General features: G+C 40.1%; 3 protein-coding genes across 3 annotated transcripts; 2 read left to right on the top strand and 1 right to left on the bottom strand.

Moving 5' to 3' along the window:
• The first annotated feature begins 10,169 nt into the window (after positions 1 to 10,169).
• On the top strand, positions 10,170 to 28,287 carry ZP2 (zona pellucida glycoprotein 2). The gene is given in 19 exon segments (XM_037050532.1): positions 10,170 to 10,231; positions 10,320 to 10,408; positions 11,160 to 11,243; positions 18,585 to 18,679; positions 20,280 to 20,429; positions 21,140 to 21,179; positions 21,331 to 21,384; positions 21,387 to 21,496; positions 22,269 to 22,365; positions 22,472 to 22,653; positions 23,388 to 23,514; positions 24,367 to 24,553; positions 24,628 to 24,720; positions 24,820 to 24,944; positions 25,097 to 25,286; positions 26,460 to 26,595; positions 26,673 to 26,769; positions 27,195 to 27,278; positions 28,142 to 28,287. Coding segments are annotated over 19 exon segments (2,148 nt in total).
• A 31,500-nt stretch (positions 28,288 to 59,787) lies between these two features.
• LDAF1 (lipid droplet assembly factor 1) lies at positions 59,788 to 70,969 on the bottom strand. Its single transcript, XM_037050536.1, has 3 exons — positions 70,936 to 70,969; positions 61,758 to 61,922; positions 59,788 to 59,993 (listed from the first exon to the last, which is right to left on the bottom strand). Exons 1-3 carry the CDS (start codon positions 70,967 to 70,969, stop codon positions 59,788 to 59,790), a joined length of 405 nt encoding a protein of 134 aa, XP_036906431.1.
• A 5,074-nt stretch (positions 70,970 to 76,043) lies between these two features.
• LOC118990125 (dynein heavy chain 3, axonemal-like) lies at positions 76,044 to 249,484 on the top strand (the record flags this gene model as incomplete). Its single annotated transcript, XM_037050535.1, has 40 exons — positions 76,044 to 77,614; positions 81,049 to 81,153; positions 82,460 to 82,682; positions 84,258 to 84,330; positions 84,669 to 84,843; positions 85,572 to 85,761; positions 87,225 to 87,420; positions 104,933 to 105,058; positions 106,157 to 106,352; positions 108,034 to 108,213; positions 115,045 to 115,181; positions 122,769 to 122,874; positions 123,067 to 123,245; positions 126,152 to 126,336; positions 127,476 to 127,599; positions 140,549 to 140,702; positions 141,465 to 141,609; positions 159,299 to 159,510; positions 163,604 to 163,695; positions 195,601 to 195,715; positions 197,656 to 197,772; positions 198,705 to 198,884; positions 202,672 to 202,808; positions 205,837 to 206,038; positions 208,148 to 208,240; positions 209,337 to 209,447; positions 210,557 to 210,671; positions 215,264 to 215,462; positions 229,071 to 229,179; positions 229,423 to 229,536; positions 230,268 to 230,444; positions 232,622 to 232,713; positions 234,498 to 234,717; positions 235,300 to 235,434; positions 236,989 to 237,100; positions 238,576 to 238,817; positions 241,460 to 241,560; positions 244,479 to 244,584; positions 246,843 to 246,972; positions 249,159 to 249,484. Coding segments are annotated over exons 1-40 (5,952 nt in total), but the record flags the coding sequence as incomplete, so codon positions are not given.
• Between the last annotated feature and the right edge of the window lie 4,859 nt (positions 249,485 to 254,343).

Below are 254,343 nucleotides of genomic sequence, written 5' to 3'. Positions count from 1 at the left end.
TTCTGCTTTTAGACTATTTATTTATTTATTTTAATGTTTTATTGACCATGCCATTACAGTTATCCCATTTTCCCTTCATTCCCCTCCACCCTGCACACCCCTCCCCCACCATTGCCCCCATTTTGTCCATGAGTCACAAGTTCTTTAGATTTTGTATTTCCCATAGTATTCTTGTCCTCCTGCCTGTCTATTTTCTACCTATCCTCTATGCTACTTAGTCTCTGTACCTTCTTCCCACTTCTCTTCCCACTTCCCTGTTGCTAACCCTCCATGTGATTTCCATTTCTATGGTTCTACTCCTGATCTAGCTGTCCTCTTGGTTTGCTTTTGTTTTAAGTGTGGTTGTTAATAACTGTGAGTTTGCTGTCCTTTCACTGTTCATATTTTTTATCTTCTTTTTCTTAGATAAGTCTTTTTAACATTTCATATGATAAGGACTTGGTGATGATGAACTCCTTGGACTTGACCTTATCTGAGAAGCACTTTATCTGCCCTTCCATTCTTTTTTTTTTTTTCACATGGGTGGTCAGGTCCTAGGACTAGACCTTCTTTTTTTAAAAAAATATTTTATTGATTATAACATTACAGTTGTTCTATTCCCCCCCTTCATTCCCCTCTACCTGCACCCCCTCCCCTACCATTCCCCCCTTTAGTTTATGACCACGTGTCTCAAGTTCTTTAGATTCTATATCTCCCCTACTATTCTCGCCCTCCCCCCATCTATTTTCTACCTACTGTCTATGCTATTTTCTGTACCTTCTCTCCCCTTCTCCTCCCACTCCCCTGTTGCTAACCCTCCATGTGATCTTCATTTCTATGGTTCCACTCCTGATCTATCTGTCCTCTTGGTTTGCTTTTGTTTTAGGTGTGGTTGTTAATAACTGTGAGTTTGCTGTCCTTTCACTGCTCATATTTTTCAACTTCTTTTTCTTATATAAGTCCCTTTAGCATTTCATATAATAAGGGCTTGGTGATGATGAACTCCTTGAACTTGACCTTATCTGAGAAGCACTTTATCTGTCTTTCCATTCTAAATGAAAGCTTTGCTGGATAAAGCAATCTTGGATGTGAGTCTTTGGATTTAATGACTTGGAATACTTCTTTCCAGCCCCTTCTTGACTGTAAGATCTCTTTTGAGAAATCTGCTGACAGTCTGATGGGAACTCCTATGTAGGTGACTGTCCCCTTCTCTCTTGCTGCTTCTAGGATTCTCTCCTTCATTTTAGTCTTGGCTAATGTAATTATGATGTGCCTTGGTATGTTCTTTCTTGGATCCAACTTTTTGGGGACTCTCTGAGCTTCCTGGATTTCCTGGTAGTCTATTTCCTTTGCCAGACTGGGGAAGCTCTCCTTTATTATTTGTTCAAATAAGTTTTCCACTCGTGGCTGTTTCTTTTTCCCTTCTGGTACCTTTATAATTCAGATGTTGGAATGTTTAAAGATGTCCTGGAGGTTCCTAAGCTTCTCCTGATTTTTTTGAATTCTCCTTTTTTCATTCTTTTCTGGTTGGATGTTTCATTCTTCCTTCTGGTCCATTCCATTGATTTGAGTCCCAGTTTCCTTTCCATTACTACTAGTTTCCTGTGCATTTCCCTTCATCTCAATTAGTTTAGCCTTCATATGTTCCTCTAATTTGTGACTATAGTCAACCAGTTTTGTGAGCATCCTGATGACCAGTGTTTTCAACTGTGCATCTGAGAGGCTGGCTATTTCTTGGTGACTTAGAGTTATCGGCTCTGGGGCTTTGAGTTCTTCATGAGCCATATTTTGGACTGTTCGTGCCTGTTACATATCAGGATCGGAGCCCTAGGTGTTCACCAGAGCAGGGCAACTCAGTCGCTTCGTTGTGATGCTGTGCGTGGGGGCGGGATTAAAGAGGAACAATGGTGGTCCCGTCTATCACCTCCCACCACTGCTGCCACAGCTGCCACCATCACCGGGGCCTGCACATTTCATCCCACTACACGTGAATGTGCCACCGTGGTCAGCCCTCTGCCGCTGGGTTCGCCTGCTGGGGCCTGTGTGGTCCATCTCACTGTGCGTGAATGTGCGACCGCAATAAGCCTGCCCCACTCCCCAACTGGGTCTGTGCTGCCTACATGCCTGGATTGGGGGATCTTTCCTGTCCAACCCTGCTCTGGTGGTGGCTCTGCCCCTCTTACTGGTCCCGGTTGAACAGTTCGTTGTTGGACCTCCGTATAGTTCAATTTTCTGTTCTTTGACTCTGTCTTTGTTTACTAAACATTTGTTGTATTCAAACGTAGTTGTGGGAGAAGACACGGTGTTTCCACCTATGCCTCCATCCTGGCAGAAGTCCATCAGTAGTTCAGTTTTATAGTAACTTCATTAATATGCTGTGAAAGATTGAAAATTTGATTATGTAGTATACAAATAAAATAGTGAATACTTGAGCTTTGTAACTTAAATGGTTTAAATAGTCCAATTGAAACACACAGAAAAGGTGAATGGATAAGAAAGAATGACCCACACATATGCTGCCTACAAGAGACCCACCTTAGGACAAAAGACCTATGGAGACTAAAAGTGAAAGGCTGAAAACAAATTTTCCAAGCAAACAAACAAACAAAAAAAGCCAGGGTAGCAATTCTCATATCAGACAAAATAGACTTCAAAAAAAGGGCCATAAAGAGAGACCCAGAAGATCACTTCATAATAATCAAGGGAAGAATCCACCAAGAAGACATTAACATCGTAAATATATATGTACCCAATATAGGAGCACCCAAATATATGAAGAAAATCTTAAGGACCTCAAGAAAAATATTGACAGCAACACAACTGTGGTAGGGGATTTTAAAATCCCACTGTCAAAAATAGACAGATCTTCCAAACAAAATATCAACAAAGACATTGTGGCATTAAACAGCACCCTAGATAAAATGGACTTAGCTGATATATGTAGAGCCCTTCATTCCAAAGAAGCTAAATACACATTCTTTTCAAATGCATGTGGAACATTTTCAAAGATAGACCATGTGATAGTACACAAAATGAACCTCAACAAATTCAAGAAAATAGAAATCATACCAAGCATTTTCTCTGACCACGAGGGACAGAAATTGGAAACCAGCTCGAAAGGAAAGAAAAAAAAACAAAATGCCCCAAATCATGGAGACTGATTGGTATGCTATTAAACAATGAATGGGTCAAGAATGAAATTAGGGAAGAAATCAATAAGCTTCTGGAAACAAATGAAAATGAACTCACAACAATCATAAACTTATGGGAAACAGTGAAGGCAGTCCTGAGAGGGAAGTTCATAGTGATACAGGCTTACCTAAAAAAGATAGAAACATTTCAAACAAACAACCTAACCCTACGCTTGCAAGAACTCAAGGAACAACAACAAAGACAGCCCAGAGCAAGTAGAAGAAAGGAAATAACTAAGATCAGAGCAGAATTAAGTGACATAATGACTAAAAGCACAATTCTAAGGATCAATGAATCCAGGACATGGTTTTTTTTAAAAGATAAACAAAATAGACAAACCTTTAAGTAGGCTCACCAAGAAAAGAAGAGAGACGACCCAAATAAACACAATCAGAATTGAGGAGAGATTACAACTGATACCACAGAAATAGAAGGGATTGTAAGGAATTACTATGAAGAACTGTATGCCAAGAAATTTAAAAACCTAGGTGAAATGGACACTTTTCTAGAAAAATATAATCTTCCAAAACTCAATGAAAAAGAAGCAGAAAACCTGAACTGGCCAATAACAGCAGATGAAATTGAAGAAGTAATCAAAAAACTCGCATCGCACAAAAGCCCTGGACCAGATGGTTTCACAGGAGAATTCTACAAAGCATTTAAGAAAGAGCTAACGCCTATTCTTTACAGATTATTCCAAAAAATCCAAAATGATGGGAAACTCCCCACCTCTTTTTATGAAGCCAGCATCATCCTAATTCCAAAGCTAGATAGAGACATGACAAAGAAAGAAAACCTCAGGCTAGTATCGTTGATGAACATAGACGCTAAAATCCTCAACAAAATATTGGCAAAGCGCATCCACCAATACATCAAAATGATCATACACGATGACCAAAAGGGATTCATCTCAGGTATGCAAGGATGGTTCAATATTTGTAAATCAATAAATGTAATACATCACATAAACAAAAGCAACGTCAAAAACCACATGATCATATCAATAGACATGGGAAAAGTTTTTTATAAGGTACAACCCATTTATAATAAAGGCACTCAGAAAAACTGGAATAAAGGGAACACTCCTCAATATAATAAAGGCCATATATGAAAGACCTACAGCCAACATCATACTTCATGGGCAAAAACTAAAATCTTTTCCACAAATATCAAGAACAAGACAAGGTTGTCCACTTTCACCCCTTCTATTCAATATAGTATTGGAAGTTTAAGCCCCAGTGATCAGACAAGAAAAGAAAAGAAAAGGCATTCAAATAGAAAAGGAGGAAACAAAACTGGCATTGTTTGCAGATGACATGATAGTGTACATGGAAAATCCTATAGAGTCTACCAAAAAAACTGCTGGAACTAATAAATTTATTTGGCAAAACAGAGGGTTACAAAGTCAATATCCAGAAATCAAAGGCATTTTTGTACACCAACAATGAATCAGAGAGGCAGAAATCAAGAAAAGAAACCCATTTGATGTAGCAAAAACAAAAATAAAATATCTGAGAATAAACCTAACCAAGGAGGTAAAAGACCTGTATGCAGAAAACTACACAACACTGAAGACAGATATCAAGGAAGACACAAACAAATGGAAACATATACTGTGTTCATGGATTGGAAGAATTAACATCATCAAAATGTCCATAGTATCCAAAGCAATTTTCAGATTTAATGCACTACCTATTAAAGTACCAATGGCAAATTTCACAGACATAGAACAAACACTTCAAAAATTTATATGAAACCATAAAAAACTTTGAATAAGGGCCCCAATTTTGAGAAAGAAGAACAAAGTAGGAGGAATCACAATATCTGATACCAAACTGTATTACAAGGCCACTGTAATCAAAACAGCCTGGTAGTGGCATAAAAACAGGCACATAGACCAATGGAGTAGAACAGAAAGCCCAGAAATAAACCCAAATCTCTACAGTCAATTAATATTTGACAAAGGGGGAAGTAACATAAAATGGAGTAAAGATAGCCTCTTCAACAAACGGTGTTGGGAGAACTGGACAGCTACATGCAAAAAAATGAAACTTGAACACCACTTACACCATACACCAAAATAAATTCAATGTGGATAAAAGACTTAAATATAAGCCATGACACCATTAAAATCCTAGAGGAGAACATTGGCAGGAAAATCTCAGATATTTCACGGAGCAATATTTTTACTGATATGTCCCTTAGAGCAAGGGACATAAAGGAAAGAATAAACAAATGCGATCTCATCAAAATTAAAAACTCCTGCATGGCTAAGGAAAATAGTATTACGGTAAACAGAAAAGCAACTGTTGGGGAAATGTATTTGCCGATGACACCTCAGACAAAGGTTTAATCTCAAAAATATACAAAGTCACAGGACTCCACTCAAGGAGGATGATCAACCCAATTAAAAAATAGGCAAAGGACTTGAACAGACATTTCTCCAAGGAGGACATACAGAGGATCCAGAGACACATAAAAAGATGCTCAATATCACTTGCTATCAGAGAGATGCAAATTAAAACCACAATGAGATACCACTTTACCCCAGTGAGAATGGCTATCATAAACAAAGCAATAAACAACAAATGTTGGAGAGGCTGTGGGGAAAAGGGGACTCTAGTCCACTGTTGCTGGGATTGCAGACAGGTACAACCATTATGGAAAACAGTATGGAATTTTTTAAGAAAACATAAAATGAACTAGCCTTTTGACCCAGCAATTTCCTTGTTAGGAGTATATCCTAAGAACCCTGAGACACCAATCCAAAAGAACCTATGCACCCTAATGTTCACAGCAGCACAATTTACGATAGCCAAGAGTTGGAAGCAAGCTACATGCCCATCAGTCAATGACTGGATCAAAAAACTATGGTACATTTACACAATGGAATTCTATGCAGCAGAAAGAAAGATGGAGCTCCTACCCTTTGCAACATCATGGATGGAACTGGAAAGCATTATGCTGAGCGAAACAAGCCAGGTGGTGAAAGACAAATACCAGATGATCTCACCTTTAACAGGAACCTAAACAACAAAACAAACAACCAAGCAAAATATGACCAAAGACACTGAAATACACAACAGGCTCACAGGGACCAGAGTGGAGAGGGGAGAGAATCACAGGAGAAAAGGGGAAGGATTCACAGAAACAAGTATAAAGGACACATGCAGAATAACTTAGGTGGGGGGTGGAAATGGGAGGGAGGTGGGAGCACTGGCTGTGGGGGTGGGAAAGGCAGAGAATATAAGGACAGAAAACTGTACTTGAACAACAATTACATTAAAAAATAAAGATAAAAATTTAATAAATATTAAACTATTAAAAAGAGATTATTCTCATTGACCTAGTCCAATTTTTCTAAGTTAAATTCATATTTGACATTTGAAAGCTATTTTAAGCTATAGTACCATAGTGGTAGAAGTTTCTTTTTAATCTCATACTGCTGAATTCTAGTAAATGCCATCTTGTAATTTTAAAGCTAAGTGAATTACAAGAGAAGCACAAAGTTTTAAAATACTCCCTCATGCACACACACATGTGCACACAAACAAACACACAGAAATTAATAATTAGAAGGAGCTTGGGAACAAGTATCCGAACCTGATTTCTCACAGAAGCTCTACTACTCACTTGCTATATGACCTTGAGCAAGTTAGTAAAACTCTTAGGTTTCACTTCTTCACTTTACAGAACAGACCTGAACTCTGGCATTGTACTTTTATATCATGGGCATTATACTTTCATATCATGAAGTTTGAACTCAGGGACCTTTGATTCTATAGCTTCTATAGATCATTTGTATACAAATCAGATTGACTGTTAGCATTGTAAAGTGCTTTTAATTGGCTTAATTTAGTCAATACAGAAATAAATCATAAAAGCTGGAATCCTCTATCTCCCTGTTCCTATTCCTAGGGATGCTATTCCCCATAGAGCAAGAGCACAAATAAATCATAATAGATGACAGTGGTAAAGCGCCCAGCTAGCTAGCCAGACTAGGGTGGACTGCCTTTAGACCTGCACAGTCTGCCCCCAGGGTCACACTGTTAGCTCTCTGGTGTACCCTTCTACACTTTTAATGCAAATACTCATTTCTATTCTATTTTTTCCTTTTATTTACATTTTTATTTTTTAGGTTTCTTTTTTTTATTATTGTTCAGGTACACTTATCTCCATTTCCCCCCACCTCCCACCCTCAATTCTACCCCCCTTAGGCTGTATAGACACACATACATAGGTTTCTTCTTCCTTTTTAAGGCAAAATACTAATTATACCTACTAATTATACAGCTCTAAAACTCTAATTTTATTGTGGACATCTTTAATATCAGCATTCAGAGATCCAATTGAATCCATAAATTAATTTTTTTAGAACCTAAAGAGTAGTTCACAGATTATCTAACCATCTTCTGATGAAGACATTTAGGTTGTATTCACTTAATATGTTCACAATTGTGAAAAAATAAAATAACAGACTTGAAATTTAAGAATGATAAACTGTTGTTTATAAGAACAGAATTTCAGAAATAAGGAGTGCACCTGTACCAATGAGGGAACAACTCTGTTTTGCTTTATGTATAACAACCTAAATTTCCCTTCAAGAAATGCCTGGTGGTTAGTAACTGAGAAGCAGCCTCATGACACTCAGGGAGAGACTAAGGCATCCCCAGAGAGGAAAGGAAATACCTTGTTGTCATCAAAAGCAAACTTACAAAAGATCATTTAAAAGAATGTGAAAAACCTACATTTGAAAGAGATCCTACTGTTTATTCAGTAAAACGCTAAGGGTTTATATAATTTCTGTAAAAATTTTAGTTTTCCTAACTATGATATGAGACACTGTCTTATTATGGAGCAGCCATATCTTCCTCATTCTCACAGCTGGATGGCCTGCACATTTTTGTATCCTGGTGCACTTGTGCAAGATTGGTTCTTATGAGGCCTGGTGTCACTTGTTCAGTACTGTTCCAATCACAGCATGGTCTGGGTCAGGTGGCAAAAGAAACTATGCTTGGCACACTCACCACCTTCACTAGCCCCCCCAGTGGACCCCCTTCTCTCCATGCCTCTTGCCAGGGCCTTTGTGTTACCCCTTATCCTCCCAGAAGCCTGCTTTTAGGGCTCTGAACGGAGCTGCCCTTTCCAGGGCAAGCCCCACCCTCTGGAGAAAAGTCTTGTAATGAGTCTGAGGGTGAGGACTGGGAAGGAAAAGCCACAGATTACCCTGTTATCTCTCTGACTGCCTTCTTAACAGGTATTTCTGAGTCTTGCTTCCTAATTCCTTTCTCTGTATTGTCATCACAGTTTTAACCATTGTGGTAGCAAATTACCTTCATATTTGTAGAAAAGGTACCTACCACCTTTTGCAAATAGTCTTACGAGCAGTGACTATTCCTTTGGTGCTGCTGCTCAGAATCTAAATCCTCTCATCCCCTCTACCCCCCAAACCTGTTTATCCTGGATTTTGCTCCCTCTTCCCAGTTCTGTTGAAACTAAATCAATTAGTTTCCATAAAGAGGCTAGCCACTGGCAACCACTTATTTTCTTTTCTCCCTCCTCCAAGTATTTTCCCAATTTTCCTAATAATAAGACTCACCTGTAATGTTTGCTGAATATACATTACCCCAAGGCCCTGCCCCTGGAGTGCCTGCTTCAACAACTTTTGAGTGGGACCCAGACATAATATTAATGGGAGCCCCACATAATCCTTTTGATCAAGGAAGTTGGGAAACACTACCCAACCTACTTCAGACACCTGTAACAAGGGGTGGAGGTAACTTCCCAAGATACACCACAAACACAACACAAATCAATAATTGCAAATACCACCCACACTTAACAGAACTTGAGCATATCTCACCTGTTATGGAACATGTGTTACAGAGATCTAGGTGTCTCAAAATGCAATGAAAGATGCTGAAAAGACATGTTGATTTGTTCTCAGATAATCTGAGTTCTCAACCCAGCCCTGACAGTCAGCAGTCAAAGTCTGAGCAAGATGCTTTGCCTCAGTTTCCTCACCTGTACTCTCCCAATTGCTACACACTATGATATTCTTATTTAGATCACTACTTCCTTTGACCCAGATTTTCTACTTCCAGGAATTTTTTTCTGAGGAACCAGGGAGATGTACAAGAATGTCTATTATACAATTATTTATTATGATGAAAAGTTGGAAACCATCCTACTGTCCATCATTAGGGAACAGTTAAACACCGCTTCATCTAGACATTGAATACAATGCAAACTTAAACTGATAGTGGATATCTTTATGTGTATATGGAAAATGTCTATGACATGTAAGGTAGTAAAAGCAGTTTACAAAAAGTTTTAAACTTCAATCTTAGGTTGTGGTTGTTGTTTTAAGTGCGTATGGTGTTGTAGAAAAAGTCCATAAAGTTACATACCTAAATAGTAGCAGTGGCAAGATTATGAGTAACTTTTTCTTTTTCTCTCTGAGTGTAATTGTCTGCATTTTTATTTTTTGCAGTACGTTTAAAATTTATAGTTGGTGGAAATAATGCTTCATCCATTTTGTAAAGCTAATTCTTCCTTGCACATCGATGTCCACAAGAGCCAGGAGACTAGGGGTTAATTAAATAAAAGGTTTGCTACTTAATAAAGGTAATGAGAAAATGAGATGTTCTTTCCTTAACAAAGCCCATCACTCTCTTTTACTTTACATTGCAGTTATAAATACTTTGTCCAAAAGATGCTAATTGTCCCCAGTGTTTCATTCACCTGGAGATCATTTCGGGAAACTGATTTTGTGGCTGGCCTGCAGAGCAGCTGGTGAAACACCCAAAGGCAAATGTCAGGATGGCAGGATTCTCTTTGTTTCAGGCCTTTTAGAAAGCCTCTCCTTCTCCAAATCCCTCTTCACATCTGGGTTCAGGTGTATCCAATGGAGAGTAGGCAGGGTCTTACCCAGATTCTTGTTCTAAAAGCAGAGTAGTCCACCCCTCTACTTGGTTGATTTGGCAGTGCTTTTGGCCATGAAGTGCTGGCAAAGTGGATGTGGTGGGAGTCACTCGAGCTGGTTCAGGGCAGATTGGAGGTGAGTAATTCTTGGAGTAGATGGAGGGGACACAATGGCCTTGTCTGGTTTAATTCATTCCTTAACTCTCTCTTCCATCCTCTTCTATCACCTATAGGTCCCTGTCTCTATTGTTATCCCTTGTGTCTTCGGTGAACTCAGTAGATGTTACTCAGTTGGGGATTTCTGCCTTCTCAGGTATGCCTCCTGAGTTGGAGAAATGCCCTTAGCGTCTCTCAAGCAAATTAGAGCTAGGGTGGCCAGATGGCCAGGAGACACAAAAGTGGGTCAGACAATCTCCGTCACCCCCTTTCTTACCTTGACCAAGTCCCTGGATTTTTCCATTGCTTACTATGGCTTGCTATATAAATGAAAGAGCTTGCAAACACATCTGCACTGCTTATTTCCTCATTGCCTCAAGCTTTGTAGCACCCAAAGAACACAAACCACAACACTAAGAGCCCCTCTGTGAGAGCAGTAGTTTTCAAGCACAAACTCGTGCTTAAGGAAAACATCATCATAAGAAAATCAGAGGTGTTCCATTTTAAATTAGGATTTTTTAGAAAATTTAAGCTAGGCTAGAGAATGCAGAGTGGCAGATCATAGGCAGGATTTAGCCTTAAAAAAGTGTCAAGGACCTACTATCTTCATTTCCATCAGCATCACTTTTAAGGTTCCAGCCTGGTTCCCATACACACTAACACACTCAGGCTTATACCTCAAGTGCTTTAGAAAGTCCTGGGTACTTAATTAACAACCTCCTTACAGTGCTTGGTATCTCAGATTGTAGTTATGTCTTTCCCACTCATTTTTGAACTCCATGAGGGTAGGGGACAAGCTTTGCCTCTTCCCACTGGCATCCTTCCAGTGGAGAGATCCCTCCATATTATCCTGTGGAAATCATGCCTCCTGTAGTTCAGAGGCCTTAAATGCTTTCTTTGCTTTTCAGGTACTGTTAATTGCTATGAAGAGAGAATGATAATAGAGTTTTCAAACAATCTTGGCATCAATAAATGGCATGCATCTGTGATGGGTAGGTAATGTATACAGTCTTAATTTTACTTAGCAAAAAGCTCCTCGCTTGAGGTCAGCCCCATTTTTTTCTGGTAAGCAGGATACACAAACTCTGGAGCAACTGTCATCTAGTTCCCATGGTGCCACAGGGACCCCTGATTTGCATGACATCATCAAGAGAAGAAGACCTTGTCTTCCTCTTATCTCAGAACCTCCTGTGGAATTTCTACCTGCAAATCACAGCATTGGGTTATATCACCTGAATAGGATAATAGAAACTGAAGTAATTAAAGTGCCTTAGAGAAAGGGGTTAAGATGGCGATGGAATAGCACCGAGGGAACCCAGCTCTCATGCATCTGGTGGAAAATTCGGGCAGATCTACCGAAGAACAGCATAATCATCCAACAGTTCCCCAACATTTATGAAAATAGGAGACCAGAGAGTGTGACAGAGGAACCAGACAGCTGCAGGTACGCGAGGACTCCAGAAGGCAAGTGAGAACAAAAGCGGGCGCAGCGGGCTGGGCCCGGGCACGCCCAGGGCAGGCGAACTCCAGCGGACCGTGAGTACTGACTTGGCGCGCAATGGGGGCCTGCACCATCAGTGGGAAACAGGAGTCCCGTCTGAATCCAGGGCCAGGGCGACAGTGACAGAGTGAAAGCTGGAGGCCTGGGACCCAGTTGGCCGGCAACACACTCCTTGGGAGAGAACTGACACCCCCTCCCTGTCTAGGCAGGCAGGTTAATACTGGGCAGAGACCCATGGGCTTAAATTAACATAAAGGGTGGCAACTGCACCCCCCAGCCCAAGGGATTTAAGAAGGACATTGTCATTGCTGCTCTTTTGGGATTGGGCTGGGCTGAGAGACAGGCTTTGTGGAGAAGTCTCTATTGGAAAGTGAACTGAGGGGCTCTAAGACCTCAGCTAGACTCCAACCACCCAGCAGCCATCCAGGGGGGGCAGTGGGAACGCCTGGTTCCTGCACGGAACTGAGAAGGAAGATGCCAGATTCTGAGGGACACAGGCAGCCTCCTGGGGCTGTGCGCGACCACAGACCAATCGGCAGCCTGCTTGCACCCGCCTGCATTCCTGTCCTCAGAGACACAGCAACCAGAGAAACCGGTTTGGAAAGTTTGAAACCAACAAAGGAAGGGTGCTCCTTTTTTTTTTTTCCTTCTCTACTGTGTGTGTGTGTGTGTGTGTGTGTGTGTCTGTCTTTTCCCTTCCCCCCCTCTTCTTCTCTCTCAACCTCTTTTGTAATTAATCTTACATCTTGTAAACTCTATTGTTGCTCTATCTTTCAATACTCTGTCCTTCATTTTTTATCCTTTTTGTCCGGTTTTAGTCCTTCTGTTCTTCCCAAATTTTCCGCTTATTCCCCTTTTCTCCTGACTTTTGAGTGTGTGTGTGTGTGTGTGTGTGTTGGATTGTTTTTTTGTTTGTTTGTGTGTTGCTTAGTTTTCTTTTAGGTGTATTATTATTATTATTTTTGCATTATTCTTACTTCTTTTTTTTTATTTTAAGAACATCTTTGTATCCCACCTCTTTCTGTACAGGTTTTTTAGTCCTGGCTGGGTATATTGTACTACCTGACATGTTCCCGCTGCTCTTTCCTCCACAATGTTTTGCTGATTTTCTATACTTCACGTGCTTTCCTTTGCTATATTACCCAAGCTCTACAACCCCCATTTAGACAGATCACATAGAATCTATCACGTGAGTGTTGCTCTAATATTATTGTAAATATGAGCTGTTCTGTACAACAGCAATAATTCATAACACATCTCTCGGACCTTAGAACACCTTACAGGTGCCTGAATTCTATTACTCTATTTACTGACGCGCTACACCCAGTTACTAACCTGTACTGTCACCTTACCTCAAAACTGACCGCCCGCAACCACACTGCTTTCTAGATACAACTCACAAGCCCCCCTTCTTAACAAGACCCTTAACTTATTCCCATCCTTTCCTAAAAGTGGTGCGCTGGGTCAAAGAACATGGTTAACTCTATACATAGCCTAGAGATTGTCTATTTCTTCTCTGCCAACTGTGTCTGTAAATAACATAAAATAATCTTATGCTATCATAAACCATTTTGCCTCCCCCCCAACTGATCACACACGCACAATAAAGAAAGGAGTAGGTGGAAGCCGAGAACACCAAGATACCTGCAGGAGACTGCAACGCTGACTTTCACAGGTATCCTACCACAGAAGTTCACGACATAAACCCAGCGAACCAGAGCAGATCAATTTAAGAAGTGGAGGACAACAAGAAGAGTATCAGAAACAATGGGAAGACAAAGAAACAATCCCCAAATGAAAGAACACGAGGAAGCCTCAGAAAGAATGTTAGATGAAATAGAGGCAAGTCAACTATCAGATGTGGAAATCAAAGCACTGGTTATCAGGAAATTCAAAGAGCTTACAGCAAGCTACCAGAAACTACAGGGGAGCTACAATGAACTCTCCACAAATTGTACCAACATGAAAAAGGAAATAGAAACCATTAGTAAGAGCCAAGAGGAAATGAAGACTACAATTTCTGAACTGAAGAACACAGTAGAAGGTATGAAGAATAGAATCAATATGGCGGAAGATCACATAAGTGAGATTGAAGACAGGATAGAAAAAATCTCCCAGATGGAACAACTAAGGGAAAAGAGAATCAGAAAAAATGAAGAGAATTTAAGAGAAATGCAAGACAACATGAAACGTAATAATATCTGAATAATAGGAATACCAGAAGGAGAGGAGGAGGAACAAGGGATAGAAAACCTACTTGAAAGAGTAATAACGGAAAATTTTATTAAGTTGAGCAGAGATAAAGTTGCACGGATCCAGGAATCACAGAGAGTCCCCAGCAGGTGGAACCCAAAGAGGCCTACTGCAAGACACATCATCATTAAAATGGCAAACCTCCAAGACAAAGAGAGAATCCTAAAGGCAGCAAGGGAGAAGAAGGAAGTGACATACAAGGGGGTCCCAATAAGGTTGGCTACTGACTTCTCAATGGAAACATTCCAAGCAAGAAGAGAATGGCAAGAAATATTCCAAGTAATGAGAAACAGAGGCCTACAACCAAGGCTACTTTATCCAGCAAGGCTCTCAATCAAGATAGAAGGACAAATAAAGAGCTTCCAAGACAAAAGAAGTCTAAAAGAATACGCTTCCACCAAACCAGCTCTATAAGAATTACTAAAAGGGAGGAAAGGAAGGAAAAGAGAGAGATGGAGAAGAACACAGGTACATAAATGACAATGAATAAGTACCTTTCAATAATAACCTTAAACGTAAATGGATTAAGTGCACCAATTAAAAGACACAGAACAGCTGAATGGATTAGAAAGCATGACCCACACATATGCTGCCTACAAGAGACCCACCTCAGGGCAAAAGACCATCACAGACTAAAAGTGAAGGGATGGAAACAAATTTTCCAAGCAAATGAACAAGAAAAAAAAGCTGGGGTAGCAATTCTCAAATCAGACAAAATAGACTTCAAAAACAGGGCCGGCCATAAAGAGAGACACAGAAGGTCACTTCATATTGCTCAAGAGAAGAATCCACCAAGAAGACATTAACATCATAAATATATATGCACCCAACATAGGAGCACCCAAATATATAAAGAAAATCCTAGAGGACTTCAAAAATGATATTGACAGCAACACAATTATAGTAGGGGATTTTAACACCCCACTGTCAAAAATGGACAGATCTTCCAAACAAAATATCAACAAAGATATAGCAGCATTAAATGACACTCTAGATGAAATGGACCTCATTGATATATAGAGAGCCCTTCATCCTAAAGAAGCTAAATACACATTCTTTTCAAATGCACATGGAACATTTTCCAGGATATATCATATGATAGGACACAAAACGAGACTCATCAAATTTAGGAAAATAGAAATCATACCAAGCATTTTCTCTGATCACAAGGGACTGAAATTGGAAACTAACCCCACAGGAAATTCTGGAAACAAATGAAAATGAACTCACAACAATCATAAACTTATGGGACACAGTGAAGGCAGTCCTGAGAGGGAAGTTCATAGTGATACAGGCTTACCTAAAGAAAATAGAAACATTTCAAACAAACAACCTAACCCGACACCTCCAAGAACTTGAGGAACAACAACAGAGACAGCCCAAGCAAGTAGAAGGAAGGAAATAACCAAGATCACAGCAGAATTAAACGACATAGAGACTGAAAGCACAATTCTAAGGATCAATGAATCCAGGAGTTGGTTTTTTGAAAAGATAAACAAAATAGATAAACCTTTAAGTAGCCTCATCAAGAAAAAAAGAGAGAGGACCCAAATAAACACAATCAGAAATGAAAGAGGAGAGATTACAACTGATACCACAGAAATAGAAGGGATTGTAAGGAATTACTATGAAGAACTGCATGCCAAGAAATTTGAAAACCTAGATAAAATGGACAAATTTCTAGAAAAATATAATCTTCCAAAACTGAATGAAAAAGAAGCGGAAAACCTGAACTGGCCAATAACAGTAGATGAAATTGAAGAAGTAATCAAAAAACTCCCATCGCACAAAAGCCCTGGGTCAGATGGTTTCACAGGAGAATTCAACAAAGCTTTTAAGGAAGATCTAACCCCGATTCTTCAGAGACTATTTCAAAAAATCCAAAAGGAGGGAAAAATCCCCAACTCTTTTTATGAAGCCAGCATCATTCTAATTCCAAAGGCAGATAGAGACACAACAAAGAAAGAAAACTTAAGGGCAATATCGCTGATGAACATAGACGCTAAAATCCTCAATAAAATATTAGCAAATCGCATCCAACAATACATCAAAAAGATCATACACAACGAGCAAGTGAGATTCATCCCAGGGATGCAAGGATGGTTCAATATTTGTAAATCAGTAAATGTAATACATCACATAAACAAAAGCAAAGACAAAAACCACATGATCATATCAATAGATGCGGAAAAGGGTTTTGATAAGGTACACCACCCATTTATGATAAAGGTGTTCAGCAAAGTGGGAACAGAGGGAGCATTCCTCAAAATAATAAAGGCCATATATGAAAGACCTACAGCCAACATCATACTCAATGGGCAAAAACTAAACGCTTTTCCACTAAGATTGGGAACAAGACAAGGTTGTCCACTTTCACCACTTCTATTCAATATAGCATTGGAGGTTCTAGCCACCGCAATCAGACAAGAAAAGGAAATAAAAGGCATCCAAATCGGAAAGGAGGAAAGAAAACTGTCATTGTTTGCGGATGACTTGATAGTGTACATGGAAAATCCTATAGCCTCTACCAAAAAACTGCCCTAACTAATAAATGAATTTGGCAAAACTGCAGGTTACAAAGTCAATATCCAGAAATCAAAGGCATTTTTGTATACTAACAATGAAACAGCAGAGGCAGAAATCGAGAAAAAAAATCCCATTCGATATAGCAAAAAGAAAAATAAAATATCTGGGAATAAACCTAACCAAGGAGGTTAAAGACCTGTATGCAGAAAACTACACAACACTGAAGAAAGAAATTAAGGAAGACACAAACAAATGGAAACATATACTGTGTTCATGGATTGGAAGAATTAACATCATCAAAATGTCCATACTACCCAAAGCAATTTACAGATTCAATGCAATACCTATTAAAGTTCCAATGGCATATTTCACAGACATAGAACAAACACTTCAAAAATTTGTATGGAACCACAAAAGACCCAGAATAGCAGCTGCAATTTTGAGAAAGAAGAACATAGTAGGAGGGATTACAATACCTGATATCAAACTGTATTACAAGGCCACTGTAATCAAAACAGCCTGGTAGTGGCATAAAAACAGGCACATAGACCAATGGAATAGAACAGAGAGTCCAGAAATAAACCCAACTCTCTACAGTCAATTAATATTCGACAAAGGGGGCAGTAATGTAAAATGGAGTAAAGATAGCCTCTTCAACAAACGGTGTTGGGAGAACTGGACAGCCACATGCAAAAAAATGAAACTCGAGCACCAACTTACACCATACACCAAAATAAATTCAAGGTGGATAAAAGACTTAAATATAAGCCGGGAAACCAGTAAAGTCCTAGAGGAGAGCATTGGCAGGAAAATATCAGATATTCCATGCAGCAATATTTTTACTGATATGTCCCCTAGAACAAGGGACATAATGGAAAGAATAAACAAATGGGATCTCATCAAACTTAAAATCTTCTTCATGGCCAAGGAAAACAGTATGAAGATAAAAAGAGAAGCAACAGTTTGGGAAAACATATTTGCCAATGACACCTCAGACAAGATTTAATCTCCAAAATATACAAAGAACTCACACGACTCTACTCAAAGAAGACAAGCAACCCAATTAAAAAATGGGCAAAGGACTTGATCAGACAGTTCTCCAAGGAGGACATACAGAGGATCCAGAGACACATGAAAAATGCTCGATATCACTAGCTATCAGAGAGATGCAAATCAAAACTACAATGAGATACCACTTAACACCAGTCAGAATGGCTACCATGAACAAAGAAACAAACAACAAGTGTTGGATAGGTTGTGGGGAAAAGGGGATCCTTGTTCAGTGTTGGTGGTACAACCACTATGGAAAGCAGTATGGAATTTTTTAAGAAAATGTAAAATGAACTAGCCTTTTGACTCAGCAATTCCACTGCTAGGAGTATATCCTAAGAACCCTGAAACACCAATCCAAAAGAACCTATGCACCCCGATGTTCATAGCAGCACAATTTACAATAGCCAAGAGTTGGAAGCAAGCTAAATGCCCATCGGTCAATGACTGGATCAAAAAACTATGGTATATTTACACAACGGAATTCTATGCTGCAGAAAGAATGATGGAGCTCCTACACTTTGTAACATCATGGATGGAACTGGAAAGCATTATGCTGAGCGAAACAAGCCAGGCAGTGAAAGACAAATACCATATGATATCACCTTTAACAGGAATCTAAACAACAAAACAAACAACCAAGCAAAATGTAACCAAAGACACTGACATACAGAATGTGCTGACAGGGTCTAGAGGGGAGAGAATCACCGGGGAAAAGGGGAAGTACTCACATGAACAAGTATAAAGGACACATGGACAATAACTAAGGTGGGGGCAGAGATGGGAGGGAGGTGGGGAGCACTGGGGGGGGGGCAGGGCTGGAAATACAAGAAAGAAAACTGTACTTGAACAAGAGTTAAATAAAAATAATAATAATTAAAAGTAAAAAAATAATAAAGTGCCTTAGAAATGGATTGGCAGTATCGGATATTTAGTTTTTGTTGACTGTCACTGAAATGTACTTCTTAACCATCCTCTATCTAAATTGCTCTGGCTTCTGTAGATCCATTTGGTCTTGAAATGCTGAATTGCACTTATGTCCTTGACTCAGAAAAGCTCAGTCTATGGGCCCCATATGAAAACTGTACCAGGACAGTGGTAAGTAATTGCTTCAGGAATGATTTAGGAAGTAGTAATGTAGTAGTTATTAATACTAACCTAGTAGTTAAGGATATAGGCTTTGGGATAGGACAGTGGATCTTAATCAGGGGCGACTTTTTTTGTCTCCCCAGAGAACATTTGGCAATGTTTAGGGGCATTTTTTGAGACATTCTTGCTTATAAAAACTGGAGAGGGGGAAAGTTGGTACTGGCATCTAGTGGGTACAAGCAAAAATGCTGCTAACTAGCTTACATTGAATGTGGTGAATGTTCCCTGTTTCCTCCCCTAACACAGAATCATTAGGCCTGAAAGGCCAATAATGCTGAGGTGTTGAGGCCTGAATCCCAGGCTTCCCCCCATAACACAAAATTATTAGGCCTGAAATGCCAATAATGCTGAGGTTGAGAAATATCAGCATTGATGCCTTTGGCTTGTATCCTGGCTCTTCCAGTATCTATGTGTGGCCTTGGGCAAGCTAGTTTACCTCTCTAAGCCTCTGCTTGCCCATTAGAAAATGGGGGTTAGGGTACACTTTCTACATGATATCTAAAAATTAATGATATAATGCAGATAAAGGACTTGGAGCAGCACCTAGTACAACAAATTCTCAAACATGAGCTAGTTTGATGTGTAACTCCCAGTAGAAATGGGAGGCTATTTTTGTGCTAACAAAGAACCTCTATGCCATAAAAGCAGGTGTTGAAAAGCAAGCTGCAGCTGAGCAGTAAGGTTTTCTCTATAGCTAAGCAATAGGATTGCCCAATCAAGGTTGATAGGAGTAGCAAAAGGAATTCTTAAGCTTTAGTATGAAAAGAACCACCCAGGGAACTTGGAAAGTACAGACTTACCTCATTTAATTGATGACTTAGTTCTAGGAAACACCATATAAACCTGCATGTCTAATAGGCCACTTCATCTGATTCCACAGTAAAGAGCTCCAGCACTGACATTTTTTGCTTCCCAACTTCAGAAAGTTTAGAGCTGCAGTCCTTTAGACCAGGGTTCTGCAAACTACAATGTGTGGATCATTACCTCTAGTCCAAGGCATGTGTGTGTGTTGATCCTTGAGCTAAGAGTGACTTTTATGTTTTTATAGACTTTTTGAAAATACACTTTTGAAATTATGTATGGCCTACAACGTGTAAAATGTATACTAAACATCAACAGAAAAAGGTTGTCTGACCCTACTTTGGACTGAGTTCCCTAAGGCAGAGAAATGTTCACATATGGCTCTCCTAGCACTGTGGCTGCTGCACTGATGCTAAGTGTATCAGAATGACTTGGTAGGGCACCAAACCAGCCAGGAGAGTCATACTTTGACATAGGGTAAGTCTAAAAAGGAAATAAAAACTGAACTTCAATCCCGGAAGTTCAAGCAACTGTTCTCTGCCAATGTATCTGATAAACAAGATTCCTCTTCCCGGGATATCTAAAGGGCTAGCAATCTAGTCTCTTGGTATAGGAATGAAGAACCTTCCAAAACCTGTAGCTTGGGTAACTTTAAGAGTGTACTCAGCAGGGTCAGATCGTATTCTGGAATCACCTTTCTCACTGAGATCCCAGCACTTCCTGTTCTCACTATGCCATTTGCATTCAGTTTGGTCAGCATCAGATGATCACAGTCATGGACAACAGTGCTGCTATAAGACTCAAGGCTTTCGTGTATCAGATTAGCTGTCCAGCTCTACAAGCAGGAGGAGTTCATGAACACCCAGGATCCACCCTGTGCATGAAGGATTTCATGTCTGTGAGTGACGCAGGCTGACTACTACTTCTCCTATGGCTAGTGCAGAGGAAATGGGATAGTCCAGACAGAATTGGGCTAAGAACTGTGGCTTCGGATTGATATTATCAGCACACTAGGTTTTTGTTTCTAAGCCCAAAGTGGGAGAAAATAACAATTTTCTTATAGGGTGTCTCTAAAACTTGACTGAGAGAGTATATATACTGCTTAGCACACCCTAACTGGCAATAGAAAGAATTTAATTGGTAGCTACAATCACATTAATAATCTTTTGACAATGAATATCCATCATATGCCAGGCCCTATGCCAGATGATAGGATTCAGTAAATGAGCAAAATAGCCCAATCACACACTCATAGACTTTATAGTCTAACATAGCTAATAGAGACAATGGAAAGATTCAAGAAATATTCATACTTTATTACAGCAATAATGGTAAAAACCTAGTTTTTGAACATACAACTGGAGGGGAGCATAGATCTTCTAGCTACCTTCTGGTACCAGAGGCTCTCAGAGGCAAGATGATGTCTAAGGGCACAGCTGGGATTTGTGTCTGGTCCTGTGCTTCACTAACTACATCCCATAACAAGGCTTCTTAGTGTAAGAACTACATGGAGCTGTCCTGGTTGTCTTCCACATACTGTCAGGTAACACAATTCAGAAGCTGTCTTCCAAATCAAAGCCTTATATCATAAATTTTCTTCCCTTCCAGTTTACCTTTCAGGCTGTATCTGGCATGGCTGATGAAAATATATTATGAAAGTAATTTTTTAATTTACAGACCTAAGTAAGCTCTTTTTCTATGTTAAAGGTAACATAACTTCAGTACTGATTAAAATATTAGATGATGATAGTCTTAAGGTTAAGGGAAGCGCCTACCCTCTAAATGAAACTATTGACTTTAGGATCTCCAACATCAGATGGGATGGAGCATTGAGGCTGGTGATGGTGCAAGAGCCTAACTCTGACCCTTCTGGAGGCCATGGCACAAGGATATAATGTCCTGATTGACAGCTATAAAATAACCATACAAGTGTCATTCAATGCCACTGGAGTGACTCACTACATGGTAGATGTGAGTCTCTTTTTACCACCACCCAGGCACAGACCAATATTTTTAAATCCAAGCATGATCTCAACTATGTCTTCAAAGTAATTGAGTCTACAACTTATTCAACAGGTATCTGCAAGTTTACCATGTGCCAACATTTCACTGAGTACTAAAGACACAATGTGAACAAAAGAGATGGTCCTTACTTCAGTCTGTCTTCCCTCTTCCCCATAGATCTAAATCTACCATATAATGCAGAGTGAGAGTACTGCTCAAATCTATAAATTGAGGTGTTCTATTTTTGTTATCATTGTTCTACATTGTGTCTTGCAATAGGTATTGGTGCTTTTGGAGCCAACAAGACTGCGTGTTAAACAAGTTAATGTATCAAAGTACTTAAAACAAATCTTGGTACCTAAGGGCTCACATGTTAGCCATTTAAAAAAGAACAGTCCTGACTCTTATAAAGATTTTCTCTGAATTACAATACCATAAAAATAGTCATAAAATAAGAGCAGTTTTGTTCATATTTCTCTATAAATGATTTGCTGCAGGCCACATCAGTAGACAACTCTAGCTTGCCTGATATTTGAAGTACAAAATTTTAAAACTAGAGCACCTGGCAGTACAACCAGTGGACAAAATGCCTAAATTCTACTTGGGTCAAAATAGTGCCCAAGTATATGGGTATACTTACCTGAGTATATGCTTTGCTAAACTATTCTTCTAGCATTGTTTAGAAATTCAGTTAAACCAATGTCTTTGAAAATGTTGTCTCCCTATCCCCCAGCAAGGTAATAGTCATCTCTACAGAGTACCTCTGAAACTTATCTATGTAAATTTTGGACAGAAGACCATTTTATCATCACAAGTGACTTGTATATCAGGTAAGGCCCTAGGAAGGGGCAACTCCAGTTGTGGAAGACATTTTGGTCGGGAGTGGGGTGCTTAATCAAAGCTAATCATGGACATCCTATCCATCATTCCCTCCAGGTCCTGTGACCTGTAATGCTACACACATGACTCTCACCATACCAGAATTTCCTGGGAAGTTAAAATCTGTGAGCTTTGGAAATAGAAACTTTGCCATAAACCAGTTGCATAAGCATGGGATTGATACAGAAGCAACAAATGGTCTGAGACTGCACTTCAGCAAAACTCTTCTTGAAATGAAAGTAGGTTCCATCATTGACCATTGAGCCCAGAAAGTGTGACTCGAAGCACAGTCTTATAGGTAACCCTGACAGAGCTGATGACTTGGCCACAAATTACAGCTTCCAGTGTAACAGGTTCAGATTCTGGAAGGCCTCATTGGATTACTGTGCATAAGTGAATTCTCTAATAACTGAAATGCACTTGTGAACACCAGACCTCTTTAACCTTCACAATGGAAGACTTCAGTTTTTCTCAGCTCATTAAATAATACAAACCACTTCCAAGTTTCTAATGATGAATGTCTTATGCCCTATTAAAAAACAGGACAGCTTGACCCAAACAAAAGGGTCCCAAACTGTCCTCAGAGAGTTCAGTCTTGACTGATGCCACTGCCAGGGACCCAGAGTAATCATGTCAGTGTGTGGGTATCTGTGTTGCAATAACGTAACATTGTAGAGTTTTTTTCACTCAGATGTGGCTTGGCAGAATACTCAGTTCTTTAAAATTTGATCTGTTAATTCAGGCTTGTGGTGCTTGAATTAAACTCACACCTAAGAGCATGAGTTTAAAGGAATAACTTTCCTGGAAGGGAAGCATCCTGCTCTGCAGAAGTGATAGGATCTTTCTCTTGTTCGACTTAAAAGGAACTGTCTGCAGTATGCCATGCAGGTAGTCAATGTACCTGCCTTCTTAACTTCTCAGGGCCCAACTAGAAGGGCTGTGGCTGCTAATTGACATTCTTCTCTCATTTCAGTTGTCAGAAAAATGTCTGCCCTATCAATTCTACTTAGCTTCACTCAAGCTGACTTTTTACTTCCAACGGGAGATAGTATCCACAGTGGTTTTTCCTGAGTGTCTCTGTGAGTCACCGATTTCTATAGGTAAAGACATTTTTAAAGAAAATGACTTTCACATTCTCTAATTCTTCTATTAGAGCCCTTCTGGCACTCATGATAAAGAAAATACATGGAATTTCAGACTCCGTATTGTTCATACTTCATGGAAATGAAAGACTGATTAGGTCAGAGATATCAGTCTAGCTGCTATGAATGGGCTCTAAGGAAGATAGTATTTCCAAATATATATATCCCACTATAACTGTCTCATGTTTAAGTAACCAGAATACATTTTTGTGTTAGGAGCCTGAGCCTATTATCTAAATAAAATTGCTTTCAACCTATACTAGAGGTATTATAAAAATTAAAAGATTTTCCCTGAACTTCTGCCAATTCCTCAAAAAGAATATGGAGTATTTTTTGTAATTCAGTATTGCCTCAGTCCCTGTGCTTCTGTTACTCAATGATCTTACTAGATCAAACCAAATAGGGAAACCAAACCAAAATTAGTTCCTGTCTCAAGTTCTCCCAAATCACTAATCATTTATAAGTTTTGGAAGAAGAGACATAAGGACATAAGGCACTACACTTTAAGCCACAAATAATCTGACTCTTAAATTAGGGTTTTCTCATGGGTCTCTTAGTCTATCTACATGGTGCTTCTTTCCACATCTCCTGATCCTTCTTCCTGTGGATGAAGCATCCCTCTGTTCCTACAGAGCAGCTTCACTGCTGTCCAGGCACCCTGGGGTCTCCCCTTGTAACTCAAGCTACTTATCAAGATATTTTTCCCAAAGATTTAAGACATATTCTGGTGCCTACTGGTGAAAACCCAAATGTTTCCTTCATCATACTTCAAGGTTGACAGATGACAATATTCACATGGCATCTAACTAATTACAGGTGAGCTGTGTACTCGGGATGGGTTCATGGATGTCAAAGTCCATAGCCACCAGACAAGACCAGCTCTCAATCTGGACACCCTCAGAGTGGGGGACTCATCCTGCCAGCCTACCTTCACAACTCCATCTCAGGGGCTGGTATGATTTCACATACCCCTGCATGGATGTGGAACAAGACATCAGGTTAGTATGAGAAGATAGCAAGAGGTTAAGACTGGTCTTTGAGTCAACTGGTAAACACTCTCTCTAACTTTTCATTCAAGGATGACAAAGTCATCTATGAAAATGAAATACATGCTCTCTGGGCAGATCTTCCTCCAAGCACAATTGCCAGAGATGGTGAATTTAGGTGTGATACAATCGCTACTTGACTTTTTAAGCTCCGGACTAAATTAAAAGTTTTTTAACCTAAAGTTCTTTGTACCCCCACCCCAAACAACTCTTACAGAATGACAGTGAAGTGCTATTACAACATGGATGATGTGTTAACAAATATCAGCATCAAAAGTCATTCACCTCCAGTGGAATTAGTGAAGCTGAGTCCACTTGCCTTGATTCTACAGTCCTTCCCAGGTGAGACATTACAACTTGAGAAATATGCTTAAATATTTTGAGAACTCTTCACTAATCTGATGCCACCAGACAAATGTAGTAGTTGTGATACTTAAGCTCCCATTGCAACCATCAACTACTTGAGTATTAAAGAGGCTTCTATTCCATTTCAGATAACTCCTACCTGCAACCTTATAGGAACAAGGACTACTCTGTGGTGAGATACCTCCGCCAACCAATTTATCTGAAAGTGAGTGTTTTAAACAGGACTGACCCCAACATCAAGCTGATCACAGAAGACTGCTGGGCAACGCCCATGGCAGACCCAACCTCTCTCCCCCGGTGGAATATTGTTGCGAATGGGTAGGTATTCTCCACACATAAGAAATCCCAGAGGTTCATTAAACTGTCAGAGAAAAGAGAATAAGTCTTCTTGGGCTTCAGAGGAACACTACATCACAAAGATCCTGATTTTTGTCCTGGTTTTTCAGTAATCAGTCCTTGGTCTAATGAACTAACCATACTTTGTATTACCCCTGAATCTAAAAGAATGAAATCTTTCCCCAAAATGTTTGTCCCTAATATTCCTTTATCTGGACTGCAAATAGATCTCCACTTTCTATCTATTTACTGAACACCTACCATGTACCAGGTGCTGTGCATTCTACATGCATTGTTTGAATCTCATTGCCCCATAACGTGCTAGCCCACTAACTTTATGAAGAAGAAATCCAAGGTTTCTGCTTAAATAACTATCTCAAAGTATTATTTAATAAAAGTGCAATTGGGATGTCCATTTGGCTCTAGACCTGGACACCACAATGCTCTGAAGTTATAACTACACAAACACTTGTGCTCTGCATGCTTGGGTCTGAACCTTCCTTTTCTTGAAGCTGTTGCCATCCATTGCTAAGCTCTTAGACTCTAGGTACCAATCCTGACCAAGGACCATGTGTAGCAAGTGTATCCATGCAGCTCATTCCTTCACTCCATTCAAGATCTATTTAAGTGTCCCCTCCTCCATGAAGTCTACTCTAATCCTTCTGCTCATGTGCCCTGGTCTAATTCTTCTTTGCTTGGCACTTACCACCTAACATACTACTTTTTATAGCTTTCACTCCCTGCTAGCATCTAAGTTACAAAATGATAGGACTTTCCTACTTTTTTTTTTTTTTTTTTTGGTCACTGGCATATACTACTATTACTGCCTGGGACATAACAAGTACTTAAAATGGTAAGAAGAATTAAGCCTATGTCATATGAAGACACATATAAAACTTGTAGCTTTTGTTGAGTTTAGCTGGCAAGCAAATAGGCATTTTAATTGTATCAATATAACTTTAATAGTGTTGCATGTATAATTTATGATTCCATGGATATTATGTGATAGGACAAGTGAGAAATATATTAAGTAAAATGTACAGGTGGAAGGTACAGCAATGGTCCTGAAGGTGCTACCTGTGACTGAATTTGGGCAAACACTGAGTTAGACTCAGTTACATGTGGCTGATGTTCTCCCTGGTATGTGCCTCTTAGCTGTGAATACAACCTGGACAACCACAGAACAACCTTCCATCCAGATGGCTCTTCTGTGACCTATCCTAATCACTACCAGAGGTTTGATGTGAAGACCTCTGCCTTTATATCACTGGCTCAAGTGCTCTCCAGCCTGGTGAGTAATTAACAAGTCACCTGGGACAGGATGCCTGTCAGGTCACCAACCCCACCTGACTCTCTCTCCACTTCCAGGTCCACTTTCACTGCCACGCTTTCATTTGCAATCAGCTTTTGCCTGACTCCCCTCTGTGTTCTGTGATGTGCCCTGTGTCATCCAGAAGCAGGTGAGGTAAAAATGTCAAGTCCTCATTACTGTCAATTTACTCAAAATAAGCCTCATCCTTTCTGAATTTAAAGAAGAAAGAGTGCCTTATTATTATTGTAGTCCCAAGAGCCCAAGAAACCTTAGTCCAGTCTACCTTATCTGTATGAGTCTGAAATGGGCAGATTGTTGTGCATGCCTATAGACAAGTTTGATCTTTTTCATGTGTGACTCTAAAAGGTTACTCTTCCTGTGTCTAGGTAGACTCTGAGTTTAAAGTTCTTTGAGAATCCATCCTGTCTTTACAGTAGATGTTTGGCCTGTTCTGCAAAGATAAGCAAACTGCACAGAAGATCAGGGATGCCATGGAGATCTGCTCTAGAAACTCCATGGACACACCTCTTACCAGTCATCATTCACTATTTCAGAGCTCAAACTCTGTATGTCTCCAGCCACAGGGGCCACTGAAGAAGAGAAAAAAATATCAAGTCTGCCAGGACCTATCCTCCTGTTGTCAGATGGCTCTTCAGGCAGAGGTATGGATTCAAAGCCTAGGGTCCTTCCTGGTTTCAAGTGTGTGGCTTTATGTCAAATTTAATTATGCATAAATAACATGTGCTCATTATAAACCTGAACAAGAAAAGACAGTCTCTCTTCCCAGAGATAGCTTCTGCTAAGTCTCCTGTGTACCCTTCCCCAAATCCCCCATTAACATATGGTATTGTATATTCTACCTAAGGTTCTATAACTGCTTTTTAAAATTGTCTTATATCTGTATAGAGACCTACCTCAGTGTTAATAGCTAAATATAATTCCAACTAGGTTACTTCCAGTTTTGTCATTAATGCCAAATTGGAAGCCTCTTAAATGTTTGCCTTCTATACAAGAACTTTAAGATATGTTTCTAGATGTAGGACTAATAGGTCAGAAGGAATGTGCCTCGCTCCTGCCAAACTTAATTTGTTCCTGTTAATATCCCATATCTTCATCCCAGGTGGTCTTAATTTTAGGCCTAAAATGTGTAATTAAGCTTTCCTAAATCCCTAAGTAATAACCTGCAAGAGGTCACATACTTGAGAGAACTGGCCATTTCTGTTGGTGCCAGAATGTTGTGTAAGACAGCAGGATGGGAATATAAGCTTCTTTCCAGATATCAGCCAATTGATTTTAGGTCAGTAAAAGCTAGTGGAAAATGGGACAACAGTGAGTATGGAACAGGGAGAGGAGAAGTTTGGCTCAAGGGATTAAGGCTATATCCTGTTGCAAGCTTCCCAAGTGAGTCCATTGAAACCTAGTTTCACTCCTTCTCTGGGGAGCCCTCACATGTAAAGCTTCAGCTTTAACTTATGCCTATGATTTAAATATGACCTTAAGACCTGAATGTCTGCTTCTTTTCCAGGTGTTGTATATTCTAAAGGGCATGGGACTGCTGGATATGTTGCTTTAAAAACTATGGCTGTTGTGGTTGTCTTAGCATGTGTTGTGGCAGCTTCAGGCCTTGTCTATTACCTGTACAAAAAAAGGACCATAATGTTAAATCACTAATTGAATTTTTAAATAAAGTGGTGGAAGTAAGCCTCTTGCTTCTATTTTCTCACTAAGATTAGATGAAGTTCAGGGATTGTTTCTTGCAGTCCCTTTTCTTTCAAGTGAACATAGTAGCTTTCCATAACCCTCTGGGCAGTTTTAGTCTGTGTGAACATGAATAAGGAACTTGATGTCTTCAATGCTTCTTGTCATTCAGTTTTTTTATGACTCCCACCTTCAAAACTGTCAGTGCCAGAGAATTCAATCAACAATGAGGATTAGGTACAGCCCACCTCTGGGGGTGCATTTAGGTGACTCCAATGCCTTTTACTCTTCTATTCATATTTACAAGATGGGGATTGGGAACAGGAAGTCACCCTTAACCTTTGGCATAATTTATCTTCTCTGTAAGGGACTGGAAAACAGGTGTTTCCAAGGCAGAAACAAGCTAGCATCCTATTTAGGAAATATTTCCTAACTCAGCATTACTCTTTCAAATAAGTAGACAACTTTCCCTGAGAACTTAAAGGGATTTAGCTACTTATCCCCTGAGCTCCAAATCCAATTAAAGGCCAGAAATCTCTTTTGGAAGAATGTAAGGAATACTATAAGGTTCTAGTTTTCTCAGGTGCAATTACAACATCCCTAGTCTAATAAAGACTCTCCAGCTGAGCACCAGCCTTTCAGCAGAGCCTGGAGAGCCACTTTTCCACTCCTATACCTTCATTACTGCCTCCTGTGGCTCTTTCCTGTGGGTGCCCATCTTATGCCAAGCTGTAGCTATATATCATCCATGTGATCATTGTCTGCTTCACACTCTACGTAGCTCTTAACTTACCACATTCAAGATATCAAACAAATAAATTTATTGTACCCTTCATCTAAAAAAACCTCTGGATCTAAATTAGAATTTTTGCTAAGAAAAAAATTATAAAGTTTTTAAATCTTTGTTCATGGTGGCGAGGTAGAAATACCAATATGGAATTCTTTAATGTTTTGTAGACTCTTTTCACCCTCAACTGTGAGTTGTTAGTCTTGTTTTCTTTTTTAATTTAAATTATTTTATTGTTATTCAATTACAGTTGTCTGTATTTTCTCCCCACCCTCTCCAAACCCACCTCCCTCCCTTGCTTCCACTGTGGCCCTTGGTTTTTCCCATGTGCCCTTCGTACTAGTGCCTGAAAACCCTTCTCCCCACTGTTCCCTGCCCCCCACTGTCCCCTCCCCTCTCCCCTCTGTCCCCTGCCCCCCACTGTCCCCTCCCCTCTCCCCTCTGGCTATTGTTACATTGTTCTTAAATTTAATGACTCTGGTTATATTTTGTTTCTTTCATTTCTTTTGTTGATTATGTTCCAGTTAAAGGTGAGATCATGTGGTATTTGTCCTTTTTTTTCTTCTTTTCTTTAATTTTTCTTTTTTAATTTTTATTTTCATTGTTGTTCAAGTAGTTTTCTGCCTCTTACCTCCAGTCATCCCCACCTCCCTCCCATTTCCACCCCCCCACACACACACATTATTGTCCATGTGTCCTTCATACTTGTTCCTGCAAACCATTCACTCTTTTTCCCTAAAATTCACTCCTCTCCCTTCTGGTCACTGTTAGTCTGTTCTCAATTTCAGTGTCTTTGCTTATATTTTGCTTGTTTGGTTCCTTTGTTGTATAGGTTCCTGTTAAAGGGGAGATCATATGGTATTTGTCTTTCACTACCTGCCTTATTTCACTAAGCATAATGCTTTCGAGTTCCATCCATGCTGTTGCAAAGGATAGGAGCTACTTCTTTCTGCTGCATTGAATTCCATTGTATAAATGCACCATAGTGTCTTGATCCATTCATTTACGAATGGGCACCTAGGTTGCTTCTAACTCTTGGCTATTGTAAATTGTGCTGCTATGAACATTGGGGTGCATAGGTTCTTTTGGATTGGTGTTTCAGGGTTCTTAGGATATAATCCTAGCAGAGAAATTGCTGGGTCAAAAGGCAGATCCATTTTTAGTTTTCTGAGAAAATTCCATACTGTTTTCCATAGAGGTTGTACCAGTCTGAAATCTCACCAACAGTGCACTAAGGTTCCCATTTCTCCACAACCTCTCCAACCCTTGCTGCTTGTTGCTTTGTTTATGATGGCCATTCTGACCAATGTAAAGTGGTATCTCATTGTGGTTTTAATTTGCAACTCTCTGATAGCTACCGATGCTGATCATCTTTTCATATGTCTCTGGGCCCTCTGTGTGCCCTCCTTGGAGAAGTCTGTTCAAGTCCTTTGCCCATTATTTAATTGGGTTGCCTGTCTTCTTATAGTGGAGTCATGTGAGTTCTTTATATATTTTGGAGATCAAAACCTTGTCTGAGGTATCATTGGCAACTATGTTTTCCCTTGTGGTTGGTTGTCTTTTTATTTTAATACTGTTTTCTTTAGCCATGCAGAAGCTTTTTATTTTGATGAGATCCCATTTGTTCTTTCCTTTACCTCCCTTGCCCTAGGGGACATATCAGTAAAAATATTGCTGAATGAAATATCTGAGATTTTCCCACCTATGTTCTCCTCTAGGACTTTTATGATGTCACAGCTTATATTTAAGTCTTTTATCCACTTTAAATTTATTTTTGTGTATGGTGTAAGTTGGTGCTCGAGTTTCATGTTTTTGTATGTAGCTGTCCAGCTCTCCCAGCACCATTTGTTGAAGAGGCTATTTTTACTTCATTTTATGTTGCTGCTCACTTTGTCAAATATTAATTGACTGTAGAGACTTGGGTTTATATCTGGGCTTTCTGTTCTTTTCCATTGGTCCATTTGTCTGTTTTTATGCCAGTACCAGGCTGTTCTGATTACATTCATCTTGTGAAGGAATATTATATATACTTAATTATCATGTGACACTATAGGTCTTTACTGTTGAATCTTTGGTCTTGTCTTCCAATATATCCTTTCATTCTAAATCCTCTTGTTGGATTCATGTGGTAAATTTCAACTACATAAATGGAGGAAGGGGACAGCTGTGAGAGGTCTGGTCTTTCCAGAGTAAGGGTGAAAATTTCAAGTCATCTCAAAACCATTCTCTGGGCATTTCTTTATAAGGGAATAAATCATTCTGCTAGTGATACAACATGAAAGAGCCTTCAACTTAAAATTTCCTGTGTGACTACATAATGTTAATGTTAACCACTAGAATCAGAAATATTGCATGTGTTGTACTTTTTTTAAGTGGGAATTTTAAAAAGTGTTAGTCCTTACCTGGCTTTCTGTCCCAGTGTGGTAGGCTGATTAATGACCACTCCCAAAATGTCCACACCCTAATTCCCATAAAGTAAATATTCTTCGCTTTTCCTGGCCCCAAGTGGATTTTGAAGATGTGGCTTGAGGTCTTAACATGGGGAGATTATCTAAGTGGGCCCAGTCACAAGGATCCTTACAAAACAGGAACAAGGATCAGAAAGCAGAAGTCACAGTGATGTGACAAACCAATGAATATGGGCAACTCTAACTGTTGGGGGAGGCCAGGAAGTAGATTATCCCCTAAAGCCTTCAGAAGGGATGTGCCTTGCTGCTCCATTTTGACTCCAACTTCTAGAATTGTAAAAGAATGTTTTAACCCTTTAACTTTGTGTTATTTGTTACGGTAGAAATAGAAGGCTAATATACCCTCTAATGGGTCACTACCCACAACTTGAAAAACACTTGCTAGAAATGCTAATTTTCCTAATAAGAATCTTGAGCCCTATCTCATTCACAAGTTGGTCTCTTTGTATAGTCACCGGATCAAGGTGACCTGGACCTCAAGGCTGCCCTAAAGCAGGACTCAGTCCTGATGTGTTTACCACAAATGCTGAGGCACGTCTATAAGAGGAAAGCCAAGCTGGCTGTGAAGGACTGGCTGGGATGAATACTTGTTGGCATGGCTGCCTAGACAAAGTATAATGGGCTGTTGATTAAAACCCCACTCTCAACTTCTGAAGGTACATGGGGGAGGCAGTCTTATCTGAGGGACCATGTGGGAACACAGTGAGCTCAAATCCTAAAAGGCTGCCTTCTTATCCAAACTAAAGTTTGCAATCTCCCTTATCAGTAGCAATGGGCTGTAATCGTCATCCAGGTGCCAGGAGGTAGATGAAGGGCATTTGGAATTCTATTCTACTAGGAAGTTCAATGGAGGTGGCAGGGTTAAGAATAAACTTGTGTGCCTTGGCAAGCCCCCTCTAATGAACTTTTCCTCCCTGCCCCATCCTGCTGCTTCAGGCAGTTTTATGGAATGTGTAGGGGCTCTAAAACAATAGCTGAGCTGGGATTCTGAATCTATGTCTTTCTCATTATTTGACCTTGAGCAGATGGAACATCCTCTGAGCCTATTCCATATATGTAAAATGAGATAAAAACCTATTTTGCAAGCATGTGAGTGTTCAACGGGATAGCCAGGGCATTGGTGTATGAGCTGCTCAGTCAGCAGGGGGCCATCTAAATATCAATATAACCATTATGGATAATAAAGGGGAGACATGCTAAGCCTGACAAGCTCAGGGAAGGCCTGCATGGTGGGCCTCACACACTAAGTGGCCAAACTAACTACATAGAAGGGTCTAAATGTAAACTTCTTAACTAAAAGTGAATCATGGTAGGTAGTCCATGTCTTAGGCTGCTATTGTCCTTGACATAGGTCAATCTTTACTTAAACTGAGCCAGTCTATTGTCTTTTTGCATCTTTGATAACCTACCTCTCGAGAGTTAGAGTAATTCTGATGAAGTAGGCAGTTACAGTGGCAGGAACACAGTAGCAACAATAAGCTAAATATAGAATGTCACCAGGGTGGAAACTCCCAGGTGCCTAGCAATGGACAAAACTAGAGAAAACTATTATAAGCTAGGACCTTACTTCTACAGTGACCTTTCCTCCCCCAGAATGTCACTAGTTATGCAGTTTAGACCCCCTTAGAGGAGGGACAAGTGGGGCCAGAGAATAGCCTCATGTGACTCCCATACAAGTCTTTGCATGACCACTCCCTTAAACATTAAGCCCTCAGGACTATAAGGTTCTGATCCACATCAAATAATTGTAGGAATAAAGCCTCAGTTCTGTTGAACACAGAGACAGAGTATTAGTCAAACTAGAGATGACATTTAGGCCTCAGTTGTATTTCAGCTCCAGGCCCAGAAAAGCAGCAAAACCAGACAGAACAACACCATGGCTGGCATTAGGACCAACTGTGGTGACTAATGTGGTAGAGACTATTACTCTGAAAGGACACACTTGGAATGCTGATGAATAGTCTATTGGGATCTTCCCCTGAGTTCTCCCCTAAAATCCCTGCTTTTGGCTCCGTTGTTTGGAGTGTCATCCTGTACATCAAAAAGTTGCAGGTTCAAATCCAGGTCAAGGCACATAAAGGAGGCAATTGATTAATGCTTTGTTCTCATAACAATGTCTCTATCTCTCTCTCCCCCTTCCTCTTCTAAAGTCAATAAATATCCTCAAGTGAGAGTTAAAAAAATAAAATAAAGCCCTGACCAGTGTGGCTCAGTTTGTTGGAATGTCATCCCATAAATCAAAAGTTTGTGAGTTCAACTCCAGTCAGGGCACATGCCTGGGTTGTGGGTTTGGTCCTGTATGGGGCACATGAGAGTGGCAACCAATGGAAGTTTTCTCTTCCACTCTTTGTTTCTTCCTTCCCCTCTCTCTCAAAAATAAATACAATCTTTAAACAAATAAAGAAAAAATAAAAATACACCTCCCACCTTTAGAAAACAGAAAATAAAATTAAGACAGGGGACCCAGTGTTCATATTCTCTCTCTCTCTCTCATATTCACACCTTCTCTCCCCGGTGCATACCTTTATTTTTGTAATGGGTTTAGGTTAGACCAGAGATCACTGGAAAACAAGGGACCTCAGATCTGGCAAGAGCCAGCACCTTCCCACCCGAAGAAGGGTGCTGAGGCAGCAGATTAAAGACCCCCAAAGGGTGGAGTTGAGGAAGGAGGCTGCTGCCTGAGGCAAACTGTAAACAAAGGCAACATGACTGTGCAAATATGCCAGCGGTCACGTCACTTGTAACAATAGCTGGGGGTGGGGAGCTCAAACAGTACCTGCATGAGCTGTGGTGGCTGGACACCCCACCCTGAACAAACAGTCACTTGTGTGCCTCTACATGGCCAGGAAACTTTTGCCCTTACTAAAAATGGAAGCCAAAAGAGTGTCAAAGACACTGGGGAACTGACAAAAATTGTGGACACTGATGCACTATAGGAAGAGCTGGATGTTAAGTTGCACAGGAATTTCTGAGCTAAGCCCTTAAAATGTAGCATGCTGGGAAACATTTCTTTAGTAAGCTTTTTGCCATTCTCCTGGCTAACCTGGTCAGCTGCAGGGAACCGAAGGCCCTGAGACTTGGCAGATCCCTGGAGACTATGCAGTTTGGAAACAGCCTTAGCACCCCTCCCACACAAGAGGGTGATGGAGCTGGTGGCACTGCAGGTGGCCTGCCTGGCCAAGCACACAAACACACTGGTTAGCTGATGGCCAGAGAAAATGCCACTCCAGAAGAGAGAAATTGGTGCTGCAAGATGGACTCAGGCAGGTGTACACAGATTCATAAGAGATGCCTGGAGCTGAACTCTGACTGGGACTGCTGAGTGGCAGACTTTTGCATTTCTTGGAGGCCAGTACTTTTCCATATCATATTCTGAAACTTATCTGGCTTGGCAGAGGGCAGCAGGGCTATTTATTTTGGGTTTTTTTAAAGGGAGCAGGACTTAATGGCAGAAATTTGCCATTATTCTAAAACTGTATAGCCTTTAAAAAAACAACCACTTTCCTTTCTCACCTAACTGTTGTTTCTGGAGTCATGCCCCTTAGTGGCAAGCAATCAAACCCCACTACTGTTCTGGAATACCACTGGCTGGTTCTGTAACACTTTCTTTCTCTTAAATCCCAAGGACTTTTTCTTTGCCTCTACAATTTTTTTCTTGAGTCCATGCAGCCAAGCTGACTTACTTCTTCTGCCTCTGGGACTTTCTTTCTCTAAATAAACTGTCTTTTGCATTAGAGTTCTTGATTCTGAGTTTCTTCTTAGTCAAACTCAAGAACCAACATCTAAATTCATTGTTAACAATCCCCTTTTGCAAGGGGAGATCCAAAATGGTGGAGGAGTAAGTAGAAGCTACACTAACCTCCTCCCAGGACCAATCTGGAATTACAATTAAATTGTAGAAAATAGTCCTGAATAACCAACTGAACACTAGCTGGATAGAAGACTTGATACCACAGACAGACAGAAGAAACCACTTCACCACAACAAGACAGGTAGAGAGTGCAGAGGAGGTGCAAGAAGCCTGGCTGGGCTCTCAAGGTTGGCAGCTGGAGTTCCAGAGGAATATTTCAAAGGTTGGGGAGTTTCCCCTGAGAAGTGTAGAGCCTAAACCCTAAGCTGGGATCTCCAAGGGAAAGGAATCCAGATAATATCCAGTTGTGAAAAGCAGCAGCAGGGTTTCCCACTGCCAGGGAGAAATGGCTGGAGACACAGACAGCCTCTTAAAAGGCCAACACACAAAATATCATTTGCAGCCACTTACCCTGGGATCCAGGAGAGAGAGGGAAGAGTGGACTAGAGATGCTTAAGAAAAGTCTGAGGTTGGTGGCTCTAGAGAGACTGAAGCAAGAGCTGTCAGAATCCCTTTGCTGAGTCATTCCTCATACTGCAGGAGCCATCTTTCTCAAGCAGGGCACCCCTCTCAGGAATGCTATGTTCACAGGAAATTACTATGTTCCATCCTGTGGTGCTAAAGTTGGGCTGCTCATTACAGCTTAAGGGTATAAAACTGAGTGGTTTAACAAACTAAGGTGGGAAGTCAAAGAAACAGATCCCAAATGAAAGAACCAGAGAACTCTCCAAGAGAAGAAAAGATGAAATGAAAGCAAGCAATTTACCAGATAGAGAGTTTAGAGTAATGATTATAAGAATACTCAACAGCAAAAAAAAAAAGACATAGAAACCATAAAAAAAAGATCAGTCAGAAATAAAAAACAAACAGAATCGGTTGATTATGCTTGCAAAATAGAGGAAAAAGTGAAGGCTATGAAAAGTGAAATAAAGAAAAATGTACAAGGAATCAACAGTGATGGGAAGGAAACTGAGACTAAAATCAATGGTTTGAATCAGAAGGAAAAAACAGTCAACCAGAACAGAATGAAGAAACAAGAATTCAAAAAAATCAGGAGATGGTTAGGGACCTCCAGAAAAACTTTAAACATTCCCACATCCAAATTATAGGGCTGCCAGAAGGAGAAGAGGAAGAGCAAGAAATTGAAAACTTACCTGAAAAAAAATAAGGAGAACTTCCCCAATCTGGGAAAGAAAATAAACTTCCAAGAAGTCCAGGAAGCTCAGAGTCCCAAAGAAGTTGGATCCAAGAAGAAAAACATCTAAACACATAATTAAGTTACTCAAGTTTAAGTGTAAAGAGAGAATCTTAAAAGCAGCAAGAGGAGAGGAGAGAGTTACCTACAAAGGAGTTCCCATAAGACTATTAGCTGATTTCTCAAAAGAAACCTTGTAGGCAAGAAGGGTCTGCCACATTATGCTACAAGATACAGCTGTCTGCAACTCGAAAAAGGGCTTTTGTCACTACTGGACCATGCTGGTGCCCTGATCTTGCATTTCTAGCCTCCAAAACTGTGAGCAATAAATTCCTGTTGTTGTATAAGCCCTCCCCCCAAAAAAAAGAAGGGGCTGAAACAAAGTACTCAGAATCATGAAAGGCAAGGACCTACACCCAAGATTACTCTATTCACCAAATGGAAGGGCAGATAAAATGCTTCCCAGATAAGGTCAAGTTAAAGGAGTTCATCATCATCAAGCCCTTATTATGTAAAATGTTAAAGGGACGTATTTTAGAAAAAGAAGATCAAAACTGTGAACACTAAAATGACAACAAACTCATAACTATTAACAAATGAACCTAAAAACATAAACAAACTAAGTAAACAACTAGAATAGGAACAGAATCATAGAAATGGAGATCACATGGAGGGTTATCAGTGGGGAAGTGGGAGGGGAAGAGAGGAGGAAAAGGTATGGGGAATAAGTAACATAAATGGTAGGTAGAAAATAGACAGGGGGAGGTTAAGAATAGTGTGGGAAATGGAGAAGCCAAAGAATTTACATGTATGACCCATGGACATGACAGGAAAGGTGGTGCAGGTGGGACGGGGTGTGCAGAGTGGAGAGGAATAAACATGGTGAGTGGGTGAGACAACTATAATAGCATAATCAATAAAATATATTTTAAAAAGAAACAAAGAATGCAGCCCTGGCTGGTGTGGCTCAATGGATTCAGTGCAGGCCTGCAAACTAAAAGGTTGCTGGTTTGATTCCCAATCAGAGCACATGCCTGGGTTGCAGCCCAGGTCTCCAGTAGCAGGTACACAAGAGGCAACCACACATTGATGCTTCTCTCCCTCTCTTTCTTTCTCCCTTCCCCCTGTCTAAAAGTTAAAGAATTTAACATATATGTAAAATGCTTCTGAGCATCCGAGGCTCCAGTAGTCCAGCTTAGTCTCTGTTCTTATCCAGTTCATGAGCAGCACTGCAGTTAGGCCAACATGGCTGCTGGAGAAAGAGAGAGAGAGAGAGAGATAAAGAGAGAGAGTGCCTTAGGCCTTGTTAAGCTTTGATTATATTTCCTTGGGCTTGGGAGGGAGCAGGCATTCTTTCAAGCTATCCAATCTCTTTTTCCTGATTCTTTCTGGGGCTGTGCTGGTGCCTCCCCCTATCCAATCCCTTTCCTGGATCTACAGGGATTTTGTGCCCTTATCCTATTCAGTATATTTCCCAGATTTTCCCAGGCTAGACTCCTCTCCTTTATGGTTGCCATTGTTGCTTCTGCTGCACAGGCCTCATAGTTGTGCTTTGTTATCTGGCTTATACTGTGCATGTCTCAGCAGAATTTCCCCCTCAGTATTTACCTCCCTTCATTAATCTGAGGGAACTGGCTGGTTGTCCCCTGTGGAGACTGGAAAGCAGATCTTCCCTGCCCACTTGGATGCCTAGAGCTCCTTCCTATTTAATTAGGGTTTAGTCTGATTTCCTTTGCTCCCTTTCTTTGTTAGTAACTAACTACTATAACACTGTGTTTCATTAACCAACCCTGGGACCACTTGCCTCTGTATTTCATGTTTAATGAGCTGTTCAGAGTTCTTATAAAGGAATGCATTCTGTTTGTAGGTAAAAGCATCCAAATTGATTTAAGCTTAAAGAAATTTTATTTTTAGGAAAAAGGCTATGACTATAATTTGTATCTATAAGAACACACAAAGTTATATGTAAGCTCTTCTTTGGATTAATAAATAGCCAGATTTGTATAATACCTTTTGTTAACAAATTGACTTTGCCTTGGCTCCCTCAAGGCCCAAGAGGACCAGATTTTGGTTCTGTTCATCTTTGAATTTCCACTGGTTCTTCTACAAGAAAAGTGATTTGACCAAAAAATGTAGATCAAAGAAGCTTCATTCAAGGCAGATGGTAGCATCTTATTTCTCACTCATACCCCAGTACTCTCCTCCTTAACTCTGCTGAGGATCAGAGGGGCAGGAGAGGATGTCAGAAAGCAAGTACAGAGTGCAGGAGATGTGGGTTCCAGCCCTGGCACTGCAGACTTAGAGCACAGAGAAGCCATTTTCCCTCTCTGGGCCTCAGCTGTGCCATCTACAAGGGGAGAATTGGCTAGGGTGCCCATTGCCTTGTCCTTCAAAGTGTGATCTGTGGAAAGCTTTATCTAGAAGGCTTCCGTAAGCAGTACAGAAACAAAGGTCCTGCTCCAGACCTACAGATTCAAAATCTGCATTTTAACAAAACTACTTGTAGATATGCACACAACGAAGAAAAAAGAAGTGCAAGTCTAACACTTTTTCCAGAGCTGGGTCAGCATTACATTGCCTGGTTGTGAGTGTCCTCTACTGGCTCCAAAATGAAGCACTTTCTTTCAGAAACGTCATTTCCTTCTTCTGGTTGTTAGATATTCCCAAACGGAGCTCAAAGCACAGGGACTATAAGAATGTGCATGGGGCCTTGAGCTTTGGAAAGCAAATTATGTCCCCAGGCTGCAAGGACCTCTGACTCCTGATGGTGGCACAGTCCACTTTCCCAGTGTTTCAGCCTTGTCACTTCTGATTTAACAATGGGCAACAGAGAGCAAAGGTTATGCTGGTGATGAAACTGTCATGGCTTAGTCACTAGCTAGCTCTGAGACCTTCAGTAAATGACTTACCTGTTAGCCCGGTTTCCTCTTCTGCCAGTTGAAAGTGGGCATGAAGATGAGAACAGTAGGACTTCACAGCACTATTATGAAAGGTCACAGGTGGTAACAAATGTAAAAGTGCTTTGAAAACCTGAAGTATTTCACAGATGTGAAAGTCTATGTTATTTAGATGCCACCTGTGTAACTGGTTGCTCTGGTGCACACCTGGTCAATCCCAGCCCCACCCCAAACTAGCTATGCTGCTACTTGACCTAATACTCTTCATTCTCATTTGCCTAAATCGGGATTTCTCAACCTTGGAACTATTGATATTTGGGCCCAGATAATTCTGTGCTGTGAGGGCCATCCTGTGCATTGTAGAATGTTGAACAGCATCCCTGGTCTCTATTTACTAGATGCCAGCAGCACCCCCACCCAAATACACAGAGTCATGACAATCAAAAATACCTTCAGCCCTGGCTGGTGTAGCTCAGTGGATTTTGCATGGGTCTGTGAAGCAGAGAGTCGCCGGTTCGATTCCCAGTCAGGGCACATGCCTGGGTTGCAGGCCGGTTCCCAGCGGGGGATGCATGGGAGGCAGCCACACATTGATGTTTCTCTCCTACTCTTTCTCTTTCCCTTCCCCTCTCTTTAAAAAATAAATAAGTAAAATATTTTTTAAAAATACCTTCAGATACTGCAAAATGTCTCCTGGGTGAGGGATGGGTGCAATATCAACCCCTAATTGAGAACTGCCCTGGATTGCTCAGGAGTGTCTACATATAATGTCCTAAAGTTCTGGCTATCTGAAGAAAAAGATACAGACAATGTTTCCATCCCCAGATCACTGGCAGAGGGGAGGCAAGTAGGGAGGGGGGAGGATGGAATAATAGCAAACACGACACCATCTAGTCAAGAAAAATTTAATCGTTCTAATGTTTTATAGTACTTGTATAATCTAGAGATCATTTGTCTCAATCTCCTGATGACTTAGGTTGGATGGCATTCTTATTACAGATTGAGGAGATCAAAGTACCAAGAGACTGTCACTTGCTCACTATGCCTGGTCCACAAGGATTATAGAGATAGCACACACTAGTGAGAAAACTGGGTTGTAGAGGTGGGAGTGTTTGGAAGTGGGAGGAATGGAGAGGGATGTTTCAACATTGTTGATTTTCCACTTTCCCACCACGTGCGATGGATAGTATTCACTATAACAACATACCCAAGAGGCATAAAAATATGTATATAATTTCCACATTACTTTCTCATAGGAAGGCATAGAAAGCATCTTAATAATTTGTAATTGTCACAGCTCCCCCATCACTCAGGGTGTATGTGTGTGTTCTTTACACATTTAATTCCTCAGGGTATGTGTCTACCTGCACACACACATTTTAGGGGTAACGTGGCATAGTTAAGACATTGGAGGTTTTCTCATTTTGTACCCACTCTGTCTCAAGCTCCACCTCCCTCTATTGCTCAGAGAAGTACAAAGGAATGTAAGCAAAAGTCCAGTAACCATCCTGAACCTTTCTCTGACAATCACACTCAGCATGCCACTCCAGGGTGCTACAGCTCCTGGGCTAAAGGTCCTGTTATACGAGAGCAGACCAAAGAAGCCACACAGGGGTATAGGTTGAAATGATACTTCTATGGGCACAAATCTAGGGGAGGCAATACATTCCATTCTAAAAAAGAGGTGATCTGCAGTTACTGAACACAGCAGCAAAGGTTATGATAACTGTAGTAGACAACATTCATGAGGACATTGGCCACATCCCAGAAAGCCCCAAAAGTAGGGAGAGCCATTAATGTTCAGCAGCAAACCAGTTACAAGGGTGGGTTTTGTAGAGGAGCAAATTAGGCCTTAATCTCACTTCTGCTTCAGTGAACTCTCATTCTTTTACCTTCTTTATCTTAAAATGGGTGCTAGTAAAAACTGCTCACACTATGGGTGTGCATAGAGTTTAAATAGTATCTGACATGTGGCAAATGCTCAAACAAAGATAATTTAACATTCTGACTTATAAAGTCACAGTTTTCATGCTCTGGGAATTAATTACCTGTCATGAGCCAAACACTTAACTGTATCTAAAAAGCCAACAATATTTGAATAACCAGCAAGTCCTAATGTCTTCCAAGTGTAGGTAACAATAGGTCTTTTACACATTCCTGTTCTTCTGTTTTATTTTTATTTTTTAAAAATATTTTATTGTTCATGCTATTATAGTTGTCCCAATTTTCTCCCTTTGCTTTACTCCATCCAGCCCATACCTACTCTCACAGCCAATCCCCACACCACTTTCCATCTCCATGGGTTATTTATATATGTTCTTTAACTAATCCCTTCAGCTTCTTTCAGCCAGTCCCTACCTCCTCCCTTTCCTCTTATAGCTATCAGTCTGTTCCATGTTTCCATGCCTCTGGTTCTATTTTGCTCATTAGTTTTTTTGTTCATTACATTACACTGATAAGTGAGATTCTATAGTATCTGTCTTTCACCAATTGGCTTATTTCACTTAGCATAATAATCTCCACTTCCATCCATGCTGTTGCAATAGGTAAGAATGCCTTCCTTTTTTACAGCTGCGTAGTATTCCATTGTGTAAATGTACCACAGCTTTTTTATCTTTTCATCTATTGATTGTCATTTAAGCTGCTTTCAACTCTTCGCTATTGTAAATAGTGCTGTTATGAACATAGTGGTGCATAGTTTCCTTTGAATTAAGGTTTAAGGATTCTTAGGATATACTTCCAGAAGTGGAATTGCTAGGTCAAATAGTAGTTCCCTTTTTAATTTTTTGAGGGAATTCCATACTGTTTTCCACAGTGGCTGTACCAGTCTGCATTCCCTAGTGCATCAACAGTGCACTAGGGTTCCCTTTTCTCGACATACTCAACAGCACTTCTTGTTTGTTGATTTATTGATGATAGCCATTTTGGCTGGTGTGAGGTGATATCTCATTGTGATTTTAATTTGCATCTCTCTGATGGCTAGTGATGTTGAGCATTTTTTCCACATGTCTGTTGGCCATCTGTATGTCCTCTTTGGAGAAGTGTTTGTTCAGGTCCTTTGCCCATTTTTTAATTGGATTACTTGTCTTCCTGGTGTTGAGTCATATAAATTCTTTATATATTTTGGGGATTAAACCCTTGTCCAATGTACTGTTGGCAAGTATGTTCTCACATACAATCGATTTCCTTTTCATTTTGATGGTGGTTTCTTTAGCTGTGCAGAAGCTTTTTAATTTGATGTAGCTCTAAATGACAGTGCCCTGTGCATTTTGACAACTGTCCTTCATGGGTTCTGTGGCACGTGCTGTGCTGAGTTCTATGTATTTCACTTGGTTTCTTTCTTTTAAAAAAATTACTTTATTTTTGTTCGATTACAGTTGTCTGCATTTTCTCCCCACCCCTCCCTGACCCCAGCCAAACCCTCGTCCCTTCCTTGCTTTCACCCTCCACTTAGTAGTCCATTTTGTAGTAGTTCCTGAACACCCTCCTCCACACTGTCCCCTCCCCCACCCCTCTGGCTATTATTTCATTCTCAAAGGCCTTAGGACTCAAGGAGTGTGACAGACAAAGCCTGATATGCAGTTTTGACTCAAATGCCATAGTTCTTGGCTGTATTTGGCCAGTCATTTAAGCTCTGAACCTTAGTTTCACCTCTAAACCCCAGAGCATGATGGCATATGAAACACACAGCTCATAAGGGGCCTTATCCACTAATGGGATTAGCACTTTTAAATACAGTAAGAAAGCACCTTGTACTTTGCAGTTTGAAGCAGGGATGTTTATGTTTTAAGATGATCTCTTTCAGGCAATTTAAACAGCTCCCTAGCCTAATCCAGGGGTGTAAATTTCCCAGGTGAATATTGTTTGACTTGTATATGTTAAGTGTTCTTATCACAAATAATTAAAATAACAAGAAGAAATAGAGGGTTTGGGAAAACTTTTGGAGTTGATAAATACGTTTGCGGCATATTTGTGGTAATGTATACTTGATGAGTTTGCAGACCAATATATATTTATCTGTAAACTCATCAAGTTGCATTCATTAATTATGTATAGCTTTTTGTGTATCAATAAAGTAATTTAAATTTTCTTTAATAAAAGTAAATAAAATGATCTCTTGGCTACTCTGGGAAAGCATTCCATAAGAAAGCAGGGTAAAGCTCTCAGCACTGAAAATACTCTCAAATCTTGCATCCCGACTCAGACTTACTCCATTAAGCCAACTCTCTCCTTGACACATCCTCCATCTGGCTTAATACGAGCAGAGCAGATTTAAACATTTCATATCACCCCAATCTCAGAAAATAGTGTCACTGCCTACTCACTGGCTCAATTTACAAATTTATGTACCACCCTTGTGCCCCCCCTTTTCTTCACCATCCACAGGCAAACGCTGTAGACTCTCCAAACAGGGGGGTCTCTATTAATTCCATCCTACTGTACCACAGCCATCCTCTGCTCTGGGTATCACAGATCTCCTAATTCACCTTCTGCTCCCAATTCTTTTGCCATGGAGTGAGCTATAAAAATCTAAGTGTGATTATGTCTCTCTCCCTTTTTGAAAGATTTTATTTACTTAAATATATTTTATTGATTATGCTATTACAGTTGTCTCATTTTTCCCCCTTCACAGCCCTCCACCCTGCACACCCCCTCTCATACACATTCCCCCACTTTAGTTCATGTCCATGGGTCATACATACAAGTTCTTTGGCTCCTACATTTCCCATACATTTCCCACATTCTTACCCTCCCCCTATTTTCTACCTACCATCTATGCTACTTAGTCACTGTACCTTTTTCCCCTCTCATCCCCTCACACTCTCCTGTTGATAACCTTCCATGTGACCTCCATTTATGTGGTTCTGTTATTCTATTGTTTGCTCAGCTTGTTTTTGTTTTTGTTTTAGGTGTAGTTGTTAATAATTGTGAGTTTGTTGTCATTTTACTGTACGTATTTTAATCTTCTTTTTCTTAGATAAATCCCTTTAACATTTCATATAATAAGGGCTTGGTGATTATGAACTCCTTGAACTTGACCTTATCTGAGAAGCACTTTATCTGCCCTTCCATTCTAAATGAAAGCTTTGCTGGATAGAGCAATCTTGGATGTAGGTCCTTGCCTTTCATGATTTGGAATACCTCTTTCCAGCCCCTTCTTGCCTGTAAGGTCTCTCTGGAGTAATCAGCTGACAGTCTGATGGTAACTCTTTTGTAGGTAACTGCCTCCTTTTCTCTTGCTACTTCTATGCTACTTAGTCTCTGTACCTTTTTCCCCTCTCTTCCCCCCGCACTCCCCTGTTGCTAACCCTCCACGTGTTCTTCATTTCTATGGTTTTGCTCCTGATATAGCTGTCCTCTTGGCTTGCTTTTGTTTTAGGTGTGGTTGTTAATAACTGTGAGTTTGCTGTCCTTTCACTGTTCAGATTTTTTATCTCCTTTTTCTTAGATAAGTCCCTTTAACATTTCATATAATAAGGGCTTGGTGATTATGAACTCCTTGAATTTGATCTTATCTGAGAAGCACTTTATCTGTCCTTCCATTCTAAATGAAAACTGCTAGATAGAGCAATCTTGGATGTAGGTCTTTGGATTTCATGACTTGGAATACTTCTTTCCAGCCCCTTCTTGCCTGTAAGGTCTCTTTTGAGAAATCAGCTGACAGTCTGATGGGCACTCCTTTGTAGGTGACTGTCCCCTTGTCTCTTGCTGCTTCTAGAATTCTGTCCTTCATTTTAATCTTGACTAATGTAATTATGATGTGCCTTGGTGTGTTCCTTCTTGGGTCCAACTTCTTTGGGACTCTCTGAGCTTCCTGGATTTCCTGGAAGTCTATTTCCTTTGCCAGACTGGGGAAGTTCTCCTTTATTATTTGTTCAAATCAGTTTTCCACTCGTTGCTGTTCCTCTTCCCCTTCTGGTACCCCTATAATCCGGATGTTGGAATGTTTAAAGATGTCATGGAGGTTCCTAAGCCTCTCCTCATTTTTTTAAATTCTTGTTTCTTCCTTCTTTTCTGATTGGATGTTTCTTTCTTCCTTCTGGTCAACACCATTGATATGAGTCCCAGTTTCCTTCCTATCACTATTAGTTCCCTGTACATTTTCCTTTATTTCACTTAGCATAGCCTTCATTTTTTCATCTAACTTGTGACCAAATTCAACCAATTCTGTGAGCATCCTGATTACCAATGTTTTTAACTGTGCACCTGATAGATTGCCTACCTCTTCGTTGCTTGGTTGTACTTTTTCTGCAGCTTTCATCTGTTCTTTTGTTTGGGCCATATTTTTGTCTTGATATGCCTGTTATGTAGTAAGGGGTGGAGCCTTAGGTATACACCAGGGCAGGGTAACCCACACCACTGGGTCGTGATGGTGTATGTCGGGGAGGGATCCAAGAGGGAACAATGGTGCTTGCTTCACTCTTTGTAAAATTTCAGCCACTTCCCCTGCTTCCCACAAGGAAATTGGGCCCTTCTGGTGCTGATTTCCATGTAGGCGGGTTTGTGTGTCTTCTAGGACCCTGTGTGTCTCTCCAATGAACTCTCCTGTGAGTCTGGGAGTTTCTCCCACTGCCGCCTCAACCCCCAGGTGTTTTCAGTCAGTGGTTTGTGGCTTTATTTCCCCGTGCTGGGGCCGTGGATTGTGTGGTCTGTCCTGTTCCCCAGTTTCACCTGGTTTATCTGCACATGCATGTGGGACGGCCAGGTCTGCCAGCTGCTGCCTTGCTGGCCAGCTGCAGCCTTGCATGCCACACCCTGTTCCACAATCCACTGCCTTGCTGGGTCCACCAGCTGCCACTTTGCTGCAAGCTGCCCAACTCCACCCCTCTTACCAGTCTGGAAGAATGTTTTCTTTAACTCCTTGGTTGTTGGACTTCAGTTCGATTTTCTATCAGTTCTGTTTTTTTGATTTTTTGTATTTAAATTGTTGTTGCCCTTTTTTGGTTGTGCAAAGAAGCACAGTGTGTCTACCTGTGTCTCTACCTTGGCTGGAAGTCCCAATTTTTTATTATATCTCTCTTAAAGTATAAAACTTACCGTCTTCCCTTTGCTCTTTGGTATAAATTTCTTCCCCTGCATAATGGGCTCCGATGTCTCCTCCTTTTACCATTTGGTCACCAGGCCCAGCCACACTGACATCATTTCTTTTTCTTATATACAGTGAGCTCCTTCCAATTTCAAGGCTTTTGTATTGCTGTGAATGCCCATCCCCAGCTATTGGCATGGTAGCGTCTTCACATTCTTTGGTTCAGCAAGAAGAAATCCCTGGTCTTTGTGGCTAATGTGGCCTCCCCCAGTTATTTATTACCCTTTTACTTTTTTCAGTGAACTTATCACAATCGAATATTTTCTTCCCTTGCTGTAGCAAGTAGACTAAGGTGGAGCCCCTAATCCTCACTGGATCATGGGCTCCACCTTAGTGTACCTGCTCTGTGGGATCACTTGCTCCTGAATTACGTGGGTGGGTCACATAATTTTGACTAATGCACAGAATATGGCAAGAGTGAGGGGGTGGACATGATTCCACATTGCAAGAATGTAGTGTCTGTCTTACTAAGAAACTCTCTCCCTTGGTGGCTATGAAGGAGCAAGCCAACACGTGTAAACTGCCACATGAGAGGGACTGAGGGTCATGGTCCCACAGCCTATAAGGAACTGGATGCTGCCAATGACCATGTGGGCTTGGATGTAAATCCTTCCCCAGTCAAGCCTCAAGTGCAAACCCAACCCTGGCAACACTGTGACTGAAGTCTTACAAAGGATCTAATTAAGCCATGCCAGGACTTCTAACACAGAAAGTGTAAGATAATGTGTTCTTTTAAGTCCACAATTTGTGGTAAATTGTTATGTAACAACATAGAACTGATACACTTGTTAAGTGACTCCTACATTAGAGAGTAAATTTCAGAAAGCCAGGGACCTTGCCATTCTTCACTATTGAAACCTTAGAACCCATAAGAGTAGACACATGCATGAAAGAAACAAACATTCAATAAACACCACCTGGTAATATGAATACTCCATGTACCGGCAGGAATAGGCTGTTCTTCTCTAGATAAAGGTAAAGGTACTTTTAGTGACACATTTGACTGTCATGGGCTGCTGAAACTTTCCAGATTAAGGCCTTTACATCCTACCTTTGCAAGTAGCCCATATTTGTTTTTGTCTCCCTAGCAAACATTTCCTTTTCTTCTGATATTCCTTTGTGAGGCTTCTTCCATTTCTCCACACCTCAGCACCCCCATCCTATGTGGAAGCAGTGGGGCTGACTTACACCCTCTCCTGGTTCGTGAACACACATGTTCTAGCCCTGCCCCATCAGCATATTCCACCCACCCTGGTCACTGTGATTGGTCTAAGGTTGCTCACATGACCCAAGGCTAATCAGACCCAAACCCAGAATAAGTGTACATACTACGTGCATGTAGAGTGGGCCTGTCTGAAAAAGCACACTGAGGAAAGCAGGGCTGGACCACAAGGGGCGAGATGCCAGAGGACACCACTGCAGCTTGGAACCAACAGTGCCTGAGACCTACCCCTGGATTTTCAGTGATGAAAGGAATCCCTCCCCCAAAGCTCCCCCATTTTTAAGCCATTTTGAATTGATTTTCTATCACTAGCAACTAAAATAAAAAAGCCCTATGCCCAGATCTACCATGAAATTGACAAAGAACAAGGGGATCTGATGTCTAAAAGGAAGGTAATAAAGAGTGAAGAAAAAAGGCCCATCAGAATAAATATTTATGGAATAAAATTCCACAACAAATAAACCACATAAGTAGAAATCCCATAGGATTTTAAAATTTCTATAGTCCTTTAGCATTTTATAGAACTTTTTAAAGAAATGGCTTAACAGGACAAGTTCTTTAAAACAATACAAAAGTATCAAGTATAAAGAGTAATAGCACTTAACAGTACTCAACAGTGGGAGCTATTCCTTTTGGCTTTTTAAAACATGCTCTGACTATAAAATTAAGTTTGGACTCTGTTTCCCATCTTTGAGTGTCCATTATTGACTAATGTTGCTATTTTTTCTGACAAAAAGCAAATAAAGCAGAAGAGCTTGTTCTGTCTTAGATAATTTCACCCCTACTCTTGTTTCAAATGAGTGGAGAAAGAAATGTTTTCTCTCATTTCTAAAAAAAAGAAGAAGAGAGAAGGAGAGAGGGTCAGGGTGAGAGAGAAGCAGGGAAAGAGAGAGGAAGAAGGGAGAGAGGACAAATGGACAAACCCATAATTGCCCCAAATTGGGAAATGGAGACCAATGACAAATCCTGAATATCTTTTTCAATCTTTTCATTGATAAACAGGTGGTACTCTAATTTTGCTACTTCCTGTGGTATTAGCAGGGTCCAGAAGCAGGGAAGGATCTGGGCTCAGAAACATCAGCCTCAATAACCCAAACAGACCAATATTTCTCCTTTTATCTCCTGAAAGACTGATAGTAATGAAAACAATCTAATTAACTCTAGGAATATTAGCTAAGCTCAAGAGCTATTCTATAGAAAAACAAAATTCAGGATACTGGTTCTTTTAGAGCAAGGGTTCACATACCATGTTCCACAGGCCAAATGTAGCCCACTGCCAATTTTGTAAATAAAGTATTATTGGCACACAGCAACACTTTTGTTTGCTTATTGTCCATGTTGCTTTCATACCATGGCACCAGAGTTGAATGGTTATAACAGAAACCACATGTCCTGCAAATTCTGAAATAATTATTTGCCAGTCCCTGTTGCAAATTCATTTTGTTTCTTGGTTAAACAGCTTTGGAGTTAACTGATCTGAATTTGAGTCCCTTCCCTGCCACTCTGTGCTCTGGAATTTCACTTCATTTTCCTTGTCGCAGAATAGGGCTAGTACCTGCTGCACAGGATGGTTGTGAGGATTAATAGAGCTAAGGCTTATAAAGTATGTAACTGGGTCCCTGGCACAGAGCATTAATTCACCAAGAGCTTCAATGAAGTACAATGGGGTCACATCCTACTTGGGACTCAAGATTCAAAAATCTACAGTGACAAAACCGAAAAATCCAAGCATAAAAAAATTACCTTTGAAAACCCTTTAGGATAGTGGCCTACTATAGATAAACATGCTGTCTTCCACTAAGTTCACCACAATGCAGGTTTTCTCTCCAGCAGTCAAGCAAATCACTGTTCCTTTTTATTTGAGACCCCAGATGATGTAGCTGGCATTTATCAATCACAAAGGAACAAAATCCATATATTCAAACACAAAACTCATACTCAGTGTGATGAGATACTCACTCTGAAGAACAGAGGGATCAAAACAGACCATACATATTTCCCCCTTCCTCCCAGAAAAATACCTTCATTTAAATTTCTGTAAGTTAATGAACATTTTTTTAAAGGAATGAATAACTACCTCATAGGCTTTCCATGATAACAAAATGAGCTGTCATATGCGGTAGATGATGATAATAATAGTTTTGTTTAAAACTCCATGGTACTGGACTGGGAAGATGATGGCAAGATAGGTGGGAGTGGAGTCCACATCCACAGGTGGAACACCTGTGCACAAGTGGAACACCTAGCCAATCTTCTGAGGAACAAAGTGAACAGCCAATGGTATCCCAGCATATATGAAGGTTGGAGGCCAAAATTGTAGAGAATATTGAAAAATCAGATGGTAAAGAGAGCACTTTGGGACAATAAGTCCCTGGGACCAACTCAGAGACCAGGGTGGCTGTAGTCCCAGGTCCAGCACCTGCTCTGCCTGCCACAGGATTCTTGGAACACAGCCAGGTCATCAGCTCCATCCCCTGCCAAAGAGGGAAGACAGAATGGCACCAGGATGGATGTGGATGCTTGAAGTTGCTGGGGGGAATAATGAATGGGGGCAGTTTTCACGTGTTGAGACTTTTGACACCAGATAGGTCACTACCAGAGAAATTGGCGAGCCAGGTGATACCTGGGGAAAACATGGGCCACAATGGACCCTGACCCATATAGTATCTAGTCTGGTTGGAAAGTTGGGCTGTGTGTGAAGCCAGGCACTTGTCAGGAGCAACAGGTTTGAACAGGAGGACTTTGTTTTTTAAAAAAGACTCTTGATGGCTGTTTAGGGAACTCACCCACAGCAGCCACCCGGCCACCCCAGCTGCACCCCTGCAGCTGTGACCATGCCCAGGCCCCGCCTGCCCCTCTACCTGCCACAGCATGTGACCAACCCCACGATTGGCTGCACCCCCAACCCACACCTGCTATGCAAGCAGTGCATGCCTGCACCGTTGTACCACCACCATTTGGGGGCAGACTGCCTGACTAAGAGGGAGAAGGAAGTACACCTCACCCCGTACCCTGCAGAGAACAGCAGGGCTCAGAGAGTTAGCAATTCCCAGAAAGACTTAACTCACTGTGGGAGCTGAACTCTCCTGAAGAGACTTTGAGAGGGCCCAGCACCTAGCACACCAAAGAGCGAGAAGGTAGTGTATGAGTTGCCACTAATTGGTGTACCTCAAGGACAGTGCAACTGGTGGACTGAAGGCACAGGCCTGGCACAGAAGGCACTGGGGGGCTGGCAGTGAACTGAGGAACTGGGCTGGAGTCTGGGAAACTGAGAACAGTGCAGTCCAGACCTCATCCCCATCCTCACAAAACCATAGGAAGGTAGAAAAGTGAAACCCAACCCCCCTCAGCCTGTTGCACCAGGAAGACAAGCAGAACTACCTTGGTTTAAAGTCAGCAAAAGACTTTTCTTTCTTCATTTTTTTCCTTTTTTTCCCTACAAGTGAGACAATAAGACCTGGAGCTATAAAAGGACCAGAGTCAGACCCAAAGAGAAATCATACCAACAACCGAGAAAGTGAGACAAATTTCACTTCGCTATTCCAGGGAACTTGCAAGTTACTTTTTACTTGTATTATTATTATTTTTTCATTACTTTTACTTCTTTTATTTGTATTTTTATTTCTTTTCTTTTTTTAAATTTTCTTCATTTTGTGTGTTTAATTGCATTGTTTGACTGATTTTCCTTGTTCTCTCTTTCATAGTGTATTTTTACTTTTCCTTCTTTTGCTTCACTAGTGTTCCAATAGCACATTACTCTAGGTTGTGTACTTCCTATTGTTGTTATTCAGATCACATAGATTCTGTCATGTGATTGTTGTTTCAGTATTATTGTAACTAATTATTGTTCCATACAGTTGAAAATACTACATAGCACCCCTCCCAGATCTTAGCCCATTTCACTGTCTTCTGCACTTTATTTCTATTATAGTTAACTTTATTCTCTTGTACACTATGCCTATTTTCTATCCTTTAGTCTCACTATATCTCATAATATGACCTCTCACAAGCTCACTGTTTTCTGTATTCAAGTCACAGAGTCTCACTGTATTCAATCCTTCCCCCCTAACAAGAGTCTTATCTTTTTCCCCCTTTCTAAAAAGTGGCTACTTGGGGAAAATATCATGGTTAACACTATTTTCATTCAAAGGATCTTCTAACTCTTCTTTACGGGTTGGTACTTTAAATCTCATAGAATACACTCCTTCTCTTTTAATCCATTTTGCCTCCCCCCTCCAACTGACCACAGAAATGAGGAGGTGAATCTGTGAATGCCAGTATTCCTGCAGGAAGAAACAACCCACCAACAAAGAAACTACCAACAGATAATAAAGAAAGATGATGAAGGAGTGAGTGAAAGCCACACTAAACTCCACCCATGACCAATCTGGAAATACAACTACATGGTGGAGAAATTACCCAGAAAAAACAGCTGAACATTAGTGAGAGATAAGCCTTAAAACCCTGTACACACAGAAGAAAAAGCTTCAAATAACCTCTCTGCATCTGAACAACAGGATACAAGATGTGGTGGGAGGAGTGACCCTCAGTTAACCAGCTGGAGAATGACCCAACAACAATGACCCACCAAAAAATGACCCAACAACAATCAAAATCTAAATATGTACAGAGAGCCGATGTAAATGACAGCCAAAGAGCAGCAAGTTTAGGAGATCACAGAGACTGCACCACTGAATCTCTCAGGTTTCCTACCATAGAAGTTCACACCATAAATGCAGGGAGTCAGAAGAGATCAATTTAAGAAGTAAAGACTAACAAGAAGAGTCTCACAAACAATGGGAAGACAAAGAAACAATCCCCAAATGAAAAAAAGGAGGAGGCCTCAGAAAGAATGCTAAATGAAATAGAGGCAACTCAACTACTAGATATTGAGTTCAAAGCAATGGTTATCAGGAAGCTCAATGAGGTCACACAGAATTATCAAAAACTACAGGGTAACTACAATGAACTCACAGAAAACTATATCAACATGAAAAAGGGAATAGAAACTATCAACAGGGGCCAAGAGGAAATGAAGAATACAATTTCTGAATTGAAGAACACAGTAGAAAAAAATCAAAAGAAGGCTAGATGAAGTAGAGGATCAAATCAGTGAGCTGGAGGAAAGGTAGAAAGAAAAATCCAGGAAGGGCAAAAAAGGAAAAAAAGATCCAGAAAAAATGAAGAGTAATTAAGGGAATTGCAGGACACCATGAAATGTGGAAATATCCCTAAACTAAGGACACCAGAAGGAGAAGAAGAGCAAGGGATAGAAAACCTGTTTTAGAAAGTAATGATGGAAAGCATCCCTAATTTGATAAGAGTAAATATCACAGAAACCCAGGAAACACAGAGTCTCAACCAAGAAGAACCCAAAGAGAACCACTTCAAGACACATCATAATTAAAATGGCAAAATTCTAAGACAAAGAGAGAATTTTAAAGGCAGCAAGGGAGAAACATGAAGTAACATACAAGGGAGCCCTACTAAGACTACCAGCTGATTTCTCAGTGGAAATGCTCCAAGTCAGAAGGAATTGGCAAGGAATATTCCAAGTAATGGAAAACAAAGGCCTGCAACCAAGGCTACTTCATCCAGCTAGGCTCTTGATTAAAATGAAAGGCCAAAAGGAGTTTCTGAGACAAAGGAAGCCTCAAAGAATACACCTCTTCCAAACCAGTTCTGCAAAAGATGGTGCAAGAGATCTCTTCTGTGCAAGAGATCCTAAGGGTCTGCTTTAAGAAAAGAAAAAAAAGAGTGAGAGAGAGAGAAACATGGGTATGAAAAAAATGACACTGAAAAAGTACCTATCAAAGCCCTGGCTGGTGTAGCTCAGTGGATTGAGTGTGGGCCTGTGAACCACATGATCATGGTTCGATTACCAGTCAGGGCACATGCCTGGGTTGCAGGCCAGTTCCCAGCAGGGGACTCACAAGAAGCAACCATACATTGATATTTCTCTCCTTCTCTCCTTCCCTTCCTGTCTAAAGATAAATAAATAAAATCTTTAATAAAAAAAAGAAAAAGTACCTATCAACAATAACCTTAAACTTAAATGGATTAAATGCTCCAGTCAAAAGATAGAGTAGCTGAATAGATAAGAAATCATGACACACAAATATGCTGTCTACAAGAGACTGACCTTAGAACAAAATCTGCAGAAATGGAAAGTGAAGGGCAGAAACAAATATTCCAAGCAAAGAGAAAAGGAAAAAAAAAGCCAAGGTAGCAATAATATACCAGATAAAATAGACTTCAAATCAAAAGTCACAAAAGACACCCAGAAAGTCACTTCATAATACTCAAGGGAAGAATCCATCGAGATGACATAAACATTATTATTATATATGCACCCAACATACAAGCACTTCAATACATCAGGAAAATGTTGGAGGACTTCAAGAAAGATATTGACAGCAACACAATTATACTAGGGAATTTTAACATCCCACTGTCAAAAATGGTAGATCTTCCAAAAAATATATAAACGAAGATATTATGGCATTGAAAAATGTCATAGATCAAAAATACTTAATTGATATATATAGAGCCTTTTATCCCAAAGAAACAAAATAAACATTGTTTTCAAAAGCACATGGAATATTTTCAAAGATAGACCACATCATAAGACACAATACAAGACTCAAAAAATTCAAGAAAATTGAAATCATATCAAGCATTTTCTCTAACCACAAGAGACTGAAACTAGAAACCAACCCTAAGGAAAAAACACCAAAACACTCAAACTTATGAAGATTGAATAACATGCTATTAAGCAACAAGTGGGTCAAGAGTGAAATTAGGGAAGAAATCAAAAAGTTTCTGGAAACAAATGAAAAGGAACTCACAACAACCCAAAACTTATGGGACACAGTGAAGGCAGTCCTGAGAAGGACGTTTATAGTGATACAGGCCTACCTAAAAAAAGATAGAAACATTTCAAATAAATAACCTACCCTATGCCTAAAAGAAGTGGAAGAACAACAACAAAGATGGCCCAGAGCAAGTAGAAGGAAGGAAATAACCAAGATCGGAACAAAAGTAAATAACATAGACTAAAAGCACAATTTTAAGGAGCAATAAATCCAGAAGCTGGTTCTTTGAAATGATAAACAAAGTTAACATGCCTTTAAGCAGACTCATCAAGGAAAAAAACAGAGAGGACCCAAGTAAGCACAAACAGAAATGAAAGAGGAGAGATTACAACTGATACCACAGAAATATAAAGTATAGTAAGAAATTACTATAAAGAAGTATATGCCAAGAACTTTAAACACCTAGATGAAATGTACAAATTTCTAGAAAATAAAGTCTTCCAAAACTGAATGAAGAACAGAAAGAGGGTATAGACCAATAACAACTGATGAAATAGAAGTAGTAATCAAAAAACTCACAACACACAAAACCCCTTGACTAGATGTTGTCACAGGAGAACTTTACAAACGATTTAAGGAAAAGGTTATCCCTACCCTTCACAGACCACTCCAATAAATCCAAAAGGTGGAAGACTCCTAAACTCTTTTTATGGAGCCAGAATCAAACTAGTCCAAAAACCAGATAAAGACATAACAAAAAAAAGGAAACTTCAGGTCAATATTGCTGATCAACATAGATGATAAAATCCTAAACAAAACATTGGCAAACACATCCAGTAATACATTAAAAAGATCATACACCATGACCAAGTGGGACTCATCCCAGGGATGCAAGGATGGTACAATATTAGCAAATCAGTAAATGTCACATCACATGAACACAAGCAAAGACAAAAAACACATGATCATATCAATAGAGGCAAAAAAAGCATTTAATAAAATAGAGCACCCATTTATGATAAAAACACTCATCAAAGTGAGAATAGAGGGAGCATTCCTCAACATAATAAAAGCCATATATGAGAGACCTACAACCAACATCATACTCAATGGGCAAAAACTAAAAATTTTCCCACTAAGATCAGAAACAAGACAAGATCTACATTTTCACCACTCATATTCAACAAGTATTGGAAGTCCTAGCCACAGCAATCAAACGAGAAAAATAAAAGCTATCGAAAATGGAAAGGAGGAAACAAAACTGTCATTGTTTGCAGATGACATAATAGTGTACATAGAAAGTCCTGTACAATCCACCAAAAAATACTCGACCTAATAAGTGAGTTTGGCAAAAGAGTGAGACACAAAGTCACTATTCAAAAATTAAAAGCATTTTTGTACACCAACAATAAAATATCAGAAACAGAAATCAGGGGAAGAATCCCATTTGATATGGCAACAAGAAAAGTAAAATACCTAGAAACAAATCTAACCAAGGAGGTAAAAACCTGTACACAGAAAACTACATAACACTGCCCTGGCTGGTGTAGCTCAGTGGATTAAGTACGGGCCTGCGAATAAGAGGGTCACGGTTCAATTCCCAGTCAGGGCACATGCCTGGGTTGCAGGCTAGTTCCCAGCTAGGGGATGCAGTTCCTGGCAGGGGGTGCACGAGAGGCAACCATACATTGATATTTCTCTCCCTCTCTCCTTCTCTTCCCCTCTAAAGATAAATAAATAAAATCTTAAAAAAAGAAAACTACATAACACTGAAGAAAGAAATTAAGGAAGACACAAACTAATGGAAGCACGTATCATGTTCATGGATTGGAAGAATTAACATCATCAAAATGTCCATACTACCCAAAGCAATTTACAGATTCAACACAATCCCTACTAAAGTACCAATGACATATTTCACAGATATAAAACAAACATTTCAGAAATTTATATGGAACCATAAACGACCCTGAATAGCAGGTGCAATTTTGAGAAAGAAGAACAAAGTAGGAGGGATCACAATACCTGATATCAAACTGTATTACAAGGCCACTATAATCAAAAGAGCCTGGTACTGGCCTAAGAACAGACACATAGACCAATGGAACAGAATATAGAGCTCAGAAATAAACTCAAGTCTCTATGGTCAATTAATATTTGACAGACTTCCACCAAGATGGAGGCATAGGTGGAAACACTGTGCCTTCTCCCACAACCAAGTTTGAATACAACAAAGGTTTGGAAAACAAAGACACAGACAAAGAACAGAAAATTGAATTATACGGAAGTCCAACAACTAACCCTTCAACCAGGACGGTAAGAGGGGCAGAGCCAGCAGCAGAGCAGGGTCGGGCAGGACAGATCCCCAGACCTAGGTGCACAAGTGGCCCGGACCCAGTCAGGGTGTGGGGGAGACTGACTGCAGTTGCACATTCGCGCACAATGAGACGGACAACACAGGCCCCAGGGGGTGAACCCAGTGGAGGGCTAACAGCGGTGGCACACTCACATGCAGTGGGCCGAAACACGCGGGCCCCGGTGATGGTGGCAGCTGCGGCACCAGCCACCTGTGGGGGCCGAGGTGGGAGGCGGCAGACGGGACGCCATTGTTCCTCTTTGACCCCACCCCCACATGCAGCCTCACAACCCAGCGACTGAGTTGCCCTGCTCTGGTGAACACCAAGGGCTCTTATCCTGCTACGCAACAGGCACGAACAGCCCAAAAGATGGCGCAAGAAGAACTCAAATTCCCAGAGCCTATAACTCTAAGTGACCAAGAGATCGCCAGCCTCTCAGAAGCACATTTCAAGACACTGTTTATCAGGATGCTCACAGCTGGTTGATTATAGTCACAAATTAGAGGAACATATGAAGGCTAAACTAATTGAACTGAAGGGAGATGTCCAGGAAACCAATAGCAATGGAAAGGAAACTGGGACTCAAATGAATGGAATGGACCAGAAGGAAGAACGAAACATCCAACCAGAAAGGAATGAAGAAATGAGAATTCAAAAAGATGAGGAGAGGCTTAGGAACCTCCAGGACATCTTTAACCATTCCAACATCCAGATTATAGGGGTACCAGAAGGAGGAAAGAAACAGCCACGAGTGGAAAACTGATTTGAACAAATAATAAAGGAGAAATTCCCCAGTCTGGCAAAGGAAATAGACTTTCAGGAAATCCAGGAAGCTCAGAGAGTCCCAAAGAAGCTGGACCCAAGAAGGAATACACCAAGGCACATCACAATTACACTAGCCAAGATTAAAATGAAGGAGAAAATCCTAGAAGCAGCAAGAGATACGGGGACAGTCACCTACAAAGGAGTTCCCATCAGACTGTCAGCTGATTTCTCAAAAGAGACCTTACAGGCAAGAAGGGGCTGGGAAGAAGAATTCCAAGTCATGAAATCCAAAGACCTACAGCCAGGATTGCTTTATCCAGCAAAACTTTCATTTAGAATGGAAGGACAGATAAAGTGCTTCTCAGATACGGTCAAGATTTTTCATCTTCTTTTTCTTATATAAGTCCCTTTAGCATTTCATATAATAAGGGCTTGGTGATGATGAACTCCTTGAACTTGACCTTATCTGAGAAGCACTTTATCTGTCCTTCCATTCTAAATGAAAGTTTTGCTGGATAAAGCAATCTTGGCTGTAGGTCTTTGGATTTCATGACTTGGAATACTTCTTTCCAGCCCCTTCTTGCCTGTAAGGTCTCTTTTGAGAAATCCGCTGACAGTCTGATGGGTACTCCTTTGTAGGTGACTGTCCCCTTATCCCTTGCTGCTTCTAGGATTCTCTCCTTCATTTTGGTCTTGGCTAATGTAATTATGATGTGCCTTGGTGTGTTCCTTCTTGGGTCCAACTTCTTTGGGACTCTCTGAGCTTCCTGGATTTCCTGAAAGTCTATTTCCTTTGCCAGACTGGGGAATTTCTCCTTTATTATTTGTTCAAATCAGTTTTCCACTCGTGGCTGTTTCTTTCCTCCTTCTGGTACCCCTATAATCTGGATGTTGGAATGGTTAAAGATGTCCTGGAGGTTCCTAAGCCTCTCCTCATCTTTTTGAATTCTCATTTCTTCATTCCTTTCTGGTTGGATGTTTCGTTCTTCCTTCTGGTCCATTCCATTCATTTGAGTCCCAGTTTCCTTTCCATTGCTATTGGTTTCCTGGACATCTCCCTTCAGTTCAATTAGTTTAGCCTTCATATGTTCCTCTAATTTGTGACTATAATCAACCAGCTGTGAGCATCCTGATAAACAGTGTCTTGAAATGTGCTTCTGAGAGGCTGGCGATCTCTTGGTCACTTAGAGTTATAGGCTCTGGGAATTTGAGTTCTTCTTGCGCCATCTTTTGGGCTGTTCGTGCCTGTTGCGTAGCAGGATAAGAGCCCTTGGTGTTCACCAGAGCAGGGCAACTCAGTCGCTGGGTTGTGAGGCTGCATGTGGGGGTGGGGTCAAAGAGGAACAATGGCGTCCCGTCTGCCGCCTCCCACCTCGGCCCCCACAGGTGGCTGGTGCCGCAGCTGCCACCATCACCGGGGCCCGCGTGTTTCGGCCCACTGCATGAGAGTGTGCCAGGGCCATCAGTCCTCACCCCCTGGGGCCTGTGTGGTCCTTCTCACTGTTTGCGAATGTGCAACTGCAGTCAGTCTCCCCCACACCCTGACTGGGTCCGGGCCACTTGTGCGCCTAGGTCTGGGGATCTGTCCTGCCCGACCCTGCTCTGCTGCTGGCTCCGCCCCTCTTACCGTCCTGGTTGAATGGTTAGTTGTAGTTAGACTTCTGTATAATTCAATTTTCTGTTCTTTGTCTGTGTCTTTGTTCTCCAAACCTTTGTTGTATTCAAACTTGGTTGTGGGAAAAGGCACAGTGTTTCCACCTATGTCTCCATCTTGGCAGAAGTCCAAGAGTGGAAAGGTTTTAAGGATTAACTGTAAAGGACACATGGACAAAACCAAGACAGGGTGGAAGCAGGTGAAAGAGGTGGGGATGGCTGGGGTGGATGGGGAGTGGTGGTTAGTAAATGGAAACAACTGTAACTGGACAATAAAATAATTTTAAAAAACAAAAGAAACTCCATTGTAAATTCCCATTTGATGTCTGATGTGTACGGGGAACTATGAGGAACACCTGCCTCTTACCAGTCTCCTTTTAGACATCAACTGGGGTTACAGTATTATTTGTAAAAATCTCTTCGAATGGAAAGGATGAAATTATTACATTGACATGCATTTTCCTGATGAGACTGGAAACCATCACATAGGGCATGATGATTGTCCCTGACATGGCAAGCGCCACAAAGCCCAAGCCACAGAGGACACAAAGCAGTGAGAAGCCACCCACAGAGAAGACCAGTCCTAGAGGAAAGCATGATTAGAAATTTTCATCAACCTATGAAAACTGCCAGACCCTGTACCACTGTTTTTAAAACAGCAGTAAAGTCAGATTTTTAAAAGCAAGAAAGTACATTTTGTAGAAAGTACAGTCTGTGAGGAAAAAAAAAACAATAAAAGCTAAAATGGAAGGAGCATGGACTTTCACAGCAGACATGCCAGAGTCTGATACTAGTTAAATCATTTGTGGTGGGACTCTGGGCTTTGTGGAGCTTTAGTTTCACTCATTTGTAGAAAGAGTAAAATAATAAATACCTGTGATGTTGACATGGCAGTTAAATGACTTACTACAGGTGTGATGGACTGTGGTAGTTTTTGTCTGCCCAACTTTCCCCTTGCCTCCCTTATAACAAAATACCTCTTTCCAATGCAGAAATAATAACATGGAAAATAATGTATGGCAAACATTCTTACCCTTGCCTTGGGAGTAAACAAATAGTCCAGGACTCTATGCCCATGGCTACCGTGATGAGTTTCAGGGATGGGCCCAGAAAAGGACAATATAGAATATAAACAACGTGCTGCCTTTTGATAAAGGCTTACCAAATCCTAGATCAGTGTTGTTCAAATTGTAGCCAATAACCACTGCATCAGAATCAGATGCATCAGGGAGGCTAGTTAAAAATGCAGATTTCTAGGCCGGACTACAGACTTCATCTTTGGATGGGGCTTGGAAGTCAGCATTTTCAAAAAGCAAGTAAGGTTTATGCACACTCAAGTTCAAGAACCACTGATCTGAAGGCTTTGTATATACTGTTCCTTCTGTCTAGAAAGCGCTTCTTTGCTCAAAGGAAACAAAGTTGTCACTCATCTTAAAGCCCTGTCTTTGCACTCATCTTAAAGTCCTGTCTTTCATAAGGCTTTGCATAATTACCACCAAAATGAAGGAGACCCAATCTTTCTCTCTAAATTTACTTTTGTTGTAGTATTCATTCATTCCTCCACCCATTCATTCATTTGCCCATCTGTCTATCGATATTTACTCAATGACCATCTGCTAGAATATATTTGGCTCATCCACCTTCCCCTTCCAAGTGTAAACTGCCTTGTCCATAGCCCCCTGGGTAGAGAAACAATTCTGGGTACTCTTAGCTCTGGGAAGCCATAGGATGAACCCAAAGTGATTGCCTAACCCAGTGGCAACCATCTCTTTGGCCAATATGCTGTGGTTTGTGATCCAATTTGAAAAGGCAAACTGAGCCAAACACATTTGCTTTCTAAGTAATTTTCACTTAGTGACACAGGAAGAAGCTGAGAGTTGGTAGTGGAACTTCAAGAGGAAAGGCAAAGGAGGAACCTTAGCACCTAGCAAGGCACCTGGCAGGCAATAATACTCAATAACTAGCTGTGGAGTAAATAGACTCTCTGTTTAATGATAATAGTTAGTATTCATAGAGATACTACCCTGTGCCATGGATTATGCTAAAACACTTAATGAAATTGTTTGTTTCAATCCTCACAATGCTTTGAGGCAGTATTATTATATTCTTGGTTTACAAATGAGGAACTTGAAGCTCAGTGAGGGTAAATAACTTGTACAAAATTGCACTGTGGAGGTGAAATTCTAATGCAGACTCCAGAGTCCCTGTTATAACTACTCTGACAAGCCACCTTGGTCAAAGTGATTTTGACAAGAACAGGCACTTTGATAAGAGTTGCAGATGCATAATACATACTGCCCTACCAATTGAGTCATTTCCCAAAGGAGCAAATAACTGAGCAGGATACCTTCCAGTAATACGACTCCCACAAAAGCAGCCAAGGAAGCAAGTAATACAAGGAGCAAGAAGAACCTAATAGGAATGGCTGACACTACAACAAACACCAGCAAAGTGGTGGCCACAAAAGGATGCTTATCCAGGTACTGACCCACTGGAAACTTCATCAAGGCACCTGCAGGCAAAGAAGAAAGAGCCAGATTGAATGCCATGTCTGAATGCCAGGCTGATATATCTTCCCTAGCTGCAGGAAACATAGCCAGCAGTCATAAAGTTGGGAGGCTCCTAAGTAATAAGTCAACATAATAATAATCCTCCCAAGACATGAGTCATCATGTAAAAAACCTAAGGCAGCTGGGGCCCCCACCAACCTCAAGTCTTGTGAAAGGGGTAAAAACCCACCCATAACTCTGCCACTTAACACACACCCTCCCAGAAGACACCCACAACATATGTGCACACTGATATACTGTGCATACAATTTGCCTCTTATTTCCCAGCTGAGGTTTGCACAGTTGAGGTCAGAGGCACAGAGACGTTAGGTATTAGATACTTTAGGCATCATTTGGGAGCTTGTTAGAAATGCAGTATCTTAGGCCCTGGCTCAGACCTGCTGAATCAGATTCTGCTTTTTAATGAGATCACCCCATGATCTGTACACCCAATAAAGTTTGAGAAACAGTGTACTAAATGACTCTTTCAGAGTCACACAGCTTCCAAGTAGCAAAATCAAACCATTCAAAGCTAAATCCTTCCACCTAATATCAAATGCTTTCAATAACTGCCACTTCGTTAGGAAAAAATGCTTTCACATCATCAAGCTGGATACCACACAGATAAGCCATACATAGCCTAATTAGTACTGTAGGCTTGTGCTATATTAATAAGTGGTTCTTTATTCACCAAATAAAAGCATGTGGTCTAGCACAATGGAAGAGGATTGCTTTAATGTAGACCTGGTCCTAGGCAACTCCACAAAGATGGGCTTCCTCTCTCTTCTTAGGCCCCACGTTAGCTCTCCTCTCAGGACTAACATACTAGTTCCTGCTCCCTTGAGAGGTTCCATCATTCCAGGTTTTTTTCCCAGTAAAAACTGGTCCTTCTTGTGTCTCATTCCTTAGAACCCTGTAAACCAGCAGCTAACATGAAGACATAGTTCAAGCTATAGTGATCCAAAACACATGTGACTTCTAGAAATAGTTGTTCACCCAAGTAGTTCAAATGGCAGGAGTCTGGGGACAAGTTGGAAGGCAGGAGAATTTTGTAGTTCAATTTGAAATTGCATTTGGCTCATCCAAAGCTCAGGGCTCACTCTGCTTAACTAGAAAAGGCCACTCTAAGAAGCCACAGCCATCAGGCTTGAAGCTTCAGTATTGCCTCCTCAGAACTCTCAAGGCAAGACAAATAACACATCCTTCCAGGCTACAAAATGGCTTAATGCTGACTGGCTACACTACCTCCAGCTACTCCTTTTCTGACAAAAGCTGTCAAAGGCTTGGCTATTCAGTTTCTCTGGCCAGAGGGAACAGTGCCAGGAATCCCCACTAGGCTGACTACCCATCTCTGGTAACTCTAGTATCAGAATCAAGTAAGATTCTCCTGGTAGTGTACCTGAAGGTAAGAGAGGCAAGAGACCACAAAAGGGTCACAGGAGTGGGGGTGGCCCCTTGAGTTGTCTCAGATATTGATTGCTTTCAGGATCCAGTCCACACATATCCTTAGTAAGTCCCTCAGGCATCATTTGACAGGCTGATCCGTTCTCTGTGGTTCTTATAACAGTCCCAATACCCATAGTGGGGTGGAACAGATGAGGCCAGAATACCAGGATGCCAGCACAGTGGCTATTGAGCACTTGAAATGGGGCTTGTAGGTGTGACGAGATACATTTTTAATTAAGTTTAAATTTAAAAACTGATATTTGATTCAGTCATTGGAAATTTTGTTTTGTTTTGTTCTTTATCCTCACCCGAGGACATTGTTTCATTGCTTTTGGAGTGGGGGTGGAGTGGGGGGAAGAGAAACATCAATTGGTTGCCTTCTCCTATCTGCCCTGATGGTGAAAGATAGGCAGTGAAAGACAAATACCATATGATCTCACCTTTAAAAGGAACTTAATCAACAAAACAAACAAGCAAGCAAAATATAACCAGAGAAATTGAAATTAAGAACAGTAACCAGACAGTAATCAGAGGGGAGGTGGAAGGGGATAATGGAGGGAAGGGTTTTCAGGAACAAGTATGAAAGACACATGGACAATAACAAGGGGTGGTGAAAACGGGAGAGACGTGGGGAGGACTGGGGGATGGGCTGGGATGGGGGTAAAAGGCAGAAAACTGTACTTGAACAACAATAAAAATAGAAAGGAAGGAAGGAAGGAAGGAAGGAAGGAAGGAAGGAAGGAAGGAAGGAAGAAAGAAAGAAAGAAAGAAAGAAAGAAAGAAAGAAAGAAAGAAAGAAAAGTATAGTACATTTATATAATAGAATACTACACAACAGAGAGAAAGAAAGAGCTCCTACCCTTTCGGACTGATTGCATGGAAGGAACTGGAGAGCATTATGCTAAATGAAATAAGGCAGGTGATGAGTGACAAACACCACGTGGTCTCACCTTTAACTGGATCATAATCGACAAAAGAAAAAAGCAAACAAAATATAACCAGACCATTAAAATTAAGAACAATCTAACAATAGCCAGAGGGGAGGGTGTAGGTGACAGTGGAGGGAAGGGTTTTCAGGAACAACTATTAAGGACACATAGACAAAGCCAAGGGGGAGGGAGGTGGGTTTGGGTGGGGTGAGGAGGAGTGGTGGGGGGTAAAATGCAGACAACTATAATTGAACAATAAAATAACTTAAAAGAAATAAAAACAAAAAAAGAGAAAAAATAGAGGAAAAAATAATAATTTTTTAAAATACTGATTACATGTTGAAATTACATTCTTTTGGTTATACTGGGCTCTACATTATATATATATATGTGTGTGTGTGTGTGTGTGTGTGTGTGTGTATACACATATATATTTTTGTATACACATATATATTTTTAGAAAGGGGAAGGGAGAGAGAATGAGAGTGAGAGGAACATCAGTGAGATAGATTGCCTGTGGAGTGCCCTCTATGGAGGAAGTGGCTCACAACCCAGGCATGTGCCCTGACTGAGAATCAAACCAGAGACACTTTGTTTCACAGTCTGGCACTGAATCCAGTGAGCCTCACCTCCCAGGGCTCTGAAAAATATATTCTTAAAATTAATTTCACCTGTTTCTTTTTTATGCTTTTTTTTTTTAATGTGACGACTAAAAGTTTTAGAATTACATGTATGGCTCACATATTTCTATTGGAAAGTGGAAGGAAGGAAGGAAGGAAGGAAGGGGGGAAGGGTGGGAGGAAGGGAGGGAGGGAGGGAAAGGCAAAAGGAAGGAAGGAAGGAAGAATGGGAAGCAAACTATTGGCATTTGGGCAGTATTGTGACAGAGTCAAAAAATAATTTAAGAAAGATGATCCTGGCAGTCATGTGCATGAAGGAATGAGGAAGATTTGCAGGAAATCAGGCAAACCATACTGATAACCAAATCCAGGTTGCTGGCACAGAGGGAACAGGAGGAGATGCGAGAAAATGAAATGACAGAAGAAGCACTAACAGGACTTGGAGACAGTTTGGCATGGGATCCAGGAGGAGGAGAAAAGCAGAACTGTGTTACTTCCAGTCCTTAAAGAATCTATTTTTCTTAGCCTCTTCTGAATATGGGCCCTACAATTAGTATTAATTAAATAAACATTTTAAAAGAAATTATCTCAGGACTATCTGTAGAACATCAGGGTTTAGCTGACTGATAATCTGTTTCATCCTTCTGGAAATCAGCTGGCCAGGAAGTCATGTAGCCCAAATCTATTCCAGTGACCATGGCTGAAGATCTAAGATGAAGAATGGAAGAAATGCCAAGATGCTAGAGTTTATATGCTTTGAACGCCTACCTTAGAAGGTAGATGTGAATATTAAATAAGATATGCCAAATACCTAGAGCAGTGTTTGTCCCATAGTAACTGCTCAGTGAAGGTTAATTATACAGTCATTCCCTACTAATTGTGGATTCTATATTTGTAAAACTGCCTACTCACTACAATTGATACTCGCAGTGCTTTTGTGAACATGTACAAAGCAGTAAAAAATATGAGTCACCTGATGCACACACTTCCAGCTGGGGTCAAACTAGGTGATGCTTGCTTTCTATTTTTGGCTCTCTAAACAACTGTCCTGTTCCTGGTCCATTTAGTACATCTTTTTTAACATTTTTACTTTTTTTTTGTTGGTGATTTCACCATTTAAAATGGCACTCACGTGCAGAAGTACTGTCTCATGTTCCTGAGTATATGAAGGTAGTGATGCACCTTACAGAGAAAAAAAAATGTGTTAGATCAGTTTTCTTTGGGCAAGAGTTATGGTGCAGTTGGCCATGAGTTCAACATAAATGAATCAACCTCACATATGAAATAAAGTGTCTTTAGAAAGAAATATTCATAAAACAGGTTATGTATATTTATCACTGGTGAAAGTGTTGTGACCAGAAATTTGCCAGAACCTAATCTTGTATTTCCCCCAGGAGTAATGATTCAGTGTTTTCTAATTGAGTGTTGGAGGTGACATTATAGGATACACTCAAATATACAATGAGAACCAAGTGTAGAAAGCGGATGAGCACAAGGACTTTTCTTACTGAACTTAAGTTTTAGTAACAAGATCCTCAGCTTACTGACTAGAAAGCTGCTTGCCTAATTTTAAAATAGTTTTCTAAATCCACAAAGAATACCAGAGGCATTGGGACAAGTCTAGAAAAGATCTTTACAGAGTATATGATTCTAGATTGCAGTGGTATCTTCTCAAATGGACTCTAGTGGAGCGGTGCTATCCAATACAAAAAAAGAGATCACAAAACAGTTCATTTTGTTACCCATAGATGTGCATTTCTATGAGCATAATGAATGGAAGATATTCTAGAAGGACATTCAACAAAATGTTAATAATTCTATATCTGAGAACTATTACTTTTCCCTGAAAAAATACTGAAGGGCATATAAAAGAGAGCTATAAAGATAAATATACAGGAAAGTGACTACACTATCTGAAGTCCTGTCACTGCTGAATAGTTACCACATACCTGAAAAGTGGCCAAGTCAAAGTAAAATATGTATAGTAAAATACACACTTGATTTCAAGTACTTAGTACAGAAAAAGAATGTAAAACAGCTCAATAACTTTTTTCATTAGTAATTTTTATAACATTGTTTGAAATAATATTCTTGATATATTAAATAAAATACGTTATTAAAATTAATTTCACTTGTTTCTTTTTACTTCTTAATGTGTCCACTAGAAAACTTTAAATTACATGTGTGGCTCATGTCATTTTTTAATTGGACACAGGTTTCTGGTGGAATACTGAAATCAAATCTTAACATAGACTTTAGCCCCCTCATTTTTAGGGTAACAGATAAGCCAGAATTAACAATACTAAAAAACTGGTACTTCTGGCCAAGATGGAGATGTAGGTAGATATGTTTGCTTCCTTGCACAACCCAAAAAAGGATAACAACAAATTTCCAAACAAAAAACAACCAGAACTGTCAGAAAAATCAAACTGAATGGAAATCTGACAACCAAGGACTTAGAGAAGAACATTTATCCAGACTGGTAGGGGGGCTGGAGATGGGGAGCCAGGGTAGAGGGGGTACACTGCAAGGTAAGGAAACAGGCAAGGGAGGAGGAGCCTGGAGGGCTGGGTGGTACTGCCATATTCACATATGGATAAGCCAGTAGGAACAACTGGGGAGTGAGACAGACTGCACAACCCAGGGTTCCAGTGTAGGAAACTGAAGCCTCAAAACCTCTGGCTGTAAAAATCTGTGGGGGTTGCGGCAGTGGAAGAAACCCCCAGCCTCACAGGAGAGTTTGTTGGAGGGACTCACAGAGTCCTAGAACATATACAAACCCACCCACCTGGGAATCAGCACCAGAGGGGCCCAAGTTTTTTGTGGGTAGCGGAGGAAGTGACAGAAAGCAGGGTGAGAGTCAAGCACTGCTCCCTCTGTGACCGATACCCCACATAGAGTGCCACAACACAGCAATGTGGGTTGCCCTGCCCTGGTGAATACTTAAGGCTCTGCTCCTTACTAAATAACAGGAAAGCTGAGACAATATATATATATGGCCCAAATGAAAAAAAAAAAAACAAACCAGATCACTCTGGCCAAGATGGAGGCATAGGTATATACATTTTGCCTCTCCGCACAACCAAAAGAAGGACAACAGCAAATTTAAAACAAAAAATAACCAGAACTGCCAGAAAAGGATTAAAGAAGAAATATTCATTCAAACATGTAGGAGGAGCGGAGACGAGCAGCCAGGGTGAAAAGGATGTACAGCAAGGTGCCAGATGGAATACCGAAATGAACAAGGTGGTGGCTATTGGACCAGGCAGTCCCACATTTGTTTGTAGATAACCAGGAAGAACAACTGAGCAACAAGACAGATATTGCACCCAGGGTTCCGGTGCGGGGAAATAAAGCCTCAAAACCTCTGGTGGTAAAAACCTGTGGGGGTTGCAGCAGCAGGAGAAACTCCCAGCCACCGGAGAGTTTTTTGGAAAGATCCACAGGGTCCTAGACCAAAAGGCCCCAATTTGCTTGTGAGTAGTGGGGGAAGTGACTGAAATCCTGCCAAGAGCCCAGAAAGTGGCAATCTTTTTTTTCTGACCCATCCCTCACATACAGCACCACAACACAGAGATGTGGGTTGTCCCGCCCTGGTGAATACCTAAGCCTCACCCCCTTATTACATAAAAGCTGAACCAAGACAAAAAATATGGCCCTAATGAAAGAACAGATCAAAGCTCCAAAATTAGAACTAAGCAAGGAGGAGATAGACAACTCATCAGATGTAGAATTCATAACACTGGTAATCAGGATGATCAAAGAAATGGTTGAATATGGTCACAAAATAAAGGAAGAAAGGAAGGCTATGCAAAGTGAAATGAAGAGAAAGGTATAGGGAACTAAAAATAAAGGGAAGGAAACTGGGACTCAAATCACTGATTTGGAACAAAAGGAAGAAATGAGTATACAATTGGAACAGAATGAAGAAACAAGAATTCAAAAAAAATGAGGAGAGGCTGAGGAACCTCTGGGACAACTTTAAATGTTCCAACATCCATCCAAATCACAGGGGTGCCAGAAGGAGAAGAGAAAGGGCAAGAAATTGAAAACTCATTTGAACAATAATGAAGGAAAACTTCCCCTTTCTGAAGGGGAAATAATGAAGAAAAAATTCCTTCCTGGCAAAGGAATGAGACTTCCAGGAAATCCAGGAAGCTTAGAGAGTCCCAAAGAAATTGGATCTAAGAAGAAACACACCAAAACACATCATAATTAAGTTACCCAAGTTTAAGAATAAGGAGAGAATCTTAAGAGCAGCAAGAGGAAAGGAGCAAGTTACCTACAAAGGAGTTCCCATGAGACTATAGCTGATTTCTTAAAAAAAAAAAAAAACCTTGCAGGCAAGAAGGGGCTGGAAAGAAGGATTCAAAGTCATGAAAGGCAAGGACCTACAACCAAGATTATTCTACTCAGCAAAGTTATCATTTAGAATGGAAGAACAGACAATGTTCTTCCCAGATAAGGTCAAGTTAAAGGAGTCCATTATCACCAAGCCCTTATTATATGAAATGTTAAAGGGACCTAGCTAAGAAAAAGAAGATAAAAAGCTATGAACAGTAAAACAGGAACAAATTCACAACTATCAATAACTGATTCTAAAAAACAAAAACAGAAGCTAAGCAAACAACTAGAACAGGAACAGAATCAGAGAAATGGAGATCACATGAAGGGTTTTCAATGGGAAGGGGGAGGGAAGGAATGAGGGAAAAGGTACAGGGAACAAAAATCATAAATGGCAGGTACAAAATACACAGGGGGAGGTTAAGAATAGTATAGTTAATGGGGAAGCCAAACAACTTACATTTACAACCCAGGAACATGAACTAAGTGGTAGGGGTGGGGTGGAAATGCTGGAGGATGGGGCAGTGTGGGGTAGAGGGGCATAAAAGGGAGAACAAATTGGGACAACTCTAATAGCATAATCAATAAAATATACTTAAAAAAAGAAAAAACCTTCCAGTTGAAATACAACTCCAGAAACCCTGAGCTCCAGAGATACTTCCAGGAGAGCTGGTTCAGGACATCTCTAGCTGTCTCAGAGGTAGCCTGAACACTCTTACATCAGAACAGAAGAGTAGTAAAGGAAACTCTCCGTGAGCCTCAGCTTCTTCATTTGTAAACCTCTCCGGGTTTGTCCAGATGGCTGCAATAGGCTGGGTTTGGTAGGGTGGTGGCATTGCTCTCTGCCAGGCTACGGCAGGTTCAGAGGTAGTGTGTACTTTCGGTTTAACAACCAGCGCGCAGGCGCAGGGCCGAAGAGGGGCGGGGCCTAGGGAAGGAGAGGGCAGCAAGCTCCCGCCCTCCCCTGCGGGAATTTCGCACCCTTACTCTAGCTCCTTTAGCTTCCCCAGCTCCCTTAGCTCCTGCTTCTACTCTGTGGAGCGCTGTGGCCAGCCAGCACCAGGTGAGAACTCGTAGATCTTGCGCGGGGATACTGGGTGCCCGGCTGGCCAGGCCCCTTTGCCAGGCAGGACAAGTAGCGGAACGCGGACGCATGTTGAGATGGCAGTCGGGGCACCCCGCCTGCAGCACCGCCCCCTCAACCCCCGACCTCGGTTTAAGAACGAGGTGACTGTAATCCTCGGAGGCCCTGTGACAGGAGCACACACACTCCACAAACACGGTCCTGCACTTACCGCTGGACTTGTTGAAAGCGGGGGCAGCCTGATCCCATCGCCCCGTCACGACCTTGCCCCTTCTTGGAAAACCATGATTAATGAAAACAAGCGCCCTCCTCACTGGGTCTCACTTTTCTCCTGAGAACTCCGTTGCCGTCACTGCAGGTCCCCAAATTCGTGACAGGATTCTGGAGTGTTCCCCTGAGCTCCCCTTTCTCAGTCTTTATGTCCTGTCTGGCCGGAGCCCCCTCTCTCACGGCATCACCCCACTTTGGAGCCCAGTGATCTGGGAGCCCCCGACGACCCCACCGCGTCTTGGGCTCCTGAAGGACTAGAGGAGGCGGCACACAGCTCTCACACCTCTCACCCCCGGATGGGAGCGGTTGGCGCGCATTGTGCCCCAGGCGGTGTGGCGTGGCTGCGGTGCTCCGGGTCAGCTGAGAAGGCAGACTAGGAGAAGGCACTGGAGGGCCCTGGACCTAACCCACCCCCACCCTGACAAGCTGCCCAAGTCGGTCCTGGGGGGCCCGGTAGACAGTAAGGGGAATCAGGCTTGTTTCAGCTTGTTGCAGAAATCAGATTCGAAAAGCTGAGTGTTGGGAACATCCCAAATCCAAGATCTGTGCCAGCTGCAGCTTCAAAGACAAAATTTAGGGGGTGGAGTGATTAGTCCTCAATGTTCAAGAAGTTCCTGTTTCACAGAAGGGATGGTAGTAGAGGGGTCTCTAGCTGAGGTGATTACAATGTGCTTTAATTTGCTACTAGATTCTGTAAGTATTGATGGATATTCCACCTACACACATATTCAGTTATTAAATTGGGATATTAAATAAAAAATAAATAATTATGTGAGATGAGGACAGTCCTGGAAATTTCAGTGTATTGAGTCACAGAGTATAATTGTAGCCAGGTCTGCCCCTTTGACACCTTGTTAAGAGACAGAGACTTAATTACACACAAGTAAATAGAGCATGATTTATGACACAGGGCAGATGGCAGCCAGTCAGTTTTGTGTGGGTAGTAAATAGAGAAATTGCCCACCATTACTGTTGTTTGAGAAGGGCTTTTTTGGGGGGAAAAAAGGCAATGGACTAGAAATAGTGTATTCAGCCTTCTTGCTTTCTTCTATTTTTTTTCAGTATTTTGTTAGACCAAAAAATAAACATAAGCTCTCAGAGATAATACCATTAACATTTTGTTAGATGACCTCTTAGACCTTTTACTATGGACATATGTATAAAATATTTAACCATATTACATATTTTATAATCTTTTTCTCAGTTATGGGTATTAAGTGAAGTTCTTGGGTATTTCTCACTTATGGGTATTAAGTAGAAGCTCTTGTTGGGTCAGTTGGGTAAGACCACTAATGGTTTAAGAAACTTTTGTTCCCGCCAGTGATAATAAGAGACAGGGCAACATGAGTGATTTGCCTGCATGCTGCACTGGAGAGCTTACTGGTAGAATTATTCAATAAGAGACAGAAGTGGGTTGCAGGATGGCCAAAGAGGAGACCCTGAGTACATCAAAGGAGTTGCAAAAGTTGCAGAGGAAGCTGTCATTGCTCATAGAATCTGTCCAGAATAACTCAAAGGTCAGTTCCCAATCAGTACGTATAATGGAAAATCTCAAGTTAACATTACCTGAAACACCATAGAAAGCTATCTGTCAAGTAGAAAAATGTGGAGGTAGGTCAAGAATCTTTAGCTTACTATCCTGCAATGTCTAAGTTGTAACCATCAAACTAATTGTCCAAGATGGTTATCATCAATCATATCCATATTTCAGACAGTAGTATGGAGAAGAGGGAGAAAAAAGACTTGCAAGCCACCTTGAATTTCAGGAGACTTCCTGTAAGACAAACATAAAACACATCCAGTTTTATCTCATAAGCCAAAATTCTGTTGCATGACCACCCCTTATAAGCAAATGCAGTTCTTTAGCTGAATATAGAAAAGCAATGCGAAGTCTGTCACAGATACCATAGTTTTTTTAGTTTTTAAAATTTTCTTATTTATTTTTCTTTTTTAAGTATATTTTATTGATTATGCTGTTACAATTGTCCTATTTTTTTCTCCCCTTTATCTCCCTCTGCCCTGTACCTTTCCTCCCACCAGCATTCTCCCCACCACTTAGTTCATGTCCATGGGTTGTACATATAAGTCCTTTGACTTCTCCATTTCCTATACTATTCTTAACTTTCCCATCTATTTTGTACCTACCAAATATGTTTCTTATTCCTTGTACCTTTCCCCCTATTCTCCCTCTCCCCTTCCCCACTGAGAATCCTCCATGTGATCTCCATTTCTCTGATTCTGTTCCTCTTCTAATTTTTGCTTAGCTTTTGTTTTTGTTTTTTTCAGGTTCAGTTTGTTGTTATTTACTGTTCATAGTTTTTTATCTTCTTTTTCTTAGCTAAGTCTCTTTCACATTTCATATAATAAGGGCTTGGTTGTGGGGGCACTCCACCAGCAGAACTCCCCCTGGCTGCTGTGGATGAGAATAATTCTACCGAGACATGATCTCCTTGGGAAGGCTGACCAGTCTCTCAGAGGAGAAAGGTGTTTTAGCCTCTCTCTCAAAGGGCTTTCATTGAATTTAGCTTGCATAGGGGTGCATGTCAAAAAAAGAAGGTATGGTTTACAGAAAATATTTCTGAGATCATGGGAGTCCTTTTAAGTCAGGGTCTGTTAGACAGGGTGATGCTGATCAGCTGTGAAACTTTGGGAGACAAACTTTTTTTTGTGCTTGGGCCCTTAACATTTAAATTGAGGACATTCTTAGCACAGCAGGTTTCACAGGACTTTATGCATTCTTTCTTAGGCCTAATTGCACCCAACAGGAAACCGCCAATTCTGGAACAGGGCTACATCCCCCTTTGACCTTGTTTTAGGCCTTAATCATGTGGGAGAAGCAAGGCAGCCAAGAGACTAGGAGACTTTTTTACAGATAGAACGAGGACTCCATCTATGATAAAATCGAGGGGTGAGGGTTTTTTGTCCCTTCTTTGTATTCCCCTAAGTCCTTCCCTGGTGGTCCCTTTGTGACTGTGCCTGTCTTGAATTGTCTGTCCCTTGAGTCATTGTCTACCAGTCATCCACCCAGGGCCAAGCAGGGTGTAGATAAGTTTTGTCTACTTAGTGACTTATGGCCCCAAGTTTCCTTAGCTATGAGGCCTTTTCACCTGTCAGCAGGGTTACAACCTCTGAAACCAGGCAGGATGGTTCCCAATGCTTGGTGATGATGAACTCCTTTAACTTGACCTTATCTGGGAAGCACTTTGTCTGCCCTCCCATTCTAAATGATAGCTTTGCTGAGTAGAGTAATCTTGGTTGTAGGTCCTTGCCTTTCATGACTTTGAATCCTTCTTTCCAGCCCCTTCTTGCCTGCAAGGTTTTTTTTAGGTTTTTTTTTTTTTTTTTAAGAAATCAGCTGATAGTCTCATGGGAACTCCTTTGTAGGTAACTTGCTCCTTTCCTCTTGCTGCTCTTAAGATTCTCTCCTTATTCTTAAACTTGGGCAACTTAATTATGATGTGTTTTGGTGTGTTTCTTCTTAGATCCAATTTCTTTGGGACTCTCTGAGCTTCCTGGATTTCCTGGAAGTCTCATTCCTTTGCCAGACTGGGTAAGTTTTCCTTCATTATTGTTCAAATGAGTTTTCAATTTTTTGCTCTTTCTCTTCTCCTTCTGGCACCCCTGTGATTTGGATGGATGTTGGAACATTTAAAGTTGTCCCAGAGGTTCCTCAGCCTCTCCTCATTTTTTTGAATTCTTGTTTCTTCATTCTGTTCCAAATCAATGATTTCTTTCTTTTGTTCCAAATCAATGATTTGAGTCCCAGTTTCCTTCCCTTTATTTTTAGTTCCCTATACCTTTCTCTTCATTTTACTTTGCAAAGCCTTCCTTTCTTCCTTTATTTTGTGACCATACTCAACCATTTCTTTGATCATCCTGATTACCAGTGTTATGAATTCTACATCTGATAGGTTGTATATGTCCTTGTCACTTAATTCTTTTTCTGGAGCTTTGATCTGTTCTTTCATTCGGGCCACATTTCTTTGTCTTGGTGCAGTTGTGACATTGTAAGGGGCAGAGCCTTAGGTAATCACCAGGGAGAGGCAAGCCACTTGGTTGCTTTGTGGCACTGTATGTTGGGGAGTGAGCAGAAAGGGAACAATGCATCTTGCTAGTTTGCTTGGTTCTTGCCCCACTTTCCATGACTTACCTCACTTCCCACTAGCAGATCGTGCCCTTTCAGGTGCTGATTCCACGTAGCTGGGCTTGTGTACATTTTAGGGTTCCATGGGCCTTTCTAACAGACTCTCCTATGAGACTGGGAGTTTCTCCCACTGCTGTAGTCCCCCGACATGTTTTTATAGTCAGAGGTTTTGAGACTTTATTTCCCCACACTGGAACCCTGGGTTTTGTGGTTTGTCTCACTCCCCCATTGTTGCTGTGGGTTTATCCACACTCCAATATTGTAAATCCCATCTGCCAGCCACAGTCTCACCCATGCTGCCTTCCAGAGCCTCCTCTCTGCCCTGCTGCCAGTCTCTGCCCCTTCTGCCAGTCTGGATGAATGTTTTTTCTTTTACTTCTTGGTTGCCAGAGTTCTATGCAGTTTGATTTTCTGGCAGGTCTGGTTATTTTTTGTTTTTAAATTTGTTGTTATCTTTCTTTTGGTTTGCAAGAAAGCGAAGTGTTTCAACCTATGCCTCCATCTTGGCCAGAACTCTCCTGGAAGGTTTTAATTGAGCATTACTTCTGAAATACAAGTGTCATGAGCTAGAGAGAGCCTTAAAGATTGATTAGATGAATATCTCCATTTTTTATAGGTGAATCTAATCTCAAGTCCCTTGGTTCTAGGCAGAGCCAAGAACACATGCTCCCTGACCTGATCAACCCTTTCAGCAGGGTTTCTTAACGGCAGCTCTGTTGACACTCTGCACTGGAAAGTTTTGTGTTGAGAGGCCTGTCCCGCATTGAAGGAAGTTTAGCAGCATTCCTGGCCTCCACCCACTAGATTTCACAAGTATTCTCTTTTCCCCCCAGTTGTGACAACCAAAAATATCCCCAGGCATTGCCGAATGTCCCTATGGTTCAATTGTCCCTGGTTGAGAACCACTGCCATAGAGCATACTGCTAAAGACCATGGGCTGGGGGCGCGGGGGGGGGGGTGTCCAACAGTCCTGAGCTCTAGTTCCAGGACTGACTCTGACTGTGTGTCTTGGGATGAGTGACCTCTCTGAGCCTCAGCTTTATCTGCAAAAGAATAAACCTGAGCACCGTCCTGCTACTGCACCACAGTTAGTTGTCAGGCACTTTCCATCCTGAGACCTTTGTTGACCTACAATTTCCTCTGAGGCCTGTGTCCATGGCATCCTGGAAAATAACTCTTTAGGCAAAGAGAAAAGCAACCACAGCATTGCAGTGAGGACTGGCTTTAAAGAATTTAAAGAGTTCTACCAACTCATGTTTGTAGAAGTAATCAAGCTGGCAGACTGACTAGAAAAATAAGCTTGGAATTATAATGAAAATGAGCTGAGGGATCAGGCTCTATCTCCATAATAGTCAAGAAAAGAGGAGCTAATGGTGAATGGAGGTTGGAGGACATGGACAGATAAAGAATCCCTAAATTGTTATGTTTAGGTTAGTCCCTATGGCTTCCTGCACTTGGTTCAGCTATAGTTTGATGGGTGTCCCAACCAGGAAAAGGGTTTTGTTTGTTTTAGAACAAAACTTTATGACCATTGTTCCCTGGTGGGTATTGTTTTGGAAGCTGAATGGGGCTTCCACTAGGTGCCATCTAGAGGCACCTCTGTGAATCCCTAATTCCTTCCACCTCTGTCATTTTTGTAGGGCCAGTCAGGTTTTGCTTTTCTTGTGTGCTGTCTGCCTCCTCCACCACATTATTTATTTCCTGATGGCATTTCTCCAAGGTATCAGGATGTGGCTCTTGATGGCCATTTGATGGGTAAAAAGAACAAATCCATGTACAGTCTCTTATATGTCTTTACAGTTAACTCTGGCTGAGTAGCCATTTCTGGACTCAGGAAAGACCTGCCAGGAGCGCTGGCACTGAATATGAAATGTATGCAAACTGTTCATATCACAGAGATGGGGACAACCTAGACCCCAGTGGACCTCTTCTCTCTGTATGGTCAGATTTAGCAAATAAAAATACAGGATACCTGGGTTAATTTCAATTTCGGGGAAGCAGCATAAAATTTTAATATTAGTATGTTCAACTGTTGAATGGGACATACTTACACTAAAAAAAAAAATTGTTGTTTACCTCAAATTCCAATTCCAAAGGCCCAGTCTCTTAATGACACCTCTGCATTCCTGGATCACTGCTTAACCACCCTCCCATCTTTCCTTCAGTCACCGCATTTCCTGGTGACTGGCTGAACCTCCAATAAAGAGACACCAGGACACCAAGTGAAGTCAAGCTCAGTCTTGTATATGGGCCTCTCTTTCCCAAGCAACAGATGCTGAAGGCTGGTTACAGGCTCTAGGACTTATGTTACAGCACCTCCAATGTTAAAACAGCCCAAGGGAGAAGAGAGAGAAGAGTTCAGGCTGCCAGGGACATTGTTTTGTACCATGCTTCCTCCCTATTCTCTGTTTTAATATGAGACTCTGCTTCAATTTTTGCATTGAATTCAATGTGTTCCTGGAAAAGGTTGAAGAGGAGTGGCTCAGTAGAAAGGGTGACCACAGCAGGAGGAGTTGGGACCACAACAGAAAGCTCAGCAGAACCCAATGCTGTCTCTTTTTTCTCTAGCTTGCCTTTCTCTCCTCTTCTACCACGGAACTCCTCAGGGGGCTGAAGTCTATGACCTCAGAGAGGCAGGTCTGTGAACAGAACTTTCAGAACATCTGAAAAGTTCCATTTTCTGTGTATCCCATCATGCTCCAAGGAAGTGTGAATTTCAGAGCCACTGGTAAGAAAGGAAGAGACTAAGATCTCTTCATTTTTAATAGGTACAATTAGAAGGTACCACATAAATGATATGGACTGCTCATCTCCAAAGGTATGTGTGAATTTTAAGATGTATTTATTTTTTAGTTAAATATTTTATTGTTGTTCTTGTATTTTTTAACCCATATTTTTAACATATAGGGAATTGGGGAATAGATGGGAAGGGGATATTTCGATCATAGACAAATTGCCATGTTAGATTCCTTGACTGAACAAGTGTGATAGTCATACTTTTAGGTTGTGTCCTTTGAAATATGATTTTTACTGAGGAGGGTTGGGAAGATGGCAGGGGAGTAGGACAAAGGATTTCACTTCCCTCCACACACCGGAGGGAAGCTGGCTAGCTAGCTAGATATCGCTAGCTATCAGAGAGATGCAAATTAAAACCACAATGAGATACCACTTTACACCAGTCAGAATGGCTATCATAAACAAAGAAACAAACAACAAGTGCTGGAGAGGTTGTGGGCAAAAGGGGACCCTAGTTCACTGTTGGTGGGATTGCAGACTGGTACAACCACTATGGAAAGCAGTATGGAATTTTCTAAGAAAACTAAAAATGGATGTGCCTTTTGACCCAGAAATTTCACTGTTAGGGGTATATCCTAAGAACCCTGAAACACCAATCCAAAAGAACCTATGCACCCCGGTGTTCATAACAGCACAATTTACGATAGCCAAGAGTTGGAAGCAACCTAGATGCCCATCGGTAAATGACTGGATCAAAAAACTATAGTACATTTACACAATGGAATTCTATGCAGCAGAAAGGAAGAAGGAGCTCTTACCTTTTGCAACATCATGGATGGAACTTGAAAGCATTATGCTAAGTGAAATAAGCCAGGCAGTGAAAGACAAATACCATATGATATCACCGTTAATAGGAACTCTGTGGATTGAGCGCTGGCCTGTGAACCAAAAGGTCGCTGGTTCAATTCCAATCAGGGCACATGCCTGGGTTGCAGGCCAGATACCCAGTAGGGGCTATATCAGAGGCAACCACACACTGATGTTTCTCTTCCTCTCTTTTTCCTTCCTTTCCCCTCTCTAGAAGTAAATAAATATTTTTCTTTTTAAATGGGGGCGGTGGGGGCGGGGGGAGAACAAATAAAATTCACCCTGGCTCAAACCCAAAGGAAATCTATGGGCTCAAGTAACTGAGAAGTTCAAGTTGGATCCAGGGGTCTAGCTGATAACGTTGGGAGTCTATCTCTTTCTGATGTCTCTGCTTTCTTCTATGTTGGTTTAATTTTAAGGAAGACTTTTTCCCCATAAGGAAAAGTTTGCTAAGAGTGCCTCTTTCTCAATAGCTCTAATGAAATTGTGAGGAAAGATGCTGAGCAGCCCAGCTTGGGTCACAGGCCTATGGCTGAACTAATCACTGTGTCCAGGAGGATGAAGTATTCTGATTGGCCAGACCTGTGTTACATGCTCTGTCATGGATCCAGGGGTTTGTATCAGCCCTCTGTACAACATGGGCTGGAATTAGAGTAGAGGTAATTAGGTCTACTAGGGCTATATTCCACTCCTTCTGGTAGGAAAAGTAACTTCTCAATTGGTATCAGGACTGAAATCAGGTTTACTCAATCCATGAGTGGAAGCACTAATGCCAAGATGCCTCTTAAATAATGTCAACACCCTCCTTGACCACAAGAATTCAGGGTTTTGAGGGGGCTTGTTTTTAGATTTGGTTTAACTACTCACTCCTTCTCTTGTTGTAACTTACTCAAGGTGACTGAAATTTGTGGTGTTTGCATGTTGCTCTTTTAATGAAAAATTTTCTTTGAAATTATTTAAAAGCTAGGCCAAGGGAAAGATTTCCACTGACCACAGATCTTACTTGGCAAAGATGAAGTACAGACAACCCTAAGTTATCAATCAGTATCTGTTGTACATTTGGGATCCTGAAGGAAACCATGAATACCTTCTGTACTACTGCTCAAACCTACCTTGTATAGTATAGTACCTTCTTTCAAGTTGATGTTAAGATGTTTTCATTTTATTCCCTCATGTGATATTAATTTCAGTAATGAAAGAGGGGCTCTTGGAGATGATTATTCAATTCTTAGATCTTTCAAATCAAGGTCAACAGCAGAGAGACAGACATTGATTTAAATCAACAAAGCAAGTTCTCTAAGTGGATAAACAACAGGGTCTGTGGGTCTCAAACTTATCTTGTTTGAGGTGCAGTCTGAGCATCCCCATGTTTCATAAAGTTCTGTTGGTTGGTGCCACCATTTTTGAGAACTACTGAATGAGTCCATTAGATCAGTAGTTTACTGATTGCAGGATCAATATGAATCTCAGTTTACAGGTTTGCACATTTTTAAGACCAGCACATTTTTAAAGTAATTTTTTTTTGTGGAAATGATACTTACTCTTTCCATTGTGTTGGGATATGGAGCAATGTGCATTTAAAAGCACCTTTGTGTGTCTAGTATGTGTCACCTTTCCTCTCAGACCCTAATTTCTTCAGCTGGAATGTGGTTATAAAAATTGTTGTATAAAAAGTGCCCAGCACTTAATAATTTAGAACAATGGCATATGTCATTATTTTGCAAGCTTGAGAGTCATTAGTGAGGGGTTGACTGGGAATTAGGGGTGGCTAACATCTGATTCGTATATTCCTATCCCCACTACCCATTGCCAGTTACCCTGCATGATATAATTTGCTGACCCAAATAAATCAAATCAATCTAATGTCTCATATTACATAGGAGTTCAATCCAAAGTCATTGCCTAGGATGAACAATCACAGAGTCAAATTACCCTGAGAATCCCTTAAACTGTCTTTAATGTGCTGTGTAACAATACCTCTCAGTAAGTCCAGCCCAGCAGTTTTCATCTAGTGTTAGGACAAATTGCAGTGTCTCTATCTCTACCCCAGATGAAGTAGTTGCCCTGCATGCAGGGGCTGTATTATATAAGACAGAAGCACACACAACATTATGCAACATTGCAGTCACTGTCAGCTCTGCTCAGGAGAGGCACTTGGTAACTAAGAGTTTACCCTGAGGCTTACTCTCTGAATGTAATGGTGGGCTCAAACACTCACGTTTAAATGATTTACTTTTTACAGGAAGCACAGCATTGCCACGTTAAACACACATAACATGCTATTGCACAAGCAAACTTCTCTTTGGCATTTTGCATATGTGAAATGCAAGAATCTATTTTTAAAGGCAACCCCTCTAGTCACAAGCCAGGGCAGGGCAACGTAGGCTGCCCTTAGAATTTGGGCTCTTCCAAGGGGAAAAAATATCTGAATTTGCTCAAAGAGGTATAGCCAAGGATAGGATGTGGGAGGAGAGACAGATTGATAATTTAAAAATGAGACCTACACAATGCATGGGGTTGAGAAAAGAGTTTTGTGGCAGAACTCCAAGCCTAAAACTGTTCCTGGGGATCTCTTTACTCCTTATCCACCTGGAGGCTTGGGAATCCTTCCTAATTCATAAAGAGTGACTTTGTTCCTATTTTCCACAGATCCCCCAAAATGAATCCATACATCATATGAGCCACTCCCAGATGCAGCCTGAGCTGCCCCCTCTGCCTGTTTCTGCTAAAGAGGAACCATCTGAAATCTATCAGGTACATTCTCCTGCCTGCTGGTCTTCTACTGGTACTAGTGGGGGGCAGACAGTCAAGACTTTACCAGTGTGATTAGTGGCTTTGGTTATTTCTGTAAATTGAAAAGGCTACAGCAGCAAGGGAGAAAGAACTATGCGGTAGCACAAAGGTGAGTTAGAACTTGGCCTTCTCACTTACCTGTCGTGTTCTTTAAACTCTCTGAATTTCTTCATCTTCAGTTGTAAAGTGAGAATAATTATATCTACTTTATAGCCATGTCTGTAAGAAACAAAGACAATAGAAATAAATTACTTGACTCACAAACTTACTGCTTATTGAAAGTTAGACTTCAAAAATCATGATCACACCAGTCAGAGAAGTACAATTGGCATCCATTCAGAAAGTATTTGTGCACTGGCCAGTGTGGCTTAGTTGGTTGGAGTATATCAGTTGCAAATTCAATTCCTGGTCAGGGAACATACCTAGGTAGTGGATTTGATCCATCCCTGGTCCAAGAGGCAACCCATAGATGCTTTTCTTTCACATTAGTGTTTCTCTCTCTTCCTTCCTCTGTCTCTAAAAGCAATGAGAAAATATCCTTAGGTGAGGATAAAAAAATGTTTTTTTAATGAGATTATTTGCAGTGAATTTGCAGCATGGATTGGGTTGGCCAAAAAGTTTGTTTAGCTTTTTCCATACAATGGTTCTAGAAGTACTTAGTTGTCTTTAACTTCATTCAAAACAATTAAATTATATTGTGGCAGCTGTCATATCAGTGTACATTTAAAAAAATCAAAATTGATGGATTTTTGTGCAGCTGTTTCAATATTGAAGATGTAAGAAGATATGCAGCATTGTCATCATATTATGCTTTATTATTTCAAGAAAGTTATAAACTCAACTGACACACTAAGTAAGATTTGTGCAGTGTATGCAAAAGTTGCTGTGACTAATTGAACATGTGAAAAGTGATTTGTGAAATTTCTTGGCACTATTGACATTTGGCCAAATAATTTTTTGCTGTGAGGCTGTCTTATGCTTTGGAAGATGTTTAGCAGCACCCCTGGCTACCCATCAGAAGTCAATAGCAGGAGATAGCCAACATACTTAGAATATCCAAATCAATAAAGTTATTGGTGAAAATGAAAAATATGTCTTTTATTTTATGGAAAGAAACTAAACAAATTTTTGGCCACCCCAATAGAAACAGCTGAAAGCATGTGGGGCCCTATGAGTCTCAATGAGAGTATAGCCCCGGCCCTTCCGACCCCAGACTCTACAAGACATGATCCTTATTATGTCTCACTCTGCATTTCTTCCTTTGTAGACTGTCATGTTGCACAGCTTTTATCCCCCATTGATGCAACGTACATCATGGACCTTAGCTGTACCCTTCAAAGAACAGGACCACCATCGTGGACCCAGTGATTCCATTGCCAACAATTACTCCTTGACAGCTAGGGACCTGAAGATGAAGGACCTGCTGAAGGTCTACCAGCCAGTCACCATCAGTGTCCCTAGGGAAAAGACCATTCAGCAGCTGCCATCAGGTATTTGTGGCATTGTGCTATAACAGCTCAGAATGGGGTCTTGGAGGGAGATTTATAATCCTGGGTTTTAGTCCTGGCTTCATCTCTTGCTGCAGCTAATTTCAGATAACCTCAGAGAGTCTCAGTCTCCTCATCTATAAAGTGGAAATGATTGATTTAGCTAACCTTGTATTTACCATGCACCATGAACCTTACATTATAATGCACCAAACACTTCTCTGTGTACTTGTGTTAAGTTTGTTATATGCCATATAACAAGTTACCCCCAAAATTAACAGTTTAAAATAACCACCACTTATTATCTGATAGTTTCTATGTATCAGGAATCTGGGCATGGCTTAACTGGGTGATTCTGGCTTAGAGTCTCTCACAAGCATGTAGTCAAGGTGTCAGCCAGGGCCATAGTCATCTAAGGGTCACGATGGAAAGATCCTCCTCCAAGTTCACTCACATTCTCGGTCCTCGCTGCCTGTTGGCCATAGACATCAGTTTTCTACCACATGGCCCTCTTGACAGAGCAGCTATAACTTCTGAGTTCCCTCACAGAGAACAAGGGGTAGAACAAGAGAAAGAGGGCTCTACCACAGTCTTTTTGGAACCTAATTTTGCAAGTGACATTTTATCACTTTTGCCATATTCTGTTTGTTAGAAGTGAGTTGCCAAGCCTACATTCATGGGGATTTCACAAGGGCATGATACCAGGAGGTAGGGGTCATTAGGAGCTATCTTGGAAGCTGCTCATCATAGTACTTTGTATGTATTATTTTAATCTACCTGGTACACCAATATCTGATCCTTTAGCAATTCTTGTTATATGTATGTTGGAACAATATCTTTTTAATTTTTAAAGAGTATTTTGTCTATTATTGTTATTTCTGGAGTACATTGAGGAGCTGAAGTATGAACTCAAAAATACATCTTGAGTCTTCAGTTCTCTTTGATTCTCTCAGAATGTCAATTTAATATTAGTATGTCATTAACACTTCTCTATTACTTTTAGCCTAATTTCCTTAGGCTAAAAACTTAAGCAAGTTTAATAGTAGAGTTTTATGTCATTTATTAAATGTATTTATAGTTACTGTCTGTTGCAAATGATACTGCTTTTTCTATTGCAATGATTATATTTATTGCAAATGATACTTGTGTTTTATTTATGATAGTCATATAATATTCCCTTTAAAATAAATATATTAGTTTTAAAACTCTGAGTCTATTTAAAGAAAAATATGCAAAAATAATATACCTGACATTTGGAAAACAGAGCAACAGTGTTGGTGAGTGAATTGAGTAGGCAGTTATTAATACCTTTCAAACATATGGATGAATGGACAGTATACTCACCCCCACTTCACAGTTGGGGAAGCTGGTACCTGAAGTGATGAAGTCACTTCTTCAGGGTCACACAGGTAATTAGCAGTGCAGGTGGGACCAGAGCCCATAACTCCTGGCTCATCCCACCACACCAGTTCACCCCCTTTGTATGCTTCTGGACAGTCCTGAAAGTCACATCCCTGTGGACAGAGGATGGCCCAAGGCCACTGCCATCACTGATGTCTTTCTTCTCCACTATTCTAGTAATAAAAACCTCACCAGAGCCCAACAAGAAGAAAATTAAGTTCTCCCCTAAAGATAAGAAGATTCCTACCAGGTAAGTGTCCCTGTGGGTACAAGGGATTTCAGAACACCAGACTGAACCAGAAAAAGTTGTGTTCTCATTAAAATCATCTTCCACTTCTTGGCTTCACAGCATTCCCAGACACCCAGTAACCAGTGAGAGTTTTTTTCCCCTACAAATCCCCTTAATCTAAAACAATGTTAGACTAAAGAAAATAAATAAATCAATGAACTGAGCAAACCAATGCTGACATAACTATATGGTGTTCCATAGTTAAAGGTCATCAATGACACTCATATAGGTGGAGAAAAAAAAGGCTGACAGCACAGAACCTCTACAGAACCAGGGGCTGAGCTGTGTCTTCTTTTCAGGACCAAATCAGCCTACCACACCTCAACCTCCTCACCCAGGAAGAAGGAGGTGGTGAGCTCTTTGACCCCCCCAGGAAGCAGACCAATGAGTCCAGAAGAGCAGATTAACATGATGTTACAGAAGGAGATGGAAATAGATAATAAAGAAGCCAAGCCATCTGAATCAGACTTGGAGGTATGTTCTTGTTACTTCCTTTCTCTCAATTTGTTGTGTGTTACTGTTGGCATCTCAGTGATTCTAACCTGGAGAAGAACAGTAATCATCCAGGGCGTGTTTTAAAAATACCAGAGTTCAGAGCCCAGAACAGTTTACTGAGTGTGTGTGTGTGTGAATTATCTGCTCTAGAAATCAGTACCTTTGAATCCTCTGAGAACATAAGTTGCAAAATGGTGACCCTTGTGCATCTGTTGCTTTTCTAAACTCAAAAGTCCATGGTTGGATTTGAAGAAGTGTAAGTCTCACTAGGTCTTTGGGGAATTTTTCCCCAACTGACTGCTATAAGCCACAGGATCAAAGTACTCTGTAGAAGATCATGTTGTTGAGGAGAATGAATTGTTTGAATCCATTCAACGAGCTTGTCAGTCCTCTTCTTAAAGCTCATCAGATATACTCCCTTGTCCCCAGACTTATTCCTATGTTCCCATCTGCATGGCATTTGACAGGTCCTTTCCAGTTCACTGAAATCTCTGCAGCTTTGGTTGAACCTCCAGAGTCATGGCATAAACTTGCCAGTGATCTTGTAGAAATGAATGTGAAATCACAGGGTCAGAAAGCATGATTGTAGTGAGTGAAGGGTGGGCATGGGTGCTATGTGAACACCAATTGGCAGCTGATGGGTACGGGCAGGTGGACACAGTTTACCAATCATGATCATTTTTTTGCTGGTGGCTTGTTTATGGAAGAGATATTCTTACTATTTGACCAATGGAATTCGAAAAGACATGATTGCCCCTGAGGAGGACGAAGTGATGGTTCGGATTTCAAAGCTGGTTCCTAACACACTGCTGACAAGTCCTTTCCTGGAACCCCTGGTGAATTCCCTTGTGGAGGAGAAGGAAAATGACTATTACAATAGCCTCATCAAAAGCATTGGTAAGGCTGGGCAGAAATGGGGCAGGGGGTTCCCATGTAGGGGGCACCTTCTTTCCTCTCACTCTTAGTGTTCTGCCCTGGTTCTTCTGAAAATGCCAAAAGCATCATTTACCTTTTAATTTACCACTACTCATGCTTATATTAACCCTTTTCACACATTAATATGCATCTGCTTAACCTGGGGGTTCTGGTTAAAATGCAGACTCTGATGCAGTAGACCTGGGGCAGGCCCAAGGCTTTGAATTTCTAACAAGCTCCTAGGTGAAGCAGCTACCCGCCTGAGGGCAACATTCAGTACTTGCCTCTTCTCTGAAGTTTTTTTTCCTCTCTCTACAACCCTCTGTGCTCACTCCATCCTCTTCACTTACAGTACTTCTTGTCTCTACTTTCAACTCACTCTGCTTTGGGACTTCTGTGCTGCTCATTCTTTACTGTTATTTAAGACTGGCCTTGCCTCTGCATTTCTTATGGGTACTAGCTACTTTATCAGTCTGTTAGGTCTATGGTGGTGAAAGATGTCTTATTGACCCTCACTCCCCTTTATCTGTGGTCCCAGGTCTTGTACTCATAGTAGGTCATGGGAACTATTTAATGATGGTGCATAATATGAGAAATACATCAAAGAAGGGGGTGATCATATTAGTTTCCTACCTTCCTGTTTTATCTGGCTTAAAGCTGTCTTTAACAACTTACCTAGTTATTTTCAATTTCCTAATAAACTTTCTAATGGTATCAGTGGCATCTAATGGTTCCTTGCCTACTACAGGGTAGAGCCAAACTTGTAAGGGTAAACATGTGTAGTCCTTTGAATTCCAACCCCAACCTTCTTCTCCATTCTTACCATCTAAACTCTAAACACTTGCACCTGATATTTCTGCCACAGAATGAACAATAGCTCTTGGAGTATGTTATATAAAAGCTATGAAACTGTGGTTTATTACATGCTGTTTCTTCTGCCCCTGGTACTCTTCCCTTCTGGTCCTGTCTGAGAAGATCCTACTAATTCTTTATGACCCAACTCAAATGTTACCTTCTCTGTGAAGCTTTTACCAATCTTTCTTTCCTTAGCATGTGAGATTTTTGGTCTCTGAATTTCCACCATAAGTATCTGGTGTCATCCATTGTGTTAATTTTGCTTGGTAACTATTTTGGTATGAGAAGTCAATTATTGATTAATGAGGTATCAGCAAATACTAGCTTATTGTCGTGCATGATGCTAGATATTCTAACAGTATACAATTCCAGGTTCTTTTAGTGCTCCAAACTCTGCAGTCACCCACCTCCTTCCCAGATATGCTTTCAGGAAGAATAAACAGAACCTGAATGTAGCTTCCCCAATTTACTTATCTTCAGGGGATTACCAATGACCTACCTTTCAAGTGTTTACCTCCTAAGTGTTGAAGCTAAGAGCACAGAATACTCACTGTCTCTGCTGAAAACAGTATTTATCTTGTTGGTTATAGTTGATTACATCCTCATGGACCCAGAGGAGAGAAAGAGGCTCTTCATCAAGAGCATCCCCTGCCCATTCCCTAAAAGAGTGATCCGGGCTCCTGTGCCCTGGCACAGTATCTACAGGAATGCCAAGAAGTGGAATGAGGAGCACCTGCACACAGTGAACTCCATGATGCTCAACCTGGAGGAACTATGGTTTTCAGAGTAAGAAAAAAACTCTTTCTCTTCCTGTTCCTCTTTATTGCTTCCGCATAGAAGAGAACATCTTAATGCTGAGCACTATGGACTAGCCTTGCCCTTGAAGTAAAATGGCAAGAATCCTAGAACCACATCCAAGAATCCTAAGTACCACATCCTTCTAAACAAAGAAGTATGTTACACTGTCCACAAGGGGTCAGTGGCCCTTCTTGTGCTCCCTGGCACCCATGTCTCTAAGCACTGGAGCACACTGGTTAAGAGCACAGATGTGGAGCCAGGCTGCTCAGGTCCAAACCTTGACTCTACTGCTTCATGAGTAATATATATGAGTATGTCATGTCACCTCTCTGTGCTTTAACACTGAATTCCAGATTATGAGAGCTCCTACTTCATAGGGTTGTAGGAGGAATAAATAAGTTAATGTATGCATTACGGTGCCTGACATAAGTACCCAGCATGTGTTAATTAGCCATTACCACCATTATGACATGTCTCACTGAATTCTAATATATCTACCTGTTTGTCTTTCTCTAATGTAGGAGATGTATGGATGCTTGGGTATTATTCCTTTATGTAACACAGTTTCAGCACAGTATGGCAAGCAGTGGTCTCAGTTTAATTCATCAATGACTAAATTAGCTACAGGAATTATAGAAGTCAAAGGATACAGAAGTCACTTTTTTTTCTCTTAAAGTTTTCTAAATTGAAATATAATTCACACACAATAAAATCCACCCATTTAAAGTGTACAATGCAGTAGTTTTTAGTGTATTCACAAATTTTTTACAACCCTCACTGCACTAATATAAGAATATTTCAGTCATCCCAAAAAGAAACCTTGCACCCATTAGCAGTCACTCACTCCCACTTCTCCCTCCGTGTCTGCACAACACAACCACTAATCCCCTTTCTCTCTGTGGGTTTACCTATTCTGAGCATTTTGTACAAATGGAATCATGTGGTCCTTTATGTCTGGTTGCTTTCACTCAATGTGATGTTTTCACAGTTCATCCACATACAAATATGTGTTCAGATTTCAATTCTCTTTCTGGCTGAACAATATTTCATTTATGGTTATACCACATTTTTTATTTTTTTATTTAATTGTTGTTCAAGTAAAGTTTTCTATCTTTTACTCTTATCCCAGCCAACCCCCCAGTGCTCCCCACCTCCTTCCCATTTCCACCCCACTTAGTTGTTGTCCATGTGTCCTTTATACTAATTCCTGTAAATCCTTCCCCTTTTCCCCTGAAATAACCTCCCTTCTCCCCTCTGGTCACTGTCTACCTCTTCCCTATTTTAGTGTCTTTGGTTGTATTTTGCTTGCTTGGTTTTTTGTTGTTTAGCTTCCTGTTAAGGTGGGATCATATGGTATTTGTCTATCACCACCAGGCTTATTTCACTCAGCATAATGCTTTCCAGTTCCACTGATGCTGTTGCAAAGGGTAGGAGGAGCTCCTTTTTTTCTGCTGCATACAATTCCATTGTGTATATGTGCCTTAGTTTTTGGATCGATTCATTTACTGATGGGCACCTAGGTTGTTTCCAGCACTTGGCTATTATAAATTGTGCTGCTATGAACATTGGGGTGCATAGGTTCTTTTGGATTTTTTGTTTCAGAGTTCTTAGGATATAATCCTAGCAGTGGAATTGCTGGGTCAAAAGGCACGTCCACTTTTAGTTTTCTGAGAAAATTCCATACTCTTTTCCATTGTGATTATACCAGTCTGAAATCCTACCAACAATGGATTAGTCTCCCCTTTTCCCCACAACCTCCCCAACACTTGTTGTTTGTTGCTTTGTTTATGATGGCCATTCTGACCGGTGTAAAGTGGTATCTCATTGTGGTTTTAATTTGCATCTCTCTGATAGCTAGTGATATTGAGCATCTTTTCATGTGTCTCTGGATCCTCTGTATGTCCTTGGAGAAGTGTCTGTGCAAGTCCTTTGCCCATTTTTTAATTGGGTTGCTTGTCTTCTTAGAGTGGAGTCGAGTGAGTTCTTTGTATATTTTGGAGATTAAAACTTTGTCTGAGGTATCATTGGCAAATATGTTTTCCCAAACTGTTGCTTCTCTTTTTATTTCAATGCTGTTTTCCTTGGCCAGGCAGAAGCCTTTAATTTTGATGAGATACCATTTGTTTATTCTTTCCTTTATATTCCTTGCTTTAGGGGACATATTGGTAAAAATATTGCAGTGTGAGATTTTCCTGCCAATATTCTCCTCTAGGACGTTAATGGTTTAACGGCTTATATTTAAGTCTTTTATCCATCTTGAATTTATTTTTGTGTATGGTGTAAGTTGGTGTTCAAGTTTCATTTTTTGCATGTAGCTGTCCAGTTCTCCCAACACCATTTGTTGAAGAGGCTGTTTCTACTCCATTTTATTTTACTGCCCTCTTTGTCAAATGTGAATTGACTGTAGAGACTTCAGTTGATTTCTGGGCACTTTGTTTCATTCCATTGCTCTATGTGCCTGTTTTTATTCCAGTACCAGACTATTTTGATTACAGTGGCCTTGTAATACAGTTTGGTATCAGGTATTGTGATTCCTCCTACTTTGTTCTTCTCTCTCAAAATTGCAGCTGCTATTCAGGGTCATTGATGGTTCCATATAAATGTTTGAAGTGTTTGTTCTATGTCTGTGAAATATGCCATTGGTACTTTAATAGGCATTGTATTGAATCTATTCATTGCTTTGGGTAGTATAGACATTTTGATGATGTTAATTCTTCCAGTACATGAACACCGTATATGTTTCCGTTTGTTTGTGTCTTTTTTGATCTCTTCATTGTTGTGTACTTTTCTGTGTACAGGTCTTTTACCTCCTTGGTTAGGTTTATTCCTAGGTACTTTATTTTTGTTTTTGCTATATTAAATGGGATTTTTTTCTTGATTTCTCCTTCTGCTGTTTCATTGTTAGCATGCAAAAATGCCTCTGATTTTTGGATATTGACTTTGTGTCCCACTGTCTTGCCAAATTCATTTATTAGTTCCAGCAGTTTTTTGGTAGAGGCTATAGGATTTTCCATGTACACTATCATGTCATCTGCGAACAATGACAGTTTTGTTTCCTCCTTTCTGATTTGAATGCCTTTTATTTCCTTTTCTTGTCTGATTGCTGTGGCTAAAACTTCCAATACTATAATGAAGTGGTGAAAGTGGACAACCTTGTCTTGTTCCTGATCTTAGTGGAAAAGCGTTTAGTTTTTTCCCATTGAGTATGATGTTGGCTCTAGGTCTATCATATATAGCCCTTATTATATTGGAGAATGCTCCCTCTATTCCCACTTTGCTGAGTGTTTTCATCATAAATGGGTGTTGTACCTTATCAAAAGCTATTTTTACATCTATTGATATGATCATGCAACTTCTGTTTTTGCTTGTGTTTCTGTGATGTATTACATTTACTGATTTGTGAATATTGAACCACCCTTGCATCCCTGGGATGAATCCCACTTGGTCATGGTGTACAATCTTTTTAATGTATTGTTGGATATGGTTTGCAAATATTTTGTTAAGGATTTTAACGTCTATGTTCATCAGTGATATTGGCCTGAAATTTTCTTTGTTTGTTGTATCTTTATCTCGTGTTGGGATTAGGATGATGCTGGCTTCACAAAAAGAGTTTGGGAGTTTTCCATCATTTTGGATTTATTTGAATACCCTGTGAAGTAAAGGGGTTAGCTCTTCCTTAAATGCTTTGTACAATTCTCCTGTGAAACCATCTGGTCCTGGGCTTTTGTGTGTCGGAGATTTTTCATTACAGCTTCAATTTCATTTGCTGCTATTGGTCTGTTCAGGCTTTCTGCTTCTTGTTCATTGAGTTTTGGAAGATTATAACTTTCTAGAAATGTGTCCATTTCACCTAGGTTTTTAAATTTCTTTGCATACAGTTCTTCATAGTAATTTCTTACAGTCCTTTGTATTTCTGTGGTGTCAGTTGTAATATCTCCTCTTTCATTTTTGATTGTGTTTATTTGTGTCCTCTGTCTTCTTTTCTTGATGAGCCTACTTAATGGCTTGTTGATTTTGTTTATCTTTTTAAAAAGCCAGGTCCTGGATTCATTGATCCTTAGAATTGTGCTTTTAGTCCCTATGTCATTTAATTCTGTTCTGATCTTGGTTATTTCCTTCCTTCTACTTGCTCTGGGCTGCCTTTGTTGTTGTTCCTCAAGTTCTTGTAGGAATAAGGTTAGGTTGTTTATTTGAAATGTTTCTATGTTTTTTAGGTAGGCCTGAACTGCTATGAACTTCCCTCTCAGGACTCCCTTCACTGTGCCAGTAGGCACTTCACAGTGCCTTCACTGTGTCCCATAAGTTTTGGGTTGTTGTGAGTTCATTTTCATTTGTTTCAGAAACTTTTTGATTTCTTCCCTAATTTCATTCTTGACCCATTGGTTGTTTAATAGCATGCTATTCAATCTTCATGATATTGAGTGTTTTTGGTCTTTTCCCTTGGAACTGGTTTTTAGTTTCAGTGCCTTGTGGTCGGAGAAAATTGATGATATGATTTCAATGTTCTTGAATTTATTGAGGCTTATTTTGTGTCCTATCATGTGTTCTACCTTTGAAAATATTCCATGGGCACTTGAAAAGAATGTGCATTTACCTTTTGGGGGATGAAGAGCTTTATATATATATTAGTTAAGTCCATTTCATCTAGAGTGTTGTTCAATGCCACAATATCTTTGATTTTTGTTTTGAAGATATGTCCATTTTTGACAGTGGGGTGTTAAAATCCCCAACTATAATTGTGTTGCTGTTAATATCTTCATTGAAGTCCTCTAAGATTTTCCTTATATATTTGGGTGCTTCTGTGTTGGGTGCATATATACTTACAATGTTTATGTCTTCTCGGTGGATTCTTCCCTTGAGTATTATGAAGTGATCTTCTGGGTCTCTCTTTGTGGCCCTTTTTTGAAGACTATTTTGTCTGAGATGAGTATTGATACCCCAGGTTTTTTTCTTGACCATTTGCTTGGAAAATTTGTTTCCAGTACTTCAGTTTTAGTCTCTGTAGGTCTTTGGTCCTGAGGTGAGTCTCTTGTAGGCAGCATATCTGTGGGTCATGCTTTCTTATCTATTCAGGTATTCTATTCCTTTGATTGCAGCATTTAATCCATTTATGTTTAAAGTTATTATTGATAGGTAATTATTCATTGCAATCTTGGTACCTATGTTCTTCTTTGTCTCTCTCTTTTCCTTTCTTTCCTTAAAGCAGTCCTTTTAGTATTTCTTGCAGAGCTGATTTGGTGGAGGTATAATTTTTTAGACTTCTTTTGTCTTGGAAGCTCTTTATTTGGCCTTCTATCTTGATTGAGAGCCTTGCTGGGTAAAGTAGCCTTGGTTGTAGGCCTCTGGTTCTCATTACTTAGAATATTTCTTGCCATTCTCTTCTTGCTTGGAGTGTTTCAATTGAGAAGTCAGTAGCTAACCTTATTGGGGCTCCCTTGTATGTTACTTCCTTTTTCTCCCTTGCTGCCTTTAAAATTCTCTCTTTGTCTTGGAATTTTGCCATTTTAATGATGATGTTTCTTGAAGTGAGCCTCTTTGGGTTCCTCTTGGTTGGGACTCTCTGTGATTCCTGGATTTGTGAGACTTTTTCTCTCACCAAATTAGAGAAATTTTCCACCATTACTTTTTCAAATAGATTTTCTATGCCTTGCTCTTCTTCTTCTCCTTCTGATATACTTATTATTTGGATATTATTACGTTTCATATTGTCTTGCATTTCTCTTAATCCCTCTTCATTCTTTCTGAGCCTCTTTTCCTTTTCTTGCTCTTTCTGGGAGTTTCTTTCTACTTTGTCCTCCCACTCGCTGATCCGATCTTCTGCCTTATCAATCCTGCTTTTCATTCCTTCCATGGTGTTCTTCAGTTCAGAAATTGTATTCTTCATTTCCTCTTGGCCCTTGCTCATAGTTTCTATTTTCTTTTTCATGTTGATATAGTTTGCGGTGAGTTCATTGTAGCTCCCCTGTAGTTTCTGGTAGCTCATTGTGAGCTCTTTGAGTTTCTTGATAACCAGTGCTTTGAATTCAATATCTGATAGCTGACTTGCCTCTATTACATCTAGCATTGTTTCTGAGGCTTCCTCTTTTCTTTAATTTGGGGATTCTTTCTTTGTCTTCCCATTTTTTGTGAGACTCTTCTTGTTAACCTCAGCTTCTTAAATTGATTTTTTCTGGCTTCCTGGGTTTATGCTGTGAATATCTGTGGTATAATATTTGTGAGTTTCAATGGTGTAGTCTCCTTGATCTCCCCAGCTCACTGGTCTTGGGCTGTTCTTTACATTGGCTCCGAGTTTGTCTTTGGGTTTTGTTTTTTTTTGTGGTCTTTCTTTTGTGGGTTGTTCCCACCAGCTTTTGAACTGATGGTCCCTCTGTCCACCACCCATTTTAATTTGTTGTGCTGGTGAAGGCAGGTTGTGTTGAAGCTAGTTCTTCTGTGTGTACAAGGTTTTGAGGATTCTCTTTTGCTCTTATTCAGTTGTTTGTACTGGGTAGGTTTCTCTATTATTTAGTTGTATTTCCAGATAGGTCTTACATTGAGGTTTGTGTGGTTTCCACTCCCTCCTTCATCTTCTTCTGTTGTTATCTGTTGGTGGTTTCTTTGTTGTTGGGTTTCCTTTTCCAGTGGGTATCCTGGTGTTCACAGCTTCCACCTACGCTTTTTTTGTGTGTGATCAGTTGGAAGGGAAGGCAAAATGGTTTATGACAGCAGGAGAGTATTCTATGATATTTACAGTAGCAGCCAGTAGAGAAGAGATAGGAGATCCTTTGGGTATGTATAGTGATAACCATAATCTTTAACCCAACTAGCCACTTTTTAGGAAGTTTGGAGAGAAGATAAGGCTCTTGTTGAGGAGGGAAGTTTTGTGAGTTGGATCTAGAAAGCAGTGAGATTGTGGGAGGTCATATTCTGAGGTAAAGTGAGAATAATGGATGGTAAATAGCTGTCGCGTGAGAGAGAATAGAGTTAACCACTACAGTATTGTTGTTCAGGAAACAATGAAGTGGTCTAAGATCTGGGAGGGCGTGTTGTGTGGTATTTACAATACTATGGAGCAACTGTTATTTACAAAAATATTAGAGCAACAATCATATGACAGAATCCATGAAATACCAAGAATAGGGAGTATTGGACCTTCAATAGTGTGTTGATGGAGCACAGGTGAAGTAAAGGACAGTAAATTAGCAATAGACTATGAATGAAGGGACAGGGGAAACCTGTCAAATGATACAATATATTCAGCCAAGGCAAAAAAGACTATACAGAAAGAGGAGGAATACAAAGATACTATTAAAATAAAATATGTAAGAATAATGAAAAAATAATAATACAAATGTTCAGTAACTTGTAGTTTATCTGCTATAGCAAAGTGAAAATTGTCTGTCTGTCTTTACTGTTGGGATGCCCCCTTTTTAGGTCCAACCCTGGTTTTTTTGCAGTTCCAAGTTTTTTGTCTCACTTGTTGGGGGAAGAAAAAAATGAAACAAAAAACAAAACAAAGTAGCAGAAGGGAGGCAAAAGTGATAAGTTTGGAAAGAAAGGAAGATGGAATAAAACAAGAAAGAAGGAAAGAGAGGAGAAAGTATTGAAAGACAAAACAATAATAAAGTTAAAAAATAAAAGATTACTTTTTTAAAAAACACACACTTCTTGCTGGTTTCCAGATGGCCAAACCATTTTCTTCTGGTCTCACTAGCTGCAGCAGGCTGAGGGGTGATTGCTGTGGCCTTACTCCTTTCACGGTGTACTCAGCCTGTCTCAGGAGAACTCTCCCAAGATCCAGGCTGGTGCCTTTCTCCAGTGCCCTACTGAGAGAATCCAGGTCCTGTTTTAGAGCACTTTTTCCCTGGGAGTCACCGCGGGGGGCTGGGGTGCAGGCCCATGCCCAGGCAGGCTTCCCTGGTCTCACAGGCTTGGGCTCGAACCTTTCCCAGTGCTACGGGGGAACGCAAGGACGACTCTCAATTCTCCCAAACTGGCAACCACAGACTCCATGGGTGATCAAGGCCCCCTTTTTTGCTTCCTTGTGCCCATTTTTGTCTCTGACACTTCAAGCAAATAGGTCTCTCCTGGTATTTTTCAAACTGTGCCTGGCCAGGTAGGGGGGGATCTGATGACCCTTCTCTCTCCCAAGGACCTTGCTGCCAGCCCTCAGCTCCCAAAGAGTTCAAGGCAGACTCGGCCTGGGTCCCTGACACCCAGCCTGGTGGAGGTGGCCATGGCCTGCGGCCTCTGTGCTGGTCCCTCGGACCTTATTGACCTGCAGCCCTCTCCTCACCATCTGGTCTTTCAGTGTCCTCTACAATTTCTGGACTCCTATTTTTCAATATGCTGGGGCACTGTTGGATATTTGCTATGTTCCTCTGCAGATCAGCCATGTTTTTCTCCCATGTGTGGGAAGAAGCGGAATCCTTTCTGTCCTACTTTGCTGCCATCTTCCTCATCTATTCCACATTTTATGTGTATGCATTCTTCAATTGCACTAGGAAGAAAGACTGTCATTTTTTTATGAGCCCCTCAAGAAGAGGTGCAAATCCTGGTGGGAGAATGAGGCCCCCAGAGTTCACTGAAAGGTCACTGAAATGACATACTGAGCTGCCACCATCTGAGTCTTTTATTAGAAAAATTAGAGGCAAAAAGTTAAAGGTATGTTTAATTTTGATTGGCTAAACTTATTAGCTTGAATATTTTATTTTGGAGAGGATCTCTAGTGTAGAATGTGTTTTATCTTGAAGAACTTACTTGTTTTTCACATTCTTAGTTTAACCTATGTTTTTGAAAAGAATTGTAGAGGAAGTCAACCTAGGATGGAGCCCACCAATGATTAAAAATAAAAGCATTCCTTCTTTGAACTGAATTCTGTTTTCTAAGGCTTTGGAGGTGCCAATCAAGACACTGAAAAAAATAAGTAATTTTCTAACTAGGTTGAAGTAGATAGAGTAATAATTTATACAATGGGCTTTGAAACTAGACTGCCAGGTTCTAGTTTTTGCTCTGTCACTAATAGGAGAACTTAATATCTCTGGGCCCCTGCTTTTTTATATGCAAAGTGGGAATAACAATGCTTACCTCATGCGGTTGTTGGGTGAAGAGCTTAGAACAGTGCTTGGGACACAGTAGTTGTTTAATAAAGAAAGATACTTCTGTAACTACAAGCATGTTTATGGCCCCAAAACATAAATTAACCTAGAAATTAACAAGGAACACAGTCACAGGCTGGTAAAATTGCTAGAGGCTCAGTGCCTAGAGGATAATGCATGTGAGTTTAATTTGATTACATAATGAAGATGGGAAATTATTGAACCTCTAGCCTGTACTGAGAAGAAAGGATTCTTACTACCTGCATTTCAAGGCTCTGTAAAGAAAATTATATAGGCAACAAAGGCACAAAAATGAACCAGAATCATACATTAAGCTTTTGTCAGCTAAATCCAAAAAAATTTGCATGACAAAAATTTGTTAAGAAGGTGACATACAGATTAATTTTCTTATGTGACCTAAACAATTTAACTTTAAAAATTCTAAGCGGTTACTTAGTCACTTGTGAAGGGTGAGATATTTGGAGACAGAATGAGGGTTGTGGTCTAAAGAAAGAGTAAATTGGAGGAGTAGGACAGAGCGACTCCAGTTCTCATACCCCTGGAAGAAAATCCTGGCAGATCTACTGAGGAACAGTGCAGTCATTTCCCCAACCAACAATTCCCCAGCATTTATGAAAATAAGAGACCAGAGATAGTGACGAACCAGACAGCTACAGGTCGGTGGGATCTCAGGAATGTGAGTAAGGATGGAGGCGGTGGCTTCCCTCGGCCAGCACCTGGCAGCCTCGGAGCCACAACTGCCACCGTGGTCGGGGTCCAGAGGCTTCCGTCTGCAGCCAGAGTTGGAGGCGTCTGCCACAGTGGACTCATCAGGAGCCCAGCACACAGTGGAGCCTTGGGCCGGTTGCAGGGTCATTGGAAGAAAGCTGGCTCTCTCCCTCCCCATCTAGCTGGGGCTGGGTGGCACTGGGCAGAGACCTGACTGCCTGCATTTGCACGGATGGTGGCAAGGACAGGGGGCCATGTTCAGTTATGATCTCTGTGGTCGCCAGCCTGCCAGCACACCAGCCTGCCAGCCCACCAGCCCGGGAAATTTGAGAGGAGCATTGTTGTAACCAGTCAGGTTAAGGATTGGGCTGGGCTGAGAAGCAGGCTTTCTGGAGAAGTTTTTATTGGAAAGTGGACTGAGGTATTCTCTTACAAAGTCAGCTTGCCTTGCTTCTCACCCAGCCACAGGACTGGGAAGGACCATACCAGATCCCGTGGGACCCAGGCAGCCTGTTGGGTGTGCGGGCACCCGCACCCCGGTCTGGTAGCCTGGCTGGTGTGCGTGTGTATGCCTGCACCTACAACCCAGCCCACAGAGAGGTCCTGCTGAAACCAGAAAAACTGGAATGGACAGTTTGAAACCAACAAGGGAGGGTGTTTTTTTTTTCAGTAATTGTATATATTTTTTTAAATTTTATTATTGCTTTACCTTTCAATATTTTGTTCCTCTCCTTTCTTTTTTTCCTGTTTTAGTCCTTCTTCCTTTCATTCCAAACTTATTGCTTTTTCCTAACTTTTCCTGCCCTTTTTTTTGTGTGTTTGTTCATTTGTTTGTTGCTTTCTATACCACTGTAAATACTTCACAACACATCTCTCGGGTCTTACCCACTTTACAGATCCTGAATTCTATTACTGTAGTGAGTAACTCTACTTGCTCATGTGCTATACCTATTTACTATTCTTTACTCTCACCTTACCTCAAAATCTGACCACCCGCAACCTCACTGCTTTCTGGATCCAACTCACAAGCCTTCCCTCCCCAACAAGAGACTTTTCTTGTCTCCATTCTCTCTTAAAAGTGGCAAGTTGGCTTGAAGATTATGGTTAACACTATAGATAGCCTGGAGATCTTCTATCTCTTCTCTACTGGCTGTGACTGTAAATATCATAAAATACTCTCTCGCTGTCATAAACTGTTTTCCCTCGCCCTCCAACTGATCACAAAAAAAAGTAGGTGGAAGTGGAGAACACCAGGATAACTAAAGGAGACTGCACCACTGAATTTCAGGGGTATTCCACCACAGAAGTTCACACGATAAACCCAGGGAGTCAGAACAGATCAATTAAAGAAGCTGAGGCTAACAAGAAGAGTCTCACAAAAAAATGGGAAGACAAAGAAAGAATCCCCAAATTAAAGAAAAGAGGAAGCCTCAGAAACAATGCTAGATGTAATAGGGGCAAGTCAGCTATCAGATATTGAATTCAAAGCACTGGTTATCAAGAAACTCAAAGAGCTCACAATGAGCTACCAGAAACTACAGGGGAGCTACAATGAACTCACCGCAAACTATATCAACATGAAAAAGAAAATAGAAACTATGAGCAAGGGCCAAGAGGAAATGAAGAATACAATTTCTGAACTGAAGAACACCATGGAAGGAATGAAAAGCAGGATTGATAAGGCAGAAGATCGGATCAGCGAGTGGGAGGACAAAGTAGAAAGAAACTCCCAGAAAGAGCAAGAAAAGGAAAAGAGGCTCAGAAAGAATGAAGAGGGATTAAGAGAAATGCAAGACAATATGAAACGTAATAATATCCAAATAATAAGTATATCAGAAGGAGAAGAAGAAGAGCAAGGCATAGAAAATCTATTTGAAAAAGTAATGGTGGAAAATTTCTCTAATTTGGTGAGAGAAAAAGTCTCACAAATCCAGGAATCACAGAGAGTCCCAACCAAGAGGAACCCAAAGAGGCTCACTTCAAGAAACATCATCATTAAAATGGCAAAATTCCAAGACAAAGAGAGAATTTTAAAGGCAGCAAGGGAGAAAAAGGAAGTAACATACAAGGGAGCCCCAATAAGGTTAGCTACTGACTTCTCAATTGAAACACTCCAAGCAAGAAGAGAATGGCAAGAAATATTCTAAGTAATGAGAACCAGAGGCCTACAACCAAGGCTACTTTACCCAGCAAGGCTCTCAATCAAGATAGAAGGCCAAATAAAGAGCTTCCAAGACAAAAGAAGTCTAAAAAATTATACCTCCACCAAATCAGCTCTGCAAGAAATACTAAAAGGACTGCTTTAAGGAAAGAAAGGAAAAGAGAGAGACAAAGAAGAACATAGGTACCAAGATTGCAATGAATAATTACCTATCAATAATAACTTTAAACATAAATGGATTAAATGCTGCAATCAAAGGAATAGAATACCTGAATAGATAAGAAAGCATGACCCACAGATATGCTGCCTACAAGAGACTCACCTCAGGACCAAAGACCTACAGAGACTAAAACTGAAGTACTGGAAACAAATTTTCCAAGCAAATGGTCAAGAAAAAAACCTGGGGTATCAATACTCATCTCAGACAAAATAGTCTTCAAAAAAGGGCCACAAAGAGAGACCCAGAAGATCACTTCATAATACTCAAGGGAAGAATCCACCGAGAAGACATAAACATTGTAAGTATATATGCACCCAACATAGGAGCACCAAATATCTAAGGAAAATCTTAGAGGACTTCAATGAAGATATTGACAGCAACACAATTATAGTAGGGAATTTTAACACCCCACTATAACAAATGGACAGATCGTCCAAATAAAATATAAACAAAGATATAGCAGCAATAAACAACACCCTAGATGAAATGGACTTGATTGATATATTTAGAGCCCCTCATGCCAAAGAACCTAAATACACATTCTTTTCAAATGCACATGGAACATTTTCAAAGGTACACAAAACAAGCCTCAACAAATTCAAGAAAATAGAAATCATATCAAACATTTTCTCTGACCACAAGGGACTGAAATTAGAATCCAACACCCACCAAAAAACAAAATGCCCAAAATCATGGAGACTGAATGGTATGCTATTAAAGAATGAATGGGTCATGAATAAAATTAGGGAAGAAATCAAAAAGCTTCTGGAAAGAAATGAAAAGGAACTCATAACAAGTCAAAACATATGGGACACAGCGAAGGCAGTCCTGAGAGGGAAGTTCATAGAAATACAGGCTTCCCTAAAGAAGATAGCAACATTCAAACAAACAACCTAACCCTCGAGGAAGAACTCGAGGAACAACAACAAAGACAGCTCAGAGCAAGTAGAAAAAAAAGGAATTAACCAAGATCAGAACAGAGTTAAATGACATAGAGACTAAAAGCACAGTTCTAAAAATCAGTGAATCCAGGAGTTGGTTTTTTGAAAAGATAAACAAAAGAAAGAAGCTTTTAAGTAGGCTCCTCAAGAAAAGAAGAGAGAGGACCCAAATAAACACAATCAGAAATGAAAGAGGAGAAATTACAACTGATAATGCAGAAATAGAAGGGATTGTATGAAATTACTATGAAGAACTGTATGCAAAGAAATTTGAAATCCTAGGTGAAATGGACACATTTCTAGAAAAATATAACCTTCCAAACCTCAATGAAGAAGAAGCAGAAAATCTGAACAAACCAATATCAGCCGATCAAATTGAAGCAGTGATAAAAAAAAAAAAAACTTCCATCGCACAAAAGCCCTGGACCAGATGGTTTCACAGGAGAATTCTACAAAGCATTTAAGGAAGAGCTAACCTCTATCCTTCACAGACTATTCCAAAAAATCCAAAATGATGGAAAACTCCCAAACTCTATTATGAAGCCACCATCATCCTTATTCCAAAACCAGATAGAGACACAACAAAGAAAATTTCAGGGTAATATCACTGATGAACATAGATGCTAAAATCCTCAGCAGGATATTGGCAAATTGCATCCAACAACACATTATAAAGATTATATACCATGCCCAAGTGGGATTCATCCCAGGGATGCAAGGATGGTTCAATATCCACAAATCAGAAAATGTAATACATCACATAAACAAAAGCAAAGACAAAAACCACATGATCATATCAATAGATGTGGAAAAAGCTTTTGGTAAGGTACAACAACCATTTATGATAAATAAATCCATCGATTGCTGATTCCCACTCAGCAAAGTGGGAATAGAGCGAGCATTCCTCAATATAATAAAGGCCATATATGAAAGACCTGCAACCAACATCATACTCAATGGGCAAAAACTAAAATCTTTTCAACTAAGATCAGAAACAAGACAAGGTTGTCCACTATCACCACTTCTATTCAATATAGTATTGGAAGTTTTAGCCTCAGCGATTAGGCAAGAAAAGGAAATAAAAGGCATTCAAATTGGAAAGGAGGAAACAAAACTGTCATTGTTTGCAGATGACATGATAGTGTACATGGAGAATCCGAAAGACTCTACCCCAAAACTGCAGGAACTAATAAATGAATTTAGCAAAACAGTGGGATACAAGCCCTGGCTGGCATAGCTCAGTGGATTGAGCGCGGGCCTGCGAACCAGACGATCGCCGTTTGATTCCCAGTCAGGGCACATGCCTGGGTTGCAAACCGGTTCCTTGCAGGCTAACTACCAGCAGGGGATGCACAAAAGGCAACCATACATTGATGTTTCTCTCCCTCTCTCCTTCCCCTCTAAAAATAAATAAATAAAATCTTAAAAAAAAAAAAACAGTGGGATACAAAGTCAATATCCGGAGATCAAAGGCATTTTTGTATACTAAATGAATCAGCAGAAGCAGAAATCAAGAAAAGAATCCCATTCGATATAACAAAAACTAAAATAAAATATCTGGGAATAAATCTAACCAAGGAGGTAAAAGCCCTGTATGCAGAAAACTACACAACACTGAAGAAAGAAATCAAGGAAGACACAAACAAATGGAAACATATACTGTGTTCATGGATTGGAAGAATTAATGTCATCAAAATGTTCATACTACACAGAGCAATTTTCAAATTTAATGCAATACCTATTAAAGCACCAATGGCATATTTCACAGACATAGAACAAACACTTCAAAAATTTATATGGAACCATAAACAACCCCGAATAGCAGATGCAATTTTGAAAAAGAAGAACAAAGTAGGAGGGATCAAAATACCTGATACCAAACTGTATTACAAGGCCACTGTAATCAAAACAGCCTGGTACTGGCATAAAAACAGGCACATAGACCAATGGAACAGAACAGAGAACCCAGAAATAAACCCAAGTCTCTACAGTCCATTAATTTTCAACAAAGGGAGTAGTAACATTAAATGGAGTAAAGATAGCCTCTTCAACAAATGTTGTTGGGAGAACTGGCCAGCTACATGCAAAAAATGAAACTTGAGGCCCAACTTACACCATATACCAAAATTAATTCAAGGTGGATAAAAGACTTAAATATAAGCTGTGACACCATTAAATCCTAGAGGAGAACATTGGCAGGAAAATATCAGATATTTCACGCAGCAACATTTTTACTGATATGTCCCCTAGAGCAAGGAATATAATGGAAAGAATAAACAAATGGGATCTCATCAAAATTAAAAGCTTTTGCACGGTTAAATAAAACAGTATTAAAAAGAGAACCAACTATATGGGAAAGCGTAGTTGCCAATGACACCTCAGACAAAGGTTTAATCTCCAAAATATACAAAGAATTTACATGATGTCACTCTCAGAAGACAACTAACCCAATTAAAAAATGGGAAAAGGACTTGAACAGACACTTCTGCAACGAAGACATGCAGAGCATCCAGAGACACATGAAAAGGGTGCTCAATATCACTAGGTATCAGAGAGATGCAAATTAAAACCACAATGAGATATCGCTTTGCACCAGTCAGAATGGCTATCATAAACAAAGCAATAAACAACAAATGTTGGAGAGGTTGTGAGGAAAATGGGACTCTATTCTGCTGTTGGTGGGATTGCAGACTGGTACAACCATTATGGAAAACAGTATGGAATTTTCCCAGAAAACTAAAATTGGACCTGCCTTTTGACCCAGCAATTCCACTGCTAGGATTGTATCCTAAGAACCCTAAAACATCAATCCAAAAGAACCTATGCACCCCAATGTTCATAGCAGCACAATTTACAATAGCCAAGAGTTGGGGGCAACCTAGGTGCCCATCAGTAAATGAATGAATCAAAAACTGTGGTACATATACACAGTGGAATTCTATGCAGCAGAAGGAAAGAAGGAGCTTCTACCCTTTGCAACAGCATGGGTGGAACTGGTAAGCATTTCCTGAGTGAAATAAGCCAGGTGTTGAAGTACAAATACCATATAATCTCACCTTTAACAGGAAGCTAAACAACAAATCCAACAAGCAAGCAAAATATAACCAAAGACACTGAAATAGGAAATGGGGGGACAGCAACCAGAGGGGAGAGGGGAGGGAATTTCAGGGAAAATAGGGGAGTGATTTAGAGGAACAAATATAAAGGATACATGGACAACAACTAAGAACGGTGGAAATGGGAGGGAGGGGGGAGCACGGCGTGGTGGGTTTGGATGTAAGTAACAGACAGAAAACTGTACTTGAAAAATAATTAAATAAATTTTAAAAAGAGTAAATTTACTGACCATTGTTGGTAGTTTATTAGAAGTCAATTAAAGATGTGTAATATAATTATCAGGTGGTGAATAGGGCCATTCTGGGGTTGAATAACGAATGTGGTGTGTGAGGTCCTCAGTTTCTTTGTTTCCCTGGTAGTGCTCTGTGACTGGCCATACAAGATAAAGACTAAGTTCCCCACCTCCCCCAAAAAGGAATCAAGGCTGCTGGGCTTTAGGAGGAAGAGTGCCTGAAAGTCATTACAGCGGGTAATGAAAAAAAGAAGGAAAATCTGAGACAAGCTAAGAAATAGAGAGAGGTCTCGTTGGGGAAGTGGTAGGCACTGATGATTTAAAAGAGTGATTTATAAATGCATAGAATAGATGTCAGGAAGATAAATGGTGGTCCTAAGAGCTGGAAAAGCACTTGGAGAGTGTGGCAAAAGGCAATTTATTCATTGATATGAAAGAAATAGGAAGAGATAGCATCACAGAGGAGGGCATTCATCCAACAAATATATTCTGAGTGTCTGCATCATGTAAGGCAGTGTGCTAAGGGAAGTGCTATGTATGTGTCTTGGTGGAACTGTCAGGAATAGGTCTATAGGGTTTTGAGAGTTCAGACCAAAGCTCTCCTCCAAGTTTTCTTGAGTAGCTCAACAACCCACTTGATTGCGAAGGTGGTACTTTGCTCACCCTGTCCCCTGTGTCTTCTGTTGTAAATACCTTTGATTGGTCCCTTTGATATCCTAGTTCCCGGCCAGCCAAATAGGAAATTGGTGCCAAAACCTCCTCCCCAGATGGGTTACCCAGCATGAAATATATGAAAACTCGGTGAGCACCGAGTTGCATTAACTCATTTATCTACTCTTTGCAAGAGTTTTTGTGGACTATCCACTCCCTCTCAGACTCCCAAATTTTTCACATATACTTAGTTTTGGTTTGTTTAAATCTCCTCTTACTAAAGAAAGAGAATATATGCCCCGTGAGCTCATCCTACACAATATGTCCTTAAGCACCTTCTCAGCTGACTTGGTTTCTCCCTTTCTTTGGCAGATTCAGAGACCTCAGGTTTGTTCGAACAGCAGAATTACTGGCAGAGAAACTGCCACTTCAGCCCCACGAGTATCGAGATGTAATCCAGAAACACTGCACGGAAACACGTCACATCCTCCTCAACAAGTCAGTGTCTGGTCGTAGAGTGTGGCTGCCTCACAGGGTTGGAAATACAGAACAGTGGCTCCCAGCCAGGGGATGCACAGTCTCCGCTGACATCTTTCTCTGTCCTCTTCCTTTCAGTGTCCCTCCTCCCCCACTTTTGTGTCTCCTCAGATCCACTGCTCTCCAAACCAGTCTCCCTCTGACTTTTTAAACTCATTAGCATTCATTGTGAGGTGCCACTTCCACCCCCCTCCACTGAAATCCCCGAGGCCTTGCTGGGTTACAGTACAGTACAATCAAATGATGTGTTCAGGTGGCCCAAATAAACATCCACAAGGTTCCATGGTTAGGGGGTTTTCAGGCACTTAGAGTATTCTTTTTTCTTAGCAAATGCATGCAGGACTAAGTCCGGAGCCAGAGAAATCCCTTATATAAAATGATGATGATAATACCTACCATTGTGTTTGTATTATTAGAGAATATGTATGTATATGCAATAGCTGGTACACAGTAGCTGCTTAGTAATGTGATTGTTATTACTAGATTGCTAGAGTAGTAGTTTTCTGGCAATCAGAAAAGAGATGTAATGGAATGAAAAGACCAGTGGTTCCCACTGAAAATTGAGAATTAGAATTTGGGGGAAGTATAAAGAAAGGAACAATGGGGCATCTTTTGGTTTTCTAATTTCTCCTCTCAACTTCTGAACAGCCATTGCCATGAAGTTTCTCCTCTTGCATTTTCTTTCTATTTTCCTCTTTTTTCTCTTTCCTCCTAAAAAGTCTGAAGCAGTGACCAAGCGTTTAGCTGGGAGAAACGTTGCACAAAACATTCCAGTTCCTTAGGCTTCTTCACCCCAATCTCTGATTATAATGGAAAAACTATAGACTCTCTCAGCCAAATGTGGCACCAGTGTCCTCTCTCCATCTGGGTATTGCTAATAGAAGAATAATATCTCAATTCAAATCTTAGTACTTTCTCCTCAGGAAAGGGATGTTGGCAAGTGAGATGACCAAGGGTATAAAAGGACCAATTGGCAAAGCTGCTGTCTGCTTTCTTGCAGAGAGTGAATTTCTTGGAGTTTGGAAGCTGTTCTCCTTTGAATGCCCCCTGTCATTGCAGGTGGATCCCCACCTGTGCCCAGCTTTTTCTCTCCTGGAAGGAGCAGTGGGTCCATTTTGCTCCCCAAAGTGACTATGGCTCCTCTCGTAACATTGAGGAATATTTCGCTTCTGTTGCATCATTCATGTCACTCCAGCTCAGAGAGTTAGTCATGAAGTCTCTCGAGGATCTTGTTTCCTTTTTCATGATACACAAGGTATGTAGGGGACCATAAAGAGGCCCTTCTGAGGGGAAACAACCAAGATAGAATCAGGATTCCATTAGCTACAAGCCAGAACAAAAAATAAAATTCTTGATTTGCACACACTTCGGGTCATTATTAGTTTACAAACTAGTAATATAAATACACAGCAAGCTTTCCTGAGATAATTACCTACTCTTAATTGAGTAAAAATATACAGAAATGGAAAAGTTGTTAAGAAAAATTACAGAAAGATTGAATAAAATTGAATACATCCCTTTTATAGTAGGGAGTGTGGTCACTTTTTCACCCTCTCTGTTAAAGGACAGGGTTGAAAAGGTGTTGTTACCAACCATTACCTTGATGTTTAGGGAGTATTAGATGTATCATTGCAGGTACTGACTTTTGTTATTTGGTATTTCAAAGGGGCATGCCTAAAAACAAAAGGCTTGGTTGACCTAATTAATAACTTCATGCAACTACTTCAGTGAATTGGAAATAAAAACTAAAAACACTAAGTCCTGATTTTCAGAGTATCATAGCATCCTCTCAACTTAGAGAGCCTGGAGATCAAGGAAGATTCCTTTGGATTTTATGTCATATGGACATCTTACCTTAAAAAGAATAATAAGAAGTTAAAGTTGCCTGCTCATAGAAAGTTAAGTTTGAGCATTTTTCCAAATGAAATAATGAAAAACAGTTGACGTTTTGCTCAAAAAATATAGAAACAAGTAATGTTGAATTTAGACTGCCATGTTAGCACCTTAATGAGGACTAAACCATAGGTGTCACTGTAGCCTTCTACTCTACCAAGCACAAGACTCATATGTGTGAACAAATCTTACTCTAAAATTCCACACAGAAGGATCTTCATATATCTGAAAGAAGGGGGGAATTTATGGGTTGTAAGTGCCCAACATATGTTTGTCAATCATATTTAAACTGCTCTAGAAATGTCTAAAAGCAATTAGACAAGTACTTCACAGCTGCCCTATGGCAATTTCATTAGGCACTGTTATTTATGAAAGGCATCTTATATTACTAGCCTGTATAGAGAATTAAGAATATCTCAACACCAATATTGTTGTTGTAGGGAATCCTGACATTCTGAGTGTCTAAAATAGACTACAGGTTTATTAGCAACTTCATTTGAGGTGTACAGGTAATTAACTATATGTTTGGATTTAGTCAACAAATTTTTATTGAACATCTACTATGTATTAAATGCCATATTGGATATTTTGGAAGAGGTAGGTGGTTCAGACACAGGTTGTGCCCTCAGGTTTAGAGTAGAATAGAAAAAATAAGATGGACATCTAAATCTCTATAGGAAAGAAAGATGAAGTAGAAATATGAAAGTTCACAAGTGGAAGAGATAATATATTGCTGGAGAACAGGCAGACTTCAAAGGGAAAGGATTTTGAGATGAATCTTGAAGGATGGAAAGGATTTGGAAATACTGATCCAGAAATTTCCAAGCAAAGTAGACCTACTGAGTAAATAACTATGGCATAGAAGAAGAGGATGAGCTCAGGGTGGACTAAGCCATTTGCAGCCCACATTTTAAGTATGAGTAGTGTGTGATACTCTTCACTTCCTCTTCTGATGCCCATAGTACTAGGAATGGTAAAATCCACTCCCTTGGTTTTGGAAGGCCCCATTTTATGACTGTTACCATGGTTTATGTCTCCTAAAGAATGGGAATGACTTTGAGGAGCCCTACCAAGAGATGGAGTTCTTTACACCTCAGCTAATTATGATCAAACTTGAAGTCAACGAGCCCATTATTGTCTTTAATCCATCTTTTGATGAATGCTGGGAGTTAATACACAGCTCTTTCTTGGAAATTATTAATAACTCTAAGAGAATCCCCAAGGTAACATTCACCTAATCATTTGTACTGTTTTTTGCTTATTGCATAAAATGTATTTAAAATAGTCATTTATATAAAATATTCAGTCAAGGAGTTTGACTTTGGGAGATCTATCCTGAGGCTTCTCTCTTGACTCCAGGAGGAGTATTTGTACCATAAAGAAATGTCTATGCATCCCATAAGTGTGCATGTAACAAGAGCATTAAGAGTTACTTTGTGAGAGAAAAAAAAGAATTATTTTGTGGATTAATAGGTGACCCCCTTCATAGTGCCAACCTAGAAAGAATAGAGGTGTCCCAAGCTGTATCCAACTTGGGTTGATAATTCATGATGTAACAGCTACCACAAACTTGCCAAGAATCTTCATAAAACTATATCTAATTTAAATCTTGAAGTACCTACCATGTGTTTTTTGTTTGTTTGTTGAACCACTCTCTGTGTCTACAGAATAGAGTAAAGCCTCCCTTCTGAACCCAAGCCCTTTCCAGGATGGCATTACTAATCAGATTCCAGACATTTGTTAATCAATTCTTAGGACTGGGCCAGATCACCCACAAGAGTGTGATTATTTTGTGCGTCACCTTCTGTTTTCCTCTGGGTGGTTGGTGTGGCAAGGGGGCCAGTGTTCAGGCTCACATAGGGAAGAAACCTGTGGGTATTCCTTTTCCTCCCATCCTACCTCCCATCCTACCTCCCAACCACACACTGTGTATCATACTTGGATGCTCTTAAACTCTTTCCTCTCTGTAGTTCCATACTTATAGGGCTGGTTGTAAGAGCTTAAGGTTCAACTTGGGTTTGTAGAGAAGCATGTGAAACTAGTGCTCCAGTTGCTTTCACTCAAAATTTGGGGCTTTGAACCCAACCAAACCTGGTTAACAAGAAAACTGGGTATCCCGAGGAAGAAAATGAAAGAGCAGAGCCTATGGTTTGGAAGGATCAATGTGGGGCTTGGGGATAGAAGAGATGCACACTGCTTGAGCTCTGTGACACTGCTTGTGAACAACAATATCTGCAAGGCATCTAGGCTGGGAGAACCCAGGGCTCACATGGCTGCCACTGAAAACAGCTCACTCACCAGTGAGTTAGCATTAGATTCGGTGGATTATAATGACAAGAAGACATCATTACAGGTCACAGTTTGTACCAGGTTTGAAAGCTATAACCAAGTGACAACCAACTTTATCAGACTATGAGGAAAAGCAGCACAGACCCAGAGTTCTCCATATAGAGATACACACAACTCTGGTTCCCACCCGAAATGACTTAGACTGTTTTATCTCTGAACTGGGTAGTGAAAATTGTAAAGAATAGTTCTTTAAGTTAGTATCTAAGGAAACTAAGAACAGCAATAGATAGTCTCCCAGTCACTACCAGTCTTGCCTTATTAATGGTTAAACGTGAATTTTAGAAGTTGGAAAAAAGTCAGCATGAGATTTTTGATAATAGCTCTCAAGGGAAAGAAGAAAAACATATTTGTGAGGAAGTTGCTGAAGGAAACCAAAGTATGTTTTAGAAAATACTTGTCTGTTTTTTAGATTTTATTTATTTATCTCTAGAGGGGAAGGGAAGGAGAGAGGGGGAGAAATATCAATGCATGGTTGCATCTCATGCATCCCCCGCTGGGAACTGGCTGGCAACCCAGGCACGCACCCTGACTGGGAATCGAAACGTGATCCTTTGGTTCTCAGGCCTGCACTCAATCCACTGAGCTACACCAGCCAGGGCTGTTGTAGAAAATACTTGTCTTAATAAAAATAAAATTGAAGGAGTTTCAGTCAAGATAGCAGTGTAGGTAAATGTGGTACCCAAATTCTCCCACAACCACATCAAAGCTACAACTAAACTATAGAACAACCATCATTCAGAATCACTTGAAGTTTAGCTAAACACAAGTCTTATAACTAAAGATATAAAGAGGCTGCCACATCAAGACTGATATGAGGGACAGAGACTCAGGACAGGCTGGTATCACACCCACATGTGGTGAATAAAAGTCAAGAGGGATATCTTGGCCACAGAGGTCCCCCCTGAGGAGCAAGGGGTCCCAGCCCCACAGCAGGTGCTCCAGCCCAGAGTGGAAGAAAGAGAAGTCCCCCTAACTTGTGGCTATAAAAACCAGCTCAGATTGTAGCTGAGTGAGACAGAGAGCTTCTGAAGTCCCAGGAATTCCTCTTAAAGAATCCTTGTATGGACTTACTCAGACTCACTCACTCACTCTGAGGTCTAGCACTGGGGCACCAGCAATAAATGGGAAGGAACTGAATAGTCTTGGATCAGGGCATGAGCTGGAGTGGGGCAGCTTTTCCCAGACAAAAGTGCTGGCAGAGGCCATTGTTCCAGTTTTGGGATCTCCCCTGCAACACAGAGCCCCCAGGGGGTACCATATCTGAGTCTCCATCAATTTGGCTAACATTGTTAGCCCCATCCTGATGATTCCTTGGAGATCTCACCCTACCAAACTTGCATACTCCATTCCAAGTTAATTCCAGAGGCTGTTCCATACAAATGTCCTGTCTTGGTTCATTTTTTGGACTTCCAAAACAAGCAGCATTTGGCCTTGCTATGTACTTCTTGCTAAATGGCCCCAAGCCTGGCACTAGTGGCAGCTGGCCTTGGCTTGCACCTTGATCTTTCCTGCACACCTCTAAGCCCCACAAGTAGCAGTCATCTGCAGACTTTTTTATAGCTAATGCCAGGTGGCCCCAGGTAGAACATAGGCAGTGGCTGACCTTGGCCTCTGAGGAGGCCCCAGAGCCATCTCACACAGTGGACAACATTAGATCATGTTGTCCACCCAACCTCCTCCACAAGAATACACTCAATGGGTGGACTCAGCAGGCATCAGAGACCTACTTGAAGTAAGTCGTGCTCTGTGAGGTTGGCCACTGCACAGCTGATCTTTTCTGGTGGTTGCAGCTGGTCCTTGCAACCAACTGGCCTGGGGCAGAGGGGCAGGTCACTCCCTCCCATTGAGGTTTGTTCCAACAACAATCAAGGCTCAACTACTATAGGAGGGTGTACCCGGACCATACAACCGGAGCATATCTGAAGAGAACAGCTTGAGTGATTAAGGAGGCTGGGCCCTTGGACCCTAGAAAATACACCTACACATAAGTGCACTCTACAAGCCCAGGAGCCATAGCAGGTCTACCTAAGACATAGAAACAAACATGGGGAGGCAGCTAAAATGAGGTTATAAAGAAACGTGTCCCAAACGAAAGAGCAGAACAAAATTCCAAGAAAAGAACTAACCAAAATGGAGACACACAATTTACTCAATGCAGAGTTCAAAACACTGTTTAAAAGGATCCTTAATGAACTTAGGGGCAGGGTGGATGAAGTTAGTGAAAACTTCAACAAAAAGATAGCAAACATAAAAACCAGTCAGAAATAAAGAATATACTAACTGAAATGAAGAATACATTGCAGAGAATAAATGGTGGAGTAGATGAAGCAGAGGATCAAAACAAATTTGGAAAACAGGGAAGCAGAAAACACCCAATCAGAACAGCAAGAAGAAAAAAAAAAAGAATCCAAAAGAAATGATGCTAGCATAGGAGTCTCTGGGACAACTTCAAGCTTACCAACATTTGCATCATGGGGGTGCCAGAAGGAGAAGAGAGAGAGAGAGCAAGGAATTGGAAGCCTATGTGAAAAAAAAATAATCATGGAAAAGTTCCCTAAGCTGGTGAATGAAATAAATACTCAAGTCTCGGGAGCATACAGTCCCAAACACGATAAACCCAAAGAGGACCACAGCAAAATACATCATAATTAAAATGCCAAAGGTTAAAGACAGAGTTAGAAAAGCAGTTCATTATCTACAAGGGAGCTCCCATAAGACTTTCAGCTGATTTATAAACAGAAACTGCAGGCCAGAATGGATTGGCAAGAAATAGTCAAAGTGATAAAAAGCAAAGTAGATAGCCATGATTAATCTACCCAGCAAAGCTATCATTTAGAATTCAAGGACAGATAAAGAGCTTCCCAGAAAGAAAATCTAAAGGAGTTTGTCACCACCGAACCAGTATTATAAGAAATGGTAAAGAGTCTTTTTAAAGAAGAAGAAAAAATAAAATAAATAAATAATAAAATGGCAATAAATACATACCATCTATCAATAATTACTCTAAATACAAATAGACTAAATGCTCCAATCAAAAGACATATAGAGGATAAATGAAAAATGAAACAAGACCTGTACATATGCTGTTTATAAGAGACTCATTTCAGATTGAAAGATACATACAGACTGAAAGTAAATGGGTGGAAGAAAGTATTTTATGAAAATGGAAACAAGCAAAAAAGCTGGGGTAATGATACTTATATGAGACAATATAGACTTGAAAACAAAGGCTCTGTAATAAGAGACAAAGAAGGACCCAACAATTTCACTTCTGTGTATTTAGTTGAAGAAACCCAAAACACTAAATTCAAAAGTCATATGCATCCATATGTTTAATGCAGCATTATGTTCAATAGTCAAGATATGAAAGCAATCTAAGTGTCTATCGATAGATTGAATAGATAAAGAACAAGTGGTGCATATGTACAATGAAATATGACTCAACCATTGAATAAAATCTTGCCATCTGCAACAACATGGACAGACATAGAGGGTATTGTACTAAGTGAAATAAGTCAGACAGAGGAAGGCAAATGTTATATGATTTCATTTATATGTGGAATCTAGAAAACAAAATAAGCAAGAACAGAAACAGATTCATAGCTACAAAGCACATTTTAATGGTTGCCAAATGGGAGGGAGCTTGGGGGCAGGTGAAAAGGGGAAGGGATTAAGAAGTACAAATTCAAGATGTAACAATCCTGGGGATGTAAACTACAGCATAGGGATTATTATTGTAGTAGTTGGATGTTGTCAGATGGGTACTAGATTTATGGGATAATCACTTAGTAAGTTATATAATGTCTATTCACTACATTGTACACCTAAAACTAATATAAGATTGTATGTCAACTGTAATAGAAAAATAAAAAATTGTTTAAAGTCAAAAAATAAATTAAAAAATAAAATTAAGGAAGACATGAATACTGTTCTAATACAATACTGATTGGAATACAAAGAGGTGAATGAGAAGCAAAAAGTGGATGAGGTAAAAGAAGGGTTTCTGAAAAATCAAAAATCAAAAAATAAGCAGAATTTTAATCAGCATTAGCAACCATTACTATCATCATCAGAAATAATATATATTTAACTATGGAAAGGTCTGCTCATGCCAGTCTCTCTCCTGCTGGTGCATCTTCTCACTTAAGAGTGCCATCAAAATGCCAAAGTTGAAATGTACTGGCATAAGCACTGAGAGTGATGACAAAACCAGGAAGTCCAGGATCAGAGAGCCAGGTAGAGAAGAGATAGTAAAACAGATGACTGAGAAAGGGCACTGTTTTTCTCAGCTCAGTTTAACAGATGGCCCTACAGGGCATGGGAGTACCAGCCATGTTTAAAGGGCAATGAGAGGTGTTGCTTCGTATTCTCATTGAAGATTTCTCCCCCAGAGACCATCCGCTGCCCAAGTGTCTGTTGCATGGTCTAGATGTACCAGTTATACTGCCTGAAACCATTTCATACCCACCCTTGACCAGTGCCTGATCCTCCATCTCTCTGCTTTCAATCACTGGCCACAGAAAACTTGTCCTCTCGCTGTCTTAAAAACCTGTGAATGTACCAAAGAGTTGGGGAACAGATCACTTGTGCTGGTTTCTCCCCTTTCTAAATTGATGTGTCCTCCCTAATAACACATAACAGCTATAACCCAAGGAAGCACTCTGAAGGTCTTTCTGACACTGATCATAAAAACTTTCTTTGCGGAGAGGGCAGTGGAGGGCAGTGGAAGGTAGTAGAAGACAGTGGGTCCCCAACAGGGACTTGGCAGACTTCATGAGTTATGCAAATGAGAACACTTCTCGGAGACATACACATACCATTGAGAAGTTGGAATGTTTGACTTTTCAGAATGATACTGTTTATGCCTTATGATCATCAAATCATAGAATTTGTTTCCTTGAGCTGAGAGAAGAATGTAGTATAGTTCTCCTTCAGATGAAATAACAGAAGTCCAAAGACAAGTGATCTATCTTATCTAAGGTCACAGAGTCAGTTATTGGCAGTTAGGATTAGAACCCATGTCTCTGTTAGCTTTTCTTTTTTTAAAGATTTTATTTATTTATCTTTAGAGAGGAAGGGAAGGAGAGGAGAGAAGTAGCAATGTATGGCTGCCTATCATGAGTCCCCTGCCAGGAACTGGCCTGCAACCCAGGCATGTGCCCTGGCTGGGAATCGAACTGTGATCGTGTGGTTCTCAGGCCCACGCTCAGTCCACTGAGCTACACCAGCCAGGGCTTCTGTTAGCTTTTCATTAGAGAGAAGTTGATAGGTGGCAGGATACCACTATGACATCCATTCAGTCTCACGTATTTAGAGCACTTACTATGTGCCAAGTTTTTATTGAGCCCTCCCCAATGGTGCAGAATTCAGACATGATCCAGGCTCTCATGGTATTTATATCCCCTGACACACCTAGGACAGTTCATTATACACTCATTTAGTGATGGCAGTGATGAGAACAGACTGAACTTTAAGCAGGGAAACCTAACATCCACATGGGTCCAGGAGGACTCACCAAAGATATGAGACTCGAAAGAGCAAGGATTTGAATAATGAGTAATCCACAGAGGGAGAGGAGTGAGCCCAGCCTTTTTCAAGAAAAAAAGGAACAGGAATGCAGCTGCTGTCTCTGGGAATGAGCTCATTTCAGAACTTTGCCTTTTGGTTTAATCTCTCTGTAGTATCTTACAGTTTTTACTCTTTAGGTGGAATCTGTCCTGTTCCCAGAGTTGAAAGGATATAATCTGATCCTTGGAACTATTAACCCTGAAGAAAAACTGGTTTCTGATTTTGTGGATCAAACTTTCAAGGTATTTCAGAAAAACCAAGTTGGCCCCCACAAGTAAGTTGGTTTAGCTGTAACTTAGTTGACCTTTTTAGCATTGGTTTAGAGTTCTTAACTATCTTCAAATGATCAATCTCTGTTCCCACAAACCTGAAACAATATATAATAATAGCCAATACTTACTCATGGCTGTTACTATTTATTATCATTTTACACATGAGGGAACTGTAAGTTTCCCAGTGTGACACAGAAAATAAACAGAAGAGCTAGAATTCATATTCAGTTATAGGTTCATTTTCACCCTCTGAAAGACGTGGGGTCAGACAGATTTTAGCATTAAGAAATTTCTGGATTTTAGGAAAGTACCATAGTGCATGTGCCATATATTGTACTGCAGCTTCAGCAAGGTCTAGGGTGGCACCCCTCCATTTCATTCAACAAACTGATATTTCTTTGATGAAAACTATGAATATTCACACCAATGGCCTCACATTAGTTTAGGGTAGCTTTTGCTATCAAATGAATTTTGAAGCAACTTTCCATTTTCAGAGCTTTCTGGACTCAGAGATTAAAGAAAAAGATCGAGGAGAAGTTATCTAAATGTTCCTTAGTAATAACACTGTGAAACATCTGACATTTGTTCATTTGAGTAGTCACAAGTTTAGGGTGATCACAGAATGAAGCTTCCAGCTTCTAAACTGAGGTACTTTAAGAATGAAGAGGTATAGCCTGGACTGTCCCATGCAAACCAGGACATATGATCACCCTAACCTGGGGCTTCTTGACTGTGGCTCTATTCATATTTTAGAACAGAAAATTCTAGATTGTGGAACTGTCCTATATCCTATACATGGTAAGATTTTTAATATATCTGGCCTCTACCCATTAGATGCCAGTAGGGTTCTCCATCAGTTGTGACAACAAAAAAATGTCCCCAGACATGGCCAGCTGTCCCCTGGGAGCAAAATCACCTCATGTTGAGAACTACTGCTAAACTAGTCTGAAAACCATAGGCTCAAATTTGGAAGCTCCTATCTCATGAATTTGGTTTGAAGCATCAAACTGAAACCCCCATTATCCCTGTTTATGCAGCATCATACGTGCAGTTTGCTCTCTAGATGGCAGCTCCATGGCTTCTCCTGTGTCTCCATTTCAGAGTTTCTGAAGTGTCAATCCACTTTTGGAAGTGTACAGTTGGACCCCACAAAGTTAATTCTGCTTATTCCATGTCATCTTTATTTTCACTTAAACTCACTTTATGTCAGAACATCCCAAACACATCCTCCAACGTGAGGGAAATCTGCCCAGCCATTTTTACATAATCCGTAACACAGAGAGAAACAATTCTACTCAATTGATTTTAGGTAGCTTAGTTCCAAATTTTCATCTTAAAATTTAGACATAGAATTTTAGAGCTGTAAGGAGGGTTAGGAAGTAATGTTTATTGCATGCCTACTGAATGTCTTAATGCTTTATGTATACATTGTTACAGTTATGCTATGAGTTGTTAAATTTCCATTTAAAGACACTGGTCTTTAGAAAAGGGAAATATTTTGTCTCAGTTTATGCAGCTAGTAGGTAACAAAATTGGAATTTTCAACCAAAGTTCCAAATTTCTAGTTCAGTGCACCTTTTGCCACTTTATATTCTTCTGTCTTGGTTTGGGTGGATTTTTTTTATTTTCTATAATTAGTCTTTTTTAAAAATTTTTTATTTAACTCTTGTTCAAGTACAGTTTTCTTTCTTGTATTCCCAGCCCTGGCCCCAACCCCGAGTGCTCCCTACCTCCCTCCCATTTCCACCCCCCACCTTAGTTATTGTCCATGTGTCCTTTATACTTGTTCATGTGAGTCCTTTCCCTTTTCCCCTGTAGTTCTCTCCCTTCTCCCCTCTGGACTCTGTCAGCACCTTCTGTATTACAGTGTCTTTGGTTACATTTTGCTTGCTTGTTTGGTTTGTTTAGATTCCTGTTAACGGTGAGATCATCTGGTATTTGTCTTTCACCGCCTGGCTTATTTCGCTCAGCATAATGCTTTCCAGTTCCACCCATGATGTTGAAAAGGGTAGTAGTTCCTTCTTCCTTTCTGCGGCATGGAATTCCATTGTGTAAATGTACCATAGTTTTTTGATCCAGTCATTGACCAATGGGCATCTAGGTTGATTCCAACTCTTGGCTATCGTGAATTGTGCTGCTATGAACATTGGGGTGCATAGGTTCTTTTGGATTGGTGTTTCAGGATTCTTAGGATATACTACTAAGAGTGGAATTGCTGGGTCAAAAGGCACGTCCATTTTTAGTTTTCTTAGAAAATTCCATACTGTTTTCCATAGTGGTTGTACCAGTCTGCAATCCCACCAACACTAAACGAGGGTCCCCCTTTCCCCACAACTTTTCCAGCACCTGTTGTTTGTTCCTTTGTTTATGAAAGCAATTCCTACTGGTGTAAAGTGGTATCTCATTGTGGTTTTAATTTGCATCTCTCTGATAGCTAGCAATATCGGGCATCTTTTCATGTGTCTCTGGATCCTCTGTACGTCCTCCTTGGACAAATGTCTGTTCAAGTCCTTTGCCCATTTTTTAATTGGGTTGCTCAATTTCTTTGAGTGGAGTCGTGTGACCTCTTTGTATATTTTGGAGATTAAACCTTTGTCTGAGGTATCATTGACGAATATGTTTTCCCAAACTGTTGCTTCTCTTTGTATCTTGATACTGTTTTCCTTGGCCATGCAGAAGCTTTTAAGTTTGATGAGATAACATTCATTTATTCTTTCCTTTATGTCCCTTGCTCTGGGGGATGTATCAGTAAACATCTTGCTGCATGGAATATCTGAGAATTTCCTGCCAATGGTCTCCTCTAGAGCTTTAATGGTTTCACGGCTTATATTTAAGTCTTTAATCCACCTTGAATTAATTTTGGTGTATGGTGTAAGTTGGTGCTCGAGTTTCATTTTTTTGCATGTAGCTGTCCAGTTCTCCCAACACCATTTGTTGAAGAGGCTATCTTTACTCCATTTTATGTTATTGCCCCCTTTGTCAAATATTAATTGACTGTAGAAAGTTGGGTGTATTTCTGGGCTCTCTGTTTTATTCCATTAGTCTATGTGCCTGTTTTTATGCCAGTACCAGGCTGTTTTGATTACAGTGGCCTTGTAATACAGTTTGGTATCAGGTATTTTGATCCCTCCTACTTTGTTCTTCTTTTTCAAAATTGCATCTGCTATTCGGGGTCTTTTATGGTTCCATATAAATTTTTTAAGTGTTTGTTCTATGTCTGTGAAATATGCCATTGGTACTTTAATAGGTATTGCATTGAATCTGTAAATTGCTTTGGGTAGTATGGACATTTTGATGATGTTAATTCTTCCAATCCATGAGCATGGTACATGTTTCCCTTTGTTCCTGTCTTCCTTGATTTCTTTCTTCAGTGTTGTATATTTTTCTGCATACAGGTCTTTTACCTCCTTGGTTAGGTTTATTCCCAGATATTTTATTTTTGTTTTTGCTATATGAAATGGGATTTTTTTTCCTGATTTCTGCTTCTTCTGTTTCATTGTTTGTATACAAAAATGCCTTTGATTTCTGGATATTGACTTTGTAACCTGATGTTTTGCCAAATTCATTTATTAGTTCGAGCAGTTTTTTGGTAGAGTCTATAGGATTTTCCATGTACACTATCATGTCATCTGCAAGTAATGACAGTTTTGTTTCCTCCTTTCCAGTTTGGATGCCTTTTATTTTCTTTTCTTCTCTGATCGCTGTGGCTAGAACTTCTAATACTATATGGAATAGAAGTGGTGATAGTGGGCAACCTTGTCTTTTTCCTCATCTTAGTGGGAAAGCTTTTAGTTTTTGCGCATTGAGTATGATGTTGGCTGTAGGTCTTTCATATATGGCCCTTATTCTATTCAGGAATGTTCCCTCTATTCCCATTTTTCTGAGTACCTTTATCATAAATGGTGTTGTACCTTTTCAAAAGCTTTTTCCGCATCTATTGATATGATCATGTGGTTTTTGTCTTTGCTTTTGTTTATGTGGTGTATTACATTTACTGATTTATGAATATCGAACCATTCTTGCATCCTTGGGATGAATCCCACTTGGTCGTGGTGTATGATCTTTCTGATCTATTGTTGGATGTGATTTGGCAATATTTTATTGAGGATCATAGTGTCTATGTTCATCAGAGATATTCGCCTGAAGTTTTCTTTCTTTGTTGTGTCTCTATCTGGTTTTGGAATTAGGATGATGCTGGCTTCATAGAAAGAATTGGGAAATTTTCCTTCATTTTGGATTTTTTGGAATAGTCTGTGAAGAATAGGTGTTAGCTCTTCCTTAAATGCTTTGTAGAATTCTCCTATGAAACCATCTGGTCCAGGGCTTTTTTGTGATGGGAGTTTTTTTATTACTTCTTCAACTTCATTTGCTGTTATTGGCCTGTTTAGATTTTCTGCTTCTTTTTCATTTAGTTTTGGAAGACTGTATTTTTCTATAAATTTGTCCATTTCACCTAGGTTTTCAAATTTCTTGACATACAATTCTGCATAGTAATTTCTTACAATCTCTTCTATTTCTGTGGTATCAGTTGTACTCTCTCCTCTTTCATTTCTGAGTGTGTTTATTTGGGTCCTCTCTCTTCTTTTCTTAATGAGCCTACTTAAAGGTTTGTCTATTTTGTTTATCTTTTCAAAAAAACAGCTCCTAGATTCATTGATCCTTAGAATTGTGCTTTTAGTCTCTATGTCATTTAGTTCTGCTCTGATCTTGGTTATTTCCTTCCTTCTGCTTGCTCTGGGCTGTCTTTGTTGTTGTTCCTTGAGTTCTTGCAGGTGTCAGGTTAGGTTGTTTGTTTGAAATGTTTCTATCTTCTTTAGGTGAGCCTGTATTGGTATGAACTTCCCTCTCAGGACTGCCTTCACTGTGTCCCATAAGTTTTGGGTTGTTGTGAGTTCATTTTCCTTAGTTTTGAGAAGTTTTTTGGTTTCTTCCCTAATTTCAATCTTGACCCATTCGTTGTTTAATAGCATACCATTCAGTCTCCATGCTTTTGGGTGTTTTGCGTTTTTTTCTGTGGGGTTGGTTTCCAATTTCAGTCCCTCGTGATCAGAGAGAGAATATGCTTGGTATGATTTCTATTTTCCTGAAGTTGTTGAGACTTCTTTTGTGTCCTATCATGTGGTCTATCTTGGAAAATGTTCCATGTGCACTTGAAAAGAATGTGTATTTAGCTTCTTTGGGATGGAGGGCTCTATATATATCAATTAGGTCCATTTCTTCTAGAGTGTAGTTTAATGCTGCTATCTCTTTGTTGATAGTTTATTTGGAAGATCTGTCCATTTTTGACAGTGGGGTTTTAAAATCCCCTACTATAATTGTGTTGCTGTCAATATCTTTCTTGAGGTCCTCTAGGATTTTCTTTATATATTTGGGTGCTCCTATGTTGGGTGCATATGTATTTACGATGTTAATGTCTTCCTGGTGGATTTTTCCCTTGAGTATTATGAATTGACCTTCTGGGTCTCTCTTTATGGTCCTTTTTTTGAAGTCTATTTTGTCTGATATGAGAATTGCTGCTCCAGTTTTTTTTTTTTCCTTGTTTATTTGCTTGGAAAATTCATTTCCATCCTTTCACTTTTAGTCTGTGATGGTCTTTTGTCCTGAGGTGGGTCTCCTGTAGGCAGCATATGTGTGGGTCATGCTTTCTTAAACATTTAGTTATTCTATGTCTTTTAATTGGTGCATTTAATACATTTCCGTTTAAGGTTATTATTGAAAGGTATTTATTCATTGCCATTTTTGTACCTGTGTTCCTCTCTGTCTCTCTCTTTTCCTTCCTTTCCTTAAAGCAGCCCTTTTAGTAATTCTTGTCGAGTTTTTGTGGAGGCATATTCTTTTAGACTTATTTTGTCTTGGAAGCTATTTATTTGGCCTTCTATCTTGATTGAGAGCCTTGCTGGATAAAGTAGCCTTGGTTGTATGCCTCTGTTTCTCATTACTTGAAATATTTCCTGCCATTCTCTTCTTTCTTGGAATGTTTCTGTTGAGAAGTCAGTAGCCAACCTTATTGGGCCTCCCTTGTATATTACTTCCTTTTTCTCCCTTGCTGCCCTTAGGATTCTCTCTTTGTCTTGGAGTTTTCCCATTTTAACGACGATGTGTCTTGCAGTAGGCCTCTATGGGTTCCACCTGTCTGGGACTCTCTGCGATTCCTGGATTCGTGTGACTGTCTCTCTCCTCAACTTAGGAAATATTTCCATTATTACTCTTTCAAGTAGGTTGTCTATCCCTTGTTGTTCTACTTCTCCTTCTGGTATTCCTATTATGAGGATATTATTACGTTTCATATTGTCTTGCATTTCTCTTAGACTCTCCGCATTTTTTCTGATTCTCTTTTCCATTACCTCATCCATCTGAGAGATTCTTTCCACCCTGTCCTCGAGCTCGCCTATGTGGTCTTCCGCCTCATCAATAGTACTATTCATACCTTCTACTGTGTTCTTCAGTTCAGAAATTGTATTCTTCATTTCCTCTTGACCTTTGCTGATGGTTTCTATTTACTTTATCATGTTGGTATAGTTTGTGGAGAGTTCATTGTAGCTCCCCTGTAGTTTCTGGTACCTTGCTGTAAGCTCTTTGAATTTCCTGATAACCAGTGCTTTGAATTCAGTATCTGATAGCTGACTTGCCTCTATTTCATCTAACATTCTTTCTGAGACTTCCTCCTTTTCTTTCATTTGTGGATTGTTTTTTTGTCTTCCCATTGTTTGTGTTGCTCTTCTTGTTGGCCTCAGCTTCTTAAATTGATCTGTTCTGGTACCCTGAGTTTTTGGTGTGAACTTCTGTGGTAGGATACCTGTGAAATTCAGTGGTGCAGTCTCCTGCAGGTATCTTGGTGTTCTCCGCTTCCACTACTCCTCTGGTTGGTTTCCAGGTAGTTGAACCTTTTCTTCTGGGCTCCCTAGCTGCAGCAGCCTGAGGGGCTGTTAGTGTGGCTTTTCACGCTCCTCGGTAAGCTCAACTGGTCTCGCCAGTACCCCCCCCCCAGCTCCAGACTGGAGCCACTCTCCCGCGCCCGACTGAGAGCAGAGTTTCTCCAAGGCTTTCCAGCCCTGGTCTGGCGTGAGGGTGCATGCTCACAGCCAGGCTTTCCTGCTCTCATAGGCTTGGGTGCGGACCCTTCCCTTTGTTGTGGCTGAACACACAGGGCAACTCACAATTCTCCCAAACCAACAGCCACAGCCTGACTCCCTATGTTTCCCTGTCTGCGCCGGCTGAGTAGTGATGGAGCTGGCGACTGGCTCTCTTTCAGGGGCCCAGCCAGCATCCCAAGACTCCTGGAGACTGAGAGCCAGTGCAGGTCCTGTGATACAGGGATCGCCCGGGCAACTCTCAATTCCCCAAGCTGAGGGTTGGCGCAGACCCCGCCCCACCGGGAAAGCAGGGGCGACCAGCGGTTGGTCAAGCGGAGGGCCGGCGCTGTGGACTCCCCCCAACCCCGGGCCAGGAGGGCACATGCTCGGCGGTCGTTCGGGCGGAGGGCCGGGGTTTGGGTTGATTTTTATGTTGTATTTCTTCACTTGCCACTCTGACTAATCTGGCTTGGTGGCCTGTATTTTTGTTTGCTTTTATGCTCTTCAATATGGAAGATACTTAAATGTCTACAAAAAGTATGATGATTTATTGGACAATATGGCAGAGCAAAACATCACTGCATTCCTGAAAGAAAATCATGGAATTGAAGATTTTGTGATGGTAGGAGATGCCACTTGACATTTTGTATCTTAGTGATGTGTGTTGCAAACAATTCAATGAGTAGTCAGTCAGAGGGTTTTCTTAGTATACACTGTGCTGAACATTGGACTAGGTTGGCCAGGGGTGAGGGTGCAGGCAAATGCATAGAGACTGGAGACAAATTAAGCTACCAAATATGCTCCTTTTTAACAGAGGATCAATAGCATTAAAAAGCGGAGAAATGAAATTGCATCCATGCACATTTCTGTGCCTTTGGCTATGTTCTGCCTTGACACCGTGACCCTAAATTATGATCTCTGTGAGCGAGCCCAGAATCTTAAAGATCGTCTGATTCAGTTCCAAGTCGATGTAAACCGGGAAACTAATATCAGGTACTATTATTATGTGCAGATAAATAGCAATGACATTTGGCATAAACAGGAGAATGCAAAGGAAGATAGAATTTGCACCTCCCAAAAATGACCAGGCTGAACTTCTAGTTCAAGTTATTTCTGCCCCAAAATGAGGGTAGCGGGGAATTCAACTGTAAGCTAGAAAATGAACAATAGTAAGAAAACTACATGGGGCTTGAAGTAGGAGGGTGGGAAGTGTCCTGGAGCAGTCCATCTCTGATCCTTCAGCCTTCACTTTCTTACAGCCAACATCTGAGAGACACTGCTTCACGGGTCTGGCTTTCTCAGGTCACAAATCCTCTGACCATCACCTAGCATATATTCAGAAATAGCCTTTAGTATCACTGCTATGAAGACTTCTGCTGTATAGGTCTGGGGAGTCTGTCATTCAATCTAAAGCCCAATATTGTGCCTTCATTATACTGATGATTATCTATATACTATTCAAAATGTTTTTTGTTATAAGAGATAAAAGCTTAAATAGACTGGCTAAAGTAAATGAGGGAATTCAGGGCTCACATGTTGAAAAGTTCAGGAGTTGCTAGCTGCAGGCCCTCCACCCTGAAATTGGGATACAGTCTCCCTCCCTCGAATCAGCTTTCCTCTTTGTGAGCTCCATTCCCTGACAGGCTCTTTCTAGTTTGTGCACCCAGCAGCTCCCAGCTCACATCCTCCCAGGTTCCTATATGATGGGGGAAAAAAGGTTTCTCTTTTTCTAAATTCCTCCCAAATTCTGGTCTGCGGGACACTGGCCCGACTTAGCTCATCTGTGCAACACTGGACCAACACCATGGCCAAGAGGATGGCTGATATCTGAGTGGTGTTTCCATCTTTGGGGTGGATGTCAGCCCTACCTAGACCACAGGGACTGAGAGAGGGAGAGGGGCTCCCCAAGAAGACTTAGGGTATGGTTACCAGAAAAGGAAACAATGAAAAGAGGCTGGGACAGCAACTGTCTGCTCTTATGTCTCTATTGAATGTTTAAAAATAGTTACATAATCCATTATTCTAGGTCTCTTCTTTAGGCAACATTAAACTATAGACTAAGATGGTTTAGGAATAATGACTACTGTTAACATGATATATATTATATTATTCACATATATGTAAGTATATATAATTTTAGTATTTTATAGCACTTTAAGATTTACAAAATACATGTTAGAAACTCATGAGCAAATTAATAATAGTAAGAGCTGCTGTTTTTCCTACTGTTTTTATAGTCCAGTCACTGGGTAAACATTATAGGTCTAGTCAGGTCTTCATAGCAACCCTAAAAGGTCATGCATTATTCTTTCCATTATGTTGATGAAGAAGGTGAGACTCTAAGAACTTAGCAAGTGGCACATTCCTGGCTTAGCCTAGTTCACTTTGACCCCAAAGTCCATGCTCTCTACCACTACACAGCTTTCTCACTGAGTGACTACATGGTGGAATCCTGGTTTTGGAGCCAGAAGACTTGGTTTTGAACCCAAGACCTTCTGTTTACTAGCTATGCATCCCCTACAGTCACCTGTCAGGACTTCAGTTTCTGTGCCTATAGAATTGGGACTGTGACAGTAAAAGATTTTCAGCCTTCATGCTACTATAACACTTTTTTGGAGAGTTACTTAAGGCCTTCTACTTTCAGCCTACAGAAGTATAAGAAAATAAATTTCTGTTATTTAATTTTCCAGTGACATTTTGTTATGGTAGCCCAAGCTGATTAGTAAAACACCCAATTAAAAATATGAAGGAGGCTGGGAAATATAGTCTACCTCTGAGTATAAGAAGTGGAGAATACTCTGAACCCATGCAGTGCAGTAGATAATTTTTCTCTATAGAAAGTTCCTGAATTGTATAAAAATTGATTTATAAAATCTCAGTATCATCTGCAAAGGTGTTATAATCATTTTCTCTTCAGTTTGACCTAATTAGCTTTCTTATGGAGCAGTATTCTTATATTATGAAGGGCTATTGAGGACTGAAAATATTAGAGGAGTCTTTTTTAACTAACATATGATATCAGCATGTACTAATCAATAACAAAAATTATGATAGCTATTATTGCTAACATTTTTTGAGGGGTACTTAGTGGTACACATGGATATATTGAGGATAATTTGTTCCTAATTGTACTTAAAATGCTGAGGAATGTGATTAATTAGCTTTTGTATAATTTAGAGCATATTCAAATTATTCATATAATACCCTTTTTTACAATCTTGTGTTTGAAGAGAAGTGGACAGTTAGATCTAATGGTCCCTTGAGTTAGATTTCAAGAGGTTGAACATAAATTTCTCTGTGCCACCAGGTATTACATGCAGTACATGAAGATAAGCTTGCTGGTATCCTGTGAGAATCGGTGATTACAGATTGCTTTAGTGCTCTACTCCAGCATAAAATCTGATTAATTGCTGGTGGTAGTGGTGGTGGTATTCTTGTTTTATTTTGGTCTAAATCTGGGTTCTACTTAGGGTTTATTTGTGAAGATTACAAGCTTTGGAATCAATTGAACCAGGTTCAGATCCTGGCTTTGACACCTCTACCTCATGTTGCTTTGGGTAAAGTTACTCAGCCCCACTTTCTTCCAAAATGTTGATAATAATAGTCCCTATGTCTTAGAATTGTGAGGATTAAATAAGCTAATATATGATTTAAGTGGGGCATGGCACCTAGTAATAAGCTTAATACATGAAAGACATTACTATCTTTACTACTGTAATCATTCCTGAACAGTAGTATGAATGTGAATATCATCCATCAAAGATTTGAAGGTAGAGAAAAGTTGGAAAACATCATTCTGGTCACCAGATACGAATCATATCTGTTTAGCATAATGAGTCTTCTAAGAAAGTTATTTTAGAGGATGATGGTGATGATGATGGCTGATTTTTATCCCAAAGCATTTGTAATCAGTACAGCAACATTGCAGATAAAGTCAATGAGATTCCTGCCAACACTGAGGAGCTGGTATTACTCATTGAATTCTTAAAGAAATCCAGTGATGTCACTGTGTTCACACTCAGGAGGCAACTTAAAGATGCAGTTGAGCGACTAGAGTTCCTGATGGACTATGCAGACTTGCCCCGTAAGTCTAATGCCATACATGTACATGCAAGTGTAGATGTATATTTCTATTTTTAAGGAAAGAGTCAGGGAAAGGAGAGTTGGCAATCCCACCACTGACTGTCAAGACTGGAAGAGCTGCTTTTAAGTGCCCCCATGTATTAGAGGCATTCATCACAGGACTCTGAATCAAACAAAGGAAATCTGATTATTAGAAATAAAGAAGAAATATCTGGGGATTTGACATCTTGTTCCTGGTGTTCCTAGAAAAGTAACTTCAAAATGCAATCTTTTTATAAATGGGTAGATTTCATTCATTTGTAATCAATAAAATCCTACCTTTGAGGGCACTTTCCTTCATGCCCCTGCATATTGCTAAAAGAAAGAAGTGCCCAGGGTCCCTTAAAGGCTTATTACACCAAGGTCAAGTTTGTAAGTACCAGGTTCAGAAGGAAAAGTTGATATGCTCTTTACAAGCCAAGTTTCAGAGCTGTTTTCATCTGGAAATACCTGTGAATTACTTGGTGTTCACAATGGGGTGGGGGTGATGAAGGAAGAGATATGGACTGGGAGCGAGAAGTATTTCTCTACCCAACCCCCACACATTTCCTGAGCTGTGCCCTTGACCATGTGAGCACACACTGGACTCTCTCACTGTGGTATCTGTGTCCTAAACTCCAAGGGTACAGGGGAAGCCAGGGCATTTTAACTGACCAGAGCCCTAAGATAGGTAGGTCATGTGGCATTGATATTATTACTGACACTTAACCAAAAGGGAGACTGAGACTCAAATGAGTTAGAATAGTTTAAAGATTAGAACCAGAACATCACCCTGGGTCTCTATTGCCTGGGGAAAAGTAAGAATAGAGGTGAGAACATAGGCTTGCAAGTTAATTTGACCTGGGTTTGATATCTGCCCTCCACATTCCAGTGGTATGACCTTGACCACTTTCTTAACTATTCCCCACCTGTAAAAACAAGGATGATAATACTGTCTACCTTCTAGCCTGAGTTTTGGTAAGTGCTGAATAAATGCTGGCTGTCATTCATACATAATAGCCCCATGCATTCATTTTCCTCCCCCCATGTCTGTTGACCTCTGTTCTGCTGCATGCTGACCCACTGAGCAGTGTCCTGAAGCAGACTGTCTGTGTTTTGCAGAAGAGGACATCAAATTGAACAGCACTCTGTTCCTCTGGCCAGACCAGATCGAAGATGTCTTTGAAAACAGCCGAAATCTGCTCCTTAGCAAGAGGGATCAGGCAGAGATGGACCTCATTAAAAGGTAAAGGAGGTATCTGAGGGTGTTTTAGAAATGACACATGACTTCATAACACACTGCAGTTTCCTGGTTCTGTGTTGAACTGACCCCCACCACCAGCAATGCATGGGCAAAGGTAGAAGACAGTTGGTGGAGAAGAAATTTCTTCTTGTTTCCCGCTGAGGGGTGTTATCTTCAAGCCTCCTTCACTGTAGTAACCCCTGCCAACACCTTCCCTCCCTGCCTTGAACAATTGAAATTTAGCTCTGCAGAGAGAGAAAAGACAAAAATAGTGGTGTTAATAAGGACCTTGCAATAGTGATAACTGAATCATCAGTCTTACTCTGAGACTGCAGATCTGTGACACAATAAGACAAATAACAAAGGCATGGCAGGAGGCTCAGAAATTGCCTATTGTGACTTCCAGTCAAGATGGAGGTGTAGGTAGACTCACTTTACCTCCGCATACATCAATAAGAAGAATTACAACTAAACTCAAAACAAAAAATACCCAGAACTGCCAGAAAATTGAACTGTGTGGAAGGCCAACAACCAAGGATCTAAAGAAGCCATATTCATTCAGATGGGTAGGAGGGACAGAGCCAGGGAACAAGGTTGGAGAGGATGTGGAGTAGTGCAGAGGCAGCAGTGGTGGCAGAACAGGGGATCCCACATTCACATGTGGTGGATCAAAATCAGGAGGGATACCTTGATAACAAGTGATTCCAGGCACAGGCCAGATGGAGCAGCCCTGGGTTCCAGCTCTGCGAACAGAAAGCTTCATAATTTCTGGTCATAAAAACCAGTCGGGGTTGGGGTGGCAGCAAAAACTTCTGGTTACTGAGGACAGTCCCTTTAGAGGGCTGACATAATCTTAGCACATTCACAAACCTACCCACTCTGGGAATCGCCACCAGGGCAACTACTAAAAGGGCTCCAGCTGCATACAGAAAGTGGGTGAAGTGACTGGAAGGAAATGGGGTGAGTGCAAGGCAGGCTCCCAGAAGCCAGACAGCAGCACTGTCCCCTCTATGATCCCTCCCTCCCACACAGTGCACAACCCTGGCAACACCTAAGGATCCACCCCATACAACTTAACAGATGCACTAAAAAAGGAAGTGAAAGTAACTCTACCTAATACACAGAAACAAACAGAGAGAGGCTGCCAAATCAAGGAGACAAATAAATATGGCCCAAATGAAAGAACAGAACAAAACCCCAGAAAAAGAACTAAACAAAATGGAGGCAACCAACCTATCAGATGCAGAGTTCAAAACACTGGTGATCAGGAAGCTAAGAGAACTCGCTGGGTATGGCAACAACATAAAAAAGATGCAGGGAGCAATGAAGGTCACCTAAGTGAAATAAAGAAAAACCTACATGGAACCAACAGTGGAGGAGATGAAGCCAAGATTCAAATCAACGATTTGGAACATAAGGAAGAAATAAACATTCAACCAGAATGGAATAAAGAAACAAGAATTCAAAATATCAGGGAGAGTATAAGAAGATTCTAGGACATCTCCAAATGTAATAACATCTGAATCATAGGAATGCCAGAAGAAGTGGAAGGGCAATAAATTGAAAACTTATTTGAAAAAAACAATGAAAGAAAACATCCCTAATTTGGTGAAGGGCTAGACATACAAGTCCGGGAAGCACAGAGAATCCCAAACAAGCTGGACCCAAAGAAGACCACACCAAGAAACTTCATAATTAAAATGCCAAAGGTTAAACATAAAGAGAGAATCTTAAAAGCAGCAAGAGGAAAGCAGAGAGTTACCTACAAAGAAGTTCTCATAAGATTATCAGCTGATTTCTCAAAAGAAACTGCTGGCAAGGAGGGACTGGCAAGAAGTATTCAAAGTGATGAGAAGCAAGGACCTACAACCAAGATTATTCTATCCAGTAAAGCTATCATTCCATTTAGAATGGAAAGGTAGATAAAGTGCTTCCCAGACAAGGCAAAGCTAAAAGAGTTCATCATCACCAAGCCATTATTACATGAAATGTTAAAGGAACTTATTTAAGAAAAAGATCAAAACTATGAATATTAAAATGACAACAAATTCACAACTATCAACAACTGAATCTAAAAAATGAAAACAAAAGCAAATTAAGCAAACAAATAGAACAGGAACAGAATCACAGATATGGAGATCACTTGGAGGGTTTTCAGCTGGGAGGGGAAGAGGGAGAATGGGGGAAAGTACAGGGATTAGGAAGCATAACTGGTAGGTACAAAATGTTCCGGATGATGTTAAGAATAGTATAGGAAAATGGAGAAGCCAAAGAACTTATATTCATGACCCATGGATGTGAACTAAGGGTGGGTATTGCTGGAGAGAAGTGGGATACTGGGAGGAGGGGGAAAAGAGGGAAAACTGGGACAGCTGTAATAGCATAACCTATAAAAATATTATTTTTAAAAAAGGAGCAAATAGGAGATAGTGAAGCACCTAGAGACAGTCTCTGATGAAAGCCACTATGACCCCTTGGGCTGAGAGGACAGTGAGAACTGAAACCATGGAGGAGAAATAATTGTCCAAGAGAAATGCAGCTACTACCAGAGACGGGCCAAACAGGAAGGGAGAGGAGGAAAAGCTCTGCCACATTCTCCAACCTGAGCTCTCTGTTGGCCGAGCTCTGCCTAGATCCAACTGACTAGGAAGCCAGAGGCAGCAGACTGGGCATCAGCCAACCCAGAACTGAGCCGGTGGAGGAGGGTAGAGAATTAACTAGGGTATGGGAGTGTGCACAGCAAATGGAGAATAATTAACACTGAAGCCAAAAATTAAGTGTGGCCTGGAAAATATAGTCAAATTCCTTGGAGAGGGAATGGGATTGTTGTTACAGAGGATGAACTAATGAACATTGCTAAGCCCTCTTTACAGATTGTTCTCAGGATTACTGCAAAAATGATCAACTTGAGGTTTAAGGGTTCACTAAACAGGGCTGAGCCCAGGGCTATAGTTTTCTCCTTGCCAGGCCTTTTCTAGAGGCCTTTTCTCTGCTTAACTGTGCTGTTAAGAGCTCAAGAATCATCAATGATATCTAGCTGAGAGTCACCACTCTAAAAGGGGAAACCCAGCACTCTTCCCCTCTCACTGTAAATAACAGTTGTGCTCACTTCTCCCAGAGCCACTTTCACTCCTCAATTTCAACAGCACTTATTATATCTAAACAGTTTTATGGTAATGTTCTGAAAGTGTGCTTAAAGGTGGAAGTTTGAAGTGAAGAATAATTTTTCTCACCAAAATCACTGTTCAAAGTCATTGACAGTTTCTGAATCCCTGCCATGGTACCACCTAGATACCATCTCAGATCACCTCATTTCACCTTCCAGCACAGACACTGCTTATGAAATAAGATAATCTGAGATTGGTTCTATTATCCCATTTTCCAGATGAGGACACCAAGTCTCAAAAGGATGAAGTAACTTGCTCCTGTTCATCTAACCTACAAACAGTGGTCCTGCTTCCTGGTTAGGCACCCAGAATCAGTTCCATGGGGGAGACTGTGGGAATGAAGAGATTTCTGGACACTCTATACTTTTTGCTCAGTTTTGTTGTTAATTTAAAACTGTTCAAAAAATAAAGTCTTAATTACAAAAATCAGTTCTACTCATTGGGCTCTGGAGAGTATATTCATTTAGGCAAAGAGAATATTAAGCTGCCAGAAGAAAACTAAATGTGTGTGCATGTATATACACATGCATGCACACACAGATACCTTTGGTTGTTACTGGTTATTTGGGGGGAGGCAGTAAACCTAGGATATATTTTGAAGGAAGCAACTAAATGGTTTTACCCTTCAGCCCAAATTACCATTCTATATGGAAAATCCTGCTTTTATCTACTCTATCCCTTTCTTGTGAGCATTTGCTGGGAGGATAGGACATAAAGCTGAGCAGTGGGAGTTTCATGTGTGGAGGGGATAGTAATTAGTATAAATCTTTGTTTATAAACAATGTGCCATAAGCTGGGCTGTGTGTGTGTGCTCATGCATGCATGAGTGTCTGTCTTTACCACATACATGGCACTTACTAACATCACTTGACATTGTCTAATCTTTCAGTATGCCTATGCTGTCTTTGTCACGGTATTAAAATATTAGCAGGCAAACATACTTATATGTACAGATGGAATAGAACAGTGCATAGTAAAATATCAACAATAAAAATGAAGGAATAAATGATTATTGACACATTAGCACTGAACAGGACTAGCTGCACAATAAGCAATTTTTAAAGTATATTTTATTTATTGCTTTGTTTATGATAGCCATCATCACCGGTGTACAGTGGTATCTCATTGTGGTTTTAATTTGCATCTCTCTGATAGCAAGCGATATTGAGCATCTCTTCATGTGTCTCTGGATCCTCTGCATGTCCTCCTTGCAGAAGTGTCTCTTCAAGTCCTTTCCCATTTTTTAATTGGGTGAGTTGTCTTCTTAGAGTGAAGTCGTGTGAGTTCTTTGTATATTTTGGAGATTAAACTTTTGTCTGAGGTATCATTGGCAAATATGTTTTCCCATACTGTTGGTTGTCTTTTTATTTTAATGCTGTTTTCTTTAGCTGTGCAGAAGCTTTTTATTTTGATGAGATCCCATTTGTTTATTTTTCCTTTATATTCCTTGCTCTAGGGGACATATCAGTAAAAATGTTGCTGGGTGAAATATCAGATATTTTCCTGCCAATGTTCTCCTCTAGGACTTTAATGGTGTCACGGCTTATATTTAAGTCTTTAATCCACCTTGAATTAATTTTGGTGTATGGTGTAAGTTGGTACTCGAGTTTCATTTTTTTGCATGTAGCTGTCCAGTTCTCCCAACACCATTTGTTGAAGAGGCTATCTTTACTCCATTTTATGTTACTGCCCCCTTTGTCGAATATTAATTGACTGTAGAGAGTTGGGTTTATTTCTGTTCCATTGGTCTATGTGCCTGTTTTTATGCCAGTACCAGGCTGTTTTGATTACAGTGGCCTTGTAATACAGTTTGATATCAGGTATTGGGATCCCTCCTACTTTGTTCTTCTTTCTTAACATTGCAGCTGCTATTTAGGGTCTTTTATGGTTCCATATAAATTTCTGAAGTGTCTGTGAAATACGCCATTGGTACTTTAATAGGTATTGCATTGAATCTGTAAATTGCTTTGGGTAGTATGGACATTTTGATGATGTTAATCCATGAACACGATATATGTTTCCATTTGTTTGTGTCTTCCTTGATTTCTTTCTTCGGTGTTTTGTGGTTTTCTCAGTACAGGTCTTTTACCTCCTTAGTTAGATTTATTCGCAGATATTTTATTTTAGTTTTTGCTATATTGAATGAGATTCTTTTCTTGATTTCTGCTTCTGTTGATTCATTGTTAGTATACAAAAATGCCTTTGATTTCTGGATATTGACTTTGTATCCTGCTTTTTTGCCAAATTCATTTATTAGTTCGAGCAGTTTTTTGTTGGAGAGGGTGTGGGGAAAAGGGGTCTCTGGTCCACTGTTGGTGGGATTGCAGACTGGAACAACCATTATGGAAAACAGTATGGAATTTTCTCAGAAAACTAAAATTATACCTGCCTTTTGACCCAGCAATTCCACTGCTATCATTGTATCCTAAGGACCCTAAAACACCAATCCCAAAGAACACATGCACCCCAATGTTCATAGCAGCACAATTTACAATAGCCAAGAGTTGGAAGCAACCTAGCTGCCCGTCAGTAAATGGATGGATCAAAAAACTATGGTACATATACACAACAGAATTTTATGCTGCAGAAAGAAAGAAGGAGCTCCTACATTTTGCAACATCATGGATGGAACTGGAAAGCATTATGCTGAGTGAAATAAGCCAGGTGTTGGAGGACAAATACCATATGATCTCACCTTTAACAGGAAGCTAAACAACAAAGCAAACAAGCAAGCAAAATATAACCAAAGACACTGAAATAGAAAACAGGCTGACAGTGACCAGAAGGAAGAAGGGAGGGAATTTCAGGGGAAATAGGGGAGGGATTTAGAGGAACATATATAAAGGGTACATGGACAACAACTGAGAAGGGTGGAAATGGGAGGGAGGGGGGAGCACGGGCGTGGGATGGGATGGGAGTAATAGACAGAAAACTGTACTTGAAAAATAATTAAATAAAAAATTGGGAAAAAATAAAGTATATTTTATTGATTGCGTTATTACAGCTGTCCCAATTTTCCCTCTTTTCCCCCTCCTCCCAGTATCCCACTTCTCTCCAGCAATACCCACCCTTAGTTCACATCCATGGGTCATGAATATAAGTTCTTTGGCTTCTCCATTTTCCTATACTATTCTTAACATCATCCGGAACATTTTGTACCTACCAGTTATGCTTCCTAATCCCTGTACTTTCCCCCATTCTCCCTCTTCCCCTCCCAGCTGAAAACCCTCCAAGTGATCTCCATATCTGTGATTCTGTTCCTGTTCTATTTGTTTGCTTAATTTGTTTTTGTTTTCATTTTTTAGATTCAGTTGTTGATAGTTGTGAATTTGTTGTCATTTTAATATTCATAGTTTTGATCTTTTTCTTAAATAAGTTCCTTTAACATTTCATGTAATAATGGCTTGGTGATGATGAACTCTTTTAGCTTTGCCTTGTCTGGGAAGCACTTTATCTACCTTTCCATTCTAAATGGAATGATAGCTTTACTGGATAGAATAATCTTGGTTGTAGGTCCTTGCTTCTCATCACTTTGAATACTTCTTGCCAGTCCCTCCTTGCCAGCAGTTTCTTTTGAGAAATCAGCTGATAATCTTATGAGAACTTCTTTGTAGGTAACTCTCTGCTTTCCTCTTGCTGCTTTTAAGATTCTCTCTTTATGTTTAACCTTTGGCATTTTAATTATGAAGTTTCTTGGTGTGGTCTTCTTTGGGTCCAGCTTGTTTGGGATTCTCTGTGCTTCCCGGACTTGTATGTCTAGCCCTTCACCAAATTAGGGATGTTTTCTTTCATTGTTTTTTTCAAATAAGTTTTCAATTTATTGCCCTTCCACTTCTTCTGGCATTCCTATGATTCAGATGTTATTACATTTGGAGATGTCCTAGAATCTTCTTATACTCTCCCTGATATTTTGAATTCTTGTTTCTTTATTCCATTCTGGTTGAATGTTTATTTCTTCCTTATGTTCCAAATCGTTGATTTGAATCTTGGCTTCATCTCCTCCACTGTTGGTTCCATGTAGGTTTTTCTTTATTTCACTTAGGTGACCTTCATTGCTCCCTGCATCTTTTTTATGTTGTTGCCATACCCAGCGAGTTCTCTTAGCTTCCTGATCACCAGTGTTTTGAACTCTGCATCTGATAGGTTGGTTGCCTCCATTTTGTTTAGTTCTGGGGTTTTGTTCTGTTCTTTCATTTGGGCCATATTTATTTGTCTCCTTGATTTGGCAGCCTCTCTCTGTTTGTTTTTGTCTATTAGGTAGGGCTGCTTTGATTTCCTGTCTTAGTAGCATGGCCTATTGTAAAAAAAAGCACCTATAAATTTTGTGGGGCAGAGCCTAATAATCATTGGAATGGGGCAAGATGCTTCACTCTTTTGTGGCTTTCTATGGTAAAAGGGCTTAGAGATGGGACAATCCTGGCTGTCTGGCTTCTGGATGTTTCCCTAGCACTCACCCTTTGTGATTGGTGCCCTTCCAGCTATTTCCGTGATGCTAAATTCCGGGGGGTGGTGGTGCACATTTTAAGTCCATGCAGGCTCTTTAAGTGTAGTCCTGAAAATATGGCAGTTTCTTCCACCTCCCTAACCCCCACTGGTTTTCACAACCTGAAGTTACAGGGATTTATCTTCCTGGTGGTAGAACCCTGGGCTGTACAGTAGGCTTAGGGCTGGGATCTCTTGCTCCTAAGGCATCCCTCCCATTTTTGTCCACCACACATGAGTGAGGGACCACCCATACACCTTAAGTATCTTTCTTCACCACACCACATCTCCATGCCTCTCTACCCATCTCTAGGTCTCCATCCCTCCTACCCATCTTGGTGAATATGGCTTCTTTAAATCCTTAATTGTCAGACTTCTATACAGCTCAATATTCTGACAGTTCTGGGTGTTACTTGTTTTGAGATCTAGTTGTAATTCTTTCTGTGGTTGCGTGAGGAGGTGAAGCATGTTTACCTCTGCCTTCATCTTGACAAGAAGTTCTCCTATTTGCACCTTTAGCCCTACCCACATCTCATCTATATAAGTAGCCCTGCCATTATAGTTTGTTTCTTTGAACATCATTATAAATGCTTGCAAGAATTCTGCTCAATCCACTTTCTTTAGATCCATTCATTGTTCCCCTGTAGACTCCAGGTGGTCTCTCCAATACAATTCATTTACTCAATCTAATTGTCTGAATTCCCACTATTTACTAATAATTGTATTATTATATGGAATACATATATGTGCATGTTATAGACATGAAAGTATTTGAAAACTATAATGTGCTAAACAATTATAAGAAATTAAAAATAATAATTCCAATAATACTGATACGTTAAGTTGATCAATGAGTTTATATACCATTGTCCTCTGGGAAGATTTTAAAGCTGCTTTTATGAGAGATTTATCTTTGTATGTGGGTGCTGTATTTGGAGACTCAACAAGAATTTTAATGATGTGAAAAGGCACCCAGCAGCACCTGATTGTGTGGATGGTGGAAAAATAAGCATTTCTCCCATTTGTCCCATTCAGTGGTAGGCTGTATGGTCCTGGAAGCATCATGGAATATTCATGATGGATATCTAGGGATGTGAGTTCTTCTTACTCTGAGAGTTCAATGGAAAACTGTTTGACATCTTGGGAGAAGAAGGAAAGGTATCTTAGGGAGAGAACCCCAGATTGTATTCTGAGGTTTAGATAAAGCACAGTGCCTTGCATCTAGTAAGTAATTACTGTTGTGATGACTGACTGAATGAATGAATGAAAGAAAGAATGAAACGTTTTCGCAGAGAGAATATTCTCCAAAATTAATATCTATCGGAGTCTAAAATCACAGTTTATTAGAAAACAAAAACAAATAAGAGGCTGAGAAGCAGGCTGTCTCCGTGGCACTTGTGTTTTTTTAGCTCTGAATCTTAAGACCTCAGTACAAAACAGCCAGGGGAGGAAGAGGGTGGCTTGGCTAACTTCCCTTTCCCTCCTCTGCTTCTCTCTCCATTCCTCTTCTCTGAGGATACAAAGAACAAAAGTGACATGGGAGGTGGGAGATATAGTAGATAAATATAAGTTCTAAAGAGGAAAGAAACAGAAAACAGAACCCAGTGATTGAAAATAGTAAATGGTACAGAAGGGGCTCATGTAAGAGGAGACTTGTGGATGAGAAGGAGCCCATTAAGTGAAGATGTGGAGAAGAGCAAGTAGCAGGGAATTTCTCCAGACATTAAGCTTAGCATGGAAACAGCTCAGCCATGGGAAGATCTTGGCCTAAGGAGGAGAGTGGCTACAGAATGAGGTTGGAGAGTCACAGAAGCATGTCCTTGAGGTTACAGTAATGACTTTGAATTCCCTTTTTAATACGATAGAAAGCAACCTAGGGACCAAAATGAGCTAATTAATTTTTTCTTTTTATGATTTTCTTACTTGAATCAGAATCCAAAATGTCTATGTAATTACATTTGTCTCTGAAATTTCTTTTCCTCTGTGAGTCCCCCTTCATCTTCTTTGTTTTTTTCTTGTAATTTATTTATTAGAGAAGCTGATCATTTGTCCCCAAATCTGTATTTTGCTGATTGCATCTCTCATGTGCCATATAATATGTTTCTCTGTCTTCTTTATTCCTTGTAAATTTTTAATAACTGATTTAACCTTGCTACTGATATAATCTTTGTTCCTGATCTATTCTGATGGGTAGCATAAAAAACTTAAGTTTCTCTATGGGCAACAGTATGGCATGCAAATACAAAGAAAAAGCAAGGAGAATCACCTATGTTAATATGAAAGTAAAACCATTAGTGTTCCAAGATGGTTACTTAGGTGGGCAGAAGAAAGTTAAAGCAGTATCAACCCTTATATATAAAAAACCATAAATAAGTAAACAAACAAACAAATAAATAAATAAACCATGAAACTTGAATAAGGACATAACAGAAGCAAACAATTACATACCAAGCATTCTACTGAACAATGAAAAAAGCTATTCTTAAATGTCCATAGTCTATTTTTTAAAATTAACCGTATTTTAGAACTTGAAAAAATTTTTGAAGAAACAGAAATTATACAGGTCACATTCCATTATAATAGTGTATATCCATTATCTATTGCCACATGGAAAATCATCCCCAAAACTAGCAACTTAAAACAGTAAACATTTATTACCTCACAGTTTCTGTGCTCAGAAACCCAGAGGTAGCTTAGCTGTATGCTTCTGATTCAAGGTCTCTCATGAAGTTGCAGTCAGAATGTCAGCCAAGGCTGCATTCTCATCTGAAGGACCAACTGGGTAAGGATCCATTTCCAGGCTCGCTTACATGATTGTTAGTAGAATTCACTTCCTCACAGGCTGGTAGCCAGAAACTTCCCTCTCTTCCTTGCTACATCAGCCTCTATTTATAGTAGTTTACATGGCAGCTGGCTTCCCATAAGGAGAGAAGGAGATTCTCTCCTTATGGCTTCCCATAAGGAGATTTTAGTCTTTCTGTAACCTAATATTAGAAGTGACTTCTCATCATTTGTTAGAAATGAGTTACTTGGCCTCTAGCCCAAACTGAAGAGGAGCCAAGCTTGAGAGGAGATGATTGCACAGGGTTACAAATACCAGGGGGTCATGGGAAATCTATGGGGAGCCTGTCAGAGGCTGCTTACTACACTGCAATTAGAAATAAAACCCAAATCAAACCACTTGAAAATTAACTTTCATAAACTTTTAAGGACAAAAGAACATTAAAACTTCCATAACAGAATTAAGTATTCTTTTTTTAAAAATTTTATTTATTTACTTATCTTTAGAGGGGAAGGAGAGAGGGAGAGAAACATGAATGTATGGTTGCCTTTCGTGTGTCCCCTGCTGGGAGTTGGCCTGCAGGGAACCGGCCTACAACACAGGCATGTGCCCTGACTGGGAATCGAACCGCGATCCTCTGGTTCGCAGGCCCGCGCTCAATCCACTGAGCTACACCAGCCAGGGCTTTAAGTATTCTTTTTTTAAGAAAGTCATCCACAAGGAGCTTTTATTTTTATTTAAAGATTTTATTTACTTATCTTTAGAGAGGAAAGGAAGGAGAGAAGGAGAGAAATATTAATGTATGGTTGCCCCTCGTGAGTCCTCTAGCTGGGAACTGGCCTGCAACCCAGGCATGTGCCCTGACTGGGAATCGAGCCACGATCCTGTGGTTTGCAGGCCCATGCTCAATCCACTGAGCTACACCAGCCAGGACACAGAATTACGTATTCTTAAGATAATAGCCAACTTTATAGTGTGTCACTGTACCTGTTCTCAGTGGTCAGTCCCTTGTACATTCCATGAATATTGATTATTTGGTTTTTGCCAGACACTGTTCTAAATGCTGAAGATACAAAAAGGAATTAAGGAAATAAAATCCTCATTGACAGAGTTCACAATATAGTGAATGAGAGCAAACACTTGTATAGTGATAATTATAGACCAGGCTCAATTCTGAGTATTTTGTATATGTTCGTTTATTAAATATTAAAGTAGGTACTTTTCCATCCCCATTTTATATATCTGAGGCACACAAAGTGACTTAACCAAGGTCATGTAGCTACTAAGCAGCAAAGTAGGGATTTGAACCTAGCCTGTCTAGTTCTAGAATCTGTCTGCTTAACTCTATATTACTTTACCCCATTAGCAAAAGGGAGAAGTAAATTTAAGACCTGCTTTATTGATCATATGGATGAAGTAGATAAATCTCTGGATAGGTCTTCTCTGGTCACTCCAGCTAAAGTAGCTTCATTTCCATCCACTAGTCACTCTGCCCTCTTTTGTTTGCTTCAGAGCATTTATTATCAGAAATATTTTATCTTTGCCTATGTATGGATTTATCCATTCATTCATCCATCTGTCTGTCTATGTATGTTTATTGTCCAGCTCTTCCCCAACTAAAATACAAGCTTCATGAGGGTAGGAAGCTTAGTAGTGTACTCAACAAATATATCCCTGATGCCTAGAGAAGTTCTTGGAATGTATTAAGTACTTAATAATATGTAGTAGATTAATAAATAATGTATATATACTCAATATATTATATATTTAATGTAGAATATTTATATTTTCTATTACTAGTCTATTCAGACTCCTGTTGTTGTTTTCCTTTTGAAACCATCTACTACATCTTTTTATTTTCTCACTTTACACTGATACTACATAAAACCAGAACTATGTATGTGGTTTTTTTTTCATTTCTGGCATGAGTCAACTCTTAAATGGCTTTTATTTTTTAACCTAAAGCATCCAGTGTACAATTTACTGACCTGACAAAGTTGCTCCTTATTAACAAATGAAATTAAAGTCTCCTTTCATTGACTGTTACAATGTATGTGTGTATATATGTATACACACACTCACACACATATTTAACCATAGAGGAAAACATCTAAAAGTATTTAACCACCAAACATAGTTTACAGCAGCTATCTCTTGGAAGAGGTATTATAAATAGTAAGATTATTATAGATAGATATCTTAGACATAGGTATATAAGATAAATTTTATTATATAAAATTTCTTGTACTATAATATGTTCAAAATATATGGTAAAATTTCTTTAAAAAATAAAAAATGATCTAAATATAAATAAATAAAAATGAATTAAAAAATTAAAACAAAATATATTTTCCTGAAAGTTTGGGCCGAAACTGTGGGTGCACATTATACATGGCAAAATATGGGGTGTGTGTGTGTATGTGTGTGAATTCATGAGATCAGATTATGTGTGAACAATGCTATGATTTTGAAAATCACAAAATGGAAAGTCCAAATGTGAATGGTCTATCTTTACTTTCAGGTGCTCAGAATTTGAGTTGAAACTTGAGGGCTACAACAAGGAGCTAGAAGCCTTTAGAAAACGTGAAGTGATGACTACAGAAGAAATGAAGAACAATGTTGAAAAGTTTCATGAGCTTTCCAGGAACCTGGATCAGGCACTGGTGGAATTTGAGGTTCGGGGTCTCAGGATGGGGACTTCTGACTCTGTACTTTTGTTGGTCCTGGTCTTTGGTTTTGTATTTTCCTAACATCACCTATCAGCTGGACAGTACTGATTGATGGTTGGACCAGTTGGTACTTTCAGCTACCTTTTTATATGTTCCTACATTATACCAGCATTTTCATTGAGTTCGGACACAGAGAAGAAATTATAATAATGTAGAATAATTGCTCACATGTATTGAGAATTCATTGTGTGTCCAACAATGTACAAAGGACTTCATATGTGCTATGTCACTTAACACCATAACAAACCTTGGGGATAGGTATTGTTATCTCCATCTATCCCTATTTAAAATGAGAGAACTAAGACTTGGAGAAGCTAAGTAACTTTCCCTGAAGGTCAGCTAGTAAGTTCTTTAACCATGAAAGTTCTTACCTTTGAGGCAAGTCAACACAAGAAGGTAACATCATGTAAATGGCAAATGTACACATGAAAATTGTGGAAATGATGTTATGGATATGTTACAATGGGAACAAAGTTGATGGAGCAAGTAGCAATTTATCCTTGAGTTTTACCCAGCTAGATCTCAGATGTCATGGCCTTCAGAGGTGCAAAGGGCCTTCCTGATTGAATTTACACCTTATTTTCCTCTCTTGCTAACAATATCTTCCTCAACTGAGTTTTATGGCAAACATTGAGGAATTTGCCATAGTGGCTTGTAGGAGTCAGGAGAACCACCCATCTAATAGACAGCATCCCATTTTGCCTGCAGTTGATCAATAAGGAGGAGGATCTGTTGGAAAAGGAGAAGAGTACATTCCCTCTTCTGCAAACAGTGATGACAAACAAAGTGCCTTATGAGCAGCTGTGGGTGACAACCTATGAGTTTAGCATCAAATCCGAGGAGTGGATGAATGGTATGTCACAGTCTCACTATGCTGGGGCAGGATGGGGATAGGGTTAGGAGTCTACTTCAGCCAATTCTGAAATACAGTTTTAACTTCAGATTCTGGCTGGACTTTGTATCATATTCTGATACTCTGGATTAAGGCATCCACATTCAAATGTTTCTGATATGATAACCATGGAAGGTAGGGATCAAAGAGCCAGACCTATTGCCAGGGTAAAACAGAATAGGCAGCCACCCAAAGACATGGATTGGGTCAGAGAAGCAGATGGTGGGAGAATAAGATACCAGTTCCATTAGAGTGCTGTTTCAAAACTGGTCAAGTGCCATTAACATCTAAACTACTGCTTTTTACTCTAGATCCTGAAGGCTGGGGAGATATTGGGAAGGTAGAGTCAACAGAAGTTAATCATTGATCTGATATGGGGAAAGGGGGCAGGAAGACAGAGTGAAGGACTAGAATGACTTCTAGACTGTTAGCTCAGGCAATTTAGTAAATATTGCCATCACTAAAGATAATTATTTTAATTTTTGGATTATCTTCTTGGTTTTTTGACAGTGTCTTTCACTAAATAGAAACTTTAATTTTAATGAAGTCTAGCTTGTCATTTCTTTCAACTAACATACCATGCCTATAGTTTTGTATCTAACATGTTATCACTAAACCCAAGGTCATCTAGATTTTTTTCCTATGCCATCTCCTAGGATTTTCATAGTTTTACATTTTACATTGAAGTCTATGACCCATTTTGAGTTAATTTTTGTAAAGGGTGGAAGGTCTGCATCTAGATTAATTTTTCTGCATGTGAATATCCAGTTGTTCTAAAGTCATTTGTTAAAAAAGTATTATTTGTCCATTATATCAATTTTGCTCCTTTCTGAAGATTATATTGGGTCTATTCCTGGGATCTCTATTCTGTTCCATTCACCTATTTATCTATTCTTTTATTAATACCACACTTGATTATTATAGCTTTATAATAAATCTTGAAATTACTGAAAAATGTCAGTCCCTCAACTTTACCTTCTCCTTCAATATTATATTGGCTACTTGGGGTCTTTCATGTGTCCATATAAGCTTTAGAACGAATTTTCCAATATAGAACAAAAAACTTGCTAGGATTTCTTTTGGGATTGTGTTGGATCTATACTCACGTTGGGAAGAACTGATATCTTTGACAGTGTTGAGTATTTCTATCCATGAACATGGAGTATGTCTATTTATTTTCTTCTTTGATTTCTTTCATCATAGTTTTATTATATAGATCTTTATTATTATATAGATGTTGTACATATTTTGTTAGACTTATACCTAAGTATTTCAATTTTTAAAGTACTGATGTAAATGGATGTGTTTTTTTAATTTCAAGTTCCACTTGTTCATTAATGGCATATAAGAACGCAATTGAATTTCATGCATTAACCATATTCGGAAACCTTGCTATAATTGTAAATTGGTTCCAATTAATTTTTTAAATTTATTTTATTTCAATTGTTGTTCAAGTACAGTTTTCTGCCTTTTACCCCCATTCCAGCCCACCCCCCAGTCCTCCCCACCTCCCTCCTGTTTCCACCCCATTCTTCTTATTGTCCATGTGTCCTTTATACTTGTTCCTGCAAACCCTTCCCCCTTTCCCCTGAAATTCCCTCCCCTCTCCCCTCTGGTCACTCTCAAACTGTTCTCTATTTCAGTGTCTTTTGTTATATTTTGCTTGTTTGTTTGTTGATTAGGATCCTGTTAAAAGTGAGATCATATGGTTCCAATTTATTTTTAATTCTTTTAGATTTTCTATGTAGAGGATCAGATTAAAGGCAAATTGGTTTATGTCTTCCTTCCCAATCTGTATACCTTGTGTCTCCTATTCTTTTACTACTACCTTTTTGCGTTAGCTAGTACTTCCACTGAATGATTTTGAAAAGGAGTAATGGACAGGGACATTATTGCTTTGTTCCTGATTTTAGCAGGAAAGATTCTAGTTTTCTACCATTAAGTATGATGTTAGCTGTAGGTTTTTTGTACATGTTCTTTATACCAAGTTGAACAAGTTCTCCTCTGTTCCTCATTTGCTAAGAATTCTTATCATGAATGGGTGTTGGATTTTGTCAAATGCTTTTTTTAAATTTATTGATATGATCATGTGATTTTTCTATGTAGCCAATGTATGTGATGGATTACATTAATTGATTTTCAAATGTTGAAACAGCTTTACATACCTGGAATAATAATTTTCAATTGACTATGCTATATAATTCTTTTTATATATTATCAGATACAATTTGCTAATATTTTGCTGAGGATTTCAAATATATATTAACAGATATATTGGTCTTTAATTTTTTCTTATTTTTTTTAAATTTAAGAGATTTGATTATTTTTAGCATTTTTTTATGTAATTGTTGTTCAGGTACAGTTTTCTGCCTTTTACCCCCATTCCAGCCTACCCCCCAATCCTCCCCACCTCCCTCCCATTTCCACTCCCCTAATTTTTGCCCATGTGTCCTTTATACTTTTTCCTGTAAACCCTTCCCCTTTTCCCCTGAAATTCCCTCCCTTCTCCTCTATGGTCAGCCTGTTCTGAATTTTACTGTCTTTGGTTGTATTTCGCTTCTTCTGTTGTTTAGGATCCTGTTAAAAGTGAGATCATATGGTGTTGGTCTTTTACCACCTGGCTTATTTCAATTAGCATAAGACTTTCCAGTTTCATCCATGCTGTTGCAAAGGATACAAGCTCCTTGTTTCTTTCTGCTGCATAGAATTCCATTGTGTAAATGCACCATAGTTTTTTGATTTATTCATTTACTGATGTGAACCTAGGTTGCTACCAACACTTGCCTATTGTAGATTGTGCTACTATGAACATTGGGTTGCGTAGGTTCTTTTGGATCGGTGTTTCAGGGTTCTTAGGATATAATCCTAGCAGTGGAATTTCTGGGTCAAAAGGCAGATCCGTTTTTAGTTTTCTGAGAAAATTCCATACTGTTTTCCATAGTGGTTGTACCAGTCTGCAATCCCACCAGCAGTGCACAAGGGTTCTCTTTTCTCCACAACCTGTCCAACACTTGTTTGTTGCTTTGTTTATGATAACCATTCTCACCAGTGTAAAGTGGTATCTCATTGTGGTTTTCATTTTCATCTCTCTGATAGCTAGCAAGTGATATTGAGCATCTTTTCATGTGTCTATGGATCTTCTCTATGTCCTCCTTGGAGAAGTGTCTGATCAAGTCCTTTGCCCATTTTTGGATTGGGTTGTTCGTCTTCTTAGAGTGGAGTCATGTAAGTTCTTTACATATTTTGGAGATTAAACCCTTTTCTGAGGTATCATTGGCAAATATGTTTTCCCACATAGTTGGTTCTTTTTTCATTGTAATACTGTTTTCTTAAGCTGTGCATAAGCTTTTTATTTTGATGAGATCCCATTTGTTTATTCTTTTCTTTATATCCCTTGCTCTAGGGGACATATCAGTGAAAATATTCCTGCATGAAATATCTGAGATTTTCCTGCCTATGTTCTCTTCTAGGACTTTAATGATGTCACAGATTATATTTAAATCTTTTATCCACTTTGAATTTATTTTGGTGTATGGTGTAAGCTGGTGCTTGAGTTTCATTTTTTTTTTTTTTTGCATGTAGCTGTTCAGTTCTCCCAACACCATTTGTTGAAGGCTATTTTTAGTCCATTTTATGTTGCTGCCACTTTGTCAAATATTAATTGACCATAGAGATGGGTTTATTTCTGGGCTCTCTGTTCTGTTCCATTGGGCCATGTGCCTGTTTTTATGCCAGTACCAGGCTGTTTTGATTACAGTGGCCTTGTAATACAGTTTGGCATCAGGTATTGTGATCCCTTCTACTTTGTTCTTCTTTCTCAAACTGCAGCAGCTATTTGGGGTCATTTATGGTTCCATATAAGTTTTTGAAGTGTTTGTTCTATGTCTGTGAAATATGTCATTGGTACTTTAATAGGGATTGAGTTGAATCTATCAATTGCTTTGAGTAATATGGACATTTTGATGATGTTAATTCTTCCAATTCATGAGCATGGTACATGCTTCCATTTATTTGTGTCTTCCATAGTTTTTTCTTTAGTGTTGTATCATTTTCTGAGTGAAGGTCTTTTACTTTCTTAGTTAGGTTTATCCCTAGGTCTTCTATTTTTCTTTTTGCTATATCAAATGAGATTTTTTTCTTCATTTCTGCTTCTGCTGTTTCATTGTTGGTATACAAAAATGCCTTTGATTTCTGGATATTGACTTTGTAACCCGCTGTTTTGCCAAAATCATTTATTAGGTTGAGCAGTTATTTGGTAGAGTCTGTAGGATTTTCTAAGTACACTATCATGTCTTCTGCAAACAGTGACAGTTTTGTTTCCTCTTTTCTGATTTGGATGCCTTTTATCTTATTTTCTTGTCTGACCACTGTGGCTGAAACTTCTAATACTATATTGATTAGAAGTGGTAAAAGTGGACAACCTGTCTTGTTCCTGATCTCAGTGGAAAAGCTTTTAGTTTTTGCCCATTGAGTATGACACTGGCAGTAGATCTCTCCTGTATGGCCTTTATTATGTCGAGGAATGCTCCCTCTATTCCCACTTTGCTGAGTGTTTTCATCATAAATGGGTATGGTACTTTATCAAATGCTTTTTCTACCTGTATAGATATGATCATATGATTTTTATCTTTGATTTTGTTTATGTAATGTATTACATTTACTGATTTGCTAATATTGTACCATCCTTGCATCCCTGGGATGAATCCCACTTGGCCATGGTGTATGACTTTATTAATGTATTGCTGGACGGGGTTTGCCAATATTTTGTTGAGGACTTTACCATCTATGTTCATCAGTGATATTGGCCTGAAGTTTTCTTTCTTTGTTGTATCTTTATCTGGTTTTGGCATTAGGATGCTGCTGGCTTCATAAAAAGAGTTTGGGAGTCTTCTATCATTTTGGATTTTTGGGAATAGTCTGTGAAGGATAAGGGTTAGCTCTTCCTTAAATGCTTTGTACAATTCTCCTGTGAAACCATCTGGTCCAGGTCTTTTGAGTGTCGGGAGTTTTTTTATTACTGCTTCAATTTCATCTGCTATTATTGGTGTGTTCAGGCTTTCTGCTTCTTCTGCACTGAGTTTTGGAAGATTATATTTTTCTAGAAATGTGTCCATTTCACCTAGGTTTTCGAATTTCTTGGCATACAATTCTTCATAGTAATTTCTTACAATCCTTTGTATTTCTGTGGTGTCATTTGCAATCTCTCCTCTTTTATTTCTGATTGTGTTTATTTGGCTCCTGTCTCTTTGTATCTTGATGAGCCTGCTTAAAGGCTTGTCTATTTTGTTTATCTTTGGATTCATTGATCCTTAGAATTGTGCTTTTAGTCTCTATGTCTTTTAATTCTGCTTTGATCTTGGTATTTCCTTTTTTTTTACTAGCTCTGGGCTTTCTTTGTTGTTGTTCCTCAAGTTCTTGTAGGCATAGGGTTAGGATGTTTCTTTGAAATGTTTCTATGTTTTTTAAGTAGGCCTGTATTGCTATGAACTTCCTACTCAGGACTGCTTTCACTGTGTCCCATAAGTTTTGGGTTGTTGTGAGTTCCTTTTCATTTATTTTCAGAAACTTTTTGAATTCTTCCCCAATTTCATTCTTGATGCATTCATTGTTTAGTAACATGCTATTCAATCTCCATGATTTTGAGTATTTGGGGGTTTTCCCCTTGGGGTTGTTTTCTAGTTTTAGTGCCTTGTGGTTGGAGAAAATACTTGGTATGATTTTAATTTTCTTGAATTTGTTGAGGGTAGTTTTGTGTCCTGGTATATGGTCTATCTTTGCTTATGTTCCACGTGCATTTGAAAAGAATGTGTATTTAGCTTCTTTGGGTTGAAAGGCTATATATATACATCAGTGAAGTCTATTTGATCTGGACATTGTTCAATGCTGCAATATCTTTGTTGATATTTTGTTTGGAAGAACTGTTCATTTTTGACAGTGGAATGTTAAAATCTCCTACTATAATTTGTTGCTGTCAATATATTTCTTAAAGTCTTCTAAGATTTTGTTTATATATTTGGGTGCTCTTATTTTGGGTGCATACATACTTACAATGTTTATGTCTTCTTGGTGGATTCTTTCCTTGAGTATTATGAAATGACCTTCTGGGTCTCTTTTTATGGCCCCTTTTTTGAAGTCTATTTTGTCTGATATGAGTATTGCTACCCTGGCTTTTTTTTCCTGGCGATTTGCTTGGAAAATTTGTTTCCAGCCCTTCACTTTCCATCTGTGTAGGTCTTTTGTCCTGAGGCGAGTCTCTTGTAGGCAGTATGTATGTGGATCATGCTTTCTTATCCTTTCAGCTATTCTGTGTGTTTTTATTGGAGCATTTAATCCATTTACATTTAAGGTTATTATTGATAAGTACTTATTCATTGCCATTTTTGTACCTGTGTTCCCCCCTCTCTCTCTTTTTCTTTCTCTTCCTTCCTTTCTTTAAAGCAGTCCCTTTAATAGCTCTCACAGAGCTGGTTTGGTGGAGGTGTGTTATTTAAGACTTGTTTTGTCTTAGAAGCTCTTTATTTGACCTTCTGTCTTGATTGAGAGCTTTGCTGGGTAAAGTAGTCTTGATTGCAGGCCTCTGGTTCTCATTACTTGGAATATTTCTTGCCATTGTCTTCTTGCTTGGAGTGTTTTCATTGAGAAGTGAGCTGCTAACTTTATTGGGGCTTTCTTGCATGTTACTTCCTGTTTCTCCCTTGCTGCATTTAAGATTCTCTCTTTAACCTAGAATTTTGCCATTTTAATGATGATGTGTCTTGAATTGGGCCTCTTCAGGTTCCTCTTGATTAGGAATCTCTGTGTTCCTTGGACTTGTGTGACTTTGTCTCTTATCAAATTAGGGAAGTTTTCCATCATTACTTTTTCAAACAGGTTTTCTCCCCCTTGCTCTTCTTCTCCTTCTAGTGTCCCTATTATACATATATTATTACATTTCATGTTGTCTTGCATTTCCCTTAAGCCCTCTTCATTCTTTCTGAGCCTCTTTTCCTTTTCTTGCTCTTTCTGGGTGTTTTTTTTTATTTTGTCCTTCAACTCGCTGATCCGATCTTCTACTTTATCGATCTTGCTTTTGAGTTCTTCTACTGTGTTCTTCAGTTCAGAAATTGTATTCTTCATTTCCTTTTGGCCCTTGTTGATATTTTTATTTCCTTTTTCTTTTTTAAATATTTTTAAAGATTTTATTTATTTTATCTTTAGAGGGGAAGGGAAGGAGAAAAGGAGAGAAATATTAATGTATGGTTGCCTCTCATGAGTCCCCTATCTGGGAACTGGCCTGCAACCCAGGCATGTGCCCTGACTGGGAATCGAACTGCAATCATGTGGTTCGCAGGCCCGTGCTCAATCCACTGAGTTATGCCAGCCAGGGCTTTATTTCCTTTTTCATGTTGATATAGTTTGTAGCGAGCTCATTGTAGTTTCCCTGTAGTTTCTGGAAGTTCCCTTTGAGCTTGAGCTTCCTTATACCCATTGCTTTGAACTCAATATCTGATACTTGAGTTGCTTCTATTTTATTTAACATTCTTTCTGAGGCTTTCTCCTTTTCTTTCATTATGGGATTGTTTCTTTCTCTTACCATTGTTTATGAGACACTTAATGTTAGCCTCTGCTTCTTAAATTGACCTGTTTTGACTCCCTCAGTTTTTTTTTTCGTACTAGAATTTTTATTAAGATTGCTTTCTTTTTTTTTCCCAATTTTTTATTTAATTATTTTTCAAGTACAGTTTTCTCTCTATTACTCCCATCCCGTCCCACCCCCCATCCTCCCCCCTCCCTCCCATTTCCACCCTTTTCAGTTGTTGTCCATGTATCCTTTATATAGGTTCCTCTAAATCCCTCCCTTATTTCCCCTGAAATTCCCTCCCCTCTCCCCTCTGGTCACTGTCAGCCTGTTCTCTATTTCAGTGTCTTTGGTTATATTTTGCTTGCTTGTTTGCTTTGTTGTTTAGCTTCCTGTTAGAGGTGAGATCATATGGTATTTGTCCTTCAACACCTGGCTTATTTCACTCAGCATAATGCTTTCCAGTTCCATCCATGTTGTTGCAAAAGGTAGGAGCTCCTTCTTTCTTTCTGCAGCATAAAATTCCATTGTGTATATGTACCATAGTTTTTTGATCCATTCATTTACTGACGGGCACCTAGGTTGCTTCCAACTCTTGGCTATTGTAAATTGTGCTGCTATGAACATTGGGGTGCATAGGTTCTTTGGGATTGGTGTTTTAGGGTTCTTAGGATACAATCCCAGCAGTGGAATTGCTGGGTCAAAAGGCAAGTCCAATTTTAGTTTTCTGAGAAAATTCCATACTGTTTTCCATAATGGTTGTACCAGTCTGCAATCCCACCAACAGTGGACCAGAGTCCCCTTTTCCCCACACCCTCTCCAACATTTGTTGTTTATTGCTTTGTTTATGATAGCCATTCTCACCGGTGTAAAGTGGTATCTCATTGTAGTTTTAATTTGCATCTCTCTGATAGCTAGTGATATTGAGCATCTTTTCATGTGTCTCTGGATCCTCTGTATGTCCTCCTTGCAGAAGTGTCTGTTCAAGTCCTTTCCCCATTTTTTAATTGGGTTAGTTGTCTTCTTAGAGTGAAGTCGTGTGAGTTCTTTGTATATTTTGGAGATTAAACCTTTGTCTGAGGTATCATTGGCAAATATGTTTTCCCATACAGTTGGTTGTCTTTTTATTTTAATGCTGTTTTCTTTAGCTGCGCAGAAGCTTTTTATTTTGATGAGATCCCATTTGTTTATTCTTTCCTTTATAGTCCTTGCTCTAGGGGACATATCAGTAAAAATGTTGCTGCGTGAAATATCTGAGATTTTCCTGCCAATGTTCTCCTCTAGGACTTTAATGGTGTCATGGCTTATATTTAAGTCTTTTATCCACCTTGAATTTATTTTGGTGTATGATGTAAGTTGGTGCTCGAGTTTCATTTTTTTGCATGTAGCTGTCCAGTTCTCCCAACACCATTTGTTGAAGAGGCTATCTTTACCCCATTTTATGATACTGCCCCCTTTGTCGAATATTAATTGACTGTAGAGATTTGGGTTTATTTCTGGGCTCTCTATTCTGTTCCATTGGTCTATGTGCCTGTTTTTATGCCAGTACCAGGCTGTTTTGATTACAGTGGCCTTGTAATACAGTTTGATATCAGGTATTGTGATCCCTCCTACTTTGTTCTTCTTTCTTAACATTGCAGCTGCTATTCGGGGTCTTTTATGGTTCCATATAAATTTTTGAAGTGTTTGTTCTATGTCTGTGAAATATGCCATTGGTACTTTAATAGGTATTGCATTGAATCTGTAAATTGCTTTGGGTAGTATGGACATTTTGATGATGTTAATTCTTCCAATCCATGAACACGGTATACGTCTCCATTTGTTTGTGTCTTCCTTGATTTCTGTCTTCAGTGTTGTGTAATTTTCTGCATACAGGTCTTTAACCTCCTTGGTTAGATTTATTCCCAGATATTTTATTTTTCTTTTTGCTATATCGAATGGGATTTTTTTCTTGATTTCTGCTTCTGCTGATTCATTGTTAGTATACAGAAATGCCTTTGATTTCTGGATATTGACTTTGTATCCCGCTGTTTTGCCAAATTCATTTATTAGTTCCAGCAGTTTTTTGGTAGAGTCTATAGGATTTTCCATGTACACTATCATGTCATCTGCAAACAGTGACAGTTTTGTTTCCTCCTTTCCGATTTGGATGCCTTTTATTTCCTTTTCTTGTCTGATTGCTGTGGCTAGAACTTCCAATACTATATTAAATAGAAGTGGTGAAAGTGGACAACCTTGTCTTGTTCCTGATCTTAGTGGAAAAGCTTTCAGTTTTTGCCCATTCAGTATGATGTTGGCTGTAGGTCTTTCATATATGGCCTTTATTATATTGAGGAATGCTCCCTCTATTCCCACTTTGCTGAGTACCTTTATCATAAATGGGTGTTGTACCTTATCAAAAGCTTTTTCCGCATCTATTGATATGACCATGTGGTTTTTGTCCTTGCTTTTGTTTATGTGGTGTATTACATTTACTGATTTGCGGATATTGAACCATCCTTGCATCCCTGGGATGAATCCCACTTGGTCATGGTGTATGATCTTTTTGATGTATTGTTGGATGCGATTTGCCAATATTTTGTTGAGGATTTTAGCATCTATGTTCATCAGTGATATTGGCCTGTAATTTTCTTTCTTTGTTGTGTCTCTATCTGGTTTTGGAATTAGGATAATGCTCGCTTCATAAAAAGAGTTTGGGAGTTTCCCATCATTTTGGATTTTTTGGAATAGTCTGTGAAGAATAGGGGTTAGCTCTTCCTTAAACGCTTTGTAGAATTCTCCTGTGAAACCATCTGGTCCGGGGCTTTTGTGTGATGGGAGTTTTTTGATTACTGCTTCAATTTCATTTGCTGTTATTGGTCTGTTCAGGCTTTCTACTTCTTCTTCATTGAGTTTTGGAAGATTATATTTTTCTAGAAATTTGTCCATTTCACCTAGGTTTTCAAATTTCTTGGCATACAGTTCTTCATAGTAATTCCTTACAATCCCTTCTATTTCTGTGGTATCAGTTGTAATCTCTCCTCTTTCATTTCTGATTGTGTTTATTTGTGTCCTCTCTCTTCTTTTCTTAATGAGCCTACTTAAAGGCTTGTCTATTTTGTTTATCTTTTCAAAAAACCAACTCTTGGATTCATTGATCCTTATAATTGTGCTTTTGGTCTCTATGTCATTTAATTCTGCTCTGATCTTGGTTATTTCCTTCCTTGTACTTGCTCTGGGCTGTCTTTGTTGTTGTTCTTCGAGTTCTTGCAGGCGTCGGGTTAGGTTGTTTGTTTGAAATGTTTCTATTTTCTTTAGGTAAGCCTGTATTGCTATGAACTTCCCTCTCAGGACTGCCTTGGCCGTGTCCCATAAGTTTTGGGTTGTTGTGAGTTCATTTTCATTTGTTTCCAGAAACTTTTTGATTTCTTCCCTAATTTCAATCTTGACCCATTCGTTGTTTAATAGCATACCATTCAGTCTCCATGATTTTGGGTGTTTTGGGTTTTTTCCTTTGGGGTTGGTTTCTAATTTCAGTCCCTTGTGGTCAGAGAAAATGCTTGGTATGATTTCAATTTTCTTGAATTTGTTGAGGCTCATTTTGTGTCCTATCATGTGGTCTATCTTTGAAAATGTTCCATGTGCATTTGAAAAGAATGTGTATTTAGCTTCTTTGGGATGAAGCGCTCTATATATATCAGTCAAGTCCATTTCTTCTAGAGTTTCATTTAATGCTGCTATATCTTTGTTGATATTTTGTTTGGAAGATCTGTCCATTTTTGACAGTGGGGTGTTAAAATCCCCTACTATAATTGTGTTGCTGTCAATATCTTTCTTGAAGTCTTCTAGGATTTTTCTTATATATTTGGGTGCTCCTATGTTGGGTGCATATATATTTATGATGTTAATGTCTTCGTGCTGGATTCTTCCCTTGAGCAATATGAAGTGACCTTCTGGGTCTCTCTTTATGGCCCTTTTTTTGAAGTCTATTTTGTCTGATATTAGAATTGCTACCCCGGCTTTTTTTTCTTGTCCATTTGCTTGGAAAATTTGTTTCCAGCCTTTCACTTTTAGTCTGTGATGGTCTTTTGTCCTGAGGTGGGTCTCCTGTAGGCAGCATATGTGTGGGTCATGCTTTCTTATCCATTCAGCTATTCTATGTCTTTTGATTGGAGCATTTAATCCATTTACATTCAAGGTTATTATTGATAGGGACTTATTCATTGCCATTTTTGTACCACAGTTCCTCTCTGTCTCTCTCTTTTCCTTCCTTTCCTTAAAGCAGCCCTTTTAGTATTTCTTGTAGAGCTGGTTTGGTGGAGGCATATTCTTTTAGACTTCTTTTGTCTTGGAAGCTCTTTATTTGGCCTTCTATCTTGATTGAGAGCCTTGCTGGGTAAAGTAGCCTTGGTTGTAGGCCTCTGGTTCTCATTACTTGAAATATTTCTTGCCATTCTCTTCTTGCTTGGAGTGTTTCCATTGAGAAGTCAGTAGCTAACCTTATTGGGGCTCCCTTGTATGTTACTTCCTTTTTCTCCCTTGCTGCCTTTAGGATTCTCTCTTTGTCTTGAAATTTTGCCATTTTAATGATGATGTGTCTTGAAGTGGGCCTCTTTGGGTTCCTCTTGAATGGGACTCTCTGTGATTCCTGGATTCGTGTAACTTTTTCTCTCATCAAATTAGGAAAATTTTCCATCATTACTCTTTCAAATAGGTTTTCTATCCCTTGTTCTTCTTCTTCTCCTTCTGGTATTCCTATTATTCGGATATTATTACGTTTCATATTATCTTGCATTTCTCTTAGTCCATCTTCATTCTTTTTGAGCCTCTTTTCCCTTTCTTGCTCTTTCTGGGAGATTCTTTCTACTGTGTCCTCCAACTCACTGATCCGATCTTCTGCCTCATCGATCCTGCTTTTCATTCCTTCTACTGTGTTCTTCAGTTCCGAAATTGTATTCTTCATTTCCTCTTGTCCTTTGGTGATAGTTTCTATTTCCTTTTTCATGTTGATATAGTTTGCGGAGAGCTCATGGTAGCTCCCCTCTAGTTTCTGGTAGCTCATTGTGAGCTCTTTGAATTTCCTGATAACTAGTGCTTTGAATTCAATATCTGATAGCTGACTTGCCTCTCTTTCATCTAACATTATTTCTGAGACTTCCACCTTTTCTTTCATTTGGGCATTGTTTCTTTGTCTTCCCATTGCTTATGAGACTCTTCTTGTTAGCTTCAGCTTCTTAAATTGATCTGTTCTGACTCCCTAGGTTTATGGTGTGAACTTCTGTGGTAGAATTCCTGTGAAATTCAGTGGTACAGTCTCCTGCAGGTATCTTGATGTTCTCTGCTTCCACCTACTCCTTTCTTTGTGTGTGTGTGATCAGCTGGAGGGGGAGGCAAAATGGTTTATGACAGCAGGAGAGTACTTTATGATATTTACAGTCACAGCTGGCAGAGAAGAGATAGAAGATCTTTAGGCTCTATATAGTGTTAACTGTAATCTTCAACCCAATTTGCCACCTCTAGGAAAGGATAGACCAAAGATAAGTCTCTTGTTGGGGAGGGAAGGCTTGTGAGTTGTATCTAGAAAGCAGTGAGGTTGCAGGTGGTCAGATTTTGAGGTAAGGTGAGGGTAAAGAATAGTAAATAGGCATAGCGTGTGAGCAAGTAGAGTTAATCACTACAGTAATAGAATTCAGGAACCTGTAAAGTGGGCTAGGACTGGAGAGATGTGTTGTGAAGTATTTACAGTGCTATAGAAAGCAACAAACAAACAAACAAACACACAAAAAAGGGGCAAGGGAAGTGAGGAAAAAGCAATAAGTTTGGGGTGAAATGAAGAGGGATTAAAACAGGAAAAAAGAAAGGAGAAGAACAGAGTACTGAAAGATACAGCAACAATAAAATTAAAAAATATATACGATTACTGAAAAAAGTTTAAAAAATAAAAGTAAAAAACAAAAACAAAAAAAAACAAAACAAAAACCAACAACAAAAACTCCTTCCTTGTTGGTTTCAAACTGTCCAATGAGGTTTTTCTCGTTTCGGTGGGACTCCTCTGTGGGCTGGCTCACATCCGCCCACCAGCCAGGCTACCAGACTGGGGTGCGGGCGCCCGCACCCCTGACAGGCTGCCTTGGTCCCACGGGATCTCGTACTGTCCTGTGGCTGGGTGAGAAGCAAGTCAAGCTGCCTTCACAGAACACCTTAGTCCACTTTCCAGTAAATACTTCTCCAGAAAGCGTGCCTCTCAGCCCAGCCCAATCCCCAACCTGACTGGTTAGGACAATGCTCCTCTCAAATTTCCTGGGCTGGCAGGCTGGTGGGCTGGCGACCACAGAGATCCCCTGTCCTTGCCACCCTCCCTGCACACCTAGGCAGACAGGTCTCTGCCACCCAGCCCCGCCTAGATGGTGAGGGAGGGAGCCAGCTCTTCCAGGGACCCCGTAGCCGGCCCAATCCTCCACTGGGTGCTGGGCTCCCTATGAGTCCTCCGTGGCACTGGCCACAGATGGAAGCCTCTACACCCCTAATACAGCGGCAGCCGCGGCTCTGAGGCATTTTGGGCTGGCCCAGGGCAGCCGGTCCTGCCACTGCCACTTTTGTCTTTACTCACAGTTGCTGGGCTCCCGCTGAGTCCTCTGTGGCAGACGCCCCGACGCTGGCCGTAGACAGAAGCCTCTGGGTCCTGGAAGCTGCGGAAGCAGCAGCTCTGATGTCTTTACGCACCGGCCAATGGCTGCTGGTCCCGCCGCTGTTGCTTTTGACTTTACTCTGGGGTGCCTGGCTTCCAAGGGCAGCCGGCCCTGCCGCTGCTGCTTTTGTCTTTACTCACAGGTTCTGGGGTCCCGATGAGTCCTCTGTGTCAGACGCCCCTGTCGCTGGGTGCAGGGGGAAGCCTCTGGGCCCCGACCGCTGAGGCAGCCAAGGCTCCAAGGTCTTTATGCGCAGGCCAATGGCTGCTGTCCTGCTGCCGCCACCGCCACCGCTGCAGCTGCCCTTGACTTTTCTCAGGGTTGCCGGGCTCCCGATGAGTTCTCCGTGGCAGACGCCCTTGTTCCTGGGCACAGACGGAAGGAAGCCTCTGGGCTCCAACCGCTGCGGCAGCCGCGGCTCCGAGGTCTTTATGAGCCCGCTAATGGCTGCCGCCGGTCTGGCCGCCTCCGTCCTTACTCGCATCCCTGAGACCCCAACGACCTCCAGCGGTCTGGTTAGTCACTATCCCTGGTCTCTTATTTTCATAAATGCTGGGGAATTGTTGGTTGGGTAATTGATTGCGCTGTTCTTCTGTAAATCTGCCAGGATTTTCCCCCAAGTGTAGGAGAACTGCAGTCGCTCCGTCCTACTCCGCCGCCATTTTCCAACTCCCTCAGTTTTTGGTGTGAAATTTTTTGGTAGAAGACCTGTGAGATTCAGTGATTCATTGTCCTTGATCTCATGAGCTTGTTGGTCTTGGACTGTTGTTTATGTTTGTTCTTTCTATGTTTTGGGATTTTGATTGTTGTTGGGTCTTTCTTTGGTGAGTCCTTCCCTCCAGCAGGTTAACTCAGGGTCACTCCATCCGCCACATTTTGTATTCTGTTTTTCAGGTGCTGACAGGTTGTGTTGAAGCTGGGTCTTCTGTTGTATGGGGTTCTTAGGCTTCTTTCTCGCTCTTGTTCAGGTGTTTGTTCTGGGTAATTTCTCCATCATGTAGTTGTATTTTCAGGTTGGTCCTGGGTGGAGGTTAGTGTGGCTTCCATTCCTTCCTTCACCTTCTTGTTTTGTTATTTGCTGGTGGTTCCTTTGTTGCTGGGTTTTCTCTTCCAGTGGGTATCTTGGTATTTGCAGTTTTTGCCTGCTTATATCAGCTGTTGGGATGCCCCCTCTTTGGGTCTGGTCTTTTCAAAGTTCCAGGGGGCTTTTTTTTTGTCTCATGTCCGGTTTTTCAACGTCCACTACAATTTTTGATCTGCTATATTCATATATGCCTGGGCACTGTTGGCTGTTTGCTCTGTGACTCTGCAGATCAGCTAAGTTTTTCTCCCATGTGTAGGGGGAAGTGGAATCTTCTCCCTCTTAATATGCTACTATCTTCCTCTTCCAATTTTCTTTTTTTGTAATAAATTTGTCTGGTTTTACTTTTCTTGTAATGTCTTTGTCATAGGGTAATGATGGTCTCATAGAATGAATTAGGAAGTGTTTTCTCTGCTTCTATTTTCCAGGAGAGATTGTTGAGAATTGGTAAATGTTTGGTGGAATTCACCAGTGAACCCACCTGGGCTTGGTGCTTTCTCTTTTGGAAAGTTATGAATTATTGTTTAATTTCTTAAGTAGATATAGATATATTCAGCTTGGCTATTTTTTTCTTGTGTAACTTTCAAGGAATTGGTCTGTTTCATATGGGTTATCAAATTTGTGGTCATGGAGATTTTCATAGTATTTTTTTATTATACTTTTTATGTTCATGAGATGTGCATTGATGTCCCTTCTTTCCTTCCTGATATCAGTACTTTGTCTTCTGTTCTTGTTTAGTTTGGCTTGAGGTTTATTTATATTATTGATCTTTTCAAAGAACCAGCTTTTGGTTTTATTATTTCTTCTTTTCTGCTTACTTTTGATTTAATTTTTCCTTATTTTATTAATTTCTTAAAAGCAGAAGCATAGATTATTCATTTTAGAATGTTTGTGTATTCAATGCTATAAATTTCCCTCTAAATACTTCTTTTGCTACATCTTACAACTTTTGATCAATTATATTTTTATTTTTCTTTAGCTCAAAATTATTTCAATTTCTTTTGAGATTTCTTTTTTAACCCATGTGTTATTTAGAAATATGTTGTTTAATTTCCAAGTAATTGGGGATTTAATCAGCTGTCTTTCTGTTATTGAATTATGAGAGTGTAAATCCTCTTTGCCTTGTTCCTAATCTGAGGGAAAAAGTATTCCATCTTTTACCATTGAGTAAAATGTGTTGTTTTGTTTTTTAAAACCACTTTATTGTAGTATGATTAACATGTAAAAGCTGTACATATTTAATGTACACAATAGTATGTTAGTGCAGTTTTTCATAGATGCCCTTTGAAATCAGATTGAGGGAGTTCCCTTGTATTCCTAGTGTGTTTAGAGGGTTTTATCATGAATGATATTGAATTTTGTCAGATGCTTCTTCTGCATCAATTAATGTTATCATGTGATTTTTCTTGTTCAGACTGTTAATGTGGTACATCACATTATTTACTTTTCAAATATTAAACCAGCCATGCGCTTGCATGATAAACATCATTTAGACATGGTATATTATTATTTTTATATATTACATGGAAGTTATGCACACTCTTTTCTTCTTTTTAAACATTTTTAATTTTGATTACTTAACAAAAATGTTGGGTTTATGAAGCACATTGGTATCAATGAATCTATATTCATGAAGCTGTGTTTAGTCTCAGAAACCCTGAAAGAAAAGTTTTTGAATAAATTTGCAACATCATGATGCAAGAATTCATAGTAACCCGAAATATCAAAGTGGAAAGAAGCAGCAATATGAAAGATTTTTACTGAATGTGAAACCCTACTGAGGGGTCATCTAAAAGAAAAGGAGGAGAAGGAAATTAATCTTTGGGCATACTTTTTTTTAAATGACTTATTTTTTAATCATCTATTTTAAAATAATTTCAAGCTTACATAAAAGTGGTAAAACTATACAGAGAACTTCTGTATCTCTATTCACCCACATTCCCAAGTTGCTAATATTTCACAACATTTGTGGAACACCTTTCAGTACTTCTGTAATAACATCTATAAGCAGTACTAACAACTGATTCACTTTCTGCATTGTATTATATGCCAGGTATTATTTTACTGTACTTACCTCACTTTACTTTTACCATCACCCCCCAGGTATTCATTATTAACCTTGTATCACAGGTGATACTGTTAAGACTTCGAACAGTTCAGTAAACACACCCATGGTTTACTGGCTAAGCAGAAGTTTCAGATACAGGTCCAACTCCAAAGCCTGTTCTTATTCCACTATCCATACCATAGGTCCAATTCTAAGTTCAGGGAATTAAAGGTACATGTGACTGACTTTTACCTGGTGATCTGACTCTTCCCACTGTCCATCTTTTTTTATTTCAGGACCACTCTTTTTACTGAATGCTGAAGAAATTGCAGAGGAAATAGGGAATATGTGGAGGACAATATATAAATTGACTAAGACCTTCGCTGATGTGCCTGCACCCAGGCGCTTGGCAGAGAATGTGAAAATCAAGATTGATAAGTTCAAGCAGCACATCCCTATCCTCAATATTTCCTGCAACCCAGGAATGAAAGACCAGCACTGGCAACAGGTGTCTGTCCCTGCCCACCCCCTCACCAACCCAGCCCATACCTGGTCCTGGTGGCCCCTTGGAAGGCAAGAACAATTACTAGGACAAGCTTTTTGAAAAGAGAATCTACTTGAAGCTAAGGGGGTAGTGATGGGGGTAATGGCCTCCTGATACAAGGGAATAAGCAGGATAAAGGAAGAACTGCTTGTCTTTTCACATGAGTAAGTTGGCCCCCTTTCTTTTTGGGACCCCATTGCCTGTGGTTGAGTACTATTCCAGCCACTGGCCACCAAGGCTCTCCGCATCTCCTCTTCTTAACAAATGACTACTTAGGGCTCTAAAGAATGATAAGTGTGTCAAATAGCAGTGGGATGGGCATTGCTTTGTTCCAAACCTAGGCTACACAGAAGAGAGAGTCACCTCTTTTTCTGGGGGCTCCAAGCAATACCTGATGCATCATGCTTGGGCTGGCTGTGCTGTGGAGTTTCATCATCCAACAGGCAATGTTCAGAAATAATTTTGCACTCTCAACCCTTTGAGTCTATAAATGAGAATAATAAATATCCTTCCTAAAAATAGCTGGGATTTTTATAAGCAACCAAGTGTGAAAGTGATAAGTATGGTATGAACACTAACCGGAAAAAAGAAAATTCACTGTGTTTCTGTAATAATTATCACATTCAAGGTCTAGCAATGGCCTTGAAACAGCCTCAACCAGTGAGTTGCTCTGTGTGGAGGTAGAGATGAGCATCCATAGGCAGATTACTCTCTGACTTGGCCTGGAATTCCCTCTCTCAGAACCATGCATAAAACTGAGAACACTGTCTCTAGAAGGTCCCAATGTGAGGGCACACTCTTGACTTTCCATAGAATGGAGCCTAAGCACAATTGCTAGAAGCATTTTGATCTCCCTAGGAAAACAAAGATCACAGTACATGAGAGATTAATGAGTTTTCTGTGGAAGGGAGCTGCTTTCAATTTCCCAGAAATCCTAGAAACTCAAGATTACATAAGGCAGGGCTATAAATAAGGGCAGATGAGAGGTCATCTGAGTAGACTTCTGCTCTTGAGCAGAGGGGAAGCTGCCCTCTCTTGGTGTTTGTAGAGTGCTTCTCCCTGTGGACCTAGCCTGAGTAGAACTTTAACCATTCAAAGGGTTGGGTGGCTGAGTAGTTCTAGGTGTCTTCTTGAGATGGCACTGTAGAAAGTACCCTCATCAATGGTTAAACAACTTTCCAGGGGGATTTAGAGAGCCATATTTGTCACCTGGTGATCCACCTATGATGACACTATTCTCATGCATGGCCACTTTCAAAATTCCAACCATTCCTAGATATTCATAATTCTCACTTATAGACCACTTAGATGGACATATTGGAAAAAATATTCCTTAGAATTAAAATATAACAACAATAATGGCTGAGGGCTATTGAATGCCAACTATGTACTGAGTACTCTGTTTCATACTTTATGTGGGTTCTCTCATTTCATCCTCCCAGCAATCCTTTGATGTAGGGACAATGATTGACTCCATTTCACAGATAAGAAAACTAAGGCTTAGATAGATTAAGTTGTCATGTGGTTAGTAAGTGAGAGCAAAGAAACTGACATAGGTCAGTTTCTGAGTAGGTCTCTGACTCAGCTTAGGCAAAAAACAAAAGAACAAGAAATAGCAGATGAGAGGGAGTAGAAGGTATGGTACAGTAAGCCACAGTTGAGAGTGGATGCAGCCAGGGGAAGAAGCTCCAGAGTAATAAGCCCCTGAAGTGAAAGTCCAGTGGGTGAGCTCAGAAAGGACACAAGATACACTTAAGGTTGCTCCACTCTAAGCCCCTTCCTTATTACATTATAGGTCATACCACAAGCCATGCCCTGTGACAGCCCCAAATCTGGGGAAGCTCTTCTCTGTCTATCCTAATGCCTAACTCAGGAGACCCATTTGCACAGAGTCTGGTTTTGACAAGGGGAAGGCTAAACAACCTGTAGCTCCAAGGCTGTAAGATGGATCTTCTGGAGTCCTAGGGTGGCTCCATGAGGTTTCTAACCATTTCACAGGACTTAATCAGGAAAGGCTGGTTCCTGTGTTTAAGGCACAGACTTTATTGATATCAGCATAGGAATTGCTAGTACAGTTTAAAACAAGATGGAACAGGTAACATCTGACCTTGGGAAGAAACTGCACTGATGAGTAACAGAGCTGACCCTCTAGGATAGTGTTGCCAACAGAAATATAACATGAACATGTGTAATTTTAAAGGTTTTGAGTAGCCACATTTTAAAAGTATAAACAGGTCAAATGAATTTTATGAATAAATTGTATTTAATGAAACATATCCAAAATATTATCATTTCAACAGGTTATCAAAATAAACATATTAATGAGGTATTTTACATTACTTTTTTCATACCAAGTCTTTGAAATGTGTACTTTTATACTTACAGCACATACAGCACATCTCAGTTTGGACTAGTCATATTTCAAGTTCTCGCTAACCACCAGAGTCCAGTGGCTCCATACTGGACATCTTAGTTCTAGGCTCATAGAATAGAAAACCAGGTGCTTTGTTAATCTCCATAATTAACAAAAGCACTTTAATTAATAGGGCTACCAATCTGTGAGTCTTCCTTATGGGCCAAACCCTATGCCAAGCGCTTTACATAGTTACATCATTTAGTACTAGAACTAGCCAGTATGTTGTTCTAAGCCATACTTAGCATAAATGAGAGCCAGGACCAGCAGGGACAGCTGTGCAGATTGAGCTCCATGATTCTGAGGAATGCCATTTATGAGCACTACAGTGTAGTTTTACTTTCTAGAGTTCTACAGTGGATAACCTGCACAGCTGTACATAGAAAAACTGAGAGAGATGGATAAGAGCTTTGGAGTCACAACTGGATCCAAGACCCAATTCTGCCATTTACTAGCTGGATTGTCCTGGAGAAGTAATTAATTTCTTTGCCTTAGTTTCCTTATATGTAAAATGAGATTAATAGCACATCAGTACATTTCTCATTGTGTTGGGAGAATGAAATAAGTACATAAAGATCTTAAAACAGTGACTGTACAGAGTAAACTCTCAATAAATGTTAATTACCTTTATTATTTCTATTACTTTAGTAGTCCTTCAGGTGTCCTCAGAAGGCAGGTTGCAAGCCATTTGAATTAACTTGTTCACTAAGTGCTTTCTCTTATGAATATTTACTGATTCCTATTAAGTGCAAGGCTCCAAGGACACAGGCTAAACAAGAAAGAACATAACACAACTCTCCTATTTTTTTCTGCTCTGACATTCTTTAGTCATACTGGGGTTGGATAGAGACAAAATTAGACAGTAGGTGAGGTTTTCAATAGTGCCTCTTCCCTTCAATCCTACTGTTCTTCTTTAGCACACATAATTCTCAGACTGCCCAGATCTCCCACTCCCTGAGAAAAGCGTTCAAAATCTGTCAGAGACCTTATCGGAGACCTTTCTTGGGGATATTTTCACTTAAAAAATAAGCTTAGGATAATATTTACACCAAGGAAAAGGCACAAGTGCTAACATTTCCAGCAACTTAGCACACTGAGATGGAAAGGAAAATATTGTAGAGGAACCCTTCCTCCTTCCAATGTCCTCAGATCACAGAATTGGGGGCCTGCCTGCCACATGTACTCAGGACTTCCCTGCTTTTATTCAGCAAACATTGCAGTTTCTTTCATGGACCAGACTTCACACTAGGCCCTGGAAACAAAAACAAACAAGACACACTCCCAACCCCAAAATACTAAAAGATTTGCACTGTGCCAATTGCTGGTAAAAAAAAAAAAAACAGCTCCCAGTAAAGCAGACATAATGCAGTGTGGTCCCTGGGCCACCCCCAAATCTTTAGCTCTGCACCATCCAATTCTGTAGCCACTATTTACATGAAGCTATTTAAACATAAGTTAAATAAAATTGAAAAGTCAGTCTCTTGGCCATATCAACCACATCTCCAGGGCTCAGTAGCTGAATGTGACTGGTGGCTACTGTGAGAAGCAGTGAGGACACTGAGCACTTTCATTATCACTGGAAGCCCACTGGGCATCACTATGTTGAACCATAAACACTTTCTTTCATCTTTTTTTTTTTTGCAGATTAGTGAGCTTGTCGGCTGTGAAATAAAGCCTACAGAAACAACTTGTCTGGCAAATATGCTGGAATTTGGATTCAGCAAATTCATTGACAAGTAAGGTGCCTCTCTTCCTTTGGGAAGTGTTTTGGTCAAAGTACCTGTAAGTTCCTAATATGATAGGACTAGCCTCATAGCAGGCTGTTTTCTTTCTTCAGATTTGTGAAACCTAATATTTTCTTTTTTAATATATTTTATTCATTATGTAAATACAATAGTCACATTTTTCTCTCTCCTTTATTCCCCTCTGCCCTGCATCCTCCCTTTCAACAGTATACACCCCCTTAGTTCATGTCCATGTGTCATACATATAAGTTCTTTGTCTTTCCTATTTCTCATACTATTCTTAACCTCCCCTTGTCTATTTTGTACCTACCATTTATGCTTATTATTGACTCAACATTTTCCCCCATTCTCCTCCCTCCCCCCACCCACTGAAAACCCTCCATGTGATCTCCATTTCTCTGATTCTGTTCCTGTTCTAGTTGTTTGCTTAGTTTGTTTGTTTGTTTTTTAGGTTCAGTTGTTGATAGTTGTGAGTTTCTTGTCATTTTAATGTTCAGAGTTTTGATCATCTTCTTTTACTTAAGTCCCTTTAACATTTCATATAATAAGGGCTTGGTGATGTTGAACTCCTTTAACTTGGCCTTATATGGGAAGCACTTTATCTGCTCTTCCATTCTAAATGATAGCTTTGCTGAATATAGTAATCTTAGGTGTAGGTCCTTGACTTTCATGACTATGAATATTTCTTTCTAGTCCCTTCTTGCCTGTAAGATTTCTTTTGAGAAATCAGCTGATAGTCTTATGGGAACACTTTTGTAGGTAACAAGTCTCCTTTTCTCTTGTTACTTTTAAGATTCTCTCCTTATCTTTAACCTTGGGTAATGGAATTATGATGTGCCTTGGTGTGTGCTTCCTTGGGTCCAACTTCTTTGAGACTCTCTGAGCTCCCTGGACTTCCTGGAAGTTTATTTCCTATGGCGGATTGGAAAAGTTATCCTTCATTATTTCTTCAAATAAGTTTTCAATTTCTTGTTCTCCCTCTTCTCCTTCTGGCATCCCTATGATTTGAATGTTGGAACATTTAAAGTTGTCCTGGAGGTTCCTAAGCCTCTCCTAATTTTTTTTCTTCATTCTGTTCTGGTTGAATGTGTACTTCTTCCTTCTGCTCCAAATCATTGGTTTGAGCCCGGTTTCTTTTTCTTCAATGTTGGTCCCCTGTATATTTTTCTTTATTTCACTTTGTGTAACCTTCACTTCTTCCTCTATTTTGCAACCATACTCAACCATTTCGTGAGCATCCTGATTACCAGTGTTTTGAACTGTACATCGGATACATTGGCTGTCTCTTCATTACTTAGTTCTATTTTTGGAGCTTTGATCTGTTCTTTTATTTGGGCCATATTTTTTTTTTGTCTCAGTATGCCTGTTACATTCTAAGAGGCAGATTTTAGGTACTTTCCAGGGTGGGGCAACCCACAACCCACTGGACTGTGGCACTGTATGTGGGAGAGGGGTCTAAAAGGGAACAATGGGGGTCTAAAAACTCTGCTCTCGACCAGCTTTCAGTCTCTTACACCTCTACCCACAATCAAATTGGGTCCTTCTGGTGCTGATTCCTAGGTGTGTGAGCTTGTGTGTACTCTAGGACCCTGTGGGTATCCCCAATAAACTCCTGTGAGGCTGGGAATTTTTTCTGCCATCACAATTCCCACAGGATTTTTACAGCCAGATGTTTTGAGGCTTTATTTCCCCTGTGCTGGAACCCTGGGATGCTCAGTCTGTCTTATTCCACAGTTGTTCCCACTGATTTGTCGTCATGCAAATGTGGAGGACTACCTGGTCCTCCAGCTGCTAGTTGCTGAGCATATTGGCTGCCAATCTCCACCCCTTCTACCAGTCTAGATCAATGTTTCCTTAACTCCTTGGTTGTCAGACTTTCATACCATTCAATTTTCTGCCAGTTCTGGTTGTTTTTGTTTTTAAATTTGTTGTTGTCCTTCTTTTGGTTGTGCAAGGAGGCAACGTGTATCTACTTGTACCTCCATCTTAGCTGGAAGTCCAGATTTGTGTAATCTAAGAGTTTTAAGTAATGTCCCCTTCAGGTGACTAGCCACTTGTTAAGCCTTCATTTCATTGACTAGAAAATTGAATCTGAAGTTTTAGTTCAAAAACAAATTAATTTTTAATGTTATTTGAACCAGAGCTCCAAACCCAGCTCTCTCTCTCAGTGGCTTTGAGTAAAACCATTTAACCTTTCTAGACCTCAGTTTCCTCTTATTAAACAAACAATAACAACAACAAACAAGAGTGGCTGTCTGTACTCTAAAATTCTCTGAAACATGGCTATGTGAGAGATCTCTTCATTTGCATACTCCCCTTCTCCAAATGCCCCTGGATTTTGTGAGTGAAAATTTGTGCAATTGAAGTTGCTATTCTCAGGACCCTGTTTCTCTCCACACTTCCTTCAAGGCAATCAATGGGTGAGGAGATGTGGTGTTGCCTGGACTTCAGAAGCCCTGTTAGGCAGCTGGGTTCAGGTCTAACTCCACACACAGGTTCTCAGAGTGTAGCTCTAGACCAGCTGCATTGGCATGACCTGGAAACTTAGTAAAAAATGTACATTCTCAAACCTACCAAAATCTAATGATTCAGAAATTCTGTAGGTGGGCCCTGCAATATGTCTTTTCACCAGTCCAGGTCAACACTCTCCATTGGGGGAGCTACTAGCCACATATAACTATTGGGCCCTTGAAATGTAGTGATTATGAACTAGATTTGTTGGAAGTGTAACAGTAGGATACAGTTACACTTCCTGTATACTGTATACTGTAACTCACTTATGCGGTCTTTTGCCTCATCAGTCCTTTTCATACCTTCTATTGTGTTCTTCAGTTCAGAAATTGTATTCTTCATTTTCTCTTGGATTTTGCTGATGGTTTCTATTTCCTTATTCATGTTGATATAGTTTCCAATGAGTTCATTGTAGCTCGAGCCCCTGTAGTTTGTGGTAGCTTGTTTTAATCTCTTTGAATTTCCTGATAACCAGTGGCTTGAATTCAATATCTGATAGTTGACTTGCCTCTATTTCATCTAACATTTTTTCTGAGACATCCATTTTTTTCTTTCATTTGGGGATTGTTTATTTGTTTTCCCATTGTTTTTTATACTCATCTTGTTGGCCTCAGCTTCTTAAATTGATCTGTTCTGATTCCCTGGGTTTTTGGTGTCAACTTCTGTCATAGAATACCCGTGAAATTCAGTGGTGCAGTCTCCTGCAGGTATCTTGGTGTTCTCTGCTTCCACCTATTCCTTTTTTTGTGCATGTGTAATCATTTGGAGGGGGAGGCAATATGGTTTATGATAGCAGAAGAGTATTTTATGTTATTTACAGTCACAATTGGTAGAGAAGAAATAGAGAATTTTTAGGCTATGTGTAGTGTTAACCATACTCTTCAACCCAGCTTTCCACTTTTAAGAAAGGATGGACAGAAGATAAGTCTCTTGTTGGGAAGGGAAGGCTTGTGGGTTGTATCTAGAAAGCAGTGTGGTTGTGGATGGTCAAATTTTGAGGTAAGGTGAGAGTAAACTTTAGTAACTAGGTGTACCATGTGAGCAAATAGAGTTAATCACTACAGTAATAGAATTCAGGAACTTGTAAGGTGGTGAAGGTCTGAGAGATGTTTTGTGAAGTATTTACCATTGTATAGAACAGCTATTATTTACAATAATATTTGAGCAGCATTCACGTGACATACTCTGTGTAATCTGTCTAAATGGGAGTTACCGAGCTTGGGTAGTATGCCAAAGGAAAGTAAGTGGTGTGAAGTATAGAAAATTAGCAATACACTGTGGGGAAACCTGTCAAATAGTACCATATAACCAGCCAGAACTAAGAAACCTGTCCAGAAAGAGGAATACAAAGATATTATTAAAATAAAAAAAGAAGTGAGAATAATGCAAAAAATAATAATACACCTATGCAGCAACTGGAGGCTTCTCTGCTATAGCAAAGTGAAATTTGTCTCTGTGTCTCTATTGTTGAGATGCCCCCTCTTTAGGTCCCACTATGGTCCTTTTGCAGTTCCGTTATTTGTGTCTCTTGTGGGTTAAAGAAAACTAAGCAACAAACAAATAAACAATCCAACACACACACACACACACACACACAAAAGAGTCAGGAGAAAGGAGGAATAAGCGAAAAGTTTGGGAAGAAACGAAGAAGGACTAAAACTGGTCAAAAAGAAAAATGAGGGACAAAGTATTGAAAGATAGAGCAACAATACAATTTTAAAAATATAATATTACTTAGAAAAGAAGTTTCAAGAAAAAAATCTTCCTTTGTCGGTTTCAACCTGTCTAAACCGGTTCTTTCAGTTGCAGCAGGACCTCTCTGTGGGCTGGGATGCAGGCGCGCATGCTGGAGCACAGGTGCCAGGCAGGCTACCAGATTGGGATGCAGGTGCCCGCACCCCCAACAGGCTGCCTGGGTCCCATGGGATCTGGCACTGTCCATCCCATTCCTGTGGCAGGACCCAAGCCCTCCCCTGGATGGCTGCTGGACTGGTTGGGCTGTGAGGCAAGTTGCTGTCGCAGAACACCTCAGTTCACTTTCCAATAGAGACTTCTCCACAAAGCCTGCCTCTCAGCCCAGCCCAATCCCCAAAAGATGGCAATGACAGTGTCCTTCTCAAATTTCCCTCAAATTCCTGGGCTGCCAGGCTGGTGGGCTGGTGGGCTAGGGACCACAGAGTCTGCAGTTCAACAGGGCCCTCCACCCATGCCACCCTTTACATAAACTTAAGCCCACAGGTCTCTGCCCGGTATTGCCCAGCCTTGGTTAGACAGGGAAGGAGCAAGTCTGTTCTCTCCCACAGACCCTGTAGCAGGCCCACAGCTCCCATGGAGTCTGTTGTAGACCCACCAGTTGCTGGGCTTCCGGAGTTCCCTCCGAAGCAGGCACCCCAGCACTGGTCCCAGACTGGGGCCTCTGTTTCCCACTGATGCTGCTAGGCACCGGCGCCGCTTCTTGTCTGTACTCACACACCAGCGGAGGTCGCCTGCCGCCTCCTATTGTCTGCACTCAAGTATCAGGCCGCTGGCGCAGCCGCTTTTGTCCTCACACGCCTTCCGAAGTCCTCACTGACCTGTAGTTGTCTGGTTACTCCATCACACTCTCTGGTCTCTTATTTTCATAAATGCTGGGGAATTGTTGGTTGATTATGCTGTTCTCCAGTAGATCTGCCTGGATTTTCTACCAGGTACATGGGAGCTGGATTCCCTCCGTACTGCTCTGTCACCATCTTAATCTCTCTCCCTATGGGGAGTTCTAAAAGCCTAAGACCTTTTAGGTCTTCTTAGCCTTGCTGTCTTACTCTTGCAGAAAAGAGTAAGGTTGTTAAGCCTGCTCAGCTGGTTTTGCTGATCTTTCTCATTTCTGCCTGAGTTGGAGGACTGGGCTCAATCTTCCTTTTCCAGTCGTTCCACCAGGGAAGAAGATCTGGTCTGGCTTTAATATCAGTTGCACAGTTCCCAGCCCACTGCCCTAATAGCACCCTGTGGCCTGCACTCTCCACTCTGCATCACTGTGCCAGGCTGGGGTCAAGAAACCACCTCACTTTGCACCCCTTTGATCAGACTATCCAGGTGTACTGATTGGCAGCAGGTTGTGCCCACAGTCCTCATCTTTGTTGACTAGGCAGCTATGCATGCACGGGGTCCCTGTCCAGCATGCCTCAGAAAAAAAGTCTCTCTGAGTGCTACTGCTGCAGCTCCAAGCCACTGCCTGACTTTCCACACACTAACTCTCTGGCAAATCAAGAGTCCATCTCTGTCACTGCCAGTTGTGACCCTCCTCTTCCCCCAGTTCCAGGTGCAGCCAGAATCCCCTCCACTCTCTGGCACTTTCCTGGCCAGCAACCACCACCCCAGCTAGTGTGTACTGCCAACTGTGTGAGTGTGTATAGCCTGTTTCTCCATGGCAACTCTGTGCATTCAAGTTGCTCCTTGCATGGGTCTGTGGATTCCCCACCCTAGGATTGGAGGGAGCCACTAGGCTGCTATCCCTGTCTAGGCTTTCCTCAGATGTTGTCCCCATGACAGCCACAGTTTCTGGTGCCAGCCCCAGAACTTTCCCTGTCCTCCTATAAAACCTCCTTACTGCCTATTTTGAAGCATCCTCTGCACACTTTGGCTCCCAAACTTCATATCAGCTAAGATTCTGCTGACTGTTCACTTTGTTTTTCAGAAGCTCAGCTAAGTGTTCCAGTTGAGTGTATGAGCAAGTAGGCTCAGCTCCTACCTACTTCACTGCCATATTACAAAAAAAAAGTTTTTAAAGCCATAGCTAGTGTGACTCAGTGTGTTTAGTGCCAGCCTGTGAACCAAAAGATTACTGGTTTGATTCCTAATCAGGGCACATGCCTGGGTTGGGGCCAGGTCCCCAGTGGGGGCATATGAGAAGCAACTAATCAATCTATCTTTCTGTCTTCTATATATCGATATTTCTCTTCCTCACTTCCTCCCTCCCTTCTCTTCTCTCTAAAAGTTAATGAATAAAATATTTTTTTTAAGATTTTATTTATTTATTTATCTTTAGAGGGCAAGGAGAGAGGGAGAGAAACATCAATGTATGGTTGCCTTTTGTGCATCCCCTGCTGGTAGTTAGCCTGCAAGGAACCAGCCTGCAACCCAGGCATGTGCCCTGACTGGGAATCGAACTGCGATCGTCTGGTTTGCAGGCCCGCACTCAATCCACTGAGCTATGCCAGCCAGGGCTTAAATCTTTTAAAAATTATTTTTAAAAAGTCATAAGGTGCATTACAAGCATTTTATCTTATTTAATTATACCAACAAACCCTTATATGGACAGATGCAGACTTAAGGCCTTTCAAGGGACTTGGTCATGGTCACACAGCCAGTCTTGCATCTCATACTCACCTGAGCTTGCACCTGCCTTTATTAATTATTCCCTATGCATACAAATCTTTTGGCTGTCTCCCAAGAAGGCCACATTTAGGATGTGACCATGCTTCTGAGGTTCTGATCAGTCATTGTTTGGCATTATCTGTGCCTCATCTGCCTCCTGGATAAGGCTAAATGGGCTCAGCTCTGTTTAGTTAGCACTATTTGGCTGACTGTGTGAACAATTCTACTGCTCCTTTTGGCAGAGGGTAGAAGGCACACAGTGTACAAGAAACACCAGATTAGGAGTCAGAGGAACTTGTGTCTAGACATTGTTCAGGCACTCCCCAGCTGTGCAAATGCCTTTGGGCACATTCATGGCTTCTTCTGGGCTTCAGTTTTCTGACCTGTAAATAAAGATCGTATGGTCTCTTCTGCAGTAGAGTGTATAATGAAAACCCAGCACTGAGGCAGAGAAAGTAAATTTTTCTTTTCCTTCCAAGAACTTGGCTTCCCAGTTCTCTTATCACATCAGGGTTTAAGACCCAGATATCTATGTGGAAATCAAAAGAAGAAATTTGTCTTCCCCTTGTCTCCTCCCTCCCTCCACTTTTCTGTGGAACAGAGGGGCTATAGATGGGTGGACCCTGCATATCAGGAAAACCGCAGGTTGGGTTTTTTGCTCGTTTGTTTTTTTTTAAAGGTAGGGCCAGGAAGTAGAGCAAAAGCCAACACATAAGTTAACAAAAATTCCAAGATCTGAATAAAAAATAAGAGTAGTAATTCTGGAGTAAATAAGGAACAATAAAAGATAAACAAAAATGAACAAAAAAGAGATCTTGTGTTAATGGCCTTAAAACAGTGATTCTGTACTGGGGACAATTTTCCTCCCCCAGGGAACATTTGGCAACAACTGGAGACATTTTTGATTACCACTGCTGCAGATGGAAATGAGTTCCAGGTTCTTGGTGGTTGCAAGCAAAGAACTGAATGGACTACACAAACAGTTAAGCAAGTTAAGCAAAGCAAGCAAGATTTATTAAGAAAAGTATACATTCCAAGTTATGGAAGCAGGCCACCTCTGACAAGAGAATGGCCCCCTTATGCTGAAAGGGTGCAGGCTTTATAGGGGGTTGGTTTATTCTGAATTCTTTTGTTTCATTTGACAGGCTGCACAGGTGCTTATATAACTTTTAAGTTTCTGCACATGTGATTTCTGAGAATCTCGCTTGATTGCCCACTCAGGGACCAAACTACAATACTTATTTATTGTAATAGCATGATAATGAAGCAGAGGTGAAACAGTGGTCAACTATGGCTACAGTGTGCACACATGGCTTCTTGTTAGGTGCTGCAAGGTGTTTCTTGGTAACCAGGACACTGGATACTAGCTGATAACAGAATGGCACCTCAGGACTTCCTCATTTCTATTCTATCTCCTGCCTCAAGTTCCCCCTGGAAGACATGGTTCTCAAAAATTCGTTTTGGGGTTGCTGAGAGAGGACAGTCAATCTTCTGTATCTACTTCCTGCTAGAAAGGGACAGTAGACACTGCCTACTGAGAACTACCAAACTCTAACCCTATTTTATCTAGTGGTTGGAGAGGAATTCCTGAGACACTATCATGGACACTATATGTTGGTCAGCTCTAGCATCACTGTTAGGGATTGGTTGAAAACTCTAGAGCATCATCTTCCTGATGTGGAACTGTTCAAGTCTAGAAGATACAAATTTAAACAATAGGTTAAATAAGCAAGGCCCACAGAGCAATAGGGTTAGGTGCATTGCTAAGGGACCTAATAGGGGCAATAGCTGAGATGTACTTGAGAGCCAGGACATCAGGGCATCTTGAATACCCAGGTTTTGTTTGTTATACTTATGTAGCCATTTTGCTTGCTCATAGATATTTTTTATATTGGTATCAACTAGCCCAGAGTTGTTTACATAGACACAGCATGTCTTATTCAATGTACAAACCCCAACTGCTCAGCTAGAAGGTAATCAAGGGCCAGATAATTGTCTATGAGTATATTTGCTAATGAATCTATAGAACCATATATTTTTGCTAGGGCATCAGCAGTGTTCCAAATGATATGTTCTGCAATCTGAGTGAGCTCTTGTAATGAATTTTATGATATGCAAATTCTCCCCACAGAGTGGTAGCAGCTATGGCCAATGCCACCCTTACTACCTCTAAACCAAAGGCTTTTTTTTTCTTGCTGTTGTCTGCCTTCCTGAGCTATGGGTAATTTTTTTTTTATCACAGGCTAACTAAATTTAAGTCTCATTTAAAGAGAGAGGGGAAGGGAGAGAGAAAAAGAGGAGATGAAACATCAGTCGGTTGCCTTTCCCATGCCCCCAACTGGGGACCTGGCCCACACCACAGGCATGTGCCCTGGCTGGGAACTGAACCAGTGACTTTTTGGATCACAGTCTCGCACTCAATCCACTGAGCCACACCAGCCAGGGCAGCTATGGGTAATATTTAAAATAGTAAGGCCATGAGGTGCCAAAGTACCAAGAGCACAGTCACCTCCATGGAGAGAATTTGTAAGATGTGAGTGGGCAATTGCCTCTAAGAGTTTTGAATGAGTAGTTAAAAGGTTGTTAGGAGTTCCACATAGCCAACCAAGGCCTGGAGGTACAACAGTGGAGTTGTTTTCCTTAAGGAGTATGGAAGCAGAAAGTGAGGTACAACCTTTAAAGGGGTCTAATTTTAGGTCTTAAATATGTTGCCCTGTGTGGGATTGTGAGAATTTATATAGCACTCCATGAAGTAGTTTTCCTAATTTCCAACTAGTGCGTGGCTCCCTCTGCTGAACTTGTTTGTGTGCAGAAAGAAACAGGCTGTGTACCAAGGCTGGCTTTTATCAGCCATAGGCCTAAGTGAGGGCCAGTTGAAGTCTCATAGAGCTCCCAGAGATCCACCTTAGTTGTTAAACTAATCAGTGATGTAGCCTAAATCTGTAATCAGCAGCTCAACTTAAGCTCCACAGGGTAGGACAGAGTAATTCCCGTGGGCAGGACTATTGCTTTCCCTCAGACTGATGCCATTTGGAGAGGAGAACTCTGCCTGAGAAAGATGGCTTCTGCAGTATAGGGAATGACTCAACACAGCTATCTTGATAACTGTTCCTTCAGTTCTCTCCCCAGAGCCACCAACACCAGACTCTCCTCAAGCATTTATAGTCCACTCTGCCCTCCCTCTGCCAGAGCCCAGGATAAGTAGCTACAAATGAAATTTTGTGCATTGGCCCTTTAAAGAAGTTCTCTGACTCTCCAGCTATTTCTCCGTGGCAGACAGGTACCCTGCTGCTTTTCACAGCTGGATGTTATTTAGGTTCTTTTCTGGCTCTGGTGATGTAGGCTGGGGAGCCAAGGTTGGGGTTTAGACTCCATACTTCTCAGGGGGAATCCCCAGCTGCTAAAATATTCCTCCAGAACTGTAGCTGCCACCCATGGGAGCCAAGCCAGCCCTCTTGAGCATCCTCTGCACTCCCTACAAGTCACATTATGGTGAAGTGGTTTCTTCTGTCTGTCCATGGTTATAAGGCTTCTCTCCAGCTAGTGTTCAGTTGGTTATTCAGGATGATTTCTCTACAACTTAGTTGTAATTCCAGATTGGTCCTGGAGAGGGATGGAGGGTCCATCCAGATGGAGGGTCCATCTGTTAGTATAGTTTCCACTTACTCCTCCACCATCTTGGATCTCAAATAATCCTGCTGAGTCTCATTTCAGGAGGTGGAAAAACAGATGGGCTTTTAAAGCCTATACTGTGGCATATACTGTGCTAACAAGCATTCAGGTAAATAAGGTAATAGGCATACACTAACAAAAGAAAGAACACAAACATTACTGAACACAGAAAATCATAATCCGGTTTCTGAGTCTGTGAGCATGTCAGTTGAGAAGGCTCCCAATTGCAAGACTTTTGCTGGAATAAAATTAAGAAATGACAATCTGATAGATCCTCTTTTTCTGAAGTTTAAATATCTCTGGTGATACCATCAGGCACTCAGGTACATCCTATATGGCTGACACCTCATCAGTAGTTCTCGGTAATTTTAAGTCAGAGGATGAGAGAGAAAAAAATGAAACATTAGTTTGGGAGAAAACTAGAAAAATTAGGATTCAGCTCTGGCTGGTGTGACTCAGTGAATTGAGTGCGGGCCTGTGAACCACACGAACGTGGTTCGATTCCCAGTCAGGGCACATGCCTGGGTTGCAGGCCAGTTCCCAGTTCCCAGCAGAGGATACATGAGAGGCAACCATACATTGATATTACTCTCCTCTCTCCTTCCCTTCCCCTCTAAAGATAAATAAATAAAATCTTAAAAAGAAAAAGAAAAATTAGGATTCAGTTCAGTTTGTGGGGAACAAGGGAGCATTATGATTTTCATGGATATGTAACTTCTCTTCCTAAAATTACCCTCATTTTTATCAAAGAGATTGCATTAAGTCCAATTTCAATTTGGCCTGATTATTTGCATAGACACAAGAAGAATTATAATTGATCATATAGGCTCTTTTAAATATGCTTTGCTAGAGTTTCAAAAGGGACCTTCAGAATGGGTTTGAGCCAGCCTCACAGGACAAACTAGCCAAGCCACAGAAGTACCATATGGCTTTGCCTGAAATACCTATAAGTTGGGGTGGATTTCTCAAGTTCTTGAGGTCCCCAAAATGTTTGAGGTTCCTTCCTTCATGTCTTTCAGAATGCAACTTTCATTCCTTACCCAGAAAGACTGTCATGAACCTTGTGATCAACCAAGATACCAGGCCATTTTTGTAGTAGGCTTCTATTAGCTTTGAAACTCAATCTTTAGTCCAGGCATGACTCCTTTGATCATGACATTCCAGACAAAGACTTGGTTAACAAACCACAGTTGGAAACTGGTCCTATTATAAAGAAAAGAGATTCTTTTTTTTTATGGGTTTTTTTTTATTTAACTTTTGTTCAAGTACAGTTTTCTTTCTTGTATTCTCCGCCCTGCCCCCCCCCAGTGCTCCCCACCCCCTCCCATCTCCGCCCCCAATCTTAGTTATTGTCCATGTGTCCTTCATACTTATTCATGTGAGTCCATCCCCTTTTACTCTGTGCTTCTCACCCCTCTACCCTCTGGACCCTGCCAGCACGTTCTGTATTCCAGTGTCTTTGGTTATATTTTGCTTGCTTGTTTGCTTTGTTGTTTAGCTTCCTGTTAGAGGTGATATCATATGGTATTTGTCTTTCACTGCCTGGCTTATTTCGCTCAGCATAATGCTTTCCAGTTCCATCCATGATGTTGCAAAGAGTAGGAGCTCCTTCTTCCTTTCTGCAGCATAGAATTCCATTGTGTAAATGTACTATAGTTGTTTGATCCAGTAATCAACCGATGGGCATTTAGGTTGCTCTAACTCTTGGCTATTGTAAATTGTGCTGCTATGAACATTGGGATGCATAGGTTCTTTTGGATTGGTGTTTCAGTGTTCTTAGGATACACTCCTAGCAGTGGAATTGCTGGGTCAAAAGGCATGTCCATTTTTAGTTTTCTTAGAAAATTCAATATTGTTTTCCATAGTGGTTGTACCAGTCTGCAATCCCACCAACAGTGAACTAGGGTCCCCTTTCCCCACAACCTCTCCAGCACTTGTTGTTTGTTTCTTTGTTTATGATAGCCATTCTGACTGCTAAGTGGTATCTCATTGTGGTTTTAATTTGCATCTCTCTGAGAGCTAGCGATATCGAGCATCTTTTCATGTGTCTCTGGATCCTCTGTATGTCCTCCTTGGAGAAATGTCTGTTCAAGTCCTTTGCCCATTTCTTAATCAGGTTGCTTGTCTTCTTAGAGTGGAGTCGAGTGAGTTCTTTGTATATTTTGGAGATTAAACCTTTGTCTGAGGTATCATCGGCAAATATGTTTTCCCAAACAGTTGCTTCTCTTTGTATCTTGATACTGTTTTCCTTAGCCATGCAGAAGCTTTTAATTTTGATGAGATCCCATTTGTTTATTCTTTCCTTTATGTCCCTTGCTCTAGGGGACATATCAGTAAAAATATTGCTGGGTGCAATACCTGAGATTTTCCTGCCAATGCTCTCCTCTAGGACTTTAATGGTTTCCCGGCTTATATTTAAGTCTTTTATCCACCTTGAATTTATTTTGGTGTATGGTGTAAGTTGGTGCTCGAGTTTCATTTTTTTGCATGTGGCTGTCCACTTCTCCCAACACCATTTGTTGAAGAGGCTATCTTTACTCCATTTTATGTTACTGCCCCCTTTGTCGAATATTAATTGACTATAGAGAGTTTCGTTTATTTCTGGGCTCTCTGTTCTATTCCATTGGTCTATGTGCCTGTTTTTATGCCAGTACCAGGCTGTTTTGGTTACAGTGGCCTTGTAGTATAGTTTGATATAAGGTATTGTAATCCCTCCTACTTTGCTCTTCTTTCTCAAAATTGCAGCTGCTATTCGTGGTCTTTTGTAGTTCCATATAAATTTTTGAAATGTTTGTTCTATGTCTGTGAAATATGCCATTGGCACTTTAATAGGTATTGCATTAAATCTGTAAATTGCTTTGGGTAGTATGGACATTTTGATGATGTTAATTCTTCCAATCCATGAACACGGTATATGTTTCCATTTCTTTGTGTCTTCCTTGATTTAAAGAAAAGAGATTCTTATTGGGTTTATGCAAACAAACATACTGTCATGAGAATAATATTCACTTATTATGAGCTGTCAAATTCTGGAGGGATTAGGTAGGAAGAAAAATATAAATGTTTCAGTATTGCTTATGAGGGTATAATTTACAAAATTGTTCTAGGAAAAATAGTTTTCTTATATCTGGAAAAGACAAAGAGCAAAGCCATAGTATAATTATCTTCAGTTCATTTAGTCCCATATAACCAATTTTTGTTTTTATTTGCCAGTATTTCTATGAGTCCAGTTATTCTTTAGAGTTCTACAAATTGTAGAACTCTACAATTTTTGTTTTTATTTGCCAGTTTTCTATGAGTCCAGTTATTCTTTAGAGTTCTACAAATTGTCATCTACTTCGAAGATATCACATGCTTAGATACCTATAATTTAGAGTAAGTCAGAGTCCTTTTCATGAACCTTTTCAAGCATACACTTGCAAATTCATTAAAGTAAAACAGTGACTTTATAAATGATAGAATTTAAAATGACATGGTTATAAATTTTGTTATAATGCAATTGATAACAAACTTTGCTTCTTTGTAAGATATAACATTCTAAGGTAACAATTTCTTGGTAAGTAATAATTACTGTGAAATGACATAGAAGAACACCACAAAGCATATATTTTTAGATTTAACATACAATTTCAAAATAAATGAAGACCAAACAGTATGGGAGGATTTTTTTCCCAAGATTTAGTTAGTTAGTCAGTCAGTCAGTTAGTTAGTTAGTTATTCTTAGACAAAGGGGAAGGGAGAAAGAAAGAGAGGGAAAGAAACATCAATGTGTGATTGCCTCTTGCATACCTGAGAGAGGGTACTGGGGACCTGGCCCACAACCCAGGCATGCGCCCTGACTGGGAATCAAACTGATGAACCTTTGGCTCTCAGGCCAATGCTCAATCCACTGAGCCACAGCAGCCTGTGGTTCAAACCAGTATGCATGATTTTAAAACACTGTACATGACTTATTAGAAGTGTTCACTGAGCATTAGAAACAATTAGTATATTCCCATTGTGTGGATTACAATCACTCAGAATACCATTGCTCAACGTCCCACAGGGAACCATCATTCTTGGCTTGTCTGGTGTCACTAACAGGACACCTGCTACCCCTGAGAGTTTTCTGTTTGAAGTTGGCTCTAAATGTTTCCAAGTTTCTTCCTAGGGCAGGCTAAAATCTCTAGATTATCCATTTCAGTTAAAATATATGTATACAAATAGAACATAGTTATTATTATTCTGTTTGGCAAAAGTTCCCATATAATTTCAAGCATATTAAATAGGCCTAATTAGTTCAAAACTTTTCTTTTTACAAAGAGAACAAATTCTTGAGGTATTCCAGGGGCCCACTGAAATAACTCAAAGTAATTTCTTAGTTTTAAAACTTTATACTTTGGGAAGGTTGTCAAACAAACTTAACCAAAAGATCATAACATATGTTTTTTGTAAAACAACATATTTTTATGGTACAAACTCAAAAAATGAATCAAATTTAAAACTGGTTTTAATATCAAATAATTTGTCCAAACCATAGGATCCTGTTCAATTTCTTTTAGTATTTAATTTGTTTAGGCCAATAAAATATTAAATGCTAGTTATGCTATCCAAAGCAGAAAATGTACCATATGTAATACATAGACAAAAGCTTATTACATAAAGACCATATACACAAAGAATGAACATATAAAGACAATATACATAATTTTAATTACTACTTTTTATAGAGAAAACAAGATTTTTCTCATTTGCTTTTGACAACTTTTAAGACTCGGAAAGGGGCCCTGGCTGGTGTAGCTCAGTGGATTGAGCGCGGGCCTGCGAACCACACGATCAAGGTTCCATTCCCAGTCAGGGCACGTGCCTGGGTTGAAGGCCAGTTTCCAGCAGGGGACTAACGAGAGGCAACCATACATTGATATTTCTCTCCTTCTCTCCTTCCCTTCCCCTTAAAGATAAATAAATAAAATCTTTTTTAAAAGGCTAGGAAAGGGCATGGAAGGTCCTAAACACCAAGCAAGAAGACCAGTTGAGATTCTTAATAAAAGCTTCAAGAACTGTTGATGAGGAGTGGAATTAAAGAAAGTCTCTCCTCCAAAGAATATAGCAGCAAGAAAGAGCCTGGGCAGGGCGGCTTTGGCCCCCTCTTTTTCTCATGCTGGATACATTTCTCCATTTTCCTCTAAATCATGTTTGTTAAAAACTGAGAAGGCAATATCTATCAACTGGGCCATAGAAATGTGTGCACTCATTTGTAATTTCTAGAGCTTGCCACAAATATCTGGAGCTGACTGACTAAACAGAGTTTTATCCCATTAATATTTGGCCTTCTGGAGAGGATGGATCTAGAATAGTATAGTTCCTGAATACCTCAACCAGCCTCTTATGAAAGAGAGCAGGATTCTCTTCCTTTCCTTGTGTTATTTATCTGATCTTAAGTTACAGGATTCCTAATACATTGTCTCATCCATGCTAGTAAACACTGAATCATGGTGTTCCTGTTTCTAGTCCCTCCATGAGTATTACAGTCCCAATCAGGCTCTTGATCAAGGACTGTTTGAGCTGCCAGTCCTACGTCATTGGGATTTTTAGTATGTAACTGCATATTTGTGAGTTTACCCCCAAATTTGCTGTTTATTTTCTGAAGAAAAACAAATGGTTAAAATTTTATATAGGTGTTTCCAGGACATGTCAAAGGCAAGGGTTTTAAAATTACTAGTAAAGTGTGAGGGATGTTCAGAAAAGTTTCCTAGTCTATCTTTGCATTGCTGCAGGTAAGTTATTGAGGACACATGTACCTGAAAAGGACCTTGTGTGCCTGCTATTTCCCTCATGGGTAGGAGGGCATGAGCTGCAGATATAAGCTCTGCTCCAAGTATTGTCTTGCTGGACTAGGTTTCTCTCCAGATGATAATTTTGAGTATATTGGAGAGTAGTTGTACATGGTAGTTGGCTCAGGGGTTGAGGCCTCTGGGCTCTGAGGCCTACTAGAATATAATTGTTAGCTCTCAAAAGAGTTGTCTTCTTGTTCTCAGAGCAAAGAGATAAATTTTGATATAATGCCACAAAAGCTTGAATGTAGGGGACCTCTGACTACTTACCTAACTTCTGACAAAACAGGTCTAACCGGGGTGTGGTGTTGTAATTTTTGCTCCCATTTCCAGGCCATATTTCCCCAGCTCCTAGCCTATACTGAGGCCAAGCTATATTGTAAAATAAAATTAACCTCTTCTTCTTAAGGTTTTCAGAGTCAAATGTATCCAACTTTCTAAGAATGCATCCCAACTGGGATCCTGAGGGGATATAGGGTATATTTTCCTATCTTGTCATAGCAAACAGAGAAAAGAGTGGAACTCCCCAGGTCCCTAGAGGCATTCCCTTTCAGTTGTTCAAGGAGTTTCCTAGTTGGTTACAGAGCATTCCCTGTTATCCCACCGTTCAAAGCTACCAGAAAAGCAGCTTAAGTTTAAAAGTGCCACTTTTTTCTCTCTAGGTTGAGAGTAGGTCTCATGCTGTTTCCACCACCTGCAATGAGTTTGAGTAGCAGCTTTAATTGCTCCGTTCTTCCCAGAAGTTAAGCATTTGAGGATTATTAGATTGCTGCTCAGTTTGAGAACAAACACAGCAATCATTCCATAGCAAGATAGACAGAGTTGGGGGAGGGAAATAGAAATGTAAATAAAGCAACCAGAAAAGAAGGCATGAAGACTGTGAGCAAGGCAAGTTTTAATGAAATTGCCGTTAGAAGAAGGAGACCTGGAAAGGCTGGAAATTTCTGCTGAAAGTTAAATCTTTGCCTCCTCCTCTCAAAAACTAAACCTAAGTAAGGAATGTGCCATAGGAATGGGAAAATGTCTTCAAATGGTGGGCACTTAATCAGCTCTTAACTGCCTGACCCATGCCTGTGGGGGTGTGGCTAGTTCTCCAGAGGGAGAGAGCAAGATATACACCTGGCAAAAACAACATTACCCCTCCTCAAAGCTCTTGCAAGGAGTATTCAGATGCAGATTGAGTTGAATGCTCTACCCATGCCTGCACAAAAACTCTCTTCAAGGGTCTCGAATGCCCCAGGGCATCAGAAAATGAAACAGAATGGACAGACTGAGAAAATGAAAATATCCCCTAGCTGCTGGAATAGTAATGAATTTTGTTACTGCACTGGCACTCTTACAGATTTTGTGGCTGGCTCACGAAATGCTGCATGCAGATGGGGATGAGGTCCAGGTTCTTGGTGGTCACAAAGTATTGAACGGACTAAGCAGACAGAGTTAAGCAAAGCAAGCAAGATTTATTAGAAAAATTCAGTTCCTGGGCTTCCAGTTAAGATGGCAATGTGGGCAGACATGGCTTGCCTCTTCATATAACCACATCAAAATTACAACTAAAATACAGAACAACCATTACTCAGAATCATAAAAAATTGAGTTGAGTAGAAGTCTGACAACTACAGAATTAAAGAAACCACATCCATCCAGACTGGGAGGAGGGGTGCAGACATGGAATAGGCTGGTGTCTCACCCATGTGTGGTACATAAAAATTCGGGAGGGATATTTCAGCAATGAAAAGGCCCAGCCTCATGCCAGGCCCCCAAGCCCAGGGTTCTGGTGTCAGAAAGATAAGTCCCCCCAATTTCTGGTTGCAAAAACTACCAGGGATTGAGTCAGTTGTAGAAACTTCTGGAGCCCCAAGCAGTTCCTCTTTAAAAACCCACATATGTACTCACCTATTCAGACTCACTCCCTCTGAGCTCCAATGCTGGAATGGCAGCTTCAAAGACACCAGAAGCATACAGGAAGGAACTGAACAGCTGGTCTCAATGAGCTCCAGGATGGATACCAGCAGTAACCAGATTAGTTCCATCGCTCACTTTAGCTGGGAATCTCCAAGCTCATCACAAGGAGCAGCCATCTCCAATTGCTTTATAGCTCAGTAAGGATGACCCCTGAGGGCCAACCTTGGCCTGAACCACCCAGGAAACCCTAGGGCCAGTGCACCCAGTGGACAGCTACAGACCATGGCAGAGCACCATCACCCCACCCCTGCACAGCTGATCTTCCACAGAGAGTGGAGGTTGGTGGTCAGTGCTCACAGCTAATTCTTATAGCTGACTGGCTTGGGTAAATCTCTCCCATTGCTCTGCCAACAGAAACCGGGCTCAACTAAAAGAGCAGAGTGTAATCAGCCCACAGAAAGTGCATACCTTGAATTCCCAGCTTGGATGATAGGGCAAGATGTGCCACTAGACCCTACAGGACACCTACCACATTAAGGCACACTACCAAGACACAGAGTCAAAGCAGCTCTACATAATACATAGAAAAAAACACAGGGAGGTGGGCAGGATGGTGACGGAGTAGGACAGAACAGATTCCATTTCCTTGTACACATGGGAGAGGATCCTGGCAGATCAGCAGAGGAGCAATGCAGGCAACCAGCAGTTCCCCAGCATATATGAAAATAAGGGACCAGAAATTGTGACAGTCATGAAGGATTCAGACGGTAGGGAGACAGCAGCGGTACAGTGGAGTCTCAGAGCCGGAGCAAAGACGGGAGCAGCAGGGACTTCGGCCAGTGCACAGCTCATGGCCCAGTGCCCGGTGCACCTCGGTGGGCGCCCAGTACGCCTGGGTTTGCCAGGGTTGGGACTGGTGCCTAGCGCTCAGGATCAGCTCCCTATACATCTCCCTCAGACTCTTTGGGAGCTCTGGGCCTGCCAAAGTGTCCTTGGGAGAGAGCGGGGTTATCAGCTCCCTCCCTCCTCGGCCAAGCAAGGTTGGGTGCCAGGGGACTCTTGTTTGATAGAGTTTGCAGAGAGGGTGCTGAGGACAGAGGGCCCAGATCAACTGCAGACTCTGTGGTCGCCAGCCCCAGAGGACTGAGAGGCACAGTGAGGGACTCTGACTCCAATAGTCACAGCCACCTGGTCTGCTCCCCACCCAGCCTGGCAGCGAACCCAAGGTTGGGTGGAGGGCCTGGAGTTCCTCCACAGAACTGGGAGGAACCGGTCTTCACCGGAACCCGCGGGAACCAGGCAGCCTGGCTGGTATGCAGCCGCACCCCGAAACCCAGCCCACAGTGGTAACCCGTGGGAAAAGAGCACTGTGAGGAAGTCCTAGATCCCCTTCATAGGGTGCTGGGGAGAGGCGCCGCCAGTTTGGCTTTTGGGAGAGTGCCCTTAGAAAGATCCCTCAGCTTGCTGCATCCAGGAAAACCGGTTTGGCCAGTTTGAAACAAACAAGAGATGGGTTGTTGTTGTTGTTTTTTTAAGTAATCTTTTATTGTTTTTCATTTTATTATTGTTTTCTCTTTCAATACTTTTTCTCTTTTTTCTTCTTTTCTGTTTTATTCCTTCTTCCTTTCTTTCCAAACTTATCACTTTTTCCTCCCTTCTCCTCTCTTTTTTTTTCTCTTTTACCAACAAGTAACACAAACATCTTGAAACTGTGTAAAGACCAGAGCTGGACCCAAAGAAGAGGCTTCCCAACTGTAGAGTCAGAGAGACAAATTTCACTTTGCTATACCAGAGAAGCCACAAGTTGCTGCATATTTCTATAATTATTATTATTTTTTTATTATTGTCATTTCTTTTATATTTTAGTAGTATCTTTGTATTCCTCCTCTTTCTGTATAGACTTCTCTGCCTTGGATGGTTATATTGTGTCATTTCACAAGTTTCTCCTGTTCTCTCTTCCATAGTGTATTGCCAATTTTCTATACTTCACGTCACCTGTGTTCCTTTAGCATACCACCCAAAGTTCTATACCCCCTATTTAGACAAGTCACATAGAGTCTGCCATATGATTGTTGCTCTAATATTATTGTAAATAATAGCTGTTCTATACAACTGTAAATATTTCACAACACATCTACCAGATCTTAATCCACTTAGTTTCCTGAATTCTATTACTGGAGTAATTAACTCTATTTGTTCATACACTACACCTATTTACTAACCTTTACTCTCACCTTACCCCAGAATCTGACCGACCACAACCTCACTGCTTTCTAACCCAACTCACAAGTCTTCCCTCTCCAACAAGAGACTTATCTTGTCTCCATCCTCTCTTAAAAGTGGCAAGTTGGGTTGAAGATTATGGTTAACACTATAGATAGCCTGGAGATCTTCTATCTCCTCTCTACTGGCTGTGACTGTAAATATCATAATATACTCTCTCGCGGTTATAAACTATTTTGCCTCCCCCTCCAACTGATCACAAAAAAAAGTAGGTGGAAGCAGAGAACGCCAGGATAACTAAAGGACACTGCACCATTGATTTTCACAGGCATTCCCCCACAGAAGGTCACACCATAAACCCAGGGAGTCAAAACAGATCAATTTAAGAAGCTAAGGCTAACAAGAAGAGTCTCATAAACAATGGGAAGACAAAAAACAATCCTCAAATGGAAGGAAAGGAGGAAGCCTCAGAAAAAATGTTAGATGAAATAGAGGCAAATCAACTATCAGATACTGATTTCAAAGCACTGGTTATCAGGAAGTTCAATGAGCTCACAATCAGCTACTAGAAACTACAGGGGAACTGCAACGATCTCACCACAAACTATAGCAACATGAAAAAGGAAATAGAAACTATCAGCAAGGGGCAAGAGAAAATGAAGAATACAATTTCTGAACTGAAGAACACCATGGAAGGAATGAAAAGCAGGATTGATGAGACAGAAGATTGGATCAGCAAATTGGAGGACAAAGTAGAAAGAAACTCTCAGAAAGAGCAAGAAAAGAAAAAGAGGCTCAGAAAGAATGAAGAGGGATTAAGAGAAATGCAAGACAATATGAAATGTAATAATATATGAATAATAGGGATACCAGAAGGAGAAGAAGAAGAAGAACAGATAGAAAACCTATTTGAAAAAATAATGAGGGAAGACTTACCTAGTTTGATTAGAGAAAAAGTCACACAAATCCAAGAATCACAGAGAGTCCCAATCAAGAGGAACCCAAAGAGGCCCACTTCAAGAAACATCATCATTAAAATGGCAAAATTTGAAGATAAAGAGAGAATCTTAAAGGCAGCAAGGGAGAAAAAAGAAGTATCATACAAGGGATCCCCAATAAGGATAGCTACTAACTTCTCAATAGAAACGCTCCAAGCAAGAAGAGAATGGCAAGAAATATCACAAGTAATGAGAACCAGAGGCCTGCAACCAAGAATACTTTACCCAGCATGGCTCTCAATCAAGATAGAAGGCCAAATAAAGAGCATTCAAGACAAAAAGAAGTCTAAAAGAATACACCACCAAACCAGCTCTGCAAGAGATGCTAAAAAGACTGCTTTAGGGAAGGTAAAGAGAGACAGAGAGGAACACAGGTACAAAAATGGCAATGAATAAGTATCTATCAATAATAACCTTAAATGTAAATGAATTAAATGTTGCAATCAAAAGATATACAATAGCTGAATCGATAAGAAAACATGACCCACACATATCCTGCATACAAGAGACCAACTTCAGGACAAAAGACCTACGCAGACTGACAGTGAAGGGCTGGAAACAAATTTTCCAAGCAAACAGAGAAGAAAAAAAAAGCCGGGGTAGCAATACTCACATCAGACAAAATAGACTTCAAAAAAAAGGACCATAAAGAGAGACCCAGAAGGTCACTTTATACCACTCAAGGGAAGAATCCACCAAGAAGACATTAACATTGTAAATATATATACACCCAACATAGGAGCACCCAAATATATAAAGAAAATCCTAGAGGATTTCAAGAAAGATATTGACAGCAACACAATTATAGTAGAAGATTTTAATACCCCACTGTCAAAAATGGACAGATATTCCAAACAAACTATCAACAAAGGTAGAGCAGCATTAAACAACACCCTAGATGAAATGGACTTGACTGATATATATACAACCCTTCATGCCAAAGAAGCTAAATACATGTTCTTTTTAAATACATGTGGAACATTTTCAAAGATAGACCACATGCCATTACACAAAACAAGCTTCAACAAATTCAAGAAAATTGAAATCATACCAAGCACTTTCTCTGACCACAAGGGAATTAAACTGGGAACCAACCCCAAAGGAGAAAAACCCCAAACACTCAAAATCATGGAGATTGAATGGCATGCTATTAAACAACAAATGGGTCAAGATTGAAATTAGGGAATAAATCAAAAAGTTTCTGAAAACAGCCCTGGCTTGTGTGGCTCAGTGGATTGAGCGCGGGCCTGTGAACCACACGATCGCCGTTCGATTCCCAGTCGGGGCACATGCCTGGGTTGCAGGCCAGTTCCCAGTTCCTGGCAGGGGACACACAAGAGGCAACCATACATTGATATTTCTCTCTCTCTCTCTCCTTCCCTTCCCCTCTAAGATAAATAAATAAAATCTTAAAAAAAAAGTTTCTGAAAACAAATGCAAATGAACTCACAACAACCCAAAACTTATGGGACACAGCAAAGGCAGTCCCGAGAGAGAAGTTCATAGCAATACAGGCTTAACTAAAGAAGATAGAAACATTTCAAACAAACAACCTAATCATATACCTGTAAGAACTTGAGGAACAACAAAGACAGCCCACAGCAAGTAGAAGGAAGGAAATAACCAAGATCAGAGCAGAATTAAATGACATAGAGACTAAAAGAACAATCCTAAAGATCAATGAATCCAGTACCTGGTTTTTTGAAAAGATGAACAAAATAGACAAGCCTTTAAGTAGGCTCATCAAAAAAAGAAGAGAGAGGACCGAAATAAACACATCAGAAGAGGAGAGATGACAACTGATACCACAGAAATAGAAGGGATTGTAAGAAATTACTATGAAAAACTGTATGCCAAGAAATTTGCAAACCTAGGTGAAATGGACACATTTCTAGAAAAATACAATCTTCCAAAACTCAATGAAGAAGAAGCAGAAAATCTGAACGGACCAATAACAGCAGATGAAATTGAAGCAGTAATCAAAAATCTCCCATCACACAAAAGCCCTGGACCACATGGTTTCACAGGAGAATTCTACAAAGTATTTAAGGAAGAGCTAACCTCTATCCTTCACAGACTATTCAAAAAAATCCAAATTGATGAAAAACTCCCAAACTCTATTACGAAGCCAGCATGATCCTAATTCCAAAACCACATAGAGACACAACAAAGAAAGAAAACTTCAGGCTAATATCGCTGATGAACATAGATGCTAAAATCCTCAACAAAATATTGGCAAATTGCTTTCAACAATACATTAAAAAGATTATACACAATGAATCTCACAAGTGAGATTCATCTCAGGTATGCAAGGATGGTTCAATATCTCAAATCAGTAAATGTAATACATCACATAAACAAAAGCAAATACAAAAACCACATGATCATATCAATAGATGCGGAAAAGTTTTTGATAAGGTACAACACCCATTTATGATAAAGGCACTCAGCAAAGTGGGAATAGAGGAAGCATTTCTCAATATAATAAAGGTCCTATATGAGAGACCTACAGCCAACATCATACTCAATAGGCAAAAACTAAAAGCTTTCCCACTGAGATCAAGAACAAGACAGGTTGTCCACTTTCACCACTTCTATTCAATATAGTATTGGAAGTTTTAGCCACAGTGATCAGACAAGAAAAGGAAATAAAAGGCATCCAAATCGGAAAGGAGGAAACAAAACTGGCATTGTTTGCAGATTACATGATAGTGTACATGGAAAATCCTATGGACTCTACTCAAAACCTGCTTGAATTAATAAATGAATTTGGCAGAATGGTGAGACACAAAGTCACTATCCAGAAATCAAAGGCATTTTTATATACTAACAATAAATCAGCTGAAGCAGAAATCAAGAAAAAATCCCATTCGATATAGCAAAAACAAAACTAAAATGCCTAGGAATAAAGCTAACCAAGGAGGTAAAAGACCTGTATGCAGAAAACTACACAACACTGAAGAAAGAAATCAAGGAAGACACAAACTAATGGAAGCACGTAGCATGTTCATGGATTGGAAGAATTAACATCATCAAAATGTCCATACTACCCAAAGCAATTTACAGATTCAGTGCAATACCTATTAAAGTACCAATGGCATATTTCACAGACATAGAACAAACATTTCAAAAATTTATATGGAACCATAAATGACCCTGAATAGCAGCTGCAATGTTGAGAAAGAAGAACAAAGTAGGAGGGGTCACAATACCTGACATCAAACTGTATTACAAGACCACTGTAATCAAAACAGCCTGGTACTGGCATAAAAAAAGGCACATACGTCAATGGAATAGAACAGAGAACCCAGAAATAAACCCAATTCTCTATAGTCAATTAGTATTCGACAAAGGGCGCAATAACATAAGATGGGGCAAAGATAGCCTCTTCAACAAATGGTGTTGGGAGAACTGGACAGCCACATGAAAAAAATTAAACTCAATCACGAACTTACACCATACACCAAAATAAATTCGAGGTGGATAAAGGACGTAAATATAAGCCGTGACACCATTAAAATCCTAGAGAAGAACATTGGCAGGAAAATATCAGATATTTCACGCAGCAACATTTTTACTGATATGTCCCCTAGAGCAAGGACTATAAAGGAAAGAATAAACAAATGGGATCTCATCAAAATAAAAAGCTTCTGCATGGCTAAAGAAAACAGCATTAAAATAAAAAGACAACCAACTGTATGGAAAAATACATTTGCCAATGACACCTCAGACAAAGTTTTAATCCCCATAATACACAAAGAACTCACACAACTTCACTCTAAGAAGGCAACTAATTCAATTAAAAAATGGGCAAAGGACTTGAACAGACACTTCTCCAAGGAGGACATTCAGAGGATCCACAGACACATGAAGAGATGCTCAATATCGCTTGCTATCAGAGAGATGCAAATTAAAACCACAAGGAGATACCACTGTACACTGGTGAGAATGGCCATCATAAACAAAGTAATAAACAACAAATGCTGGAGAGGGTGTGGGAAAACATGTACTCTAATTCACTGTTGTTGGGATTGCAGACTGGTACAACCACTATGGAAAACAGTATGAAATTTTCTCAGGAAACTAAAATTGGACCTTCCTTTTGACCCAGCAACTCCACTGCTTGGATTATATCCTAAGAACCCTAAAACACCAATCCAAAAGAACCTATGCACCCCGATGTTCATAGCAGCACATTTTACAATAGCCAAGAGTTGGAAGCAACCTAGGTGCCCATCAGTAAATGAATGGATCAAAAGACTATGGTACATTTACACAATGGAATTCTATGCAGCAGAAAGGAAGAAGGAGCTCCTACCCTTTGCAACATCATGGATGGAACTGGAAAGCATTATGCTGAGTGAAATAAGCCAGGTGTTGAAGGGCAAATACCATATGATCTCACCTTTAACAGGAAGCTAAACAACAAAACCAACAAGCAAGCAAAATATAACCAAAGACACTGAAATAGAGAACAGGCTGACAGCAACCAGAGGGGAGAGGGGAGGGAATTTCAGGGGAAATAGGGGAGGGAGTTAGAGCAATATATATAAAGGATACATGGACAACAACTGAGAAGGGTGGAAATGGGAGGGAGGTGGAGAGCATGGGGGGTGGGATGGGATGGGAGTAAAAGACAGAAAACTGTACTTTAAAAATAATTAAATTTTAAAAAATATTAGAAAAAAGAAAAAGAAAACTACACAACACTGAAGAAAGAAATCAAGGAAGACACAAACAAAGGGAAACATACACCGTGTTCATGGATTGGAAGAATTAACATCATCAAAATGTCCATACTACCCAAAGCAATTTACAGATTCAATGCAGTACCTATTAAAGTACCAATGGAATATTTCACAGACATAGAACAAACACTTCAAAAATTTATATGGAACCGTAAAAGACCCCGAATAGCAGCCGCAATCTTGAGAAAGAAAAACATAGTAGGAGGGATCCAATACCTGATATGAAACTGTATCACAAGGCCACTGTAATCCAAACAGCCTGGTACTGGCATAAAAACGGGCACATAGACCAAATGGAATAGAACAGAGAGTCCAGAAATGATCCCAACTCTCTACACTCAATTAATATTAAAAAAGGGGGGCAATAACATAAAATGGAGTAAAGATAGCCTCTTCAACAAAGGGTGTTGGGAGAACTGGACAGCTACACGCAAAAAAAAATGAAACTTGAGCACCAGCTCACACCATACACCAAAATATAATCAAGGTGGATAAAAGACTTAAATATAAGGCATGACACCATTAAAATCCTAGAGAAGAACATTGGCAGGAAATTCTTGATATTTCATTCAGCAACGTTTTTACTGATATGTCCCCTAGAGCAAGGGACATAAAGGAAAGAATAAACAAATGCGATCTCATCAAAATAAAAAACTTAGGCATGGCCAAAGAAAACAGTATTAAGATAACAAGAGAACCAACTCTATAGGAAAACATATTTGCCAATGATACCTCAAACAAAGGTTTAATCTCCAAAATATACAAAGAACTCACATGACTCCACTCTAAGAAGACAAGCAACCCAATTAAAAAATGGGGAAAGGACTTGAACAGACACTTCTCCAAGGAGGACATACAGAGGATCCAGAGACACATGAAAAGATGCTCAATATAGCTAGCTATTAGAGAGATGCAAATTAAAACCACAGTGAGATACCACTTTACACCAGTCAGAATGGCCATCATAAACATAGAAACAAGCAACAAATGTTGGAGAGGTTGTGGGAAAACGTGTACCCTAATTCACTGTTGGTGGGATTGCAGACTTGTAGAACCATTATGGAAAACAGTATGAAATATTCTCAGGAAAATAAAATTGGACCTTCCTTTTGACCTAGCACCTCCACTGCTGGGATTATATCCTAAGAGCCCTAAAACACCAATCCAAAAGAACCGATGCACCCCGATGTTCATAGCAGCACAATTTACAGTAGCTAAGAGTTGGAAGCAACCTAGGTGCCTGTCAGTAAATGAATGGATCAAAAAACTATAGTACATATACACAATGGAATTCTATGCAGCAGAAAGAAAGAAGGAGCTCCTACCTTTCGCAACAGCATGGATGGAACTGGAAAGCATTATGCTGAGTGAAATAAGCCAGGTGTTGAAGGACAAATACCATATGATCTCACCTTTAACAGGAAGCTAAACAACAAAACAAACAAGCAAGCAAAATAAAAACAAAGTCACTGAAATAGAGAATAGGAGGACAGCAACCAGAGGGGAAAGGGGAGGGAATTTCAGGGGGAAAAGGGGAAGGATTTACAGGAACTAGTATAAAGGACACATGGACAACAACTGAAGTGGGTGGAAATGGGAGGAAGGTGGGGAGTGCGATGTGAGGTGCTGGGATGGGAGTAAAAGACAGAAAACTGTACTTGAAAAATAATTGAATTAAAAAAAATTTAAAAAAACACAGGGAGACTCCCAAAACCAAGAGACAAGGAAACATGGCTCAAAAGAAAGAACACATCACTTTGACCCCGCCCCCACATACAGCGTCACAACGCAGCGACTTAGTTGCCCTTCGGCACCGGTGAAGGCCGGGACGGCAGGCGGCAGACGGGACACCAGAGTCCCTCTTTGACCCCGCCCCCACATAAATGTCACAACCCAGCTAGACTTAGTTGCCCTGTTCTAGTGAACACTTTAGGGCTCTGATCCTGCTATGGAACAGGCACGAACAACCCGAAAGATGGCGCAAGAAGAACTCAAAGTCACAGAGCCAATAACTCTAAGTGACGGAGAAATTGCCAGCCTCTCAGAAGCACAATTCAGGACACTATTTATCAGGATGCTCACAGAACTGGTAGATTATAGTCACAAATTAGAGGAACAAAGTCACAAATTAGAGGAACATATGAAGGCTAAACTAATTGAAATGAAGGGAGATGCACAGGAAACCAATAGTGATGGAAAGGAAACGGGGACACAAATCAATGGAATGGACCAGAAGGAAGAACAAAACATCCCACCAGAAAGGAATGAAGAAATGAGAATTCAAAAAAATGAGGAGAGGCTTAGGAACCTCCAGGACATCTTTAAACGTTCCAACATCCGGATTATAGGGGTACCAGAAGGGGGAAAGAAACAGCCACGAGTGGAAAACTTATTTGAACAAATAATAAAGGAGAACTTCCCCAGTCTGGCAAAGGAAATAGACTTCCAGGAAATCCAGGAAGCTCAGAGAGTCCCAAAGAAGTTGGACCCAAGAAGGAACACACCAAGGCACATCATAATTACATTAGCCAAGACTAAAATGAAGGAGAGAATCCTAGAAGCAGCAAGGGATAAGGGGACAGTCACCTACAAAGGAGTACCCATCAGACTGTCAGCGGATTTCTCAAAAGAGACCTTACAGGCAAGAAGGGGCTGGAAAGAAGTATTCCAAGTCATGAAATCCAAAGACCTACAGCCAAGATTGCTTTATCCAGCAAAACTTTCATTTAGAATGGAAGGACAGATAAAGTGCTTCTCAGATAAGGTCAAGTTCAAGGAGTTCATCATCACCAAGCCCTTATTATATGAAATGCTAAAGGGACTTATATAAGAAAAAGAAGATGAAAAATATGAACAGTGAAAGGACAGCAAACACACAGTTATTAACAACCACACCTAAAACAAAAGCAAACCAAGAGGACAGCCAGATCAGGAGTGGAACCATAGAAATGAAGAACACATGGAGGGTTAGAAACAGGGGGGTGGGGGGGGGCAGAAGGGGGTAGAAGGCACAGAAAATAGCATAGATGGTAGGTAGAAAATAGATAGGGGGGAGGGCAAGAATAGTGGGGGAAATATAGAATCTAAAGAACTTGAGACACGTGGTTATAAACTAAGGTGGGGAGAATGGTGGGGGAGGGATGGTGCGGGTGGAGGGGATTGAAGGGGGGGAATAGAACAACTGTAATGTTATAATCAATAAAATATATTTAAAAAAAAAAGAAAGAAAGAAAGAACACATCAAAAGGCCAGAAAAACAGCTAAAGAAAATGGAGATAAGCAATCTATCAGATGCAGAGTTCAAAATACTGGTTATAAGGATGCTCAAAGAACTTAGTGAGGACCTCAGCAGCATAAAAAAGATTCAGTCAGAATTGAAGTGTTCACTAATTGGAATAAAAAACAATTTACAAGGAAACAACAGTAAAGTGGATGAAGCAGAGAATAAAATCAATGATTTGGAACCTGGGGAAGCAAAAAACAACCAATCAAGACAAACAAGACATACAAGACAAAAAAAAGATTCCACAAAAATGAGGATAGTATAAGCAGCATCTGGGACAATTTCAAGAGGTCCAACATTTGCATCATAGGAGTGCCAGAAGGAGAACAGAAAGAGCATGAAATTGGAAATCTATTTGAAAAAATGAAAGAAAACTTTCCTAATTTGGTGAAGGAAATAGACTTGCAAGTCCAGGAAGCACAGAGTCCTAATCAAGCTAGACCCAAAGAGAACCACACCAAGACACATCATAATTAAAATGCCAAAATTAAAGATAAAGAGAGAATCTTACGAGCAGTAGGAGAAAAGCAGAGATTTACCTACAAAGGAGTTCTCATAAGACTGTCAGATGATTTCTCAAAGGAACTTTGCAGACAAAACGGGGCTGGAAAGTATTCAAAATCATGAAAAGCAGGGCTACAAACAAGATTTCTTTATCTAGCAAAGCTTTCATATAGAATGGAAGGGCAGATAAAGTGCTTCCTAGCCAAGGGAAAGCTAAAAGAATTCATCATCACCAATTATTATTACATGAAATGTTAAAGGAACTTATTTAAGAAAAAGATGAAAATCAAAACTATGAACATTAAAATGACAAAAGAAACTCATAACCATCAACAACTGAATCTAAAATATAAAAACAAAAACAAACTAGGCAAACAACTAGAACAGGAACAGAGTCATAGGTATGGGGATCATTTGGAGGGTTATCACCTGGAAGGGGGAAGGAGGAGAAAGGGGAGAGATGATGCAGTGATCAAGAAGCATAATTGGAGATATAAAATAGACAGGGGCATGTTAAGAATAGTATAGAAAATGGAGAAGCGAAAGAACTTACATGCACAACCCATGGATATATAAATTGAGGCTGGGGGTGGTGTGATTGCTGGAGGGAAGGGGGGGTACCAGATATAGGGGTGCAAAGGGAAAAGAAATTGGAATAACTGTAACAGTATAATCAATAAACTATACTTTTAAAAAAAGAAAGAAAAATTACATTTCCTAAGATACAGGGGCAGGCCACCTCTACCCAGAAAATGGCCCCCTTCTGCCTAAAAGGTACAAGACTTTATAGAGGGTTGCTTTTTTCTGAATTCTTTTGTTCCATGTGGCTGGCTTTTTATGGCACATGCACAAGTGGTTATGTAACTGTTAAGCTTCTGTGCATGTGATTTCCCACAATCTTCCTTGATTGCCAACTTGGGGATCAAACAGCAATGCTAATTTATTAAAATAGCATGTTAATGAAGCAGAGGTGAAACTGTGGTCAACTACAGCTACAGTGCATATGCATGGTCCCTTTCTAGGTACTTCACGGTATTTCTTAATCAGGATGCCAGATGCTGGCTGATGTCAGCATTTCCTGTCATGGCATCTCAAAGCTTTTTCATTCTTGTTCTGTCTTCTGCCTCATCACAACTGGCTAGGGATGGGGATGTGAACAGTCTGCTACAGGTATCTAATAAGTAGAGGCTAGGGATGCTGCTAAAACTGTTCAGGACAACCCCAAAACACAGGATTGTTCACCCTGTATTAGTTTGCTAGGGCTGCTGTAAAAAATACCACAGACTGGATAGCTTAAAGAACAGAAATTTATTTTTTTACAATTCTAGAGGCTTGAAGTCCATGATAAAAGTGTTGGCAAGATTGGTGTCTCCTGAGGCCTTGCTCCTTGGCTGGCCACCCTCTTGTATCCTCACATGTTGTCCCTCTGTGTATCTTTCCTCATCTCCTTTTCTTGGAAGGGTGTCAGGCATTTTGGATTAGGACCTACACTTAATGATGCCATTTTAACTACCTTGCTAAAGACCCTATGTCCAAGTTTAGCAAGGTAGTTAAAATGGCATCATTAAGTGTAGGTCCTAATCCAAATGACTGGCACCCTTCTAAGAAAAGGAGATGAGGAAGGTACCACATTCTGAGGTACTGAAGGCGAGGATCTCAACACATGATTTTTAGAGGAGCAAAATTCATCCTGTAACACAGACCAAAATGCCACTAGTTCCAAGGGTAAGAAACCTTGCAAAATACTGGAGATAACTGGCATATATTAGATAGTAAATACTTTAGTAAAATTCAGGGATTTTAAATTTCTCTTAAGGCTGATCTGAAACTCTGCAATGTTTTCACTGCCTCCCCCTTTTGATGTTACTGTCACTATGTTCTTTTTTTAGACTGGAGCCCATTGGAGCAGCTGCCAGTAAAGAATACTCTCTGGAGAAAAACTTGGAGAAAATGAAGTTAGACTGGGTCAACATGACATTCAACTTCATAAAGTACAGGGACACTGTGAGTATCAGTCCAACTGTCCAGTCCCAAGAACAGCCCATTTATTTTATAGTATATAATAGAAGAATCCATTCAGAATTTCAACAGAACTGACAAGGAAAGGATCCCTAACATTTTTAAAAAATTTTTTGTCGAGACATAATTGACACATATCACTATATAAATTGTACAGTGTGTGGATTTGATATATTTATCTATTGCAATATGATTAATACCCTAATATCACTTAACACCTCTATCACATCACATAATTATCATTTCCTTCTTGTGGTGGGAACAGTTAAGATCTAGTCTCTTAGCAACTTTGAAGTTTTTAATACAGTGTTGTTGACTATAATCACTATGCTGTGTGTTAGATTGTTTTCTGCAGGCTCATTTCTGGGCCAGTTCTTCTTCCAGGCACCGCTGGGATGCATCCCAGAGGGATGCATTTTTTTCTTCCCTTTATAATTTTATTATGTAAGGAGAGATGCATTTTCCAATGAGAAATGCCTTTTGATTCAGAGCAACAAGCTTTCTCAGTGCAAAGGAGCTGAGTAAGCCTCCTAAATTAGCTTCTCCCAGGGAAGGCTCCCCAGGTCCCTCAGAAGCATACCTGGGGTAAACAATACTTACCACTTCTCAAAAAAAAATCCCAGCTGATTCTTTCTGACTTTTCCACTCCCCAAATGCCTGAATATCTGTATTGTTAATGCACCCCTGGTCTTTCCAGTGTGCAATGTGGATTAAGAAAACCCCAAAGGCCTTCCATATCTGCCCCAGCCCCCAAGCACATGTGATCTTTTTGTAACTTCTCTCCCTTCAGTTTCAATAGTACCAGTGCCTTGAGTTCACCTGGATAAGAATTATGGATGAACCAATGGGAGGAGAGGAGAATGTATGGGCCTCTTCAGCAAAGCCCACCCCTGGGTCCCAGTGCATTGGTGTTGCACCATCTTATTGGATGAGATAGTCCTGAGGCTGTGGGCTGAGATAAGGTGTTAAGCTAGGGGACCTAGGAATAATAACTTAGTTACTCTCAGCCAATTTTCAGTTTTTGAGTGATGCAACTATAGAGAGGATCAACAGCAAAAGGAAATCAAGGTACCTCTATATTAAGAGCTAGACACACCTCCCAGTGCAGAGCTACTAGTGAGAAAAGGTCAATAGATGAGAAAATATATCCTATACATATAATATGCAGAAAGACCAGACCTGCTACAGGAGGACAGACCCTACTCAGCCTCCTTGCCAGGATGGCCTAGGAGGAAAAGTGCCATGCATAGGGGCTGACCTTTAAGTCATGGTAACCTTACATACTAGTAAAATATGGCCTAGTAAATGTGGAGTAAGAGGTTTCCAAACTTTCTTGGTTCACGTAGCCCTTTGGGTCTAGTATTTTTTCACTGTTCCCCTCCCTAGGCCAAAAGAAATAGCTCACAGCTATTTTTGAAGTAATCACTCTCAAACAATAAGTATTTGTGTCCTGTCACCTTAACAACTGTTTGAAAAATACATATAAGTTGAAATAAATACATTTGCATTTTATTTTTAAATAACCACTATTATTTACTATGAGTTTGTTGCAGTGCCCTGGGCACCTCAGCACAGTTTGAGAACCACCAGTCTAGGCTCAAGTGGTCAACTTAGAGGTGTTCCTGCCTGAGCGAGAGAGGTGAGCAAGTGCACAGGAAGTGGGAACACAGGGCAGGTTGGAACTCTTCCCCCTACAACACATACCAGTTGAAGGTCTGGGCTTAGGCCATGTTTGATTTCTGCAAAGAAGGTAGAAAATATGTGTCTTTAAGAACATTTTCAAGGAAGAAAATAGATATTCCATCCCCTGCAAGACATAGATTCCTGTCCCACTGGAATGGAGATCTGAGCTGTAAGGTTTTGGGGATCAGCGAGGATAGTGGGAGTGTTGTGATTCTGACAGGGTGAGGTATGTTTATTTGCAGGATACAAGCATCTTGTGTGCAGTTGATGACATTCAGCTGCTGCTTGATGATCATGTGATAAAGACCCAGACAATGTGCGGCTCTGCATTCATCAAACCAATAGAAGCAGAATGCAGGGTAAGAGTAAGTGAGCCTGAGTGTTTCATGACATTGGGGTAGCTCTCAGTTTCTCAGAGGAGGGAGAAGGTTTTTAAGTTCATTTGACAAACAAACTCATTTTCTCCTGATTGGAAAAAAATAACACAAAGCTAAAAGCAAATAACCATTCAAGTCGGCATATTGTGTGCTGAGCCTTCGAAAGTCTGCCAAAAGAAAAATGAGAATATTCTAATATACCAAATAAAAATACATTTGGAAAGAACATGAGTATCATCTGGGTTAGTAATTCTAGTAATTACTAACTACTAGTAGCTTACATTCTAGTAATCTAGAATGTAAGCTACTTGAGGGTAGGGACTTGGCTTTATTTTGTCATTGTTTATAGAAGTGGCATAGGCTAAGAGCAAAGATTTTGAAACCAGACTGCCTAGGTTTAAAGTCTGACTCTGCCACTTATTAGATAACCTTGAGCAAGTTACTTAAACTGTTGCCTCTCAGTTTCTGCATTTGTAAAGTATGATGTGTATCAATATTTCCACCTAAGTATTGATTAAAAGTTTCACATCCATAAAGCACTCATCCCATCACTTGTTATAGTAATAATAATTATTATATATAATAATAATATAATATATATTAATACTAATTAATATATATTAATAATACTATATTATTATTATTAATATATAATAATATATAATAATTATTACTATTGTTATTATTCCACTGGAATGCAAGCTCCATAAGAGCAAGGACTTGCTTGTTTCATTCATTACTGTATTCTCATTGCCTAGAACAGTGACCAGACCAAAGGGGACACTTAATAAGTATTTGCTAAGCAAGAGAATGAGTATATAATAAATGAGTCCATCCATTTGGGCTTGTTAGGCAGAGTGGAAAGTTAATGAAGTTAACTTAATGAACTCAGACATAAAATGCTAAATTTGCAGAAGTGGGAAGAAAAGCTAGTCCGTGTGCAGGAAATTTTGGACAACTGGTTGAAATGCCAAGCCACCTGGCTGTACCTGGAACCAATCTTCAGTTCAGAAGACATCATAGGCCAGATGCCAGAAGAGGGGAGGAAATTTGCCATTGTTGATAGTTACTGGAAATCACTCATGTCCCAAGCGGTAAGTTTGTACCTTCCAGCTCATCTCACCAGCAGGAACATGGGCTGCCATACACGTTCTTCATTGTGCATTGTAGCCATGACTCTTTTTTTTTAAGATTTTATTTATTTATCTTTAGAGGGGAAGGGAAGGAGAGAAGGAGAGAAATATCAATGTATGGTTGCCTCTCATGAGTCCCCTGCTGGGAACTGGCCTGCAACCCAGGCATGTGCCCTGACTGGGAATTGAACCCCGTTCATGTGGTTCGCAGGCCCGCACTCAATCCACTGAACTACACCAGCCAGGGCTAGCCATGACTCTTAAAACTTGTAAGTAAACTAAACTTTTTGCAAATTTGGTATTGTTATATATTTCTCTCTTTTTTTTTTACATTTTAAAGTATATTTGATTGATTATGCTTTACAATTGTCCCATTTTTCCCCCTTATCCCCCTCCACCCAGCAACCCCCCACCCTTAGTTCATGTCCATGGATTATACATGTAAGTTCTTTGGCTTGTCCATTCCCTATACTATTCTTAACCTCCCATATTTTGTGCCTACCAATTATTCTTCTTATTCCTTGAACATTTTCCCCCCATTCTCCCTCCTCCCCCTCCCCACTGATAACCCTCCATATGATGTCTATTTCTATGGTTCTGTTCCTGTTTTAGTTGTTTGCTTAGTTTCTTTGTCACTGTTTTTTTTAGGTTCAGTTGTTGATAGTTGTGAGTTTCTTGTCATTTTAATGTTCATAGTTTTGATCTTATTTTTCTTAGTTAAGGCCCTTTAACATTCCATACAATAAGGGCTTGGTGATGATGAACTTTAACTTCACATTACCTGAGAAACACTTTATCTGCCCTTCCATTCTAAATGATAGTTTTGCTGGATAGAGTAATCTAGTTTGTAGGTCCTTGCTTTTCATAATTTTGAATACTTCTTTCCAGCCCCTTCTTGCCTGTAAGGTTTCTTTTGAGAAATCAGCTGATAGTATTAGAGGAACTCCTTTGTATGTAACTCTTTCCTTTCCTCTTGCTGCTTTTAAGATTCTCTCCTTAACTTTAATCTTGGGCAACTTAATTATGACATGTCTTGGTGTATTCCTCCTTGGGTTCAACTATTTTGGACTCTTGGCTTCCTGGACTTCCTGAAGTCTATTTCCTTTGCTAGACTGGGGACATTCTCCTTCGTTATTTCTTCAAATAAGTTTTCAATTTCTTTCTCTTCCTCTTCTCCTTCTGACACACCTATGATTCAGATGTTGCAACATTTAAAGTTGCCCCATAGGTTCCTAAGCCTCTCCTCATTTATTTGAATTCTTGTTTCTTCATTTTGTTCCTGTCAAATATTTATTTCTTCTGTCCCAAATATTTGATTTGAGTCCTAGTTTCTTTCCCTTCACTGTTGGTCCCTTGTATATTTTTCTTTATTTCACTTTTCATAGCCTTCACTTCTATCCCTATTTTGCTTCATGACACAAATATTTCTGTGAGCAGCCTGATTACCAGTGTTTTGAATTCTGCATCTGATAGGTTGTCTACCTCCTCATAGCTTAGTTCTTTTCCTGGAGTTTTGATCTGTTCTCTTATTTGGGCCATATTTCTTTGTCTTGGTGCAGCTGTTACATTGTAAGGGGTGGAGCCTTACATATTCTCCACGGTGGGACAACCCACACCACTGCCTTGCAGCACTGTATGTAGGGGAGGGGTCAGAGAGGGAACAATGCACCTTGCTTGGCTCTTGGCCAACTTTCAGTCACATCCCCTGCTACCCAGAAGCAAATTGGGCCCTTCTGGTCCTGATTCCCAGGTGAGTGGGTTTGTGTACATTCTAGGACCATGTGGGTCTCTCCAATGAACTCTTCTATGAGGCTAGGAGTTTATCCTGCCACTGAAACCCCCACAGATTTTTGCTGTCAGAGGTTTTGAGGCTTTAGTCTCCCACATTGGAATCCTGGGTTACATGGTCTGTCTCACTCCCCAGTTGTTCCTCCTGGCTTATCCACAAGTGAATGTAGGATTGCCTAGTCTACCAGCTGCAACCTCACCTGCCCAATTCTCTGCCTTGCTGCAGGTCCTCTCCATCCTGGCTGCCTGTCTCCACCTCTCCTACCAGTGTGGATGAATATTTCTTCTCTAACTCCTTAGTTGTTGAGCTTCCATACAGTTTGATTCTACGGCAGTTCTGGTTGTTTTTTGTTTTTAAATTTGTTGTTGTCCTTCTTTTGGTTGTGCAAGGAAGCAAAGCATGTCTACCTACTATTGTCATATATTTGTAATCTCAAAAGTTATTATTTTTAAAGATTTTATTTACTTAAATTTAGAGGGAAAGGGAAGGAGAGAGGGAGAGAAACATCAATGTATGGTTGCTTCTTGTGTGTCCCCTGCTGGGAGTTGGCCTGCAGGGAACTGGCCTGCAACCCAGGCATGTGCCCTGACTGGGAATCGAACCGCGATCGTCTGATTCGCAGGCCCACGCTCAATCCAATGAGCTACACCAGCCAGGGCACAAAAGTTATTATTAAAAATTCAAACATGGATATATGTAATGTAAAAAATGGAAGCCTTTGAACTCCCACCTCCCTGGGGGTAAGTACTAACTGTTCGTGTAATTTAGCTGTCATTTTAATGAGGTAGAATTTATTTATTAATGGAGTTATTAATAAATAATGAGGAGAATTTATTTATTAATGGGTTATTTATTATGGAGTAATGCAATAGAACTTTTAGAAATTGGGAATCCTTTCAGAATTTAAATGATTATCCATATTCAGTTACTTAGATATTTAGCAAGTGTTTATTCAGTACCTACGATGTCCCAGACATTGTACTATCAGTCAGCAAACACTTGCAGATGACCAGAATATGATATCTGCCTTCACAGAACTCACTGTTTTGCAAGAGAGAGACTTAGATGCATAAGAGTTATAATGGAAATATATGCAATAGATTTTAGAACACAGGAAAATGATTTAGTTGCCTGGGAATGTCAAAGAGGTCCTCCAAAGGGGGTGACATTGGAAGTAGACCTCGAAGTATGAGTTCACTGGGTGTGAATAGATACTCCCAAGACAAGGCATCCAGGCATATCAAGAAATTATATTTTTTTTTCTTTTTGAAGTCAAGTGTGCTCTAATTGGGGTGCATTTATAAAGAATTTGTTTCAAGGGAACTATCCACCCTGGTTATTTGTAGAAATGAAATAAGAGGTCACTCCTATTGCTTGGCCATTACAGCCAGTTTGCATGATATCCTGCTTCCTCCAACCTCATATTAGTTAAGACTCTCAGTTGCAAGTAACAGACACCCACTGGAGGTAGCTCAAACAAAAAGAACAGAAGGTGTCACATGAAACTCCAGGCAGAAAGCATATAAAGGATGGCTCTAGAACCCAGAACTCTCTCAGAAAATCACAGAGTGCTTTTTCTACACCTGCTTCCACCTGTCTCACAGACTAGCTTGTCCTGCCACTTAGTCACATCACGGAAGATGGTCTTCACACAGCAACAAAGTCCCCTCCTTCAAGAGGCCAGCCCAGACTAGTATAGAATGTTATGGACTAAATTCCAAAATTCAAGCAGTTAAAATATAATTGGGCTGATTGGTTTCAGGTTCCCAACCCTGGCCCAGTCAATCATGGCCAGAAGAACAGTGTCATGTTATGTGAACACTACCCTTGTGGGACTAGGAGACATTTAGCTGAGCAGGCCATCATTAGTTGATTGGCTGGTTATACACTCATACAACCTGACCATTCTCAGAGTCTGGGGAGTCCATGATGATTCTTGCCTTTTTTGATGGAACCTAGGTGAAAGATGCCAGGGTTCTGGTGGCTGCAGACCAGCCTCGGATGGCTGAGAAGCTTCAAGAAGCTAACATTCTGTTGGAGGACATCCAGAGGGGGCTAAATGATTACTTGGAAAAGAAGAGACTATTTTTCCCCAGGTATTTATTATTGTTATTTTGTTTGGAATTACCCATGTATAGGTAGAATTACATTTTTCATAGTGAGAGTTGGCTCCTATCAATCTATTACATATCTTTTCCTAGTCTCCCACCCCCCCAAGAGACAGTTCTAAGAGGTAAGGAATGTCTTTATGATTGTTATTTGGAGTGAAAGTCAATGGACACCAGTGGGAGCCAAATCGGCACTTTGGCCAACCAACATTGTCAAATGCTCAATTAGAGGGATATAGCAGTCATGATTAAGAACTTGGGCTTTGGAGTTAAATAGACCTTGCTTTGGGTCCCAGCTCTTCCACTTATTAATCGTGACCTTTAGCAAATCTATCCAATCCTTAGGTTCTCTATAAATTAGAGATATAATAACAGCCCCTTCCTAGTATATTTGTTGTGCATGTCAAATGAGATAATGCATATAAAGCATTTAGCATCTAGAATATGTGTTTAAGAAGTGTCAGCTAAGTTTCGTTGTTGTTTTGTGGGTTTTTTTGCTGTCAAATTTTGTAGTTTCTGGTAGGTATGTTTATAAATATTTGACTCTTTTTCACAAGAACCAATTACTCTTCAGTGTAAAAATCAAGGTAGTTTTAGAGGGATAGTTTCAAGAAGGAGGGCCCTCAGTCTTGATAATTTATCCATGTATAGTTGACAATGTGTGTTCACTCCATGTATTTGATTCTAATTAGGATGTAGATTTGATCTCAATTTTCCTTCAAGGAAAATACATGTTAATGTTCCCCTATATGAAGACAAAGTTAGTGGTCTGCTTTCTGCCAAGAAAAAAAAAAGTGGGTTGTTTGAAATTCAGAAATGTCCTTGGTATCTATTTAGTGCAGTATATCCAGTAGAAGTTTTCTCAGTGACAGAAATGTTCTATATTTGTGCTGTCCATGTAACCATGGGCTACAGGTGGCTATCCAGCACTTTAAATGTGTCTAGTGTAAATGAGAAAGCCAATTTTCCATTTTATTAGTATTAGTTTCTAAATATAAATAGCCACAGGTAGTTAATACCTTCAGTATTGGACAACACAGATAAGAGCACAAGTAGTGGAAGGAAACTCAATTTGGAAGCACAAAGCTTGGGAAGAGGAAACTTCTGCTATTTGGACTTCTAACTCTATACCCACAGCTGTTGTTCCCAATAAAAATACAAATAACAGCCAACACTAGCACAGCATTTATCATATGCCAGGACACTACTCTAAGTGCTTTAAACATATTAACTTATTTAACACTTACATTAATCCTATGAGGTTGGAAGCATTATTTTTATCTCCATTTTATAAAGGGGAAACAGCAACTTGCCAAAAAAAACATAATACTGGTAAATGGAGAAGCTAGAAATCAAATCCAGGTTGTCTGGATAAGAACCTCTCTGAGCCTCATTTTAATTTTAAATTATACAAAGATATTAAGTGTTACTCTTACAACCATTGAGCATTATTCATCGTCACATATAATGAATCTATAGAGATCACCTGTTTGAATTTTACTAGAGAGTGGGAGAAACTGACATTCTCATTAGTCAGTTAGTCAACAACTAATTATTGAGCTCTTCCTACCTGTGCAAGACTACAGCTACAGTAATACTAGCTTGCTTTGCTGCGTGGAAAACCACCCCAAAACACTTACAAGCTTAAAACATCAACTATTTATTTAGCTCACAACTCCGTGGGTTGGCAAATTGGGCTGGGCTCAGCTGGATGGTTTTTCTATTCTCATCATGGCCCACTCATGAGACTACAGTCAGCTGGTACTCAGTGGCTCCAATCATTTATACGGTTATTGGTTTCCTGTTGGCTGGGGCAACAAAGGTAGTTGGGCCACATGTCTTCTAGCCTGCTGAAGGCTAGCTTGGGTTTATTCATATCGTGGTGGCCACGGCATTCCCAAGACCAGCAAGAATGGCAGCTTCAAGGCTTCTTGATGTTCAGGCTTCAAACTTTGTGCAAACTCATGTTTGCCACAGTGAGACATAGAGCCAGCTCAGGTTCAAGAGATATCAAAGTAGACTCTGCCTCTTGATGAGATTAGGTGCAAATATGTGGCCAATTTTTTTAATCCATCACGTATAGTAAAAACTATAATCATATAGTTCCTTCATTATGGAACTTTCAGCCTAGTGGTCACAGTAGAGGTTTGTTACTTGAACCTTTTCTGAAGGTTTGTTGTTGCTGTCTTGAAGCCCTGAACAAGAGAATGAAGCTACCTTATTAAGAGTCATTTAAAGCAAAGTAAAGGCCCCTGCATGTAAATAAGTTCATTATTAACATGTACTTATTACTTCACACCTATCCTACCTTCTGTCATACCTGGAGATAAGAAAAGAAAGTCTCTCTTTCCTTCTGCCCAGTGATTCTCAATTCTAACTGCACTTTAGAATCACTTGGGATTTTTATTTTTATTTTTAAGTGAATTTATTGGGGTGTCATTGGTTGATAAAATTATATAGGTTTCAGGTGTACAATTCTATAATACATCATCAGTATGTTGTATTGTGTGTTCACTACCCAAAGTCAAGTCTCCTTTCATCACCATTTGTCTCCTTTTTACCCTCTTCTACATGCTCCCACCTGGGATTTTTAAGAATACAAATACTCAGGTCCATCCCCAGATCAATTACTTATGAATTTCTGGGCATTAAGCATTAATGCCAAGAACCTTGGCATTAGGATATTTTTAGTAAGTTCAGTAGGTGATTCTGAAGTGCAGCCAAGGTTAAGAACCACTGCTCTATCCAGTTGTCTTTCAAAAGGTAGAACCTCCCACCCAACCATATTAGACTCAGACATACCAGCTTCCATTATTTCTCTTGCTCTCAGAGTCAAAATCATTTCCATCCTACATGCATTAGATGGAAAATGGTGAAAAGAGTGGGCCTTAGAGCAGACCCTACAACATAGCTGGTCTTCATCTGAGTGCCATTTACCTGTTGGGATTATAACCTTGTTGGAAAGAGTTGATCTCAGAAGAGATTTCAGTTGCCATCTTCCTTTGCTTTGAAATAGGTTCTTCTTCCTGTCAAATGATGAGCTGCTGGAGATCTTGTCAGAAACCAAGGACCCCCTTCGAGTACAGCCACATTTAAAAAAGTGCTTTGAAGGAATTGCCAAGCTGGAGTTTACAGACAGTTTGGAGATTGTGGGCATGATCAGCTCAGAAAAGGAAACTGTTCCATTCAAACAGAAAATCTACCCAGCTCAAGCAAAAGTAACTTCCCTTACCCATTTTTGGTTCTTTTCTCCATAACAGAGCAAAACAGAAAGGCAGAGAACTCATGAGTTAAGCATTTAGGCTCTAGTTTCAGTCCACCTCAAGGTGGAATACATGGATTCTACAACTTAATTAATGGCTGGGCAACTTTAGGAAGTGACTCCATCTTTTACAGTCTCAGTTTTCCCACCTCTAAAATGGGGAGAAGTCCTACCTAGTGTGGCTCAGTGAGTTGGGCCTCATTCCACAAAGCAAAAGGTCACTGGTTTGATTCCTGGTCAGGGAACATACCTGGGTTGTAGATTTGATCCCTCACTGGAGCACATACAAGAGGCAAATGATCAATGTTTCTCTCTTGCATCAATATTTCTTTCCTTCTCTTTCTCCTCTCTTTAAGAATAAATAATATCTGAAAAAATAAAACGGGGAATATACTGCAGCTAATGCGACACACCATACTTGTGGAAGGATTTCAACCAAAATTGAGGTGAAGGCAGTAGCAGGAATCAGATCCAAACTGATGCTGCTCAGATTTCCATGATCAATTAAAAGTAATTCAGTCAGAAAGCTTGCTGGGGCAGGTGTTTTCAAGGGTCAATGAAATGTGGAATCAATTCCATTTAACTTCAATTTTTATACATGTGTCCTTATATAATGAGTATAGTGTAAATTATTTCTATCCCTGCTGGACATGACAGCATGTTCATTGAAATGAGTAACCACTCAAGCTGCACTTTGCTTACTGTTTTTGCCAACACATGCAAGTTGGAATCAGGTAACCCAACCACACATCACCTTGCTCATTGGTGCCTGAAATCAACAGCTACAGTGACCAGAAGTTCTGGAACTGAATAATTAGCTGCACATTTGAGTTACCTGTAGAGCTTTGAAATAAATCCAGATGCCCAGGTTACATCCCACACCAATTATGTTTGGAAGTGGGAATCAGGCCTCTGTATTTTTTTTTTTACAGATCTCCAAACAATTCAAATGCACAGCAAATTTGGGAACCACTGGAATAATGTAAGAATTAAAACTGTTCATTAGAAATGATCAGTTTTTGCCTTGGTGAGTGTAGCTCAGTCAGTTGGAGCATCATCCCATGACCAAATGGTTGCGGGTTTGATTCCTGGTCAGGGCACATACTAGTTTGCGGGTTCGATCCCCAATCTGGGTGAGTACATCAAGGCACATGTAGCAGACAACTGATTGATGCTTCTCTCTCACATTGATGTTTCTTTCTCTCCCTTCTTATCCCTTTTCTCTCTCTAAAAGCAATTAAAAAAAGAAGGAAAGAAAGATTATTTCATTAACTGAAATATAAATGTCATTTTCCCCAACAAATTGTCTGTTTCAAAAAATATGAAAGAAATACATATTAAAAATTTCTTATTGCCCCTTTTACAAGACCCACGCTTCCTAGAATGCAGTAAATAAATGTAAAACAAGTAGTTAAAGATTATTGGCTTGAAGGGGTATTGGGGGGAGAAAGAAACTTTTCTCTACCCTCAAGGTTCTTCTGGCTGGTCTAGTAATCAAATAAACATAAGCTGAGTTAAGAACAGAAAATAACCAAATGTTATTTTATGTAAGGGAGCACATATATAAGAGAGCCAGAGACCCCACATACATGAGAGGTTCAGAGACAAACAGGGAAGCTAAGGTCTAGAAGAGCTTCTGAGCTAGGGATGAGGTAATGCATCCTGGGGATTCAGGTCACTGTAGGGAGAGCACATATTCTGTAATTAGTAATTTGCCTCACCATATGGATCAGTAAAAATTCATTGCTGGTGATTCTCATCATAGACCAGGCTCCTAATTTATATTCTAGATAGTCAAGAATATCTTAATCTTAATTTTGTTTTTTAAATATCTTAACTTGCAGGGGAAGGGCAGAAGTTTCTCTTGAGCTTGCAGAGTCATTATTGCCTTTAGCTCAAAATAATTTGCATACCACTGAGACACATCTTGGGGTGGCTGGTTCTGAATTCCAAGGTGCACACCCTTGGCCTACCTCTAGCCCTGTCCAGATAGAAAGCTGATTCTGCAGATGGTCTCTTCCTCTGGACTTGGCTAATGGTTGCTGCCTGTCTGTCTCACTTGCAGGGCATGGTGGAAAAGTGGCTCCAGCAGGTGGAGCAGGTGATGCTTGTCAGTATGAGGGAAGTTATTCGACTTGGGATTGAAGCATATGTTCAGGTAAACAAGAATGGGATTCATATGCCAGGGTGTTAGTACAGAACTTTGGGGAGGTTAAATGAATTGGTTCTGACCACTCCTCTGTCTTCTATCAAAGCTCATGTGAGTTCTGCTAGGTACACCTAACCCTTCTGTGCCTCTCCTTTTCTTGTTAATTTTTTTCTGGTGAAATGCTTGCAGTGGGCCAGTCCCCTCTGTGAAATGAATTGGTGGCAAGAGCCCCTTCTAATCAAACATTCTCCCCAACCCCAGACTTTTCATTCACATGACACATGCCCTAATTGGCACAACTCATTCAGTCCCAAAGCTTTAGGGGAAACAAGTAGGACAGAGGCATAAGAGAAAAGAACCAGTTTAGCCAGCTCCTAGCAAAGAAAGAATTATTCAGTTCACACCTTCTCACTCAAGTACAACACAGATCCTGTTGTTCCTTTCAGTGGTATTTTCATTGTAAATGAAATACCAATCCTCTGTCTTATGATATATTCTGAATCAAAAATTAAAGAAAAATCTGTGGGGAGTTATTTCATGCAATTGCATCTATAGCAAGAGTCAGCAAACTGTTTCTGTAAAGAGACAGATAATATTTTTACTTCTTCAGGCCACCCACACTATTTTATCTTTGCCTTTGGAGATGATAGGTAAACAGTGGGCCTAGCTGTGTTGCATTATATCTTTATTTACAAAAATAGATTTGTCCCTCAGGCCATAGTTTGCCTGATTTACAGTTAAAAAATAGGGGGACATGACTAAGGAAACTGTGGGGCAGCACTGCAATATTATGTAGCCATTAAAAAGAGTAGTTGTGAATACTTTCTGAACACCACCTCAATTATAACTAGTAAAGTCCCTGGGTAGGAGCATGCAAAAAAAAGTTAAGAGTTCATGAGATTGTTGGTGATTTTGTTTTTCATAAAATTCAAGGAGGAAGGCATAAATCGGTAATCCCAGAAATGTCAAGCCTTGTAGCTTGAGAGTAGAAAAGGATTTGTGTTTATGTGTTGTGAGGGGGTAAGATGGTAGGGGATATTTTTAAGTCAGGTTAAATCATACGGGATGAACGGACCCTAGAAAATGCCCCACTGCACTATTCTAGGTCCCTCATAATCAGTGGGTCTTGCAGTGGCCTGGCCAGGTGGTTATCTGTGTCTCTTCCATCTTTTGGACCCAGGAAGTATCTCAAGCCCTAATGGAAAAGACCCTACAGGTAAGTGAGCCTGTTATGAAGCTTACAGAGGAGATTCCAGCTCAGTTAGGATTTGAATGACATATATCAATAGTTAGAGTAGCCATGTTTTCTAAATAAAAAATAATAATCAGATATCTAACCCATGGCATCACAGAAGCAAGGTTTTCACGGGGGCCTTTGGACAGAGAATTTGAAATTGGGGCTGTTCCTGAGTTTTCTAAGTGTAACAACTCTCACAGTCCTTCTCAGACAGAAATCCTGGACTGCACGATTCTGAGATTTAGCAGCCTTTGCTTCAAGGGTCAATCTGGCATAATTTCTACCAACCAATTTTTTTCCTTTTAAAAATTCTTTCTTGTTTTCTAACTCTTTATTTTAAAATAATGTCAGAAAATCTTGCAAAAATAATACAAAGAATTCCATATGCCCTTCATCCAGATTGTACCAATATATATCGCTTCTCAGCCTTTTGGCTAAGATCAAGTGTACCAATATAAATACCTTACATAACCATAGTACAGTTGTCCAAAATAGGAAATCAAATTTGATGCAAGACACAATATTATTATCTAATCTGAATTTAGCCAATTACCCCAGTAATGTCTTTTTGTCTGGTCCAGGATCCAATCCAGGATTACATGTTTATAGGCAAAGTTTTCACATCTCCCATGTCTCCTTTAATCTCAAAATATTTCAAGGTTTTTTCATTAATTCTGATTTTCTTTATAATTTACATACAGTAAAATTTACTTTTTAGTGTACAGCTCTAAGTTTTGACAAACACATACATTTTTATAAAGCTCACATTCTCTCATGCCCTTTATATATAGTCAACCTCTTCTCCTCTCCAAGCCTCTGGCAACTATCAATGTCTTTTCTGCTCCTGTAGTTTTGTCTTTTCCACAATAATGAAAATAAAGCCATACAGTATCTAGCCTTTCAAATTTAGCTCCTTTCAGTTAGCACAATGCATTTGTAAGTCATGTAGAGGTTAATGACTGGAGCTGAGGGAAAGGAAGCTGGAGGGATGACACCCAGGAGTCTTGTGGAAGGTGACATTCCCCTAGAAGGGATTACCAGGGGAGAATCCAACTGAACTAGTTGTCTCCCTCCTATGTTCCTGCCAGGATTTCCTGAGAAAAAGCAATGATCAGATTACACAGATTGTCCAATTGGTGCGAGGGAAGCTGAGCAGCGGGGCTCGCCTCACCCTGGAGGCCCTCACAGTCATCGATGTCCACGGTGAGCATAGAGGCTCCCCTGATATCACCACCTGTGCCAGAACAGCAGCCAGGCTTGCCTGTCTCTCTCCTCTGGACGTAAGGACTCAGGATCTCCTTTCCCAATATAGAGATAATTCTCCAACTAAGATTAAGGTGTGGGGGTAAGGAGAGAAGCCAATGGTTCTGAGCAGGGCTATTACTGAGACACTGGTGGTTACTGCCATTCCTGAAATTTGCCACTGGGTGCCATTTCCTTGCACTGACCAAAGGTAATATTTCTGAATACTCATCAGTTGGCAAGCTTGTGCTTAGTGCTTGACATATATTTTCCACAGATTAAGAACCTGAGGCTTAGAGAGTATATGACTTGCTGAGTGTCACACAGCTAGTAAGTAGCAGAGACTGTAATTTGAACCTATGTCTGTGATTCAAAACCCAGGAGACGGGGGATGTGCAGTGGTGCAGGGAAGGAGTGGGTGAGAGATGATGCCTTCCAGCTCTTCCTTTAAAAATAAGAGGAGAAATCACTGGGGTTTTTATGTAAAATAAACTACCTCCACATCCTCACTCCATCATCACCAAGGAAATAGGAGCTAGACCAGGCTGGTTGCCTAGGAACAGTGTCCCTCTTGCTCACATCCAGATTCCTGCTGGCATTTAATGACAGCTTCATCTCCTTATGGCATCAGTCTGATATCCATTTGGGTAGACCAACATGAAATCAGGGAGAAGGAAGAGAGAATGTGATCCTCATCTGGCCACAAATCCAGCTGGTAGGAGTAATATGTGCATGTGTGGTTACTGCCTGGAGTGCCCCAGAGTGGTTGGGTTTACAACACACGCTCATGCACACACAGCATAATGTAGGTGTCCTCAATTCAGCACTTTAAGATTTACCTTCCTCTTGGGTCTCTGATGCTACCACTCTGGGTTCTCTCAAGAACTTGGAAGGAAATTAAATTCCTTGGGAAAAAAATTCCATACTGTTTTCCACAGTTGGCTGCACCAGCCTGCATTCCCATGAACAGTGTACTAGGGTTCAATCTCACCTATGAGTGGAACCTAATCAACCAAACAAACAAGTGAGCAAAAGAGAACCAGGGCATGGAAATAAAGAACAAACTGACAGTGACCAGAGGGGAGGGGTGAAGAGGATAATGGGGCAAAGAAGGGAAAGGATCGTTAAGAAATATGTATGAAGGACCCATGAACAAAGACAATGGAGTGGGGGGAAGATTGAATATGGGAGGTAAGGGTGAGTAGGGCAGGGGAGAGTAATGGGGGAAATGGTGACAACTGTTATTGAACAATAAAAATAAATACTCTTGATATAATACTACTGAAGTTTGAATGTATAACACTTTAGATACAAGAATAGACAGCCAAACTAAAACAAACTTTAGCAGAAGAAAACTTAAATACACATATAATAAAAAAGATTAATAAATAAATAACTCATTGAGAAGGAAAGAAGAGCTGTTGATATAATCTTGTTCAAGGATTTTTTTCTCCAGGGGTTTGGATTTTACTGTAATAAAGATTTTCCTCATAGAGAGGCATCCCTTTGCAAAGTTGTATTTCTGAGATCCTAATCATGAGCTGCTGTACTCATTCTGAGATCTCAGTAGCTCTTGCCTTGTCAATTACAAAAAAAAATAATAATAATTAATGATTCCAATAAACCTTTTGTCCACTCTTCAACTTCAGGGCTCCCAACACTGTGAGAAAATTAGGCTCACAATCCTATGAAAGGAGAAAACCTAGAAATTTATCTTCCAGCTTGTTCCTCAGGCCCCCAGGTGAAAAGAATACATCTAACCATGGATTCATGGGTTCCCTTCCCTACTAGGCCAAGCTGACTGTACTCTCTTAGAATATCCTAGAGGCCTGAAGTAGGGCCCACAAAGTCATATTAGGGATAAGACAGCATTTGGGGGTAACTACATATTGCAAAGTCCTCTGAGTCAGCCCCACAAGAGTTTAGAAATGATAACAATAGCTAATACTTATGTGATGTTTTTACATGCCAGATGCAGTTCGTCTCTTTTTTCTGTCCTTCTTTTCCTTTCCTTTCCTTCCTTTCCTTTCCTTTCCTTTTCTCTTTCCTTTCTTTCTTTCTTTCTTTCTTTTCTCCTTTCCTTTTCCTTCCTTCCTTTCTTTGCTTTCCTTCCTTCCTTTCTCTCTTTCTTCCTTTCTCTCTTTCTTCCTTTCTTTTTCTTTCTTTCTTTCTTCTTTCTTTCTTTCTTTCTTTCTTTCTTTCTTTCTTTCTTTCTTTCTTTCTTTCTTTCTTTCCCTCTCTCTCTTCCTTCCTTCCTTCCCATCTACCTATTATCTGTATATATGTGAATATATAGATATGTATATAGATATGCATATGTATATAGATATGTATATATGTAAATATATATGTGTGTTTATAGACATAGATATTCATTTAATCCTTATCATAACCCTATCAGGAGAGTGCTATGTTATCTGCATTTTACAGATTATGCCACTGAAGGAGAAAGAGGTTAAGTAACTTTCCCAAGGTCACATAGTTAGTTAGAATTTGGACCCATGCACATAAGAACAGACACATAGATCAATAGAACAGATTACAGAGTCCAGAAATAAGCCCAAGTCTCTATGGTAAATTAATATTCAACAAAAAGGGCAGAAGCGTAAAATGGCTTCTAAAACAAATGGTGTTGGTAGAACTGGACAACTACATGCAAACAAAAATGAAACTTGACCACCAACTTACCCCATGCACAAAAATTAACTCAAGATGGATAAAAGACTTAAATATAAGTCATTTCACTGTAAAAGTCCTGGAGGAGAACATAGGCAGAAAAATCTCAGATATTCCATGCAGCAATATTTTTACTAATATGCCCCCTAGAGCAAGGGACATAAAGGAAAGAATAAACAACGGGACCTCATCAAACTAAAAAGATTCTGCATGGCTAAAGAAAACAGCATTAAAATAAAAAGAGAACCAACTGTATGGGAAAATATATTTGCAAATGATAACTCGGACAAGAGTTTGATCTTCAAGATATATAAAGAACTCACACAACTCCACTCCAGGAAGACAAACAACCCAATTAAAAAATGGGCAAAGGACCTAAACAGATACTTCTCCAAGGAGGACATATAAAGGGCCCAGAGCCATATGAAAGGATGCTCAGCATCACTAGCCATCAGAGAGATGCAAATTAAAACCACAATGAGAGACCACTTCACACCAGTCACAATGGCCATCATAATCAAATCAACAACCACACCTAAAACAAAAGCAAACCAAGAGGACAGCTAGATCAGGAGTGGAACCATATAAATGAAGAACACATGGAGGGTTAGAAACAGGGGGGTGGGAGGAGGAGAAGGGGGGAGAAGGCACGGAAAATAGCATAGATGGTAGGTAGAAAATAGGGGGAGGGCGAGGATAGTGGGGGAAATATAGAACCTAAAGAACTTGAGACACGTGGTTATAAACTAAGGGGGGGAGAAGGGTGGGGGAGGGAGTGTGTGGGTGGAGGGGAATGAAGGGGGGGAATAGAACAACTGTAATGGTATAATCAATAAAATATGTTTTAAAAAAACAAATAACGAGTGCTAACGAGGTTATGGAGCAAAGGAAATCCTAGTGCACTATTGGTGGGAATGCAGACTGGTGCAGCAACCATGGAAAACGATATGGCATTTCCTCAGAAAACTAAAAATGAAACTACTTTTTTACTTGGCAATTCCACTGTGGGGATTATACTCTAAGAATCCTGAAACACCAATCCAAAAAAACTTATACACTCCAAAGTTCACAGCAGCAGAATTTACAATAGCCAAATGCTGTAAGCAACCTAAGTGCCCATCATAAATGAATAAATCAAAAAACTATGGTACATTTACACAATGGAATACCACACAGCAGAGAGAAAGAAGGTGTTCCTACCATTCATGACATGTATGGATGGATCTGGAGAGCATTGTGCTAAGTGAAATAAGCTAGTTGATGAAAGACAAATACCATATGATCTCACCTATAAGTAGAGCCTAATCAACAAAACAAACAAGCAAGCAAAATATAACCAGAGACAATGAAATTAAGAACAAACTGACAGTAACCCAGAGGGGGTGGGAGGAGATAAAAGGGGGAAAGTGGAGGGGTTTTCACAGGCATGTATAAAGGACCCATGGACAAAGCCAAAGGGGGTTAGGATCTAGGGTGGGAGGTGGGAATGGGTGTGGCTGGGGGGAGTGGTAGGGGGAAATGCAGACAAGTGTACTTGAACAACAAAAATAATAATAAATAAATAAAATATAGAAAATTAAAAAAAATAAATTTGGACCCAGGTAGTCTGATTTCAGAGTCTGCACCTTTACTACCTCTGCTGTATAGTCTGAGAGCAGGCAGTGCAGTAGATTCTGTGCCTGGCACCTTGGGAGAAGCAAAGACCAACATCTGAAAGACATTGCCACCTGCAGGTTGGGGGCAGGCAAGAAAGGTACTTGACCCTAAAGTTTTATGAAGAATGAGGAGTGGCCTGGATGGCATTTTCAAACCTTCTCTGATATAGATGGGAGGATGCTGATAGTTCTACATGTATGTGTTTCTGTCTGTCCCAACAGCTCGTGACGTGGTGGCCAAGTTATCTGAGGACAGAGTCTGTGATCCAAACAATTTCCAGTGGATCTCCCAGCTGCGCTACTACTGGCAGGCAAAGAATGTGCAGGTGCAGATGATCACAACAGAGGCCCAGTATGGTTATGAATATCTGGGGAACTCTCCCCGGCTAGTGATCACACCGCTCACTGACCGTTGCTACAGGTGAGCTCTGGATGAATAGAGAATTTGCAAGGAAACCTTCTAGGGGAGAAGGTTAGGGGCATCTTGAGTTTGTTACCTTTACCCTCTATATTTTAGCTTCTCAGAGTTTTGAATTTTGCCCTTAGACACCAGGGCCTCATAGATGGGTATGGAAATTAGACCTGGGGCTGGAAGGGAGAACCCAATAGGAGTCCTAATAAAAATTGATGTGGTCAAGCCAACAAGCAGAAGATTGGTGCCTGTCATTGAAGCTTCCCAATGGCAGAATCAAGGTGATGCCTGGAGATCCTGGGCTAAGCAATAACCAAAGCTCAGATGAAGGACCCAGGCCAGGTGAAGGACCCAGGCCCAGAGTCTTCAAGCTCTGTCAGCCTGATGAAGAGGTATGCCAGTCTGAGTTCAGCACAGAGAGTGCTTTGCCACTTTTCTTGGAATTCATAACATTAGAAATCTGAGCATTATGAACCTGTCCAATGATGTTTAGATTATCTTTCATTTTGTATATTCTTGACAGTGGAATTTTTCAAATTTTAATGGTAATACTTGAGCACTTTCTCCTTTCAAAGTCCTCAATCACTTGTTTTTTATGCTCTTCATTAATTTTTTAGCCTAATAAACATATTTTTAATGTTTTATACTTGTTCCAATTATTTTCCCTTTTGCCCCCCCTCCACCCGGCCTGCCCTCAACTTCCATAGTGAGTCCCTATCCCATTGTCCATGTCTTCATTTATGTTCCTTGACTAATTCCTTCACCTTTTTTCAAAGAATCTCCCCATCCCACCTCTCCTCTTGCTACAGCAGTCTATTCTGTGATTCTATGTCTCTGGTTCTGTTTTGCTCATTAGTTTTTTTTGTTCATTAGGTTTCTCTTATAAGTGAGATCATATGGTATTTGCCCTTCACCAGCTGGCTTATTTCACTTAGCATAATGCTCTCCATGCTGTTGTGAAGGGTTGGAGTTCCTTCTTTCTTTCTTCTGCATAGTATTCCATTGTGTAAACGTACCATAGTTTTTTAATCCATTCATTTATTGATGGTCAATTAGGTTGCTTCCAGCATTTGGCTATTGTAAAGTGTACTGCTGTGAACTTTGGGGAGCATAGGTTCTTTGAATTGGTGTTTCAGGATTCATAGAGTATAATCCCTGCAGTGGAATTGCCAGGTAAAAAGGTAGTTTCATTTTTAGTTTTCCAAGGAAATGCCATACTGTTTTCCACAGTGGCTGCACCAGTCTTCACTCCCACCAACAGTACTAGGGTTCCCTTTTTTCCACAACCTTGGCAGTACTTGTTTGTTAATTAGTTAATGATGGCCATTGTGACTGGTGTGAAATGGTATCTGAATGTGGTTTTAATTTGCATCTCTGATGGCTAGTGATGTTGAGCATCTTTTCATATGCCTATGGGCCCTTTGTATGTCCTCCTTGGAGAAGTGTCTATTTAGGTCCTTTGCCCATTTTTTAATTGGGTTGTTTGTCTTTCTGGTATTGAGTCATATGAGTCCTTTTTTATATGTTGGACATTAAACCCTTGTCCAATGTATCATTGGAAAATATGTTTTCCCTTACAGCTGATTTTGTTTGCTTTTTGATGATGTTTTCTTTAGCCATGCAGAAGCTTTTTAATTTGATGTAGTCCCATTTGTTTCTTTATTTCCCTTGCCCTAGGAGATATATTGCTGCAAAAATATTGCTGCATGAGATATCTGGAATTTTACTTTCTATGTATTCCACTAGGATTTTGTGATATCAGGACTTATATCTAAGTCTTTAATCCTATTTGAATTTATCCTGGTGTATGGTGTGAGTTGGTAGTCTAGTTTCTTTCTTTCTTTCTTTCTTTCTTTCTTTCTTTCTTTCTTTCTTTCTTTCTTTCTCTTTCTCTCTCCTTTTCTCTCTCTCTCTCTCTTTCTTTCTTTCTTTCTTGTACCAGTATAGTTCTCCCAACACCATTTATTGAAGAGATTATTTTTACTCCATTGTATGCTTATGCCCCCTTTGTCAAATACTAATTGGCCAGACACATGGATTTATTTCCAGGATCTCTATTCTGTTCCATTGATCTGTGTGTCTGTTTTTATGTTAGTACCCGACTGTTTGTATTACAGTGGACTTGTAGTGTAGTTTGATATCAGGTATTGCAATCCCTCCAACTTTGTTCTTCTCAAGATTGCTGAGGCTCTTTTTTTGTTTTGGTTTTGGTTCCATATAAATTTTTGAAGTATGTTTTCTAGATGTGTGAAATATGCCGATTGGTATTTTAATAGGAACTGTGTTGAATCTATAGATTGCTTTGGGTAATATGGACATTTTAATGATGTTAATTCTTCCAATCCATAAATATGACATATGCTTCCAATTTTTGTATATTCTTCCATTTCTTTCTTCAATGTTCTATAATTTTCTCAGTGCAGGTCTTTTACCTCCTTGGTTAAATTTATTCCTAATTACTTTATTTTTTTGTTACTATGGTATATGGTATTTTTTCTTAGTTTCTTTTTCTGATAGTTCATTGTTAGTGTACAAAAATGCCATCAGTTTCTGAATATTGACTTTGTATCCTGCCACTTTACTGAATACACTTAATTAGGTCAAGAAGATTTTTGGTAGAATCTGTAGGGTTTTTCATTTACACTATTATATCATCTGCAAATAATGACAGTTTTACTTCCTTCTTTCCAATTTTGATGCTTTTTATTTCTTTTTCTTGTCTAATCACTGTGGCTAGAACTTCCAGTACTATGTTGAATAAGGCTGGTGAAAATGGACACCCTTGTCTTGTTCCTGACCTTAAGGGAAACACTGGTAGTTTTTTCACATTGAGTATGATGTTGACGATAGGTTTTTCACATTCAACCTTTTTTTATGTTAATGGATGCTCCCTCTGTTCCCTCTTTGCTAAGTGTTTTTATCATAAATGGGTGCTAGATATTATAATATGCTTTTTCAGCATCTATTGATATGATCATGTGATTTTTGTCCTTCATTTTGCTTATACAATGCACTACATTCATTAATTTGCAAATATTGTACCATTCTTGCATCCTTGGAATGAATTCCACTTGATCATGGCATATGATCTTTTTAATGTATTGCCAGATCCAGTTAACCAATGTTTTGTTGAGTATTTTAGCATCTATGTTCATCAGACATATTGGCTTGTAACTTTCTTTCTTTCTTGTGTCTTTACCTGACTTTGGAATTAGGATAATACTAATTATCCTAATAAGTATTAGGCTCTGAGAAAATTTTGGGAGTCTTTCCTTTTCTTAATTTTTTTATAATAGTTTCAGAAAAATACATGTTAGTTCTTTGAATGTTTGGTATAATTTGCCTGTGAAACCATCTGGTCCAGGGCTTTTGTGCATTGGGAGTTTTTTTATTACTGCTTTAAATACTGGTTTTTATAGCTCTATTTAGGTGTTCTGCTTCTACTTGATTGAGTTTTAGAAGATTGTATGTTTTTAGAAATTTGTCCATTTTACCCACTTGTCCAGTTTCTTGGCCTATAGTTGTTTATAGTAATCTCTTGCAGCACTTTGTATTTCTGTGGTATCAGTTATTACATCTCTTTAAGTTCTGATTTTATTTATATGCATTCTCTTTTTTTTATGATGAGTCTGGTTAACAATTTTTTCTTCTTTGTTTACCTTTTCAAAGAATCAGCTCCCAGATTCTTCGATTTTTACTATTTATTTATTTGTTTGTTTGTTTATTTTTAGTCTCTGTGTCATTTAATTCTTTTAAAAATATATTCTATTGATTATGTCATTACAGTTGTCCCATTCCCCCCTCTTTATTCCCCTCCACCCTGCACACCCGCTCAACCTCATTCCCCCCCTTTAGTTCATGTCCATGTGTCACAAGTTCTTTAGCTTATACATTTCCCACACTATTATTGCCTTCCCCCTGTATATTTTCTCCCCACCATCTATGCTACTTATTCTCCTGCACCCTCTCCCCCCTTCTTCTCCCCCCACTCCCCTGTTGCTAACCCTCCATGTGATGTCCATTTCTGTGGCTCCACTCCTGATCTAGCTGTCCTCAGTTTCCTTTTGTTTTAGGTGTGGTTGTTAATAACTATGAGTTTGCTGTCCTTTCACTGTTCATATTTTTATCTTCTTTTTCTTAGATAAGTCCCTTTAACATTTCATATAGTAAGGGCTTGGTGATGATGAATTCATTGAACTTGACCTTATCTGAGAAGCACTTTATCTGCCTTTCCATTCTAAATGAAAGATTTGCTGGATAGAGCAATCTTGGGTGTAGGTCCTTGCCTTTCATGACTTGGAATACTTCTTTCCAGCCCCTTCTTGCCTGTAAGGTCTCTTTTGAGAAATGAGCTGACAGTCTGATGGGAACTCCTTTGTAGGTGACTGTCCTCTTATCTCTTGCTGCTTCTAGAATTCTCTCTTTCATTTTAATCTTGGCTAATGTAATTATGATGTGCCTTGGTGTGTATCTCCTTGGGTCCACCTTCTTTGGGACTCTCTGAGCTTCCTGGACTTCCTGGAACTCTATTTCCTTTGCCAGATCGGGGAAGTTCTTCATTATTTGTTCAAATAAGTTTTCCATTTGTTCCTCTTCCTCTTCCGCTCTGGTACCCCTATAATTCAGATGTTGTAGTGTTTAAAGATGTCCTGGAGGTTCCTAAGCCTCTCATTTTTTTTTGAATTCTTGTTTCTTCATTCTTTTCTGTTTGTTTCTTTTTTCCTTCTGGTCCACTCCCTTGATTTGAGTCCCAGTTTTCTTTCCATCACTATTGGTTCCCTGTGCATTTTGCTTCATTTCACTTAGTGTAGCCTTTATTTTTTTGTCTAATTTTTTGACTAAAATTAACCAGTTCTGTGAGCATCCTCATCACCAGTGTTTTGAACTATGCATCTGATAGATTGGCTCTTTGTCACTTAGAACTACTGGTTCTGGGGCTTTGAGTTTTTCTTGTGCTTGAGCCATAATGTTTTGGTCTGCTCCCACTTGTTATGCATGAGGGGCGGAGCCTTAGGTGTTCACCAGGGCAGGGCAACCCAGGTCGCTGGGTTATCATGCTGTATGTGGGGGCAGGGTCAGAGAGGGAGCAATGGTGTTTGTTCTGCTCTCTCTCAGATTTCAGTCCCCTCTGCTGCTTTCCACAAGCAAATTGGGCCCTTCTGGTGCTGGTTCCCAGGTGGATGAACTTGTGTATGTTCTAGGACCCTCTGGGTCTCTCCAACAAACTCTCCTGTGAGGCTGGGAGCCTCTCTTGGCACCTCAACCTTTAAAAGTTTTCCCAATTGGTGCTTTTAGGCTTTAATTCCCATCACTGGGGCCCTGGGTTGCACAGTCTATCTGACTGTTCATTTTTTGCCTGGTTTATCTGCACGTGAATGTGTGACCTTGGTCAGCCAGCCGCCTTGCCCCCTCACTGGGTCTTCCCATTGCCACCCCACACCAGGGATCTGCCAATCACCACCTGAATGCCTGGGTTGGTCCAGCAGCCACCGCTTTTTTCTGCCACAACCCCTCTCTGCCAGCTGCCAACTGCGCCCCTCTTACCAGTCTGGATGGATGGTTCATTGTTGTCAGACTTCAGTACAGTTCAATTTTCTGTCTGTTTTGGTTGTGCTTTTGTTTCTAAATCCTTGTTGTCCTTAAATTTGATTGTGTGAAGAGGTACAGTATTTCCACCTATGCCTCCATCTTGGCTGGAAGTCCTGTGTCATTTAATTCTTCTGTGATCTTGATTATTTCCTTCCTTCTACTTGGTCTGGGCCTTTTTTGCTTTTGTATTTCTCATTCTTTTAGATTTAGGGTTAGGTTGTGTATTTGATATTTTTCTATCTTTTTTAGGTAGGCCTGTATTGCTATCAACTTCCCTCTCAGGACTGCCTTCACTGTGTTCCATAGGTTTTGGGTTGTTGCATGTTCATTTTCAATTGTTTCCAGGTACTTTTTTATTTCTTTCTTGATCTCATTGCTAACCCACTCATTATTTAATAGCATGTTTTTCAGCCTCCATGTGTTTGAATGTTTTTGAGTCTTTTTCTTGAAGTTTTTTTGTAGTTTCAAGCCATTGTGATCCAAGAAGATGCTTGATATGATTTCAATTTTCTTAAATTTGTTCAGGCTTGGTTTTTGTCCTGTCATGTAGTGTATCTTTGAAAATGATCCACATGCATTTGAAAAGAATGTATATTTTGCTTCTTTGGAATGAAATGTCCTGTAAATATCAATTAGTTCAAATTGATCTAGAATTTTGTTAAATGGGGCAATATCCCTGTTGATTTCTTGTTTGGAAGATCTGTCCATTGTTGACGACAGGAAGTTAAAATCCTCTAAGATGACACTAGCCATCAGAGAGATGCAAATTAAAACTACAACAAGAGCCCTGGCTGGTGTGGCTCAGAGTGCCAACCTGTGAATCATAGGGTCGAGGGTTCGATTTCCAGTCTAGGGCACATGCCTGGGTTGCAAGCCAAGTCCACAGTAGTGGATGTGTGGGAAGCAACCACACATGGATGCTTCTCTCCCTTCCTTCCCCTTTCTAAAAAATAAATAAAATCTTAAGAAAAACCTACAATAAGATACTACTGCACACTGTGAAGAATGGCAATCATAAAAAATTAGCAAACAACAAGTTTTGGACAGCATGTGGAGAAAAGAGAACCCTAGTGTACTGTTGGTGGGAATGCAGACTGGTGCAGCCACTGTGGAAAATAGTATGGAAGTTTCTCAGAAAACTAAAGATGAAACTGCCTTTTGACCCAGCAATTCCACTTCTGGGATTATATACTAAGAACTCTGAAACACTAATACATAAGAACCTATGCACCTCTATGTTCATAGCAGCACAATTTCCAATAGCCAAGTGCTGAAAGCAACCTAAGTGCCCATCAGTAAATAAATGGATCAAAAAACCATGGTACATTTACACAATGGAATACTACACAGCAGAAAGAAAGAAGGCGCTTCTTCCCTTTGCAACAGTGTGGATGGAACTTGACAGCATTATGCTAAGTGAAATAAGCCAGTTGTTGAGGGACCAATACCATATAATCTCACATATAAGTGGAATCTAATCGACAGAATAAACAAGCTAGAAAAATATAACCAGAGCCATTGAAATTAATAACAATATGACAGTAACCAGAGGGGAGGTGGGAGTGGATAATGGGGGAAAGGGTTTTCAGGAACAACTATAAAGGACACACAGATAAAACCAAGGCAGAGCAGAAGCAAGGGAGGGAGGGAGGGATGGCTGGGGTGGGGTGGTGGGGGCTAAGTGCAGAGAACTGTACTTGAACAACAATAAAATAATTTTTATCCTTTAAAATGATTGTATTGCTTTCAATCTCTTTCTTAAAGTTCTCCAGGATTTTCTTTATATATTTTGGCTCTCCTATATTGGGTGCATAAATGTTTACAACAGTTATATCTTCTTGTGGGACTATCTTTTAAGTATTATGTAGTGACCTTCTTTGTCTCTTGTTGTGGCCTTTGTTTTGAAGTCTATTTTGTCTAATATAAGAACTGCTACCCCCGCTGTTTTTCATGTCCATTTGCATGGAATATATTTTTCTACCCCTTCACTTTTAGCCTGTGTGAATCTTTTGCTCTGAGAAGGGCCTCTTTTAGACAGTATATGTGCATGTCATATTTTCTTATCCATTCAGCTACCCTATGTCTTTTGATTGGGCATCTAATCCATCTACATTTAAGGTTATTATTGATAGGCATTTGTTCATTGCAATTTTTCACCCTTTTTATCTGTGTTCCTCTCTCTGTCTCTCTATTTGTTCTTCTTCTGAAAACAGTCCCTTTAGCATCTCTTGCAATGATGATTTAGTGGAGCTGTATTCTTTGAGCCTTTTTTTAGTCTGGAAAGCTCTTTATTTCTCCTATTTTGAATGAAAGCTTTGCTGGATAAAATAGTCTTGGTTACATGACCTTACTTTTCATCACTTAGGTAATTTCATGTCAGTCTCTCTGGCTTGTTGTGTTTCTCTTGATAAATCAGCTGACAGCCTTATCAGAGCTCCCTTATGTGTTACTCGCTGTTTCTCCCTTAATGCCTTTAAGATTCTCTCGGGGACTTCCGCCAAGATGGAGGCATAGGTGGAAACACTGTGCCTTCTCCCACAACCAAGTTTGAATACAACAAAGGTTTGGAGAAACAAAGACACAACCAAAGGACAGAAAATTGAATTATAAGGAAGCCCGATTACATCTAACCGTTCAACGGGGACGGTAAGAGGGGCGGAGCCAGCAGCGAGCAGGGTCAGGCAGGACAGGGCCCCTGACCCAGGTGCGCAGGCAGACGGGAACCAGTTGGGGTGTGGGGCAGACCGCGGGCGCATATTCGCGCACAGTGAGACAGACCACGCAGGCCCCAGGGGGCGAGGGCTGACGGTGGTGGCACACTCAAGTGCAGTGGGACGAAAGGCGTGGCCCCAGTGATGGCAGCAACTGCGGCACCGGTGAGGGCCGTGGCGGCAGGCGGCAGACGGGACACCAGAGTCCCTCTTTGACCCTGCCCCCACATAAACGTCACAACCCAGCTAGACTTAGTTGCCCTGTTCTAGTGAACACTTTAGGGCTCTGATCCTGCTATGGAACAGGCACGAACAACCCGAAAGATGGCGCAAGAAGAACTCAAAGTCACAGAGCCAATAACTCTAAGTGACGGAGAAATTGCCAGCCTCTCAGAAGCACAATTCAGGACACTATCAGGATGCTCACAGAACTGGTAGATTATAGTCACAAATTAGAGGAACAAAGTCACAAATTAGAGGAACATATGAAGGCTAAACTAATTGAAATGAAGGGAGATGCACAGGAAACCAATAGTGATGGAAAGGAAACGGGGACACAAATCAATGGAATGGACCAGAAGGAAGAACAAAACATCCGACCAGAAAGGAATGAAGAAATGAGAATTCAAAAAAATGAGGAGAGGCTTAGGAACCTCCAGGACATCTTTAAACGTTCCAACATCCGGATTATAGGGGTACCAGAAGGGGGAAAGAAACAGCCACGAGTGGAAAACGTATTTGAACAAATAATAAAGGAGAACTTCCCCAGTCTGGCAAAGGAAATAGACTTCCAGGAAATCCAGGAAGCTCAGAGAGTGCCAAAGAAGTTGGACCCAAGAAGGAACACACCAAGGCACATCATAATTACATTAGCCAAGACCAAAATGAAGGAGAGAATCCTAGAAGCAGCAAGGGATAAGGGGACAGTCACCTACAAAGGAGTACCCATCAGACTGTCAGCGGATTTCTCAAAAGAGACCTTACAGGCAAGAAGGGGCTGGAAAGAAGTATTCCAAGTCATGAAATCCAAAGACCTACAGCCAAGATTGCTTTATCCAGCAAAACTTTCATTTAGAATGGAAGGACAGATAAAGTGCTTCTCAGATAAGGTCAAGTTCAAGGAGTTCATCATCACCAAGCCCTTATTATATGAAATGCTAAAGGGACTTATATAAGAAAAAGAAGATGAAAAATATGAACAGTGAAAGGACAGCAAACACACAGTTATTAACAACCACACCTAAAACAAAAGCAAACCAAGAGGACAGCTAGATCAGGAGTGGAACCATAGAAATGAAGAACACATGGAGGGTTAGAAACAGGGGGGTGGGAGGGGGAGAAGGGGGGAGAAGGCACAGAAAATAGCATAGATGGTAGGTAGAAAATAGGGGGAGGGCGAGGATAGTGGGGGAAATATAGAACCTAAAGAACTTGAGTCACGTGGTTATAAACTAAGGGGGGGAGAATGGTGGGGGAGGGAGGGTGCGGGTGGAGGGGAATGAAGGGGGGCAATAGAACAACTGTAATGGTATAATCAATAAAATATATTTAAAAAAAAAGATTCTCTCTTTGTCTTTAAATTTTGCCATTTTTATTGTGATATGTTCTGGAGGGGGCTTCTTTGGGTTCATCTTGATTAGCATCCTCTGTGCTCCTTGACCTTTCATGATGTTTTCCTCATACTGAGTTAGGGAAGTTTTCTGCCATTATTTTTTTCAGAAAGGTTTTATATCCCTTGCTTTTTTTCTTCTTCTTCTAGTATTAATATGATGTGAATATTATTATGTTTCATGTTGTCCCAAAGTCCCCTTATCCTGTCTTCATTCTTTCTGAGTTTTGTTTTGTTTTGTTTTGTTTTGTTGCTCTGGCTGGGTGCTTTTTTCTACCTTGTTCCAACTTGCTGATTCAATTGTTTGCTTCATCTAGCCTGCTTTTGATTCCTTCTAGTGTATTCTTCATTTTAGATATTGTATTCTTCATTTCCACCTGGCTCTTATTCATGGTTTCTATGTTTTTTTTTATTCTGATGTAGCTCACACTAAGTTCCTTGTAGTTCTCACTAAGTTCTTTTAGCATCTTTATAACCATTACTTTAAATTCTATGTCTGATAAATTGCTTGCCTCAATTTAATGTAGCTCTTTTTCTGGGGATTCATTCTTTCCTTTTGAATTGGGGTTTTGCTTTGTCTCCCCAATTTAGGTATATATTTTTGTCCATTTCTGTGTATTAGATTGGCCTGCTTGGACATCTGTCCTCATGGTATAGCATTCTGTGGTAGCAGTCTTGTGGGACTCAGTGATGCAGTCTCCTTGACCTACTATGCTGTTGTACCAGTGCTGACAGAATAAAACAAATCAACATAGAAAACAAAAATCACACCAGCAAAAATCCCCCTCACAACAACAACAATATCGGTGACAAATTAGCAGAGATTAATAAAGGTGGAAAGATAATATGATTATTACAAGAAAGATAAAAATAATATGAGATGACTAAAGGAATACAGTTATTTTGAGAAGCTAGAGGGAGAAGAAATAATAAGAAACAGGAATGAGGTGAAGAAAGGGAAAAATAAATTTAAAAACAAAAATAAAAACATAAGAAAGAAAGTGAAGAAGGCAAATGGAGTAAAAAAAGAAGTCAAATATGAGATCTAAAATTTAAAAAAGATAGTGAACTAATTGGAACAACATTGAAGGTAAAAAAATGTTTTAAAAGCTGTGGGAAAGGGAAAACCATGCAAACAATGAAAAATGAGGTGGAATTAATCTCAGCAGAGTTCAGTGCTTGGCTGTAGGCCTCTCCTTCTAGATTAAACTCTGTCCGTGTCAGACATCTTCCCCATCTACCTCTAGGCAGCCTTTTTAAGAGTGCAAGCAATTTACAGCCTGTGGCTGTCTCCTCTAGGCTTGGCTGCATCTGGGATGGTGATCCTGCTCTGCCCTGCTGGCTTTTCATCAGCACAAGGGCCAGTGATAGGTCATCCAATGTCTGAAAGTACTTCAGGTTCCACCTCCACCTGCCTCTATCTGTGCTCCTGCTGTTAGTCTTGGCCTCACTACTGATCTGTCTATGTCTAAGAGGGCTTCTGGTGTGATCAGGAGGATTGGGCCTCTGGATCTTCCCCTTGGAGGCAGTGTTCAGACTTCAGGGAAGATAATGGGTGTGTTCTCCCACCCCTTTGCCACATGTCTAGGTCTGTCCAAGATTATTTCTAATAATGTATAGTTTCTGATGAATTAGCTGTTTCATGTGAAGAGACAAGCTGTGTCAAAGGGTCAGCTCTTTCCTACCTGGTGCTGATGTCAGCTCTGTATAAGAGCCAAAGCTGGGAAGGGCCCTGAATTCCCCTTGTGTGCCAATGTCATTCTCTACCCAGCTGGTTTCAGTGGAATAGGACCCTGGGAACCAGCAACTTGTTGAGGCTGAGAAAAGTTCAGAAAGTCCCCCCTTGGCATCTCTCTTTCTTTCTTTTTTTTAAAAGATTTTCTTTATTTATTTTTAAAGGGGAAAGGAAGGAGAGAGAGAAAGAAATATCAATGTATGGTTGCCTCTGGTGTGTCCCCTGCCGGGAACTGGCCTGCAACCCAGGCATGTGACCTGACTGGGAATCGAAATGAACCGCACCTCCATCGATCGTATGGTTTGCAGGCCCCCTGCTCAATCCACTGAGCTACACCAGCTAGGGCGGCATCTCTCTTTCTTTCCCCTCAGGGTATGTACCCAGCAGGGGGCAGTTGAGCCTATCCACACTGTTCCACAAGAAGGGGATGGATATGCCTTTTCCTTCCCAGGTGTTTTTACTTTCTGGGGGATGAAGAGGAGGGGTCTGCCTGGCTGCAAAGAATCTCTAGTGCTCAAATCTTACCCACCTAACTCCCAGCCCACTGCCCTTGTAGGAGATGCAGTCCAGAACTCTGTGTTCTGCAAAGCCCCTTGCCTGCTAGCCAAGCCAGGCATGGCCCAGCAAACCACTTGTGCAACTCTCTGACTCCAAGCCCAGCTTAATTCAGTGAGAATGTACTGCACTTTCAATCTGGTCTCTTTGCTGAATGAGCAGCTATGTGCAGGGTCTTTGCTTAGCCCCCTTTTAGCTCTTTTTTTTTTAAAAAAAAGACCCTATGTGTTACTCAGTACTGCAGTACTGAGTCCCTCTCTGGTTCTCTGCATATACCCGCTCCCAAAAAAGCAAATGTCTCACTGTCATGGCTGGTTACAGCCTTCTGGTGCCTCTGACAGACTCAGGTACAGCAATCTGATTGCTTTAGAATTCTCCAGGTTGGTGCTGCCATTATGGACATGCTGCTTGCTGTGTGTGTGTAGCCTGGGTCTCTTGGACTTTATATATCCTTCCAAGTCTCTCCCAATTAGAGTTGGGAATCCCTGAGCAGGACTAGAGCCTCCTGCTCTGAGACAGCACGGAGCTCCTACCCTGCAATTTCTGTCTGTTTTTTCTGCTGCTGCAGGTGCCACACATAAGATATTTCCCTTCAACTTGTAACATCTCTTTACTGAATGGATGGTATGTAGTATTTTCTGTACTCCTTGGCTTCAGAACTACATGTCAGCTAAAATTCTGTTGATCCTTAGGGTTAATCGTCGGAAGATCAGCTGGAGATCCGAGTTGGGGGCAAGAGCAAGTGGACTCAGCTTCTACCTACTTGTCTGCTATCTTTAGCCTTCTCATTTATTCCATTCATTATTCAACAGCTGTCTATTGAATCTTCCTGTGCACTAGCATGACCTCCAGGAATCCTCAATCTAATGTGGTGGGGAGATACTCAGATGATTACAAGACAGTGTATTAAATGAAATTATAGAAGCTTGTGCAGGGGGCTGTGGAATCACAATTAACATATGATTTATTTCTAACATTTACTTTGTCCCTACACTGTATGCCAGGAACTGTTAATTTGATGAGGGAATAGAACTAAATTAAATTTAAGTCCTGAACTCAGAGTTCCTAATCTAGTGTGAGAAATATAGTTACTTTCACCATTCCATTAGCAGTGTTGGTGTTTGGAATATGGAGTTTATGAGAATTTTTATTTGATTCATTTATATCTGTATGTATTCATTTATTCATGCAATCATTCAAACAAATGCTTATGGGTGCCACTCATGCACAGAGCACTCTACCAGGCTCTGAGGTTGCATTGCTAAGTGAAACAGAGTTCTTCACAATGGTGGTCATATAATCAGGGAAAATGTTTAAACTATTTGTATGAGTCAAAACAAAATAAACTAAAAACCAGTTTGTCTCCTGTGTCTTAAGACTCAGACTCAGACACTGAATTTTTATTTTCTTCCTCTTAGGACCCTGATGGGGGCTTTGAAGCTGAATCTTGGGGGAGCTCCAGAAGGTCCAGCTGGGACAGGCAAGACAGAAACCACCAAAGATCTGGCCAAAGCTTTGGCCAAGCAGGTAGGAAAATGCTGTCCATCCCTACCTTTTCCTCCTGTTCCTCTCTAGACCCCCATCCCACTCTAGACCCCTGTCCAGGAAAGCTGGCATGAAGTTTAAGATGGTTTAGTATAACAGGCAGAATGGATCCCAGCTCCTCATATGGAATGGGAAGTAAGGAGCCCCACACCTGTTTCATGCTGCAGAATAATTCAGATGTGTGGAACCTGTCCTGAATGGTGCCCATATTATCCCTCTCTCTAGTGTGTAGTCTTCAACTGCTCAGATGGTCTGGATTACAAAGCCATGGGGAAGTTCTTCAAAGGCTTGGCCCAGGCTGGAGCATGGGCCTGCTTTGATGAATTCAACAGGATTGAGGTAATGCTGCTACTGGAGTACAGAGGGATTGGATATGCAGAGGCTTTTTTCTGGGTTCTCAGCTCCTCACTGGCAGTGTCATATGTACCTTCTGTAGTCTCTTGTACAGAGTAGGTACTCAATGAACTAAACAAAAACATCCCCAACAATATAAAATGCCTGTTTTATACACATATGCATCCTCATCATAGTCAATACTTCACTAGCTAACTCAATAATTTATTGAGCAGCTGATGTATCAGATACATTGCATGTGTTTATGATACAAAAATGTTTTTTCCCTCTAGGCTCTTACAATCTAGTGAAGGGAAATAAAAATGTAAATGAAACAAACAATATGATAGATATCTACAACAGTGGCACAAAATAGGCTTCACAGAAGAGGGGTGATTAATTCTATTTGGGTGGGGAATTGAGATCAGGACATATAAACTTGCAATTTGAACAAAAAATGCTGTTCAAATATATACTATGGGTGAAGCATTATGCTGGGAGAAAGACAAAATACTATGAAACACACACACACACACACGCGCGCGCGTGCACACACACACACACACACACACTCTTTTTCTTTACCAAAACTCCACTCATGCTTCTAATTTCTAGTGCAAAGGTCTGTTTCTTGAGTGACTGGGTTCTATTTCTGCTAAGTGAAGGGGTCTCTGGAAGAGTGGGGTGGGTGCCCATCAGAAGCAGAAGCTTACATCAGCCAGCCATTCTCACCCTAGGTAGAAGTGCTTTCTGTGGTGGCTCAGCAGATTCTTAGCATTCAACAAGCTATTATCCGGAAGCTAAAGACATTCATCTTTGAAGGCACTGAGCTGTTGCTGAATCCAACCTGTGCTGTCTTCATCACCATGAACCCTGGCTATGCTGGCAGGGCTGAGCTGCCAGATAACCTCAAGGTAAACATCAGCATGAATGAATGCTGGGTGTACTTATGGTATAGAAACCTCTGGGAGCACTGAGGGTTTCCGAGAAGCCAGATAATGGGACCAGGTGACATTCAGCTGTGGTAATAGTGGAGTGTTGATGGAAGTGAGATGGTATTTGCCCCTAGAACAAAATTTCTTCCTCTCTCATGGGAGTTAGGGTGGGGGGAAGGAAAGAGGTGAGGAGAGATATACATAATAACCAATGGCAAGTAGGAAATAATGTGCATTAGAACAAGGGTCACTATTTCTATTGCCTTCAGGGATCAGACACGTAATATAAATGAAAGAAGCCATTTGGGCACTGTGGGGACTGATGAATGCCCCATCTAGAGGCAGAAGCCCATGTTTAGCCCAGCCAGGCAGAAATTGTCAAATCATCTCATTTTTTAGGAAAAAACAGAAATTTTGATTTTTACATAAATCTGATTTTTTGATGCTGGGTCAATGTAAGAAAATAATCGCTGCAAGTCAGACAAAATATATCTACTTATAAGAGAGCATTGAAGTTGGATACAGAGAACTCTAGTAAACCTAAGCTGGAGCTCCCCTTTATTACTAAGCTAGTTAATGGACACCTAAACAGTATCCATACCAAAGCAGCCTGTCCCAACCAGCTAGAGAGATGGCAAGAGAACATGCTCGTCCCCTATACCTTCTGATGAGCTGGCCTGAGCTACAGCCATGGCAATAACCATTGACCCTGCTGCTAGTGGGATAAGAAAATGCCTCTGAAGGAGAAGAAAGAGCCAACCAGGCCATCTGGAAGTGAATAGACTCTGGATGACCTTAGCATGCCTCTCTCATGGAAGGAAAAAATTCCAAAGTATAAGATGGCTGGGTCTCCTCCTGTGGGAAGAGCACCTAATACTATAGCTGCAAGAAAAGAGCTACTGGGGGGCAACTTCTGGGTCTGCTTTTTCATTGATTTTGTCCTAAATTATTATTTCATCTCCTTGAGTAGAAGACATAAGAGAAACCCAGACAAAGCCACACTGACTGACTTTAGCACAGTAAGTTCTCATTTAATGTCATTGATAGATTCTGTGACTTTAAGTGAAATGACATAATAACAAAACTAATTTTTCCATAAGGGTAATTGATATAAATAAGTTAATTTTCTATAGCATCTTATCAATGCTATAATGAAATAACACATTGAACAAAACAATGTTATTCGAGGACCTGCTGTACATGATACTCCACCTGAGAGAAATGCATTTTGATTAGTGCCCTAGAATCTTGTTCAGACCCACCATCCTTCTTCTTCCCTCAAATGGAGATGAGTCAGAGAGGTTCTTAAGTGGTTCCTTCCCTCTATGTGAACATAGGCCAGTGAGAACCAAGGTAGAATTTGGACTCACATTTCTGATTTTTTCTACCCAGTTGTAACTGCCCTCTGCACCCCTCTCAGCCAACAGCCATGTTAGATCTGCACGAGAAACTTCCATGATGTGGAGTAATATAGTGGAAAGCACCAGGGGTTGGTATCAGGAAGCCAGGGTTTCAGTCTTGGCTCTAGCCCTGACTACATGAATCAGGCAAGTCATTTCTCTTAAAAGTTCTAAAGTAATAATAACAACAGCTGATGTTTATTGAGCACTCGCTATGTGCTACATGCTTTTCTAAGTATCTCACTTATGTGGCATCATTTCTTCTCATGATAACTATGAAGAGGGTACAATTGTTAGCCCATTTAGAGACAAAAGAACTGAGGTCTACCAGAGTTATATAACCTGTAACAGAACAAAGACTCAAATCCAGGCCTCTCTTGCTTCAGGAGTCTTCTGATACATACAGGTCCTACATTCCTAAATGACTCCTGCTAGAAATCTCCAAAAGTTGAATGGTGCTCATTTGGCTCAGGAGAATGAGGTGTTGTTAGGACACCAGCACCTAGGGCCTCTGAACACTGTGGAAGGTCCCAGTGTGACATCATGCACCTAGACAGGGCCCATGGAGAGGTCAATGGAGCAAGGAACCTATCCAGTGAAGACAGTTCCTCTGCATTGGCTTGTCCTCCTCCCACCTTTCCTTGTTTTTCAACAGCATGGCTTTGATGATCATGCTATTTCTCTTCACCTCTGCAGATGTGCCTCCACATTGCTTACTGTATGCTTTCAGGTTCTCAATGGGTGATTCTTTTCCAGGCCTTGTTCCGGACAGTGGCCATGATGGTACCAGACTATGCCCTCATTGGAGAAATATCTCTCTACTCCATGGGGTTTATGGATTCCAGGAGGTATGTTACATTGGTTTTCCAGGGGGTCCTAAAGCTCCCCAAAGAGTACCTTTGTGAGGTGATTAAAGATGGGTTGTCCATTGGAAAAGAGAAATTAGGAAAAAGGCTTCTGTTTACATGTTGATGTAAAAGCACCTAGCCCTGGTCTTGGTCCTGACCTCACCCCTGACTGGAAAATGACTCAGATGCCCAAGAAAAGGCTACCACTTTCATTATGTACACCTATTATTGACTTCTGTTAAAGAAAGCAGCTACTCACTTGTTCCCTATTCCTCCCTGCAACATTTGTGCATGTGTGCAGCAAACACATGCACAAACACATTCCTAAATGGCTTAAGGCAACGCTGAAAAACATGAAATTATTTGAAGATTCAAGGGGAAATTTTAATATAATTTAGAATTAATATTGTTATCAGTATAACATTTATTTACTTTAACCACTGGGTATCTCTCATTTCAGTATTACCCAGTTTTCTAAGACACACACGCACATAGACACATCAGTGCCTTTATCACATGCACCTAGAATTATAAATATCATTGTGAAATTCCTCTAATGACCTACTTCACATTTTACATTTATCTTTTTTACATTGTCCTGGCCATAATCAATCAATTTTTTTCTACCACAGAGGTCTTCGAAGGCCCAGTGTCTGACCTGGCTATTCTCACTTTCAGTCCAAGGGGCTGTGTGCAGACATTCTGAACAGCATGTGCTACCCTTTCTAGGCCAAGAGACTTCTTCAGTCACATGAAGTGTGATTTATTTTTGCTGTAAGAAATCCAGATTATATTTTTTGCCCATTCAATTTATTTATTTTATACAATTATCAAATTTTTGTTGAACCACCTGTCTTATTTCCAGCCTGTGCAGGACAAAGTCTTTGCATTTAAAGTAAATCGGTGTTGTAGAGGGGATTCATCACAAAGAGGATGTACATAAGCATATTACTTAGGGCAACCCTGACCCCTAAATTTCATTGCCTTACCATAGAAAAGTTTATTTTTCACTCTCTAGAAAATCCAAATGGGTGTTTGTGATTAGGGACAGTTCTTCCCCAAGAGAAGGTACCCAGTTCCTTATATGTCACTGTTACAACACACGAGTGTGAAGAATCCCACAGAGGGAGTTTCTATGGGCCAGCCCTGGAAGTGGCATACTCCCCTCTCATTCACATGCCACTAGCTAGGACTCAGTGGTATGACCACCCTAACTGCATGGGAGGCTAGGATATGTGATCCAGCAGTGTGCCCAGAAGAGTAAGAAATGGTAGTACATGTGAGTATATATGTGTTGGGTGCTGACTATATTAAAGTTTGAATTGGTTTTTAAATTTAAAAAGTAAAACACGGGCATTGAAAAATTGTAATGTTACAGAAGTTTAAAAACGTGAGTTTCACATCAGCAACCCTTAGTTTCACTGTCCAGTAATTAACAATAACATTATTAATAGTTTGATGTATTCTTCCCAAATGTGTGTGTGCATGTGTCTCTCTTTGTGTGTACATATACATTCATATAAACATGTAAAAGTATATATACATATAATTTCTCATACCATATGTTATACATCTTTGCATGTGCTTGGTTTTTTTTTTTCATCCTAACTTTGAGGGTTATAATGCTTCTTTGCTCAAGGCAACTCTATTAGAAGGCCTTCAAATGATAGAGCTTCTTCAAGTCCATGGGCAAGCCTGGTTTTTGAAGGGGCAGGACACAAGGATGTGGGGAATATGTGCTGGTCCTCTCTGGGAATATGCAAATATATGTATTTACCTCCCAGTCTCGCCCAGAAGATTGTGGCAACCTACCGCTTGTGCTCTGAGCAGCTCTCTTCTCAGCATCATTATGACTATGGCATGCGCGCTGTCAAGTCTGTGCTCACTGCTGCTGGCAACCTCAAGCTCAAATACCCAGAGGAGAATGAGAGTGTCCTGCTGCTGCGGGCCTTGATTGACATCAACCTGGCTAAGTTCTTGGCTCAAGATGTCCCTCTTTTTCAGGTGTGCAGTGGGACTGGATCTGGGATTCACCTTCTGAAGGTGAAATGTTTCCTTCTTTGGTACCCCCTCCACACCCTGTCCATCTCCTGACAGCCAGTATCCCTGTTATGAGATACTGTAACCCAAATGTTAAATAATGGTGATAGCAATTTCTCTGTCTAGTTCCCATTTTAATAAAGATAGTTTCACTGATAAAATAATATTTGCTATTAGGCATGGGTAATTGCTTCTATCAAATTTAATTAGTTTACTTTTATAATTAGTTTAATGTTCATCTACCAGGTTGTAAGCACCATAAAGACAGAAATCAGATGACTTTCTTGTTCATTCCTAATACATCTCCACTCATTAGTGGAAGACAGCATAGGGTCATTCAATATTTGCTGACTTTTAAAATTATTTTGGAGGAAAATCATGTTGAACAGATAGTGTCAGAATTTCTACTTGTGGATGAGTTTTGGTACAGGAAAAATGAGGTTTGGAATTTTTCAAAGATTTTTGTATATCTCATTTCAGGACAATGTAGAGGTCACACAGCTAATAATTCATCCTTTCTACCTTCTCTCAAATTCTGGTTATCAGGGAATTATATCAGATCTGTTCCCTGGAGTTGTTCTTCCAAAGTCAGATTATGAAGTTTTTATGGAAGTGCTGAATGAAAACATCAGAAAGATGAAACTCCAGCCAGTACCTTGGTTTATAGGGAAAATTATCCAGGTTGGTTCATTGGGCTTACATGGGCAGATACCTATTTTACTCTTCACTAAACTCAGGAATTAAAAAGAATTGTGGCATATGGGTATTATGACAGCAATCAGAAGTGCCTGAAGGGAGGTCGAGGGAGACATGAAATCACCTTAATTTTTTTATGCCTCGTTTCATTTCCAAGTTGAAGTTTAAAATCCAATATTTTTCCTGTAATCATCTTCCTTGGGGTTTCCTTTCTTTAAAAAAAACTGGGGGTCTTCCCTTTTGGGCACTGGACTCTGAATTAGTCAGAATTGTCTCAGAACCCAGTGATAGAAACCCGACTCAAACTGCCATAATCAACAAAAAGGAATTTATTCACTTACCTAACCTGTATAGAATAAAAATATGTTGGTGTCAGGCACAGCAGGATCCAGATTTTTACATAACACCATCTGGACTCTGTCTTCTTTTCTGGGCTCTCTCTGCATTAAAACTCCATTCTTCATTAGGCCCCCAGCAGCCTCAGGCTGAGACAGTAAAAGGTTCAGTGGGGGAAAGCATCACTCTCCAAGTGGCCTCAGCATAAATCTCAGGATTAGCTGTGAAAGATGCTAATAGTCATATGATCATCCCTGAGCCAATGACAGAGAAGGTCACTTGTATTTTAGAGTGGGGCCTGGCTCAGAAAATACATTTCATCTTCTGAGAGTTCCAATCAAGTTGGAACAGCATTTAGGCCTCAACACAGGACATTTCCAATGGAAATGTAATTTGTTAAAATTATCACTATTTCCTTTTCCTACAAAGAACACAGACTGATGGCTTCAAGAGGGGAGGAGGGATTGGAGGACTGGGTGAAAAAGGTGAAGGGACTGAAAAGTACAGACTTGCAGTTACAAAATAGTCACGGGAATGTAAAGTACAGCAAAGGAAATAGTCAATAATATTGTGATAACTATATATGGTGCCAGGTGGGTACTGGAAATATCAGGGGGAACATTTTGTAAAGTATTTGATTGTCTAACCACTATGTTGTGCACATGAAACTAACACAAAATGATATTGCATGTAAACTACAATTGCAAATATATTATATAAAAGTAAAAAATATAAAATGAATCAATTAAAAAATAAACAAAAAAGCAAATGGAAATGGTGTAATGAAAAGATTGTGGGCACTACAGTCAGAATCTTTGTTCAAATCCTTGATCTGCCACTGATGAGCTCAGGCAAGTAACTTAACTTCTCCAGAGTTTGTTATTTCCACCGTTAAAAGGTGATTAATGACACCTGAATGGATTAAATAAAATAGGTAAGTCCCTTGATGCATTTGATGCTTAGCACATAGACAGGTGCAGAGTAAATAGTAGTTCCAATCTCTTAAGCAATCTGAGACACACACATATATTTATTCATCCAAAAGGCATTTAAACAGTATATCATAGAAAAGACTATGGTTCAACAGAGGTGGATGTGACTGTGGAAATCCCATTTGACCCCTCATTCTTCATTGACTTCTGACTAATTTGTAATCCTGGAAGGTTAATAATGATTGACTTCTTATATGATGTCTCCTGTCAGATCTATGAGATGATGCTGGTAAGACATGGCTTCATGATTGTTGGAGACCCCATGGGTGGCAAGACCTGTGCTTATAAAGTATTGGCTGCAGCTCTGGATGATTTAAAAAAAGGTAAAGCTCACAGCCCCAGCTTCCAGGGAGACTGGGACTCCTCAGTTAATTGGCCGGCTCCATGGTGATAACATCAGGCTGGGTTTTGTTGTTGGTTTTTTTGTTTGTTTGTTTTTGTCTTTATTTTTGATTTGCAAGCCCTGGATTGTAATGTCAGAGCCAGAAACAGAACCTGGCACACAGAAGTTTGCAAGCAAAAAAATAAAGGGGCGGAAGGAGCTTTCAATGGGATTCTATCTACACATCATTAAGGCTGGAGGAACTTTCTCAATTGGTGAAGAGTTGGCTTCTCCGGAGGTCTCCTGGTGAGAGAAATTCTGCCACTGCCCTAAACAGAATTATTCTAAAAGCAAATCATTGCATGTTTTTTTTCTCCCGTTCTTCTCTTCCTTTTAACATCGAGGATAAGACCTCAGACTTTAGAATCAGACTCAGACTTTGGGCAAATGACTAAACCTCTTTTAGCCTATTTTTTAGCTGCAAATGGAATTACTGGGAGGATTATGTGAAATTATGCAGGTAACTAACCAAGCATAATTTCCAACAATGGAAACTATGTTTATTGCCAAAGAAATTTTTTTTTGGGGGGGGTTGTTTGTTTTTAAAATAAACCTGTGGTTTTGAAAGCAGTGCTTGTTGGCTATCCTTACACAATGCCTTCCAGTACTTTAACAATTTTTTTCCTAATAATATAGGATAATTGAATTGCTGTTCAATTTTTGAGGTTTTTGGTTTGGGAACTGACTTGGCATTCATTACTAATTTGGTCATTCCAAACATCAGTAGTTTTAAGATTTGAATATAGTTTAGGAAACTAAATGAAGAGAAAGAAGGCAACCTCATCTCTGCTTTGGGATTCTCCAGAAATGGTGTTTAGACATGCCAACTATTCCTTACTTTGAAGGATCATGTAAAAGTATGGTTATTTTCTGTGAATAAATACATACCACTGTGTCATCCTTTAGGCTGGACATTCCAGTTGGGACCTGGTACTCCCACAGTGTGCATATCTCAGGGGACATCTACTGAGCAGCTAATGAAGAGGTTTCAGGGCTAAAGAAAAGTGGCATCATCTTCCAAAATCTTTTACCCATCAGCTATTTCTTCATCTCAAGTCAAAACAAGGTTCTCAGGGTGGCTGTGAGAGCCAGGTATATTAGGATACCGGATAATGTGGCACCTCTGTCCTTTCCTGCCAAAGCTGTTTTAGGCCCAGGCAAGTTTCTTCAGATCTGACTGGCACATTTGCCCTGTTTGAAATGAGACTTAGAAGAACACGGCAAGAAACTAATGGTTGTAATAACCTAAAAATCTAAGGCATTGCCTACCCACATATCCCAATCTTTAAAAAATGAGCACAAATTTTATAAGGCTTGTCCTTGGATGGCATAGCCATGATGGTTGGTTGGTCATTAAGATGACATTATCTCCTGTGTAAGGCTCGGGTCTTACCAGATCCTTTGTAACTTGCCCAGCTAACCAAATGGAGGAGTATGCTGTAGTGTTCAAGATCATCAACCCCAAGGCCATAACCATGGGACAACTGTATGGGTGCTTTGACCAAATCAGCCATGAATGGACAGACGGTGTCCTTGCCAATGCTTTCCGGGAACAAGCATCTTCAATGTCTGATGATCGCAAGTGGATTATATTTGATGGTCCAGTGGATGCTGTTTGGATTGAAAACATGAATACTGTTCTGGATGACAATAAAAAGGTAGCTCCTGAGTCTGATATCATTTTTACATGGGTAGGGTATTGCACTAAGAGCAAATGCCCCAAAAGCAAGTAACAATTATCAATTCATGAATTATGTTTCTGTTTGTATTAATAGTGGGTAAGCTATGTGTGTTTAAAGACAGGGCTGTCTAATGGTTAAAAGCCCTGGTGCTGGCATCAGATTGGACCTCTAGCTTTACAACTGAGCTGTGTTGTTTTGGGCAAGTTACATAACTTCTCTGGACCACAGTTTCCTCATTTGTTAATTGATAGGCATAAAATAGAAGGGGGGAGGTTAAGAATAGTATAGGAAATAGATAAGCCTTATACGTGCAACACACAGACATGAACTAAAGAGGGGGATGCTGGAGGGTGAGAAGGGTGTAGGGCAGAGGAGAGATAAAGGGGAGAAAAATTGGGACAACTGTAATAGCATAATCAATAAAATATACTTAAAAAGTAATAAAATAGGAATATTGGTAACTAAATAATATAGTATGCAGTACTGATATATGGGATATGCTTTGGTTATTCATTGCTGTACAACAAACTACCTTAATACTCAGTGGCTTAAAACAGCCATTTAATTTGCTCAGGATATTGTGGATTACAAATTTTTAAAGGGCTCAGCTGGGCTTAGCTAATCATTGTGATGTCAGCTGGAGCATCTATGGCTGGAGGATTCACATCATAAGTCACTTCTTCACTCAATGTCTGGGACTCATTTCTCCTTAGCATCTCTCTCTCTCTCTCTCTCTCTTTCTCTCTCTCTCTCTCTCCTTCCATTCATCCCTCCCTCCCTCCTTCCCTCCCTCTCTATCCAAATAACACTTTATTCTCAAGGCCTCTGCACATGGCTTGGGCTTCTCACTTGGTGGTCTCACAGTTGTGGTACTTCTTATGTATTAACTGATTTCCAAGAGGCAGTAAGTGGAAGTTTCCAGAAAATTAAGAGCTATGATTGGAATGGGCACAGCTTCACTTTCTTTAAATTCTACTGGTCAAAGAAGGCACAAGGCCTACCCAGATTCAAAAAGGTGGAGAAATTGACTTTCCTTAGTGGAGGTGGGTAAGGTCCCATTGCAAAAGTGCAAGTGTGGTAGGAGACGCTGTTGGAATAGTCTTTAGAAATATGTTTTGTTATGTGAAGTGTAGTGGCTAAGGAGTTTGGACTCTGGAACCAGACTGTGTGGGTTCAGATCTTGCCCTGCCACTTACCAGTTGTGTAACCTCAGACAAGCTGATTATTCTCTCTGCTTCAGTTTCATCATCTGTAAAGTGGGAATACTAGTATCTACCTCACAGTATTGTTAGGAAGACTAGATAAGTTCATACTTGCAAACTGCCTATAATAGTGCCTGGCATGTAGCAAGTTCTATATGACCGTTAAAGTGAGATAAAATTTATCAACACTTCAAGTAAGATTTCCAAAGATTTTTAATAAAATTTATCACCATTTCAAGTAAGATTTCAGTGTCAAATCAATTTTCCTATCGTGTTCAAGTTTCACAAGATGAAGGGTGAGTTATACTCACCACAGAAGACCTAGTTATCCAAATATACACGTGTACTATCATGTATATAACTATTATTATGTAACAAATAAAAATAGAAAGAAATTTTATTACATAGAATATGGACTATGTTATTAGTTTACAAATTGTATAAATATATCAGTTGGCTTAAGATTAGAATATAGAGTCATAATCAATGAAGTTCCTGATGACTGTTCTAGGCTTTGGGTGTAAATCATACTGCCACAAGTATGGGTATATTTTACTTTTCTTGATATTCAGAGACGACACTGCTGGTGATGTCAGCCCCATATAGCTGGGACCTTCCTAGGCACATACATAGTGATCTCTTTCTAGGAGTATTTGATGTGGGCCATGTGATATGCAGGGAAATTTTTAGCCACAAATTATGATGGGGGCAGCAAGAAGCAGTGGGGTTTCCTGATAAGCCAAGGTCACTATATTATGGATTTTGCATCTCACTGGAACCTCTGTTGACAAATGGGAAGCAGCACCACTGTCTTAGTCTCTAGCTGGAGGCTGTGCCATGTATCTGCACTACTTTCTACAGGGATGTGCTTGCTGAACACAAGGACTTCCTATAGTCTCTCTTTCCACTCCAGAAGGCTTGATGGTGATAGTATTCCACTCTAGCCCTTGACCAGTTCATGGGGGTTCCAAAAGAAGTCTTTCATGGGATACTTGAGCAAATAAAACAGATGAGGTTATGCAGTTAAGTTCTGTAGTAAACGCTGAGGAAGGAACCATAAAATCTGGTGTGGTAATAACTTCTTGACTCTTCATTTAAGGCTACAGTTCTCTGACTCTCTAACCTCTATGTGAAATTACAACTCACCCAACCCTGACTGAGCATTCTGTAACACCCTCTTCTACTTTGTTTTTCTCCAAAGAAATTTTACTGTTGTATATACTCTATATTTTGCTTATCTTCTGTCTCCTCTTAACACAATGTAAACTTTTAGACAGGGCTTTTTGTCTGTTAAGTCTATGTACCTGGCACTCATAGGAGCTCAAGACACTTGTTGAATGAAGTCAAATCATCTCTGTGTCCACTGAGGCCTCTTTACTTTCAGACAAAGTTCTACCTCTCTGCTTTGCCTTTCAGCTATGCTTAATGAGCGGGGAGATTATCCAGATGAGCTCCAAGATGAGTCTGATCTTTGAGCCAGCCGATCTGGAGCAGGCCTCTCCTGCCACTGTGAGCAGGTTAGTCCTCCTGCACAAGCACCTGAGGGAGACTTGGTGTCACTAACCCTAAGTAGGGGAAAAGCTCTAAAACCCCTTAAGTGTGATTAAGCCCTAGCAAATTACACACATTATTGTCACTTAGATTTGTTGTAAAGTCAGTCCTCAATCTGCACGGCAGGTAAGAATCTCAAATATGGAAAGCACTTTGGGAAAGAGTTTGACATTATCTCCTAAGATTAAATGTTCATATGCCCCCTGACTCAGCAAATCTGCTCCTAAGTGTAATACCCAAAAAAACCTTTGCCCATGTATAAGAATTTCCATGGTAGCATGGTGCATAGTAAGAAGCACTTGGAAACAACCCAAATGCCCATTAACAGGAGTGAACTAATGTATAATAAAGTCACACATTGTAATATTTATATAATACTCAAGATAAATGAATTGTGCCCTGGCTGTTGTAGCTCAGTGGGTTGAGCATGGGCCTGCAAACCAGAGTATTGCAGTTCGATTTCCAGTCAGGGTACATGCCGTGGTAGCAGGCCAGTTCCCAGCAGGGGAAACACGAGAGGCAACCATACATTGATATTTCTCTCCCTCTCTCCTTCCCTTCCCCTCTAAAGATAAATAAATAAAATCTTTACCAAAAAAAAAAGATAAATGAATTGTTCTGACATGCAACTCTATGGATAAATCTAAGTTAAATATATTAAGGATAAAATCTTAGTAATATTATACTTAAGCATAAGCCCATGATATTACATAAAGCATAGTATCATTTAAAAAACTGTATATATATATATATATATATATATATATATATATATATATATATACATATACACACACACACACACACATTCATTTTAGGAACATACAGAGATGCTATAAAATTGTATAAGCCCTGGCTGGGGTAGCTCAGTGGACTGAGTGCTGGCCTGCTAACCAAAAGATCACTGGGTCCATTCCCAGTCTAGGACACATGCCTGGGTTACAGGCCAGGTCCCCAGTAGGTAGGGGGTGCATAAGAGGCAACCACACAATGATGTTTCTCTTCCTCTTTTCCTCCCTCCCTTCCCCTCTCTAAAAAATAAATTAAATATTTTAAAAATCTATAAGAAAGAAAGGAATCAAGGAACAGGTGAACATAGGTGTTAATGTGTTGTGTTACCTCAGGTGAAGAAAGCCATGTGGTAGAAGGTTGTTGTCAAGATCCTAGCTTCTGTCTGGGTGGTGGGTTCATGGACACTTACTACATTGTTGGAAACAATTAACTAAGAAATCCCATGTATGGGCTAATGATGTGTGTGCCAGGGATAAGAATTAATCCAATCCTTGTCATCTAAAGTCAATAAAAAAAAAATAAAATAAAATCAGCCCACATTCCCAAAGACAATGTGAAGGAGTAGAAACAACACATGGCAAGTCAGACCAAATTGGATTCCCAAACTGGTCATGCATCTTGCTGGCTGTGACCTCTTCCAAGTCACTTAGCCTCTCTGAGACATGGTCCCCTCATGTATAAAACATAGACCATAAGGAGAAATAGTTAAAGAGGAAGGCATTAGGACCTAACATAGTGCCTGGCACGCAACAGGAGATCCATAAATAATAGCTGGTATTAATAACAAAGAAGACAGCACCTGGATGTAACAGACAGAAAAAGAACGTGTGCTGCATGAACTGTTGCATGTCAGTCCATGGTGATATACTGACATTATGGTAATGATAATGACTCAGACACCAGCCCACAGCATCTGCAGTGTTATGAATGAGACGAGACATTCACATGGACTAGCGAGTCCCGTGGAGGAAAAGCGATGACGTGGCTAGTCTCTCAAGGGAAGAGCACACCAACCCTTGCCTTGACAGGCTTTTATTGGCTTTCTAATAGCATACATCAAAGAAGATTTTCACTCATTATACTTAGGTTTGCTTTAGGTAACTACTTTTTACAGATAGCAACCGAAGGGATGTTACTGATTACTTCCTACAGACTAGCAAGGAAAAATGTTGCAAATGCAAGGGAATGATAAGAGTAACAGGTCTGGTTACACTTCAGTCCTTGGGAGAATTAGCACAGACTTCAGGAAGTTACTTTAAAGACATGCAGCAAGCGTTTACTATCTGAATGCAGGGTGAGAAAGTTTTAGCAAGAGCAAGTCACAAAGCAGCCTAGGTATAATGCAGGCCTGATTTTCCATGGGAGACCTTCTTCACAGGCATGGTCCTGCATGCGAACTCACTCCCCATTGGTTTTCCACATGGGTGCTGAGCCACATTTCCATGTCCTGTGAAGTGGTTCCCTACAGATAATAGTTTCCATTTATTCAGAGTGTTCTATGTGCTGGGCATGGTGCTAAATTCTTCACTGGCATTTTATTTAATCAGTACAACAGCTTTATGAACTGCATTTTTAAAAATATTCCTTGCCCTGGCTGGTGTAGCTCAGTGGATTGAGCACGGGCCTGCGAACCACATGATTGTGGTTCGATTCCCAGTCAGGGGACATGACTGGGTTGCAAGCCAGTTCCCAGCAGGGGACTCACGAGAGGCAACCATACATTGATATTTCTCTCCTTCTCTCCTTCCCTTCCCTTCTAAAAATAAATAAATAAAATCTTTTAAAAATATTCCTCAATTTTTATACAAGGATATAGAAGTTCAGAATTAGTAAAGAAATCTTGCCCAGGGTCACTTAATTAGTAGGATCTGTGGCTGGGATTCAAACCCAAGTCTCTCTGGCTCCCATGACCCACTCTTATCACTAGTCTCTACCCTTTCCTGACAAAAATCTGTGCACATTCCCTGTGGCCTGGAGCTAGTGAGGGTTTGTGTCCTGGCCCAAAGTCAGCCCCTTACTTCATCATGACCACAGCATTTACCTCCCCCCATGTGCTTGGGAGACCAGGTAGGTCTCTGTCTGTGCTTTCCAGGTGTGGGATGATCTACATGGAGCCCCACCAGCTTGGCTGGAAGCCCCTGAAGGATTCCTACATGGACACCCTGCCCTCCAGCCTCACAGAGGAGCACAAGGAATTGGTGAGACCCCCAGGTCTTTTCCCTCCCTCCCTGGCTCCTTACTCTTCATCTCAAAGGCCTTCTAGAAGAATCTTCACTATCATAATTCCAGGAGGCAAGAAAGAGCAGGGAATTACCCACCTGTGCCCAGTTATCTTGTTTCCTGGCTGCCATTTCTCTCATTTTCTTCTCCATGTGGTGAGGAGGTTAACTTCTCCCTTCTCTTGTACCCTCTCCATCATTCCTAATCCCCCAAGTGGTGAATTCTGGTGCCTGAGATATGTTCTATAAGAAGGCAGAAATGTCACCCTTCTCATTGCTCCACCAGCAGAAATGTCTCTAGAAGTTTCTCTGGAACTGGATGGAGTTAGGAAGAACTGTACTCCTCTGCATTGCCACTCCCCATCCCAGTAACCCAGACTCCATACCTCCCTCCTCTAGGGAACTGGAACCAGCTTGAAATGCTTTGATTGTAGCAGTTTTCACTCCCTTTTTCTCTTACTAAAAGAGTTGTAATTGTTCAGGTTAGGTAGGTACCAGAGCACACTCTCAGATTGGGGAAATGGGAAAGGAGAACCTTTGCTGGTGGTGCTCCTGGTCTTTCCCTGCATTGATAGAGCTCACTATGAAAGTTTCCCACTGACGAAGCCAGAAAAGTTTTTTTTTCCCACAGTGGATCTGCTCTAGGGACTTTGTAGGACAACCCCATTCCTGTCACATTTACATACATGTACAATATATAGAAGCATGTAAATTTACACAGACACATGCCCATGTGCACATTCAGAGACCATCCTACACACAGGCATGGGAAGCCTTCAGGGATTCTCCAAGGTCCTTAGCACAAAGTCTAACTCCTTATCAGGGCCTCTGAGAGTGATCTGGCCCTGTCCACCTCTCCAACCTAATCACCTACCCTCATGCTTAGACTCAGTTTATTACCCTCCAGCCTCGTGTGTTGTTTCTATTCCTAGAAAACCCCAGGTTACACCACCTGAAGCCTTTTGTACTTTTTGTTCCTCTCCTAGAAACTTTGCTTCATTTCGTCTCATAAGGTAGGATTCATCTTGATCCTCCAGGTCTCAGCCATGAGGGCCTCCTCCTTTAAGAAGACTTCCCTTCAAGAAATTAATAGAGAACATGACTCGCACTCTCTTAGTCACTAGAAGTGATTTTTCCTCTATATCACCTATCCCCTGAAAGCTATCAGGGAGCCAGGTCTTTGAGCACCAGCTCACCTGCGACTCTGGGCATGGAGCCATTTTTTAAACTAGTAAACCTTTACTTTCTTGGCTGCCAAAAAAAAAAAAAGAAGAAGAAGAAAACTTCTCCTACTATCCCATTAAACCCTCCTGTTATTTCCCATTGTTATACCTTATTTGTTTCCTGGTAGTAGTTTTCATGATTTATAAATATTTTATTGAGTTTTTACATGTTTAGTTCTTTACTGTTTTTCTCCCCTGCCCCTTAGTAAGCTCCACAAAGGTGGAAACCTTATCTACCTTGTCCATTTTTTATCCTCAGCACTTACTACATGGCAATTACTCAATGAATATTTGTTGATTGAATGAATATAGCACCTATCCATGTATGCATGCACATATATTCATATAAGACATCTATATATACATACATACCCACATCTATATGCACCTATGAAAATATTTATTAAGTGATGACCTGCCTACCTCTGAAAAAATGGCTCAAGATAATTTTCAGTGGCTCAAGATAAATAATAAGGAAAATGAAGAAAATTAAAATAAAAGAAGAAAGTAAATCAAGTAATTTTTTAAATGAGTAAATGGGATGGGCAGCAGAGACAAGAGACTATAATTATTATACCCACAAATAGGTATGTATATTCATATAGGGAATTATGGAAAGTGAGCCTTGAATTTAGCTCTGCACTTCCTTAAATCCACTTGATACAGGAGTCCTGCCAAACAGTCATTTGCAAAACAATTATTTAGAATTTCTAAATAATTAGAAATTAATTTCTAAATAATTTTATAAAAACAAAGTCAGCTATTAAGTTCAGGTTCTAAAACCATTTCATGTGCTCTGGGTAGTAGAATGGGAGGAGTGGGGATGGCCAGTGGATTGTACAGTTCAAGCAGGGTGTTGGGGGTAAGGGCTTTGATGCCTGTTCTTCCCTAATAAAGACACTCAAAAACAATTAGCAGCCTTGTCAGGGTCTCCAGCATCCCCAAGGTATACCAAGCTCTTGGTCTTCAGCTCATCTATTGATAACATCTCTAAATTTCACTTTTTACTCTGAGGTCAATGACATGTTCATGTGGCTTGTCCAGCCCTGCCTGGAATTTATTCACCTTCAGTGTAAATTTGTGGTTCAAACATCTCCCATCCACCTTGCCTTCTCAATGATGAGACTGTACTCCTCTCTGCTAGGTAAGTGCTACCTCCTATTCTTAAGCCAGGTGGGAGTGGGTTGTGCCTTTGTTTTTTCTTCTGTCTATACCCCAGTTCCTTCCCTATACCATTATTACAGTGAGATCAGCATTTTAATCTAGAACAAGGAAGCCTTTGGAGAGTACATAGTAGAGCTTGCTTGTAGATAGTAGAGCTGTAGGTAGGCGGAAGGAGTCTGTGTATTTTGGATCAAGGCTTTAGCCTTGATCTTGGATTGATTTTCTGATTGTTCTTGTGCAAATTACCCTATCCTTTCTCAGTCTTAAGTTACTCACCTGCACAATGGGAGTTATAGTTGCTATGGTAACATTGGTTTAGACATCCTGAAGAAGTTCTCTGTAACTGTTTCACATAAGTCAAATTACATTGAATTCTACTGGAAATGACAAAAAATGTGTCCATTTGAAAAACTTCTTTTTTTCTCCATTTTAAAAATTTTACTGTTTAATTACAGTTTTTCCAATTTTTCCCCCATTCCTCTCCCCTGCCCCGCCCACCCCCTACTCCTACAATCAATCCCCAACTTGTTGTCCATGCCCATGGGTCCTTTATACATGTTCCTTGACTAGACTCTTCCCCTTTTTTCCCCATTATCTGCCCCCCCCTTTCCCATCTGGTCACTGTCAGCTTGTTCTTTATTTCCATGTCTCTGGTTCTATTTTGCTCACTTGTTTGTTTTGTTGATTAGTTTCCACTTATAGGTGAGATTATAAGGTACTTGTCTTGCACTGCCTGGCTTAATTCACTTAGCATAATACTCTCCAGTTCCATCCATGCTCTCACAAAGGGTAGGATCTCCTTTCTTTCTGCTATATAGTATTCCATTATGTAACTGTACCAGTTTTTTTATCTACTCATTTACTGATGGGCGCTTAGACTGTTTCCAGCACTTAGCTACTATAAGTAACGTTGCTATGAACATTGGGGTGCATGAGTTCTTTTGAGTTGATGTTGCAGGATTCTTAGGGTATTATCCCAGCAGTGTGATCACTGGATCAAAAGGCAGTTCCATTTTTAGTTTTCTGAGGAAATTCTGTACTATTTTCCACAGTGGCTGTACCAGCCTGCATTCCCACCAACAGCGTACTAGGGTTCCCTTTTCTCCACAACCTTGCCAGCACCTGTTGTTTGTTGAGTTGGTTATGATAGCCATTCTGACTGGTATGAAGTGGTATCTCATTGCAGCTTTAATTTGCATCTTTCTGATGGGTAGTGATGTTGAATATCCTTTCATATGTCTGTGGGCCTCTGTATTGGAGGCAATTTCTTTCTCAAAATCACATGTAATGAAAACTCAGAATGGACCTTCTTATGACTTCTGCTACAGGAACATATTTTCTTAGCCCACTTCTTCCAAAGGCATTATAGGTGTAGACGAAAATATAACATGGTGAACAGTTGAGTGGAGACTTTCTTTGGCTAAATATCAATTTGATTTGCTAAGATTAGAATACAATTCAAGATGCTACATTATATTTAATTATTGTATCTTCTTGGTCTCCTCCAATGTGTGACCGTTCCTCTTTCTTTCCTTGTCTTTTATAACCTTGTCATTTGATAAATAGTCTCCACATATTTTATAGAATGTCTCTCAATTTGTTTGTCTCATGTTTTCTCATATTTGGATGAGGTTCTTACTGTCTTTTTCTTTGTGTTTAATAAGTATCTTGGGGAAGATAACCTGACACTATGCGAATATCCTATTTCTCCTCAAACTTTCACCCACTAATTTTAACATCATTGGTTAATTTTGTCTACATAGAATTGTCAGATTTATAGAGACAAAAAAAAATTGAATGGTGGTTGCCAAAAGGTGGGAGAGAAGATAATGGCAAGTTAGTGTTTAATGGGGACAAAGTTTCAGTTTTGAAAGATGAGAGTTCTGGAAATGGATGATGGTGATGGTTGAACAACAATATGAATGTACTTAGTACCACTGATGCAGGAACTTAAAAATGATTAATGGTAATTTTATGTTATGAGTATCTTACACAAAAATAGAAAAAAACTATGTGGGTAAAGGATCTGGCAGATGATGGCCACTCAGCCAATATCTGTCCTCTCCCCTAGGCCCCTTGCAGACAAAACTACCAGTTCACATTGTTTGCATTTGTTATATTCTACAGGTTTCTACTTTAGCTCAGGTTTCCTTTTCTGGGTTTTAGATGAAATAAGGGAAATAAAAGAAGATGAAAGTGAATTATCTGAAGGCCTAACAAGCCAACAGATCTTCCTCTGGCTGCAAGGTCTATTCCTCTTTGCCTTGGTGTGGACAGTGGCTGGCACCATCAACACAAACAGCAGAAAGAAATTTGATTTGTTTTTCCGCAACTTAATCATGGGCATGGATGATAATAACCCAAGACCCAGAAGTGTCAAACTCACCAGAAACAACATCTTTCCAGAAAAAGGTAATTCAGTACTTTTTTTTTTGTCTTACTATAATTGTTTGGCTCCTATGTTCCAAACTCAACAAAAATGTGTGGACCAAGTCAGACCTTTACAAAAGCCAGGGAAGATTTATAGGTTGCCTAGGTGGGTTTGCTACTTCAAGTTGGCCCATATATGCAGAGATGGGTGGCCCTCAGGCAGGGTCTTATGGGGTATTTTAAGTACTTCATTAATTTGGAAAAAGTTGTCATAACATATTATTTTTTTCAAAATTACTTATAATCTCCATAGTCAAATAGGCACCAGGAAACAAAATGAGAACTATTGCCACGTTTGTTCTTACTTCCTTCTAGTCCTGTTCTGTGTTTGCATGAATCACATATCATGATAATTATGGTATGAATATTCCTTTAAATTTTATCCCTGAAATCTAATACAATATTGAAATGTTTGCAATTTTGCCTTATACAAGTTCTGTCTAGAAAGTATCCATCCATATACTATGAAAAATAAAGACATTTATTGAAGAATGACACAACATACAAGAAACATTGTACATAGGACAATGATGCCTCAGTCCCATTCAAAGCAGGCACCTTGGGACCTCATACAGTTCTCTCAACATCTCTTCCACTGTTCAAACACTGCAAAATCCTTTGTAGGAATCTCTGTCAGCTGTCCCATTGTATTTTCCTGAATCTCATTGACAGTCTGAAATCTCTTCCCTTTGAAAGGTGATTTTAGTTTTGGGAAAAGCCAGAAGTCACAGAGCACTAAGTCTGGACTATAGTGGGGCTGAGTCACCTGAGTGATTTGATGTTTTGCTGAAGAAACTCTGCACAAGATGTGATGCACGAGCAGGTGCATTGTCATGATGAAGCTGCCAATCATCAGTTGCCCATAGCTGCAGCTGTTTTTGTCATAATGCATTTCTCAACAGAGAACATTGAGGTAGTACTCCTTATTAATTGTTAGGCTGGAAGGGAATACTTCTGATGAACCACACCTTCACAATAAAAAAACACAGTTAATATGGTCTTGATCTTGTGACTTTGCTGTGCCTTCTTTGGGCATGGAGAATCAGGTGACTTCCATTGGGAGGACTGGGCCTTCTTTCCAGATCACAGCCATAGACCCACCATTCATTCTGGTTATTAGCTTCTTGAGGTCATTTGGTTCATTGGTAGTAGTTTGAATCAAGTCATTAGCAACTGCAGCATGGCACTTCTACTGCTCTGGCAGCAGAAGCCATGAAACAAATTTTGCCACAACATGTTTCATGTCAAGATCCTATGTCAAAATCTCAGACAGAGTCGTTTTTGGAATCCCAGCTCAGCTTCTAGTTCTTGCACTCAGTCACCAGTCTTTGTTGATTATAGGTCAAACACATTCAACCTTCTCAGGTGTTTTGCTTGTTGCAGGCCTTCCAGAATGTGGATCACTTTCAACAGATTTTCAACCTCTTTGAAGCATTTGTGCCACCTCTTTGAAGTGTAACACTTTTATTTGTGCTACACTTTTATTTGTGCTGCACTCATTGCATCATTCCCAAAAGCCTTCTGAATTGTCTAAATAGTTTCCACAGAGGAATGTTCAAGGTTAATGCAAAATTTGATGCAGATCTGTTGCTCTACTCACTCAGTCGTTTTGAATGTGATAGCTACACAGTACACATGCTCACTCAGTGGTGTCTACAACCCTCACTGACTAGTCCCAGTTAAGTTGTCGTTGTTCATGCATTCTCATTCTAACCCACGCTCCTTTGCTGCCAGGTTACATTGGTGTTGTGCAAACAGTTCTCGTATTAACAATGGCTGGACTTTTTCTGGACAGACCTCATGTATCATCTTTGAAGTGATCACTTGAATGATTATTAATATTTTCTTATATGTATGACATTATTTACTATTGAAAGGTGTTTTCTTCTAAGTATATTTTACTGTTTCTTTCTTACCACCAACCAAATACAATATATAAAATTTAGAAAGTCCAGAGAAGGGAATAGAAGAAAACAAAGATCAATGGTAATTCCACTATCTGGGAATAATCCCTATTTATTTTCATTTTTTTAGTTTTTTCTATATTTCTATAACAAAAAGAGGATAATATTATAAATACTTCCAAGTAGTTTTACTTCTTGTGATTATAAAGTATATGAAAGGGCCATGAGGGTACTTCCTGAGGTGATGATAGTATTACATATACTAAAATAGATTTGGGTTACACAAATATGTGCATTTACCAAAATGTAGTGGATATATACTCTTAGCACACCTGGCACATTTCATATGATACATGGTCATCTGTCAGAGGAAATGCATGGAGGTCTTAGGCCAATCCATTAGTTAGTAATATGTTCATTCTTTTCCCCCCTTTTTTGAGACAGAGGGACATTTTATTTTTCTTTCTTCCTTTTTATTGTGGTAAAAATACATATCAAAAAACTTACCATTTTAACCATTCTTAGCTGTACAATTTGGTGGTATTAAACACATTGACATTGTTGTGCAACCATCACCACCATCTACCTGCATAACCATTTTTATCTTCCCATACTGAAATTCCACTCTATTTTTCAAATTTTTAACTATATTTCATTGATTATGCTATTACAGTTGTCCCATTTTTTCCTCTTTATCCCCCTCCACCCTGCACCCACCCCACCCTCCAACATTCCCCCAACCCTTAGTCCATGTCCATGGTTAATGCATATAAGTTCTTTGGCTACTCCATTTCTTACACTGTTCCTAACCTCCCCCTGTCCATTCTATACCTACCAAGTTGTACTTTTCAATTCCTGTACCTGTTCCCCCGTTATTCCCCTTCCTCCTCCAAATGATCTCCATATCTGTGATTCTTTTTTCTGTTCTGCTTGTTTGCTTATTTGATATTTAGATTCAATTGTTGACAGTTGTGAATTTATTGTCATTTTAATGTTCATAATTTTGATCTTCATCTTTTTCTTAAGTAAATCCCTTTAACATTGCATGTAATAATGGCTTGGTAATGATGAACTCCTTTAGTTTTGCCTTGTCTAGGAAGCACTTTATCTGACCTTCCATTGTAAATGATAGCTTTACTGCAGAGAGTAATCTAAGTTGTAGGTCCTTGCTTTTCATTACATTGAATAATTCTTGCCAGTCCCTTCCAGCCTGCAAAGTTTATTTTGAGAAACCAGCTGACAGTCTAATGGGAACTCCTTTCTAGGTAACTCTCTGCTTTTTTTCTTGTTGCTTGTAAATGCTCTCTTTATCATTAACCTTTGGAAGTTTAATAATGATTTATCTTTGGGTCCATCTTGTTTGGGACTTTCTGTGCTTCCTTAATGTGTCTGTCTACTTCTTTCACCAAATTAAGAAATTCTTCTTTCATGATTTTTTTCAGATAAGTTTTCAATTTCTTGCTTTTTCTACTCTCCTTCTGACTCCTTCTGGCATCCCTATGATTCAGATATTGGTATATTTAAAGTTGTCCCAGAGGTTCCTTAGCCTTTCCTTATTTTTTGAATTCTTGTTTTTTCATTCTGTTCTGGTTGGATGTTTCTTTTCCTTTTCTTCCAAATTGTTGATTTGAGTCCGGGTTTCCTTCCTTTAACTGTTGATTTCCTGTAAACTTTTCTTCATTTCATTTAGTGTAACAATTTTCATTTCTACCTGGATCTTTGTTTTTTTTTTCTCTCTTTTTTTGGCTTATTATTTTATTTTATTACTTATTTAATTTTTGTTCAAGTACAGTTTTTCTGTCCCATATTTCCAGCCATGCTCAGCGCCAGTGCTTCCCACCTCCCCCCATTTCCACCCCCCAACTTAGTTATTCTACATGTGTCCTTTATATTTGTTCATGTAAATCCTTCCCCTTTTCCCCTGTGATTCTCTCCAATTTCCCCTCTGGTCCCTGTCAGAATATTCTGTATTTCAGTGTCTTTGGTCATATTTTGCTTGCTTATTTGTTCTGTTGTTTAGATTCCTGTTAAAGGTGAGATCATATGGTATTTCTCTTTCACTGCCTAGCTTATTTCACTCAGCATAATGCTTTCCAGTTCCATCCATGATGTTGCAAAGGGTAGGGGCTCCTTCTTCCTTTCTGTGGCATGGAATTCCATTGTGTAAATGTACCATAGTTTTTTGATCCAGTCATTGACCGATGGGCATCTAGGTTGATTCCAACTCTTGGCTATTGCAAATTGTGCTGCTATAAACATCGGGTGGATAGGTTCTTTTGGATTGGTGTTTCAAGGTTCTTAGGATATACTCCTAACAGTGGAATTTCTGGGTCAAAAGGCACGTTCATTTTTAGTGTTCTTAAAAAACTCCATACTGTTTTCCATAGTGGTTGTACCAGTCTGCAATCCCACCAACAGTGAACTAGGGTCCCCTTTTCCCCACATCCTCTCCAGCACTTGTTGTTTGTTCCTTTGTTTATGATGGCCATTCTGACTGGTGTAAAGTGCTATCTCACTGTGGTTTTAATTTGCATCTCTCTGATAGCTAGCTATATTGAGCATCTTTTCCTAAAAGATGTCACTAAATCCTCTCTATGAGGATTTAGTCACTAAATCCTCTCTATGTCCTCCTTGGTGAAGTGTCTGTTCAAGTCCTTTGCCCATTTTTTAATTGGGTTGCTTGTCTTTGAGTGGAGTCATGTGAGTTCTTTGTATCTTTTGGAGATTAAACCTTTGTCTGAGGTATCATTGGCAAATATGTTTTCCTAAACTGTTGCTTCTTTTTTTATCTTAATACTTTTTTCTTTAGCCATGCAGATGCTTTTAATTTTGATGAAATCCCATTTGTTTATTCTGTCCTTTATATTCCTTGCTCTAGGGGATGTATTAGTAAAAAAAATTGCTGCATGGAATATCTGAGATTTTGATCTCAGATTATCAACTCTAGGGCTTTAATGGTGTCACTGCTTATATTTAAGTCTTTTATCCACCTCGAATTTATTTTGGTGTATGGTGTA

Source organism: Sturnira hondurensis, unplaced genomic scaffold (assembly GCF_014824575.4).
Source record: "Sturnira hondurensis isolate 20B ecotype Veracruz unplaced genomic scaffold, ASM1482457v3 Scaffold0006805, whole genome shotgun sequence".
Taxonomy (NCBI): domain Eukaryota; kingdom Metazoa; phylum Chordata; class Mammalia; order Chiroptera; family Phyllostomidae; genus Sturnira; species Sturnira hondurensis.
Note: the sequence above shows the minus strand (reverse complement) of the source record. Positions and strands in the feature narration are given on the sequence as shown.

Coding starts and splice junctions, on each gene's coding strand:
- LDAF1 (XM_037050536.1), bottom strand. CDS start 70,969: ATGCGCGCCAACCGCTCCCATCCGGGGGTGAGAG. Junction 61,923..70,935: donor CTCCCATCCGGGGGTGAGAG/GTGTGAGAGCTG, acceptor CTTTGCCTGCAG/GTGCCTTGATGAAGTTTCCA. Junction 59,994..61,757: donor GGGAGTCGTATTACTGGAAG/GTATCCTGCTCA, acceptor GCTTTCCTCTAG/GACTGGTCTTCTCTGTGGGT.